This window comes from Lemur catta, chromosome 3 (genome assembly GCF_020740605.2).
Source record: "Lemur catta isolate mLemCat1 chromosome 3, mLemCat1.pri, whole genome shotgun sequence".
In the NCBI taxonomy this organism is placed as follows: Eukaryota; Metazoa; Chordata; class Mammalia; order Primates; family Lemuridae; genus Lemur; species Lemur catta.
The window spans coordinates 110,611,429-110,897,657 of NC_059130.1; the positions used below are offsets into that span (position 1 = coordinate 110,611,429).

At 50.7% G+C, this 286,229-nt stretch overlaps 4 protein-coding genes across 6 annotated transcripts; 2 read left to right on the forward strand and 2 right to left on the reverse strand.

Moving 5' to 3' along the window:
* Positions 1–281: 281 nt before the first annotated feature.
* KDM1A (lysine demethylase 1A) lies at positions 282–60,311 on the reverse strand. 2 transcript variants are annotated; one of them, XM_045546064.1, is made up of 20 exons: positions 59,812–60,311; positions 50,705–50,870; positions 37,419–37,478; positions 31,435–31,568; positions 28,689–28,767; positions 27,833–27,925; positions 26,889–26,995; positions 24,972–25,053; positions 23,476–23,570; positions 14,299–14,441; positions 13,832–13,922; positions 11,728–11,862; positions 11,089–11,162; positions 10,228–10,339; positions 6,880–7,012; positions 5,145–5,332; positions 4,627–4,741; positions 2,349–2,476; positions 1,529–1,675; positions 282–782 (listed from the first exon to the last, which is right to left on the reverse strand). In XM_045546064.1, the coding sequence occupies exons 1-20, from the start codon at positions 60,160–60,162 to the stop codon at positions 597–599; spliced, it is 2,619 nt and encodes an 872-aa protein (XP_045402020.1). In that variant the 5' UTR covers positions 60,163–60,311; the 3' UTR covers positions 282–596. The 2 variants fall into 2 exon arrangements, with proteins under 2 accessions (XP_045402020.1, XP_045402021.1); XM_045546065.1 differs by lacking the exon at positions 37,419–37,478.
* A 4,392-nt stretch (positions 60,312–64,703) lies between these two features.
* On the forward strand, positions 64,704–66,967 carry TEX46 (testis expressed 46). Its single transcript, XM_045546066.1, has 2 exons — positions 64,704–64,895; positions 66,642–66,967. The coding sequence occupies exons 1-2, from the start codon at positions 64,704–64,706 to the stop codon at positions 66,939–66,941; spliced, it is 492 nt and encodes a 163-aa protein (XP_045402022.1). The 3' UTR covers positions 66,942–66,967.
* Positions 66,968–79,726: 12,759 nt separating this feature from the next.
* On the forward strand, positions 79,727–100,023 carry LACTBL1 (lactamase beta like 1). The gene is made up of 7 exons (XM_045546067.1): positions 79,727–79,853; positions 88,079–88,214; positions 90,366–90,475; positions 92,118–92,275; positions 93,324–93,562; positions 97,659–97,764; positions 99,042–100,023. The coding sequence occupies exons 1-7, from the start codon at positions 79,842–79,844 to the stop codon at positions 100,021–100,023; spliced, it is 1,743 nt and encodes a 580-aa protein (XP_045402023.1). The 5' UTR covers positions 79,727–79,841.
* Positions 100,024–112,875: 12,852 nt separating this feature from the next.
* EPHB2 (EPH receptor B2) lies at positions 112,876–227,943 on the reverse strand. Of its 2 annotated transcripts, none has more exons than XM_045546068.1 (14): positions 227,265–227,943; positions 155,549–155,704; positions 154,126–154,461; positions 140,216–140,340; positions 131,508–131,670; positions 129,271–129,379; positions 128,384–128,448; positions 121,527–121,649; positions 120,693–120,940; positions 119,510–119,725; positions 118,322–118,471; positions 116,957–117,150; positions 115,206–115,361; positions 112,876–114,697 (listed from the first exon to the last, which is right to left on the reverse strand). In XM_045546068.1, exons 1-14 carry the CDS (start codon positions 227,917–227,919, stop codon positions 114,589–114,591), a joined length of 2,805 nt encoding a protein of 934 aa, XP_045402024.1. In that variant the 5' UTR covers positions 227,920–227,943; the 3' UTR covers positions 112,876–114,588. The 2 variants fall into 2 exon arrangements, with proteins under 2 accessions (XP_045402024.1, XP_045402025.1); XM_045546069.1 differs by having other exon boundaries at positions 114,391–114,697; positions 131,508–131,577; positions 227,265–227,932.
* Between the last annotated feature and the right edge of the window lie 58,286 nt (positions 227,944–286,229).

The window sequence follows — 286,229 nt, forward strand, 5'->3', positions numbered from 1 at the left end:
CCGCGTATCCTAATATCCATGCTGCTGGCTGGCACACCACCACCGCACAGTCCAGTGGGGAAGTCCAGCCTCACTGACCAGTACATTCACTGCTTCCAGGGGACCCCTCAACCTTATCTTCTGACCAAACCATTCTCCTCCTCTATAAACGTCCTCCTTAATTCAATGGGGAGAAAATACATGTATTATTATTGCTATAGAGTAAAACTGGCATTTCCAAAGGAGTAACACTCCTGTCTTATATGGGACTCCAACCCACAAAAGGGAAACAAAGAGAAGACTAATTTTATATGAAGTTTTATTCTCAAAATATAAAAAAACCACCACATACCAAGAGACTAAGATGTTACTTCATAGACTTGCTTGCTTGCCTCAGTCTTTATGAAGAACACAATTCCAAACCAATGGACAAGTTCCTCCTTATGTTCTAAGTCACTCGAAGCAACCTCCCTTGTCACATCAGGAGCTCCGTCAGCTCAGCATGAGCCCAGACTCCAAGACGGGATTTTCTCCGTGGAATCTAGTATTGCTAGAAGAACTTTGCTTAGATAGCAAAAAACACACACGTGGGCCTCTTCCCTTAGGATGCATCTATTTCACATGCTTGGGGACTGCTGTGCAGGGACACCTGGTGTGGCCTGTCGAGGCAGGGTATACATGGCCCCCAAGAACTGGTCCGCAATCCTTCCGGCTTCTCGCAGTCCACTCAGTAGAGCACCATGGACCGTGGCTGGGTAGTTACGGATTGTATGTTCTCCAGCAAAGAAGAGTCGTGGAATTGGCTATTTCAGGGGAAAAAGAAAATCAGCAGGTTACAACTACGCCTTTATTTTTGTTGTATTTGAACTTGCAAATTCTCATTGACCTTTGAAGGCTGATCCCCTCCATCCCAACTACTGTTCATCATTCTTCCAAAGTCTCCCTCATCAGCAAGCATTTTCCTAGAACTGACAGAAGCAGAAAGGGAACAAAACTCAGGCCAGCTCTAGTTCTAGAGTGATGTTTATTAAGGCATCTGTTCTTATCAATTTACTGATCTCAATTCTAGCAGTAATTACTGGGGGAGCTTAACTCCTCTGCAGCGCAGAGCATGTACATGAGGAACCCTTACTGCTCTCTGGAGCAGCGTCTGGCATAAAGGTCTAGAGGAGGACCCAAGGTCATTCCTCAGGGGCATGCCCTGGAAGCCCCTAGTGATTGAGACCCTGCAACAATCCCATGAGCCACTACAAAATGAGTTGCAATTAAAAATGGTTTTGCTTTTTAGAGGAAATACTAAATAAGGAAAAAAGTTACTGACTTATATTCAGGACTCTTCCATTTTGAATATAGACTGCCTAGATTTACAAAGCCAAAATATGAGAAATCTGACACAAATAATACTGCTCATCTCTTTTCCTCTGCTCTTGGTTATATGAAAGGGTCCAAAGACAGAACAATTAAAATCTAAAAAAGAAGGTGACATCATTTTTACCCTGAGATCTTGGCCTTTTCCCAAATAAGCCCAGATAATTTGCCAGTTTCTCACCTGTGGGGCACCTGGAATCGAGGGGCCAGGAGTGATTGGCTGAGCCATTAAGTCGTAGTCATTGCCAGATGATCCTGCGGCTACATAGGAGTAGGAGCCCCGGGCCCACGGATCAGCACGCCAGCGAGACACCACAGTTTCCTTGGGCTAAAGGAGAAACCATGAGCAAAAGTCATTACTAGTCACCAAGGAAAACCAGTCATCTAAAAGGCAGAAAAGCAGTGGTGGGTGGGGTTGTGCAAGTGAGAGAGAGGGAGGGAGAGAGAGACGAGACATGAGAGCCAAGTGATGAATATTCTGCTTTGAAATACACCTAGGCAAAATGACTTCAGACAGCAAGGAAACCTCCATGTTGCCTTCTTGTCTATGAATCCAGAGATCTAAATGGCACTTGATCTTTATTCTGTTCTGTAAATTCACATGAAGTATTAAATAGGCCTTCCTTCAAAGGAATAAGGGGTTCAAGTAGGTCAATGGGCCTAAAGAACAGAAAACAGTACGAGGAGATTCTCTGAAGACTTCCTTGAGATGGGTTCTCACTGTAACCTGGCCACTTTGTCTAAAGGGCAGGGGTGGTGACTCTTCAGGCAGAGGAGAAATGTAGCTAACAGCCTCCATGTTCCCCAGCCAATGTACTGGGGGACTTTTCTGAACCCCACACTTAAGGGCGTGAACTCCAAACATTAATGATTCATATAAACCCAGCACACACTTCTCAATTCTGGCTGAAACTGACTTGACCGAGAACCTATGCTACAACTGCATCAAACCCTGGTTTAGTCTGAACCCCAGATCCCACGGGCCGCACCCACCTACTTACCTGGGGCACTGCGCTGCTACCAAAAATCCCTTTCAGAATGGCCAGGCATCGGCCAACAATCACATCATCGCTTATGTTTTCCATAATACCAGCAGCTTCTCCTGCCACTAGTGCCAACAATATTGGAGCTGGGGAAACAAAAAGGACAATTCCAGGGGTTTCCTACAGACTTTTCTTAAGAACTTCCTTGTCAGGCCCCACTTTATTCCTGGTGCTATGAAATGTGATGACAGGAGAGGTGGAGCATCCCTCAGATGCTAGAGACAAGTTCCGTTTCTGAAACAGTAAACTGAACCTATCCTCAAAAATCAGCTAGAAGGGAGCTGGCAGACTACAGCGAGGCACGTGTGACTCGCGGGCACTTCGCTGCTTCTACTTCGCAGAATACAGCAGTCCTGAAGGTATCATCTCAAACCTTGCTACCGAAAGAAAACTAACAAGTATCCCTATATCTGGCACAGAATTCTTAGGCCTGATGCCTTAGGTAGCTCCACGACGATGGTGACATCCCTTATAGCTATCCCAGGCCCCTCCAAGCCCATCAATGCCTTCAGTCACCCAGCTGGTGAATATTTATTTACGCAACAGACTTATGTGGTAGGCACGGTACTGGAAGATGGGGATATGAACTAGACTATACAGCCCATTAAAGCAACAGACACACAATTACACAGAGAATTATGGACTGTGATAAAAGCTATGCTGGGCCGGGCGCGGTGGCTCACGCCTGTAATCCTAGCTCTGGGAGGCCGAGGCGGGTGGATCGTTCGAGGTCAGGAGTTCGAGACCAGCCTGAGCAAGAGTGAGACCCCGTCTCTACTAAAAATAGAAAGAAATTATCTGGCCAACTAAAAATATATATACAAAAAAATTAGCCGGGCATGGTGGCTCATGCCTGTAGTCCCAGCTACTCGGGAGGCTGAGGCAGTAGGATCGCTTAAGCCCAGGAGTCTGAGGTTGCTGTGAGCTAGGCTGATGCCACGGCACTCACTCTAGCCCGGGCAACAAAGTGAGACTCTGTCTCAAAAAAAAAAAAAATAAAAAAAATAAAAGCTATGCTGAAACACACAGGATACAGGGAAAAGAATACAAGTCAACACATACAAGGGTATGTGTGTCCTGCAAAGCCTCTCTGAAATACATTCAGGTCAAGACCTGAAACCTGAAGCCTAAGTAGTGCACCAGGTTGGGAAGGAAGAGAAGGAAAAAAAAGCAGCCAGGCTCAGACCACAGCACACGCAGAGGCTGAGGTGGGAAAGAGCACGGTGCATTCCAGGCGCGGAGGGCGGGTGAGCGTGTGCGCTTGGACTCTGGCGAGTGGAACGCGGTGGAGGGGCTGGGGATGGACGAAGACGCAGAGAGGGGCTAGACTATGAGGGGCCTCAGGGCAACGGTAAGGAGTGGGAACATGTTCTTCCAGCGATGGAAAGCCACCAAGAGAAGCAGGAGTATCTGTAGTAGCTACTGGTACCCACCCAGGTAAGAGGAGAGAGTGGCTTGGACTGGGAGGTGGGCAGCAGCAGAGAAGTCAACAGGTTTGAGAGATTTTGAGTGGGCACCAACAGGACTTGGTGGCCCGGACGGGCAAGCGAACGCACACTCAGCTGTGTCAGAAAACGCCGTGCTCCGCCGAGTCAGAGGCCCCAGAGTGTGAAGGACGGCTCACTGTGAGGCAGTGAGGAGTGACGGAAAGAAGTGAGGGCGGACGCCACGCTGGCCAACTGATGTGTCTGTGTCGTCAAGGCCATGCCTCTTGGTCCTGCTGCGTGGCAGGATGTCTTACTGTTTTACAGCCCTTCCTTGGAAAGGGTATAAATATGCTTTCTTTAGGTCTATATAGAGTTAAGGGTAGTCCAATTACAGAATAAAAATAAGTTAACAGGAGGTAGGAGTTTGACAGATACATTCTAAGGGAAGTGTTCAAAGATTCAGGAGCAAGTCAGTCTGAGAATGAGGAATACAAATTTTCTCTTCCAGGAAGCCTCCCTGAACCTGTCCCTCCTGGCTGAGTTAATTCTTTTTTTCCAGGAACCTGGGCTTTCAGCCTGTCACTCTACCTGGTGCTGTTTTGGGACTGCCTGCCTCCTCACTGTACCCCCCAACTAGGCTGTGAGCTCCCTGAAGGCTTTTTTTTTTCCTCCCCATATTTTCAGTACCTAGAAGGTATTTCAGGAATTGTTTGTTGAGTTAATGAAAAGAGAAATTAAGGCATATACATTTGAGAAAACCCAGAATTTTCCTAAAAGGATGTGAAAAAGATTAAAACTAGAAGACTTACCTTTATAAAGGTTCCAGAAGAGGAAGAGCTCACCCCTGCTGGCAGTCGTGCTGCCAACATGCCCAAACAAATTGACACTTGGATCCCAGAACACCCGGTCAAAACACAACACCACCTACCATGAGAAAGGAGCACGTGAGCACGTGAGCTGGTGATGGGGCTCAGATGATACGGCTTTAAGCACAGCTGTACATCAACAGGAAGTACTTCTTCCTCAAGACTTTACTAAAGTCTCTTCTAATCCACTTTCATTTGAGCCCAGAAATCCCTATTATAAATGTATTATTTAGGATAACATTTATGGCCCTCTTTTTGTAGGCCTGGGTTTGTAAAATGACCCCAAGATGGAAGTCTGTATGAACAGTTTATAATTAAGCACTGAAGGGAATGAACTGACAGGCCTCAGCCCTGACGTCACAGTTGAGGGCACAGGCAAATCTACAGACGTGCACGGCCCTCTCCTCACTGACGATATGTGTACGCTGGGTGTGCCGAGAAAGATGCCTACACCTAGTTACCTTGTTAAGGTTGCCAAATCCCATCCTCTGCACTGCAGACGTTTTCCACTCAGGAAGAGGTGGCACGAACTGCACAGCTGGTGGCTGCTGCTTCAACACTCCCAGGGGAAGGGTACAGAGAACTGCGTCGCATTTATAAATAAAGGTTTGACTTGTGGAGCGGGTATTCACAGCTATCACTTCACATCCTACAGAGGTTGGTAGGAAAAGAATTTATTGGTGATGACGACGGTATTGGTAAGGGGATTGAACTTTGAGTGCACAACAGGATCTAGATAGCTCTCAATTCTGACTATAAGTCTGTATTATCTATTTTTATTATCTTCATGTGTCACATAATAAAACAGATGTAGAGATGAAGCAACTCATCTAAGGGTTTAATGATTTAAACCCTCACTGTGAACTTCAGAGTTCTTAATTGTTAGCCCATACTACCCTCCTGATATACTGGGTGATCTTTCTGGACCAATGAAAGGACCTTAGCATTTACCAGAGTAAATTTAGACCACAAGTAAGAGTAAAATGTCAGTCCCAATAGAACCAATGGCTTTCCACTGTGGGTGGCTGCTAAGAACCAAGAGACTGCGGTGCAGATCTCAGGGACGCAGCCCACACCTGTGGAGCACGCTATTCGTGAGGACACACTGTGATGCTCACTCAGCTTGTCAGAATATGAATGAGCTCAAAGTTGACCTCAGAAAGGGCACTAAAGTTAACATCATTTTTCCTTTTTTAATGACTGCCTATTTATATAATTTTTAAAAATATATATATAAACAGCTCAAAGTAAGTATGAGAGCTCAGTATATGCCCATTTTCTGTGGCTGTAGAACTAGGGGAAATGACAACAGCTACTGTCACTGTTCTCCATCTGACTGCAAAAGACTAAAGGTTATGGATCTTCCCAACACTATCAGCTAGAAGCCGCCTCTGATGGAAAACTTTCAGTGGCTGCAGGTGATCTCAGCAACTCTAGGAAAGGGGCCACGAAGGGTAAGACTGGTAGCTACACCTCCACTTCTCATGCCCAGGCAGTCACACAAAGGTCTTCAGAGAGACAGGTGACGAGTTCCCCTAAGGAGTGCAGGATGCAGCCGTTTTCTGCACTTTGCATTCAATGTACTCTGAAACCAACAATGTTGAGTCCTCACAGGAATCACAGGGCAACTCCATCCTTGAAGTCAACTTACTAGCAGGACTGCTCCAGAACTAGCCTGAGCAAATTAGCCCACCGGAATAGGAAAAGCCAGAATGGATCCAAAGACCAAGATGCAGACAGTGAAATATAAGGGGTAGGGCCCACTGGAGCCCAGGAGCCAAAGTCCCGGTATCTACAAATACTCAGCAAAATTAGATGCAAACTCACTGGCTCACCAAAATCTAAAACTTTTTGAGCACTGACATGGCGCTCAAAGGAAATGCTCCCTGGAGGGGCATTTCAGATTACAGATTTTTGGATTAGGAATACTCAACTGGTAATACCAAACTAGTTCGTGCACAAATCGGAAACTCTAAAACCTGCCTCAATTTTCTGGTTCATAAAATGAGGGAGGTTAGAACCACCAAAGATTTTATGGGCTAAACTATCTGTAAATGCAAATTTTTATCCAAGAATCATAGTATATAAAACATTTTATTAGGAAATGTACCTAATATTCTTGCTGTAGGTCATCTGAACAAAAGATCAGTCCTGTTTTAGGAGAGGAATGCTACTACCTGCAGAGCAGTGACGTACCTGAAGCTGTGTAGCGAACCTGTCGCACTGCTGTGTTTAGTTTAATGTCTAGGCCTTCTGCTAAAGCCACAGGCACACATGAGTAGCCATTCCTCACTGTCAGGTGGCTGCCAGTAAACTCAAAGTCATCATCCTAAAGAGGAGAGAAAAGGACATGTTTCCAACATTTTCTTAATCTAATCTATACCATCTGTACCAAATTCTATAGGACAATGCTGAAAAACACAAGCTTACACAAACAGTCAATATTTTAAGGCAGAAATTAAAGAACACTCAGTCTTAGGCCATAGCTGCCAAAGGAAACTGAAAGAAAAAGAAAAAACACCAAAATGCCCTTAATCTTTGGGCAGTGAGATTGGGGAAGTTTCTTTTTTCCCTAGTTTGTATTACCATAGTCTTGTACCACCAAGTCCTGACCATCCACGGGGGAGGCACAGATAGGGGAAAGCAATGATCCAGGAATTCATGATTAGATGCTGTTAAAGTTTATTTATTTGGCTTTTGAATGCAATACAGATTTGTAGGATATCAGATTCACTGTCCTAATTACATTTTCTTTTACCCAAGTGCAAAACCAGTTTTTATTCCTTAAATTTACAGTTTTTAAAGTTGAGAAAGACTTCCAAAAGTAAAGTCAATCAAACTAGATAAAGGCAATCTAGGATTACAAAGAGTGGCCCAAGATAATCCATATAGTAAAGAAGTCAAGATTTGGCCTGGAAGTTAAGAATCCCCCAAAATGATCTTATTTCTTTGAATTTACTGAAAATTTTTCTATATAGAGAAACTTTTATATTATGTAATATTTCTAATTCCATGAAATTCTTGGGGAAAACATAATTCTTTAGGAATTAGATAAATATTGGACTGGCAGCAAAACTATTGCTACTTCATGACTGACACATCTGGCTCCCCATAAAGATTAGTTAAAATCACTCACATTCAAAATGTAATAACATCACAAACAGACACATACTGACACTTCAAGTGATAAATCAATGACTAAAAGGGCCTTCAGATTTACTTGAAAAACCATAACGGAACTGGTAATTCTGCACGATTTTTTCCACTAACAAGTCTGACCCTTACTGTAATTATACTAAAGACTACCTGGTTATAACCTAAAGATTAAGAAGTCAAAATGATTTTTCTAGGAAAATGTGTAATGAAAACTAAAATATGTAAGTAAAAATATAATGTTTACTTCCATACAGTCTTAACTGTGGCCAAAGTCTCGGATTTAGAGATTGGTCCATTTAATATCGAAGAAGCCCTGTGATTTCTCACCAAGTTAAAAGCAAATCACACTTAAATTTAACAAAAGACGGGTAAACCCTGTCCACTGAGATCTATAAAACATCGCTAAGTTAAATTAGAAAATCTAATGGAGAAAAAGTATACTATATTCAAGGATTAGAAGACTCAATACTGTTAAGATAGCAATTCACCCTAAGTTGATCTAGGGATTCAATGCACTTCTAATCCAAATCCCAGAAGGTTTTTTTTTAATAGAAACTGATAGGCTGATTCTAAAATTTTTACGGAAACACAGAAGACCTAAAATAGCCAAAACAATTTTAAAAAAGAACAAAGTTGGAGAACTTACACTACCTGATTTCAAGACTGACTATAAAGCAATAGTAATCAAGATAGTATGATGGACAGACAAATGAACAGAAAGCAGCGACCATAAACACACTTACGTGGCCAACTCATTTTCAACAAAGGTGCCAAGACAAATGAAGAAAAGGATAGTGCTAGAATAATTACATAACCATACTGAAAAATATGAACCCTTTCCTCACCTCTCACTGTACCCCAAAATTAACTCAAAATGGATTGTAGACCTAAACCTAAGAGTTAAACCCACAAAACTTCTGGAAGAAAATATAGGAGAAAATCTTTGTGATCTTAAGTGAGACAAATTATTTTTAATTATTTTTATTTTTTTTTTTTTGAGACAGAGTCTCACCTCCGTTGTCGGGGCTAGAGTGCCGTGGTGTCAGCCTCGCTCACAGCAACCTCAAACTCCTGGGTTCAAGCGTTCCTTCTGTCTCAGCCTCCCAAGTAGCTGGGACTACAGGCATGTGCCACCATGCCCAGCTAATCTTTTCTATATATTTTTAGTTGTCCAGCTAATTTCTATTTTTTGTTTAGTACAGACAGGGTCTCCATCTTGCTCAAGCTGGTCTCAAATTCCTGAGCTCAAACAATCCACGTGCTTCGGCCTCCCAGAGTGCTAAGATTACAGGCATGAGCCACCGCGCCCAGCCAAGACAAATTATTGAGGGTATAAAATGCACAAAGCCTGAAGTTTATAAACAGGACTTCGTAAAATTAAAAACTTTTGCTCTTTGAGACATATCATTTAGAAAATGAAAAGACAAGCTACAGACTAGAAGAAAATATCTGTAGAAACAAATCTGACAAAGGACTTCTGCATAGAACTTAAAGAATAAACTCTTACAACTCAACATGAAGACAGACAACCAGGCTTTTTAAATGGGCAAAAGACCTGAGCAGACATTTCACCAAAGACATATGAATGGCTTATAATAAGCACATGAAGAGATGCTCTACTGCCACTAGTCATCAGGGAATACAAATACTACCATATCCATTAGAATGGCTAACATTTTAAAAACTGGCATTTCCAAGTGTTGGTGAGGACTTAGAACAAATGGAACTTTCATACATTGCTGGTGGGAAGACAATTTGGAAATCTTTCTGTAATACTCAGCAATTCCACTCCTAGGTATTTACCGAAGAGAAAGACATGAACATTCATAAATAAGCAGCTTCACTCATTAATAATCAAAAAAGGGAAACAACCCAAATGTGCATCAACGCACCAGTGAATGGATGGATAAACAATGTGTGGTCTACCCATACAATGTAATTTATTACTAAATAATAAAAAGGAACTACTGACATATGAAACAATAAAGATGAATATCAAAAACGTTATGCTAAGTAAAATAAGACATATACACAAAAGGCTATGTACTGTATGATTCAATTTATATGAAATTGTAGAATAGGCAAATTTATAGTGACAGAAAGCAAATCAGTGGTTGCTTAGGGGCAGGAGCCAGAGGATGAGAGATTAACTGCAAAAGGGCAAGACAGAACTTTTCAGGATGATCAAAATGTTCTGGATCTTGATTGTGGTGGTGGCACATGACTTAGTCTGGCAAATCATCAAACTGTTCACTTAAAACGAGAGAATTTCACTGTATGTAAATGATACCTCTTACTAAAGCTATTTAAAAACATACACAAAATTAACAGTTTCTCTTAGGAGCCCTGTCAAAGACACATGCGACAAAAATGATAAAAGAAATTTACCTGATCCCAATGTTTAAGGGAGAGGGTAGAAAGAGGAGTGGCATTAGCAAATTCAAGATTTGCAAAATGCCAATCAAGTATTTGTCTGTCTCTTGATGAGAGATACACATCACTGCAGAAGAAGAACAAGGGGAGCACAGGTTTATTAAAAGGCATAACTACTATTCTCAATGAGCTAACATGGGTCATCTCAATAACTGTGTTGGAACCTAAGCTGGGAATGTGCCTTATGTGAAGAAATTATATGTAAAAAAAGCGGGATCTTATCTGTTCTAGTAACCCCTTTATCTCTGGTGCCTAAAGCAGTGCCAAGCCCACTACATAGAACAAATTATAGTTAAGCCTCATATGTCTGAAAAAAAGAGATTTTTTCATACTAAGTCACCTTGCATCATAAAAGCTTATTAGTTGTAAAAAAAAAAAAAGTTGTCTTATCATCTTAAATAAAGCACAGACTTTATCTGATCAGCGTTCACTGTCAAATGGAAATGAAGTATAAAAGTTCCTAGTCCCCAGAATTATGGAAATTTAAAGCAACAGTACCTTCTACCCCACTCAAATAAGACAATTTCCATTTACTACATCTTCATCCAAATACTGGATCTTATGGAGAAGGGCTATCTCTTCAAAAACAATCTGTTTAGGTACCTACAACACTCTCAGACATTGAAATACAAGAGTATGGGATTTAATCAGAAACCTTAGAAGTAGTCATATGTTCAGACATTTTCCATTCATTACATAATTCAAAATCCTCTGACTATAAATAAAAGCCCATTGTGCTTTATAACTTTCCTCCTTAATCTGACACAGAAAGAACAGTAAAAGCTATCACTCTGGACATTTATGTGTTTTCCTTACCTTGGGGGATTGGCTTCTAATTCTTGAAGTTTTTCTTCTAGCTTTCCTTGTGTTTCAGCTAATTCATCATATTCCTGATAAAATTAAGTGAATGATTTATCCTTAAGTATCAGATATCTACCTAGTTTTTTTATACCACAAGGTATAAGGTGTGGATCATATTTCTTGTTCAGATCATGTATAGGAAGTGTGGCTCAATTTAAGGCTGGGGTTAGGGCTCAGGGATTTTTGTTCTTGGAAACAAGCTACAACTGTGGACCTAGAGTAACATTGGGGGAGTAAGGAGAGGGGAAACATGCAGGAGAAAATAAAGGAAATAAACTAAGGTGCTACAAAGTTACAAAAAAAAATAATAGCAACTACCATTTCCTGCCCATTTACCATGTCCCTACAAATAAGATAGGCACTCAGAAAGCTAAACTGAGATTTAAGCAAGCTAAAGTGATGAAATTCTGCAAAACAGATCTCAAACCAAACTAACCCATTAAGTCCCTACGGCCCCTTATGTGTCAAAACCTCTTTCTTCATGCTATAGGCACTTGTGACTGACTAGTGGCTCTTTCTTTCCTCAATTCCCCAGATCTGTACTGTTTCTTAGGATTCCAGGTCAAACCAGTTAGGCATGTATATATACTACACCTTGCAAAGGGCGGTCAGATCCCTGTGTTTGCTTTTCACTAAGAACTCAGCAGTAATATCTCTGGGTGGCTTTACTTCAGATGCTTCTTTGTATTGTTGATGGAGTTCTTTAATTTTCTCTTTCAAATTTACCATCTAAGAGGGAAAAGTATAAATTTACCATTTCAGAAAGCAATATAATTCATCCTCAAATGACAAGTACCCTTGGGTTTGGCTCTTCTCTTAAACAGCTATCACACCAAAACGGGTGCACTGCCCATCCTTGGAATTCTTAAATACCTGTTCTAATCTATATCACGCCACTTGGGAAACAGGGAAAAAAATCCTATAGGGCTTAACACAGAGGTATCACAACACTATCAGATAACACAGACTAGCTCTGTCTTGTAAAACTAAGGAGAAGACAAGGAGTGTCCATTAAAAACAAACAAAAAAATCCTCCAGTATTTTTTTTTTTTTTCTTTTCAGACAGAGTCTCGCTTTGTTGCCCAGGCTAGAGTGAGTGCCGTGGCGTCAGCCTAGCTCATAGCAAACTCCTGGGCTCAAGCGATCCTACTGCCTCAGCCTCCCCAGCAGCTGGGACTACGGGCGTGCGCCACCATGCCCGGCTAATTTTTTCTATATATATTTTAGTTGGCCAGATAATTTCTTTCTATTTTTAGTAGAGACGGGGTCTCGCTCTTGCTCAGGCTGGTCTCGAACTCCTGACCTCGAGCGATCCACCTGCCTCGGCCTCCCAGAGTGCTAGGATTACAGGCGTGAGCCACCGCGCCCGGCCAAATCCTCCAGTATTAAAATAAATTTAATTTCTAAGAAAAACAAACTACCACCAATTTAACTTAAACTTATTTTGGGAACAAACTGTCATGATTTGTTTTTTTAAATCAAAAAGGCTAAATCACCACATAAAGAATCTTAAGGAATCATCCTAATGTTACTTTTTTCAGGTTTCTGATGCTACACAAACTAGGGTGATAGTTGAAGCCTGAGACTGGGCCCCACAGGTAAGCTGACAGCTGGCAGTCCTCAAGCCACTCTTCCCAGTCCATCCCTACTACAACCCATGAAGAAGGTGCGCTGGAGCTCTCTTCATCTGACAGGCTAAAGAAATGAAGCACAGGGAAAGTGAGGCAAGAGGCCAGTCACAAGGTGCACACACACCCAGAGTCTGCATTATAACCACCTGCCCACCCCCTTTGCCCTGCGCTGTCTGCTCCCTAAGCTAATGTTATGTTTGCAGCTGGCAGGATGAGGAGAAACAAATGGTGAGTTAATGCTCTAAAGCCTGGGGCTCTGGAAGGAAGAGAAGAGCCCTCAACAGACACACAGCTGGAGAAGGCAGGTAGAGGATATTGGCACCTCGGGAGAAATAATACAATGAACTCGCTGCTGATTTGTTGGTCTGTATCAATGGGAACCTGGCCCCAGTACGGCTGATCTCCTGCTAATCCTAAAATTCAGCCAAGGGCACTGGGACACGTTTGGGAAGGCTAAAGGGAAGGCTAAAGGGAACCGATACAGAGGAAGAATCTATTTCCCCTGGCAACAACTTATCAGTATTCCTAGACTGAAAGACTGACGGGTAAAACAATGCCTTTCACTAGTCATTTTTTTTTTGTTTTTTTGAGACAGAGTGTCACTTTGTTGCCCTGGCTAGAGTGAGTGCCGTGGCGTCAGCCTAGCTCACAACAACCTCAAACTCCTGGGCTTAAGCGATTCTACTGCCTCAGCCTCCCGAGTAGCTGGGACTACAGGCATGCGCCACCATGCCCAGCTAATTTTTTTTTTTTCTGTATATATTTTAGTTGGCCAGATAATTTCTTTCTATTTTTTTTAGTAGAGACGGGGTCTCACTCTTGCTGAGGCTGGACTCAAACTCCTGACCTCCAGCGATCCACCCGCCTTGGCCTCCCAGAGTGCTAGGATTACAGGCGTGAGCCACCGTGCCCGGCCTAGTCATTGTTTTCTTAAGAACGAGTTCTAACTATGCAGACCTTCTCTTCCATACAGAAAAAAACCCAGAAATGCTTTTTAAATTTCCAAATTAAAAGATTCCCACCCCCATCAAAGCTTCCTCAGCTATGAAAAAAATACAGAATTTTACCTTATTAAGAAGTTCTTTCAATTCTTCCTGAGTTTTCACTATCTTCTTCCAGTGTTCAATCTGCTCGTCTTTGACGTGCTTCTCTTGTAACCTAAGAGAGACAATATGTATAACCCGGCCACATAGTCAGCTCTGCAGCACGAGACAGGCATCCATCTAAAACACTCAAGGGCGTCAAGCCCACTGAAATCTCTAATCCTTAGGAACAAGAAAGTTGACTGGGGGCAAATTATTTTCTAGGCTACGTTAAATACATACAATACCATAAAAGGCAAAAATTTTAGAACTGAGAAAGGCCTTAAGGATCATGTAATTATTTTAAATGCTTCTTTTACTTGTGGATTTAATGTTTTCACATGAAAATAAGTGAAAACTAGCTCAAATAAGACTTGCTAAAAACTTAAAAACATAGATAGCAAATCTTTACATGGAATTCACTGTACAATAAGCAGTGTCAAAGTACTTACTGAATGACAACTTCCAATGCCTGGCCAAGAGACACAGGCTTATTATTGAGGACATTGAAGTCTAGTTGATGACTAAGGTAAGATGTAGCTTCTAGCAACCGGTTAAACTCTTGCTCTACCATTTCATCTTTCTCTTTAGGAACCTGAAAATTCGAAGTATAGCAGAGTTGGTCCTTATAAGACTAAAGATAACCATCCATGAAAACACAAATGCTCTATAGTTTACAAAGGTCAAAATATGTATCTCAAAGGGGAAACCTTTGAGGATAATGATTCAATTTTTCTTTTCTATGAAGTGGTCAAATCCATTTAAATGAGATATGAAATGTTTTGGCCCTGATATTTCCCTCTTCTCCCACATTTGCCCTCAGAGCTAGGACTCTACCTCTATTAACAGCCACAAGATTTATACACTGGTGCTAACTGAAGTCACATGGAGCACAAGGGGCACTGAGCTGACATGCACTGAGCTGAGCTGGGCTGACATGCAAACGACACGCTAGAAAAGTCCCAGAGAACAAAAACCATGTCAACACACCTGAGGACCCTTCAGAATAAGGACAGGATGGGAAAATAAGAAGCCCAAGGTGTCTGCTTCCCCTCAAAGATGACAGAATTTCAGGCGGGAGTAGGGAAGAGAAGCGAATTTCATGGCCAGTTGATAAGAACACACTAGCACCTTTACTCTTTTGCAGAGTAGGAATGTTTTATGGCACCAGTAAGCTCAGAGTTGAATATCCAAAGCTCCCAGAGAGACTGTGAGTAACTGAAGGACCAGAGCTCTGGCTCCCCACTATTGTGGATGAAGGGGGAACAGAGTGCAGAACAGGTCACGAAGCTGCAAGACCAGGCTCCTGGGCCGGGCTGTGTCCCTGCCTATCGACAGCATCACTTAGTCGACACGCATCTCCTCTGCTTGATTCAGCCCCAAAGTGAACTGTATCTGCAAACCCATTGCTGAATTCATGGCAGCAGTGAGAGAAGGAAAAAAGCACGTCTAAGGCAAGCCTCTGCCATAAGCTGGGAAACGGGATTCAAAATATGAGATTTCACTTTACAGGGAACCCAAAATTGGTAACAAAAACAAAACATGAAGGTAAGCTCTAGTAATCACTGAGATTGCGGAGGAATGACCTTTTACAATGAGAGGTAACTGTTGACAAAATCATCACACTAAGACTCCATCTCTTATTGAAACTCCTTAGTTTTTGCCCTTCCCAACTAAACAGAGATTTCCAAGCACTAGCCACTCCTTCACTGATCACACAATTAACTCTATGAGCCATCGTGTGGTAAAGAGAATCTGGCAAGAAGGGTAATCTGAAGCAAAAAAGAAGGGGAGAGGATTGCAACTCTCCTTTGGAACTGTAAACATGACTGATGCCATAACTGATTTAATCAAAACCATATTTGAAGCGTCAGATTCTAAAAGATTACACAAGGGAGAGATCAGGATATCTTTATGAATTAGATAATCACCCTTAGCCTAAAGAAAATCTAAATCTCTAAGATTATTCTGGTTTGTGTTGAGAAATAAGGCAGAGAATGAGGCTTTGGATACTTGGTGCCATTTATATATCAGGATGATACCTCAGACTTGGTGGATCAAAAATATCTGACCTATCCATTCAACTCTATAGCCAAAAAAAGAGCTCTCGGTGACATCCTACTTGTTTTTATTACACAGCTATGAGAACTAATGGAAGAGACTTTGTCAGGAATCTCATTTATTTCTCATCAGTTACCTTTCCTCACTGATGTGATATGTAATGGTAATGTAAAAGAGCATCTCAAACAATGCTAAAATTTTGCTCAGAAACGTGTTATTTCTAGTACGATTCCTGCAATGATGCTACAAAAGATGATTCTAGAAGTCTAAATTTGGTGCTCTTTTCAAAAAGGAAACAATTACATTTCAACAAGAATTCTAGGTAGTTATGAGATCTTAATTGATCACAGATGCAATGTGCATGACTTCTTTTCCTGGAGTACAGAAAGGTGACATTTCTACATGTGGCTTCTAAAACGCCTGGCAAGAGGATGCCATAGCAGCAAGAGGGATTCGATCACATATGCCTCTATGATAAGGCAGAATGTGCCAATACCCAAGTGTGCAAATGGAACAGATTAAAGCTCTTCCAGTGTCCACTGGATGGCTTGCTTCAGACAAGCTTTAATCTTTGCAGCTAGGGTGCCAGTCAGATAGGGAAGTTCATTCTGAAAAAGTATGCAGCACTCAGGCTCAGTAACTGGGGTCCAGGGTGTGTGGTAGAGAAATATTTAAAGGGACACTGTCAAGGTTAGAGGGACCAAATTTGACCTTTTGTTTCTTCCCTCTGTTTGCTGAGCAGCCCACTTGATTCACTACACTTTCCCCTTTAGTCCACCCACACCCCCCACAAAAAAACTGATGTTTTACATGCGCTTTCAACAACAAAAACTCAAATGGCACCAGCCCAACATATAGGTGCAACTCTACAACAACAAACCAGTGTGAATGTATGATGGAGAGGATCTTTGAAAGGAAAAGATTTAAGTTTCAAGCTTTTAATGGGTTATTGTAAACAGTGAGGAAAATGATTTGAAAAATTATGAAAAAAAAATACCTTGACAGTGTCCTTTTAACCAGTGCAGCAGAGAGAGAAATAAACTGTAAATAACAGCCCAACAGCCACGTCAAGTTTAGTTTTGTATGACAGCAGTAAAATCAAGGCTTTAAACACACAGCATGACAGAAGCATTCTGTTAGCTCAGAAGCTGCAACCACTAGAGAAATAAGGAACAGACTGTACAGAGACCGAAATGGGAAAGTCAAGGCACAGAAATGGCCAAAAGAAAGGCAGTTAAAAGGGGTGTAAAGGAGGGGGGAGGGGGAGAGGTGTCAGAAAGCAGTGAGGAAAAAGCAAAACTGAAAAGAGGAAAGGAAAAACACAGAACAGTAATGACAACAACATAAACAAACAAAAATGATTACTGCCACATTTGACTGACACCAGATGACAGGACTGCATCTCCCGTACACCATCCAACCCAAGGCTCAGTTTTATGAGATTATGCAAAACAGTCTGCAGTCAGGGCTCGTTCACTTTCTGCCTAGTTAAGCAATTACAGGAATGTTGCAAATGCAGCCAGGGATAGCTTTGAAACCTGGCTTTTCCCCACTAACTTTAAAATTTTGCTTTGCAATTATTAATAAAGGAATATTTGGAAAATAATAACTAAAATATGTGTCCATTAGGAAATCAATACTTACTGGAAGAAAACCAAAATGTGTTTTTAACACATTTAAATCTTGAATTCACTTCTAAAAATAAACTAGTTAGGCCGGGCGCGGTGGCTCACGCCTGTAATCCTAGCACTCTGGGAGGCCGAGGCGGGTGGATCGCTCAAGGTCAGGAGTTCAAGACCAGCCTGAGCAAGAGCGAGACCCCGTCTCTACTAAAAAAATAGAAAGAAATTATCTGGCCAACTAAAATATATATAGCAAAAATTAGCCGGGCATGGTGGCGCATGCCTGTAGTCCCAGCTACTTGGGAGGCTGAGGCAGTAGGATCGCTTAAGCCCAGGAGTTTGAGGTTGCTGTGAGCTAGGCTGATGCCACGGCACTCACTCTAGCCCAGGCAAAAAAGTGAGACACTGTCTCCAAAAAAAAAAAAAAAAAAAAACAAAAAAAAATAAAAATAAAAATAAACTAGTTAGAAATGTTCCATTTGACATACCCAGACAATGAAAAGAACTCTAGCAGATGACTACTCTAGCACTCCCAAACTACCAGTGTTTCAGCTCATTTCTTTCCCCTTAGGGAGAACCCTTGGATTCTATTAGTTCTACAAATAATTATGGAACAAGAGGAACATAACAAAATTGAAATACTGGCAATCTCTAAACACAAGTCACAGTAATTTTAATTTTACCTGGCCATTCTATTAACTTGCATCCTGAGAAAGGAATTCAACAAATGATTACACGGGGTTAAGCACTATGTTAGAAGGTAAGTGGATTTCTGCGTTACAACAGAGAACTTATAATAGCAAACTAAGAAGCATTTTTTGGGAAAGGACCAGTAATATAGAGCCTTCTATCTAAGAAACAAACAAAAAGGATATCATTTTTAACAGATTTTGATTACTTTTTCAAAGCCATTGATTTCTCTATGAAAGGCTCCAGGCAGATAGCTCTTTCGAGACTAAGAGAATCTGATAAGTCTCATTGGTCTAACTAGGTTTGATTCATTCCTGATCGTTTTGGTCCTGTAGATTATATACAGCATCTCTGAATAAGGCTGGGGGAGGGGCAGCCAGTGTATCTAGCCCATGCGGAATAAATTTAAGGAGAGCCAAACAACTTTCTGGACAAGGTCCCTGATCCTGCAAGACGTAATCTCAAAGGAAAAAGGATAGCTTTGTTTAATTCTACACCTGGTTGCATTCTATCATCTCAAGCTCTTTAGGTCTTCAAAAACATTGTACATCTACCTTACTTCCAGTCTTCATAAGCTCTCTAGCAGCAGAGCGGAGTGGATTGTACAGAAAGTTCTGAGATTTAGCAAGAAATCCTCAGGATGAATCACATTTTGAAAAAAGTTGTATTGGCTATATCTGGCCAGTGAAGGCCGCAGTCAATCTCAACCTCCCCATCCCATGCCATTGAGCACTTCTAGAATTATGGTAAAAGAGGATTAACATTAATTCCTTTGGTAAAACCTGGAAGAAGAAATTTACTCTGAGGAGTTTCTAATTCAGATTCTCCTGAACAGCCAAGGGAAATGGGATACGGCTATTACTGCTAAAGGGAGAATAAGGACAACAGGTATATCCTTAATCCAAATAAAATTCAATGTGAGTCTACACACAGACTGCTGTGTACTCCCCTCCCAAACTCATAAGGAATCTTTTAGGGTATATAATAACTGACTTCCTTATAGCAGTGATTAGGGTGTGTAGATAAAGTACACACGATATGTCTAAGCAGTTCTCTCTAGCGGTCTTTAGCACATAGTAGAGGTGCTCAGTAAATTCTTGTTAAATGAATAAATTAATATAGTTTGGAAAAGCAAAGTCGTATTATAACTATATTTAAGGAGGAAAAAACTTTTGCAATTTCAGGACCATTAAAGGAAAGCAGGAGGTTTTCACATTTATTTTTAATAAGCAGGGATTGCCAGTCATGGATTTTAAAGGGTAGAGAAAGACTGTTGTAAAGATACTGAAGATGTTTCTTCAAAAGAAGATGAAAACCCAAAAGGTCAAATAGGCCTGTGCCAAAAGTTAATAACCTGAGCATCACTGTATATGCATACAAAGGAAAACCGGCTAAGTTATGATAGGTATTGAGTATACCTATAGTTCTAAGGGTGTCTGTAAGAGACCTAGTACCTATTACCTTTCATGTGCTGTCTTTCTTCTTCCTAACAAGCCATTCCCATGAAGAAAATCAAGGTCTCAGTTTCCCTTTGACTCTCATTTGGTAACAACACTCCCTCCCGCAGCCCCCTCACTCTGCCCCAAAGGATACCAGAGACCTTGTAATGCAGAACACTACAGCACTGTAGGAATTTGATTAAGATACCCTTTTCATTACTCAAAAAGGGGGGGGGGATCTAAAGCCCCTGAGTTACTAGCTGGTGTACAGGAGATGCAAAAAACATTTAAAGCCATTTTCCCCATCTCCCCCAACAATCCGTGTTTTCAGTCCCCTCACTGGTGACTCCCAAAATGTTCCTGAAATACAAATTACCCTATTTGTTCGCCTTCTCCATGTCCAATTAAAGCTGATTACAGCATAGGTCAGAATATAACTCCATCACCAGACAGCTGCTGTATTAGCTCTGATTGTTTCATAGCCTTAAGGTATGGAAGATCCCTTCTATTTATAGGGAGATCCTAATATCCCCATATTATTTTAGATCTCTATATTATATTCCTTAATATCATTAATAGAGAAGCCCTTGTTCTAGTGATCCAGAGCCACAAAATAAACTTCCTCTGTCAAAAACAAACACAGAAGCTCAACATTCTAGCTGCAAATGTAGGATGAGAGACAACAGAGAGGTAAACTCTGTCAGGGATCCTTATGATTGTGATTAAAACAATAAAAACAATAAAAGTAACTTGCTACATGATTTTTTCCTATAGTAGCAAAATGGCTGGGTATGGAGATATGTCCTTAAGACAATATTACAAGTCATATTTATAACTTTAAGGAACTACTGAGCTTATACAGGATAGAATTGATTTCTATGAACAACAGAACCATCCAATCACTCCTTTTTTGACTGATGCTGTCCACAAATGGAGAAACACCACCTCATTTCCTTGGACGGTCTACTAAAGAAAAATCAATAGCTGAGTGAAGGCGAGCTCTAGGGAGGACTTGCTGGCACCTCGGGTAACTACTAAAAGGAAGCTGAGGAGACTCAGCTGATGCGGTCACACAGGCGGTTAGAAAGAGCTGCATATACTCGCCGCAGCCTCATCTCTCCTGAACTATCAGCCAGGTATAGCAGAACAAGTATGGGCATTTGAGCCCCAACAACAGGCAATAGATTCCAACTCTCCAACTTACTGACGATAGTGACCTTAGGCAAACGTGTGTGTGTTTTAGCTGCTTCTAATAGAGGCATGAAACTACTGACCTACTTATCTCCCTTTAGATTCTTAAAGCCATGAACATATTTGTAATTATAAGCATAAATTAATGGGGCTCTTTGTACTTGTCTTGTAAGCCCAAAGCTAATCCACAAGTCAATAATTGCCCATTCTTACCCTGAGCTTACTGATGGCAGCAAAATACAGAAACATTAACATGCCTTCTTACATTTGATAAACTAACTTAGGGCAAACATAATTCAGAGCTGCAAAGAATTCTTTCTCAGATGAAGATCTTAAAAAATCGTCCTTACTACTTGGCTACTGCATCCAATACAAACATACCAACTTAGAAAAATCCTACGTAGATCAGAGTTGAATGACAACTACCAATTTCACCTGGAGAAATATCCCTGCAAACAAAATGCTCAAAACCACACACCAGGTTAACAACTGTTTATTACAGTGCCACTCGAAGGGCTGGCCCTGGTAAGACACAGAGCCAGAACATAAATCAACGTACCACTTTCTTCACTGAGAAAGTGAAGTCACCATACATAGGAAAAATGGGAACTACTAGCTAAATGTACCTTTATTTACAAAATATTCATTACAGAATTTTTCCTTTGTATGGAGATTTTTGGGACACCCTGGTATTTAGAAAGAAATATTTACAAAAAAGTGTTAAAGCTCATTTAATACCAAGAAAGCGGCCAATTTGATATCACTACTAGAAAAAACTTCTCTCTTTACTGTTAGAAAGCCTAAATGAACCTGCTCTATATTCTGGAAAGCCTCAAGATGGCATATCAATGACAAGTGATCATGTTTAGCATGGACTCTATCACATCATGAGGATAGTCATCTCAGAACCTTGCTTCCTTACCTCAATTCTGTGCTTTATTGCCTATCTACCTCAAACACCTATCTGATCGTGTCACTTCCCTGCTCTGAAACCTCTGAAGTTTCAACCTACCAATCAGCCTAGCAAGCGACATCCTCCACAGCATGGCCCCAGCCTACACTTTAGCTTTACATTTCCTACCCTCACACTGGTAGAATCCTATCCTCCTTGGCAGACGTCTCTGCTTAGACTTACACCTTCCTCTACTACCTCCAATGCCCTTCCCTTCCACAACTGGAAGTCCTGACCTGCCATTCACAATTGCTCTCCCCATCTCCACCTCTCTCCCTGCCTTTGCCCCTCCTGCCTTCATACATTTTCTTGCCCCCTTGTTTGTTCCACAGCTATTTGTTCTTCTATTTAACCTTGGCAAATCTGATTTGACTTGTGTTATTGGTTTATTTATGGGTGACGTGTTTGTGATGTGCTTAAAAATACTCCAGACACCCCCCCACACCCACCAAAAAGTGCAGGAATGGGACAAATAAAATAAGATTGGGAAAATGGGGGTTCATTATAGTACTCCTTCTACATTTTGTGCATATTTTAAAATTTCCATAATAAAAAGTTGGGAAAAAAGAATTATTTGTGTATAAGTACCACCATACTATAGTAGAGACTGTCTTACTCTCTATCTTTTATAGATCTTGGTAGAATAACAGAAATTTACTAAATTGTTCAATTAATCTCTTCTTCATCCTTTTTCTCCCATTTTATTCTGTTTATTCTGCCAGAAGCCTCCTGTAAGGCCCCCTCCTCCAAGCTCCGGGAGGAAATCTGGACCAGGATGGTGGGAATGGGACCCAAAGCATTCCCTGAAAGTCTGTCCTTCTCTGATATGAACCCTGTAAAGCCTAAAGGTAGATAGGAATAAGGAAGGATGTCCCCTAAGACCTATCACACAAAATTAAGGAGTCAGGATCTTACCACTTTTAGTGATAACAGCTAAACCACCATATATGTAGGAAATCTTCCCTTCCCCCAAATATAAAAATAATAAAGATAATAATGTGCTTATATTCTGAGAAGTGTAGGCTCTCACCCGGATGGGGGAGAGTGGGTAAAATTTTTGCTGAGTACAAAACTTTTGAATTTCACTCATCCCTAAAAAATTAGGACTGACTTATGTAATCTAAGCCTATCTTACAGTGGTTAAACTACTCCCACTCCTCCATACCAATTATCACTTCCATGTCATACTAAGTATAGGAAGCTTCTATGCTTCTGGCCAACAAATACTTAAAACCTACCTAAGCATTTGGGTAAGTACATCATTTGGCTATTAGCCCATCCAAAAATTGAGCTTATATACACAAAACTGAAGTCATAAAGAGTACACAGAGCTAAAGCACACGATGGGAGGCACAATACAAAGAAATGAAGAATCAGGTTTCAATTCCACAGGTCTCTTGGAGTAAATGGCCACAGCCAAATAAAAAGATAAGCCCGTCTAGCCAGCCCTCATAAAATGTCTAAAGATAAATGCCTGAACAGACATGTGTATCTGGACATATACAATAATTCCTTCCTACATAGCTCAGAGTTAAGAAACAACCAGAATAATGTCCCATACTTTCTACCCTCAGTTTGTATTTGTAAGTGTTTATGTTTATCCATTCATTCTCCTCAAACTGTTTTCAACTGAACCAAAGACATTTTGAAAAGTTCTGTTTGTCCTCAACTTACAGCTTGTCCATTGGCTTCATAAAGTGGGCACTTTTGCTTGATCTTGGCCAGTTCCATATTTACTTGCTTGCTGACCACAGCCATGGGATTCCCTCCTAGAAAAAACTCAAACAATTAAATTCAACACACCTATGAAAAGAGAATGAAAACCTCAAAGTAAAAATATTTTTACCTCAAGAATGCTCAATATTTATGGTATATGATTTTATTTCTCAAAAAAAATCGCTCAAAGTAAAAATATGTAAGATAACCATGAAAAAGAATGCCAAACATTACCTATAATGTCATTAATTAATATTTTATTACAGATCTTTCTAGATTTTAAGTATATAAAATTACAGACATAAACACACAAAAGGATCATAACACATGTATTGTTTTATAATCTCTTTTTTTTTTTTTTTTTTTTCAGTTTCACTCTGTCACCTGGGCTAGAGTGCTATGGTGTCAGCCTAGCTCACAGCAACCTCAAACTCCTGGGCTCAAGCGATCCTCCTGTCTCAGCCTCCCAAGTGGCTGGAACTACAGGCATGCGCCACCATGCCCAGCTAATTTTTTCTATATATGTTTTTAGTTGGCCAGAAAATTTCTTTCTACATTTAGTAGAGATGGGGTCTCGCTCTTGCTCAGGCTGGTCTTGAACTCCTGACCTCGAGCCATCCTCCCGCCTCAGTCTCCCGGAGTGCTAGGATTACAGGCATGAGCCACTGAGCCCAGCCTAGAATCTTTTTTCAACTTAGCAATATATTGTGGACATCACTTTATGTTAACATGGAGCTACACAATTTTTAGTGGCTGAATAGTTCTCACTGTATAATAATTTAATCTTCTAATCTGTAGTTTCTAATGTTCCACTATTATAAACAATGCCACATTAAAAATGCTTCAGGCTGGGCGAGGTGGCTCACGTCTGTAATCCTAGCACTCTGGGAGGCCGAGGTGGGAGGATGGCTAATGGCTAGAGGTCAGGAATTCGAAACCAGTCTGAGCAAGAGCGAGACCCCGTCTCTACTAAACGTAGAAAGAAATTTTCTGGCCAACTAAAAACATACATAGAAAAAATTAGCTGGGCATGGTGGCCTGGCACATGCCTGTAGTCTCAGCTACTCAAGAGGCTGAGGCAGTAGGAATGCTTAAGCCGAGGAATCTGAGGTTGCTGTGAACTAGGCTGATGCCATGGCACTCACTCTAGCCTGGGCAACAAAGCAAGACTCTGTCTCAAAAAAGAAAACAAACAAACAAACAAAAAAATGCTTCCACTTGTCTATTTTCTTAGAATAATTTTCTAGAACTGGAAAAAGATGCCCTAGGTCAAAAGATATATAAATTTGGACTTACTGATTATATCTTTTCAGGAAGACTATTTGGCAATTTACCTGTCACTAACAAGAATACACTAAACCAATATATTTCAAAACTGCATCTATAATTTTAAACTTTAATAATTTTATGAGCCTCAGACTATGTATTACAGCATAAAACTAAGAACTACTTACCAAGACCGGTTACCACCATGGCTCCAAGATCAGCTACGTAGTTTCCCTTGCGAAATGTAGCAACCCGTCCACCAACACGGTCCTGTTTTTCAGAAATTAAATGGCCAAAATGATTAGTTTTGTTTTACCCACAGACCTGGCATAATACCATACCATGGCTCTTTTATAATTCAGAAAGAAAGGTGTAATTCAGAAAGTGCAATCAACAGTAGTGGGGGCACAAAGGGCAAATGAAGTTTAACTCAAAGACTATTTGAGGGAGAGACAGGTAACAAATGACATCTGAAGTATGGAATCAAATGATGTGACATAAAACAATTTGACAGCCAGAAGACATATTCAGTCCCAGGTACTATTATCTCTCTACCTGGCTGTCTATAATATCTTTTAATGTATAGGATGAACAAGGGTTGCCTACAAAGAAAGTATTTGTTCACAAATTCTAACACTATTTAAATATCAACTTTCTCTACCACTGAAGTAATCTGGCTCTTGCTCCTCAATCCTCAAAGTTAGCTGTGAATAATTTGACAGATGACTTCTCTGACAAATGGTTCTCCAGTGCAGCCCTATAAGGGGCAAAGAGCGTACTGAACAGAAACTGTTACAGTATCTTTCATCCCTGAATAGGCCCAGGTTTATCTCTGCTGATTAGGGATTTTGAAATATGAGAAAACCTTACTGAGCTGTAGTAATAATTCAATAATTATGAATAATATGAGCGTACTCTGTAAACTCCAAATAAGCAAACAAAATAGCAAAACAAAAACATATAAACTCCACATAGGAAGAGATCATAATGATCCCATAATTCCTTATTGTACTTTTAGTACATAGTACACAAATGTTTTCTGAGTTAATGAATAAAATATTATTTTTAGCAACAGACTATATCAGCAAAATATTTAATTCTGACTTCCTCATACTCTACTTAAAAAGAATATTTTTAAAAATGAGTAGTTTAGGCTGGGCATAGTGGCTCACCCCTGTAAACTCAGCACTTTGGAAGGCTGAAGCAGGAGGATTGCTTGAGGCCAGGAGTTCAAGACCAGCCTGGGTAACACAGCAAGACTCCATCTCTACAAAAAAATTAAAAAATTAGCTGGTCATGTTTGTACCTGTAGTGCCAGCTACTCCAGAGACTGAGATTGAGAAAGGAGGATTGCTTGAGCCCAGGAGTTTTGAGGTTGCAGCAAACTATGACTGCACCACTGCCTCCAGCCTGGCAACAGTGAGACTCTTTTCTCTTAAAAAAAAAAAAAAAAAAAAAAAAGTTTATAAAAAAGCTATTTGGATTGACCTGCATACAACATTTTGAAAACTTTTATAAAATTTTAGATTGTTTAGGTTACCTCAGAAGTGGTTTTTAAATGGTGGGAGTCCTGGGAGGCTTTTAAGCCACTGGAAGATAATTAGTTTTCAAAAATTATTCATGAAAATAACCTGAATAGTAGCATCCTTATATGATGTTCTTTTTTCCTAACTGTGTTGCCATTATCCCTTTCTCCTCCAAGTTTCCATTTCTCTCTCCAGGACTAATAATAAGAGAACCAATATCTTGGCTTCTAAAAGATGGCTCCTCTCTGAGAAGCAACTTCTTTTCCTTGAATATCAATAAGAAATTACTCTGTTCCACCACTGAAAATAACCACCTCCTACAAAGGATATGTCTGTGAAGGCCCCAAATTTGAGAGCTAAATGCAAGAAACAATGACCCGAAAATATCCATCAAAAGAATATACGCATCATTTACAAACCCTAAATACTTACTGAGCATTTTCCAAGGCTTTACCATCAAAAATGCTTTATCCAATATAAACAACACTATAATCAATTTTGCTTAGTTGTATGATTCCTTAATTTGCAAGAGATAATTTCCTTACCATATTTCCATTAGGTCAGGCTTAAAATTCTTACCCTCGCTTCCAGAAGCGTGACATCCATTCCAAAACTTTGTAACTGTCGAGCTGCTGCCAAGCCTGAGACACCAGAGCCTATAATAATTACCTTTCCTGTCTTTTTAGCTAAAAGCAAAAAATGAACAAAAATTAGAATATTTGGCTGTAAGTGTAAGAGTTTGTATTTATCATTTTTTTCATGCAAACCTCTAGGTTTTTAACATGTTATAATGTCTTATAAAGTAAACAATTCAGATAATTATTTTCAAAATACAAAAACTATCTAAAAACAAATCAACAAATATCTGAAATTTATAAGGTTTAATTCAACGTTGAGTATCTATAAATCAAACACACTGTAACAAGATTTACTTTCTGTGTGGTCCTTAGTTAAATTATTAATAATCTGCTTCATTTACCTTATAATTGTACTAGGATATATTCTGGGTGTAAGCTATTTCCTTTAACCTCTACTTCTATAGTCTTAAGTTAGTATCCCTTTGAAAAAGCATTAAAAATAAATGTATTAATTCTCAAAATACTCCTGTCTCCTGGATCCCTGGCAGATATTATCCACCCAAACACCATAAAAGGGGTGAATAGTGTTTATGAAAAAAAATTTTTTAAAATCAAAAATGCAATCATTAGCAGCCTAAAACACTGGTCAATTAAAGAAAAACTTCAAACCTTCCACTTGCAAAACTGACTTCTCTCATTTTTAACAAATTTTATTTATTTTTTCTTTAAATTGGAAATCCAGTATCTTTTACTACGTAGCTATCAAATGAAAAACTAAACAAAATGCACATTACTAAGAGATTTTATTTTCAATTTGACTTGGGAATATTTTGATTTTAAACATAGATTTACAAATCAAAATAAAATGCTAACAGCATCATGGATATAAAGAACAGTACTGGAATCATAATTTAAAACCAATTCATTGGCCAGGTAGGTCCTTACTTGGTAGGGGTTTTATCCTCTTGTAGATGCCGAAGTTGATAAGACCATGACGCTCTAAATAACTGTGAACTCGGTGGACAAGCACAGTATCACCTATAGAATAAGTGGTTTAAAAACACGTTTATATTTTCAGCAGTTTAAACAGAAAACTCTTCTACCTCTTCTATTTCTCTATCACGAAATCATTCAATACATTTTTTCCATAAGCTTCAGGTCATGTGACTCTTTTAGAAAAGTGATTCTTAGAACTATTAGTCTGTGGGGCCAAAATACATATCACATAACTTGTAATTTATATTTATTTATTTTTAGAAACAGGGGTCTTGCTTTGTTGCCCAGGCTGAACTTTAATGCCTGGGTTCAAGTGATCCTCCCACCTCACCCTTCAAAGTAGCTGCGACTACAGGTGTGCACCACCATTATCTGGTTAATTTAGAATTTCTAAGAATCACATTCCATTGCAGATGGAATGAGGACAAAAATCAAACCTTTGGAAAGTAGTTATAACACTCATTTACTTTGGCAAAAACTTCACAAGACTTTGTTGATGGCAAGTGGGAAATACGAAAAGCAGATAGCCAGCCGACCAAGTGCTAACACAGTATGTTTGATCCATGGACAACAGGTCTAGGAAAATTATTTAGCAATCTCTTGAACTCATTTGTCAACACAATTTAGAGACCAGGAAAACACATTAAAAGAAAATAGGTTTTCTGTAAGACTCATTTTTGTACAACACAAGGTAAAATAAAATGGAAATATGAATGAAAAAATTAATTATCAAGGAACCATGAGGCTCCTGGAAGGAAATAACACAATCCAGTCCAAAACCAGTCTTATTGAACACACTACTTACTGTTATAAGGCGCTTCTAATTGCTGGAGAGTAGCCTCAAATGTCAGCTGAATCTTTGGATTATCCAACCACAACTGCAACTGTATTTAAATGACATACATTGTATTACATACAAATAGGCATATGACATTTGACCATCTTTAAAATCATCCTTTTAATTTTAAGGCCTCAATTATGGGCTTTACTTTAATTAAAACAGTAAGGGTTATATTCCTCACAAAGAAACTCATGAAACATACAACTGCGTCAAAAGAGTAAATAATCGCTGAGGGATACTTAGCCTAGCAAGGAAAAATACCTAGTAACTTGCAAAGGCCATGCAGCTAGTCGGGAGCAACTATGATTTAAATGTGGGTTACCTGCCTCCAGAGATACTGAGCATTTAAAATCCACAAAATCTAATGATCAATCAGATACGCTGAGATGGGGGAGAAAGGTGCCAAGGACAATTTCTCTGTTTTTGGCTTGCACAACTATTAATAAATGAGTTGGTATGCCAGTCATTGAATAGGGACACTGAAGAAAGAAATGAGATAATGAGTTTCATCCCAAGACAAGAGGAGATATAAAATAGGCAGCTAGAAGCATAGTCTCAGAAGAGAGAGAAAATCTGGAGTCACCTTCTTATGGGTGATAACTGAGGCCAAATGCCTCCAACAGGGCTTCTGGGGAAAAAATAAAGAGAGGAGAGGACCTTAAGGAACTCCCACTCAATTCACATAATGGCCAGATGTTAAGGGTAAGCCTATAAAGCAATAAGAGAAGACAACCAGGGAGGCAGGAGAAAAACCAGAATATTGTGTTATCGAAGCCAAGGGAAGTATTGTGTTTAAGAAAGGAGCAGTCGATTATTTTAAATACTGCTGAAAAGGCAGCAAGATGGGGAATGGAAAATATTATAGTACAATCAATGGGTTCCAACATGAATTCTCTTCAAAGTGAATATATATCTGCAAAATGCAAGACAAACTAAATACCGCCATATTTAAGTCCTAGCTAACAATTAATAAAGACTGCTCCATAGGCAAGTTTCAATCAAGAAGGAATTAATTTGGTTATGTGTAAATAAACGAAGTTACTAGGGGACATGACCAAATCCATATGGATACTCTACTTTTCTCTGTGGTCACTGTCAAGACAAATGGATTCCTCAAGTATACACTGGGCTCAAGCTCCTCAACCCCAACACAAGTCCGCTTCCTCCTTCTATCCTATAAAATGAAGCTCAGGTCTTAGGTTCTAGTTCAATAATCCTAAAGCTGCAGTTTTAAAGTCTGGAGGCAAAAGATACAGTGTGAAATTAGAGAACTGATACAATTCTTGCAGAAGAGATTGATTTATGTTTTGTTTCACAGCCAGAGACCACAAATTCTAACCACCCTTCCGTCCCCAAATCTGGAATTTTGGTAAATCAGAGAAGATAGAGATCCCTGTAAATTCACCACTGAAATTCAACTAAAAAGTGAAAACTCCCTTTAGATGAAACCAAAAATACGACAATTTTATCTTAAAAATGCACTTAAGAGCAAATACTGATATGCTATACACAGAAGTTGATTCAATTATAAGACAAATCAGTCTTAGAAATAAATGCACACTAAGAATTTTCCATTCACTTTAAAAAAAAAAAAATCACTGTCTTTTCTTCAGTCTTTTCTGTATTACAAACCCAGTATAACCTACCAATCATGCTAGTTAAATGACATTTAACAATTTAACTTAATGACATTAACAAATTTAGCAGTGGTTTTGCAATCTAACAGCCAAAATAAAGAAGTTAATGGTGGCTAAAAAGCAGACATACTAATGACATCTCTGAGCTATATTCATATTCAAAATAGCTGAAAGTGTAATGTAAATTTCTTGTACTTTGTATCACCCTACAGTAAGATGTGAATGTTGTAAATAGCACCTTCACTCATCTATTCTAGGGCCAAATAAGAATTTCTGATGAATAAAGGATATGAAAGAAAAACTCACAGAAAAAAATACAAATGACTAATAAAAGTGAAAAAGCAGTCAATCTCAATAATCCAAGAAATGAAAAAGAAATAAGGTGAATCTGGCCTACTATAGCAGCACAGATTATCACTGATAAAAATGAGCAGGGCAATGGGGGTGTTGACTGGTTCAGCTTTTCTGGGAAGCGATCTGGCAATATGCATCAAAAGTGTTCATACCCTTTGACAAGGTAGTAGTTTTCCTTCTAGAAATCTATCATAAAATTATCTCTGGAAATAATAACCAGAGATAGAGTCAAGAATACAAAAGACTGTTCAGAGCTTAATTATAATAGGGCAAAAATGGAAACTTAAATGTCCAACAGTCAAATTAGAATCCAACTGTCCAACGAAATATTGTGCAGACACTAAAGTCTATCATCCAGCTGAAGGAGGTTGAACCAGATAAGCAGAACAGGATAAGGGTTTCTCTTATGAGAGGGAAGGACAAAGTGGTTATTTAAAAAAAAAGGTTTTACATGCTTAAATAAAGATTCTTAAGCACATTTTTGAGGTTATGAGGTCTGAAAGGGATCCAAAAGAACACATGCAAGTAGGACCTCAATTTTATAAAAATAAAAATTATATATACATGTAAGCACTCAAAGGAACAACTACTAATTTTTAACAGTGGTATCTCTGGGTAATAGGATTGTAGACAATTTTAAAAGTCTTTCCTCTCATTTTTCTATATTCTAAAATACATGTACCTTTTATAGGTGAAAAAAAACTGACATGAAAACTTACTGTGCGGTTTCTAATGAACAGAAAAACCTTCTGGGTTTGCTGTGGTCCACTGATAATATCTGGGAAACAGGCTGCTTCTTGAGAAGTCATCCGGTCATGAGGAAGTCTGCTCTGGAAAGCTGCACCCTCCACACCTAGCAAAGAAAGCAAAGAACTTCTAGGAAAGTGCAAGTGAACACAAAACTAGGGATGATGATGTCTCAAACTTCTTTTTTACTTGAAAAACTCTGGAAAGCTTTGTCTCATTCACAGACTAATACTGCTTCCTTCTTTTAAAAAAAAAACTCTCAATTTGTCTCAAAAGCTCAAACTTCCTTAGAAATTAGCCACTCTTGAGCTTAACATTCCAAAGTTTACACTTTACTAAAAAGTGAAACAATATACCTTGTAAGACAACAAGGCATTTCAAGTATTTTCTTCATCCATAAAATAACTGTATAATATTGGATGATATTCTAATTAAAATCAGCATCATTGACAATGTAGAATAAAATTTAAAACTAAAAATCAGAATAATGGAAAATATATTCACAAGAAAGCAAGAGACTATACATGAAAAATGTAATCACATGCCTTCTGTTAGGATTACAGCATGGAACAGAAAGATGACTTTAAGGTTTAATGATCAACAGTAGAAAATACATGGTCCTATCAATAGTAACATCTATTAGTTCTCATAATTCAATCCTGGCAAGCAGTGAGAGAAATTAAGCAGACGACAGTGGTAAGACAGAAGAATGCAAGGAATTTACCTTTTCTGGCACAAACATTAGAAATGCTTTACTATACACTATTAATATAAGCAAAATGTTATTACATACATCATGTAACACATACACATATAGTGTACACATATACTATTAATACAAGTAAAATATGTTATTTTGAAACTCTTTAAATTGATTTTTTTTTAATAGACAAGGTCTCGCTCTGTTGCCTAGGCTGGAGTGCAGTGGCATCATCATAGCTCACTGTAATCTCCAACTCCTGCCTCAGCCTCTCAAGTAGCTAGGACTATAGGTGCACACTACCACGCCCAGCTAATTTTTAAATTTTTTGTAGAGATGGGAGTCTCACCATGTTGCCTACACTGGTGGTCCAACTCCTGACCTCAAATGATCCTCCCACCTTGGCCTCCCAAAGTGCCTTACAGGCATGAGTCACCATGCCTGGCCTAAACGGATATTTTTATAAGCTGATGGTAAAGTACATCTTGATAACGTGATCTTAGCAATACACTTGCATATATTGTGCTTTTAAGATCGATCACCTTATCAAGATGTACTTAACCACCAGCTTATAAAAATATCAAGACAATTTAAAGAGTTTCAAAATTCAATACCATTGAAGTAATTTTATGTAACAAAACAGGCACCAGATATCCACTTATTATCATTTTAAAGCACATACGGAAGCACCGATAATGGAAGCAAACTAACAAAAAGGGATTAGTAAGATTAGGAGAACAAAAAAAGAACAAGGCAGGTAAAGATGTAACTTAGAAAATTATAGCTAAGCTATTGGGGCTCTATTTCCACAAACACATTCAAATGGCAAGCACTACCTAGAAAAAAATGGTTAACAACAGGTCATGCAAAAATGCCAATGCATGGGCCACACATTAAGAAACACTCTTCCTAGAGACAAAAAGAAAAGGATATCCACCCACCATAGATAGTGAGGGCATAAATACTGTGTTTCACATTACTAAATCAAATCAATAATCCTTACATTTAATTAAGCCATACTAAAATTAGAGACTGTCAGGACAATTTATTCCTTAGAGAAAAAAAAAATCACTAAGAGCCATATTGTTGTAGGTAGAGCATGAAATTAAGGCAAGAAAAAAAAATGCTGACTATTGGGGGGTATGGGTTATTTCAGTAATCTGAAATTTTCTAAATCTATACAGCTTTGATATCCTCAGTCCCCTACCCCCATATCAAAATAAATAAAAGCAACACAAATAAAAAACAAAAACCAAGATTAAAAATATCTCACATTATAAAGAGTATTACAGACACATTAATCCTGAGTATCTGAACCAAATATCTCTTAATAGGTTCCTTCTTGGTATATTTCCTAAGTGTATATACTATTAACACGAAAATAAACAATCTCTATTAAATTCTACTTCTCCCTGCCAAAACTGGGAGTAGTTTTCTTTCTTAGCTATATTACCTTCTATATGTATAATAAGTAGTCATTGAATATCAATCCTACTGCAAAATACTGTTTGTCAATGACAGAAAAGCCATGTAGGGAAAAACACTAAATTTTATATTACACTTGATTCCTCATTGCAAATGTCCTTATCAAAAATCATTCTAATATAGTTGGCTAACTTTGGGAATTTTGAGAATATATAACGATTAAGAAACGTTATTTATATGTCATGTAGCAGTTTCAAAGTATCTCTAATCAAATATCAAAAGTTTAAACAAATGCAATTAAAGAAGCTGAAAGTTGTGACATTAATGTATGCTTGGAATAATATTCTTCTCCTCTACTTTCTACACAGCATCTAAAACTAGCTATTCGTAATATTTGCTATCAATTTTTAAAAATGAAAAACTCTCAATAATTATTTCCTACCATTGGCATTTAGGGATGAAGACTTATTTTAAGGAATGAAGACTATTATCAAAATCAAGGTGAAAAGCCTGCAAGAAAAAAGTTAGCCCTTTTTCAAAGAAACAAAAAATGTTAATTTGGAAACTAAACCTTGAGAAACTAAATCAAAACATCCTTTTTATAGGACAGCTCCAAAATGAAGTAACAGAATACTTTGGATAATCTAACTCTTAAATATCTCTTTTAGAGGAAAAACATTTAAAAATGAAATTGACTTTAACGGCCAGGTGCACTGGCTTGTGCCTGTAATCCCAACACTTTGAGAATCGCTTGAGGCCAGGAGTTTAAGACCAGCCTGGGCAACACAGCAAGACCCCATCTCTACAAAAAATTTAAAAAATAAGCCAGGTGTGGTGGTATACACCCACAGTCCTAGTTACTTGGGAGGCTGAGGCTGGAAGATCCCTTGAGCTCAGGAGTTCAAGGTTGCAGTGAGCTATGATGACACCACTGTACTCCAGCCTGGGTGACAGACTGAGATTCTGTCTCAAAAAAAAAAATTGACTTTAATAACATCCTTATTAAAAAGTACCAATAGGCCGGGCGCGGTGGCTCACGCCTGTAATCCTAGCTCTGGGAGGCCGAGGCGGGTGGATCGCTCGAGGTCAGGAGTTCGAGACCAGCCTGAGCAAGAGTGAGACCCCGTCTCTACTAAAAATAGAAAGAAATTATCTGGCCAACTAAAAAATATATATACAAAAAAATTAGCCGGGCATGGTGGCTCATGCCTGTAGTCCCAGCTACTAGGGAGGCTGAGGCAGTAGGATCGCTTAAGTCCAGGAGTCTGAGGTTGCTGTGAGCTAGGCTGATGCCACGGCACTCACTCTAGCCCGGGCAACAAAGTGACACTCTGTCTCAAAAAAAAAAAATAAATAAAAATAAAAAAAATAAAAAGTACCAATAGTACGTATAATTCAGAAGTTTACACTTAGCTCTGGAATATATATTAAATAATAGTTTTGTACTTTGGTGTGTATATGTTCCACTAAACAATGGAATCTGGTATTCTGGAAATATAGAATGTTTCAAAGATGGTATCTAAATTTTTTAAAAGCTCCAAGGCTGCCTTCATACCATCTTGCCTTCTGTTCAATTCCTTCCTATTGAGCACTTCACATAGGAAATTTCAGCATCACCTTTCAGAATGCAGTCCTGCTAAAGCAGAACTGCCCCTCCTAATGGTCTGACTGGCTCACACTTTCTCTGAAAACATAGTAAAGGTAGCTAAATATTTAAGGGAATAATTTAGATCTTCTGGGATAGGTCAACCAGAGAGACAGAAGGGGGGGGCAGGTGAGATTAAAGGCTCTCTATTCCGTGAAATTATTTCCCCTGATTCTGATAAGATATAGGTAGCATCTTGACTAGAGTAAGGTAAGAGATATAAAAATTAACAAAGGAAGCCTCCACGAGAGTTATTTGCCTTTGATTTTTTAAATAAAGTAGATAACTCTAAACAGACTTCTAGCTAAAGAGTGAAAACAAAAGCCTATGGGATCTACATATAAAAGAATAAAATAGGGGGAGTAGAGAGAAAAGGGGAAAAAAGAGGAGAATCATATGATTTCTTATACTTTAGATTTTTGATCTTTAAGGCAAATGCCTATTTTAAATGATTCTAAGGGTATAAGGAATAGTCTATGCACTAAGCAAGATCCCTGGGTTCTTACTCCTTCTCCACAACTGCTGGTGTATCACTGGTCATTTAACAACTTTGGATTTCAGGTTCTAATCCATAAAATAGGGGTGATACAATACTATCTGTTTGAAGGCAGGAAAAAAGACAGGATGGCCTCGAGTTCCCTTCTAGCTTTAAGATTTAGGATGTGTACACCAATTTGAGGTGGATTTTAAGAAGTCAAGATATGATCCTGGCCCCAAGATATCCACAAGGGTCATTTGGCTGCGTTAAGAGAAGAATGTTGATGGCTTATACAAGCACATTTCTAACTCTGATTGATTGTCTCACAAATGTGTGCTTCTGAACATGACAAAGACCCGAAGAAAGATCTTGAAGGGTTCAGAACAGTCACCACCATTCCTGACAACACTCAAAACTCATGCTCTATTAACAGTAAGTCAGTAGCACCACAGTTTTGTATAAAGTCTGATTTTACTTCCAGCAATACACATTGTTTACGTGAGCAAAAAGAGAAAATATGCACATAAGAACAAATCAAAAACAAAAAGCAACTAGAAAACTCAATTTCTTTAAGATTAAAACTCTAAAGGCTATCCCTGATCTTCAACAACTCCATGGAAGATCTGATTGTATACCATTTGATGAAAAGTATTCTTGAAGGTTTATCTGCCACAGATAGACTCTGAAATGGGGTTTTAACTCCTCTAAGATAAGCATATACTGATTATCAACCTGCAATCCTTGGGACAGCATTTAAAGAAATCTACTTCTAACATTCTGGATCTCTTAACTACTACTTGCTGAATTAACACTGAACTATCTTTGTATTTGTAAAATACAAACACTCTCAGGACCTGTTATATGCAAACTGCAGCAGACAAATAAATTTTAAACTAGACTTAAGAAAGTTGGAAAGTGACAACCTCTAAAAGTTAAGGAATACCTATTCCAATTCTATCAAAATGTATATAACAAACCAGCTTTAAGCACTGGAACAAACAAAAACATCCTTCAAGAAGCAAAGGCTGAAATCCAGACGTGTTACTTAGGATTCCTGGAATAAACTTTAACTGTTCCAGACGGTGACCCCTATAAATCCTTGACTTTTTCCTGGAAGTAAAAACCTCACATTGTTTGGTATGAAAAGAAACATTTCAAATAAACTTTTTCAAAAGATAATTTTCATATGAGAAACAAAATGTTTAAACTGCAAAATGATTAACTATGTCATGTTAATTGAAAAAAGTATCCAACACCATATAACAACCATTTTAAAAAAGATGTTGCTTGCCTGCATAGCTGTTCTGACTAGTCCTAGTCATTAGTCCTTCTCTTTTAAAAAGATTTTGTGGCTTCTCTCTCTGTGTATACAGCTGTCTTTCCTTTTAAAGGTCCCATGATTCCTAAGTCCATGTTTTATATCATGTTTATTATTACTATAAAGGCTGCTGGGGAGAAAAGTACCCGCCATCTCCTCAAAAACACGGAGAAGAGTGGAGGGCAGAGATCGGCCTGAGGACTTCAAAAGATTTTGCTTGCCTTTGTTCTGGCTACACCCTCTCCTGCTACACAACTATGCCCTGTGGGTTAAATTTCACCTGCGCTTCTGGCTAAAATGTGGATACCACAGCCAAAAACACTTGCAAGCATCAACTCCTGACTTGGCGGCTCTTGCTACTAAGTGGCAAGCATCTAATGCCACCCTCACCTGATGCTTGGCCGTCTCCATACCCTCCAGAACTGTCGTCTTGAAGTCCTCCTGCTTGCCCTGTGGAAGGAAAGAGGAGAACTCAGGGACCTTACTCCATAAATTAAGATAATATCTGGACATAAAGGCCTAATAGTTGGCGACTCATGAATTCACCACCAACTAGTAAACCCATATTCAGAGAGCTCCTTCTTCTGGAATCAAGGCCCAGGGAATTACATCATAATCTTTCAAATTCTGGTCAGAAAATTTCAACTTTACATGCTGATTCTTGTTGAAAGGCAATGGAACAAAGTACATAGTATTTCTAATCACTAAATCCTTGCTGTCAATCTTATTTAATAGTCTGGATAGGGAAAATATAGATTCCAAATGTCTTACTAACAGTTGCTAGACTGAGTGTGGTGTGGCATGGACCCTTGGACCTGGAGTTGCAACAGTTCAGCATCAACTCAATATCCCTTTAACTTCCTATCTAAAATGAATAAATATAAGATAACAAGCAAAAGAATGATAATTTTAAAGAAAAATTCTCTCTTCCTCTTCAAAGCAGGGAGTATAACTAAAAGATTCAGCTCTAGAAGAAATTTCAATTACTATAAACTGGCAGTACTAGAGCTGAATATGCCAGTGCTTCCTTAATAAAAGTACAGAACACAGCATAAGATACCCTGTACGTGTACGCCAAGTACTACAGATAAACACGCACTTGCAGGGGCGGGAGGGGGATAGAGGGGAGGCAGGCAAGATCTTGGGGGAGCTTCTAGCTTAAGCTACACAATAAGCCTTGTTAAGAAATTTTCCTCATTAAAGTGTAGAAATAACTTCAAGAAAAGAATCAAAGCTTGAAAATTCAACCTAAAAAAGTCAGGACAGATTGTATTCCAGACTCTTCCAAAATCTATCTCCAAGACAGATGCTACAATTCCTCTTCAGCTTCTAACCACCTGGTACACCATGGGAAAACTAGCGTGATCTTTGGAAGATATGAAAGCAGCACGTACCAATGATCTAAATAGACCTGGACTGGCTTCATTAAATGGCTTATTTTAAAATAATACTCCCCAAGAAGAAAGCAGATTATTATCACCAGTTGAGTAAGAAGGGAGCAGTAAAGTCAAACTAATATAGCCCCCTTACTATAAAAATGCTCCAAGGTCTGTGAGACTTAAAATGACATCTTCAAGGATAAGAAGGTATTTAAATATAAGAAATGATTTCACAATAATATTAAAACGTGTTGCTAGGAGGTATATGCTCTGTTTCGAAGGTAGAATAGAATCTCATTCTAAAATCATTTCACCATGCTCTTGTCTGAAGGGTCCTTTAGTTCTAGGGGGTTATGCTTCTCAGACAAGACACAAGGTACATTTGTTGTTTGCAGCCCTTGGAAAAGGGCGTATAATCATGAAGAGATGATCCAATTACTAAATCCAATCTGTAGACTTATCTTGAAAATACAGGCCCTACATTTTAAATTGTACTTAAAGTTTAAATCAGAAATATCCATTCTTAGTAAGTTCTGGATTTATTCATAAAAAATATTTCATAGGGTTTAAAGAAAAACTGTTGCCATTGTTTTGTTTGGTTCCAAATAGAACCAAGCTAGATCAGAACACTAAATTATATTTGGAAAAAAACGCGGGGGGGGGGGGGGGGTGAGGATCAAAACAATGAAACAAATTATAGTTTCTAAGATTAAAATTTTAAGCATTAGGAATAACAGCTCCTCTCTCTCAAATGATGTTCCTGACTTGGCAAAAATGAAAGTAACAATCTCTTGTTCACAAAAGCATCTCACCACAACTAAAAAATTAGATAAATAAAAACAACAAAAAACCACTCTCAAGCTGGCCTAAATCTGAATTACTACTTTATCCTTCTTATTTCTATCATTTTCCTTCTTCTTCAACCACGTCATAGAATACGTTAATTTTAACCTACACATAACCTCTTGATTTTTTTCTGTGAGTCGATGTTGCTGAGCAGAAATACGGATCTCCTACCCCTTGACTTATGTGCTCAACAGGTTAACAAGAGCAAAAGAGCAACAAGGTAAGGAAGTCCTTTTTGTCTTCTGCTTTTGAAAAAAGGCATTAAAAAGCTCTTATCCTGTTCTTTGATAAAAATATTATATAGGAGAAATACAGAAAACATTCAACACCCTGGGAAGATTTTTAAAAGGGATCCCTCGTAACAGCAAAACAAAAAAGAAATGAAACTCCAAAGTATAATATTTAAGCAGAGAAGTAGAAGAAAACCAAGCAGAAGGTAATACATAAGTGATGGAAAACAAAACTAAAAAAGTGCTTAAAATTAAGGAACAAGATATTTATCTCTTGAATTGATGAAGGTTTAATTTGTTTGGAAATAAAGGATGAGGCTGTTATTGCCATTCTAACCATATTGCACTCATGAGTATTTTGAAAATGCCTACTTCTCCACAGACCGCTGAAAAGAATCATCTTTACTGGTAGTATTCTGAACCAACTCATCACCATTTTCTTAAAAACAGCACACATATTAACATTTGTAGATAACTTTCTGTCCAGGAAGTGTCTCTGATTAGGATACAGATATGAAATGCCTTATTTGTCTGCTCTTTGGGTCTTTCCAGTCTGGGAGTCTGCTTCTGATAGTGGCACAGAGACATACTGCAGCAGGCCAAGTATGGTTGTTAGTGCAAATTCAAAATAGAAAATGAAAATATTCAGAAGCAGCTTTGTAATATCACCTTGATTTTGGCACCATGGCACAGGAGACTTCTTTTTGTTTTCATCCTAACCACACCACACACATACAAATCCTCAAGCTTGAAGTAGACTCTTGATATAGGTTGTGTACATCTTCTCCAAACTGAAAATGAAATCTTTTTGGTTTATTTTACATAACAGCCTTTCACCTGTCCTCTAGACCTTCTTCAGATCTGACATTAAGTCCTTCTTGAACACTAAAGTGTTTTAGTTACAGTCACATTACTGGATGTTTTCTCCTCTTGATTCAAATACTCAAGAGACCACTCTTCCAACATCTTAAGGGGCAGTCTACACTGACTTTCAAATACTTTTATCTGGTAAGCATGGAGGCAAGTATCATTGGTTTGCTGTTTCCAGGAACACAGATTCACATTTTGACCAGTTTCTTGGAATCACATTCAAATTAATAACTTTTGCAAACAATTTGAGAAACTTCTAAATCTTCTTGGAAGCAATGATTTTTAAATAGAAGATCAATGTTTCAAAATGGCCAAATTTACAGAATAAAAGTGACTGCCAACCTACTGATTTCAATTGAACTTGATAAATTCACAGGGGAAAAAACATTTCAAAAGTTAAAACCATTTCTGAACATGTGAGTCTCCAATGTATTAACACATTAGTTAAATTTCTTATTTTTAATTTCACTAATTCAATGTTTACTATACCCATCGAAAAACTGCAAAACACAAACACTAAAGTAGAATAGATATAGACGTTGTTTTCAAAGAGTTTATAATCTAATTGGAGAAAGATGAAAAATATCCACACAAAGTAACTTTTTTTTTTTTTTTTAAGGAAACAAACTAACAAAGACTTGGAGAATCAGGGAAGCTTTCTGAACAAGTCCAGAGAGATTTGGATACATTGGGAGGCAGTGAAACCACCACTATGGTCCAGAACATTTACAAAGACAAAGAGAATAAAAGCACAGACATGGTACATGCACAGCACCTGCTTACTTAAGGAGATGGTCTCAAAGAGGAGTGAAAGATCAACCGGATACATAAAATGAGCCACCTTCAGTGCCCACGCCTAAACGGGATCTTAGCAGTGATGGAGGAAAACTGTGTGATCTTTGACAAAAAAGCAGTGAAACAAGTTATATTTTAAACTAATCTGACCACTTGGTACAAGATGGATAAGAGGAAAAAGGTGACCTAGATAAAGGTGATCCAATTGTGAGTGAAATCCACTAGAAAAAGGTGACAGTAATAATGGATGAGCCATAACAAATCAAAAGGGCTCTGTACAGGAAGACACATGACTTTACAACAGACTTAATAAAAGAAGTAAGGAACTTTAAAGATGACTCTAAGGTTTTAAGTTCAGGGGAGTGCTAATGGTACAAACAAAATGGGAAATTTGGGAGTTAGGCTAGTAAAATTAAATGGAAATGTTCCAAAGATGGTTGGAAATTAAGTAGAACTCGGAAGAATGGAGCTAACAGACTTTTATTTATTTATTTATTTTTAGAGACAGTGTCACTGCAACTTCAAACTCCTGGCCTCAAGTGATCCTTCTATCTGAGCCTCCTAAGTAGCTGAGACTACAGGCACACACCACCACACCCAACTTATTCTCTAATTTTTTGTAGAGATGGGGTCTCACTATGTTTGCCCAGGCTGGTCTCAAACTCCTGGCCTAAACCAATCCTTCTGTCTTGGCCTCCCAAAGCAGGGGCTAAAACACTTTAAAATAGCATGGCAGCAATCACAAGGCTCACAGAATTTGAAGCCGCTGTAAATGCATGATTAATTTCATGAGCGTAAGTCACAGTTTCAAAAAGGAATTGGTCAAGGAATTGGTCAATAGAGACAAATGACCCAAAAAAGTTTTAAAAAAATGAGAAAGGTAGTGAGTTATTAATGATTATCACCACTTCATGCTGCTTTCCTGTCCTCTCTGTAGTGAAAGGTAGCCCTAAAAACACCATTCAACTATACCACAATTGATGCATCTCTTGCCTGCTAACTTTTTGACTATGATTCTTGGCAGACAAATAAATGATATATAGCTGTTAGAAGAAATGCAAAGTAAATTGGGATCACAGAGGCAGACTAAACTGGTCTGAAGGAAAAGACTCAGCGCTTCCTTTGAAACACACTAGAGGTATATCTTACCACCTGCTAACACTGCTCAGTACTTGCCAGGAAAATTTTCTAAAATGAAATTATGGATTCCAATTGGAATAGCAATCCCCAGGTTATACTGTCATTTAAATTACTGAACTAAAAGAGCCTTCTGAAGACCCAGAAAAAAAGAATAATGGTTCTCTTTGAACTAGGGGCTTGCCTAGAACTTCCACTGTACCAGTGAAGGAGCAGTAACACTGCAGATAAGTACTTGAAGACTTCCACTGGGAAGAGGTGAGAAGCTCAGTTGCAGGGATCCTATCAAAACAAAGTAAAAGCCCTCCAAGCTAGAAACGAAAGATTTTAGAAGCCAATGGAAAGAACTGACTTTTTCACATGCTATTAGCCTCCACATTCCACAGCAGGGATTTTCTTGATCCTTACTTATTTTGCTGCAGTCTTGGTTTGTCATTTGCTTTTCAAAACGTTCCAAAGAAAGCTTACAATTCAGATGCTACGTTATGTTGTCCAACTACCAAGATTAAGGTATGTCTGAGTGGTTAAAAACAAAGCTTACTTTTCTAGTTAGTCCCTTGTTTTAAAAAAGGACAATATTAAACTTTATTCTGAACCTTCTATTAAAGCACCACTGTAATGTTTTACACCTGATAACAACGAGATGAATGAGTTTCCTAATAAGAGAATCCCCTTGATCTGCTCAGGCAACAGTTTCTCGGAACTCTGGCTATCTACATCTTCCCAGACATGATCAGAGGCTCCTTCCACTGTAAATACACTAAATATTTCTAGGAGGAAGATACAACTTATTAAGCATTAATCAATCATATGTGTTTGTTTTTCTATCATCAAATATGATTTAAAAAAAACAACAAAAACAAATATACAACCCTATCTTCAAATGTTTAAAACCTTTGTGATTAGCAACCACAGCAAAAATGTTAACATTTGTTATATCTCAATAGCTGATACATGGATTTCAATTACATTATTCTCTTGAGAAGAGGAAAGTCTATATTAGAAAGTACCAAGATCTGCCACTCTTCTTACAATTTAACATAAAAGATTAGATACCAAGATTTAATTTAAAAGTTTTAAGTACATACACACCTGCTAACAGTTTTTTAAAATGATCTATGTCATAAGTGACACATTGAAAATGCGCTACCACAAGTACTTTCCGGTTTCCAAAAGTAATGTAGTATATGTATATCTACCTAGACCATAAAGTGGCCTGATTTTTTTTCTGAATAAAATACCAATCCACCCCATTCCTCGTTTAACTCTGTTTAATAAATACAAGATATTTATATAACACATAAAGCTGGATTTCATATCTTCTCATTTGATCCTCCTAACAAGTCTCATTTTGTAGATGAGAAAATTCTCATAGACAAAGCATCCCATTCTTCTCTTATACCATGATCAGACCAAATAAATGATGGCAGCAAAGAGAATCCAGAGAAATTATAATAAAGTAGTTACTTAGCTAAACAAATCATTTAGCCTTAATAAAAAGTAAAACAAAACAATCAATGAAATGAAGTGATTAAGAAATCTCAGGTTCAGTTTCTCAAAGACCAAACATAAACTGGCAGCACCTGATTCAATGGTTTTTATCAGCTAAAAGCAGTAAACAGTTAAAAAATCAACAATCCAACAACACTTCATAAAAGCCCAACTCCATTCTTTCATGTTTAATATATTTCCAAAACCCACTTTTGGGGAGAAACATTATTTAAAACAACTTCTGAGAAATCTGTTGTACAACATGGTGACTATAGTTAACAACATACTGCATTGCTGAAAACATTAAGAAAGTGGATGTTAAGAGCTCTCATCTGCAAAATGATAACAATGTGAGGTGTATAATGCATGTTACTTAGCTAGATTTAGTCATTCCACAATGTATAAATACTTCAAAACATCATGTTATGCACAATACATATGACTTTATCTGTCAATTTAAAAAATAAAAACTTCTGAGTTCTCACAATACTTTGTATACATTTTTATTGTATTATTTCTTTCATTGTAGCTAATTATTATTATCTGTAACCCTAAATTGGACCATGAATTCTTTGCAGGAGGGTGTAGTCTTTATCTCTGAACCCTTAGAATCTAGCACTATGCCTGAAACAAAGTATTACAGTTGTACAATTAACGTGCATAGAGTGTACATTGACGTGAATGAGGAACTAGCACATTTGGAGGAATCTTATTTTGTTCAGAAAATGTCTCTATTTTACTTTTTTAAAAATTTCCCCTCCATGGCCAGGGGCAGTGTCACACGCCTGTAATCTTAGCACTCTGGGAGGCCGAGGCGGGCGGATTGTTTGAGGTCAGGAGTTCGAGACCAGCCTGAGCAAGAGCGAGACGCTGTCTCTACTAAAAATAGAAAGAAATTATATGGACAGCTAAAAATATATATAGAAAAAAATTAGCCGGGCATGGTGGTGCATGCCTGTAGTCCCAGCTACTTGGGAAGCTGAGGCAGCAGGATTGCTTGAGCCCAGGAGTTTGAGGTTGCTGTGAGCTAGGCTGACGCCATGGCACTCTAGCCCGGGCAACAAAGTGAGACTGTCTCCAAAAAAAAAAAAAAAAAAAAAAAAAAAGAAAAGAAAAGAAAAGAAAAGAAAATTTCCCCTCCATATTATTAATACCGATATTCTACCCTTCACCCTTTCTGCCTCTAAATCCCACTAGAATTTTTATACTGAATTGTAACACTTAAGAGTATTTTGCCTTCTCTCACACATTTATGTATACATTTGTCTATAAATTATCTGAGAGTGGGGACCATGTGTTGTACATTATATATATCTCGGTCCATTTATAGTATCTCTCAAAATATAAAAACTTTATTGAATTGATCTAGATTATCTTTTCAGCCTGCCACATTTTTTCTCAGTCCTCCAGTAAGTTATTTTAGAGCATAGTTCCAAAGGAGAACACTGAAATGATGCTATTCAAAAAAAGGAGGGGGGGCAAGAAAATTAATCCTAGATTTATTTTCTGAATGTATGCACCATACTTCATATAATGAGAACTCCAATGATTTTAGGCATTTTTTTTACACCAGCAGGTCAAAATGGCATCATAGACAACTCCGTTAGGAATAAATTTCCCAGCCACCTCTGGCAGATCATCAAGAGGGTCTCCTGCTAGGCATGGGGATGTAACAGAATCCTATAATCAATCTTATCTGTGGAGGTAATCTGAGTTAATTCGCAACAAACCTGAAAGCTAGTCCTGCTCTCTGATTCCACCTATAGGCACACAGGGAGAAATCAGAGAAAAGCCTGGGATAAGCCACTTGAGAATAGCTATAGCATGATCAAACGCAAAACTATTCACCTGAACTCTGACCGTAACTATCCATGCTGCCCAACACAGTGCTTGGCAGCCACCACCCAAGCCTGTACCGACTGCAATCCGCATGACTGTGTCACAGGGGAGATCAGGGCACCTTATAAAAGCAAAGAACAATACAAACATAAAGTGAAAATATTAAGACCACTGATTTTTTTCTTTTAAAGTAAGAAAATTAATCTTCAATTCTTCTCAGTTTAAATTCTATTATACCAAGTTCCAAAGGACAGTCAAAAAAATTTTGCCTGTTGAATTTTGCTCTGCTAAATAAACAATTCATCAAATTTTTGGTCAATCTTTTGTCCTATAGATATTTTCATTATAACAGCATTTGTGATCAAATTTCAATGAATCTTAAATTCTTCTACCCATACATTTTGTGTATTTTCTGTAATCTAGCACTTTTACTAATTAAAGTTACCATTCTTTATGTGATTTTTTAAAAAACACTTTCAACCTACAGTATGACTATTACATGAACAGGTCCCAAAATTTATTTAATCCACACAAATTTCTCGTCAAAAATCATATCAATGTTTGTTAATTTACTTAACAGCCTACATCTCTTTCAAACACACACACACAAGCTTCCAAAATTACCACCTATAATAGAGCAGAGAGCTTCCTCTGGTACAGAGAAGAGAATTTCCTCTGGTATAAATAAGAATATATACAAAGAGATAAAGTGATTTTTTTCCCATGGTCTTTACATAAGATAAATTATAATACAGAGCTGTTACTGATCAGATAACCATATCTAACAAAATCTATTTGAAGAGTTAACCAATGGCTTAATGGAAGCCTCTGAGCTTCATTAGATAGTATTAGCACATCACTGAGCCTATAAAAATAGTAGGCATACATACACACAGACACACACATACACACTTCTGATGTCTCTACTGAGAAATCCATTAACTTGAAGAAGCTTAAGAAAGGCACCTTAATAGCCCATCTGAAAATCCCTTTTACTTATTTTAGAACAAGTCTCAGGCTATGCACAACTAAGCTACTTCTAATTCAATATAGAATATATCTTCTTAAATCAGAATCCTCTAATGAAAACAGTTACCCAATACAAAATTTAAATCCAGGAACAAACTAGTAAGATTTTTCTGGCATATTTTAACTGCTAAAAGGCAGTGGAGAAAAAAAATTAAATGTTTTTACATGAAAATAAAAAAACTAAATGCTGGAAAATCAGTTACTATAGGAAAGCCTCACTAATGTGAAATTCACTGAGGAATAATCTAAGGTACACAGAGTAAAAAACAGAGCCAAGAAAGGGAAAAAGTTCTTCAATAAATAGAAGGCTACTTTAAACAGAGGGGCAATTCCTCTAACCCAGTAAATTCCAACTGAATAAGAGTTGGTTTATTTTATAGAAGCTCCACTATTATGTGACATTGCTAATAACCAAACACACTCAACCCCGAAGACAATCTGCTCAGGTTCAATTGCCATGACCTAAAAAAAACACTTTCGTCTTCACATAAAAGTTATTACAAAACCAAATAAAACCATCATTTGTTAAAGCAAATATATTCAAAAGTATAGCAAATATAAAAATGCATGGAAATGTTTAAGAAAACAAAACGGGGTAAGTTTTAAATATAAATAGCAATATTTAGTATGAAAAACGCATTATTTACCCATCTTGACTACCACAGGACTACAATACCACATTAAGTTAGGGTCAAAAATTAACGTATCTAAAAACAATGTTTAAGCCAAAATGGAGAATGTCCTCCCAATTAAATAAATCCAATCAGACAAACAAAAAACCCAGACCTCTTGTTTCCATAAAAATCCATATTGATAACATTTTCCATTGACCAAAATCCACTAAACTCAATTACCAAAACAGCCTAAATTATCTCTCCAATCTCAGTCTCTTTACTCCTTTAGCTCACCTTTACAGAGCATATTGGACTGATCTCCCCTAAACATATATTTCAGTACAACCCCCCTTGCTCAAAAAAACCTCACTGCTACCCCTGGCCAGACCCTCCTCGTGCTCAAATTCCTTAACCTGGTTTAGTCAACCAAGGGTATCCAGAACATGGCTCCAACCTTCCTCTCTAGTGCCCTCTCGTTACTCTTCTAGAGGAACCTTCTCCAGTCAAATCATTTGACCCACTGACTTCAGAATACCTTGTACCTTCATAATTAAAATATTTTCTTTTTCTTAGGATTAAAACTGTGGAAAGCAAAGCAAAATTTTCTAAATAAATCTAAAAGTTGGTAAGAATGAAATGTATGCAAACCTTATTTTAAGAGAATATGTTAATTTCTAGTGATTATCTAAAAGTGAGAAAAAGAAAAGGTTTGGTAAAGAAACAAACCCACATCTGTCTCTCAAGATTTAAATATATTCATATGGCAATGCTTCATTCAATTTTTGATTAAAAACTCTTGTGAAAGAACTGGTTCTGACAAGACAACAACAGACTTGGAAACCCTGGACAGTTCGCAAATACTTAACTCACCTAATAATAGTTTATGATTCACTATCAGGGCCCAGTCTATTTCTAAACTACTGGTAAGTAGTGTAGGCTTGGAGATTGCCAGTCCTTTTTAGGGAAAAGTACACCCCTAATTCACCCCAGAAATTTTAAAAAATCTTAAATTGTTTTAAAGGAAAAATAATTATTTTCATAACCATAAATATTAGCAAGTTTTGGCTACTTTCAATACATTTCTAAGCACTGATTATATCCTCAACTTAAACAAAAATTAACTCTCCAAAAAAAATACTAAGATAACTTATTTAAACCAATCCTCTGGATTAGAATTAACTAGAACACAATAGAATAAATACAGTTTTCCAAATCCTAAGTCTCTTTGTTAAGACATTTACTTTTCGTGGGAACAATGCCTGACACGAAATTTTTTAAAATCTCTTTCACAAAAAAGAAAATACCAACAGTAAGACTTGCTTTAAAATATTCAGAGGACAAACAAATGTTTATCAACTTGTAACTACAGTAAATCAGTTATTTACTGGAGACATTGACAATCATACACAAAAGAGTGAGGCTGCATCTGAGATATCAGATCATCACTGCATAATACTTAGAGCCCTTGAACTAAGACATCAGCAGCCTCCTGAGCTATGACAGATAACAAAAGGGTTATCCCAGCCAGGCGGGGTGGCTCACACCTGTAATCCTAGTACTCTGGGAGGCCAAGACGGGAGGATGGCTCCAGGTCAGGAGTTCGAGACCAGCCTGAGTAAGAGCGAGATCCACCCCCTGTCTCTACTAAAAAGTAGAAAGAAATTAACCAGCAAACTAAAAATATATAGAAAAAGCTAGCCTGGCACGGTGGTACATGCCTGTAGTCCCAGCTACTCGGGAGGCTGAGGCAGCAGGATTGCTTGAGCCCAGGAGTTTGAGGTTGCTGTGAGCTAGGCTGACACCACAGCACTCTATCTAGCCCGGGCAACAGAGTGAGACTCTGTCTCAAAAAAAAAAAAAAAAAAAAAAAAAGGGGTTATCCCCATGTATCTCATTAGCAGGGCTATAGCCAAGACAGAAAAGCAAGAATCAAAAAAAATACAGAAGAAAGAAAGGAACAGAGGGGTGAAGGGAAAGGCTGGAGAAATGGACAGAGGGGAAGACAGACAGCTAAATGTATAAAAACAGAAAGAGGAAGAAGAAAAACCAACAAAAATAGAGAGCATGTTGTTGAGGTACAAAGAAAGCTATAATTGCCTGAGGGACATTAGTCCCAAAGGCAATGCACCACTGAGACTACACACCCTCCCTCAAGGAGTTGCCCAAGAAACCATTATATAAGAAAGTTTTAGAACCACTGTTCTTAGAAAACCCCTGACTCTTGAGATGAACTGAACCCAGAATCTACTCTACTTTTTCTGAATATTCTCAAAATGTATTCCTTTATTACACTTTATTACAATCATGTAAATTATAAATTTTGATTTTTAAGAGTTTTAGCCAGACTTAGTTTGATAAGCTCTCAACCAAAGTTTAAATTAATATGACTTGCAATCCCCTCAAATGAGCCATCATTACTAATATTTTCTTTTTAAATAGCTTTTGATAGTTTATGGTAATACCACAGAAGAGAAAAATCTTTTTTAAAAAGAGGCTAAAACAAAAGATAAAACTTCTCAATGAAATATTTCTTAATCTGGGTACCTATGAAAGTCACGCAAGAAATAGCGGATGGGGTCTGAAACAAGCATTTTCTTTTTAAAAAGAATAAGGCTAACAGAACTGGTGAGTGGGCCTAGAGCTACTGCAAATACAAAAATTATTTCATGGAGAGGAACACAGTAAAAATTCAAAGTCAAGAAGAGTTAATGAAATATCACTAAGGGCAGAAGATACAAAAAAATTAATATTTTGCTTTTGCTTGGTCTCTCCAAAACAGAAGGATATCCCTGGATTGGCCCGAACATCCTCAGCATGCTAGAACTTAGGACTAAAGGGATATTACAATAGTTTGAAGCTCTGAAACCAATACTACAGACTCCAAGAATCTTTTCAGGCTATGAGGAAGCTTACACAAACTTAGATTCTTTGACCCCAGAATATATTTTGACATTTGTTCACCAGGAAAAGGCACTTCTCAAAACTGACACACACCATGAAGGTTTTTTCAGAAAGTATTTAACTATGTCATAAATAAATAATTTAGCCAGAACAGTTTCTGAATGATTCTATCTGAAAATTCAGAATGAGAGTTGTCACTGAGAGGTTTGGTTCTTTGGATTTGGCTTTCTCTATGTTTTAATTGTTTATTTTCTCTTACTTTCCATCACCTTATATTGCTACTGTCTTTCCACTCCCATCCTTTACTTTCGTCCTCTATATGTGCACAGACACATACAAAAAGAATATCAGTACCACTATGTATGTATGTGCACACATACACACACACATATATGTATATGTACACACACAAAGACATGGCAACAGACCCAATATCAGAGTATAAACCAAAGATGAAGACATAAATAATATTGCAGAATGGGAATAAATCCATTTATTCTTATTTCTATGATAAAACTGCGGTTGGTAACTATAATACAACTCACCAGATGGCTCCTCAGGCTCACTTTCATTTTCTTCCTCAGGTGGGGCTTGAGGGGGTGGTGGGGGCAGCTTCTTTTCCTTCTCTGCTTTAGCATTTCTTTCTTCTTCTGAGTAATATTCATCTTCTGAAAGGTTGGCCAAGCTTTCATCCATCTCTCTGTACTCTACCTAGATGGAGATTATACCAGGGAAAGCTAAATACAGTGAACATCTAAAATCAGGGATTTTATTTGGAACCATCAGTGAATGTGAATTGCTTTCTACCTTCAAATTTCAAGGGAAATAAGCATATAACAAGGAGCAAGCCAGCTTATAATAGGCAGTTATTAAAAATAAAAGCCTTCGTGGAACAATCTGGTGTCAGTTCAGGTTTAGCCTAATCTATAACTTTTATATCACAGCACTGACATTCAGGTTATTGGCCCTAAGGCTCTCTACAACTCCTAAAGAAAAATTTTAACTGTGTGTATCATACTCACATACTGGAAGTTTTAACAAAAGGTTAAAATAATCCTCAGTTAGACAGAAATATAGTTAACTAGAATACAAGTCTGTTTAATGCCAAGCCTGTGCTTCTAACTACTATTCCATGGGAAAACAGCAAAAGAATTCCAGGAAAGAAATTGGGGGGGAGAGGCGGGAAATAAAGGTTACAAACAACAGTCGAACTGAAACTATAAAAAGGTGCATTTGCTTAAAAAAATGCACCTATGAAAGCTGAATGATGAGCAAAGAATTATTTTTTTCTTTTCTTTTCTTTTTTTTTTTGACACAGAGTCTTGCTTTGTTGCCTGGGCTACAGTGAGTGCCACGGCATCAGCCTAGCTCACAGCAACCTCAAACTCCTGGGCTTAAGCGATCCTACTGCCTCAGCCTCCCGAGTAGCTGGGACGACAGGCATGCGTCACCACGCCCGGCTAATTTTTTCTATATATTTTAGTTGGCCAGATAATTTATTTCTATTTTTAGTAGAGACGGGGTCTCACTCTTGCTCAGGCTGGTCTCGAAGGCCTGACCTCAAGTGATCCACCCGCCTCGGCCTCCCAGAGTGCTAGGATTACAGGCGTGAGCCACCGCGCCCAGCCAAGAATTCTTATTACAACAAATTAAGGCGTAAGTGATGTGGAAATGAAGCCCACAAGTCTTACTACTAATTTACACTAGTTATAAAGGAGAAAGAAGCAGGTCATGAGTGAAAAAAGGAAGCAGTCTTAGTGAATGTGTCATTGAGGGTAAAGGAGCACAGGACAGGGAAGACTATATTATGGACTGGTTGGCCAAAATGTGTCATATGGTATTACAGATTGTCATCAACACTAGAACACTGTTGAATGGTCATTGTGACTTCCACCCTAATTAAGATTCCAGAAAGTCACAGAAACTATAGCTCTCTATTATGGATTCAATAAAAAGATTTTAATTATTATAAATACAAATAAAAAGATAAAATGACTAAAATAAAAGCATTGTATTAGGTGTGGAGATACAGCAAAGACAACATGGTTTCCACATATAACATACTTAACGTATTAGGTTTCCAAAATAAACTGTCCTGTGGATTATAGTGAATGTAATACATTTTAACATGCTAAATATCTTTGAAATAGCGCCAGATGGCTGGCTACTTTTATATTGCCTTTTTCTTCTCTTAAATGGTAAGACCACAAGATCTGGGGGATTAACTGGGGAGGTAGAAGAGTTTTACTGAAAACAGGGATTGAGTTAAAAAATGAAAACAAAAATTAAGAATAGGCCAGACATGGTGACTCAAGCCTATAATCCCAGCACTTTGAGAGGCTGAGGCGGGAGAATCACTTGAAACCAGGAGTTGGAAATCAGCCTGGGCAACACAGACATCCTTGCACCCCCACTCCCATCTCTACAAAAAATAAAAAAATTAGCCAGGCATGGTGGTCCACTCCTCCAGTCCCAGCTACTTGGGAGGCTGAGATAGAAGGATTCCTTGAGCCCAGCCCAGGCCCCAGGAGTTTGAGGCTGCAGTGAGCTAATGATCACGCCATTGCACTTCAGCCTAGGTGACAAAGCAAGACCCTCCCCCGCCCCCCCAAAAGAATAAATTGTCTAGTTCTGACCCATGCTCTAAGAATCTTATTTAACATATGAATATTCACCTACTGAAATAATGAACACTGAGTACATGGCACAATGAAGAACATGAATAAGTGGGTCCCTGCCCTTAATAAACTGAAAATCTAGTTGCAACTAAATGATCCTGACCAGGTGGCCATTTCATAGAGGCTCTTTACAATAAAACCTACAGAAATGTAGATGATACTAAACCTTACCCTAATTGACTAAGATAAACTGTAGGAATAGATCTTAAGACAATGGATGAAAAAGCAGCAAGGAGGAAAAAAGGTTTCAAAGGGGGAATGGGGTCAGAAAACGTAATAAATGTCTATAGTATGCAATTTTCTTTCTCCTTTTTACCCCTCAACAGTGCTTGACCCTTCCCTTCTCCACAGTTTCAGTGTTTTGATCCCCTGCCCATCAATCCTAGTCATTCAATAATCACTTAAATGCCTAATATGGAACTAGGCAATGTGTAAATTTTGAGACGAACACAAATACTACAAAATCCTTTCTACTGCAGTAGTTCAGGTTTTCCGAAAGGATGTTCCATTAAATACTATATGGCCTTTGAAGGAATAAGAGATCCAAGATCAAGTTTGGGAAACTGCATTCTTTACAGGTCCCCTCTAGGAGATCATAACACATTAAAGGTAATGACAAGTTTTACAGCAAAAAAATAATCTTTTCTCTGTCAGTGATGAGGCAGGTTTAAAAAAATCTCTACAACATTGTTTAATCCAATGTTTTGACAAAGAAATAATTATTAACATGAAATACATTTCGAAAAGGCTGGTCTAGAGAGAGCTCTTAGTCACCAGGAAAAAAATTAGGAAAACACCTACAAGTAGGAGCAAGAATATCTAACGGGGCCGGGCGCGGTGGTTCACGCCTGTAATCCTAGCACTCTAGGAGGCCGAGGCGGGTGGATCGCTCAAGGTCAGGAGTTCGAGACCCGCCTGAGCAAGAGTGAGACCCCATCTCTACCAAAAATAGAAAGAAATGATTTGGACAGCTAAAAATCTATATAGAAAAAATTAGCTGGGCATGGTGGCGCATGCCTGTAGTCCCAGCTACTCGGGAGGCTGCAGCAGTAGGATCGCTTAAGTCCAGGAGTTTGAGGTTGCTGTGAGCTAGGCTGATGCCACGGCACTCACTCTAGCCCGGGCAACAAAGTGAGACTCTGTCTCAAAAAAAAAAAAAAAAAGAATATCTAATGGTAGTATTAAATGTTTTTTCTTTATTTGTTTTTAGAGACAGGGTCTCATTATGTTGTCCAGGCTGGCATGCAGTGGGTATTCACAGGCACAATCTTATAGCACTGTGGCCTCAAACTCCAGGGCTCAATTAATCCTCCCACCTGAGCCTCCTGTAGCTGTAGCTGGACTACAGAAATGTGCCACAGTCCCCGGCTAATAATAGTTTTTAGAAACAAAACAAAAGTGTTCCACAGAACCCTAGGGTTCTTCAGGATTTCATTTATTATTTTAATTTTAAATGTATTATTAAAACAAATAAATATACACTTATATGTTATTAAACCAAACCCTAACCCTAAGACCAACATATTAACTTGTACTGCTTGGGCGACTCAATTTTGGGAAGACCTAAGAATGAAGTTTCATCTACCACCTCTGTTCAACTTAGAGTGTCCTCAGATGATGACAAGGCAAACTGAAAACAAACAAACAAAAAACCCCAACCTTTTGCACTTTTTATCAATCAGTACTGGACTGTCACAATACTTCATAAAAAACAACAAAAAAAAAAACCAGAAATAAAATTGGATTCTAAAGCTGAAACAAGACTGCAACTACCATGCTTAACCTCCAGTCTCAAATTGGCTTTACCAACAGCCTCATTTTCTCATAGACTGACAACCACAATAAATGTTACAAATTTAAACTTCTTAATACCTAATACTTTAGTAACTTTATTTTGGAATTTTGCACAAAATTTTATCTTGTTGAAAAGCGTTTCCTCATTTAATAAAGTTTTAAAACCATCTGAAAGGATCATACAAACTCTAAAAACTAAAAACTATTCCCCTGAGAAAAGGAATAGGTACTTGAGTCCAAAGAACTGGTAATCTTTCATCCTTAAGTGAAAACCTCAAAGACTTCAGAAGTTGTACAACTACTTACAACCAAGGACATAAAGATGTCCCAACAGGCAGACTATGCGTGAGTAGGCTAATTATTCCTACTTTTACATCGATGACTCTCAGACTTACATCTCTAGTCTCTTCCTTCTCATCCCCACCCTCACTACAATGATACATTCACTCCCCAATCATCTTAAAGCGTCAGTTTTTTTTTTTCATCCTTCTTTTAGTTCATCTAGGGCACAACTACCAGATTAACTTTCCAAATAATATATTTTCTGATAGCTTAAGAGATGAACACCAAATTTTTCAAACTAGCACATAAACTCTGGTTCTAACTATTCAAACTTACTTCTAATCACTTTCTAACGTACTCGTCAAAAAGCCCTCAATGTTGTTCTACCCTAAACTCCCTAAAAACTACTCCTCTCTTTTCTGTCGATCCAATGACTAAACTCTGAGGCTCACCTGCTCTGCAAATTATTTCCTAATTATTCTAAACTTAAAATATATCTTCCTCTTCTCTGAATGCTCATAGCACTTATGGTCTGTACTTCGTAGTCTAGTTTAGGGCTGATAGAATTTTTTGTGATAATGTAAAGGTTTGTACCAGTGCTTCAAATACTGTGGTCACTGGAAACATGTGGCTATTGAGCACTTACAATGTAGCTAGTAGAACTAGAGAAACAATTTTTAATTTTAACTTAAACTTAATAGCCACATGACTACTCGCTACCATACTGGACAGCACAAATCTAGTGCTCTCTACGACCTGGACACAACTCTACAACCCACACACTACAGATCCTATCAATCTATCTTGCTCCTAGACAATCTCTGTCTCTAATTAAATTAATTTGTCCATTGTTTCCAACATTCAGCTGTCCACTCTGGACTCCTTGTGGCTTCTCAAACCACTTTGTACTATATTTCAAGCAACTTCCACTTCCTTTTCTCCACTGGCAGTACTTAATTACTAGTCACCTTCTTACTATATGTCAAACACTACAGTAAGCATTTTGTTTATATTATATCTAAACTTAATAACCTTACAAGGTAGGGTTTATTTACCTGAGAAAATAAATCATGGAAGATGAACTACATAACCCCAAAAAGCCTGTCCTTTTCCTGAATACCTTTCTAAATTCTGCTTGGTTTCGAGGCCTAGCTCAAAAGACCACCATTCCTCAAGGTCCCAATCCAACTTACCAATTTCAACCCTTAAATATTTTGCCATAATTTTGGCATACACACAACCTGAAGTGAGTTTATTCTGAAACTGATAAAACTTAAGCTTCTGGACCGCTCAATTGCACGAACCCCAGCAAATACCCTACACCTGATTTTGATTACATAATCATATAATTTTTTAAAAAGAGGGTCCCCAAAACCGAATTAACTCCCAGGCCATGAAACATAGATATATACGTGGCATATACCTCAGAACTCTTATAGCAAGACCTGTCTACACTGGCCTCAGCTTACTCTTTACTCTTTAAATGGATGTACTCTATCCTCAGAGGTGTTTCCTTTGGATCCTAAGACTGGCTATGAATGGGTAGGTTTCCCTTGCTCCTTGTTTCCTAATTGCTCCCCAAAATAAACACATAACAGATTTTCCCTTTGAAAGTTGAAGAGCTAATCACAATGAAAATAAAAACAAGAGAAATTACAACCCAGAAGAATTACAAAAAAAAAATTCTTACAGCATGCCCCAAATTGATCTACAGATTCAACACAATCACAATCAGAATCACACTGCCTTTGTGTAGAAATTGATAAGCTGATCCTAAAATTCATATGGGAATGCCAAGGACACAGAACAGCCAAAACAATCTTGAAAAACAACAAAGTTGAAGAACTCACACTTCCTGATTTCAAAACTTATTATGATATGAAGCTAGAGGAATCAGGACAGTGTGGTACTGGCATAAGGACACAAATATAGATCAATGGGATAGAATCCAGAAATAAACCCTTATATTTATGGTCAATCAACAAAGGTGCCAATCTTTCAATGGGGGAAGTAACAGTCTTCAATAAATTGTGCTGGGACAACATATAAAAGAATGAAGCTGAACCCCTACTTCACACCACATACAAAAGTTAATTGCAAAAAGATCACAGACATACATGCAAGAGCTAAAACTATAAAACCCTTGCATGAAAACATAGGAGTAAATCCTCATGACATGGGATCAGGCAGTGGTTTATTATATATAACACCAGAATCAAATCAAAAGGAACAAAAGAAAAAAAGGTAACTTGGACCTCACCAAAACTTTAAAACTTCTGAACCACATTATATAAAAAACTCTTACTACAAAACAATAAAAGGACAGCCCGGTTTTTTAAAATGAGCCAAGAATTTGAATAGAAATCCAAAGAAGATATACAAATGGCCAATAAGCACATGAAAAGATGCTCAACATCATTAGTTATTAGGGTAATACATATCAAAACCATAATGAGATCCCACTTCACACCCACTAGGATGGCTACAGTAAAAGATAGACAATATCAAGTCCCAGGAACGATATGGAGAAACTGGAACCCTCATACACTACTGGTGGGAATATACAATGGTGTGGCTGCTATGGAAAACTGTTTGGTAGTTCCTCAAAAAGTTAAACACAGAGTTATCATATGACCCAGCAATTCTACTCTTAGACATATACCTAAGAGAACTGAAAACAAATGTTCACACAATAAACTGTACATTAATGTTCACAGCAGCATAATGCATAACAGCCAAGAAGTGGAAACAAACCCAAATGCCCATCAAATGATGAATGGATAAACAAAATGCCCTATATCCATATAATCCATATAATTCAGCCATAAAGAGTTACCAAGTACTGGATGGAAGTACTACAACATGGATGAACCTTGACAACATGCTAAAACCAAATACAAAAGGCCACATATTATATGATTAAATGTCCAGAATAGGTGAATCCATAGAGACAGAAAGTAAAGTAGTAGTTGCCAGGGGCTGGGGTTAGGTGAGAATTGGGATTGACTACTAATGATACAGTGTCTGGGGGATGATGAAAATGCTCTAAAACTGACTGTGGTGCTGGTTGCACAATCTTGTAAATATGGTAAAACCCACTGATTTGTATACGTTAAAATGGCGAATTTTATCTTATGTGAAGTATCTCAATAAACCTGTTTTTAAAAATATCTTACCACAATGGCTTCTGGCCACACTGTCTATTGAAATAGTAAAATAAAAATGCCATTGGACTTCTGCCCTCTATTTCATTTCCGAGGGTTGGGGGTCACTAATCTGTACTTTTCTAAACCATGCTTTGGTAAAAGCTCCAAAAAGCCTTTCCTCCAAAATGGCCTTTTACCCAGTACTGGGTATACTTTGTAGTGAACTTTCAAGTGGGTAGCTGAATCTGAGGGTTCTCATAATACTCATCTCAAGAAGCTCCTCATACACACTGACTTGGTATTTCCACTTAAAAATTATTACCAATAGGCCAGGCGAGGTGGCTCACGCCTGTAATCCTAACACTCTGGGAGGCTGAGGCGGGAGGATTGTTTGAGCTCAGGAGTTCGAAACCAGCTTGAGCAAGAGCGAGACCCTGTCTCTACTAAAAAATAAAAAGAAATTTGCTGGACAACTAGAAATATATAGAAAAAATTAGCCGGCCATGTGGCGCATGCCTGTAGTCCCAGCTACATGGGAGGCTGAGGCAGACGGATTGCTTGAGCCCAGGAGTTTGAGATTGCTGTGAACTAGGCTGACACCATGGCATTCTAGCCAGGGTGACAGAGCAGGACTCTGCCTCAAAAAAAAAAAAAAAAAAAAGATATTACAGATAATGTTACAAGCATAAATTATTTAAATTGCACAGATTTATTTAAACATTTACTTATTTATATCCACATATATTTCCAGTTTTTGTTTCAACTAGACCATGAAATCTCAAGAAAAGGCCCAAGTCTAAAGTCTGTGCCCTAATGGCCCCAGTGCCGTGCACACTGTTACAACGTAGTCCTTTGTTTCAAGGGCCTGATGATACCCTGTCACAACATAAATGTGGGGCTACATTCCAAGTTCCACCACTTACTTAGCTTTGTGACTTTAGGCAAGTTGCTTAAACGTGTGTGCCTCAGTTTACTCTTTCCTAAAATGAGACTAGCAGTACCTGCCCGTTGGTGTTTAGCAAACAATTTTTTAAATGATGCGTGATACGCTGAACAGAGTATCGGGCACACGAAAATGTAAGCAGTTATTGTCTGTTGGGAGTCAAATCTTTTTATTCCCACATATCTGCACCTGGTCTTGCTATTTAAGCCCTTGTAAATTGCAAACATCGTTGTCTTGATATCAACCCTCTTAATCAGCTCCCTCACCTGAGCCAAAAGTAAGATGAGAGGATAAAAGAAAAAAGACGAAAACTCCTAGCATCCGGCAAGGGCTCAAAAGAAAAGACTGTTCCTTTCTTTTCCGTCTCCGTGGCGAAGGCGGTGTCTTTAGCATCACCCTACAGCCCCCCTGTGCACCCAGCCGAAACGCCATCGATCTAGCTCAACAGCTTCCAGACGCACCCGCGGACAAACAAGTGATGTCTCCAACAACGCCAACCGTAACCCCACGTCAGGGAGCCATTTTTCCCAGTCAAGGAAATGAAAAGGTGTACAAGAAGTAATAAGTAAAATATCCCTGCCTTCCACCATCGGTCTCCAATTCCGCACGTCGCCCGAGTCCCAACACAAAGACCGTATTCAACCCGGCAGAGACCTGCCCTCCTCTCACCCCGCCTGACCAGCTGCGGGGAGGTGGGGCCGGCGGTCGCGGGGCTCAAGGCCCGGGGCCGGGGTGGCGGGTGAGGGCAGGACAGCCTCGGGGAAGCTGGGCACCGGGTTGTGTCGTTCGAGGGAGGGGTCGAGCCTCACCTTGGCCCGCTTGCGCCGGCTGGTCCGTCGCCCCTCCGGAGTCTCTGCTATTCCCGTTTCCATGGGGGTCGCGGACCCAGGCACGACGGTAGGCCCGGCTTGAGGCCCGGCAGACCCCGGCGGCTCGGCCAGACCCCCGGGCGGCGAGGCCCGCGGAGGCTCCTTCTTGCGGGGCGTGCGCTCGCCAGCCGCCCCCGGCCCGACCTCGGCAGGGCCCGACAGGCCCGCGGCTGGCGCGGCCACCTCGGAGCCATTCTCAGCGCCGCCCGCCGCCCCGGGACCAGAGTCCGTCCCGGCCGCCGCCGCCGCCGCCGCCGCCGCCGCGGCTGCCGCCTTCTTCCCAGACAACATCTCGGGCCGCCGGGCCGCCGACGGCCGTAGGGGCCGCTGAGTCTGCCGCTCCGTGAGTCCGGAGCCGCCTCGCCTCGCCTCACGCCGTCCGAACGCCGCCAACCGCTCTCGTGCACGCACGCGCCGAGCGCGCTCCCGCCGCGTCGGAACAAAAAGGCCCCAGGACGCCCATTGGCCCCGCCCCTCACTCGCAGCCATAGAGCGGCGTCCTCGCGGCCAGAGCGACGCCGTGCAAAGAGCACGATGCTCGCCTAGAGCGTCTCCTCGGCCTTTGGAGTCGGTCCCAGCGCAGACTGTGGTCTTACGGCTTCTGGGCCAGACTGCACCTCCGAGGGCGACCATTTATTTCCTCCGGGGACTCGCGGGCGTGTATGCACGGGTTCATTCATTCTCTCAGCCACTCATTCGTCAGTTCAACCAATATTTTATTAATGCTTACTACACGACACGGGTTAAACTACGAAGTTTTGCTTTCAAAGAACTTACAGTCTAATGGCGGGAACACACTGAAGTGCATTGGTGGATCATCTCATTTATTCATAATTGTCTTGTTTAGACTGGGGAAAACTTAGAAAGCATATGACTTTCCGTGGTAATAAAATGGAGAGAAGTTAGGTGATTCAGGTTTTTGAGTCCAGATGGGATTGCTCCTGCCCCCCAAGTTTTTGTTCAAGTTCTTTCTTCTGCCTGGCACCCCCTATAGAAAATAGTGAGAAGATGTCAAAGATGTAACAAACACGCTATTGAGAGAACAATATCCCTCACCCCCATGTCTCCCAACCCCACACAGATAACTCCTCTTTCTACTCCAGGTTACTTCTTTCTAATGATGGTGGTGGTGGTTTTTTTTTTAATTCTTCCAAGAATCCCCCACTGACACAACACTGGAGCAGGTCTTGTGTTCTTCTAGCATATTTCCACTTATTACACAGATCTATAATTGCCTTTTTAATAGTCTCTTCAAAGTATAGTTTTCAAAAAATTATTCTATTTACATGAAGTTCAAGAACTGGTCAAACTGAGCTCTAGTGATAGAATCCAATCAGCGGTTATCTGGGATGGGGTGTGGGTTGACTGCAAAAAAGCAGGAGAGAATTTGCTGGGGGTGATGGAAATATTTTATATCTTGATGGAGGTGATGGTTACAGAGGTGTATATATTCATCAAAACTCACTGAACCATACAAATAAAATAGGTATATTTGTTTTATGTAACTGTACTTCAATGAAGTTAATTTTTTAAAAAACTAGGCAAACAAAAAAAGAGGCAATCAAGTCTAGGAATACGAAAAAAATGTGCAACAAAGAAAATGTACCCAGGCATCATGGCACGTGCCTGTAGTTCCAGCTAATCCGGAGACTGAGGTGGGAGAATGGCTTGAGCGGAGGAGTTCGAATCCAGCCTGGATAATAAAGCCACGCCATTTCTTTTCTCTAAAAAAAAAAGAAAGAAAGAAAATGTACAACATATGGCTCAACTGTGAACTAAATTAACATGGACATAATAACATAAGCAATGCATATTGTTTTAACCAAAGTGATAGAATTATATTGAGAGACTGGAGAAAAGAGAAAGTTTGTAGGGAGAGGGATGAGAAGAGTTTAGGGAAAGGGGGATGAAGTGGAGATGGGGGAGGTGCTGCTTGGGAGCTACATCTTCATGTTCCATCATAAAAATACAATATATAATGTCAAAATTGAGAAATCAAGAAGTAACAGTAGGGCGGGCGCAGTGGCTCACACCTGTAATCCTAACACTCTGGGAGGCCAAGGCGGGTGGATCGCTTGAGATCAGAAGTTCGAGACCAGCCTGAGCAAGAGCGAGACCCCTGTCTCTACTAAAAATAGAAAGAAATTATCTGGCCAACTAAAAATATATATAGAAAAAATTAGCTGGGCATGGTGCCACATGCCTGTAGTCCCAGCTACTTAGGAGGCTAAGGCAGAAAGATTGCTTAAGCCCAGGAGTTTGAGGTTGCTGTGAGCTAGGCTGATGCCATGGCACTCACTCTAGCCCGGGCAACAGAGTGAGACTCTGTCTCAAAAAAAAAAAAAAAAGAAGTAACAGTAAAGCATGTTATTTATCAAGATAAACACAGAAGAAATATATAAAAGAGTTGGAATTGGTTGTTTCTGAGGCTTGAAATGTTAGGGTGGGAAGAGGTGAGGTTGGGGATTGAAGCTTGTTTGAATTTATTTATTATTTATTTATTTATTTACAGAGTCTCGCTCTGTTGCCTGGTAGAGTGCAGTGGCATCAGCATACCTCACAGCAACCTCAAATTTCTGGGCTCAAGCGATCCTCCTGCCTCAGTCTCCCAAGTAGCTGGGACTACAGGTGTGCACCACTATGCCTGACTAATTTTTTATATTTTTTAGTTACCCAGCCAAATTTCTTTCTATTTTTAGTAGAGACCGGCAGAGGGAGGGATCTCATTCTTTCTCAGGCTGGTCTCGAACTCCTGAGCTCAAGTAATCCTCCTGCCTCGGCCTCCCAGAGTGCTAGGATTACAGGCGTGAGCCACCATGCCTGGATGAAGCTTGTTTGTTTTAAATCCCATAATTCCATCTGACTTGTTTACACATTTAATAATTTGATAAAACTTGAAATTCAATTTTTAAAATATGCATATCCTTTGACCCAGTAATTCCACTCTTAGAAAAACATTCTAGGGAAATATTTCAGTATGGGTACAGATTTAACTTCAATGCTGTTTATCTCACATTATGTATTATATAATAAGAATAAAGGAGAACTAACCTAAAAGCCCAACAAATGATCAGTTGAATACAGTCATAGCCGTATAATGAAGTTTCCATCAATGACAGACTGCATATATGACCTGGTCCCATAAGATTATAATAATGTATTTTTACTGTACTTTTCCTATCTTTAGATATGTTTAGATACACAAATACCATTGTGTTACAATTGCCTACAGTATTTGGTACAGTAACATGCTATACAGGTTTGTGGCCTGGAAGCAATATGCTATACTGTATAGTCTAGGTGTGTGTAGTAGGCTATACCATCTAGGTTTGTGTAAGTACACTCTAGGGTGTTTGCACAATGATGAAATCACTTAACAATGCTTTTCTCAGAATATATCCCCATCTTTACACAACATATTACTATGTATTAGAATATCTGTTAATAAAACTGATATTTTTACATAAAGAATTCCTATAAAAAATAGATGTCAAAGATGTACCATGCTATTGAGAGAACAAGCAGGATGATAAAGCTGGTCAAAGAAGAATATGAGAAATATGGAATATATAGATATGGAATATATGGGAATATATGGTCAGTACTCAGTAGAAAACAAAATACTGGAATGTGATTGCAAAGTTAAATAGGAAAAAAATGGTTAATGTTCTACAAGAGCATTAAACTGTAAACTTTGGGAGTTATCTTTTCTATCAGACAATTTCCATCTATTTGCAAAAAAAAATCAATTACAATTTTTCCCTTTTTCCTAGAAATAAGTAATTCATTTCAATTCTTTTTATTGTGATACAATACACATGACGTACAATTTACCATCTTAACCATTTTAAGTACACTGTTTAGTAGTATTAAGTGCATTCACATTGTTGTGCAAACAATCTCCAGAACTCTTTTCATCTTGTAAAACTCTCCATCTGTTAAACAACAACTCTACCCCTCCCTCTAGCCCTTGGCAGCCACCATTCTACTTTCTGCCTCTATGAAATTGACTATTCTAGGTACCTCATATATGTGGAATCATATAGTATGTCTTATAATTGGCTTATTTCACTTAGCATAATGTCCTCAAGGTTCATCCATGTTGTAACATGCCAGAATGTCCTTCCTTTTTGAGACTGAATAATATTCCATTGTGTGTATATATTAATACATTTTATTTATCCATTCATCTGTTTATGGATACTTGGGTTGCTTCCACATTTGGCTGTGAATAATGCTGCTGTGAATGTGGGTGTACAAATATCTCTTCAAGACCCGCTTTCAATTCTTTCGGGCATATCTAAAAGTGGAACTGCTAGAGCAAATTATCCATTTTTAAAATGTTAACATCAAACATTACAGAGTTTGGACCATAATCAATATGAAATATTAAGTCAAACAAAGTTACCTTCCCGTAAAGCATCAGGTGACCAACAGGTGGGCCTATTAGACAATATTCTAGTATGACTGTAAAAGCACATGCAGTAATCTCTTACCTTATTTCCAGTTGTGGATAGTTTTTCTCTGCAGTCCACCCATGATGAGGCTAGGGACTCTGTATTGTTGGCCATTTTATTCCCAGTGGCTAGGCCCGGAAATATTGCTGAGTGAATGAGGAGGCCTAGTCACCAGGCTGTTGTGAGGACACCATGAGGTGACGCTTGCAAACTGCCTGTCAAAGCATTAGACCTAGGAGGAGTTAATATATTGTTATGCGGCAGCTGGGTGGGGGAAGGGAGCTGGTTATGACTCAAGGGAGTGGGGGTGGCTGTGACTCTTGTCATGGAGGGGACTGAGAGAGGGTCCTGGGGCCTGTGTCCCTCCAGGCCATAATGCTGGGGGAACTAATATTTCTTTTTAGAAGTCTCCATGGGATACTTGCCTCCTCAGGCACCATAGGAGCAGTGGCGGCTTGGCTGATAAACTATAAGCCAGCCTTGTTTGGGTTCTTACTCCTTCTGCTGTTGCTTACCAACTGGCTGGTCAAGTATGAACACAAGCTCACCCCCTCAGAGCCCCAGCAGGTGAGCAAGAGGCCGCTCGGCTTCAGCTGAGGGACATGGGATCTGTACAGCTAGATTGGGGCGTGGGGTGGACAGTGTAGGTGTCAGGGTAACGGGGCAAGACTGAGGAATCTAAGACTCTGGTCCCTGCTCTGCAGCTTCCCCTTGGGTGATGGTGGACAAATCACCTCCCTCCACAAGGCCTCAGTTGCCTCCCCTGTAAAACAGGGACCATCCCAGACTTTTCTACTTCAGTTTAATGTCAACTTGCTGTGGCGACAGAAACTACTTTAATGTGGAAAAAATTAAAATGGATGAACCAAAGATACATGTATCAACATAGATACCTCTCTAAGATATAATAATGAAGACAGCAGAAATGTGCATAGATTATGACCTCTTTTATATAATGTTAAAAAAACGGCCGGGTATGGTGGTTCATGCCTGTAATCCTAGCACTCTGGGAGGCCAAGGCGGGAGGATCATTTGAGCTCAGGAGTTCAAAACCAACCTGAGCAAGAGTGAGACCCTGTCTCTACTAAAAAAAATAGAAAGAAATTAGCTGGATAACTAAAAATACATAGAAAAAATTAGCCGTGTATGGTGGCACATGCCTGTAGTCCCAGCTACTTGGGAGGCTGAGGCAGAAGGATTGCTTGAACCTGGGAGTTTGAGGTTGCTGTGAGCTAGGCTGATGCCACGGCACTCTAGTCAGGGTGACAGAGCAGGACTCTGCCTAAAAAAACAAAAAAAAAAACTAAAAAAAAAAAAAAACCATGCAAAACAATACCCTATTTAGTTTATGGATGAGTACGTGTCGTGAAAGTATTTTAAGACAGGATGTCTCAACCTTAGCCCTATTGACACTTTGGGCCAGATAATTCTTTGTCGTGAGGGGCTGTCTTGTGCACAGTTGGAAGCCTGGCAGCCGGCGACCCTAGCCTCTACCCATGAGATGCAGGTAGCACCCCCTACCCTCTTTGTGACAACCAAAAATGTCTCCAGACATTGCCAGATGTCCCTTGAGGAGGGCAAAATAACCTCCCATTGGGAACTACTGGTGTAAAGAAATGTGTGGAAAAAATAAATACCAATTTCAAGATTACAGTTGAGAAGATGTTCAGGGCGGGAGGGGAATGGTATGGGAGAGTTCTTCAATTATATTTATGATATTTTATTTCCAAAGCTGGTATGAGTATTAAGTATTTGTTATAATATTTACTTTTTTTGCATGTCTTAAATATTTATTTTTTAAATGTTTCTAAAGACCAGTCATTTGTAGCTAAATCCAACAAGAAAAAATAAAGTGTTATCATTAACCAGGGGAGGGGTCAGATGAGGATTACAGATATAATAGCATGTCATGAGACCACTGAGACTTTGACATATGAGATTTTACTGGGCCTGACAAAATGCTCAGAGAGGCCCATTGGAGAAACAAAGGCCCTGAAGATGGATATATTTGGGTTAAGGGCTTTATGTCTTCTGTGACTGGCAGATTACTGGGCTACCGTATTTATTCCTATGAACCAAAGGCAACCGCCAGACTTGGGAGTCTGGGGCTGCATGATGCTGAGAAAGTGACCTTCCGTCGCTGGGCCCCAAGTTTCAACTATAGAATGTGACAAAGCAGTCCCCTTGCAGGCTGTTGTGAGACTCTGTTAAGATGATGTTTATAAAGCACCTGGCATGGAGCAGGTGTTCAAACAAGGAAGGGATTATCATTATTAACCAACTTTTCCCCTTTCCCGGTGGTGGGGAGCTTAGGAGGAGGCAGAGACACCAAAGGCTTCTGAAAACAAACCCAACACCAATGCCATAAGCAGGAAAGAAGTGGAGAGGATGCACGCTTGCTTCGCCCTCCAGGACAAAGTCTTAGAACGGCTTTTGTTCAACGAAATGAAACTGAAGGTCTTAGAAAATCAGATGTTCATCGTATGGAATAAAATGAATCGCCACCGGCGGTCAAGCAGACATCGGAATTTACCCACAAGGAGACACAGAATGAGGAGGCAAGAACGGACTTTCTCCACCCTCTCCGATTGTACTTCCAACTCCCCACCCTGATGAGGCTGAGGGGGGCTGGCCTGCGCTGTTACTCTGACTCAGTAAAACCTGGTCAGAGGCTTTCGAATGTTCTTCGTGAATCACTCACGTTGGAGAGGTGCCTAGGCTCTAGGAGGAGGACCAGAGGCTGCAAGGATGTCTCTGGGAAGGAATCACAGCCGGTCAGCCAGGTAGCACACAGTGACAGCCTCACAGGGCTCTAGAGCCCACCCCTTTCTAGCCTTTCTAGAGCCCTCTGTTAGTGGGCCCCTGGTCCCCCGCCCTACGCTGTTCACCTTGGATGTCCCCTCTTACCCTGCGCTCGGAGGCCACAGCGAGCCCCGCCAAGCCCGGCTCTGATAACACTCATTGCCTGTTCTTGAGCCAATGTCTGGCCGCAATGGTCTAGTAAAGCCCACATTCCTTCCCGTGGGTTCAGGCCCTCCATGACCTGACTCCCTTCCAGCCCTTTCCTGCTCCGTCACTCCCCTCACACACCTTAAACTCTGTGCCAGAGTCTCCTAAACGTCAGTCATTTGTGTGTCACCTTTGCGATTTTTGCCATCACCATGAACCACCTCAATGTTTAACTCAGTATTATCCCTTTAGGTTGACTCTTTATTCTTAAATAAACTTATCTGTAAAGGAAAATAAATAGCAATTTCTCTGTAAATTAAAAACTACAGTATCCTTGGTTTAAATAGAACACGACTGTAAAAATAAAGATTAGGAAAACAAAACCACTTGTTAATTCCAACCAGAGCTAGGTTGCTGACTGATGGATCTGGGTCTGTGAGTTTTGTGTTAAAAAGTGAGATTAGCCAGTGTTAGGGTTTGGAAGACAGGCTAGCACCTAGCTGAGACTTTTCTCCATGAGGAGAATTGGAAAGGAAATCACTACCTCACTGATTCAGTGGGACTTAATGCCATGTTGGTGTCCCACCAAAAGTCGCCTCTCTCAACACAGGTCTCAAACATCCTCACCAAACCAGAGGACTTGCCATCCCCCCAATGCATTCACATCTTTGCTCACATTTTCTTCCTCTGTGACCTCTTGTTTTCCCCTTTCTGCTGTTACAATTCTTCACTTAACCCAAAACCACCGCCTCCAGAAAGCTTCCCTCAACCCAGCTGTAGTGAATCTCTTTCCTTAGCACTCTCAGCATTTTATCTGCAGTTCTACAGTAGAATGTATCACAGTCTGCTGGAATTTGAGTTGTACACATATCCACACTCCCTCCCCATGCTAGATTATAAACCCTTTGAGGACAAGTATATTAATGTTTATATCCCCCTGTAGCACCTAACACAGTGGCCAGTATACAGTCAGTGCTCAATAAGTAACATTGATGATTGTTGATCACTGTCTTATGTGTCCAGATATGTTCTCTGCCCTCTCATTTTACGATGACTCTCCCATATCCTATTTTGTTTAAGAGCAGGAGCTCTGGGGCTAAATAGCCTCAGTCGTAATCCCAACAGTACCAATTCTCAACTGTGTGATCTTGGACAACCCTAAGTTGTTGATTCTTGCTGTACCTCAGTTTCCTTAACTGTAAAATGGGGAGATTAACACTATGAACATTATTATAGAGTTGATGTTAGGATTAGATGGTGTCTTAGTCTGTTTGTGCTGCTGTAACTGGGTAATGTATAGAACTGGGTAATGGTAAAGAACAGAAATTTCTTTCTCACAGTTCTGGAGACTGGGAAGTTCAAGATCAAGGCTCTGGCATCTGGTGAGGGCTGCTCTCTGCTTCCAAGATGGCCCCTTGAACGCTGCATCCTCCAGAGAGGAGGAATGCTTTGTCTTCACATGGCAGAAGGCAGAAGGGCAAAAGGGAACAAACCCCCTGTGTCAAGCCCTTTTGTAATGGCACTAGTGCATTTCTGAGGGTGGGGCCTTCTTGACCTAAACACCTCCCAAAAGGCCACACTTCCCAGTACTGTTGCATTGAGGATTAAGTTTCCAACACGTGAATTTTGAGGGACACATTCAGACCATAGCTTCCTCCCCTGGACTCCCAAATTCATATCCTTCTCACACATGAAATACTTTCATTCCATCTCAATGGCCCTAAAAGTCTTCACTAGTTCCAACATCAACTCAAAAGTGTAAAGTCCGGAGTCCCATCTAAATCAGTATGGGTGAGACTCCAGACATAATTCATCCTAAGGCAAATTACCCCCAGCTGTGAACCCGTGAAATCAAACAAATTATGTGCTTCCAAAATACAATGGTGGGACAGGCATAGGATAGACGTGTCCATTCCAAAACTGAGAAATAGAAAAGAAGAAAGGAGCAACAGGCTTCAGGTAAGTCCAAACCTAGCAACCTAATAGGGCAAATAACATTAAACCTTTTTTTTTTGCAACAAGGTCTTGCCCTGTTGTCCAGACTAGAGTGCAGTGGCATCATCATAGCTCGCTGCAGCCTCAAACTCCTGGGTTCAAGTGATCCTCCTGTCTCAGCCTCTGGAGTAGCTGGGACCACAGGCACACACCACCACACCTGGCTCATTTTTAAATTTTTTGTAGAGAAGGGATCTCACTATGTTGCCTAGGCTGGTCTCAAACTCCTGGGCTCAAGCAATCTTCCCGGTTTGGCCTCCCAAAGTGCTAGGATTATAGGTATGAGGCACTGTGTTGGCCAACATTAAATCTTAAGACTTGAGAATAATCTTCTTTGACCCCATGTTTCACCTTCCAGGCACACTGGGGCAGCGGTTGGGCCCCCAAGGCTCTGGGTGATCACTACCCCCACGACTTTGCTGGGTGTAGCTCTCACCCACTGGAGTCAGGTGCCTAGAGTTGCACAGTAGTGGCTCTACAGTTCTGGGGTCTCAGGGGCCACCTGCCTCCCATGGTTTCACTAAGCACTGCCCTAGTGGGGACTCTCTGTAGTTGCCAGAACCCCATCATTCTGCTGGACATTGTCCGAGGGGGGCTTTCTGCAGTGGCTCTGCCCTGTGGCAGGTCTCTCTTCAAGGGCATCTCTTGAAATCTAGGTGGAGGAAGCCATGCCTGTACAGCACTTGTGCTCTTCACACCTGCAGAAATCTCACCACATGGATGCCACCAAGGCTCACTGCTTGTGCCCTCTAGAACTGAGCTAGGCCTCTAGGCCTGAGCTGCACCTGGGCCTGCTTTGGCCACACCTGGGGCAGCTGAGCAGTGCTATACCAGAATTCAGGGAGGCGGCTCTGGGCAGTGAGCCTTGAGGTCCTACAGGTGCCCTGGGCGCCTATCCCAAAATGGTTCTGCCCTAAGGGTTCTAGCACTTGGGGCCTGTGATAGGCATGGCAGTCTCCTGCATCTTTGAAATGCCCTGGGGGTCTCTCTGTCATTGTCTTGATGAATAGCACCTGGCTTCCTTCTAGCCATCCTGATCTTATCAATTAGTAGAGTGGCCGTGGCCTCACCCTTAGTTTTGTCTCCTGGAAACACTTTTTTATTCTTTCCATGGCCAGGCCTGAGCATTTTCCAAATCTTTGCATTCTGCTTCCCTTTTAATCATAAATTCCATTTTTAAATCATTTATTTCTCCTTGTGTTTTGTTATAAGCAGTTAAGAGAAGCCATGCTCCATCCTGAACCCTTTGCTGCTTAAAGATTTCTTCTGCCAAATATCCTAGCTCATCACTCTTAAGTTCTGCCTTCCCTAAAGTCCTAGGACACAGATACAATTCATCCAAGTTCTCTGCCACTTTATAAGGATAGCCTTTCCTCCAGTTTTCCATACCTTCTTCCTTATGTCCATCTGAGGCTCATCAGAACGGCTTTCACTGTCTGTCTTTCTACCAGCATTCCGGTCACAATCACCTAGGTAACCTCTGGGAAGACTGAGCTTTCCCTACAGCTCTTCTCTCATTCTGAACCCTCACCAGCATTGCCCTTAATGCTCCACTCGTGGCAATAAAGGCTTTTCCAGCGTTCACTTCAAAACTGTTCCAGCCTCTCCTCATGACCCAGTTCCATAGCTGTGTCTACATCTTTAGGTGCTTGTTATAGCCACACCCTACTCCGCTGGTACCAATTTTTGCTTAGTCCATTTTGTGCTGCTGTAACAAAGTACCACAGGCTGGATAATTTTTTATTTTTAGAGGTGAGGTCTTTCTATGTTGTCTAGGCCGGCCTTGAACACCTGGGTTCAAATGATCCTTGACAGACTGGGGATGAACTCTTTCTGTCAAGGCCTTTTATAACAGCGTTAATCCATTCCTGAGGGTGCAGCCCTCATGGCCTAAACACCTCCCAAAAAGCCACATCCTTCTGTGTTGCATAACTTTTGCATTGGGGATTAAGTTTCCAACCCATGAATTTTGGGGGACACACTCAGGCCGTAGCAGAGGGATTATTATGCCCCTTCAGATCTTTGTTCAAATGACTCCTTAGTGAGGACTCCCTTGACCTTCCTATTTAAAATCACAACCCTCTCTGTGTGTCAGGGATCTTCTACCTGCCCTCCCAAGTCCACTCTCCATCTTCTTCTCCAGCCTTTTCTGCCAGGGGAGTCAACTTGCATGAACTGCATCACCAGGTCTCCCTGCCCTGTAGCTTCTAATTGTGTTTGGACAACAGGGATCTCTGGAAAAAGATTAGAGGGAAGGAGGAGGTCGAATTAGATATTCCCCTAGCTCCCTCCTGTGGGCTCACCGTGGGCTAGTTTTGGGCTGGTGGGGCCCCAGGGGGCTCTCTCTATGTGACTGTCTTCTTTCAGGTTCTCTTTGGGCCCAAGGGTGGTAGCACCCCATAGTTAACCAGCCTGGGGCACTGCACTATCCTCAGGGCATCTATTACTTACTCATATCTTTGTAAATATTTCCTTTTACACAGCTTCATGGGCCATTACTAATGGTCTTGCTATATAACCAGGCCACTGGGCCACCCAGAACTGGACCATTAGGTAAGCCCTGCTATGGAAACAAACACAATTCAACCACAAACTCCATCTGTAAGTGACATACAACCCACAATAAAGCACCGCAACTTGAAGAGAGCACCTGGAATGAAAAAGCTCACCGAGATGATGTGGGCATCATATCCCCTTTGGTGCACTAGATCCACACCTGGACCTACGGCAACGACAAAATCTCCATGGATCTCTGAGATGAGGGTTCATTTGACCTATGAAGAAGACACTGGTGCTCATGGAGTGTGTATTACTTGCCAGCAACACTGGCCTGCAGCTCAAGGTGAACTAGGCATAATAACCTATAGCCTGACCAATTCATAATTGGCAATTGGCTGCGCTGGGTGCTGACCACCATGGACGTGGTGTAGGCATATGGGTGGCTGTTTTCTTCCAAGAAGCAGACAGCACGCAGACTCTTAAGGGTCTGATGATCATCTTTGTCGTGTGCTAGAATTTCTTGATATGGCACAATCTGATGAGAGCATTCTGTTTACAGTGGTCAGCCCTGAATTCCATTCCAACATGGAATTCTCTTGCTCTTCCACACTTCCACCTGCAGGTGGCAGGTACAATCAAGGTACCGGGAAAGGCGGCCAGGCGAGGTGGCTCACGCCTGTAATCCTAGCACTCTGGGAGGCTGAGGCGGGAGGATCACTTGAGGTCAGGAGTTTGAGACTAGCCTGAACAAGAGTAAGACCTTGTCTCTACTAAAAATAGAAAAACTAGCTGGGCATCGTGGTGCACTTGGGAGGCTGAGGCAGGAGGATTGATTGAGCTCAGGAGTTTGAGGTTGCTTGTGAGCCAGGCTGATGCCACTGCACTCTAGCCTGGGCAACAGAGTGAGACTTTTGTCTCAAAAAAGAAAAAAAAAAAAAAAAAAAGACTTGGAATGGCTGGCTCAAAGAGCAACTGTGTCAGTCCCTTCTCTGTGGGCACCCAGGCAGGGGGAGAGCCCACTTGATGTGTCAGACCTCAGAGTCTCTGCACCTAGTCATCCTTCTTTTTTTGAGCCAACATGCACTCTGGCCATGGGCTGGTAAGTTCACATGGCCCCAGTTGAGGACTGGGTCTACATGCCTTTGGGTCTCTTTTTGCCTCTTTTGGAGGGCTCTTGATGGACATCCACCCCGGGCAGGAAACTCTGACATTGCCTCTACTTTGAGGAACGCCATGTTTCTACCACCCATATCTTCTGCAAATGGGGAATGTTACTGTGGTCACTACGCCTGTGCAACAGGTCTCTTCTGCTCTGCAGCCACCTTCTTCTGTCTCCAGAGGTTGCTTCTGAGGGCAGAATAGTGACTCCTGGGTTCTCATGGGGGTCGGCGCTTTGGAAAAAGTGCAGATCCTCTGGCTGATCCCAGGATATGACAGACCCCAGCTGATCCACCAAGGACATATGCAGGCAATTTCAGGAGACAGATCAGGGTGGAGGGGTAAATAACCTCTTACCTTCTCTTCCAGATTTAGACAGGTAATACCGAACAGCCCCCAGCAGCTGCCTAGGCCCGGCACAGACCGACGATAGTACTGAATATATCATCACCGCCCTCTGTGCCCAGCTGCGAGAACTTACTGGTGTCTCACTCTCTGACTGTGGCAAGGGCACGGCCACAGCCACAGTCTGCTGTGCCTTGGGGGACTTCAGGTGGGATAATTCAGGCCACAGCCACAAACAGCACAGCCATGCTCCCATCCCCCGCACGGACAGTGCTGAAGCCAGTGGCAGAATATTGAACAGTGCCCCTTGTATCCCCAGGACTTGACTCCTGCTCTGCATATAGGTCCTTCCTTGCTTTCTCTCTCTTTGTTTTAGAGACAGGGTCTTGTTCTGTTGCCCAGGCTGGAGTGTTTTTTTTTCTTTTTCTTTTCTTTTTGTTTTTTTTGAGACAGAGTATCACTCTGGTGCCCAGGCTAGAGGGCCGTGGCGTCAGCCCAGCTCACAGCAACCTCAAGCTCCTGGGCTCAAGCAATCCTCCTGCCTCAGCCTCCCGAGTAGCTGGGACTACAGGCATGAGCCACCATGCCCGGCTAATTTTTTCTATATATTTTTAGCTGTCCAGATCATTTCTTTCTATTTTTTAGTAGAGACGGGTCTCGCTCTTGCTCAGGCTGGTCTTGAACTCCTGACCTTGAGTGATCCTCCCGCCTCGGCCTCACAGAGTGTTAGGATTACAGGCGTGAGCCACCACGCCTGGCCCAGGCTGGAGTGTTGATAGAGATGATGTAGACAGAATGTCCCCTTTGGTGCCTGATCACAGTTCACTGTAACCTTGAATTCCTGGGCTCAAGTGATCCTCTTGCCTCAGCCTCCTGAGTATCTTAGGACTACAGGTACATGCCACCATGCCTGGCTAACTTTTTTAAATTTGTTGTAGAGATGGGGTCTCGCTATATTGCCCAAGCTGGTTTTGAACTCCTGGACTCAAGAGTTCCTCCCACCTTGGCCTCTCAAAGTGCTGGGATTACAGGTGTGAGCCACCCTGCTGCCCGGCCAGCCTTGCTTTCTCTTTTGATATAACTCCACCTGAATAAGAGCCTTTGTGATGACCTAAGACCTGTGGGCACAGGCAACACAGACCCAGCCTCCGGTGCTTTTTTTTTTTTTTTTTTTTGAGACAGTCTCGCTTTGTCACTCCAGTTAGAGTGCAGTAGTGTCATCATAGCTCAATCACTGCAACCCTCCTGGGCTCAACTGATCCTCCTGCCTCAGCCTCCTGAGTAGCTGGGACTACAGGCACGTGCCACCATGCCCAGCTGACTTTTTCTATTTTTAGCAGAGATGGGGGTCTTGCTTTTGCTCAGGCTGGTCTCGAACTCCCGAGCTCAAGCATCCTCCCACCTTTGCCTGCCAGAGTGCTAGGATTACAGGTGTGAGCCACCTCGCCTGGCTCCCGTGGTGCTTTTGACAAGACATTCCTGGGTGTTTAGTATGTGGATGTCACCATTTTATGCAGATTTTCCTCCCAGATAGGTAGAATCCACCACCCACGACCTCTCAGCTTTGCTGAAGGAAATTGCCATGAGGACAGCCAGGTTCTCACTGCTGAGGTTGTCATGGACCCTTAGCCGGATGCTGGATGACCACACGGCTTTGCACTCTTTTTTGATCACCCAAGAGAGTAGCCACACTGGCCAATGTCCCCTGCTGCTTCTGGACTAACACCTTCAGCCAAGTCAAGGAGCCTGTGTGGCTATGGCAGGGGCAAGCCCAGTGACCCCGGGCTGCTCCTCCATCTGGGCCTGGGGCCCTTTCCTCAGACTTGGCGTGGCCTCCACGGCCAGATGGCTCAGGCCTCCCTCCTACAACGTCTCCTCCAGCAGTGCCAGCGACCACTGGAAATCTCGTCACAAGCCCAGCCGATGTCCACTCCTGTTGGGCGGGGTTATGTTTGATGGGCCCCTAGCTCAGGGCATGGACCTCGGAAAACCAGCTTGCTTTGCACTAGAAGCCCCCAGGGACTCACCCCAGGTTCCCAGCAATGAGAGAGCAGGTGGGCTCCAGAGGGGGCTCCCTCCCCCAAAGCAGAAATGACTCTGCCGGCTCTCCACATCCTGCAGGGTCTCCAGGTGCCCTCAGCACCGTGAGCAACTCCCCTGGTGCCTGAGCTCGGGCTGGTTTTTCTTTACTTGTAAGACTGACCTCACACTTGCCCATAAAAAAGCAGAGTAGTGAGACAGGGTCCCTCTGCTGGAGCACACCCCATGGTGTTTCCAGCTCTGCCCCGTCCCCTGTACCTCTCACCAGGTGATGATGGAGGGTCGGATAACTCGTGTCTCATTCAGCTCTGACACTGCTTCAGTGTTTCCCCAGTGAAGGCCGTTTTTGAGCCTACACTGCATGACTTCGTGGGATGTGCCTTTTCCCAGAACCCACACCTCCTGGACCTCGGAGCTCAGTCCTCAGAGTCCTTCTTTTCTCCGTCTCACTACCTTGGAGAGGGGCTTTAAATGTCATCTCTTGTTACATGCCCATGATTTTCTAAATTATACCTCTGACACAGACCTCTCAGCTTCAGATGCGGATGTCCAAATGCCTAATTCTGTGCCTTCGCTCAGACATCTCAAAATGGGCACGACTGACCCTGACCCCTCCCCGCCACCTCCATGCCATGTAGGCTTCCTGATCTCGGGGTGAAAGTCACCTCCCTCCTTTCGGTTGCTCAGGCCAAAAGCTTCGGGGCCGTTCCTAACCCCTGTCTTCCTCTCATACCCAACTCCAGTTCTCAGCAAACGCCATTAGCTACACCCTCACAGCACAGACGGCCTCTGTATCTGTGGGCTCCGCAACTGTGAATTCAAACAACCCCAGATAAAAAATATTTTTTAAAAATTGCATCTGTACTGAACATGTTCAGACTTTATTTCTTCTCATTATTCCCTAAACAATACAGTGTAGCAGCTATTCTCATGGCATTTCCATTGTATTAGGTATTATAAGTGACCTAGATAGGATTTAACGTGTACAGGAGGATGTGCGTTGGTTATACGCAAACACTGTGCAATTTTATACCAGGCGCTTGAGCATCTGTGGGGGATCCTGGAAGCAATCCCCCACGGAGACTGAGGGACGACTGTATACCTAGAATCTGACACATTCCCACTGCCCCTCTGCTGCTGGTCCAAGCCCCGCCATCCCTCACCTGAGTCAGTTTGGCCAGTTGCCGCCTTCTAACTGGTCTCCCTGCCCCCAACCCTGCCGTCTAGACGGTTCTCAACACTGATGCCAGAGGGCTCTTTTAACGTGAGATTGTGCGACTGGTCTGCTCCAACTCTGCGGAGGCTCCCACCTCACTTAGAGGGAGAGCCAAAGTCCTTCCCTGAATGTTCTCCATGACCTCCCCGACCCCTTACTCCCTGACCTCACCCAGTACTCTGCCCTTTTTCTGGTCTGTCCCAGCCATGGTCTCCTTGCTTTTCCTTTAATGCGCCATATCCTGAGGCCTGTGCAGTGGCTGTTCCCTCTACCGTGAACACTCTTCCTCTGCTGTCCAGGCAGCTAACTCCCTTATTTTCTTTAGGTGATTTGCTAAACATTTCTTCCTCAATGAGGCCCATCCTGACCAGCCTATTTAATACCATAATCTTCTTACCTGGCTCTACTTGTTTTTCCACAGCATTTATCACTTTCTAACATACCATTTGACTTATTTATTTATTTATTGACACAGGGTCTCACTCTGTCACCCAGGCTAGAGTGCAGTGGCATCATCACAGCTCACTGCAACTTCAAACTCCTGGGCTCAAGTGATCCTCCTGCCTCAGCCTCCTGAGTAGCTGGGACTACAGGCATGCACCACCATGCCCGGCTAATTTTTCTATTTTTTTTTTTTTTTTTGTAGAGGTGGGGTCTCATTCTTGCTCAGGCTGGTCTCAAACTCCTGACCTCAAGAGATCCTCTCACCTTAGTGTCCCAGAGTGCTAGGGTTACATGGGTGAGCCACTGCACCTGGCCTTACTTATTTATTCTGCTGCCCCTGCTGCAAGATGAGCTCTCCCAGGTCAGGGACCTTGGTATTGTTCACTGATGTATCTGAAGCACCTAGAGCAACGCCCAGGGAGTGGGTGCTCAGTAAACATGTGTTGGCAATGAATATCTGTTACTATGTATCTACTTTGCCTAGACCCAAGTGTAAGACCTGGCAAATGGCAGATCGTCGGTAAAGTGGCTGGGTGAGTGCGGGAATGGTTGAATTAATGAATCAATCAAAGCCTGACTGGTGAAAATGCTAAGCATCTTCACATGTCCTTCAGGACGAACTCCCTGGGAGGAGAGGGCAAGGAGACTAATGCTAATAACAGTGACTAACTATTGAGCACTTGCTGCATGCCAGCTGTTTGCTCTAGGTGTCTCATCTCACGTAATCCTCATTCCTACCCAACGGGGTAGGTTCTACTTCATTACCCCATTTTACAGATGAGCACATTGCGGTACAAAAGAAGCCACAAAATCCAACCAATTCACATAAATAGTAAGTGATGGAGCTGGGATTTGAACTCCTGCAGTCTGACTCAAGGGTCTGTCTGCTGGAGAACTGTGCTAGTCAGGATTGTGAATTTTTTTCCAAAGAGCAGAGGCAGCCATGGAAGATTATTTAAGCAAAGGATGAATATACTCTGTCATATATAAAAAGGATGAATAATTACTCCATCACAGGGCTGTTGTGGCAGATTATCTCGGTTCATGGATGGGCAGCTCCTGGACAAGGTCCCGGAGGAAGAGAAACACTAGAGAAAATCATCCTTTAAAAGCAGCTCAGGAAGGACCAGAGATTTTGCACATGGGCATCTACTGCCACCCTGTGGCCACTCTCCTGTATGACATGCTGTGGGTTCTGGTCTAGCTAAATTCGGGAGGGCGGGGCTGGTGGTCTCCACGGTGAGAAATGGCTGCACGGGGGGCTGGGTGACAGAGCAGGGAGAGGTCCCAGAGAGGCGCTGGTGTCCTGGGGGTGAGGGCTGCAGAACCCCGGAGTGGATTAATTGATTCAGATGTTCAGGGCTAGGTCTGACAGCACCAACCTGAACGAGACACAGTCCTTGCTTGGAGGACCTCACAGACCCATGAGAAGACAAGAAGAGAGGTGCATTAGTGTCTGGGGAACAGCAAGACTTCTGAGTCCTAATCCAAGTCCTGCCACTTCCTGGGGACTTTGCTTTTCAGAGCATAAGTGATCTCATGTATAAAATGGGGACAGAATAGAAACTACCTCCTGGGATTGTGCAAAGGACAGGACACAGCAGTAAGCACCGTACCCGGCACTTTGTCAACACACAGTCTGTGTCCCAGGAGCAGCCTGCCCAGCGCCCTGCGCTGCAGAGAAGGCCAACCAAGCAGCCGGGTACAAAGGAAAAGACCTGGGTCCCTGCTCTACTGTTGTCGCCAAACCTGCTATGTGACTGTGGCAAGTCATTTCTCCTTTCTGAGCCTGTTTTTCCAGCCACACAATGTGCTGTTTGGGCAAAATCACTCAGATTTTTGGCCATGGGGCTGCAGAAGAAGATCTAGAAGGCTGCGTCCACCCTTTCACATGCCCGACTCTGAGCATCAGCACAAGGTGACAATTATTCCAGGCCCTGTTGAGGTAACGATGCGGAGGCTGGTATAATCCGTGAACTGCACACGGGCTTTGCTTCTCAAAGTGTGGTCCTTGGACCCGCATGGCACCACCTGGGAGCCTGTTAGAAATGTCCGTTCTCGGGTCCCATCCTGACTCACTGGCTCAGCACCTTCAGGTTAACACCATTCCCAGGATGCTCCTACACACCTTGGGCTTGGCAGGGACCCCTTTTGGAGAGAGCATTCTTTTGCCCACCAGTCTGGGGCATTCGGGTCACGTGATGCCACCCAATGCTCCCTGACAGATCTGCCCCCCTTCCCTGCTGCTCGGGGACCCCAGGAACTAATCCCCATGGCAGAGGCACTCTGAGGGATTAGTGCTGGGGAAATTAGGCAACACATCTGCCGGGCCCTGGAAAGCTTGGGCAAAGGCTGTGCCTCAGAGCCCAGGAAGCCATTCCTGTCCCCTGGACACAAGGGGCTCCCAGAGGGACTGACCAGCCGTTGGGGGGGCTGGAATTGCCCTGTCCTTCCTGAAGCTTCCGGAAGAGGGTAAGTGTGGCCAAGAGCCCAGGGGCCTGACAGGGTTGTTCTGAGCAGGCTAGAGGGGGAAGAGGAAGTGGAATTAGGTGCAGGGGCGGGTAGGGTGACCAACTGTCCTGTTTCCCTGGGGCTGAGGGGTTTCTGGGAACGGGGGACTGGGAGGTTTCTGAGCTGCAGCGTCCCTTGCCCTGGAGGTGGAGCCACATGGAGGGAGGGGCTGCTCTGCCCTCATCCTCAGCCACCCTCCTCATTTTCCTGCATTTCTGCATCCCCACCTTCTCTTTTCCAGCTCCCAGGACTTCTCTTTGTCTTCATTCTTCTGCTTCAGTTTCCCACTCACAGGGTCTCCTGGGGTGTAGACCTGAATTCTCAAAGAGCTGGAATTTTCCCGTGCCTTGCAGAGAATGAAGACCCAGGTGAGACACAGCCCCAAGCATCTTCAAATATTGGCCTAAATCCCCCTGTATCATCTTCAACACCCTCACTAACCTTTCTAGAGCGTGCACGTAGGCCAGGGCCAGTTCCAAGTGTTTTACCTGCATCGACTCAGTGAATTCTCAAAACAAACCAGAAACGACTCCTCTTCCTTGTCACCCCCCCAGGCTGATTCTCTCCTCCTCCCAGCCCCAGGCCGAGCTCATCTGTACATCTTGGGGGCCTGGAGCCCTCCGCACAGTATCTGTTTACACGCCTCTCTCAGAGCAGTTATGACAACTCTGGCTTCCAGGGGCTTTGCACGCACGATCTCAATTACTCTCACCTGAACCCTGTAAGGTGCAGGACCGATCGTTGTCCCCACTATGCAGATGAGCAAACTGAGACTCGAAGAGCTGAAGTCATTTGTCCAAAGCTGGTGAGGGCAGAGCCGGAGTCGAACCCTGCTTTGCCGGCCCGGCCCTTGTGTCTGACTGCTCCACTGTCCTGCCGGCTCTTTAGGGCAGGTGTGGCCCAGTACACAGCGGGCCCTTGGGGTTGTTTTCCGAATGAATGACTGGATGAAGAGGGGCTGTCTCAGAGTGGGCTGTGAGCACGGGGGAGGGGGTGAGGGTGACAAGCTGCAGCCCACCCTGGAAGGTGGGAGCTGAGGTATGGGTGGGCTTTGGGGGAGCCTGGCTTTTCTGGAGCCCTCCCCTAGCTGTGAAGGGAGATTTCTAGTGGCTATTGCAAGCCAAAATGTGAGCAGCTGGTGAGCCGATTAGTGGTTAAATACTGGGCCCACCTTTCGGTCTGTTAGACTAAATCCTGAGATTGGAGACAGACTTGTGATGAGGCTGGGCCCCAGAGGAGGGCTACAGATAGGGGGTGCAGAACCCCTAGCTGCATTTTGAAGGGGGTGGGGTGGTGCATAGCACAGAACTTGAATCCCAGCCTTGTCATTCGCTGCCCGTGACCTGGGCAGGTCATCTAATGTCTCTGAATTTCATTCTTCACCTGAAAATGAGCTGGTCATGCTGTAGGTGCTTGGTAGGGAGAGTGGGCTGCCTTCTCCCCAGACTGCCCTCACTGGCCCTGTCCCCCCGCGCTCAGAGTATCTTCCACACGCACCTGGGACAATGCTAGAGAGCACCCCATTCGCTCCTTTGTGGCCGAGGCACGGTCTTATGTCTGGTGTCACTCCCCCAACAGGTGCAGAATCCCAATGTTCTTGCGATCTTTAATGGCCTCATTTTATAAAAATTGAGGTGTTGTTTACATGCAATAAAATCTGCACAGTTCTATGAGTTTTGACAAATGCATACGTAACCACCACCACAGTCAAGATATAGCACAGTTCCACCACCTCCCCAAATTCCCTTCTGCTCTTTTGTAGTCTACCCCTATGCCCACCCCCAGGCAACCAGTGAGTTGTTTTCTGTCACTGCAGTTTTGCCTTTTCCAGAATGTCATATAAGTGGTGTTACATAGTCTGTGTCTATACAGAGTCCAGCTCATTTCACTTCGCACGATCCATCCACATTACTGCACAGATCAGCAGTTCACTCCTTTACACTGCTGAGTCGTGTTTCTTGTACAGATGTACCATGGTCAGTCTAGCACCAATGGAGGGATATTTGGGTTGTTTCTGGTCTTTGGAAATCATGAATAAAGATTGTTTTCAGTGTGAAACCTAAATTCTAGAGCTGGACGATACTTTCGAAATCATATGAGATTTCCAGGTGTAAAAGTAAACCCTTTACAAGTCGCCCAACCCTATTCTTCAACAATTGAAGAAACGGAGGCTGAGAGGGGAAAGGACTTGTCGATAGTCACAGCTGACTCAGAAGGCGGGCCTGGTTTTTCAGTCCGAGTCTTTCAACTTGCAGAACAACGTAAAGTTCAAACGCATTTCCTGAGAATCTGCCAGTGCCAGGTGGGGTGCCAGGTGTCATGGGCATAAAAGCCAAGAAGGAAGGATCCTGGTGCAGAGCACGCCCCCCCACCCCCACCCCCCGCATCTCATAGGGAGCCAGACAGAGAAGCCAGCAGTAACCAGTTAGTGAGCCGGTGGTAGTCGGTTACTACCACTCTGCTGTCGCGGGGCATGAAGGAGAGAGGAGAGTGTGCGCAGTTCTGCCCGGCGAGGAAGGAGAAGGCTTCACACATGCCTGTGGGCTTTAAGGGAAGAATACAGCTTGCCAGGTGGGCAAGGATAGAAAGGCCGTCACGTCCCGAGGGAATGGCAGGTGTGCAGGCCAGAGAGGGGCAGCAATGCAGGGTGTGGAGCACAAAGACGTGGGGTGTGGGGGAGAAGGGGCAGGGAACGGGCCAGTGGAGGGAGTTGGGGTCAGGTCACAGGAAGCCTCTCTTGCCAGATGGTTTCCTGTAGAGCAGTGCCTGGCACATAGTAAGTGCTCAACATGTGAGCGATCGTTGTTAAGGAGGAGAGTGCAGGGTTGGATAGAGAGGGACGGAACAGAGACTTAGCGGGACGCTACTGGAACAGAGCCCAGAACTCAGATGTCAGCATGTACAGACAGTTGCTGTATTTCAGAGATGACATACAAGTCAGCGGGGGACAGGTAGGTGTACTTAATAAATGGCGCTGGGACTACTGATTGTCCACGTGGAAAAAACAAAATTGGGTCCCTACCTTACACTATAACCAAAAGTATTTTTTGTGTAAAAATATAGAAACCCATGTTTATGACCTTTGTGAAGGGACTTGCTTAAGTGCACATGTACACACCCACACCCATACACACAATGCAAACCAAAAAACAGTATTGATAAATTTGGGAACAACCATGACCAAAACAAAAAGCCCTCCTATTCAAAAATACTGTAATAGTAGCCAGGTGTGGTGGCACACACCTGTAGTCCCAGCAGCTACTTGGGAGGCTGAGATGGGAGGATCACTTGAGCCCAGGAGTTTGAGGCTGTAGTGCGCTATGGTCATGCATGTGAATGGCCACTGCAATCCAGCCTGGGCAACATAGAAAGACCCAGTCTATAAAATACAAAACGAACCTGTAATAGCTAATAGGGCTTATGACGTAATAGACAATGTTCTTTACATGTAGTAATTCATCTGATCCGTACAAATTTATGAGTTAGGTGCTATTATCATTCCCATTTTACAGGCGAGGAAACAGAAGCACAGAGAAGTTAAGTGACCTTTTCAAGGTCATAGACCTGGTAAGTGGCTGAGCTGAGATTCAGAGTCAGGCAATCCTTCCAGAGATTGACCACCACATTGTGTCACCCCTCCACAAAAGTTACCAACACAACATGGAAAGGGAAACCACAAGTGAGTGTCCAGAACATATAAAGAATTCTACTGAGTAAAGAAAATAAAATAGAAAAAAACAGGCAAAGGAGAAGAACAGTCCAATCACGGAAAATCAAACCCAAATATCTACAGTGAACACATGAAAACGTATTCAGCACTATTAGTCATTAAGAAAATGTAGATTAAAAAGAGCCGTGAGAATCAAAGGCGCTAGGAATGTCAACTAGAACAACTTTGGGAGCAACTGGATAGTATTGTACTTGGTTAGGCTGTAGACGGCCACACCTTGCCACTCAGAAATTTCACTCCTAGCACAAGGCCCCCGACTCGAATGCAAAATAGTCACGCTGTTAAGGCAGCCTGGCTCTAGACTCCACGCTGTCACCACTGCACTGCACATGTATTCCTGCAGTGCCACACTCCACAAAAGTTAAAATGAGTAACTTACAACGACATGTATCTGATGGGATAAAAAGCAAGTTGCAGGAGGATAATACAGTATGAAATAATTTATGTAAGTTCAAAAATGTGCAAAGCAATACTACACCCTGTTTATGGAAACACGAATAGGTAGTAAAAGAATAAACACATGCAAGAGGAGGATAAATACCAAGATCAGAATGAGTGTTACTTACATGGAAAGAGGGAAGGGAATGTGATCTGCAAAGGGTACACAGACCCTTCAACTCTTACTTAGAATGTTTTATTTTCATCCATTCATTCATTTAACAAATATTTATTAGGGTCTGCTATATTCCAGGGGCTGTTTTAGGCACTGGGAGTACCTCAGTAAACAAAACAAATAAAAATACCTGTTTTCTAATGGGATGTGGGTGCTGAACAGACAAACTAAACGAGTAACTGACATAGTCTATTTAAAAAATGTAGAGATATAAGGAAAATATGGTAAATGTTAAGATTTAACCAAGTCAGATGGTGAGTGCCCGACGGTTCATTATCGTCATCTCTATGTATTCCTCAGCACGTTTGCAATATTCTGTGATTGTTACAGGCCAGCAGGGCTTGGTGGTGGGCTGGGAGTGGGGACTGAAGGACAAGGAGGGGGCCAGGGCAGACCCTGACATTTCTAGCTGGGTGGCTGAGTGGAAGCAGGTGCCAGGAACCGATGTTGAAAATGTCAGAGGAGGAGGAGGAGGTAAAATAAGTGAGTTCTGTCCTGGGTGTTGAGTTTCAGATGCTTGGGGACTTCCAGGTGGAAATGCTCAGGGGGCGGCCGAAATGGGAGCCTGAAGTTCAAGAACGAGCCAAGCACCAGCTAGGGAATCGGCAGTCATGAGCACGTGGCTGGTATCCTTGTACACGAGATTACCTGGGGACTGTATCTTTCAAGGAATTTGTCCTCGTCATTTAAACCATCAAATGGACTGGCATGAAGTTGTTCATGATATTTCCCTGTAGGATCTGTAGTGATGTCCCTCTTTCATTTCTGATTTGGTAATTTGTCACTGAGTGATTGTGTGGACTGAGGACAGAGGAAGAGGGAAGGGGGAGAAACACCATGTTTGCAGGACAGACATGGAACAGGAGCAGGGAGCAGCTAACGCAGTATTTGAGTAATACCCATTTCCTCCCCAAACTGTAATCCCCAAGAGGGCAGGGAGAAGGTTCCTTTCTGTTCATCAGTATACCCCAATACCTGGCTCAGTGTCTAGCACATAGTAGGTATTCAATAATAGCTAACACAGATACAGTGTTACCACATGCCAGGTACTGTTCTAAGTGATTTTGAAATATTAACTCATTTAATCCTTGTGACTGAATACAATGAGGTACTATTATTTTCAAAAAAATGTATTGAGATACAATCCACATGCCATAAAAATTCACCATTGTTAAGTGTTCAATTCAGTGGTTTTAGCATATTCACAAAATTGTGCAACCAGTGCCATGATCAATTTTAGAACATTTTCATCATCCCGAAAGAAATCTGTAGTGACTCCTACAAGTTTCTTACTAGCAATGACTCCTTATTCTTCCTTCACCCCCAGCCCCTGGCAACCAGTAATCTACTTTCTGCCTATCTGGACATCTTACATAAATAGAAGAATGAAATATATGGCCTCCGGGTTCTTGCTTTACCATGTTTTCAGGGTTTGGCCGTTTTATAGTAATTCATTCCTCTTAATGGCTGAACATTATTCCGTTGTATAGAATGTTATACTTTGTGTAGCCAGTGGTCATTCCTTGGGTTGCTTCCACTTTTTGGCCATCACGCATAAGCCTGCTATGCACATTCATGTACAGGATTTGTGTGTATATATGTTATCTCATTTGCTGGGGGCAGCAGAGACAGCCCAGGGGTTAAGGATGTCAGATTCTGGAGCCACCCTGGACAGGCTCAAACCCGGGCTCTGCCACTGAAGAGTGTGTGACTTCAGGCAAATGGCTTAGCACATACGAGCACCAGTTCCCTCACTTGTAACACAGGAGTAATAACAGGACATATCTCGCGGGGTGATTGTGAGGATTAAATGACTTAATATATTTTAAAGTGCTTAGGATAATGCCCCACACGGTAGTAGGTGCTGTCTGTTTGCTGTCTCAAAATAACCTTGCAAGGAAAACCATGACCTTTCCTACTTCACAAATGAAGAAATCGAGAGTTGCCCAAGGTTTTGTGGATCTTAAAGGTGGTGGATCCTGGATTTGAACTTGGGTTTCACTTTGCCAGGCTGTCCTGTGGCTGAGTTTGAGGCCCAGGTCTCCACCAGCTTGCTGTTTCTTGCTCGTTGCCAAGTTGTGCTACACCTGGCAAGTCACTCTACAAACCTTCACTCAGCCCCTGTCACAGGTCAGCCACAGAGCTCAGCACAGAGGTTGTGCAGAGGTGGGCCAGCCAGGAGAGGCGGGAGCTAGACATCAGCACGCCAGCTCCCTGAGGGCAGAGATTCCTGCTGAATCCCAGGGCTGGAACAGTGCCTGGCACCTAGTAGGTGCTCAGTAAAGAGTTGTTGAAAGGACAAATAAATGAAATAGTTCAATATGGCCCTCCATCCCTGGGATGAGGGTCCTGAAGGAATAATCTTGAATTCCCTCCCAGTTTTCATCTGCAGGCCCATGGGGACGGGCAGGAAAGGATTAGGGGAGATCAGGGAAGAGCCCTGTTCACAGGGGAGAGTTTAGGCCACAGGGACAATGAAGATGGTTCAGAAGAGGTCACACTGTCAGATGTAAGGACTGGGAGTCAGACAGAATGGATGCATGATCACCTTGCTCTGTGACCTTGAGCAAGTCACTTAACCTCTCTGAGCCCCATTTTATCATCTCTAAAATGGAGGTCCCCAAGCCAACTTCATGAGCAGGTTGTAGGTGTTTTTAAGATAATACGTGTTAAGTGGCTAGTGCGGGGGTAGGCATAAAGCTGACACTCAACATATCATGGCCACTATTTTTTTAAATTTTTAATTAATTTCTTTTTGAGACAGATTTGGTCTGTCACCCAAGCTACAGTGCAGTGGTGCCATCGTAGTTCACAGCAACCTCAAACTCCTGGGCTCAAGTGATCCTCCTGGCTCAGCCTCCCAAGTAGCTGGGACTATAGGTGCACGCACCATGCCCAGCTAATTTTTTTATTTTTTGGAGAGATGGGGTCTCGCTCTTGCTAAGGCTGGTCTCCAACTCCTTACCTCAAGAGATCCTCCCAGGAGCCACCACACCCGGCCTGACCCTGGCTATTATCTTCTAGATAAGTCCTTTCCTCCCCATAATCTTGGTTTGCCCACCTAGAAAGAGAAGTTTTAACAAATGATCTTTAAGGCTCTTCCAGAACTTTGGCTGAATAGGTCAGAGACCAGGCTTTGGGTTCAAATCCCAGCTCTGCTGTGTGACCTTGGGCAAATCACTTCACTTCTCTGAGCCTCCTCTGTAACATAAGGACATGAGTAGCACCTACCTCTCAGGGTGTTGTGACACTCCTTGTAAAAGGCTTAGCACAGTCTCTGGGATACTAACTGGAAGTGGCACTGCATTTCCAGGACTCTAAGTGGGCTGTGACTGCCATACACCCTCCATCTCCAACACCTCAGCCACCTGCCCACCTGCCCTCTTCTTCCTCCCTCTGGCAGGCGTTGGGACCTGTAGCATCATTGCTACACTCCCTGTTGCCTGCCCTCACCCACCCGCTGAAGCTGCACTTCCTCAGCCCCAAATCCTCCGTGGCAGAGGATCCCGATCTCTCTGCAGCTCTCTCCTTCCTTGAGGTCTCCAAACAGCCCCTTTTCACTGTAAAGGTTTTTCTACTCACTTTGGCAGAGCAACATAGGAGACGCAGCAATGCCACCAGCCTTCCAGAACCAGCCACCACTGTGCAGCACCAACCACGTGTTGGGAGCTTTACACAGGCCCGCTGGGGGCTCTTTCCCAGGTCAGGAACACAAAATTGGAGGAACGGAAGAGGCAGATGTGCTGGAAAGTGGGCGTGTGGGGAGGAAGGGAGGGCAGCTTCACCCTGCACCTCAGGACCCTACACCCGCTCCACAAACACAGACTGAGCAACCCGGGTAAACCAGAGGCCACGGAGGAAAGTGAAGGAACGGCCTGGTCCTTGGAGCGCTCACACTCTGTTAGGGAGCTCGGCTACTATGGCAGAACAACTGCTGTACCACAGAGAGCTGGACTCGCACCATCGTGAGGCTTGTTGCAAGTGCCTTGAGAGGGGATGTGGGTGAGGATGGTTGGGGAAGGCTTCGCAGAGGAGGTGGCATTTCAGCTGGTCTTAGGATATTTTGCCAAGTCCACAGGGGAGGGAGGCACGGGAGTGTGGGCCCTCACTCCTGGTAGAGCCATCGAAGGGGTCTCTCATCCAAAGCCGTGGCTCTCCTGACGTCTGAGGCTGAGGAGGGGCCAGGGGAGGGGTCCCTCTCTTCCCTCTGGCTGACCCCAGGGCTGTTCCCTGTGTCCCTGCTCTCCCAGGCTGGCCGGCAGCGCAGCCTGCTGAAAGTGAGGAAGAAGTGGCTCTTCGCAGCTGGCTGCTGCTTCTTCTGCCTGCTCTCCGTGGTCATGACGGGCTGCTTCCTGTGGCAGTACCACCTCCCCAAGCTGAAGACCGGTGAGTGCAGAGACACCTGGAGATTCTCCCCCACCCTGTGGGTCCTCCCGGGCTTTGTGCTGCCACCTCCAAGCCCAGGGTGCAGGGAGGACCATAAGATTCAGACTCAGAAGCTCTGGCCTCCATTCCAGCTCTCACTGACTGTGCATCTTGGGGCCAGGCCTGCGACCTCCCTGTGCCTAGATGCCCTTGTGTATAAAATGAGTATCCTACTGCCACTGGGGTTTCCTCAAGCCACCCAGGCTAGGGGTCAAATTCAGGGTCGCCAAGAAAAGTACAAACAGTATGTAGCTTGCTCTGCCTTCAGCCACCACGGCGGGACCTCCAGGCCTCAGCCTCCTTCGGAGACCCTGCCGCAGCTGTATCTAAGACCCCCAAGGGGAACAACTCACAGGTGTCCATGGACAGCAGCTGCCATTTCTTGGGGCCTCTCCTTCCTGGGCTGGTCAAGGTGCAGCACAGTAGCCACCACCGCTGGTGACGTCCACCAGACCCTGTTACTATAGCAACCACTGGACCTCCAACCTGCTGGGATCCTGGGTGGTCCAGGGCCTGAGGTCTGTGCTGCATGGGCGAGAACACCTCTCTCCATTCCTCTGTGTCATCCTGGGGTACAGATGCCTCAAAGCTCAATGAGGTACCCTGGGCTCCCAAGTCCTGCAGAGATTTTTGCAGAAATGCCTTCTTTTATGTCCTGCTCAGCTCCTTCCTCTCCTACCCCAACCCTTTCTTTCTAGGGTAAGTTCCTTTATGAGGGACCTCTTAGTCCCTTGAGCAAACAGACCCTGGCTAGGCAGGCTTCTCAAACTGTCAAACTACCAATCCATAGCGGACCAGTATTACTTATAGATACATAAGAATGAATTATTAGGGAAATTAAAAAAAAGACATACGAGGTAGAAGCCCAAGTTTTGAATTATTAGAGTCAACAGATACAAAATTACTTTGTCAAAATGCCATAAAAGTTTCTTAATGCTCTATCTCTCAAGTTTTGTCCTTAATTTGTTACAAATGGGAAACAGTGCATGGTCTGCAGACAGAAATCTGGGTCTGGAGCCCACATCCACTCCTTCAAATCTGCCTTCTCTCGGAGCCTGATGTTTCCTGTGTGCACTCAGGGAAGTTAGAGGAGCACGGCTGGCAAAGCCAGGCCCACCTGGGTCCCAGGCCGGGTAAAGCCTGGGTTCTAGCTGAGATCCCCCCACTCTAATTATTAAACCTACGTCACGGAGTTGTTGAGAAATCCTGCCTAAGGTTTGTAGTTTTCCTGTTTGGGACCATATCCGTTATCTATTGCTGAGTAACAAACTACCCCCAAACCTACTGGCCTCAAACAAGGTGAGTGATTATTTCTCACGATTCTGCGGCTGGCAGTTCTGCTGCTGGTCTAGCCTGGGCTCTCTCCAATGCAGCAGGTGGATCAGCTGCACTGGAGGGGGGGGCTCTCCCTGCGTGTGGACTCTCAAGGCCACTCTCCCAGACCTGTCCACGAGGCGGCAGTGCTCCCTGGAGCACGTCCCTTAACACCTAGCCTGAGCCCTGTCTGCCAACGCCCTCATGTCTCCACTGAGGTGCCAGGGATGCCACACACCTGGACAGAGGCAGAACAGACTCAAGCCCCCGAAGCCCCGATGCTCAGCTCTGGGGATAGAATGAGTTGTCCCTTGTGGTTTAGGCCCGAAGCCCAAGTGGGGCTCTAAGTTCCCCCCCCACTTCTCCACCCAAACATACACAATCAGGAAGAGGGGAAGAGAGAAGGACGGGCACATGTAGCCGAGCCCGCCCCACAGAGCCGGAACAGTCTAAGCCCACTGACCACGTGGAGGGAGGAGGCTGGTCCAGCAAGAGAGGAGGGAGCGCAGGGACCGCCAGCCAGGAACCGCGGCCCAGTGGAAGTCATGGAAGCTGAAGCAGCAGGTGGCGAGCGTGGGACTGTGCCTTCTCTGCACGCACACTCTGCCCCTTGCCCCTCGGTGCCTATGGCTGGTGTCCGCACCCTGGTATCTCCTGGTAAGGCTGTCGTCGGCTGGGGAGGGCTGTCACCAAGGCACGGCTCTGGCCTTTGCTGCCACCTTCCCCCTCTCTCCTAGGATGACCCCTGGACTCTGTCCTGATTTCTGTCTCCTATTTACCATGTGACGTTCCCTCCAGGTTCCTTGGGACCAGAGGTGACCTCTGTCCCCGTGAGGATGTGTCCCCGGCACCCTGAGCCCGTGCCCCTGGCCCACCCCCTCCCTGTGTTGAAGGAGGCCCTGGAAAAGGTCAGTGGTGACCCAGGAGGGAACTGGGTGTGTGGGCTGGGCCTGGGTGACGAAGGGGAGGGCGCCCCCTCTGTGCTGGCAGTGGCATTCATCCACTCATCCATTCCACGTGCATTTTGTGAGCACTTGCTCTGTGCTAGGCACTAGGGATGTGGCAGGAAGAAGGTACTGACCTGCTCTAGTCTAGGGATGAGGGGAACAGTCATAGGTGGGAGCTGACACAATGGCTCACACCTGTAGTTCCGGCTACTCAGGAGGTTGAGGTGGCAGAATCACTTGAGCCCGGGAGTTTGAGGCTGCAGTGAGCTATGATGACACCACTGCACTCCAGCCTGAGAAACACAGCGAGGAACCCCTCACCCATCTCTTAAAAGAGAAAGAGGCCATAGGTGGGAAGTATGGAAAGTGAAGTGAGAGAGGATGACAGAGCCTGGTCACTGCAACATGATTAAACTCCCCTCCCTTTCCCCCCAATTTTAACCCCTGCAGGATGGCAAAACACTGGAGGGAGGTGTCAGCCAGCCCTAGTCTGTGCCAGGCAGATCCCACCCACTTGGGCCACTCACCTTAGGAGACATGGTGACAAATGAAGCACCATCAGCAGTGTATGAGCCTTAGCGTGGTGGGGGACTTGAAACTGCCATCCAGGGAGCAGTTGAAGGGAAGGGGTGATGAGTCCAGAGGAGACGGCTTGGGCCAACGCAGACACACAGCCGCTGCCTGCAGATATCTGAAAGGCTTTTGTGAAGGAGAGAGCACGGAGGGTACATGGCTCCCAGGGGTCACAGTCATTTTTTAAAAAGCAACAATAATAACCATAGCTGCCTTGTACTGAGCACCTAGCATGTGCCGGGTTAGCCACGCTACCCTGTTATATGCATTTCTCATGAATCCCTACCTAGAGAGGAAAAGCTGAGGCTCAGAGAGGCAAATGTGGGGTGGGACGGAAACTGGAAGTAGACAGAGCTCAGCTCAGGACACGTAAAGTCACGCAACAAGGAGGGCTGGCAATTGACTAAGAACTGGGGCTGCAGTTGGCACAGGGTTCTGATCCTCATTCCCCCCAGCCGTTAGCCACTGAGCAAGTCATCTCCTATCTTACAGACTCACTTTCCTCTCACCTGTAAAATGGGGAGACATTAGTACTGACTTAGGAGGACTGAATGAGACAATGTATGAAAATCACTTTATGCCATGCCTGGCACATTCTAAATGTCCAAGAAATGTGAGTTGTTGTCACCATCATTGTCTTTCATCATGAAAATAATGAGGTATTTTCAATAAATGTTCACAGAGGGCCTAGGAGCCCTCTATAAACAGTGAGTTCCCCAACACTAGGGGGTCAGACTAGGTCTATTGGAGTTTTTCTAGGGCATCAGACAACAGTTTGCCTAAATCAGTAGTTTTAACCTTTCTCTCCTTTTTTATTTTGTGAAGGAAATGTTCCTTTAAGCAAAAATCTTATGAAGAAGCTCTACATTTTAAAACAGTGGGGGTCCCATGGTTTGGGAACCCGGGGTCTGGAGGCTCCCTGGGGGCTGTGTGCAGGGTGTGGCTTGGGGATGGACACGTGTGTAGGACGGGTGGTGGGGGAGGGCAGGGGGTGGGGGGCCCGTCACTGCACTTGCTCTTCTCCCCCAAGGTGGACAGGATCCTGCGCGAGGCAATGTCTGCTCCAGGCCTGGCTGCCATGTCTGCGGTTGTCATCCACAATGACACCGTGCTCTGGACTGGGAACTTTGGGAAGAAGAATGGCTCAGACCCAGCTTCTGGGACCCCCAATGAGTACACCATGTACCGGTCAGCTGGGTGACCTCCAGGATCCTGTGGAGGGGGCAGGGGAAGGGAGGGCAAGGGGGACCCTGTAGATAAGGACACTAAAAGAGTCATGGCTGGGGTCTAAGCTGCCAGGACCCATTATGAAGTCATGGCAATTTTATAGAAGAGGAGAGTGAGGACCAGAGTGGACCAACAAGTACCCAAAATGTCACAACACAGGGGTAATAGGTCAGGAAGAAATACCTTCTTGAGAGGCCTCAGTTCCAAACCTTCCAAACTAGAAAAGACTCCCTTGTGCCACCTCCCACCCATGTGCCACCTCCCACCCATGTGCCACAGGAACCACACCCAGTTCCTGGGCCCTTGCCCCAGGTCCCTATCAGTTGGCAGCAGTGGTCCAGTTGGAAGCGGCCTGCATACCTGTAGGTATTCAGTTGCATACCTGTAGTCTCCCCTTCTGGGTGCTGCCTGCAGGATTCTCAAAGCTTACAATGCAAAGTGAACACATTTGCTCCCAGGGGTACTGTGGGTGCTATAGGAGTGCAGAAGGAATGAGCACACGTGCTGTGCATGCTGTGTGCCGGGCGTGGGGCCAACCGTTATGTTTGCTATCAATTATTGAACACTTATTACCTGCCAGGTATGTTGCCAGGCATTTTTACATGCACAATCTTGTTCAATCCTTTTTACAACCTGTGAAGCGGACAATGAAACTCAGTCTTGGGAGGGTCTAGTAACTTGCCCAAGGCCACACAGCCAGTGAGAGGCAGAGGTGCCTTCCAAACCCAGGTCTGATCCAGAACGGGGAGTGCCTGGTAAAGGGGCTGGCACAGGGTGGGTGCTCAGGAGTGTCCGTCCCACCCCAGTCCCACTGCTTCTGGTATGTTCTCGAGTATCCCAAAGGTTGTTCTACGGGGCTGGTGAGTTTCCACCAGGGACGTTGACATAAGGGAGGATTCAGTGCTTTTCTAGAATACTAGAAAGTTGCCGGCTGGGGGCCCAGGGTGGGAAGTGGGTTGTGGGGCCAACAGGACGTCCTTTGCACCCTTGTGTCCCCAACATTGTCCAGGATCTCCAGCATCTCCAAGATCTTTCCAGTCCTCATGCTGTACCGCCTGTGGGAGGAGGGCATCGTGGCCTCCCTGGATGACCCTCTGGAGCGCTACGCCAGCACCTTCACCATTAGCAACCCGCTGGGTGTGGCATCGGCCCCCGAACAGCAGGGCCTGATGGATGGGCTGGCGGACGAGGGCCCCGCCCCGAGGCCTTCGCCTGTCACCCTCCGAAGGATGGCCAGCCAGCTCTCAGGTGAGCGTCTCAGCACCCACCTGATGGACCCCAACCATTCCAGGGGGGGAGCTGAGGAACAGGCTCTCCCCCTGCCTGGCTGGGTGCCCCCTCTGCTCTGCTTCCTCGCCTGGCCGCATCTCCCTCTCACAGGGCCCCATGGTTGGCCAGGGCTAGAAATCTCGTCAGCTAAAAGCAGAAGCAAAGCCTGGCCGTTTAGCTCAAGCAGACAGAGCAAGATCAGCTGGCAGGTCAAAATCAAGTTGGTAGGTCAAGGGCAAGTCAAGAAGTCAGTATTTGTAGGCTATTCTGTAACAAAGATCTAATTTCCATTAATATATAAAGATCACCTACAAATCAATATGAAGACCAACAGCCCAACAGAAAAATGGGAAAATGATAGCAACAGAATCAACAGTTCACAGGAAAGGCTCGTAAGGATATTAAAAAATATTAAAAGATGCTCAACTTCATTCATACCAAAATAATTGCAAATTAACACTACACTGAGACACATTTTCCCCAAATCAGATGCAACGATCCAAGTGGTGGATGCACTGAGTTGGTGAGGCCGGGGTGAAATGGCCCTTTTACACACCTGCCCTGGGAATTTAAACTGGCATGGCCTGTATGGAGGGCAATCGGCACTGTCACAGTTTAGAATGTATACACCCTTTGATTCAGCAATTTCACTTCTAGGAAATTTCCGGACAGATGTACTCACATATGCATGGTATGGGGGAGGCACACAGTTATTCACTACAGCAGTGTTTGTAATAGCAAAAGATTGAAACTACCTAAATGTCCATCAGTAGGGGAATGGCTAAATAAACCATGACACGGCTATACAATCGAACACTAAAAAAAGGATAATAATGTTCTTTGTGTACCGAGATGGCATTAGATATAAAACTAAGTAGGAAAAAAGCTCATGACAGCATATATCTTATGCTACCATATAAATAAAGAATAAAAATAATATATGCAAATTTAATATGTATATAAATATATAAGTATAATGTACATCTAATTTACATATTATATAACACACATATATATTAGTTTATATGTGCATCAAGTATCTTTGGAAGGGAACTAAAGAGATGGAAACATTAGGTTGCCTCCAGGGTGGTGGGAGAAGAGGACCCACTGGTGTCCTTTGAACTTTGAATCATGTAACTGAATTACTTAATAATAAAGGTATGAAAACAAGTCAAGGTAGAATCCACTGGGTAGTAGGCAGAGCAGACTGGTGCTGGGAGACGATGCCAGGCACAGGCATAGGGCGGGACGGGATCGGGAAGGGAGCAGGGCCAGGAGGGACACAGGCCGCATGAGGAAGGTGGCTCTGGAAGCTTCTGAAGGTCACTCTGTTGGCCTTTGTGCCCATCTGCCACCCATGAATGGGGAGGGCTGGTTTAGAGAGAAGGGGGGAGGGGCACCATGCTTCACAGCGACCAGCCCAGCCAGCGGGAGAAGGAAGGTACCACCTGCCCCACCCAACACCTTCCATTGCTTGGATCTGCAGTCACAAACCCATCATCCCCAAAGGCAGGATCCCTGGCAAGTGCCAACCATCTCATCATTCTACAACGTGTGCTCAGGCCTGACGTCTCAGTCAAGCACATGGCTGGCGTCACTCCCAGGCTCAGAGCTGAGGCTCAGTGACAGGATGGATCCTCCTGAGGTAGCACAGGCTGGACAGGATCAGAGTGGCCCTGGGGGAGGGTGGCCCAGTGGTTAAGGGCATAAGCACCGAAAATGAGAGTACCTGGCACACAGCAGCCACCTGTCAAGGTAGCTCTGGTTATTACAACCAGGGGTGGACCCAGGTTTAGTGGAGCCTGATGCGGATACAATTCTGAGGATCCTCTTTGAAAATACAATATTAGCAGCTCAAAATTAGATACTGGCCTTGGCAGGAGCCACGCAGGTGAGGGGCCCCGAGGCTCAAGTTTCCTGGTGGGCCTCCCGGTAAATCCACCCTGCCTCTGGCTCTAGGGCTCCCTCTCCTCATCTAACCCCATGAACTTGGCACAGGGCTCTGTAGTGGTAAGTTTCAAAAACTCTCCATGTCTCCTCTCGGTGCCAATTGGACCAGCCGAGCAAATGGCCACCTGAATAACTCTGTTCTAGGCTCTCAGTGTCGTCTGTGACTGACCCTCACCCTAACCCAGGGCTTCTGCCCATACCTGGAGCTTTTCTCCAGGTCTTGCAACACCTCGCAGGGGAACCACTGCAGGAGCGTCAGCCCACTTAATGCTGAACGAGTAGAGGCCCAGAGAGGTGAAGCACCAGAGTCTGGGGCTGTGCAGCGAGAACGCTGCAGTCAGAACTCCAAGCCAGGACTGGGGACTCCATCCCCAGCCGCTCAGGCCGAAACCGCGTAGTCATCCCTGGCATCTCTCACTCCCACGCCCTCCACAGCCCCTCCGGTAGCAAATTCCATTGGCTCCACTCTCAAAACAGGTCCAGAATCCAACCACTCCTCACCCACCTGGCTGCCAGCACGCTGGCCCAAGCCCCACCACTCAAACAAGGGTGTGAGCAAGTCTCCTCTGCAGGTGTCCCTGCTGCTACCATTGTCCCCAGCAGTCTGTTTTCACAGAGCGGCCACAGTGACCTTGATAAAATAGATGTTAGATTATGTCTGTAAGTGGTCCTCTGCTCAAAACCCCTGCAGTGCCCCGCCCCACTCAGATTGAAAGCTAAGTCCTCCTAGGAGCCTACAGCACCCTATAGGATCTGGCGCTTGTAGCCCCAATATCTCTCACCTACACAGTTGCCCCCTTCTCACTCCTCTCCAGCCACACTGGCTGTTCTGTGCTGTTCCTCGAATGTGCCAAGGCATTCCTGCCTCAGGGCCTTTGCGTGTGTTGTTGTCGCTGCCAAAGATGTAATCTTTCCTCACCGAGCTTCATGGCTCACTCCCTCACCTCCTCGAGGTCTCACCTGCTCTGTGAGGCCTTCTCTATCTTTTATAAGATAACAACCCCTCCCTTCTTACATGGAATTATTTTTCTCCAGTGCATGAATATTTATTTGCTCATTGTCTGTCCCCTCTACTAGAATGTAAACTCCACCTGGGCAAGGACTTTGTTTTGTTCACTGCTAAATCCCAGAACCTAGAATAGTCCTTGGCACAAAATAGATGCCCAACAACGATTGACGACGAGGGGATGGATGGAAGAAATCCCTATCTTGTGATTCTTCCAATGCTTGTCACCTCCAAAAAACAGAAAATTCCAAGCGGCCAGAGCAGCCAGTTCCATAAAGCTACTTTGGTCATAGACCTTAAGAAGTTTATGGAATTAAACTTTCTACAGTTGATAACCATTATTTTTTGAGCAGTTAGTATGTGCCATGCTAAGCATTTTATCTCACCTAATCCTCACAGCAGCCCTATCATATTGGGATTATTTCCATCATGTTACAGATGAAGGACTGGGGCTCAGAGAGGTTAAGTCTGTGGTCCCAACCCCTGGGCTGTGCACTGGTACCAGTTGGTGGCCTGTGAGGAACTGGGCCGCACAGCAGGAGGTGAGCAGCAGGTGAGGAAGCTTCATCTATATTTGCAGCCGCTCCCCATCACTCGTATCACTGCATAAGCTCCGCCTCCTGTCAAATTAGTGGTAGCATTAGATTCTCACAGGAGCATGAACCCTACTGTAAACTGCATGTGAGGGATCTAGGTTGTGGCTCCTTATGAGACCCTAATGCCTAATGATCTGAGGTGGAGCTGAGGCGGTGATGCTGGCCCTGGGGAGTGGCTGCAAATACAGATTATCATAAGCAGAGAGGTCTGACTGCACAATAAACGTAATGTGCTTGAATGATCCTGAAACTATCCCCTCCACCCTGGTCTGTGGAAAAACTGTCTTCCATGGAAACGGTCCCTGGTGCCAAAAAGGTTGAGGACGGCTGGGTTAAGTGACTTGCCCAGTGAAACACAGGCAGGAAGAGAAGGCAGGATTGGAGTCCACGCTAGTCTGTTTGTTTTTTTTTTAACTGATTTGTTGTCATCTCTCAACCCATGGAAGGTGGGGGAGGGAGTGCACCCAGGGGCCCACCATCCGCTCTTGGCCAGGCCACAGGTCTGACCACTGCTCCTCCCTAGGGCTGCCCAGAAGGCTGCGCTCCACTTCCCTGCTGTGGAGAGGCAGCACGCAGGAGGCCCTGCGCCTGCTCAAGGACGATGTGCTGGTGGCTGACCCGGGAACCAGGTGAGGAGTGTGCGCTGATACCAAGTCACATGTTAGCAACCTCCCGAGCAGACACGCCTGCCCAGGAAAGAGCCTGCATCACCTCATCCTAGATGGTCAGAGCCAGGGGAGACCTTGAGGGTCACCAAATAGAACCCCTATCCCACAGCTGGAAAGACCAAGGCCTAGAGAGGGAGCCTAGCAAGGCAGGGGACAGAGGGGCTCAGAATCCAGTTCTGTTTGAATCCAGTGTTCTTTCCATTCATCAACTCAACATTTATCGAGCACCTCCTCTGCCTAGAAGGTGCTAAACACTGAGCTACAGAAGCAAACAAATACAACCAGGCCCATTCTTGTGAGGGAGGCACAGAGAACAAATAAACAAGAGGAATACAGAGTTTGCCAGCATGGACGTGAATGGATGCTGGTGAGATCAGGATAGCTGAGTGATCAGTGAACAGAGGGCCAAGGCTGGGGCAGCAAGGGTGTGGGGCTGGACAGAGGACAGCTGGCACTCCCTTGCCTCCTCCAAGTACTGAATCCAGGCCCCACTTCCCTAAAGAAGAAATGGCCCAGCTGAGCAGAGAGGAGACCCCTGGACAGATGCAGGCTGGATGGAGTCCTCCTTCCAGCTCTGCCACTAACTTGCTGTGTGATCGTGGGTGAGGCACTTACCTGAGAATCTTATCTTCCTCATCTTCAAAAATAAGGCAGCTGGCCTAGAGTCCAGGATGCCTAGTAGGATTTGTCAATTTTCATCCGTCCTTGTGCCTTCCTGAGACACTATTTTAGAGATTCTGAAACTGCATCTGCGCTTCCTGGTTATTGGCGTCTGCCATGACCTGGAAGAAGGGAGGGGAGAGACCCTGCCTTATATGTTATTCTTGAGCTACGTGATCACTATCATTTTTTCCCCAGAACAGTCTAAAACTTTAATTTTCCAGTTGATAAAGTCCATCATACTAAAAGTGTAAAGGACCAAAAAGATTTGTTTGACAACCTTCCCAGGTGCGTCGCTGAGCCCAGCTCTCCTCCAGCCTGCTGTGTGACCCTGGGCAATTCCCTGTCCCTCTCTGGGCCTTCGTCTTCCCAGATGTGAGAGTTATAGTCAATGGTCTCTGAAGTTTCTTCTAGGTGGGACTGTCTGGGATGAAGTGAAGCAGGTTCCTTCCCATCCCCACCCAGCCCGATCAAACTCTGGTGGCATTTCCGACAGCCTGAGCAGGTGGGGAGGGGCTACTTAGGCCATGGCGATGTTCGTGAAGGCCACGTACCATTTTCCATCGCTCTCCTGCCAGGTGCCATTACAGCACGCTGGCCTTCTCGCTGCTGGCCCACGTCCTGGCAGCTCACACCGCCCAGGGGGACTACCAGCGCTGGGTCTCGGAGAACGTGCTGGAGCCGCTGGGGATGGCGGACACGGGCTTCGACCTCACGCCGCTCGTGCGCGCTCGCCTGGCGGCGGGCTTCTACGGCAGCGGGCGCCCGGCGCCGCTCTACGACCTGGGCTGGTACCGCCCGTCGGGCCAGATGTACTCCACCGCCGCCGACCTGGCCAAGCTGGCCATGGCGCTCCTGGGCAGCGGGCCCCGGCGGCTCCTGCGGCCCGACGCGGCCAAGACGCTGCTGGCGCCGCTGCTGGCCTGCCCCGGCGCCTACTTCGCCAGCGAGACGGGCACCCCGTGGGAGTTCCACGCGCAGCGCGGCTACCGCGTGGTGCGCAAGGACGGCGACCTGGACGGCTACGCCGCCACCTTCTCGCTGGTGCCCCCGCTGCGCCTGGGGCTCGCGCTGCTGCTGGCCGGGCCGCGGCCGCCCGGGCCCGACCTGGTGGCGCAGGCCTACGACGCGCTCCTGCCCGCCGTGGAGACGGCCTTTCGGGAGGCGGAGCCCAGCCCGGCCCCGCCGCCCAGCGCGCGCCCCTTCGCCGGCTACTTCACCTTCGCCAACCTCACCTTCTACGAGGTGCGCGCCGGGCCGGCGGGCGAGCTGCGCCTGCGCCAGTTCGGGCCCCGCGTGGAGGCGCTCGTGCCCCCAGCGTTCCGCACGCTGGCGCTGCGCCACCTGCGCGGCCGCGTCTTCCGGCTGCACGTGGCCCGCGAGTTCCCGTGCGCGCTGCCGCTCGGCGACGCCTGGCTCTCGCTCGAGGACCAGCACGGGCAGCTCGTCAACTTCTACCCCTTGGACAGCCATGGGCTGTCCCCCGGCTTCGACGTGCCGGGCCTCAACACGTACCGGGTGCTGCGGCTGCAGCGCAAGCCGGTCTTCAAGACCCAGTGACCGGGGCATCCCTGGCACCCCCGCTCTCCAGCCCGCGGTTAGGAGAGGCTGCAGGGCCTCCAGCTGCAGCGCTCTCCAGCCCGCCGGGGAGCACGAGTGGGTGGCGAAGGGGAGCAGGGCGGGGCTCATCACAGTGTGGCCCTCGGTGCACAGCCGCTTTGCGAATGGCTCCCTATCCGTGGGGGAGGAAGGGTTAAGTACAGAGATTTAGAGTAAGCTTTAGAAACTTTAATAAGCACTTAGACATTTAAGCATCGAAACAGGGTACTTTTGGGTGTCTTGAATCTAAGACAAAGTATGGCTTGTAATTTGTCTTTTAAAACTCAACCTTATTGAGTTATAATTCACATAACATGAAACACACATTACCGGAGTTACAGTTTATATAAAATGAAACACACATGATCAGGGTACACTTGGGTGATTTTGGCAAATATTTATACTCGCCACGACAAACAAGATACAGAAATTTCATCACCCCAGATTTTCTCCTACTCCTTTGTATTCATCCGCCGCCCCCCCCCCCTCAGCCGCGGGCAACCACTGATCTACTTTCTGTCACTATAGCTTAGTTTTGCTTGTTCTAGAATTTCAAATAAATGGAATCATACAGTGCCATCTTTTGTGTCTTCTCTTGCTCAGGATGCTGTTTTTGAGTACATCCATGACTTTGTGTGTATCAGTAGTTTGTTCCTTTTTATTCCATTGTATGAATATGCCACAGTTTATCCATCACCTGTTTATGGACATTTGGGTTGTCTGAGATTGGGGCTATTATGAAAAAGCATTCCTATACAGGTCTTTTTGTGACTGTCTTGGGAAAATATCTAGGTGTGACTACCATTTGTACTTTTCCAAAACACATGTACCATTTTACATGCCCAGCAGCAGTATGTGACAGTTTGGTTGCTCTACATTTTTGCTAACATTTGGCATTGTCAGTCTTTTTAATTTTAGCCATGCTAGTGGTTGTGAAGGCATCCCCTCATTGTAGTTTTAATTATATTGTATTTATTGATTTGTAAAAGTTCTTTGTATACTCTAGATACAAGTCCTTTGTCAGATATATGTGTTGCAAATACTTCCCCCCAGTCTTTGGCTTGACTTTTTATGTTCTTATGATATCTTCTGAAGAGCGGAGTTTTAAAATTTTGATGAATTTTATGCCTGTTCAATCTAGTATAAAATTTGGGTCTGTATTTTGTCTTTTTGAAAAATTAAACTTTTAATTTTGAGATAATTGTAGATTCATATGCAATTGTAAGAAATAATCAGTGTATCCTTTCCCTAGTTTCCTCCAGGGGAAACATCTTGTGGAAGTATACTACAATAGCACAAGCGAGATATTAATATTAACACAGTCAAGATCCAGAACATTTCCAGCAGAACGAGAATCTTTCCTTCCCCTTTCCTAGCCACACCCACTTGCTTACCAACCCCACCCCTCCTTAACCCCCAGCAACCACCAATCTGTTGTTCTCCATTTCTGTAATTTTGTCATTTCAAGAACATTATGTAAAGGGAGTCATATAGTATGTAAGCTTTTGGATTCTTTTTCCCACTTAGGGTAATTCTCTGTAGAGTCATTCAAGTTGTTACAAGTATCAATAGTTTGTTTCTTTTTGTTGCAGAATGGTGGTTCCATGGATAAATGTAGCACAATTTGTTGAAGGACATCTGGGTTGTTTCCAATTTGGGACTATTATGAATAAAGCTTCTACAAACATTTGTTTATAGGTGTTTGTGTGAACATTAGTTTTTACTTCTCTGGGATAAAAGCCCAGGAGTGCACCTGATGGGTTGAATGGTAGTTGTGTGTTTAGTTTTTTAAGAAACTGCCAAACTGTTCCAGAATGGCTGTACCATTTCACATTCCAGCCAGCAATGTATGAGGGATCTTGTTTCCCCACGTTTTTTGGCCAGAGTTTGTTATTGTTGCTGTTTTTTTTATTATAGTAATTGTAACTGGTGTGTAGTGATATATCACTGTGGTTTTAATTTGCATTTTTTGAATAGCTAATGATGCTGAACACTTTTTATATGCTTTTTTTTTTTGCCATCCGTTTCTCTTCTTTAGTGAAATAGCTAAAGCTATGTCTTTTGCCCATTTTTTTGCCCATTTCTAACTGGATAAAAAATTGTTGAGTTTTGAAGTTTCTTCACATATTCCAGATACTGGTTCTTTGTTGGATATATAGTTTGCAAATGTTTTCTAGTCTGTAGCTTATCTTTTCATCCTCTAGGGTCCTCTGCAGAAGAAAAATTTTAAATTTTGTGATAGGCTGAGTAATGGTTCCCCCCCCCCCCAAAAAGTTTACATCTTAATCCCTGGAACCTGTATTGGGAAAAAAAGGACTTTGAAGATGTGATTAAGTTAAAGATCTTGAAATGAGGAAATTATCCTGAATTATTGGGATGGGCCCTAAACGCAATTACAAGTATCCTTATAAGAGAGATGTAGAGGATGATTCGATGTGGATGCAAGGGGAAAAGGCAAAGTGCCTACGGAGGCAGAGATTGGAATGATGCAACCATAAGCCAAGGAATTCTGGCAGTTACTAGAAACTGGAAGAAGCAAGGAATGAATCCTCTCTTACAGCCAATAGAGGGAGAATGGCCCTACTGACAGCTTGATTTTGGCCCAGTAAAACTGATTTCAGACTTATGGCCCCCAGAACTGTGAGAGAATAAATTTCTGTTGTTTTAAGCCACTAATTTTGTAGTAATCATTATAGTACCCACAGGAAATGAATATACCAATATACCAACTTTTCCAGATCATGCTTTTAGTGTCAAGTCTAAGAACTCATTGCCTAGCTCTAGATCCCAAAGATTTTCTCCTATGACGTTTTCTGAAAGTTTTATCATTGCATGTTTTAGATGTAAGTTTGTGACCCACTTTTAGTTAACTTTTATATAAAGTGTGAAGTTTAGGTTGGGGTTCATGTTTTTGCCCATGGATGTTCAGTTACTCCAGCATCATTTGTTGAAACAGCTATCTTTCTTCCTATCTTAGTCTGTTTGTGATGTTATAACAAAATTCCTGAAACTGGGTAAGTTATAAAGAAGAGAAATTTATTCTCACAGTTCTGGAGGCTGGGAAGTCCAAGGTGAGCTGCTGGCAGGTGTCTGGTGAGGGCTGCTGTCCGCATCCAAGTGGAGCCTTGTTGCTGCATCCTCCGGAGAGGAGGAGCACTGTGTCCTCACTGGCAGAAGGTGGAAGGGCATGAAGCCCTATAAAGGCTTTAATCTCGTTCATGAGGGAGGAGCCCTCATAACCTAATTATCTCTTAAAGGCCCCACATATTACTTTAATCACATTGGCCATTAAACTTTAGTACACAAATTTTGGAAGGAACATATTCAAACTATAGCACTTCTGTTGAATTGTTTTTGCACCTTTGCCAAAATTCAACTGGGCATATTTGTGTTGGTCTATTTCTGGGTTCTCTATCCTGTTTCAATGATCTATGTGTCTATGCCTCCATCAGTACAATACAGTCTAGATTACTATAGTTATATGTCTATCTTTTTTTCTTTTTTAAGAGACAAGGTCTCGCTCTGTCACGCAGACTGGAGTGCAGTGCCATGATCATAACTCACTGTAGCCTGGAACTCCTAGGCTCAAGCAATCTCTCCACCCCCGATAAACTTGCCTTCTGAAGACAAAATAGCACACTGGCTGGGTGACCACAACTGCAAGACGAATCTCCCAACCTTCATCCCATGGACCGGCTGGCTGCCCCTGAGTTCTTCCTGTGCAGGAGCTCTGAGGCCAACAGCCTGCACCTGAGACACAGTATTGTTGATTAGTAAGTCAGGAGCGGGGGCTTTGAAAGGGGTCTCCGGGGGGACTGATGAGGGCTCCTCTTTGACTCAGCCTTCTCTGCTTCCTGCCTCATCACTGTGTGTCTTTTGCTCCGCACACGTGGACTGGGGCGGTAGGAGGCCAACTCATCCTCTGTGGGGCTCAGCTCCAGCCTGTTGTGGGCCCCAGCCCCCAGGAGTGGCTCCAGGGAAGGAAGGCCCAGCTCACTCTCAGTCCCAGCGGGCAGTACGGGGCTGCCAGGGGTCAGGTAACAAGGGAGTAGCACCTGGTGAGCCCCTGCGATGTGCCAGGCTCTCTGCTGGGCACCCTGGCACCTGTGAACTGTTTAGCCCTCAAGAAGGTCTTGCAAAGTGGAGTGTCCTGCTCTCACTGCTTGCATCTCAGGCCATCAGGGAGTCCTCCCGCCACCCTCCTTGTGCCTCCTCTGCAGATCTGTCCCCAGCCCAGGGTTCCCTGCCCCTCATGCATTGAGTATTTTGGCTCCTGCCCTGCTGTCATGCCCTCCCGCCTCTCCAGCATGACCACGTCTGAATTCTGGTTTTTTGGTTTTTTTTTTTTTTTTTTTTTTTTTTAGAGACAGGATCTCGCTCTTGCTCAGGCTGGACTTCTTGAACTCCTGACCTCAAGTGATCCTCCTGCCTTGGCCTCCCAGAGTGCTACAGGCATGGGCCACCATGCCCGGCCAACATCTGAATTCTTTTTTTTTTTTTGAGACAGAGTCTCACTCTGTTGCCTGGGCTAGAGTGCCGTGGCGTCAGCCTAGCTCACAGCAACCTCAAACTCCTGGGCTCAAGCGATCCTCCTGCCTCAGCCTCCTGAGTAGCTGGGACTACAGGCATGCACCACCATGCCTGGCTAATTTTTTTCTATATATATTTTTAGCTGTCTGTATAATTTCTTTCCATTTTTAGTAGAGACGGGGTCTCGCTTTTGCTCAGGCTGGTTTCGAACTCCTGAGCTCAAACAATCCACCTGCCTCAGCCTTCCAGAGTGCTAGGATTACAGGCATGAGCCACTGCGCCCGGCCAACATCTGACCCAGTCGGCCTCGCTGCAAGCTCTCCTGGACTCACCTCCCCGTGGGATCTGGCAGGCTTGCCAGGCTGCTTTACACACTGCTGTAAGGGGTCATGTATTATTTTTAATATGGTAGCCATGTGCACATCGGTATTACTCATGCAGTGTCTTTGTCCGTTCCTGCTGCTGTAACAAAATACCTGAGACTGGGTAACTTGTAATAAAGAACAGAAATTTATTTCTCATGGTTGTGGAGGTGGGAAGTCCAAGGTTGAGGCACCAGCAGGTTTGGGGACTGGCGAAGGCCTGTTCCTCCCAGATGGCAACATCTAGGTGACCTCATGTGGCAGAAGGGACAGAAGGGCAAAAGGGGACAAATACTGTGTCCTCGCATGGTGGAGGAGCTGAAGAGTGAGCCAGCTGACTGCTATGGGAAGCCCTTTCGCAAGGGCTCGATCCCACTCACCAGGGCTCTGCCCTCATGGCCCCTTCACCTCCTAAAGGCCCCACCTCTAAATATTATCATATTGTTGATCAAGTGTCAACACATGACTTTAGGGGGATGTTCAGACCATAGCACACAGTAATTCACAAAAGTATTATATCAGTGTTTGACTTCATACCTTTGTATCCACTGTTCCCTCTCCTTAGAATACTGTCTCCATCCTTAGCTTCCTGGAAAACTCCTAGTCATGCTTTGGAACCCCGCTCAGCACCCATTCCGGGTTCATTGCACCCTTGCTGGAAGCTATAGGCACTTTGAGTGTTGCACACGTTGCCCTGAGTTGTAACAACCCAATACCTCCCACTGACTGGGGACTTCCACGAAGCAGGCACATGTCTGATCCACTGCAGCATTCCTAGTACCAGCCTAGCGTCTGCCACACCATGGGTGTCCGATTCATGGGCAGTGAAGTGGCCCAAATGCCCTGATAACTTCTCAAGTGCAGGAGTCATTTCTGTTTCCCCCAGGGTACCTAATGTAGCAGGAGTTCAGTAAGGACTTTTTGAATGAATGGGTGAGTGAGCAAATCAGAGGACAGCCTCCTGGATCCCATCCTCCTCTGCCCTCTAGGCCATCATGCCTTCCAGGCCCAGCTTCAACCCCAGCCTCAGCTCTACCTCCAACCACCAGAGCATTACCCAAGCACATTCCCAGGGACACTGGTTCCATGAGCTGCTCCTCTGAAAGGGGAAGCTTGCAAATAAGAACACCGGTTTAGAGACTCACATTGCACCGTTAATGTATTTAAAGCTCTGCAAGTTCCTGAAATAAAGAAATCTGGTCCACTTGCCTTACTCCGGAATTTGCCAAGCGTATTTGAACATGGGACCCTTCCCAAATGTCCTCGACATCTATTTGACAAACACTTATTGAGTGTCTAGCATGAGTCAGGCGTTGTCTGGGTTGTGGAGAACACAGCGGAGTGTGTGACAGATAAGGGCCCTGCCATCGCGGGCTTCCTGCCCAGCAAAAGAACAGTGCTAATGTCGTGAGTGCTAAGGTCTGCACGACTTCATCGCATTCGCCGCTCGCCCACACTCCAGGAGTCAGATGTTATTGTCCCTGTTTCACAGATGTGAAGATGAGGCTTAGAACAGTTAGGTGACCTCTCCAATGGCAGAGCTGGGCTATGAACCCCAGGACCCCTGACAGCAGAGCTCAGACTCTTAAACATGACTGAGGGTTCTTACAACACTTAGGAGCTGTTGCTAGATTTCAACACCCCACCCTGGCCCCGGCCAAGTCCCCACCCCAGCTCCAACCTCAACCTTGGCCCTGGCCCTGGCTCCATTCTTAGCCCTGGAAAACTCCTGGCCATGCTTCAGAACTCTGCTCAGGCCTCTGGGAGCTCTCATGTGTTCCCTGGGGAACCTCAGAAAAAAAAGTACTGAGCCCAAGTGATAATTTTTACAATTCACATTTATTTTGGAAAAAAAAAAATTCTGCTAAAAATACTCCTACAAAGGCATTGGAGTAACAGGGTCAGGTTGATCTTGGACACAGCTGGTGAGATTTCCTTGGTCACAGCAGTGGGGGATCTGGAGGAGCTGGGTTTGACCCACGGCCATTGAACTGCAGTGTGTCACTCCCTGACCCCCCAACATTGTCAGGGGAACCCAAGTGTATGACCAGAGGAAACAGGGTTCTGTGAACCCCCCTGGCTGAGGGCTCTGTCCCGCACAGCTCGGGCTGGGGTGGACACCTCAAGAGGGGGGCCCAGTGCTCGCTCCTACCACCTGTGGCTCTGACAGCAGCTCCGGGGGCCACGCTCAGAGAGGGTGTCAGAGTGCCACCGGGGGGTCTGGGATTTGACTGGCAAAGGATCTGACAGTAGCGGGGGCTGAGTGGGGACCACTGGTAGCAGCATAGCATAGTGAGTAAGAGGGTGGGTGCTGTGTGACCTGGGACAGCCACCATGTCACATCTCTGAGTTTCCTAGTCTGTGGAATGGGAGTGACCACTGTACCTGTCCCACAGAGCAGTGTGAGGATTAAGCAAGACACTTCATATAAAAAGGTGAGCGTGGTGCCTGGCACATTGTTGGCACTCAAGAAATAGCAGCTATGATTATGACCTGGGGCTGGGTGTGACAAAATGTTCTTCTCTGGAGTGCAGAGAGGCTGGTTTTGAGTGAATGTCCCCGCTAGGCCCACCCTGGGTCAGCCTCAGAGGCTTGACTTGGCACCCCCGCTGTCAGAGTCCCTGTCCATGGGGGCAAAGCAGCCAGGCTGAATGCTGAGTGACCCATAGGCCTCCTCAGCCGGCCTCCCAGCCCCAGGGAGCAGTGGCTAAAGCTGGAAAGGGTGAGGGGGTCCTTGGAGTGGGGCAGGGGCAGTGCGGACACGGACCCTGCACTGCGTCCGAGGTCGAACAGAAGGCACCTGGCTCTGGGGTTTGCAGCAAGACCCTATGCTTGTCCGGTGTTAAGATGCTGGCTGGAAACAGGAAGGTGGTCTCATTGGGGAACAGTCCTCAGCCGGAGTCTCCCAAGGCAAACCCCTGGCCCTGCAGCTTCCTCTCTGGGGGGAGGCGAGATGAGTCCCTTCCCAAACTGAGCCGGGGGACGGGCCCTGCTTGGGTCCCCAGCAGAGCTGTCAGAGCCCACCAGCCAGTGGGCCCTGTGGCCTGCATGGGGCTTTTTGCTCAGCGGCAGCTTGGAGCAGCCAGCCCCCACTCCTCGCCCCCCCGGAAGGCCTGAGCATGCAATTCTTCTACTCTACGGGGAGAAAAATTCTGCATCGCACTCAAAAGGAAGGTCTTTGGCTCTTGCCAAGGTCCATCTGTAACTCAGATTGGAAGGATGGAGCTGTTCTTAGTATTTTTAGCTGCTCCCTCTCCATCTCTTTCTCTCTCTCTTTCTTGCTCTCTGTTTGTGCTTTTTTAATGCTAGAGTCCTCAGGTTTGGGGACCAGTGACAAAAAATGGGACTTGAAATTTCAAGAACTAGCAGCATAGAATCGTATAGGGATGACATCTTCAAAACATGGAATCCTCCCACTGGAATCTTAGAATTATGGGGCTTTGCAATCTTAGAATCTTGGAATGTTAGAATTCTTGACTCTTGCAGTCTCAGCGGGGCCCCCAGACTGGTCCTGGGTCTGATTTCCTCTAAGATGTTTCCTGACTTCCCTGCCTCCTCCTGCTCCCCTTCCAATGTTGAGAGCCCCCCTCCAACAGGGGCTGTTAGACCCTGAGCAGAGACAGGGGGCTTTGCTCTCTCTCCCTCCTTCAGGGAAAGCTATGTCCTAGTCTGGGTAGCTGGGGTTGGTGGTGGCGGGGCCATCTGTAGCTCCAGGTCCAGATAGAAGCCCCACCTTGCCTGCGCCTGGCCCACCTGGCCAGGTGCTGAGTGAGCACAGCTGGACCACAGTCTTGGGGTCTGTGGGGTCTCCAGATGGTGGCCCTGGGTGGGCTGCTGGGCCCCTCTGAAGTATTAAATTCCTTCTTCTTCTTATATCAGCTTTCCTGAGGCAGCCTTCATGCTGCGAAGCTAAACTTAGGCAGACTCTGGGTCTGGGGGTCTTTCTCATTTTCCTGAAAGCTTAGCTCAGTCTGAGCACATTCCTGAGGGTCAGCCCTGGCCCCCACTTCACAGGTCCTAATCCGTGTCTGAGTTTGGGCATCTTATCTGGCCGATGTCCTGCTTCCTCCTAATCCCTGTCTCCTCCAGACCCTGTCTCTGCAGACATCGGGGCTGTTTGTCATGGGGGAGCTGAGTGAGGAGTTTCCTGGAGGAGTTTGTCAAAAATGGGGACTCCTGGGCCCAACCTCAGGGATTCTGGTGTTGGGGCCCGGGGTGGAGCCTGGGAATCTGCAAGTTAAGCAACACATAGCCCAGGAGGCTCTGACACAGGTGGGCAATGGCACAGACTTTGAGAAATCCCGGGATTTGGGAAGGAAGGAGGGCACAGGCGATGGCTTGGTTGGAATCCTTCGGGAATCGCCTCTGGGAATCCATTTCCTCGCTTGTAAGGTGGGGAGGATGATACTTTGGCACCTGGCATATGGTAAGTGTTCAGCCGTTATTGCAATCCCTGTGACTCCAACCTCCTGAGACCAGCCTCCCGTGGGATGTGCCCTGAGCCCATTCTCTCCCTGTTAGGTGGCAAAGACCAAGTCCTTTCTTGCGACCAACACTCTGGCCTTGGTTTCCCTGCAGGGGAAACTGGCCGGCTTTGAGGCCATTCTCCACCTTAAGTTTATGGCAGGAGCCATTTTGCCGGAGGCTGAGTAAGGCCGGCTGGTGGCACACAGATGCATGTGTGGCATCACACAGCGCAGTGGGACTCCCTGAACTTCCCTCTGAGTTTCCCCAGGATAACACACTGTTGGAAAAGACAGGACCCCAAGCCCCTTCCAGCACGTCTGGGTGATCTCTGCAGGGCTGGGGTGACTGGGGCAGAGATGAGCTTCCCGAGCGGTTTTTCATGTCCACCCACACAGCCCCCAGCTCAGCTCCCTCAGTGCCGGGCAGCCCTCTCCCCACCTCACGGACCACCCCTGACAGCCTGGAGGAAATGGGGGTAGACGTCAGCTGAATTAAGAACCAGGTAGCACAAATCAGTCCCTGCTGTTCCAAGCAGCTGGAGTGGCTGGATCATGTGGGCCAGTGACAATGGGACAGGAAGCAGAAGGGCCTGGATTACCCTGGCATAAGTAAGGGCTGCCCCAGGGGCTCTTCCTCCCAGCGGACAAGGTAGCAGGGAGGCAGAACTGACTCCTTCCCCCAGAACCTGATACTCACTCAGCAACTCTTCTGCTCAAGAACCCGCTGTGGCTGGACTGTACATCATGTCCAAACTGCCTCAACTTCCCCTTATGTCAGCCCTCCCTTCCCCCATTCCTCTGGTCCGTCCAGACACAACTGCTCACGGTGTTGGACCATTCTGGCCGCTGCCTCTTGGAATGACCTTTCTCTCGACCTCTGTTATTTTCAAGACAGCCTCCTCCATGAAGCCCTCCTGACAGCCGCAGCCCATTTGCGCTTTCCCTTCTCTTGCCGGGAAGCCTCAGACACCACGTGCTTGCTGTCATCTAGCTGAGCGTGGCAGGGTGGGCATTAGAAGCAGATAAACCAAAGCTCATGGGCCTGCTCTGCTCCTTCCTGGTCGAGCAAACTACTTCACGCCCAGAGCCTCAGTTTCCCCCTACATACGAGGGGAATAGTCCCTCTGCACAGGACCGAGTGTATAAAGTGTTCTGCATAGCCCGGCTCACCCAGTCCAATGCCCTCATTTTACGGATGGGGACCTGAGGCTCAGTGAGGGGACATGTCTCCCCAGATCCACATCTCTAGTGACAGGAGAAGGCTGCCACCCCGGGGTTGGGATGCATTTCCCTAGCACCATGTGGCATCCTGTCCTTTGAATGCATATTTACATTATTTTCCCTGGTAAGAATCTTCCAGCCTTTGGTACCATATTGGAACTCCAGGGGCTGTGGAAAGAGCTGCCAGAGGCCCGGGGCCCAGCGCTGGGGCAGGTGGTCTGGGGCCAGGGGCCTTCCTGTGCCTCAGCCAGGCTTAAGAAGGGGTGGGGGCTCCCAGCTTCCCGAAGATGAGCCTGATTGGAGAGTGGCGCAAGACTACGGCCTGCCCACAAGGGGGTGGCAGAGAGGCCCCAGGATGGTGGCAGGGTGGGGACCAGCTAGAAATGATGGGGAAAATCTGGCTGATGCTATCTGAGCAAGAGGCACCTCCGGTTAGTAAACAGCCACTGCCCCGAGTCCTTTAGGTGCCCCCTACTGCCCCCACCACTCTAGCCCCTGCTCTGAGGCCTCTGGTGCAGCACCAAGGCCGTCACCTATTCTGACTGGTCTGCCCGTGTCTTCCCAGTTGATGGGAATTTCGAATGTCACCCCCAGGGAGAGGCCTGCTGGTCATCAGTAGTGACCCATTTTGGGGGCTTCTGGAGCAGCAGGGCCGTGGGTGGGTGGCCTGGTTCCCTCCCACCCAGCCTGGCACTGCCCAGCTCTGCCAGTCACACCCCCCCAGAGCAGCTGGTCCCCATTTCCACGGCACCCTGGCCTGGCTCACGAGGCGGCTTTCTCTCCCCCAGCACCAACTGTGGGCAGAGCAGCCGGAAACGCCTCTGATGCTGCGGGGCAGGTGGGGGCTGGCACTTGGGGAGGTCGAGCCAGGAAAGGATTAGTAACCAGGCAGCGGTGGCTCAGAGCTGTGTGCCCGGGCGAGCGGGTGGCATAAGTGGAAGGGGCTTGGCAGCATGGCCTGCCACTCCCCACTGAGCAGCAGGCGAGAGGTTGGGTTGGGGGGTACTGTCCCCGTAGCGGGCATGGGGGTGGGGAGGGGGAAATGTGAGCAGCACCTGTGCCCCTGGGACAGTCACAGTGACGTCTGTCTGTTGCCCTGAAGTGGAGGCACAGAGGTCTGGGTAGCACCCGTACTCTGGGAAGCAGGCAGGTGCGGGCACAGGGCCACTGAGGACCCCGGGCCCTGGAGGGTGCACGGGCAGACGTGCTGGCTGGCGGACACCAGCCTAGCGGCTTAGAACAGGAAGCCATCTGACAGGAAGCACTGCCTGCCAGCCCCGTGGGGGGCCCGGAGCATGGGGGCGGGCTGGGGAGACAGAGCTAATCTAAAGAGCATCAGGGCAGCTCCTGCCAGAAGGTGACCTTGTGTGCCGGGACAGCTGCCACCCGCGCTGGGCACCTTTGGGGCACACAGTGACGGCCGGTGGGCCACTGCCGGCCAGTTAGTGGGAAACCTGCCAATGCTTTCCCTGTGGCTCCCCCTGCTGTCCCCCCCGGGGGCCCCACACTCCTCTCTAATCCCTTCCTTCCCTCTGCCTCTCAGGCTCTCAGAGCAGGTGAGTGACAGACGACAGGCTGGTCCCTGCAGGACGCTTGCTCGGACCTCAGTGCCTCTAGCTGGCTGCCCGCAGCCTGAACCTTTCCCACTGGTCAGTCTCCTCAAAGAGGCTCCGTGCACACAGGGAAAGGTCCTGCGGGGTGGCACCCCTGGTTCCCCGTCCTCAGCCAGACTCGATATCCACAGCACCTGCCTGCTCCTGCCGCACAGAGAGTCCTGATTTTCACGTGTGAGTAGAAGCCCGTCTGCACGGAGAAAATCAGAGCTGGCCTGGAAAAGGCGATCGTACCTGTGCTCCGACTGGAGGCCCCTGGGCGCCCCGGGATCCTCACACCCCACCATCACTGCTCACCTGGTGTGGGGACCCCCCTTCTTCTGGCCCAGCTGTGCTGAGTGCACCCCTGGGACTCCCTGCTCCTGAGGTACCGGCAGTGGCTCACCCTGAGTCTCAGGGCATCCGCCGCCGAGTTCTGAGCCACTTCCGATTTGCTTCTTTCCTTGCCTGTGCTTTTGACAAGCCAGAGCCGGAAACGCCACATGGAGCTGTCGTCCTCCATGTGCCCTGCGCCTTCTAGGATCCTGAGGGAGGAAAGGTCACGTGGAAGAGCATTACAGGACACTCGGCACATCCCAAGGGTGCCAGGGTCTCTCTTGGAACTTACAGAGAACAGGGTTGTTTTATAACTAAAGCGTTTATTTCCATTCAATTCACTAACCGATTGTTCTGCTCAGGTGCCTGCGTTTGCTCACAGGAGGGAGTCTGAGGCCAGACCTCTTGGCGGATGGTTTCCCCATGGCCAAGACCTTCAGACCTGGCGAAGTTCTGGTGGAGGGAAGGAGGCGGGAGAGAAATCACACACTTTCTCCCCGGGGAAGGAAGGATCATGCCTGCCCCTGTCTCTGGGGGCACCCTCTGGAGGGCTGGGATATCACAGTGAATGATCAGGGTCCTGGCCTCCAGTGCAGCCTGGTTTAGGCTCCCAGAGGCAGAACTGGGGTTTGGCCATCTGAGGGCACGCAGGAACCCCAAAGGGGCCTATTTGCCTGGGAAGTACTAGATAGATCGGGGCAGGAGAGCGGGGAAGTGGGCGAGGACTTCCAGCCCTACAGCCTCAGGGCCCACTTCCTCCACAATCTGTCACTTTCATAAACAGTCCTGGAGTGGGATGCACCTCCCCCTGCCCACCCAAATCTCACTCAAGTCTCTGAAGGGCCCAGATGGCCCCGTGGCAGTTGGCTTTGGTGAGGCCTGGTGGCAGGTGGGAGGAGGAAAGGGGTGTCAATGAAAACCATATAAAAAATCCAGAAATGTGCATATAAAATCTCGCCCTTGGTGTATTGCCTAAGTCAATAAGCAGAAAGCACCTTCTTCCTGGAGAAGGATCAAGTCCTCAAAAGGTAGGAAATGTCAAAGTGTCACTTCATTGTCATAAAAAAAAACCCCAACAAACCCCCCAAACCAAAACCACCCCTGACCAAAATACCCCGAGTTCTCAAATCGCTGTAAACAAACCCAGATGCAGGATCAACCCTTCTCAGTGGCAGTCGTAGCTGACGGCAGTCACTGCAGCATCAGCCCTCGAGGTGGGGGCTGGCGGGAGCCGGTGCCAGGCGGGTTGGGGCCGCCGGGCTGTGCGCGTGATATGTACGTGAAGCTGCAGACCCAGGGGGCCATCCTCAGGAAGGCTGGCCTTTCTGGTGTCCCTGTGTTCTCCCTGACCAGGAGGACAAAAGCCCCTTTTCATCCCCATGAGCCGACGGGAGAAACAGTCTCTTTCACTGGAGTTTCTAAAATATTCTCCAAAGACAGAAAAATGCTTCTGTTTGCCCAGTGGCAGCAGGAATGGATTTTCCCAGAGGGGTTCCGGGGGTGCCTGTCCGCCTGCCCCATCCGCCTGGCGCTTGGCTGTGGATCGAGGCCTAGAGGAGCAACCAGGGACAGGAGAGAAGGGCGGCCCCGTCTCTCCCCTTCACATTTGTTTTCCTGAAAGTGTTTCTTGGCTCTAGCCAGGTCACCTTCCCAGAGGGAGTTGGAGAGAAACTGCTTTTGGTCTCTGATTGGACGAATCGCACGAATCTCCCAAGCCCTTTCTTTTCCCCCCAAGAACGGTCATCGCTTTCCTTATGAGAATCCTCTTGAAAAATTATTCCTTGTAGTCCCACCCCCTCCCAGGATTGAGTTTCTTTTTTCCCAATTCCCTTTTTTCCGTCGTTTGAGATGCATGTGTTCTTGGTGACGTCTCGTGGCTGGAGCGCTGCTTGGTTCTTCCTGTTGCCCGTGGCCTCCTGGCAGGTGGCTGACCCTGCGGTGGACAAGCACCAGGAGGGCCGGCGTGGGGGGCGGAGGGGGCGGGGCCTGGAGGAAGAGGTGAGCCGAGGCAGGTGAGTGTCAAACCTCCACAGACTGAATCTGGTTCATCTGTGCCCGCATCACCTGGATACTGTTCAGGATTTTTTTCTGGTGGCCGGCCAAAGTGACCCCAACCCGGAGAATGTCCCTTTGGGAGAGAAGCACGTGTGTTAGGGAAATGTGGGGGTCAGGGGGGCTCTGTGCCTGGTCGAGAGCTGCCTGGGCTTCCCCAGGGGGTTGTGCTGAAGGTAGCGAGGGAGGGCGCGGCGGGATGGGGAGTGGGTGGGCAGCCAAAGCTGGAGCGAGTGACGTGGTGAGGTGGAGAGCACTTGACTGGAGTCAGGGCACCAAGATGCCCATCTCTCCCCTGCTACGGGGAAGGGGAAGGCAACTTGCATTTACTGAGTACCTATTTCCTTTATATCTCCTTGGGCCTTCCTACTAACCCCTAGTTTACAGATGAGAAAACTGAGGTTGATTTGCCCAAGGTCACAAAGCCAGCAGGTGGCAGGCAGACCTGGGTGTCAGTCTGGATGGGACTCCAAAGTTGCCCATCTTGCCCCTTGGTCCCCCAGATCCCTGCTGGGCCACTGTCTATTTCTCACCCCCCAGAGCGCCTCCCTTGGCCAGTGGGGTGGGGGGGAGGGGACACTTACTCCATCATCATCTGAGACACAACGTCGAAGGAGGTGAAGCCGGCGTTGGCGAAGCTCTCCTTATACTGCCCCATCTTTATGGCCTCCAGCCACTCGTCCACCGTGTTAAAGCTGGTATAGTCGGGGATCGTGCGGTCCAGCAGCGGCAGGTTAATGCTGGTGGGGGCCGGGGTGACAGAGACGGTCAGGGCACATGCTTGCGGGAAGTATGCGGGTAAGTACGTGCATGGATACTCTGTGTGTGCACGTGCACTCTGCCTGAGCGCGGGCCTGAGTTTGAGCCTCTGTGGACGAGCATGCCCATATGTGTATGTGTCAGTGGGTGTGTGCAGGTCTCCCAGCTGGGGCCACCCGAGAAGTCTAGGGAAGGCCCTCCAGGGGTTGCTGAGAGGCAGGCCTACAGGTGCCAGGAGGGGAAGACACTTGTCATGTTTCTTATTTTCAGGAGGAGGGATTTCAGCTGGACTAACCAGCTCATTATTCATTGTTTCCTCCCCCAGTGCCATTCTCCGTCCTTCTCTGCCCTGGTTTGTGCTACAGGAGGCTGATCTTGGGGACAGCGTCTCCAAAGTCCAGCTCAGGCTGGTGGTGCTATGGGAATCACTTCCTGGCTTGCAAGTAGTGAAATGACTCTCACGAGGTTAAAAGCCCCCAGTGACTTTATCTGGAGACTCAGGAGTGGCTGACACAGGGTGACAGTGAGGAGTGACAGGCAGAGGCCAGCATGAAAATCTCTTGGCCACAAGAACTTGGTGGAGGAAGGACTTTGGCCTGAGGAGTCTCTGGCCGGAGCCAGCCCTAGATCCTGAGGACACCTGGCTGGACAGCCCTCGGAAACCCTGTTTGATTGTGGGTCCTGGAGAGTGAGTGTGTGCAATGCCAGCAGTGTGACCTGGGACAGCCCCCCAAGGAAGGCAGTGGTGAGCTGCAGCCCAGGGGAGCTGCCCTGGGGCCTTGGAGAGAAGGGAAGCACGGGGGTACCCGAGCTGATGCCCCTCAGGCTGAGCCCAGCTCTTGTGCATGGGGGCGCTGAGCCAATGGGGGGCACATATGGGTGTGTGATGGGTACTAGCTTCTGAATGGGGCTGTATGTGCAGGTGCCTGCGGATATGTGTACACGTGAGAGCCTGAGATTGTATGTGTATCCGTGTGTGAGATCATGTGTGTGTGAGCAAGCATGAACGTTTGTGCTGAACCGTGTTCATCTGTGTGTGTGTAGGACTGTATTTGTGCAAGCGTGTGTGTGTGTGTGAAGAGGATGGAAATGGAAGTTAGAGGGTTTAGGTTTGAGTGTGAGGGTAGCTAGGGAGTAAATCTGTTCACCAACTAAGAGTCTGGATCCTTTGGTAATATTTCTTAAATGCTGTCCTCTCTGACCATGCTTTGAAAGGTGCTTTCTCTACCACCCGCAGGGTGTGTGTCCTTCTACTTGGGACAATCTGTGTCCTACACCTCCCCGCACGGAAAAGGCAAGGCAGATGCCCAGCAAACACTGGTCCCGTCCCTCTCCATCCCAGGCTGCGGTGGAGAAGAGCATCTGCCTGAAGCCGGGGACAGCCCTGGCGGGAAAGGGGAAGGGCCGGCTGGGCGGAGCCCGGCAGCCAAGAGAGGGGCCGGGCCAGGGCGGGGCCGACACTGAGGGGAGGGGCGGGACCGTACCCAGAGGAGGGGGCGGGGCCAGGGCGGGCCAACACCGAGGAGAGGGGCGGGGCTTGGGAGGGGCCGACAGGTAGGAGAGGGCGGGGCCGTACCCAGAGGAGAGGGGCGCCATGGCTTTGAGGCTGTTGGGGTTGCGGATCATCTTGTCCAGCGTGTTGACTATCTGGCCGAACTTGGGCCGGTGGTTGCGGTCCTTCTGCCAGCAGTCCAGCATGAGCTGGTGCAGGGCGCTCGGGCAGTCCATGGGCGGCGGCAGCCGATAGTCCTGCTCAATGGCGTTGATTACCTGGGGACAAGGTAGGGGCGGAATGGGGTTGGGTGGATGGGCTTGCCCCCAGTGCATTGCAGGCCTGACCTATTTGGTTGCCGTGGCAACCACCTGTACTTCCTGGAGGCAGTCCGAGGGTGGCCCTGACCTGACTTCCCACCATCTATAGCCTCAGTCTGGCCTGGCGGCTGGGTTCCTGCCCCACCCTCTGCTAATCTGGGGAAATCGAGCACCCTGAGGTAGCCTCTCCCCGGGGTCCACCAGGCTGTTACTCCTGTACCCCGCTCCACCTGCCCTTCCTCTTTCCCATCTGTGAGCCCCTCCTGGCTTTGATGGCCCTGAGGAGTCCCCTCTCTGGCCCCTTGCTTGACCCCAGGTGGTCACATACTCCATGTCAGTGCCACTTACAGCTTCAGGTAAGAGGTACCTCCCCTGTCAGGCCCCACAGCCCCTTCCCACCACCCCCTCCTGTTCCTCATGGGAAAGGAGCTTGGACACACCTCTCCAGTCTGTCCTGCTGCCATGGCCAGATTCAGATCTATCCTCCATGCCTCGACTGAGGGTCACCCTCCCTGTTCAAGAGGCTTCTTCGAGTCCTTCCAGTCTGCATTTTTGCTAATGGAAATCCCTTGGGTTGACTTTGAAACGCTCTCCAACATGACCCCTCATTATCCCACCTCTGGGCACAGCCTGTTCTTTCCAACTGGAAGCCCTCACGGCTCCACGTCCTTCTGCCGTTTGAGCCCCACCTGTTCTGTGGATACTTCCTGGCTGCCCGGGCCTCGATGCCTACAGCTAGACCTCTGCCTTCTCCAACTTAGCACCTGATCATAAAAGGTCCTGATAACTATACCTGTTTCCTTGAACAGCTGTCCCCTCAATTAGGTGGCAAACACCTGAGCAGACGTGGTCTCATTCAGGGCTGGCCACGAGGTCCATGCATCCTGAAGATTTGCTGATTTGTGGGCAGGTGGCCTTTCCTACTCCCTTCCCCTGGTAGAGTCCGGGGTCCCATGCAGACATTTGAATCGGCCACCGTCGGGCTGGGAGCTGCCCTGGCTGCCAGGCTGTCGATCTCAGAGGCCTATCTCCCTCTCCCTGGGAGACTGGCACAAGGCCAGGAGTCACCCTCTTCCCCTCCCCCAGCTGGCTGGCGAGAGAGGCTCTGCATACCCCCTTGGAGACTTACGTCTTGGTTGGTCATGTCCCAGTAGGGCCGCTCCCCGTAGGACATCACCTCCCACATGACGATGCCGTAGCTCCACACATCGCTGGCTGAGGTGAACTTCCGGTACTGGATGGCTTCTGGGGCCGTCCAGCGGATGGGGATCTTCCCCCCCTGGGGGGAAGAGGGGTGAGTTTATGGGTAGGAGGCTGACCTGCCTGGCCTCTTCTCTCGATACTCCCCACTCTGTGCCCTGTGCTGCACCAATCTCATGACGCACCTCATTGTTCCCAAACTCACTGTGCTGCTTCAGACCACTGGGCATTTGCACGTGCTGTGCCCCCTGCATAAAGAGCCTTTTCCCACTCCGCCATCTGGAAACCTCCTTCTCATCCTTAAAGCCTTTCCCTAGCTCCCAAACGGTTGCTCACTCTCCTTACTCCCACATCTGTGCCTCATATCACCCCATGAATGAGGCCGGTTTCCTACAGCACAGCTCTGAAATTAATCACCTGTGAGGAACCTGCAGCCTTCTGCTTTCATGATTGTTCTTTTTTAAGCACCAAAGGGGGCAAGAAAACCTTCATCTTTCTCTGCCACACCCCTTTTAATAAAAGGATTTGCTCTGTAAAATTTGGATTCAGTCAAAAGGCCACACTCAAGGATCTAGAATCCCACAGGCTCCCCAAGGCCGCAGGCTCCCCACCCCTGAGCAGCGGCTCTGAGCTCTTTGAGGGCAGGGAGGGGCTGTGTCTTACTTCTTTCCATTTAAAACCCTCCAACAACCCTAGCTGTTTTCAGGAGTGAGTCTGGGCGTTCAAGGGCCTCAAAGATCCGGCCCTGTCCACCTCTCCAGCACTGGTGCTCACCGCCTTCCCCGTACAGCCTGAATTCCAGCCCAGGACCTGCCCCGAGAACACGGCATCTGAGACATTTTACTGGCCCTTCAGCTCTCGGCTCAGATATCACCTGCTCTGGCAAGCTGCCTTCTACCTCCAAGGCTGGCTGCCCTCGCTCATTGCCCTGTCACTGCTGTACTCCCGTGTTCCCCACCAGCCTGGGAGCTCCAAGAGGGCGGATGTCTCTGTCTCCAGCACCCAGCATGGTGCTTGGCATGAGCAGGGGTCAGTGACAGTGTATTGGAGGAAGAGATGGACATTTATGCCCTTTTCTCTAGTGCTATAACTCCGGTGGTCCTTGCCTCCCTCTTACCAGGGCACTGGTGTAGGTGGGGTCTGAGGTATCGTCCTCCAGAAAGCGTGAGAGCCCGAAGTCAGACACCTTGCAGACCAGGTTGCTGTTGACGAGGATGTTGCGGGCAGCCAGGTCACGGTGCACGTAGTTCATGTCTGCCAGGTACTTCATGCCAGCCGCGATGCCCCGTAGCATGCCCACCAGCTGGATGACTGTGAACTGCCCGTCGTTTTGCTTGGGGAGAAGTGGAGAAAACACAGAGTAAACGGAAGAGCAGGCACCAGAGCCCTGGATGATCCTCGCAATGGGGAACCAGAGCAGGACCCTGCCAACCTTGCTTTGGGCTCCCTTCGGGAAGGACTCAGATGCCCAGAGAACTTTGGAGAGGCCACCTTCAGGGTGGTGGAGAGAGCATGGGCTTTGAAGAAGACACACCTGGTTTGACTCTGGCTCTGCTTGTTTCTGGCTGTGCAAACTGGGACATGTGACCTACCTGTCTGAGTCTGTTTCCTCATCTGTGTGTTAAATGGGGATAAGTAATACGCACCTCCCATGGCTGTTCAGAGTTAAACAAGAAGGTACATGGCACATAGTAGGTACTTTTACTGAATGGCAGCTAGTCCAGTGGCCTGCTTCTGACAGTCCGCTGTTCTTTGTCTAGCTGGTTGACTGCGATCTCCTGGGGGTGGCCTTGAAACTTTCCTCTGTTGGCCTAGTCCTCTGAACTCCTCCCCCCACAGCCTATACAGCTTTGGGGAAGTCCAAAATCTGGCCAAAACTCTAAATGAGGGGTCAAGACACCTGGTTCCAGTCCAAGCTCTCACCTTGATCCTCTAGGTGACCCTGGGCAAACCCCACCTCTCTGTGAGCCTGTTTTCTCCTGCGCATAATGAGAAGGCTGGCTAAGGGCATGGATGGAAACAGATTTCAGGTTGTGTGTCAACTCTGAGTGACTGGTGTGGCTTCCTGGGGAAGCATATTGGGAAGGATTCCTAGATTGCTTCTGGGCTTGGTGGAAGAGAGTGCTAGGATTGATTAGCAATGTCTGCCATGGGTAGGGGAATGGCAAGTGACAGCCTGTAAACCATTCCTGACCCAGAGCTTTTCCAAGACTTGTTTAGGCTCTGACAGCATGAAAATATGTCCACAATTCCTTTTCCTGCCCCACTCATGGGCCCCTGGCACTCTTGGCTTCCCCTACCCGGAGGAAGGAGTCCAGAGAGCCGTTCTCCATGAACTCAGTGATGATCATCACAGGTGTGCTCTTGGTGACAACACCCTCCAGGTGGATGACGTTGGGGTGGTCAAACTGGCCCATAATCGAGGCCTCGCTCAGGAAGTCCCGGCGTTGCTTCTCGGTGTAGCCCGACTTGAGCGTCTTGATGGCCACGAAGGTCTCTCTCTTGCCTGGCAGCTTCAGGTGGCCACTGCAGACCTCACCAAACTCCCCTGGGACAGAAACACCGAGAGGCAGAATGTCACTTGCCAGGTGGAAGTGCCACCTCCCTGTTCCCTGTCACTTCCATTCCTGGGGCCTGCAGGTGCTCTTTCTCCTCAGTGGTCAATTCATACTTGCAGACACAGAACCCCTTTGAGAATGTGGGGGCCAGAAAAGTCCCAGCCACCTTTGGGAGAAGAGAGTATTAATGAATTCTTCAGGGCTGCCCCACGGTATCTGTCTGGGCACGGGGGTGAGGACGCAGGGGAACCTGAGGAGATGGGGACGGGCCCCTGAGATGAATGGCAAGAAGAAGGGAAAGCACTGGACTGAGTCCAGAGAACTGGGCTCCAGACCCAGCTCAATCTCTGACTTGCTGTACAAGCCCTTTCCCAGCCCTATGCCTCAGTTTCCCCTTCTGTTGGTGAAGTGACCTTTGGGGGCCCTTCTTCCTTGGGCATTCTGAGCCTTCAGGCCTTGAAGGGTCCTTTGAGGCCCCTGTCCCACATCCTACCCTCTGCCCCAGGAGAACACACTGGAGTGGTCTCTCCACCCATGGCTGAGCCCATGGAACCTATGAGGGTACCAGCCACCTACCTGCTCCGATCACCTGCTCAATTTTGACACAGGAGATGTCAATTTCCTTGGCAAACTCCCGCACTGCCTCATTGGGGTCCTCATAGGTGAAAGGGTCAATGTAGATCTTCATGCCTGGGGTCACTAAGGGGCAAGATCAGGCTTGGTCACAGACAGACTCAAGATGTGCACAAATGGTAAAGCAGGAGCCAGTCCCTCCACGGAGGGAAATCCACTGCTACGGGGCCCCCACAAGGAACTAGGCAAGCCCTGCAGGTGACTTGACCTCTCTGGGCCTCACTGAGCTGAGCAGAAGGGAGAGGGGGTCAGAGAGGCCAGCAGGGTGGCACATGGGTTCTGGCTCTTGCTCCAGCTCTAACTGTTGCTAATGGCTTTCTGGGCAGCAGAGAGACGGTCAGGACTGATAAGCAGCGTCTGGTATGGGCGTGGGCATAGAAGGGTGAAAGGGTTGATAGGTTTTCTGCCTTTATGGTAGAGAATCAAGGGGTGCAAAGTAAAGGAAGATAAAGGCAAAAAGGAAGAGAGAGAACCGGGAGTAAATAATCGAGAGAGGAAACAGCAGGCAATGGACCATGTTGTTCTTGGGGTCTGGCCAAGGAGATTAATTCACGCCTCCCCTCCCAGAGGAGCCCTTCCCGGTGGCCCGGCCCTCCCAGGCAGGCCCGAGTCTGGAGGGGCCGCCTCACTCACCAGGGACTGAGGACCCATGGCTCCTGGGCCCCCCACAAGTCTCCCACTTGCCAAGTCTTAACCCTTTCTGGTCCCTGATTCCCTGGTGATCAGCATGAGGTTAGACATGGGGCATATTAATGTGATTCCTGACCTGAGGTAGATTTTTATCTTTTGATGCAGAAAGAGAAGAAGGCAACCTGGATGTCAAAAACTCAATTCAGCAAAATCAGCAAAATGCTTTGAAGGAAGGGAACCCAAATATACTCCTCCTTCTGGGTGGATAACGGGTCTTCCACCACCCACACCTTCTGGCTTTCTCCCAGCCCAGGCCTTCCCCCGGCTTCTCCAGGCCCCGGCTCACATTCTCCCACTGCTCCAGGAGCTGTGACTTTGGAGGCAGCAGCTCTAGGAGTTGGGAACAGGAATCCCTGGGTCACCATAAAGCTTGGCTGGTTGGTGAGCGGGGCCATCAACCCTGCTCAGCTGTGTGACCTTGGACATGTGAGTTGACCACTCTCAGCCTCTATGTTAGACATTCTGGAGATCTAGGAGTTGGAGCCTCTAACACAGGGGCTGGCAAATTGGCCCACTGCCTGTTTTATAAATAAAGTTTTATTGGAACACGCCATGCTCATTCCTTTGCCTATGCTGTTTTCATGCTACAACAGCAGAGCTGAGTAGTTACAACAGAGACCCAGCAAGCCTAAAATATTTATGATCTGGAGCCCTATAGAAAAGTTTGCCAAGTGTTGCTCTAACACATCAGCTTTATTTGGGATTATTTGTGTGGGTGTTTGTCTAGCTCTTTAGGTTAGGGGTTCTTAATTTGGGTCTGTGAGCCAACTTGGCATTCCTGGGATGGGCTTTGGGAGGTCTGGTAACCTCCTGAAATGGAATGCGTTTGATATTATTGCCTTTCTGGACCGAAAAAGTAATTCATGCTCCTTCTAAATAAAAAAATTATGGAAATAAATATTGCAAAAATAAAAGTTCTTAAAAATCCATCCCTGTGTATAGACATCTGGATTTTTCTATGTTAAAATTTTATGCATATACACACATAGAAATGATTGTGTTTTTCTGGCCACAGGCTCTAAAACTTTCAGCAGAGTCTCCCAGGAGTCTGAGACCCCCGAAGACGTTAAGAAGCACCATGCAAGACTGTGAGTTCCTGGAGGAGGGGGTTGGTGTGTGATCTTTTCTCATTTCTCCCTCCCTGGCACACTGCATAAAGCTCTGCACACGACAGACACTCGGTATCTGTAGAGCTGAGCAGAATCCAGATGGCAGAGAGAATAATAACAGCATCAGCTGTCACTTCCTGAGCCCTTTGTCTGTGCCCGACACTGTGCCAGGCTCTTATACGTTTTATCTCATCTCCTCTGCCCCAAGACTCTTGGAGAAAAGGGTAATTATTCCCATTTTACATATAAGGAAACTGCGGCTCAGAGAGCCTGTCATTTGGCCAAGGCCACACAGCTAGCAAATGGCACAGCCAGGGTTTGAACCCAGGTCTGTCAGACTTGAGCCCAGGGCCAGTATTCTTAGTCGCTATGCTCACTGCCTCCTGGATGAAATACAATCAGGATCTGGTCTGTGGCTCCTCCTGGAGTGTTCAGCTTTGACTGCCTCCTTCCCCGAGTCAGTAGCCTCAGAGCTGGAGGATCCGCTCCCTGGGGATGCTCTCTTTCTTGCACAGACTCAGTGCACGGCGCCTGGCTTTCAGCCCCAACAGAACAGGGTGAGGCCCCTCTGGCCAGCCAGCCAGGTAGGGAGGGCACGAATGGGTCAATGCGAGGTAGGGGGAGGTGCAGCAGAGGCTCAAAGTCTCCTTGATCACATCTGCTGCCAACCAGTTAGTCGCCATCCCCAAGCCGTGGCCAGGAGCACTGGTCAAGTGGGCCCGTCACCACTTACAGGACAGAGACAAGTGCCTCTGCCTGGCATTCCCAGCTCCCCGGGACTGGCCCTATGTCTAGCTCCCTGCCCTCTTCACACCAGCTAAAAGGATTTATTTACCTAGGGGATCCAGACACACTTCACAATTTTTTGCCTCTGTGCTTTTGTTCATGTTGTTCTCTCCACCTGCAGCATCCTCTCCTCTTCCTCTTTGTGACCAGATCAAATGCCATCTCCTCTGTGAAGCCTGCCTGGATTCCTCCAGTGGAGACCTGTGCCCTCTCTTCAGGCTCCTGTTGCCCTGTCCCCACTCTTACAGCCCTGACGTCGGGGTGGCTTTTCCACCTTGTACTAGGTCTCCCAGATACGCCTGCCTGCAGGCCCTGCTGCTCCTTTCTGGAACACTCTGCGGCCCTGGAGGGCTTGCTTTACCCTCTCCCCTAGTAGGACAGAGGCCAGGTCTGTCTTGTTCATGCTGAATTCCAGGAACTGGCATAGAGTGGGTACTCAATAAATGCTTACTGAATGAATAATAGCACTACTCATTTATGTGCCTTCTTTTTCTCTTTCCACCTGTTTGGGGTCATGAATGCCTTCAAGAATTTGATGAAAGCTACATCTCTGCTCCTTGGGAAAGTATTCCCATGTGTGCACACACCTGTATTCCACATTAACTTTGGGGTGTTCACAGGCCCTTGGAAGCTCTAGGGGTCTGTAAGCCCCAAGTTATGAGTCCTTGCTCTAGAATGTTGTCTCTGGAGTACATAGGTGAAGGTGGTATATAGTAGATGCTTAATAAACAGTTACTGAATGTATGTTCAGTGTGGATTCACTAGGTATCAGGCCCTGATCTAGGTACTTTATAGTTTTGGATGCAATTACTCCTCCTAACAAGCCTACTAGGTAAGTGCTATTATTAGGCTGAACCTTATGAAATAGTCAATATTTGTTTCTAACCTACAAAAAATAGCAATTTCATTGGGTACAACCCAATATTACCTGTATTTTTCAGATGAGGAAACCGTGGCATAAAAAGTGTTAAGTGACCCACCCATGGGGACCTGAACCCAGCTCATAAATGGCAGAAGTGGGGTTTGAACCCAGGCCAGCTGCAGAGTCTCCACCCGTAACCACCAGGCTGTAGTTTCTTCTGGGCGCTGCCCTGTCTGACTCCTGGGACAGAAGCTGAGCCCCTCCTGGCCAGAGCTTCACACAGGGCCTGGCTCCCAGGATGCATTTGCTGAGCTGAGTTTGCATAGGGACCTCTGCAGGCAGAGTCTACAGAAATATCGGGCTGTTGTTTGGGTGATGTATGCCTGGCAGAGCCACTGACTGTCGTCCTGAACTCAAAGGGGAAATTCACGATGAGGGAAGAGAAACCAGGTGTGCAGAGTCCTGAGTTTGAATTCTGATTCTCCCACTGCTAATGCTCTCTAATAAGCTGCTCTGTGAGTTTGAATCCGTGATCAACCACTGTGTGATCCAGCTGTGTGCCCCTGGGCAAGTTACTTAACCTCTGTGCCTCACATTTTTCTCCTACCAAATGGGTATAAGAAACAGAACCTATCTCATAAGGGAATTGCAAGGGTTAAGTGAGCGTATCTTGTTCAAGGGTTTAGTACAGCAGTTGGCAAATAGAAAGCACTGAATAATTGTTACCTGTTGCAAAGAAGAGCTGTCTATTATTAAATATCATTATTATAAAGCACTTTAATATCCCTTAATTCATTTAATCCTCACAAGCCTGTGAAAGAAGCATCATTCTCGCTACTTCCCACATAAAGATGCCAAGACTCAGAGGTTTGATGACTTGCCTGAGGTCACCCAGCCGGCCAGTGGCAGAGCAGGGATGAGAAACCAGGTCAGTCCCTCTGGCTCCACATCCAGGCACCAAAGACCATGGTACTCACTCAGCACCTGCTGAGCAACGGAAAACACATGACCGTGTGGGTGACTACAAGCCAGTCACACACGTCTCTGGGCCTCAGCTTCCTCCTCTGTCCTGGCCACGCAGGGGTGCTGGGTGGTTCACAGGGCTGGCGGCGCTTTGAAAGGAACAAAGCCCTGCTCAGATCTAATGCTGCAGCTCAGGATGCAGGGAGTGGGAACTCAGGCTTTAAAATGTGTTGATCTATGATCAAATCCTGGGGGTTATTTTTAAAATAAATCTCACCTATTTTCTTATTACTGACCCACGCTCCAAATAACAACGCTCCCAGCCGGCTCCAGGTGACGGAGCACGTGAGCCTATCCTGTCCCAGCTCAGTAGAATGCAGACGACGCAGCGTGGCTGAGAGTGTGCACTCTGGAGCCAGACAGCCGGGTTCACACCCCAGCTCCTTCCTGAGCAGCTGTGCAACCTCTGTGCCTCAGTTTCCTCATACTTGAAGTGGGAAAGTATAAGGATTAAATGCATAAATATACATAAAGCACATAGAATGTACTCAGCCTATCTAGCCCTATCCACGATCATGATTTTATTACTTGGGGAGAAGGAGGAAGGGACATGACTTATGACTTTTATTTTTAACCTACAGGTGATATGTGTCCACCTTTTTCTCCTGAACTTTCCATTGCTTTTATGCTTAGAAAGTCCTTTTCCATTTCCATATCCATTAAATAAGGTACCTAAATTATCTTCTAGAAATTTTAATGGTTTAATTATTTTTGCATGTATGTCCGAAACTATTTTTAAACCCAGGAAATCTTGCTTCGGAACAAGTCTAACCCAGAGGCTTAATATCCAGAACTCCCTGACCCTGCTCTTTCTTGCATCCCCTAAATCCAATCCTGCAGCAAATCTAGTGGCTCTACCCTCAAAGTATGTCAGAATCCAACGCTTCCCACCACCTCCACTGCTGCCATGTGGTCTGGTCACCATCATATATTCCCTGGATTATTCCACAGCTACTTCACTGGGCTTCCTGCGTCAGCCCCTTCGGTCCATTCTCCACACAGCAGCCAGAGAAGTGCTGCCAAGACTGTAACTCAGAGCATGTCAGTCTCTGCTCAGAACCTGCTAGCAGCTCCCCATTTCACCCAAGGAAGAGCCAAAGCCCGGCCAAGGCTGGCAGGAATCTGCACGTCAGGCTCCCTCATATGTCCCCTACCCCCCTGTTCACTCTCTTCCAGTCACACTGGCCCCTTTGCTGTTCCTGAAACCCGCCAGGCATGCTCCAGCCTCAGGGCTTTTGCACCTGCTGTTCCGCCTGCCTGGAATGCTCTGCCTGGAATGCTCTTCCGTCAGATACCTCCGAGCAGCTCACTCCCCCAGCTCCTTTGTCTCTTTGTTCAGATAAAACTCTCCTCATGAGCCAGCCCCAACTGCCCTATTTAAAAATGCAACCCCGACCTCCACAACTCGCAGTCCATTGCCTGTTCCACTGCGTCCTTCCCCACGGCACTTTCATCTTCCAACATGCCACATGCTTTACGCATTTATGACATGTACTTTTATATTCCCTGTCCCTCCCACTAAATATAAGTTCTTCAAAGACCAGGACATTTGGTTTGTTTGCTCAGGCATCCCCACACCTAGAACAGGGCCTGGCACACACAGTAGGCCCACAGATGTGTGACAATTGCAGGAATATGACGATGGCCTTCCTTGCCTGGAGGCAGCCACCTGAGGAACCCCTGAGGTGTCCCACTGAGTATAGTTTGAGAACCTATATTGGACCATTCTGAATTCCTTTTCTGCTGAATTAGCCGGAGTAAGGACTAGGCTCTCCCAGCCCTGAACTCCCACTCCCCGATCGCTGGTTCAGCCAAGGTCAAGTGGAGAGAGGAACCTGCGATCTACTTCCCCCTCTGGCCCTTCAGGAGGGGCACCTGCTTTGGGGGTGTGTGTGGCACGTACACCCCCAGCCCTGGCCTGACGCAGGATGGGACAGCAGGGAAATGGGTGGGGGAAGCGGCAGCCAGCAGAGTCCCCAAGGAGGAACAGGGGAGGGGACTGGAGCCCCAGAGTGAGAGGAAGGGGCACCTCCTGGGCCAGAGCCTGGGGTCCTCACCGTCTCATTCATTTGTTCAATTCAATTCACTTATTTATTCTGCGAAGGTGTACCTAGAGCCTGCCACGTGCCAGGCACCAGGCAGGGGAAGGGAACGGAGAGCTGCTCCAGGCGGGGGCACAGCATGTGCCAGGGCCGAGAGGCGAGTGAGCCTGGCACATTTCAGCCTGGCTGCAGCACGGCAGGAGGAGGTGAGAGAAGGTTCTAGAGGTCCCTGGGGAACTGACAGGGAGGGGCCCAAGGGAGCCAGCCCCGGCTGGGGTGTGTACATACTGTGGCCACTGGTGTAGTGCTGCAGCTTGTCCGTGTACTCCGAGTCGGCACGCTCAAACCCCCGTCTTCTGGAACAAGAGCAAAGGGCTGGAGCCACCTGGAGGCGCCCAGGGAGCTGGGAGCCACAGTAGGTGATAGGGAGAGAGTGGGCAGACCCTGGAAGCCACGCCCCTTCCAGAGGGCTCCCTGCCTGCCCCTTCTGGCCCTCCCTGTCCCTTCCCACCTGTCCTGCCTCAAGTCCAAGCTCACTCTTGCCCCCTCCCCTCTCCAGCCATGCCCCTTTCAAAGAGCACAGTTATGTTCCAGCCATGGCTCTGGCCCCGGAAGCCCCGAGGGCTTCTGTCCCTCTGGCCTTCTGGTCTGGTCTGAGTGGGGAACTCGGTAAGGAAGAGAGTCTCTCTTTGCTCTGTGCCCAGCGGAAGTCAGGGAGCTGGTCCCACCCCCCTGCCTTTGCTTGTGCTGTGCTGGCCACCTGGGGGGGCTTTTCCCCACCTCCTCCTGTCTAGGTCCTCCCCACCTTTCCAGCAAGCTCAGCCAGGGGGCCTGAACTCGCACAGAAAGCAGGGTGCTCTGTACTCCCCTTCTGCCAGCCCCGAAGCTCCCAGCACTCTGCAGTCCTTGTCCACTGTTTTGAGACATTTCTTCATGCTGCAGTGTTAGCGTCTCAACGTGCCACCCCTCAGGACAGCGGGCTTGTCAAGGGCAAGGCCAAACCCAAAGGGGGGACTGTTTAGGCAGTGGAAGGCCACTAGACCCGAGTCTCTCCCTGCCCCTGACGACCGTGGGAATGCGTGTTCTGTCCCCCAGATGTTCAGGGATGGCCGAATGGATGGAGAGAGCCCATCTTGGACAGCCAGGCCTGGAGCAGGCCTGGGGCCCCCACCCACCTGTTACACACGATGGCGATGACAACCACGGCAATGAGGAAGACCAGGCCAGCGGCCGAGGAGCCGATGATGAGTGGCAGCTTCTCCTGGATGCTTGTCTGGTACTCAGCTGGGGAGAGAGCACAGCGGGGTGTTCTCAGCCCGGCTCTGGGAGTCCTAACACCCACCCCCACCTCCCCACATCCTGCTGGGTCTTCTGGGAGCCCCAGGCTCTACTCCTGTCTGTGACAGAGCACCTGTCACATGCCCATGCGGAGATCAGCCGTCACTCACTCACAAGTAACCTTGGAAGAGTCCACAAACTGCTCCAATCCTCAATTTCTCATCTATAAAATGGGTGTAATAATACCCACCTCTCGATGTTGGTGTGAAAACCAACAATGGCAATAGCTGAGACACACAGAGGCAGGTACAAGTGCAGACTCCGGAGCCAGACCCCCCGGCTGTGAGTCCTGATGGTGTCACTTACTGTCTTCATGAACTCTTAACTCTGTGGCTCAATTTCCTTGTCTGTAAAATGGGCAGAATACTAGTTCCCCTCTCCTAGGATTGCTGTGTAAAGCACTTAGAACAACACCTGGCACCTAGCAAGCACTCAGTAAATATGAACTATTACTGTTATTGTTTCATGTGTCAATCACTGTGCTAATTACGTTACGTATCTTGTTTGAGCCTCAGCACAGTCCCAGGATGTACTTGCTATGCACACCTCATTTCCAGATGAGGAAACTGAGCTTAGTGAGGTTGTGATTTGCCTCAGGTCACACACACTAAGAAAGTGGCCCCAAAGCCAGCACCTGAACCCAGGTCTGCTTGACCCAAAGCTGGGATTTAAATGAGGTTATGCATAAGATGCACTTGGCATTGGCCTGGCTCTTGGAAACCACTGGATCCATTTTCAATGCCATCGACACCATCGTCGTTTTAAATTTCATTACTTTTACTTCTCATCTGCTCCCTGACCATACCAGGGGCTCATCAAGGGGAGGGATGGGTCAAGTCTAGGTCCTTAGCACCTGCACATGGCGTGGCAAATGGCAGGGCCCCACACACATTTGTTGAATTAATAAAGAAGGGATCTTGGAAAAGTCCCCCAGTTCCCAGTCAGTGGCACTCATCCGAGGGCTTAGACAGGTGGAAACAGCTGGCCGTGAGGAAGAGGGAGGTTTTACGAAGGAGGTGAGTGCGGGAGGAGAGGGTGGAGCCCTAGGGAGGATTTATGTGATAAGACAAGAATTCAGAAGCCTCTGAAATGTTCAACCAGATAAAGGCCAAGGCCCATGCCCAGTGGCTGAATGCAGATGCTAACCTAAGGAGGGATGCTGGAATCCAGTCATAGGTAAAGCTGCCCTGGAGCTTGGCTGGCTGGTGAAAGGGCTCCCAGACTCACAGCAATGACAACTGTGACAAAACTACTATTTGGTGAGTGCTAACTACTTGTAGGACCTAGTGCTAACCCTGTGCTAGGTCCCTCATCTTATACTAGCTTGCTAATGATGGTGATAATGAGATTGTTGTTGTCTCCCCCATTTATGGATGAAAAAACTCAATGTCACAGAAGTAAGGTGACTTATTCAGGTCCACATAGTTAGGGCTGAATCAGCAATGGAACTCCCATCTGTCTGGCTTCAGAGCTTATACTCCTTAAATTATGCTGCTCCTCCAAGATTATTAAAGCAGGAATGATGCTTAGAGACCATGTAGTCTGAGAGAGGGAAACACACAGCACATGGGCCGCAACCTCCCATTCCCTTGCCTAGGGCAGACATTACTAATCCATCCCAGAAGCTCTTCCTGCTGAACTCAGATGTGGCTTCAGAATCCTTCTCAATCTAACCACAAGTCTTTGGAGTTGTGTACGGACAAAATACTTTACTCGCTCGGATTGAATATGACGCTTCCCTTTTACAGATGAGAAAAATTTGGAGCAGGGAATGAGAGTGACTTGCTCAGAGTGGCTCCGCAAGTTAGAGCTGAGCTCCCCAGAATCCTGGCTGACACGATGGTAACAGAGGAGTCCCCATCTTTTCTGGGCCACAGAAACAAGTCCCCTCTATATGGCTGTGCAGTTGGTATGGTGCACAAAGGTCTGAGGCCAGGAGAGGGGGAGGCCCCACATCTAGACCAGGGGGTGCCTTTTCTAATCTGCACAAAGGTGCGTCAGAGGAATGGTGGCCCTCGAGTTTGCTCTGTGTGTGGAGTCAGAGCCCTCCTCTTGCCCGCTGGACTCTGCTCACCTTCCGTCATGGTCTGGAAGTACATCTTGCCACTGTAGCGCCCATAGCCCGCCACGGTGCGTGCCCGCACCTGGAAGACATAGATGGCGCCGGCTTTGAGGCCCTGCACAGTGACCGTGTTGGTGGGGCTTTTTATGGCTGTGGCGTTGTACTCACTGAGCTCCTGCCGAGGAACAGAGAACAAGGTTAGTGAGGCTGTTGCCCACAGCGGGCCCGGAGCCCACTGCCCGCTCCTGCCACGTGGGGGCACGTCTGGTCATTGGATACACATCTGTGGTTCCTAATACTTCACTCCCTCCCTGTGACAGAATCGCATGCCCATGCCCTTTGCCATGCGACTTTGCAACACTTCCCGCCAAAGTAGGCAGAGTATATTTCTCTGCCTCATGGATGCTGGATTTGTCCATGTGACTTGTGTTGGCCACTGGAACATCCTAGTGGACACGACCAAGCAGAGGCTTTACATGTGCCTGCTGATCTGGCTTGGCCTCTCATGCTTCTGCCATCGGCCCTGGGTAACAGGGGGCTCTAGAATAAGAGACATGTGGAGACCCTGACTCAACTCCTAGGCTGAAACAGGGCTGCCCCAGTTGACCCACAGACAGAAACCCATGAGCAAGAAAAATAGCCACTTGTTGTTACAAGCCATTGGATTTGGGGGATTGTTTGTTTTGCAGTGTTATCTCAGCAACAGCTGACGAATACACACATACCGAGTGGTCACTGTGTGCAGATCCTGAGGACTAGACTGTGAGTTCCTGGAGACAGCAGGGAGAGGGCCCACCTCATTCACGTCTGCATGCCCCTCCCTGCCCTGAGCCTTGATGAGTTAAGTGCAAGGACCCCCACTCATCCTTAGCACACACGGGTGAGGCAAGAACTAAGGCCCAGAAATGGAAAATGATGCTCAATGTCACACATATCAGTTGGTGGCTGCTTTGGGATTCAAAACCAGGCTCTTGCATGGAGCCACTTCTAATGTCCACACCTTTGGGTACCCAGAACCTAATGTCCCCTCTTTTGCGAGATGAAGAACACTAATCCTGGCCTCCTGAGTACTGCCTAGGGTCACCGTGGGGTCTGGGCTGGGACAAAGACTCAGCTGCTGCAGCAGGAGTGACATGGTTGGGTCGGAGGCTGATGATGCCCGTTCAGGCACCTTTCAGCCACCTGGCAGACCTTTCTCAAAGACCTTTTTTGCACTAGGCCTGAGCTGGGCACTGGGGTCCCACAGGGAACAGGCCCTGGGCTTGGGGAGCTCAGTCCAGGAAAGCAAACAGTGTGGGGATTCCGATCCTTTGAAGACCATGACACTCGTCGAGAAGGTGATGAAAATCTGTGAACCCTTATCCAAAAACACACACACATAATCATCATGCTGAGCATGTACCTATCGTGGGGCACAGAGCCCCTGAAAGCCCTCCTGAAACAATGAAAGCTCAGTGTGAGTGACGTCGTTACAGGCATTATAGCGCAGAGGTTGAGATCACACACGGGAGCCAGATTTCCCGGGTTCAAATCCTGGCTCTGCTGCTTATTACCTCTGTGACCTTGGGCGAGTTCCATAACTTCTGTGTCTTCGTCCATAAAATGGGGTTAGGAATAGGAGCGCCGCAAATGGTTGTTTAGAGGATACGATAAGTCTATACGGACAAAACACTCACACTGGCAGGGTAAGCACAATCGGCCTGTGACCTCGTCTGGGTGGGGGCCTATCAGGTGAAGTCAGGGAAAGCTCCCTAGCAAGCGGGGGCAGTGGACTGGATCTTAAAGAACAAATAGGGCTGGGTGTGATGGCTCACACCTGTAATCCCAGCACTTTGGGAAGCCAAGGCAGGAGGACTGCTTGAGGCCAGGAGTTCTAGACCAGACTGGGCAACATAGGGAGACCCTCATCTCTACAAGAAAATTTAAAAAAAGTAGCCGGGCATGGTGATGCGCACCTGTAGTCCTAGCTACTCGGGAGGATCGCTTGAGCCAGATCATAGCTCACTTGAGGCTGCAGTGAGCTATGATCGTGCCACTGCATTCCGGCCTGGGTGACAGAGCAACACCCTGTCTCTCTAAAAAAAAAAAAAACTATAAGTAGGAGTCACCCAGGCAAAGAAGGGCGTTCCTGACAGAAGGAGCAGCAGGTTCAAAGCAAGGAGATGAGAAAAAGCTTGGGATGCAGGATAGAGAGGGGGCTGACCTGCAAGTGTGTCTCCCCACCCCCATACTGGGGGAGGCAGGGATGGTTCGTGTGGGGCAGCAGCAGATAGGAAATCTCTTTTGCTGAGCCAGATCATCTGCCCCCTCCTCCAGGAAGCCTCCTTGACTTCCAAGCCAGATGTGCCTTTCCCTTCTCTGAGCCCAGAGCACTTGCTGGGGGTGCTATAGGAGGAGGTTCCTGCCACGCCCCCTCACTTGGGGGGGCATCTCACTCTTGCGCCCTTGACTGTCAGCTCACGAGGGAGGGACACGTTTGTTCCCCTGTATGAAGCACAGGGCCCTGCACAGAGTCCCTCCCCAATGCCCACAGGTGAAGGCTGACCCTGTAGCCTGGCATCCCAGACTCTGCAGGGCATGCCCTTTGCCAGGCTCTCCTGCCACACCCGCAATGTCCTTTGGGCTCCAGCCACCCCCAGCTCCTTCCCCTCTCTTGGCAGGGCTGCCAGATTTAGAAATTAAAATTCAGGATGCTGCTCAGTTAAATTTAAATTTCAGACCAATGACAAATAATTTTTAGTATAAACATGTGCCATAAAACATGTGGGACACACTTACACTAAAAATAATTTTTTTTAAATTCAAATTTAATCTCACGTTCTGTATTTTATCTGGTAACTCTACCTTCCCTGGACACTCTGAGCTTTTGCAAGCACTGTTGCCACTGTCTGAAATACCCTTTCCTCACCTGTCTGGCGTTCCCTACTCGTCATTCAAGGCTCAGCACAAGTGCCACCTCTGCTGGGGAGGCTTCCCAGATGTCCCAGCCAGGGGTTGCAGGTCCACTGTCTCCTTTCCCACTGATTGTTCTGATGATGTGGGTTCCCTGAGGGCAGGGACCATGTCTTGTTCATCTCTGGACTCCCCAGGCTTGGCACACAGTAGGTGCTCACTAACTACTGACATACTGAATGAACATTAAACCAGTGTTCAAAAAAAAAAATCTACAAAACTGGGGCTGCAGTACTAGATGTGACCACGAGGTGCCGCTGTCCAACATGGTATCTGCTGGGGCTTGACAGGGGTTCGATTCTGTGCACTGGGCGGGTGCCCACTTAGAGATGCCGGAGGTTTTAAGTTCCTGATCATACAAGGGAGATGAGAAGCAATTGCTGGTGCCATAGGTGCCTCAGGAGACTGAGGAACCCCCTCAGGCAGATCCCTTCTCTAAAGTGGGGCGCAGCAGAGCAGAGGATCGAAGCTCCGTCCTGTGACCCACCCGGTTCTTCCACTCAATTGCATTGTGACCTTGGGAAAGACCCCTCACTTCCTGATCCCCTGTTTTCTATTCCAGAAAATGGAACAATACATGCCAAGCTCTAGGGCTGTCGTGAAGATAAAATTTGATCAGGTAGCGCCTGGCACGCTGGGGAAGCTCTAGAGACAGCAATTCCCTCCCGTCTCCTCTCTCTGGAGAGCTTCACCTCAGCAGTGATTAAACACCACGGGCGATGGGAGCAAGCTCAGTGTGAAATGCACCAGTCAGTCCTCAGTCTGAGCCCTTGCCTGGAAACTGAGGGCCAGTGAGGCGCTGGGTACGTGTCTTAGCCTTCTGAGCCTCGGTTTGCTCATCTCTAAAGTGGGATCGCACCAGTAGGTATCACATGGGGTGGTTGCGGGGACTCAGTAGCAAAATATGGGTAAAGCTTTCAGCACAGGCTCTAGCACACATAGGGACCTAATAAACGCTGGCCATCACCATCATCGTTATTATCAACACCTCATAAAGCAAGCCCTCGCCGATGTTCACTAAATGGACGAATGAATGCAGAAGTGGATGAATGAGTGAAGAAATCTCTCCAGGTAGGTCCTGCTGCAGAGATGCCGGGCTCCAACCTGAATACAGCCTGGACCGTCATAGTTCACCCCTCTCACCCAAGCATTGCTCCCTCTGCCTGGGATGTCCTATCCCTGTACTTCTGCCAAATAGACACTTCTGTTGAATAAACGCTGAAATCCATGTGGCCCACAAGAGCCCATCGACCACAGGTGGCCTTATGAGTGACTCTTCTCCTCGAGCTCTTGGGGGCCCAAGGGGAGCCAGAACCTGTGTGCTCTGGGGTAGCTGCCAAAGGAGGCCACCTCCCCCAGGATGCTGGAACTGATGGAAACAGCCAGCCCCGGGTCTGCAGCGAGGCCAATGCCATTCATCAACGGCACCCAGGAGCTTTCCGGCAAGGTGACAGCTCTGGGCAGGCTGGGAAATCCCGGTGGAGCTGGGAAGAGGCCAAACAGAGAGCCCTGGTCCAAAAGAGCCCTTTCTAAAGAAGGCAGGAGGAGCGGGAAAGAGGTGGGGACGGGGCCCACATGGGCCTGCAGGGCTCAGTATCCGATGCCCCTTCACAGAAGACTGGAGCCCAGGCAAGGAATGAATGGCAGCGCCGGGAAGATTCCTGCCTTAGGTGGGAGCCGGCTATGGACGTGTCAGAATAAATCTCCTACGTGCAGCCTGGCTGTTCCTCCCCGATGGAGGCAGTTAGAGGTGGTGGCTGGGATGTCACAGCCTTGTCTGAGAGGTCACGGACAGAAACCGATCCTAGTTCTCCTCCTAGCCCTCTGCCTGCGCCTCCTCTGACACTTTCATCAACTCTGCCTCCTTCCCCTCCGTAAACCTTGACGTTCTCCTGGAGTCTGTCCTTCTGTTCTGTCACTCTCTGCACACTCCCCTCGCTGCCCTTAGCTACCCGCCACCCCGGCAAGCACCACGCCTACACCTGACAAGTCACAAACCCACATCTGCCCCCGGAAAAGGCGCCCCATCCTCCGGGAGTCGCCCTTCACATCTCCCTGGTCCCCTGGTCTCTGCTGCCAACACCCCTGGTCCATGCCACCATCGCTTCTCACTTGGTGTTGATTAGAGCCCTGTACGAGGTCTCCCTGGGCCTCCAGGTTCCCGGCAGTCTATTCTCCACACAGCAAACTACAGGGATCTTTAAAGCAATCTGAGTCAGATTGCATCATTCTAGAACTTTCCCAACATACTTTAAATGGAATCCAGACTTCCAAGGCTGGAAGGCCCACCACAACCCGGCCCTGCCTCCCTCTCCACCCTTCTCCCCTGCTGCTCCCTCTAGCTCATGTTGCTCCTGCCGCACTTGCCTTCTCTGTGCCCTGAATGCAGCCTGCACATTCCTGCCCCAGGGCCTTTGAGCACGCTGTTCCTCCGCCTGGAATGACTCCACTCGCATCACATGTCTGTCTGGCAAACTCCTGGCATCTTTCAAGGATCAGCTCAAATGTCACCGAGTGAAGGCTTCCCCTCACCCATGCCAGCATTACAGCCCCCCGTTGGTACCCCTGTGGGACCTTTGGTGGCCCTTCTGTGGCAGTGTCACACCTCGTCTCATGGCTATGAGTGTCTGAGCCTGTCTTTTTCCCTGGACTGTGAAGTCCTCTGGGCCATCTGGTCACTTTCAGTATCCCTGGTACCCAGCTTACGGCTGGGCCCAAAGCTGGCGACAGTGAGAGTCGAGAACTGGTGTCCATCTCGCTTGGCAGGTGCCAAGCCGTCCGCTCTGCACCCCAGGCCCTGCGGGAGGGGCTGGCAGAAGTGAGGCCATGTCTCATCACCGCTCTTCCTCAGGCCGCTGTGCCCTCAGCCTTGGTCCTCTTGCCCTGTCAGAATCTTCAGGGTCCCAAATTGGTGCTTAAAATTCTCCATGGCCGGGGCTGGTCCTGTCTACCTCTTAACAGTCATTCCAGAAAAAACCGGGAAAACGCTGGGAGGCAGGAGAGCCAGGCCAAGAGCAAGAGCACGGGTTGAAGTCCTTGCTCTCTCGGAGAAGTCACATAACTTCTCTTTGCCTCAGTTTCCCCTCCACCCAGTGGGGTGAAGAGGATGGATGAGATGCTGGAGGTAACGTGCCTAGCACATAGTGAGCGCTCGTGAAATGTGTGGAGGTGGTGATCGTGGCTGCTGTGGAGCCTGCTGGTCCCACCAGCCGTGGGGGGGCCTGGGGATGCTGGGGCAGCGGCAGGAAGTAGGGCAGAGCTACCTCCCGGGTCACACCTCCGTCGGCATCCTCAGGCCCGCCCGGGGTGGTAGGAAATGGGTCGCAGGCGGGACCCGCGCTGGGATTCCTCATTTCCGTTCCCGTCTCTGGGGACAAACACTTTCAGTTTCATTTAATCACAAAGCTTCTTAATTAGTTTTTTTTTTTTTTTCTCCTTTTTGAGTTCTGAATTGCTAAGCTGTCCCTGCTGGAAGGAGCAGAAACGCCACCCAGGACACCTGGCTCCTTCAAGGCCCACCAGGGCCTGGCGAGGGGGGACACGGCTTCCTCACGCCAGCCACGGCTCAGGGGGTCACTCCTGGGTCAGCCAACAAACACCTCTGGAGCACCTATGTGTGCCAGGTGTTGGGGACGCAGCAGAGGTAACAGCAAGGTCTCCACCCTCAAGGAACTTACTCTCTAGCTCAAAGCAGAAGTAGCAAATGTCTAACTACTCGATAACACTTAAAAAATTATAACTGTGATAAACACTATGCAGAAAGGTGAGGTACAAGAAGATAAAATGCGGGTCCTGGATGGGGCAGTGAGGGGGCTTCCCCGAGGAAGTGACATTTAGGCTGAGTTGCAGCTGGCCAGGCGGAGCTGAGGGGCAGGGAGTGGTCTGGATGGAAGGGATCCACCCGTCCACCCACCCACCCATCCATCCGTCCACCCACCCATCCATCCATCCGTCCATCCGTCCACCCACCCACCCACCCATCCATCCAGTCATCCAGCCGCCCATTCGGGTCCCTCTTTCGTCCAAAGGCCCCGTCACTCACTTTTCTCATTCATTCATTCATTCAATTCACTCATTCAGTGTTCACAGTTTGCCGGGAGACACACGGGCCCCCACTGCCAGCTTGCAGCGCTTTAATAGAGGGGCAGAGTCTGGGGAGGAAGACGTTTGTTCTGGAGGAGGTGACATTTGGGTGGGACCCTGAGGATTCTGCCAGGCAGAGATGAGGGGAGGGTGGAGGGAACCGTGGGGGCAGCAAGGTGGGCAGGTGGGGGCTGGGGGATGAGGTCCCAGGGGTGTTCAGGGGCTCTCTGATGAGCGGGGCACAGGCCACAGGAAGGGACTCGTCCTCTGATTCATTCAACCAACACTGCCCAAGTGTCCCCTTGGTGGCTGGAGAGACGGAGGCGAATGGAGAAACGTGGCCCTGACCTCTCAGAACGCACTGCCGAGAGGAGGGGACGAGCACGCAATTACGAGGCGCTGGCTCAGGCTGGAGAAGTGTCTGAGGAGCTGCGGAGACTCCCCAGCGTCTGGCCGATCCAGCAGTTAATAGAGTGTCAGGCCCGGGCTGGGCCTTAGAGGGAGGGACGGGTGGGACTGTTTCTACCTCTCTTCCTCTCCACCTCTAGGGAGAGCCTGTCCATCCACTTCTGGTTCCCAGTGCACTTGCTCTCAACGAAAGGCCTTCCTATCAGTCATTTACACCTGAGTCTGAATGGAAGCCCAGTGACACCATTCCCAGGGGCCTTTGCAGCTTCTGTGGCTGTTTGGTGCCTCAGGGAACAGGTAGGAGAAGTCACTGTTCAGAGGAGAGGCTTTCTAGGGCCTCTGAGGTCCAGCCACGCGGTGGCCAGATTCTCTGTCTTTCTCCCAGGCCCCCGTATCGTGCAGGCCCATGTTCACCTGGCCTTCCGTCCTGCTGCCCTGCCCACCGTGCAGCAGGCAGGGCTGGGGAGGAAGGAGAGGGAGGCACACTCGCCCCTGCTGAGGGCCGGGTACCGTGCTGGGCACCACACCTGCCTCTCCTCCTCGACCTGCACAGCCCCCCACAAGGGACACGTCCCATCCGCACTCGACACAGGTGGACACCAGGGCTCAGAGGGAGAAAGACACCTGCCCAGAGTCACACAGCTGGTTAAGGATGGAGCTGGGATTTGAACCTGTGGCTTCACTCCTAGTCCAATGCTCCCACTATAGCAGGGGCTTCCAACCGTGGGTCCCTGGAGGGAGTGATGAGGGTCTGATTTAACATCACCCTTTCCCCACACGAAGGGCACGCAGGCGAGTGGCAACAAGAGCTTTAGCTGGGACCAGAGCAACACAGAAGGAGGCTGCAGCTCTCTTAGCCTGCACAGAAGCTCGAGCAGTTTCAAATCCCTGCTGAAGGACAGGCGAGTGACTAATTAGCACTTAATAAGTGCAACTTTTGGAAAACCAGTCTCCTACTGCATCGGGCCCACTGAAGTTAAGATGAAAGGGGTCTTGGTGGGGAAAGGATGTCACTGTCGCATTCTCCCGAGATCACTGGCTGGATCCCCCAGGCAAGAACAGCAAGACTCAGGGAGGTCAAGGCACCCGCCTGAGGTCTCACAGCCAGGGAGGGCTGGAGCCAGATCGGGGGCCAGGCGGCCTGACTCTGAGGCCAGAGCTCTTTCTGCTGCACCAGCGTGTGTCGTCTTGCAGGAGGGTGGAACCCCCAGGCCCCATCCTGGGACAGGGGCCCTCGGGAAGGCGGGCGGCGGGGAGAGCACCGGGCGCACAGGTACCTTCTCATAGTACTGCAGCTCATAGTCCAGGATCACGCCGTTGGGCTGGTCTGGCTGGGACCACGACAGGGTGATGCTGTCCACCGTGCGGCTCACCTGATGCATGATGGACACAGCCGACGGAGCTGGAAGAGAGGCCAGAGGTCAGGGGTTGGGGCAGGCATGAGAAGGTGCAGCTTCTGGCCTGGCCTTAGAGGTACCTGGATAGATGGAGAGCTGTGGGACCAGAGAGGGCAAGGCACCTGGCCAAGGCCACACAGCCAGTCTAGGGAGCCGACTGGGCAGAGGGGCTTATGCAAGGCTTTGGGGGCTGCTGCTGAGCTGTCATGGGGCACCTGCGGGTTACAGACACTGACAACTTCAGCCGGCCCTGGGGAAGCCTGGCCACATCAAGTGGAGAGAGACTGTACATGTTGAAATGGTTGACTGTATGTCATGTAAATTTCACCTCAATAAAACTGATCGATTGATCAATCAGTTGTTTGTCCCCTCCCAGGGACGCTCTTCGTGCTCTCACAGAGGGTCGTTAGATGAAGGAGACAAGAAGTTGAGGGGCTGTGCTGAGTGCTAGAAGGACGCTCAGCAATAAATCAGTCTAATTCTCCCATTTCACAGATGGAAACTGAGGACCAGAGAGGGGTGTGAGCTGCCCGAGACCGCCGCCCCCACCGCCCCCCCGAAGCAGGTTCATGGTGCGAAGCCCTTTCTTGAGTCCTGATTTCGTAACACATCCCAGCCTGCTGTTTTTGCCTCCTTCTCAAGTGGAACAAATGTGCAAAGCACCTACTATGTGTAGCCATGTTCCTGGGCCCTTTACATACGTGTTTTCGGAATTGATTGTTTCTGAGGAGGCAGGATTAGCCTTTCAGGGGTCAGCTTCCCACTGAAACAACACAGTAAGTCCGTTCTGGAGTTTCACAGACTCGGCCAATCTGGGGGACCCCAACTGGGGGCTCATCCCTCGTGCTGGCCTGGGAAGCACCCCCTGCTCCTGGCACCCCAACAGCTTCCCAGCCCCGCTCAGCCGACCCACAGGGCCCTGCCTGCCCAGGTCTGAGTGTGTGTGGCGGGGTGGGGTGGGGTGGGGGTGCTCTGAGTAGCCGAGGAGGTTGCTTTTAACTGGCTGCCAGAGATCCCGGGAGGGACGCCCCTGCCCCCGCCCCCAGGGGCCTGAGGACATTTCTGGCAGGAAGGGCTGGGCGAGGCCATCTCCAGGGCTGCCTGGAAGGCTGATCCCTGGCCCAGAGGGCCGACCAAGCAGGGTGGGGGACGTGCAAAGGGTGGGGCAGGGCACGCTGCCACCCTGCCTTATGCCGGTGGAGCCACAGGGAAGGGTGAGGAGTATTTTGATGAATCTGCTTCCACGTGCTCCCGAGTGCTCCACGCGTCCCTGGTGCTCCAGGCTCAGACCGCAGAGTGCTCCGGCCAGCACATCCCCCAGGCCCCAGAAGGGCCGTCCGGCCTCGCGGTGGGAGCCCTGCGGGTGGAGCCACAGACCTGCACGCAGCTCCCCACCGCTCCTCTCACGGATGCGCGGCCTCCAGCAGGTTCCCTGGACCTCTGCGAGCCTCAGTTTCCACACCCGCCAAGTGGGAAGCCTTGCCTGGCGAGGATGCCGTGGGTATGGAAGGGGAAACACGCGGAAAGGTCTGAGTGTGTGCCCGGCACCCTCCGGAGGGCGACGCTGTGAAGGACACTTCAGTGCGTGGAGTCACCATGGTGCCGGCATGAGGAGAGCCTCGCGGGGTCCCCCCTTCCAGGGGCTCACGGCTCAGAGGGAGAAGCACGCTCTTCTCACATCAGTGGCGCCTGCTCCAGGCTGGGCCGCGCCGGCCCCGGGGCAGCTCCTGGGTTCCAGCCCCGGTTCAGGACTCAGCCAGGGCGATTCGGCCCCGAGCTAGGGCAGGGGCTGCTCCGTTCACTCCTCTCCCTGCTATTCGCCTCCCGGCAATGAAGAAAGTGGTAGAATGTGTCCCTCTAGATGCCTGCGCTCCTCAAACTTGAGCAGGTGGGAGGAGACCAGGAGACTGAGTTAAAATTCACATTGCTGGGCTCTGTCCCCGAGGATTCCGATTCAACAGGTCTGGGGTGGGGGCTGCAGTGTGCATTTCCCAGCTCCCAGGTGATGCTGACATTGCTGGTCTGGGGACCACACTTTGGGGAGTAGTGGATTCAGGGCCAGAGGAGGGAAGTGACCTGTCCAGGGCCACAGCAGGCAGTGGAGGGGCCGGAACTAGAGCCCAGAGCAGCTGAGTCCTGGTCTAGCACGTTGTCTACCTACCACGTTGCTCCTCATGCCCTGGCTTCTGCCCTCACCTGCCCCCTGACCTGTCCCCTCACCTGCCCCCTGACCTGTCCCCTCACCTGCCCAGGCTGCACTTGTCACACGAGGCCCTGGAGCTCACAGGGTCTTGAAGCAGTGGCAGAAGTTCTGTGAGGGGGGCACAGACCAGGCTGCTCAGCCGGTGGGAGCCCAGGAGCCTGGCCTAGTCCTGAGGGCACTGGGTACTGCAGCAGGGGTGGCAACAAGCGTGCCATCTGGCTTGCCATTCTGACAGCCCCATGTGCCCCGGGATGTGCAGCCAAAGGGAAAGCGCACTTAGTTACCACTAACTAAATTCTTGACATCGGTTAGCTCACTTAAACTCCCTTCATTCCTGTGAGGCTAGCGTTACTGTTAGACCCATTTTACGGATGAGGAAGTAGAGGCACAGAGGTGTGAAGTAACTTGCCCTAGGTCACACAGCAAGCAATGGAGCCTGGATTTGAACCCAGGCCCACCCAGGTCCAACATCTCCTTTCCCGCCACTGGCTGGGGCTGGTGCCGGCTGACCAGGGAGGTCTGGAAACCAGCGGCCCTCGGAGGGCCTTTGAGGACACCCGGGTCCAGCTCCCATCCTGTTGCGCACGGCTCACTCCGCCCGGCTCCCGCTGACTCACCCACCACCCACCCGGCCCGCCCCAGCTCTGGGGGCTCAGCTGCTGGCAGAGGCAGGTCCCGCACGGCCATGGGGGTCTGGGCCTGGCGGGCTTAGCTGGCAGGCTTGGGTTACAGGCAGCGAACTCGGGCTCTGATCCCATAAGCCCCGTAACCCTGGGCGCGGCAAGGAGGCGGCATTTGCCAGGAAGATGATCAAGGCGGGCCGGCGGGGGCCGAGCAGGGCTGGCCTTTCTCCTGGAATCCGGGGGGATTAACGGTGGGGAAAGGGGAACAGCTGGATGTTCTCCCACCCCTCCTGCTGCCCGCTGCCCACCCTGGGGTGTCAGGTTTCCCTGTAAGCTGGTCAGCAGGGAGTTCTGGTATTTTCAATTACCAGCCGGGCACGCCGGCAGGGGGATAGGGTCAGCGGTGCCCTGTGACCCCTGCAAGGAGATGGAACCCCAGGGAGCAAGCACAAAGGAGGCTTGTGGACGAGGGGGCAGGGGAGGCCGGCCGGGCGGGGCCTGCGTGGCTGGAGCAGGTGGTCAGGGGCCCTGCTGCCCCCGGCAAGCCCTGGGGGGAGGTCAGGCCCTTCCTCGGCTGAGACTCGGGGAAGTGGCCTTCCCTCCGTGGGCCTCCGTTCCCTTCCCAGGGCGTGAAGGGGTTGAACAAGGTGGTCTCTAAGGTCCTTCTAGGACTGGGATCCCAGGACAGGACGGGGAGCCAGGAGGCCTGTGACCCTGGCTACTGCAAGCGGGGCTTGGGGGTTGTTCAGCTTCACCTCCAAGCCCTGAGCTCTGAGGAAGGAAGGGGACCCCTAACCTATGGCTAGGCAGAAGACCCCATGAGCTAGCGCCGTGCGGAGAGGTCGCTGGGCATTGGGCACCCCAAGCCCCAGACTTGCAGATCCCAACGCCTCTCTGACGTCTTCGCTCCCTGTTGACGCCCTCCGTGGCTTCCCACTGCGCCCGGATAAACACGGATGCTCTGGCACGGCCTGCAAGGCCCACCTGCCTGGCGTCCGCCACGTCACTGAACTCTGCCCCTCACTCCCAAGCACCATGTGCACTGGCCGCCTTTCTGTTCCCAAACGCACTGAGGTCGCTCCTGCCTCAGGGTGCCTTGGCCCTGTGGTGCTTCTGCCTGGAGAGCTCTCCCCCCACATCCTCCACGGCCAGATCCTCCCCGTTATTGAGGTCTCGGCTCAAACGTCACCGCCTCAGAGATGCCCTCCCTGACTACCCTTCCCCTCCAGTGGCTCCCATCTCACACCTGCTTTGTTTCTTTACAGCACCAACACTTGTCTCTCACTCAGTCCTTCAGCCCCAGTGCCTGGAACGGTGTGTGGCTCAGAGTAGGCGCTTGACCAATATTTACAGGAGGAAAAAAGGAAGGAATGAAGGAGGGAGGGACGGAGTGGGGGAGGGCAGGAAGGTCTCACCTTTTCTAGCCCCTTGAGGAACCTAACGGAGTCCACTGACCTTGTGGGCTCAGGCAGTAGTCCCTGAGCAGCCGGTGGAGGCAGCATGGCTCGTATGACAGCCACTAGCAATCGCTCTCCCCTAGACCCCCGGCCCCCCTGCAGTTGCAACCTGCTGCCGTGACATGGGCCTCTTGCTGAACGGCCAGCCTACGACACCACGACAACTGCCTGTCATCGTACTCGCCTTCTCCAGGGTCTGCAGCAAGGACACTTTACTCAGGATGGGACTCAGAATCCCCAGCTGATAATGCGACAGCTACTTTTTGAGTGTTCGTCTCTCAAACCCGTAGCAGCGCGGTTAACTCCCAATGTTCCGACTGCAATTCTGGGCGGCCTGGTGAGAATTCTCACAACAGAATTTTTGCAAATAAAACTCTTCCAGAAAATGGGCCTTTGTTTCTTTGTGATAGGACCAAGGCTCTTAGAGAGCGGCACGGCCAAGGGAAGAAGGAAAAGCTGGGAACTGGGGATAGGGTGGCACTGGGAATTTCCTGGCCGAGAAAATCTGAGAAATACAGAGTTCTAGACCCCTGCTTGTAGAGACTCAGGCTGCAGACTTGTTTATTCAAGGCTCTGAGAAGTCCTGCAGGGGAGAAACCCAGTTAACTTGGTTTAACCTGGGGGTCCCAGTCTCATTTGGTTTCAGAAACCTTTTTCCACATAATAGTTATTAATGTCTTTTGGAACCAGCAATCTGTGGAATATATTTAAACAACAAAACAAAAAACTGGGTCCAGGAGACATTATTATAATTGTTTTCCTTGAACTTGAGAAAAGCGCCTCTCTAGGGTGGCAGCTGGCTCTTCGTCTGCTCATTCATGCCTCCCTTGACTGGGCAGATATTTACCAGAGCCTGCCCGGTACCAGGCCGCTTCCTCCCAATCAGATGGAGTCGGGGTTAATAATCCCCATTTTAAAGACGAGGAAAGGAAGAGGCAGGTAGCAGCGATGGGATGGGGACCCAGGTCTGCCTGACTCGAAAGCCCAGGTTGGTTTTCTGTCCCCCTGAGTACCTGGATCTGTCCCCGAGTGGGATTTGAGCAGGCGGAGGCCGGGCCCCGGGCCTCGTGCTGGGGAAACATCCCATCGCCCACTTCCTGGTGCGCTGCTGAATGGCGTTGGTCTCGCCTACGGCTGCCTGGAGGGACCAGTCCTACCCCAACGCCTGGACTGGCAAGACGGTAAGAGCCTGGGCCTCGAAGCTGGTGGCCCAGGCAACTTAACCTCAACCCTCTGTGCCTCAGTTTCTCCTCTGTAGAATGGGGCAAAGGTTAAATGAAAACCTGTTTGTAAGGTGCTTTACACAGGACTTGGCCCAGATTAAAGGGTCAGGGGATGATGGCAGCCACGTGCAGCTGTCTGGGCCGCTCAGATTCTCAAACAGCAACCCGAGTAGCTGAGCGCCAAAGGCTCTCGGATGGTAGGAAGGGGAGAACAGGCAGCGTTCAGGGTTCGGACCCCGGATCTCCTGCCCCCAGGCCACTGTGTGACCTCAGGCAAGTTACTCTCTCCCTGAGCCTAGGTTCCTCCTGGTAAAATGGGATGTGGCAGACATTACTCACTGCCTATCAAATATCCATTCTCTCTTTCTCAAATTAACAAAATCCTGGTTATAAGCTAGGCACATCATGTCCAAATAAAAGACAACATTTTCCCAACCCCTCTGGCAGCTAGAAGTGCCATGTGACCATGTGCTTGCCAATGAGATGTAAGCTGAAGCACTGTGTCTCCTTCAAAGGGAGGAGCCCTACCCTCTCACTCTCCATCCATCCTGCTACCTGAGATGCGGACGTGATAGCCGGGGGTCTTGCAGCCATTTTGGTCCATAAGGACAAGAAGCTGTGTGCTGAGGAGTCCGGATCCCTGATAATTCCATGGAGTTGCCATAACTCCTATCTTCTGACATTCTCTTTACACACAAGAAAAAGAAACTTGCATTTTGTCTAAGCCACCATGTTAGGCTGGTTGTATAAACCCCCTCCCCTCCCGTATCTGCACTTTTTGCCCTGTAACTTGTGTAGTCCTCTCTCTCTCTGACTCTGGGCTTGGCCAACAGAATACAAGCAAACATGGTAGAGACAGAGGTGTGAAGAAGCACTTGAGTGTGTCTGCCTGCTGTCTTGCTTCCCCGTGGCTGCCATGGGAACATGCCCAGGCCAACCTGCCAGAGGCTGAGACACGGTGGAACAGAGCTGTGGCCCCCGTTGTCCCCCTGGGGCCGGTCCTGACCAGCTGACAGCAGTGAACCCCCAAACATGCATTAGAGCCCTGACAAAATCCAAAGAGCTGCCGGGTGACCCGGAGCAGACGGACGGCAAACATAAGAATGTGCCTCACCAAGACCAGAGTAACGTCCAGCCAACCCTGAGACTCCGGAGCTAGCTAAGTGCTTCTTGTTTCACACCATCGCCTCTGTGGTTGATTGTTAACCAGCATTATTGTGGCAGTGGCTATGTGTTATTTTTCTTACTGTAATACGCAGCCAAACCCAGCCTTAAATGAGGCCCTGGGCCAGCAACGCTTCCCCTGCAAAATGCTCGGGAGGATCAAAGATGCGTGCGGAGGGCTTGGCCCGGGGAGGGAAGCGCCCTCTCCCTCTCTCTTCCCCTCTCTCCCTCTCAACCCTCATTTCCCCGGGTGTGGGCTCACGGGGGGCTCTCTTGGCCCATTTCTCTCTGATCCTCTTGGCTCCCCAGGGCGAGAAGTAGGTGAGTACGTGTTCATGCCAGTTCTAGACACTGAGCCATTGTGTGCCCGGCCCACAGCAGGGAGGGAGGATCAGAGAATACATGTGGCGGGAAAGGCTTTGGAGAGTTGAAAGTCTTTGCACGAGGAAGCCATGTGGAGTGGTGTCACAGAGACCAGGCCAGGGTGCCGGGACCTGCTCTGCCCGGGACCTGCTGCGGGATCTCGGGCAGCCGCTTAGCAAGCTCTCTGGGCCTCAGTTTTCCTCTCTCTGAAAGGAGATGTTTGCATTAGATGAACTCTAAGGCCTCTGCCAATGCTGACGCATTTTAATTTAACTTTGGTTACTTTCTGTGACAGGCAGAGTAATGACCCTCCAAAGATGTCCATGTCCTAATCCCTGGGACCTGTGACTATGTTGCCTTGTGTGGCAAAAGGGACTTTGCAGGTGCGAGTAAAGTTACAACCCGGAGATGTTCTGGATGATGAAGGGAGACCCAAGTTAGTCACTCGAGTCCTAGAAAGAGAGTCCTTCCCAGCAGAGGGTCAGAGACCCAGCGAGCTGGAGAGTGAGAAGAACTCGGTGCCCCGTTGCTGCTTCCGAGATGCTGGGGACTCTGTACGAGGACCACGAAAGGCCCTGAGGAGCTCAGGGCAGCCCCCAGCTGAAGCTCAGCAAGGAAGCAGAGGCCCCGCTCCCGCAGCTGCGTGGAAACGGATTCTGCTAACAACTCCACTAAGCAAGGAAACAAATCTCCCCCTTGCACCATCAGAAAGGAGCACGGACGGCCCTGCCAACACTGACTGCAGCCTGACGGGATCGTGCCAGGCTTCTGAACCTACAGAGCTGTAAGGCAATACATGCGTGTTGTATTAAGTGGCTCAGTCTGTGGAATTTTGTTATGGCAGTGACAGGAAACTAAGCCCAGCTGACTGACCACCTACTGAGTGCCGGGTGCTTTGTCCACGTTCTTGTTAATCCCCACAATCTGGGGAAATGTGGCAAAGCTGGAATGGTAGGTAAACGCCCATTTTGTAGGTGGTGGAAGTGATGCTCGGGGAAGTGAGGTCTCCTATCCAGCCTGGAACGGGGGCTGGGTGTGTCAGGCCGGGCTCCGACGCCTTTTCTCCAACACGAGCTCCTGGGACGTGACGACGGGGAGCTCCCTGAGTGTCCACCCGCTGTTCCTCAGGGACGGCCCCAAAGGCTGTGGACATCCAGCCAGACCGTGGAGTGGACGGGGCATGTGCACAGCCTGTCCCGTCTCTGCAGAGGGCACAGGTCTGTCCAACACTGGGCCCCCAGTATGCAGTGATGTGACGATTCGGCTCTGTCACTTCCTGCCTGGGTGGCCATCGCTAACCTCTCAGTGCCTCATTTTCCTTTCATCTATAACACAGGGTGACAGCAGCACCTACCGCCTGGTGCTGCCGTGAGGATTCAGCGTTAAGGGCTGAGCACAGTGCCCGGCACGTATCAGCACTTGACACGTTTGAGCTGGTTTTGTGATTAGAATGAATGGATCTCCATGTTTTGAGGACCTACCTGTGCCAGGCAACCTGGGAGGCACAGGTGCGCGTGAGCTGAAACCCTCACAGCAGTCCTGCGAGGAGGGAGTGCAGAGGTCCAGAGGAAGACGTGATCAGACACAAGCCGAGTGACTTGTCCCAGGGCACGTGCTGGGGCCCAGCCAGGCTTCACTCAAAGCCAGCTTCGGCTGCCCACTTCCAAAACCTAGACCTTTCCCAGCCCTTCCCACCACCTCCGGAACCTGGCAGAGGCTGGGGGGTTCAGGGCTTGCTCAAGGGGAGATCCTTGAAGGGCTTAGGCTGTGTCTGGCACAGCCCTAGGGACGGCCAAGAGCACTGGACACACTGGACAGAGGACACACCCTGTGTTATTGGAGTGATGTGTCTCCCCTCAGCCCCCGAGGCCCGCTGGCTCCACTAATCATTCGGATCTCAGCCTAAATGCCATCTCCTTAGAGACGCTCTCCTCTGACCGCCCACCGTAGGGCCCACCTTCCCTCCCTAGAGCTGTCTTGTTTGTGTTCAGGGCAAGGAGGGTGGCGGGGCTCACTGTGCACAGCTGCCTGACTCCGGATCTGCCACTTCCCAGCAGAGTGGGCCTGGGCACGGCGCTTGGCCTCTGCCAGCCCTGCGTCCTCATCCTTCCAGCCCAGCCCACGAGCACGACCCACAGATATGAGGCGGAAAGGCATTCTGGAAGGGCAGAGTGTGGTTCGAAGGCAGCATGACGGCTTTATGAAGTCAGAAGACAGTTCTGGCCCTGCCGAACGCCAAGGGATTGTGAGCAAGGCCCAGTCACTTTTTCCTTTTAAGGCAATGAGCTAGATATTTATATATTGAATTTTAGGGTCTGTTTAAAACCGACCACTGCATGCATTTGTCTGGAAATCGAGTCCCCGGCCTTGTTTTCCAGCCTTATTGCACTTCTCCACACCCTACCTCACTCCATGCTTCCATGAACCCTTCTGCAAATGTTCCCTGAGCACTCACTGCGGTGTGTCCCCTCTAGGTGCCGGGAGAACCATGGTGAGGAAAAGCAGACCTATCGCATACCGCCGCATGGCGATGGCGGGGGAGACAGGCAGGAACTAAATGATCGATGACCTGAGGCTAAAGTTTCAACCACGGGAACTTGAAGGCCATGGAGCTGGGGCTGGGGAGGGAGGTGTCTGACCAAGTCAGGAAGGTCTATGAAATAAACCAAGGTCTGAAAGAAGAGCAGGGTAGGAAGCCTTCCAGTGGGAGGGAGCAGCATGTGCAAAGACCCTGTGGCAGAGGAAACCGGTACTTAGGAAGAACAGAAAGAAGAACCCTCCCTCCAGCTGCCTCCTGTACTTATCCCCCTGGGCCACCTTCCTCCCTGCATGATTCCATCTCTGCTTGCTAGAAGCCCCTCCACTCTGCAAAGCCAAGCTCAAATGCCTCCTCTTCCAGGAAGTCTTCCAGGACATATCCTTTCCTCATTCCCCAGGAGAAAGGGTCTCTTCCGCCTGCGATCTCCCCCCAGCACCTCCTTGGGCCCTCATTCACGCCAGTTTGCATGTGGACTCTGCATCCATGTCTCATCTCTCCAACCAGGACACGTAGCCTCAAGGGCAGGTACTGTGTCTTCTCCAGTGTAGACTGGAGTCACATGGTCCTGGGTTTAAATTCTAGTAGAGGCCACTGAGTAGTGGGACTTTGCATGAATGACCCCACCTCTCTGGGCCTCAATTTCCTGGTGAAGGGGGAGAGTGTGAGGGTGTGGCATGGCCACGCAGCCCCCAGCTGAGCTCTGAGCAGCCGGGAGAGAACGGGTCTGTCCAGGGGCTTGGAGCAAAGAGGAGGGGGAGGCTTGTTATTACGCAGAGACCCTCAGGGCTTCGAGGGCTTCAAGGGGCTTAGACTCACATAGACCTCAGTTTCCTAAGTTGATCCGATGGCAAGAAACACCTGAGCCACTTGTTAGAAATTCATATTCCCATGTCCCACTCCTGGGGTTCTGATTCTGCAGGTCTGGGGTGGAGACAAGAAACCTGTATTCTAAAAAAGCTCCCAAGTAGTTCTGATGTAAAATTTAGTGTGGACACCGAGGCCCAGAGGGAAGAAGTGATTTTCATGTGTATGTATCAGATTGGATTAATTACCCTAGTTCTTCCTCCCCTGTGACAGGACTGTGCACCCACATCCTTGGCCAAGTAACCCCGCAGGGCCCACTGACGCTGGGCTAGGCCCTGGAACTTACTCTGCTCATGAGCTAAGGGCAGCTGTTTGCGTGGCGTGGCTCCCCCTTGAGAGAGACAAGCCCGGGGTGGTTGCCGGTCCAAGGAGATGCGTGAAACAGGCTGAACCCAGCCCCCATTCTGGAGCCCTGCTGGCACAGAGAGCCCGGCCAAGTCAGCCAAACCCCAGCTGCCCCACAGACCAGTGGGTGAGAAAATAAGGGTTCACTGTTGTAAACTACTGAGTTTGGGGGTGGTTTTGTTAGGCAGCATTATTGCAGCAACAGCTGACTAATACACTAAGGTCAACAGCAAATGAATGACAGAGCTGGGATTCAAACCTGGGTCCCTGCTCCTAATCCAGTGCTGTTTCTCACTGCTTCTCTGCCTTTCAGTCCTGAGGGCTCCCCCGGCACCCCCGTTTCCTGGAAGCCCCTCACTTCTATACTCTGCCCCATCTCTGCTCTCTGGGGACATGCAGCTCCAGACGGGAGGGGCCCATCCCAGCAGCCCAGCCCCCACCCCTTGCTGCTAACAAGCTGAGGCTTCTGGAGCAGGCAGTTTCACCCTCAGGGCTCCCAGATGGATGTGAGGAGGCCCCTACAGCCAGGGAAGGGGCTCCAGGAGCTTCTCTTCTGGCTTCTCCCAGTTGCAAAGAGCTCCCTCCCGTCCACCCACATTGGGAGCCTGGGCCTGCCCAGCTCAGAGCTTTGTCGAGCCAGAGAGACTCACGGCTGAGGCTTTATAATCTGTGAGGTGTCTCTGACAGTACCCACTAGCTTTGGGGGACTCCCTCAGATCGCCTGCCTTGAGTTAGCTCCCTCCAGACCCTAATCTGAGTGGGTTAAATGCACCCGTGGCCCTGCAAGATTGCAGGGACACGCTCACAAACATGCCCTCTCAGCCACAGCAACGCCACAAACAATCACAAAAGAAACCATACTCCTTCTCAGGCACAAACACACAGTCAGGCAGAGCCACATTCTGATATGCAAACTCACGCTCAAATGCACAACACCCCCCATCCCCATCCCCCGGGTCCCTCAGGTTGAGAGACACACATGCTCAGGAATGCGTGTATAAGAAGCCACGTGGCCAGTCACATGCATTACAAACACACAGTCAACACACCCACAAACATGCAGACTCACACGCACAACCAGACCCACAGTCAGAGTCCAGGTTCCTTGGACACACCCTGGACTTTGCCAGAGCACTGGAGTCCGTTAGACCTAGTCAATTCCTGCCTCTTGCTCTTCCTGGCTTTGTGATTCAACTTATCTGAGTGTCATCTGTGACAGGGGGACATGGACACCTTCCCAGGGAGGCCAGGGGCATGTAGTGAGGTCCTGCGTAGAAAGTACCCCTCAACCAGATGAAGCTGGCTGTCCCTCCCCTTGCATGTCCTTGCGTGTGCTTTTCCCCCTCCTCAGAATCCCATTTCTTTCCTTTGTTCCCTTCATCATTCTACTGGTCCTTCAAACTGCAGGTTAAATCCCACCTCCTCCAGGAAGCCTTCCTGGGCCTGCCCTGCACCTCCACCTCTGGATCCCCTGTGTGCCCACTGTGTGGGCCCCACTTTGCATCAGAAAGATAAGCTGGGGAGCCCACCCACTTTCCCCCCTGCAGCCTGGCCTCCCTCAGCTCCTCCTTGAGCCCTGCTCAGACCAGGCCCACTGCAGGTGCACGGCAAAGGCTGTTGAGTGAATAACTGAGGGCACACTCACAGTGCCAACCGCCAGATCTACCCAAAGGTGCCATAATGTCCTTGATAATAACAATCTCCTGTGGCCTCAGGTGGGGGATGAGGCCGGGAAGCATCTCCGGGACTGGGGCTCACGTGGCCCTGGGGACGTGGTCTTGGTGGGGAGGTGAGGCAGACGCCTCAGTGGAGTGGACTGAAGAGAGAGTGGGTGGGGGTGAGACTGCAGCGTTTGGCAACTTTATTATTTTTTATTTTTTGCTGTGAAGGAAAGGAGGGCTGAGCATGGAAGGTGACATGGGGCCACAGGAAGGATTATTATTATTATTATTATTTTGAGTCAGAGTCTCGCTCTGTTGCCCAGGCTAGAGTGCCATGGTGTTAGCCTAGCTCACAGCAACCTCAAACTCCTGGGCTCGAGCAATCCTCCTGCCTCAGCCTCCCGAGTAGCTGGGACTACAGGCATGCGCCACTATGCCTGGCTAATTTTTCTATATATATATTTTTAGCTGTCCAGCTAATTTCTTTCTATTTTTAGTAGAGACGGGGTCTCACTCTTGCTGAGGCTGGACTCGAACTCCTGACCTCGAGCAATCCACCCGCCTTGGCCTCCCAGAGGGCTAGGATTACAGGCGTGAGCCACCGTGCCCGGCCAACACAGGAAGGATTATTAAAGGTGAGTTTAAGGAGAAGAGTTTTGCTGGAGTCAGGCTGGAGTGGGCTGGGGGTCACAGGAGGCACTTGCCGTGGAAACTGCTAGATGTCCACCCAATCTCTCCCCCCACCTTCCACTGTGACGGAGGTGGAGTTAGGCTGGGAGACACCACACGTCCCGCTCCCCGTGTCTCGGTGAGGCCACGTGACCAAGGCCTTGCGGATGGAATGTGCGCAGAAGTGACAGGAGGCACTTCCGCCCTCCTTGCTTAACACGCCGCCCGGGGCTTCTCTCTGCTCACAGCCTTGCCGCCACTCAGCGGGGGCCGCGGGGACGGGGAGCAGGGAGGGTGGTGGAGCGACACGGAAGGAACCTGGGTCCGCGGACCTCCGAGTGGATCAGAGCCGCCCGCTGACCTGGACTGCTCACTCCGACCCTCGCGGGGAGGAGAAATACATTTCTGTGTTCTCGAAGCCGCCAAACGTCGGGTCTTTTTGTTGTAGCAACTTAACTTTTACCTTCAATAATATGCGCTCAACAAACGGCAGCAATTGTTATAAATAGCACTACAATGCACCGGTGGCACTCACTCTCCCAGGGGGTTGGCTCACATGAAAAGCCTTTGAAGCGAAGAAATCACTCCGCAGATGTGAGGGAGCCTTTCTCGCCGCCCGCGGGACACCGCGCCGCACAGCGGGACGGGGCACTCCCCGGCCGGCCTTTGAAGCGCCTACCTGCCTGGTTGGTGGTGATGTTCACGGAGGCGAACTGCGGCGAGAAGGGGCTCTGGTCGGTGACGCCGTTCACGGCCTGGATCTCGAAGGTGTACTGGGTGTGGGCCAGCAGGTCGCTGATGTAGATGCGCGGCTCGGTCAGGCCCAGCTGGCGCGGCGCGTACTGCACGTTGTCGCCGCAGCGCGTGCAGGCGCCCCGGCCCGAGCCGCAGCTTTTGCAGATGATGTTGTAGACGAGATCCTCGCGGCCTCCGGAGTCGCGGGGCGGCGTCCACTCTAGCATGAGGGACGTCTCGTTGACGCTGGAAATCACAGCCTGGGGTGCGGAGGGGATGGCTGGGGAGGGGGAGAGGCGTCAGTCTGTGGGGGCAGTGGCGGTGCTGCCCCCCACGAGACCAGTCTGTGCCCACTGCCCTGGCTCCAGCCCAGGCCTCCCAAAGGACGTCCTCGAATCCTTTCTCCTCTCCACCCACAGGAGAGATGTTTCTAGAATATGACTTACCCTGTCGTGCATCTGCTTAAACCTTTCCCTCTGGGTTCCAGCCTCCTCGGTGCTTGTTACTAGGGACAGCCTTTTTGCGTTTGCGATTACACCTGCCCAATCTCTATTTCCTCCTTCTTTTTTATAACACTCAACTTTAGTCCTGGTAACAATACGTCCAGCTAAAACACAACATTTTCCACCCTCCTGTGATTAAGTGCTATCCACTGATACAGATCAGAAGTTGTTGAATAGAACTGTCTCTGTTTTCTAAGGAGGTAAACAGCTGTCTGTTGTCTAAAATGCGTGTGATGGCTGGAACTTCAGCAGCCATGTTGGACTATGAAGTGGCCTTAAGAATAGAAAACATTCTCTGGATGGCAGAAAGAGCCAGGTTCCAGAGACCATCGTGGATTTACCATACCATCCCAGGATGGCCTCCCTTGGGCTCCTTTTTGGTGAGAGAATAAATCTGTGTGGCTTGAGCTGCTGGGGTCCGCTCTCTGTGATTTGCAGCGGAACACCATTCCTGCCTGATACAGGCATTGTATTACTGCCCTCTCAGTCACCCCTTTCCTGGAGAACTTTGGCCTGTGATTCAGGCAGCTGCTGCCAGGTTAGAACACTGGGCAACCTCTTTTACTATAGACACCACCTGTGTGGGTTCTTCTCCTGCCAAGCCTCACATCCCTGTCCTGGTGTGAATCAAGACCTTCACTCACTCCTCCATGTGACTCAGCAGAAGGGGATACGGAGCCAGATGCCAGCTCCATGGTGACTGCCTGGTGGCAGCATGACCACCCCAGGATGGTCCTTTCTCAACCCAGTAATTGGCTGTCCCTCACTCAGGAAAGCCTGGCTAGAACTGGACAGCCACCCACCCCTCGCTCTGAGCTTCTCTGCAGGGACACTCGGGACTCTGTCAGGGGCCCCAGGACATACTTGTGCAGGGCATGTCCAGCGGGTCCAGGTCTGCTCTGTAGTAGCCGTTGCGGCAGACGCAGTTGGTGGCCCCTTCTGAAGTGGTCCGGCTGTTGATGGGACAGTGGGTGCAGGCCTCGTCCCCTTGGTTGGCCTTGAAGGTTCCAGATGGACAACCTGGAAGAGAAGACAAAGAGAGTCACCAGGGAAACCAGATGGGGACTCAGAGGCCACGAGGATGGAGGGGCCACGCAGCCTCATGGAGGGACCACACAGGGTCATTGCTGGGAAACCCCATCTGCTGAAGCTTTTGGAGTCTTCAGGCTCCAATGTGGCCCTTCTAGCTCTGCCTAGCTACCTGGTTTCTTGTCCGTGAAGCTGTCTGTGGGTTCAACTAGGGGCTCGTAGCAATCTTGCCTCACCTATTCCAGCTTGGCCGTGTCATGGCCTCTGGGATCGGTCCTGACCTCGTCAGGAGGCATTTGAAGAAGTCTGGAGCAGGGTCCGTGGGGCCCCGTCTTGCTCACTGGTGTCTGGCTGGGTCCTGATTCTTGTAGCTGGATTCCTGGGTGCCAGACAGTTGAGGCAATTGCTTTTCAGAATACAAGTCCTAGGCCAGTGTGGGGCACGGAGAGGGGTGATGTGGTAGAGCAGAACAGAACACCAGCTCTGCAATATGACAGACCTGGGTCTGAGTACCTGTTAGGCCTTTTACTAGCTGTGTGGCCTAGACAGGTGGCCTGACCACTCTGAGACTCAGTTTCCTTATTTGTAAAATTATGGTTCTAAGGCTCATTTCTGCAGGGCCATTGTGAGTATTTGCATAAGTATATAAGGCACATTGCCCAAGGCCTTGCACAGTGTAGGTGCCCAGTGAATAGCAGCTGTTATAGTTGGTGTTTGATCAATTTATTAGGGGGCCTGCACAACCAGGGCCAGCCTAAGGAGGGCAGTGGGTGCACTTGGCCTGCATTTGTCAATCTGGGTTCTCCCAGGGGCTGAGGCCTTCATCCCTGCCCTGGGGCCCAGACCCTACAGCTCCAAGCACGGAGTCAGGTTCTGCAAGAGCAACCATCCTGTGTGCACACGTATTTGAATCCACCCTCCCCATCCTGCTGGCCGTGGGCTGGGACTCAGGAGGCTGAGTGGGGATCTAGGGCTAGGCCATGTCCCTTCTCCAGCCTCAGCATACTGGGGTTCACAATCCCAGCTCTGCTGTGATGCCTTAGAGGGATGGTGCAATGGGTAAGTGAGTGGGTGGAAGGGAAAGAGCTTTGCAATGAACGAGATCCTCCTTGGGCTGAAATGCAGGTAAACCACCCACAGGCCAGGGACCCTTACCTGGAGTACATTTCATGCCTGGGTGCTGTGTGTTCTCTAGCAAGTGATTCAACCTCTCTGAGCATCAGTTTCCTTGTATGTAAACAACTAACATAAATTTCCCTAATTTATTTTTCCAGCCCTAGTCTTCAAGGCTTATCTTCCAAGTCCAAGTCTTAGCAAATCATTCTCCCCAACCCCTCAACCCACTCTGGCCTCAGAGACCCTACCTTTCTTGGCGCTTGGAACATCACTTGGGTTTGGAGTGCTTGACTCCGCTGCCATAATTATTCATCTAGGGGTCTCCTGGCCACGCTCTCAGCTCGCCCCGGATCGGAGCCATGTCTGATTCCCAGCTGCTTGCCCTGTGCCTAGCTCAGAACCTGGCACTCGGCAGGGGCTCTGTGAATACTTCCTGAAGCCGCCTGGTGAAGCGGGAAGAGCTGGGCTCTGGGGGTCACACAAGCAGGAGGGGAACATAGTGTCAGTGTGCAGATGGCCTGGCAGGTCCCAGCTCCACCTGTGTGGGCAGGGTGACCTCGGGCAAGTCACTTAAAACGTTTCCACCTGCCCCCTAGAGATATAGTGAGTTTTACCTTGGTTAATTTACGTAAAAATGCTTAGAACAATTCCTGGCAGTACTAAGCAGTTATCTGGTTCATCAGCAGTGTGCTGAGTGACCCTGGACCAGTTGTTTGACTTCTCTGAGCTACAGTTTCCTCCCCGGTGAGGGCGCAACTACCATATAAAGTGGCCGTGAGGATGACATGTGATGGACATGGTAGCTGGCACAGGGTCAGAGCAGGGATGTGGCTGTGATCCTAGTGCGCGTGAATGAAACAGGTGCTCAGGAGATAATCCAAGGGCAATTGCCCCAGGGACACTAGGAAATGGCACCTCCAGGTCCCACCTTTCCTGCCTCTTGGAGGGAGCTTCCGGAAGGTGGGCCGGCAAAGATGGCAACGACGCCAGGCAGTGGCCGCCCTGACCAGGCACTGAGGGGATCTCAGCCCAGCTGAGAAGCAAGGTGGAGACAGGACTTGGATACAACCAACAGGCCACGGTGACACCAACAGGGATGGCAACAAGTGCCTCTGGGGAGTTGTTATGGCCTCGGCCGTAAAGCTGGGGAAAGCAGGGCTCCCGGGGTGTAAATACGTAAGTGGCCAACATTTACTGGGCGCTTATTAAGTGCTGGCACGGTCCTGAGGACGTCACCCCCGTGAAGTCACGTCAGCCTCACCCAGGCCTGTGACAGAGGTAACGCCATCACTCCCGTTTTCAGGTGTGGGAATAAAAGCATAAAGGGGTGAGGTGACGTTCCGAGGCTGTGGGGTCACCGCGGCAGAGCTGGGATTCACCCCCAGGCGCTCTGGCTGCAGAGGCCACTTCTGTGACACTGCGCCACACTGCCTTTAAGGGACTGGCTTTGCATCAGCAGCCCATGAGTGTTGGGCAGCGACTGGCAGCTCCAATCTCTGGGCACCGTCTGCGCTGGCTCTGGGGCCCCTGAGTCCTCCTGTCCTCCCTCCCTGCTTCCCTCCCCGCTTCCGCTTAGGCACCAACCTTTCCCTGCGGGCTGCATGAAGGGGCAGCCTCGCCACCTTGGCACTGCCCAGGGCTCCTGGGGCAGTCAAGACATGCAGGCTGCAGCCCTGGCACTGTCAAACGGTCAAGCTCTCTGAGCCTCAGTTTCCTCCTCTGTAGAATGGGGGCACAGGGATCCTGTGAGGGTCCAGGACCATGCAAAGAGATGCCGAAGGGTCTTGGCTTCAACAACAGGACCCTCCTGGCCCCCTCTCTGGAGACAGCCCGTGCAGCTCAGCCTGCCTCCTCCATCTGCCGGGCATTCCCTGGACCCGGCTGGCGGGTGGCTGGTCTCTTCCCCCTCCGCGCCGTGCCAGCCTCTCCATCTGGACCGCCTTCCCGGCTGCCCTCTCCCCCTTGCTGTGTCCTGGCCCCTCTCACACTCCCCAGGCCACCGCTTCCATACGCCGTCCCTCGGCCTGGTCACCCCGACCCTCCCGCTGGGCATTGCATGGTTTCTGTGCTCTGTAAAACCTGCTCCTCTCTGTCCTGGGAGGTGGCATCGCTCTCCACCCCGATCCTCCCTACCCCCCGCAGCCAATCAATTACCAGGTCTTCCCTCCTCAGCATTGCCTCTTTTCTGCCGCCTCCCCCCGCTGTGGGCATCTAGAAAGCTCTTCCCAGCCGCTCCCCAGCCTCTCGTGCCATCTGGCCTCCTCCCACCCGCCCTCCAGAGCCAGCTTTCTAGAATGCAGACCTTTCCACGTCACTTAAAAACCCACAGTGGCACGCACTGGAATATTATTCGGCCATAAAAAGGGAGCACTGACACATGCTACAACACGGATGAACCCTGGACACATTGCGTGCAGTGAAAGAAGCCAGCCACGGACGTGTGATTCCATTTCTATGAATACGTCCAGAAGAGGCGCATCTGAGGAGACAGAAAGTCGATCGGTGGTTGCAGAGGGCTGGGGACGGGCGGATGGGGATTGACCGCTAATGGGTAACAGGGCTTCTTCTGGGGGCGATGAAATGGTCTGAAATTGATTGGGTGATGCTTGCACCATTCTGTGAATACACCAAACCCCACTGAATTGTACAATTTCAAGAGGTGAATTGTATGGTGTGTGAACTATATCTCAACGAAGCTGCTATTCAGAACCACGCACAACGGCTCCCATTGGGCATGGTGAGCTCAGTCCTCAGGGCCCCCGGGGCTCGTGGGGCTGGCACGTGCCCCACCCCACACTCAGCCGTGTACAGTGCCTGCCCCCAGCCCACCCACAGTCCTGGCCTTTGTCCCTCTGCCCTTCTGGTCTGGAATGCACTCCTTTCAGCACCAGGCCAACTCTACACCCCTGTCAGACACCACCTCTTCCAGGAGGTCTGCCCGGAGCCCCCGGCAGGGTCTGGGTGCCTATTTTAATTACTTACTTATGAATCTGTCTACCCGGCTGGACTGTAAACTCCCAGTCCAATGCCGGGTGCCCACTGGGTGATGGGCGGATGAACGAGGAGCTGGAAGAGTATCCAGCTCAACCCACTTGGTTGACATTTGAGGAAACTGAAGCCAGAGGGGAGAAGGCAGATGTGGCTCTTCAGTAGCAGAGGCAGAGTCTGACCCCAACTCTACTTTGTGACCGTGGGGTGTGCTGGGGCCTCAGCTCCTGGCACCTCTTCTCCCCACGAGAGAGGCCTGGGGTGGCCACCCATCCACAGTGCCCTGGGGCCACACTGCTCCCAGCCTCTGGCGCTGGGAAGGCACCTGTCCTGCCAGCGTCTGAGCGTCACATGCAGGAGTGCGAAGAAGACAGTGAGACTTGAAGACAGACATGGGCAGCTGTGTCTCTGACAGGTGCGTGGGCTTGGGTCGGTCTCCTCCCCTCTGAGACTCAGTCTCCCTATCTGGAAGAAGCTAATAACACCTTCACGGTACAGAGGACAGGGGGAGCCTCTGAATGGGTCTCTGCTCCATCTAGCCTCCCTGTCAGTCCTCCACATTTGTTGGAGTGACCTGTTTAAAATGAATCAGCCCCGCCGCACCCTGTCTAACCTCACCCGGGGCTCCTCACTGCACTTAGAATGCGTCCACGTGCCTAGCGTGGCCACACGGCTTGCAAGGTCGGCCCTGGTGGTCTCCCAGCCCACTTCTTGTCCCCCTCCCCTGATCACTGTGCTCCCACCTGTGGGTTGTCAGGGGGCCTCTCCCCTCCGGGCCTTTGGCAGTGCTGTACCCTCTGCCCGGAATGCGCCTGCTCTTCCCATGGCGGGCTCCCTTTGCCCCTTCAGACCCCTGCTCAGATGTCACCTCCTCTGAGCGGCCCACCCCCACCACCCCGGCTAAAGCGAGTCTCTCTTGCTGTGCTCTGTTTCCTTCACTGACCCTCATCACAATTTGCAATTTTATCAGGAAGCAGTTTGCAAACCTCCGTGTTGTCTTTTCACTGCACTGGAAGTACCCGGAACAGGAAGAGGAGCCGGGCTTGTCTGGTTCTCTTTGGTTCCCCAGCTCCTGGCAGGGTGGCGGGCCCATAGCGGCACTCAGTATATACCGGGGGAACGAATGAACATGCCCCTTACAGGGTGTTGTAAGAGTGAGATGAGAAAGTGGGTGAGCAAATATTTAGCCAAGTAAATACCCGTGTGGGTACCACCAGTGTCATCTTGATCTCTTCAGCCGCCACCGATGCTCAGATCCCTCTCTGCCTCTCGTTTCTTCTCCCCATGGTCTTCCCAGGGGCCTGTCTATTAAGTAGGGTGACCAAATCATTCCCGTTTTCAAACTGCAAGTCCAGTATCTCAGAGACTCCCTTAGCCCTTGGCAAGCCAGGAGGGCTGTCACCCTGCCGACACCTCTCCCATCTGTCACTCTCTCATCTGCTTGCACCTCCCTAGATCTGGCTGCACACCCTGGTCCCCGTGCCTGAAAGCCATTCTCCCCCATCTTCCTGGCCCCTCGGGTTGCTAAATCTGACGCATGTGTCCCCCTCTGGGGGCCTGCCCTTCACTCCCCGACAGCAGCCAACCCAGACCTCCACAGTAGCACCCAAGGCCTGCTCTGTATGCAGTGCTGGGCTGGGAAACTGGCTGATTCGGGTGGGGGGGGAAAGCCCTGATTGGTGTTTGCCGATTTCTGAGGTATAAATACTCCCAGCCAGAGCAAATTCCAAGCTACCGATTTGAGCTCACTGCACACTGAGCTGGGAAGACGTGTGCACAAGCCAAGCCCATGCAGAGCCGCTCCAGCCCACCCCGCACGTGCGTGACCCGTGACTTATCTTGGTTCTGCCCACTGGTAGGCGAACCTTGGTTGGGCAGGGTCTGGCATGTCGCTGGTGCTCAGCCAATCCAGGTCACTAAACGGAGGCGGGTCTGTCTCCCTGGTTGGACGATGACGAGTGGCTCGAGGGCAGGGCTGTGGGTCTGCGTGGATTGGCGTGCACAGAGCACTAGAACACGTGGCAAGTGCTGTGTCAGTGTCAGCGATTGTTCTCATGCAGAACGAATGACAATGGTCCTTCCCATTTGTTACGAGCCTGCCAGCCACCAGGCCTGGTGCTAAGTGCTTGACACGATTCTCTCCCTTATTCCACACGACCAGCCACTGAAGGAGGTACCATTATCACCCCATTTTATAGATAAGGAAACCGAGGCTCGGAGGGGGCGAAGTGACTGCTGTAGGGTCACATAGCTAGTAAATGGCAGAGCTGGGGTTGATGTCAGGTCTTTGTGATTTCAAAGAGCTTGTGCCCGATACCACTGGTCACAGAAATTACCGAGTGGGTGAATGTCGAGGCTGGAGACTATCTTGTCGGGCCGACCGCGGGGATGGGCCTTGTTGGGGCCCCTCAGCAAGGCAGGGGCAGAGCCTGGCCCTCGGACCCAGGCCTCGGGGCCCAAACGGCCAGCCAGCGCCTGCCTTCTGCAGTTGCCAAGAGCCCTTGGCCAGGCAACCCGAGGCAGGATGGCAGCCGGCCGGGGAAGGGGAGGGAGGATTACAGGGAAACAGATTTTCGCCCCGTCTGCCCCCTGGGCTCTGGGCATAGGTGATAATTGACCGAGGGAGCCCTGAGTCAGGCCGAGGCAGGGCTCCATCTGGGCCTGGCACGGTGGGGCTGCTAATTGGCACTGGGTGATCCTCAAAGCCTCAATGGCTGGCCCGCTGCCTCTGCTCCCCCTCTCCTCCCAGGGACTCTGGTTTAATCCCGAAGATGACTGATGCCACCTTGGAGTCAACTGCTCGGTCAGGCCCAGTGTGCCAGGCTGGGGGGGCTTGGAAGGAGCATCTCTGTCTTCCTTGGGGTCCTGCAGACCAGAGGCTCTGTCCGTGGCTCTGGGTAGAGGCGGCACCTGAAAAGGTTTGCTCCCTGGGGTCTAGCTCCCGCCCCCAGCACCTGAGCGGGAGGTCTGACGACACTGAACCTGTGCATGGACTGGGGACTCACTGCCAGGGCTGAATCCCATTCCTGCCTCTCATCAGCTGTGTGACCTGGGCAAGTCACCTAAGCTCTCTGTGCCTCAGTTTCCTGCCTGTACAACGGGGATAATAAGAATCCTGACTTTATATTCATTGGGAAGATTAAATGAGTTAATAAAAGTAAAGCGCTCAGAACAGTGTCTGCCTGGCCCATGTTAAGTGCTACGTGTAAGTGTTTGCTATTATTGTATTCATTCGTTCCTAGTATGTGCCAGGCAATGGGACATTGAGACAAAAGGCCCCAGCCCTGGGACGTGAGAGGCCATGACGAAGCAGGGGCTGGCACGCCTCCCTCTAAGCAGGCCTACCTGCTGGCTGCTGTGGGCGGAGAGGCCAGCACGTGGGTTCTGTGTCGGTGGTGCCAGGTCTGCTGTGCAGCCAGCTCCCTTTCCCGCCTTGGGAGCTCCAGGAAGTAAGTTCTGGGTTTGGGTTGGGGAGAGGCTTGTGACTGGTTAGAGAAAAGAGCCCTGGGCCGGGTCGGGGGCCGGAGCCCAGGCCACTTGCTGCCCCTTTGGGCCTCAGGTCTACCTGTCAAAGGAAGGTGCTGGCTGGGACTATCTCTGGCCTGGCCCAGCGGTCGGCCTCTGGCTGTGGACGGCTCAGGCACCCAGTGCTGGGCCCCTGTGTTCTCTCTGAACGGCGGAAAGACTGATTTGCTTATTTTCAGGGCCTTGTGCTGTAGGTCACGGCTGGGCTTGTGGTGTTCTTGCGGCTGGCGGGAGGGGTTTTGGGGTCTGCCTCATTCAAAGTGGCTTTTGCATGTTGCACGCTTCTTGCTTTTGCTGCCGAGATTAACCCCGCGGAGTCAGTCCCCCTGGGCTGGCTGGGCAGGGTGCCCAATCCTCTGTACCGTAGGCAAAGGCGCGCTGGAAGCAGGCGGCCGGCTCCCGGGATGGGGAGGAGCAGCTTCCAAGCACTGTGTGCCTAGGATGTGCCCGGCGCTGCGCCAGGGGCCCCCCAGCCAGGCCCTCGTTAGTCCTCAGGACCACCCTGTGCATAGGAGGTGTTATCCCCATTTTAGAGGTGAGGAAACTGAGGCTCACAGAAAGGAAGTGCCTTGTCCAAAGTCTGCCCCAGGGGTCTCAGTGTTCCTGCCCCCGATGCAGGGTTTCCCTCCCTGCCCACTCACTCCTTCCCTCGCCCTTTCTTCCCCTCTTAGGCGGGGGCCTGCCTAGACAAGATGGGCGAAGTCCAGCGAGTGCCGCAGGGCCATCCCCCTGCTGAGGTAGCTCCCACTGGGACCACCCAGGGGTGTCAGTCATCCTGTCCCCCACGCGCCTCTCCCACATGCCCAGGCCCCCCCGCCACCCGCCTGCTGGGACCCAGCTTTGTGGAGCCCTGCCAGCAGCTGGCAGGACCACAGAAGTCAGAAGGCAGCAGCGGGAACTGCGTGAACACGCCTCCCCTTTGCCTGAGGGGCACCCGGGCCTCGCCAGGCCAGCCCCCATCCCTGCCATCTGTCGAGTCACTCCTCTGCTCAAGACCCTTCGGTGGCTCCCTCGTGCCCGCAGAGAGTCCGGCCTGCTTAGGCCTCCCTCCCACCCGGCTGGCTTCACGCCCACACGCTCTCAGCTGGCCGCACCCCGGGCTCTGGCCACGGCAGCTGCCTCCAGTTCCCCGGGCAAGCCGTGCTCGGTCTCGCTCCGGGGGCTTGCTCAGACATCCCCTCCGCCTCACATGCTGTCCTGGCTCTTGTCTAACTCCTTTTCATCCTCCAAGTCTCAGCTCCAGCCAGAACCACCTTTTGGTCCTTCTCCGAGGATGCCGTGCCCTGCCAGGGCTGGGTTTGGGGCTTCTCTCCTATGCTCATGGGGTGGCTAGCACGTTAGCTCTGCCGCTGCATGATTGTACAGGATCGTGGCTGTTCCCTCTCCTGGCAGGCTGTGAGCACAGTGACAGGGTCGGCAGGCAGCCCTGAGGTCTGGCACCTCTCAGCCCCCATGTGATAGATAGGAGGCCTCAGCCAGTGTTTGTTGAATGACTGACTGACTGACTGACTGAGGCCCAGAAAGGTGGAATCTTGTGCTTAAGGTCACTTGGCTGTGTGTGGACTGGAGATTTTGTTCTAGGCCCCAGAGCTCCTCCCTCTGCCCTTGGTGATGGGCTTTCAAGGCCTCCTGCCTTTGTCCTTGGCATTTGGCTAACGTCTGTCTCTCCCTCTCCCACTGCCCCACTATGAGCGCCATGAGGGTGGCTGCTGCACCTGCCCTGTTGACTGCCTGGCACAGAGGTGGCACAGAGTGGGCACTCTGTAACAGCTCCCTGATGACAGGCTGGAAGGCCAGTGGTCCTCTCTGCCCAGGGCCGGAGCGACCAGAGCTTTCATGACAACTGTGTCTGTTCCCCAGTTGTGTGAGTGTGTGGAGGGGTGGAGCTCACAGTCTCCCAAGTGAGCCCAGACACTGAACCCCACAACCTGCAAAGTCGGGCGAGGCTGTTTCGTGGCCCGGCCCTCCCAGCTCCTGGATCCCATGTCCCTCCCAGCCCCAGCTCTGGCCTGCCCCCCCTTTCCTGACATCCCAGCTCCCCCACAGTAGGGGCTGAGAGCTCCCGCCCTCCCAGCAGGCAGCCCCATTCCTCCAATTTCCTCCCAATTAATCAAGCTCTGAACTTTTTAATTATCTGCCTGCAGGGTGACTCCCCACTCTGGTGAAGCAATTAAGGAAGGACATTTCCAAGTGTTGTGTGGCTGCCGGCAGGCAGTGTTGACCAAGCCCTGATGGAGGAACTGGTGACGGGAGGGGTGGACAGGAACCCCCTCCCCCAAAGTGGGCCACTGGGAGGTTGTCCTGGGGTCCAATCTGGGGCCATACTGTCCAGGGTAACCCCCTCATGCTCATTCAATGGCTCTTTCTCTGCAGCTAGCATCTGACTTCAAAGATCGCAGACAGCTACCTTGTGCCAGGCACTGGGTTGGGTGCCTTACAATGTCACCGATCTTCCTCTTGACCTGGGAGTAGGCAATGTAATTATCTTGATTTTACCGATGAGGAAGTGGAGGCTCAAAAGACATTAGGCAACTCCAGAGACGCAGCTGGAATCGGAGGCAAGCTCTGACTCTGCAGCCACCTCACTCTATTGTCCTTAAAAATCAGTGTACGGTCTGAGAAAGTGCCCAGGAGCACTAGAAAGGGGAGCGGGTTGACCGCCAGAGGAGACAGCCCCAACCCCGCAGCTCAAGACCTGCAGAAGCACATGGGTTCTCCGCGTGCAGGGCTGCCTGTGGGAGAGGGTGCTGCACGCCGCCCGTGCAAAGGCGCGGAGGCGTGAAACGGCGTGGTGTGTGCGGGGCTACAACTGCTCAGGGTTGCTGGAGTGTGGAGATCGAGGCCAGGGAAGGTGGGAGATGAGGCTGGAGAGGCAGGCGGGGTCTGGGGCGTTGGAAGTTAGCAGAACCTTCACGATCTTCTGGGCTAAGCTCCTCATTTTATGATAACAGAATGCAAGACCCAGACAGGTGCACTGGCTTGCCTAAGGTCACACAGAAAGCTACTGGCCAACAGAGCTGGTGCTCCTGCCCAGGTGTCCCGATGCCCAGATTTGGAGGGCAGAAAGAGGAACAGGGGAGCTGGGGCATCAGGTCACTGCAGAAGCCTCCTGCCTGGTTTCCTGGCTTTCACTCTCCCCCTCCCCCTCCCACTGCCCTCCTCTGCAGGGGATCCTACAGAACAGAAATCAGCTCCAGCCACTGCTCTGCCCAAAGGCCTCCAAATCTCACGTGGAGACTGGGCTCCCATCTCACTTGGCATAAAAACCAACAGCCTACAAAGCCGCCTTTACCTCTCTGAACTCACCTCCTTGTATGCTGCCTGTTGTCCACCCCACTCCAGCCACACTGACTCCTGGCTGCCCTGGAGCACAGCAGGCCTCTGCTAGCCCCAGGGCCTTTGCATGTGCTGTTTCCTCTGTCTGGGTCAAGTCCTAGCTCAGTCACTTCTTCACTAAGCCCCCTGCCCAGCCTCACCTCCTCATCTATAACTGGGGTAAATGCCACACCCCACCCTCCTGAGGAAATGGGGGACAATCAAGTGCCCCCCCCCTCCCCGGGCTGGAGACTGTCACTGCAACAGGACTTGTAAAAGGCTGGAGCCTCCCAGCCTGTACCCTCGGGACTCACAGACGCTGGAAGAACGAGTGTTAAACAATAATCACAATGTGCCCGAGGGGAAGCCGGATGTGTTGGGAAAGCTTGACACATCTGGGCCCAGGGCCCCCAAGACATCTGGTTGCTGTATTGACAGGTGGTGTCATGGGTCACTGCGGTAGGGCCTGGCAGGCCCAGTGCTGGTGCTGCGTGGGTGTGACAGACCCGATGGAGCGGAGGAACATCCCCAGACTGCCCATGGCCCCCCGCCCCCCCCCCGCCAGGGTCCCCTGCTCAGGCACCCACTGTGCCTTGCCGGCTATTCCCAGAGAACTCAGGACCTGGGACCTGGGCCGCCAGATTCCTGAATCCCCGTGTCCTCCTTCCTGGTGCTGGCCACCCCTGCTGGGTTTGGGGAGCCTGGGAAAGCCCCTTCCCCTCTCCAGATGGGGCGGGGGGTTCAGGGTCACCACATGTAACACTTCCCCTTCTATGGGGTCCAGAAATGTGGCCATTGGCTCCACCTGAGGGAGCACCCTGGGCTGAGACCGGCTTCCTCCCTCCTCCCACCTGCCCCAAGAAAGCCATGGTCATTAATAAAGGACACAATTAGCTGTCAGCAGAGAACATGTCTGGAATTTTTTACCTGCTTGGTGAGCTCGGTTAAGGCAACAAACCCGCAGACCCCCTGGGGAAGCAGCTGCCACACACCTTTCAGGGGCCCCTGCGCCCGGGCCCAGGGCAGGAGGGGCCTGTGAACTTTTCCAGCGTGGGTTCCGCAGGCCCGGACCTGCGCAGGGCAGTTTTTTCCAGGCCAGCGGAGAAAGTGACAGAGCCAGAGAGATTCCCGGCAGAAATTGGTTTTTTTCAACTCAACAGGCAATACGACGCAATACAAATTTCTCCCCCTTCCCGTGTTGACTTGGGAGCTCTAGGTGGACTTTAGAGAAAAAGTTAGCTCAATCTCTTCATCATCGCACTACACAGCTGGGGAAACTGAGGCCCAGGGAGGGAAAGTGACCTTGTTCGTGGCAGAGGGAAGTAAACGTGCTTCTCTCATTTGCTCTGCGTGGATCCCTGGCTCCCTTAGCACAATTAGAATTTGTTACCGAAGTCTGAGCGAATGTTCTGAAGTCCGTGACGGCCACCTGCACACGCTGCCGGGTCCTGGCTATGTGCGGGGGCCGGAGGACAGTGGCAAGTGAGGACGCTTGGTCCCTGACAGTCTAGTGGGTGAGAGACGGAGGGGAAGAAGCAAAGGACAAACGACAACATGCACAACTTGTGATGGGCCGTGAAGGAGACACACAAGGCCTGAGATGGGGCCTCAGGGGGTCACTTTAGGGATCAGGGTCAGAAAAGGCCTTCCCGAAAAGGTGACATTTAAAAGGCAACACCTGGAGAGAAGAGTAGGAACAATCTTTGCAAAGGTGGTAAAATCTCAGCCCCTTGGTCCCTCATCGGCGTAACTGGGATGACAGCAGGATATTAATGGGGACCTGACACCCATTTGCTCTCACCCCAACTGTTGGTGACCCCAGACAGAAAGAACTATCATGTCCTGGGAGGAACTTCCTGCCTGGGCACCTTTGTCCTAACAAAGCTGAGGTTGGAGATTTGTCACCCCCATTCTACAGATGAGAAACTGAGGCTCAGAGGAATGAAGTGCCACCCCCTGGTCATATGGACGCTAAGCTCGGGAGCCTCAGCTTCGGCCACCTGCCCCTCTCTCCTTCTGCCTTGGCTGGGTGCTTTCCAGAACCTCCACCTCCCCCAGTAACCTGAAAGGTTGGTCTGCTGGAGCCCCGGCGGCCTGTGACTTGAATGCTAATGAAAATCCCACTCCAGAGGTCCCAGCACTTGGCACCTCAGGGAGAAGGGATTAGGAAACACAAATACCAAGGCTCCTGATTGGGGGGCCTGGAATCACTCTCTCTCCTAGGGGTGCAGAAACCGTCACCTTCCTCCTGTTGGCTTCTGGGAAGCAGGAGAAGGCCTCAGCTAACCCAAGCCATAAATCAAATGCACAAGATGTGGCCTGGCAGCCATCCCAGTGAAAAAGATCTGGGGGTTTGAGTTGACCACAAGCCAAAAGCTGCTGAAAAAGCCAATGTGATCCTGGGCTGTAAGAGTAGAAGTAGAGTGACAGCCCAGCATCCTCCCTGCTGCTCAGCCAGGGCTAGTTTTGGGCTCCACATTTTAAAAAGGTCCATTGAGTGACAGTGGACAGGACATCTCAGGCCTCTAGCTTGTTTTTCTTCTGCACCCATCTCTGGGTGGTGCTGGAAGGGTTAGGGGTGAGGTCCCAGGTATAAACCATTCCAGCAGCACTTTATAGGCACACGGCAGAGTTGTGGAGTCCCCCTTGCCCTGGAGTATTTTCCCATCCGGATTCCTGAGAAGTATGAGCCCACGACCCCTGGACACTGGGGCTTAGAGATCACGTGTGTGGTTTCACCAGGGCCCACCCTTGATTTGAGGATAGACTTACTCAATAAAAAGACTCCACAAGCTTCTTCTAAACGAACGTTTGTGCCCAGTTCTGTGTGTGGCACCAGGCACAGAGATGAATAAGACACAGTCCTTGGCCTGGAAGCTCACTGTCCAGTCAGGGAGGGCATGACTAGCTAGGGGTGTCCAGGAAGACTCTCCAGAGGAGGCGCCGTTTGAACGGAGTGTCAAGGTCAGAAGAGACCAAAAACATTTCAGACAGAACAGTGCGTGCAAAGGGACGGAGGGGCTGGAGCATGCGGCGTGTGAGGAAGAGGTGACACAGGCAAGAGAGGTGACCGGGGATCGTGCCACGGAGGGCTTTGTGTGCTGGGTGATGGAGTTTGGGGTTTTCATTTCTAAGAGCAGGGAAGCCAGGGGCGATCCTATGCCAGCGCTCCATGGCCACATAGCCCGGGTGCCCTCAGCCCTCTCCTCCTGCAGCCTGCCCGGCCCAGCTGCGCCACTCCCTGGTCTCAACCCTTTCCCATCTCCTCCCCTGGTCTTCTCCAGATCTCTCCCTACTCCAGGTCTCCAGCCCTTCCTCTTCTGCTGTGACCAGCCCTAACTCTTTATCACTAAAAATGACCTGAGCACCTATTACTAACAGCAGCACCATTTATTGAGCACCTTGTGTGTGCCAGGCTGCATATAAATTATCGAGGGGCCATGGATCTCAGTGGCTAGGGGAACAGGCTGTGGAGTCAGGGTCCTTCTGCCCTTGAACTCTGGCTCTGCCCCTGACCTTGGGCAAGTTACTCAAGTTTTCTTTGTGCCTCAGTTTCCTCATCTGGAAAATGGATTTATGAATAGGACTTACCCTGTCACGAAGGTTCAGAGTTAATAACGGTAGAGTGTGTTAGCTTTCATCGTCAACTCTCACAGCAACCCCACGAGGCAGGTACCACTGATATTCCCACTTACAGGGGAGACAGTTGAGGTTTTGCAAGGTTACGTAACCCACTCACAACCAGTGTCGGAACTGGGAGGGGAATGGTGGGGCATCACAGCTGAGGCCAAAGACGGGGGTCTTAACTAGTGTATCTCACCCTCCTTGAGGGTGGGGCCTGGGCTGGGCCCATGGATCCAAAGCTCAGTGGGCTCTTCAGCCTGGCGGGGAGATGCCCATGTAAACAGGCAGTTTCCAGATGGTGCAAGCAATGCCCGGGGATGCACGTGGGGAGGAGGTGCTGGGCCTGGGAGCCTGGAGGAGAGGTCCTTAACACTGTTGTTTCCTGGAGATGGTAACACTTGAGCTGTCTTGAAAGGTAAAGAATGACAAGACAGAAGAAAGAAGGGCAGAGGGAGCAGCCCGGGCAAAGGTGCGGAGGTGGCAGGATGCATGGTGAGGCTGAGGACCTGCAGCTGGAACCCTGAATCCGTGAGTGCAGAGATGCAGGACACGGAGCTGAACAGGCAGGAGGGGTGGACAGCAATGAGCCACCCGCCCAGCAGCAGGTGACAGGTGGATGCCTCTGTGCCCACCGCCTGCAGAGCAGGCAGCTCTATCTACGGCAGGATGGCCTGTGAATCCACAGAGAATGGGGAAGAAGCCTGCCCAGTCCCTGCCTTGGACCATTCTTGGGTCATAAAGTCCTACATGGCACAGCAGGGACCTGGGCATCCTAGGCCCCTCTGCAGGGCTCCTTAGAGTCTAATGAATCCCAAACTTTCCTGGGGACAAATGGCTTCCTTTCTTCCTTCTTTCCTATTTATTTAGAGACAGGGTCTCGTTCTGTTGCCTGGGTTAGAGTGCAGTGGTGTCATCATAGCTCACTGCAACCTCAGACTCCCAGGAGATTCTCCTGCCTCAGCCTCCTGAGTAGCTGGGACTACAGCTGTGCACCACACCTGACTAATTTTTCTATTTTTTGTAGAGACATGGTCTCACTATGTTGCCCAGGCTGGTCTTGAACTCCTGGCCTCAAGCAATCCCCCCACCTTGGCCTCCCAAAGTGCTAGGATTACAGGTGTGAGGCACCACACCCAACCCAAATGGCTTCTTAAAAAGTTACTTTAAAATATCCCCGTTCCAAAAGCTTACAAAGATCTCACACTTACTTAGTTTTAAAGGGTCAAAAGTTGACAATTATGAGCCAACAGCAGGATTTGCAGCACAAGTGATCTTTGGCCAACAGTCAGGAGACTTTAGGACAAATTGCCCGGACGTGGCCATTTTAGAATGATCACCTTTAAATGGCGCTTCAACTTTCCTCTAAATGTCTCGTTTATTTGAACAGTGTGTTTATGGGGCCCGGGGCTGCTGTGCTACAGTTTTGTAAAAGAGGAGAAACCAGAGGGGGGAGGGGGAGAGAGAGAGAAGGAGAAAGGGGGCGGGAAGGAAGGAGGGAGAGAGAGATATGTCTCAGGGCAGAGGATGATGACAAACCTCTAATCTTATAGGCCATTCTCTTATCTCAGCCTTACAAAAATGGGGAGGCCTGGTTGTGTCTAAAAGTGCCTCTGAAAGCTCATAAACTTGACAAGCACTTAGCTCTAGCACCCACAGAGGAAGATTCTAATCCTTGACAACCTGGAGATGAGGAGCCGGGAGGCAACGTCTGGTGGAGGGCCGCCGCAGAGACAGCCCACGCTGTCACCAAGTGAGGGCTGGGGACCACAGTTTCCTTGCTTATTTTCTCTGACCTCATGGCAACCCTGTTTGGGAGGGCCTCTTTGGTTACAACACAGCCCAGAACTAATATTTTAATCTTCTGATAAATAACAGCTCGCACTTAGCATTTACTCTGAAGCAGGCACTGTTTTAAGTACCTTATGTGGATTAATTCATGTAATCTTAAATTATACTATAATTATCTCCATTGACAGGGGAAGCAGGCACAGAGAGGCACGTCACTTGCCCAGTGTCACCAATTCAGTGAGTGGCAGGGCAGGGATTTAAACTGAGCTGGACGCCACGTGCTTTCTCTCACCCACGGCTCACTCTCCACCCAGGGAGTAGGACTCCAGGCTGGGGGGCCCTGACTCAGCTCTGTCATCTCCTCCCCTCATCACAAGCTCCTGAGGAACTCCAGGCCCTGTTTCACAGCTGAGGAAACTGAGGCTCTGAGCATTCGAGTGGCCGGGCCGAGAGCACACAAGTCTTGCTGTGGGCAGAGAAAAGACCTGCCCCAGCTGCCTGGTTCCAGGGCCTGGGCACCTTGCAGGGCACTGAGCCAGCACTGGACCTAGTGCTCTCTAGATCTGACCAAAGGCCCCCAAAGGGCTGGGGTCAGTCAAGGTCCCAAGGAGCAGAATGTGGTGGCCCCGAGCTGTAGGCTTTGTTTATTCTGTTGGGCTTGGAGCCCTTTCCTGAACCTGGGGGCTCTGGCGCCCTGCCCAGCTTTGTCTCTGTGGAGAGGCAGTGCAGAGCTGTGGTTAGCAGTGTGAGCCCTGGAGCCAGGCTGCCCGCCTCGGCTTAATCCAGCTTCACCACTTCCCAGCTGAGTGACCTTGGGTAAGTCATATACCCTCTCTGTGCCTCGGTTTTGCCATCTGCAAAATGGGAGTAGTAACGCTCTTCCTCCTAAGGTTGCTGAGAAGATGGTTAATACTCAGGAAGCACTTGGACCCTGCTGTCCAACTAAACAGCCTCCTGCCCACCCCTAAAGCGCCTTTCATTACAGCCAGCTGCCTGGGCCTCCTGCCAGTCCCTGTCCCCACAGAGAAAGCAGCACTCTGGGTTCAAATCCCAGCCCCGGTCTTTCTGGCTGAGGCCGCTGGGCACAAGAACACACTGTCTGAGTCTCCGTCTGGTAAAACAATGGTACTAACACTGGTTTCAATAACACAACGGCAAGTGCAGGGACTTGGAATCAGACAGACCTGGGTCTCTGCTTCTTGCTCTCTGCATGGCCTGGGGAAAGTTGCTTGAACCTCCGGAGCCTCAGTTTCCTCAGCTATAAAACGGGGATACTGCCTTGTCGGCCTTCCTACGGTGAGGACAAATTGAGGTTACAGCTGGACGGTGCCAGGCACCTGCAGAAGCTCAGTAAGTGGCCATTGGTGTCACCTATGTCTCTTGTAGGGATCATTCGTTCAACAGACGTGCTGCCCTACCGAGTGCCAGGAACTGTCCCAGTTGCTGGGACGCAGCAGCAAACAAAACAAAGCTGGGTGCTTACTTGAGAGCTCATAATCGAGGGAGGAAGACAGATAATAAACAGAGATCGAATAAATACAGGGTGACGTGCTAGAGGGTGCTGGAGGGGCTGCTTTAGCTGGGATGGTCAAGGGGGCTTCTCTGAGGAGGTGACATGTGAGCTGAGACCTGGAGGACAAGGTTATGGGGAGAGTGCAAGGAAGAGCATTCCAGGCAGAGGGAACAGAATGTGCGAAGGCCCTTCCTCAGGAGGGAGTGAGCAGGCCTGGGGCATCTGAGGAGCTGCAGAGGCCTGAGTGGCTGGAGCAGGTGAGCAAGGGGAGCCTCGGAGGGGATGGGGCAAGGCAGGAGGAAGGAGCCAGAGCTGGGGACCCCCAAGGCCACAGAGAGGAGACTGAGTAGGCTCGAAGTGTGATGGGAAACCGTGGGAGGGTTTCAGGCAGGGCTGGGAAATGACTTGTGATTTGAACAGGTCCCTCTGTCTGCTGAGCGAGGAATGGGCCACGCAGGGGACAGGGAGGCTGGGGAGGAGGCTGTACCGCGGTCCAGGCAGAGATGACGGTCGATGGATGAGTAGTGACAGTGCAGGTGGAGGGGTGGTCGGATTTAACGAGGACCTGTGAGCGTGTTCGTCAGGCTTTGCTAGCACCCCATGTGCATTTGAGGGGTGGTGGGTGAGACACCCTGCTATCCTTCTGGGGAGGAACAAACGTATTTCCTTCAGAATATTTCACTCTCTCAGCACTGCCTCTCCCTGAGGACTCCCAATCAGTGCGCTGGCTGCCCATCGAGAGCCGGTAATTAGGCTACTGGGACCAGTGCCTGGGGGGCTGGCAGAGCCTCCTCTCTGGGCTGTGCGAGCCTGTAGCCACGCTGCTTCTTGGCAAAAAGTTGAAAGAGAAGAAAGCCGCTCCCGGCAGCTTCTTGCTCCATTTTTAGGATCCTCCTGGTGCCCCTCATCCAACCCCAGGCATGTGGCTCCTCCAGTCGCCTGGAGGCCCCCAAGGACCCCCGCTGGAAGTCTCAGATCTTGCCCCGCTCCTGGCGTCTGCCCTGTGCCCAGCCCGTCTCGTTCTCTCTGAACTCAGCTCCTGCCAGGGATTCTTTGCCAGGGAATCAAAACGTTACGCTGTCTGCACCCCACATGCATTAACGCGGGACCCCTCCTGGAGACAGCAGGCCCCCGTCCCCGGAGCGCATCAGATGACGGACGCTTCCGGCACTGACACGGGGAGAGCAGGAGTGACGGTGGGGCTGACGGGGATGGGGCTGCCACTCACATCTCGCCATGGTCGCCCCCCTGCTCCCACCTTCAAGAGGGACCCGCCGCTGAGACCGGCCTGCCAACTGCAACTCTCCGGAGCCAGCCCACCTCCCGCTTGTGTGTTTCCTAAGCGGGGCCATGTGTGTGCCTTCCACCCTCACAACTCGAGGGGGACGACGTCATCATTCCCCTCGTCCTGATGAGGAAAGCAAAGCTCAGGGAGGGAAGTGACTGCCCGAGGACACACGGGTGTTGGTGGCAGGAGTGGGCCAAGCTCCTCGCTGGATTTGAGTTGAGCATGGTCTCCTTGGCACCCTCTGCCACCCAGGGTCCCTCCTGTTCTACAAGGACTTTAATGACAGCAGGAAGCTTTAAAACTGACTGTGACAACTATTAGTACTTAGATAAGACACAGTCATGTTGGATGATTTAGGCACTAACCCATTCACCGCCCTTTGTCTGCGAATACCGTTATCAGCCTGCCGCACTGCCCTCAGTGTGGGTGGTGTGCAGACTCATTCATTCGTTTAGACGTTCATTCACTCCACAGACACTGATTAAGGACCTACTGTACAGCAGGCACCTTGCCGGTTTAGCAATGCACTCTCTGCCCCTGGTAATTGCTGCCGTAGTCGCTGCCCAACCATGGGCTCCTCCAGTAGCCAAGGGAGTGGTCTTGGGAGTCAGGCCACTTTCTGGCTATGTGACCTTAGGCACCTTTTTGTGCCTCAGTTTCCCCATCTTGTAAACAAGGATAACAACTGTACTTAAGACATGGGGTTGTTGTGGTGACTAAATGAGTTAACATGTGTAAAGCGCTAGAATAATGTGTCTGCACAGAATAAATGGTTAGCTCCATTTTTGCATGTTCTCAAAGGACTTGGGACGTTTTCCAACCAAGGTTTTACCATCCTGATGGGCACCACTGGGTTTCATTTCTAACCATTGTGCCCCAGGCTCCTGCCCCATTGTTTTTTCTTTTTTTTAGAGACAGGGTCTCACTCTGTAGCCCAGGCTGGAGTGCAGTGGCATCATCATAGCTCACTGCAGCCTCAAACTCCTGGGTTCAAGCAATCCTCCTGCCTCAGCCTCCTGAGTAGCTGGGACTACAGGTGTGCACGATGACATCTGGCTAATTTTTCTTATTTTTTTGTAGAGATGAGGTCTTGCTATGTTGCCCAGGATGGTCTTGAACTCCTGGCCTCAAGCAATTCTCTGACCTTGGCCTCCCAAAATGCTGGAATTATAGGCATGAGCCACTGTGCCTGGCTGCTCCTTCCTTCTCTAAGCCTCCTTGCAGATACGCGAAACTCATCCATCAGCAGCTATCTATCAAGAGTGTCTTTACACTTGTGTTTAAACAGTTATAATTATTCCTTCAATAAATATTTTTTTGAAGGCCACACACTATGCTAGGGTCTTTACCCACATCATCTTATTTAATCCTTACAACATCACTATGAGAGGCCATATGACATCTGTCCATCCACCCATCCACCCATCCACCCATCCATCTATCCATCCATCCATCCATCCAAGATTTACCGAGTGTCTACTATGAGCCAGCCAGGCACTGTGGCAGGGCTAGCTTCAAGTCCCAGCTAGTAACAACGGAGACCCAGCCCCTGCCTTTTCAGGCTCCCAGTCTAGCAGGGAAGACCTCATTAAATAATTAGCAGTAAAATGAGGGCTGCAAGTAAGCGAGTGCAGGGTGCAATGGGTGAGTTCAACAGGGGCCTGACAGTGCCAGTGTGTGTGGCCGGGCTTCAGTCCAACTACAAAAGCCAGCTCAGAAACTTCCCGTCCTACCCCCTAAGCCGCTCTTCCCAAGTCCCACCCTGTCCCTTCTCAACACTGCAAACTCCCATTCACCGGGGTTGTGGTCCCTGGCATGATGCCTTCTCCTCATCTCACACCCCATCCCTGAATAGCCAGCTTGCTCTCTTCTCCGAGTCCCCACAGGAATCTGTGAACATCCCCGACTACCTCCCCATATCATGATTATTTCCCCTTCAACTTTCTTCCCCACCAGAGTTTGAGCCTCTTGCTGATAGTAACCAGGTCTTATTCGTATTTGACTCTCACACCAAGCTGGGCACACGGTGGGCACTCACCAAGAGCTGGTTTCAGGAATAAACGGAGAGGCCGGTGGGTGAAAACACCTGGGTCTGAGTACTGATCATTGCCCAGGTGGCCCTGGGCAAGCCAGGGTTAGGATTTAAGGTTGGTGTGCAAGTTGCGTCTTGCCCTCCAACTCTGATCAATCGTTGGTGGCTGCCCAGAGTGCTGTGTTGAGAAGGATCCTGAAGTAGCCTCTGGCCTGGCAGGAAGAGTATGGCGATTGATTGCCAATGGCGGCCTCGGATTCAGGGGAGGAGTGGCAACAGCTGCTCCTTATTTCTCATGTCCTGGGAAAGTCATTTTGCTCCTTAAGGCTTTGTTTTTTCTATCTCCGTCATTTTGCTCCTTAAGGCTTTGTTTTTTCTATCTCCAAAATGAGCAGAATAGACTCCATTATTTCTGACACTAGGATTCTGAACCCCACTCCCCGCTCTAGGGTGACTTTTCTTTGGGGACAGAAGCCACGTGCCAGCCTAGCCCAGGGCCTGGTGCACTGGAGCAGGAGGTTGTCTGTAAGTGCTGGTAGGATGAATAATCATCATAAAACTCTGCAGAGAGAATAGGGCTTCTTACCCATTTTAACATAAGGCAAGCGGGGCTAGGAGAGAAATGGCATGCAGACACATGCTCGGAGCCACATGGAAAGCCCCCACTATTCCCTGGGCCTTTGACTCCTGGCCTGTGCTCCTCTGCCCAGTTAGCTGAATGCACCTCTCTGAACAGATATTTCCCCTTACGTCAATTAAACAGCGGTCCCAATCACCAGCTGTATTGCATTGTGACTCTGCAAGCATTTTCACATTGCTTATTGCACTTCGGCTTAACAAGAGGTCTGGGGAGAGAGGGGTGACCGTCACCCTTGGTCAGCAGACTGGAATACCAATGCCCAGAGAGGGCACACGATCTGCCAGGGTCACACAGAGCTGGGACTCAAACCCAGGTTTTTTGGTTCCAAACCCCAGGCTCTGTCCACCTGCCCCTTGAGAACCAGCTCTTCCTTCCTCATGGCCACCTCTGCTTTTTCGGGAAAGATGAAAACGCTTACACATAAAAGGATGTAACAGGAGCCAAGCTCCCCTCTGCCTGGAGGCCAAGACCCCCTGGGGTTACCACTTGGGAGGGGGGTCCCTAGAAGAGGAGAGAAGGGGTCATAAGACCTGGGGCACCAGCTGCACAACAGGCCTCCTCGGTCTTCCCTGAGACCCCAGCCTGGGCTCACACCAGCTGGGTAAACAGACTCTAGCCCCTCCAAGGGCAGGGGCGTGGGGGGAGTCCAGCCCCTCTCAGGCTGCCTGTCTATTGCTAAGGATTCCAGGACGGAGGCGGGGAAGGCCAAGGTGAGAAGCTGACTAGGAAGAACTGGTCTGGGACTGTCCTCAGGAAGATAGAGATGACATGGAAACAGGGGAGAAATGGCTGCACTTGGCCTGGCATTCACCTTCTCCTTCTCCCCAATCCATACACGCCTGGTTCAATCTTCTTCTAAGCAATGTGCAAATATGTTACTTGGTCTCCTGTGACTCAACTTTCCTACCTGTAAAATGGGCCCAGGGGTAAATTCTTCAGGACTGGAGAAACTTTTTTTCCTTCTACCCACACCCCCTTTTTAGCGATCCCATCCTTCTCATAAACTTGTGACTGTAAACATCACATTGGCCCCATCCCACACAGCGGCAAGCCGGACCAAGGAAAGCAGGTGTCTAAGCATGTGTAGGGGAATCACATCAGTGACTCTCGCCCCTGACTTTGGGCTTGGGGGTCCCAGAGTCCCCTGTGACAGTGTGAGGACTGCTTCCTTTCTTCAGGCCTTGGTTGCTTTCTTTGTAATACCTAGGACCTGAAGATATGAAGACGCCCAGTTGGGGCATCTTTTGAACGACTCTGCTTTCCCAGCTCTGACCCTGCCGACGCAGTGTGCTCGGCCGTTTGCAGACACCCCAGTCTCCGTGTGCTTAACTCCAGCTCAGAGGCCCCCTCCTCTGGAAGGCTTCTCCTGGTCTCGCTCCAGCCACCTGGAGCTACAAGGGCTCTCTTCCCACTCCTGCACCTCACAGGACTTTGCCTCTCTGAGGAAACAGCTTTCTACCTTCCTTGTCAGTGCCCTGGGCTGCCCACCTCCTGGGACTGTGGCTGTAAAGGTGGGCTGTGTCTCACCCTCCTCAGTCTCCCCGGTGCCCAGCGCAGGCCCTCGAGCACAGCAGGTGCCAGCACGGCTTTGTCCATTGGGTGGAAATGAGCAAGAGGGCGGGTCCTGCCCCCTCCCTGGCCCTGGTGCACGCTACAAAAAGCCAAGGGGGCCCTGCAGCTCCGAAATCCACTCATTTTCTTGAAACACGCAGAAAAGGTGAGACAAAAGGTGAGAGAAGGCTCAGGGTTTCAGCCATCTGTTGGGATCTGCGGCTGCAGGCCACACACAGGCCCCCAGAAGGTCAAGGTCAATTAACGGCTGGCTGTACGACCTTACCTTGTGGGTCCCTGACCTAGCAGTGGCCATTATGCACTCCCTCCTGCTTGCAGGATAAAAATGTCCAATGCACAGTATTCTATGGATCAATGTACCGAAATACACTGCCCATTGAAGCGACCGCTCACAAAACCACAATAGCTGTCTTCCTCCAGTGTTTTCAAACAATGGGAAAACGGGGACAAGCGAAGGGGCCCTGCTCCACTCCTTGTCTGGTTCATCTTTGTACTCCCGGGAGCCTGGAGCAGAGTGGGACTCGGTGCAGCCCGGGAATGTGTGGCCCACCCCCCATCCCAACAGCACGCCTCCCCTTGGACACACGGGCTCCGCGGAGTGCAGGCGATCAGAGGCTTCAGGGAAATCAAAAGCAGCTACGCAGGAAAGGCCGGGCCCGCTGGAGAGGCTGCTCTGCGGGGCCACTCGGGCCCCCAGGCCGGTGATTCATGTCTCGCTGGCTCGGGGTGGGAGCGCGGGCTGAGTACGAGCTGAATCCGTAAGACCTTCTCTGTTTCATCTCACAGATGTTTCTGGGATGGATGTGTCAAGGAAAAAAAAAAAGCTGAAGTTGAAAATTCCAACTCAGCACATGTCCTCCAGCCTTCAGAGACGTGACGAGGGAATAAAACGCCTTTTCTCCTCATTTGCCCAACATCTCGGGAGAAAGCTCAGTCGCGTCCCCGTCGGGGCTGCTCTGGGCACCTGCTGGCGACGCAGACGACCTCCTCATTAGTCTGACTTTCCTTTGAAAGCAGGCTCGGGAAAATGGCATCATGGGTGCCTGTGCGAATGTGTGTGGTGTCAGACACCCCGCACTGCGCTCAGGGACCTGTTCCCCTCTAGATAAAAGCTAACGTCGCAGCGCTTACTACGTGCCGGGCATCGCCCTGAGCACCCAGGGAGGTCGATGTTCTTGTTATCCCATTTTCTAGACTCTGCCTACACGTATGAACATATGCCCATGCGTGTGCATGTGTACTTGTGTGCACAAAATGTGCTCACACGTACCTCTGTCTTCATAGATCCATGTGCACACATATGTACACGTCTGTGTGTCCTTGCACAGGTAGGTGTATATGTGTCGTTCTGTTTTGTCCTCTTTCATCGAACTTGTGGGTAAGACGCCCTAATTCTCTGACTGTTCTTTGTGTCATCACTAATCCTCGCGAGGTCAATGGTATTATTCCCATCAGAGGTTGGCAAGCCATGGCCCACGGGCCGAATTCGCCTTGCCACCCGTTTTTGCAAATAAAGTTTTATTGGCACGTAGCCGTGCTCACTTGTTTATGTGTATCTACGGCTGCTTTTATGCTACAACGGCAGCGTTGAGCAGCTTCGACAGAGATTGTGAGGCCCACAAAGGCCGAAATACCGACTCTTGCCCTTTACAGTTTGCTGACACCAAATCAACATCTTTCACATGAGGAAACTGACACTCGGACAGGGTATTTTAATTGTCCAAGGTCAGGTGCTAGGAATTGTTTAGTGAGCTGAACACCTGGCCACTGCACCAGACCCCCCACATCTGGAACAACTGCCGCTGTTCCTACATACTTGTCACTCTGTCCCCATGTGCTTATTCACCTGGGGGAAGGTCCATGGGCCTGTATGAGCCTTTCTGTGTGGCATATCTGGGAAAAAAATGTGCATTTTTTAATTTATTGGTAGCAGGGCTCTTATTAATTAGGTCATTGAATCTAATAATTTGTGTCTACTTAGTCCGTCGATTTCTTTTTTTTTTTTTTGAGACAGAGTCTCGCTTTTGTTGCCTGGGCTAGAGTGAGTGCCGTGGCGTCAGCCTAGCTCACAGCAACATCAAACTCCTGGGCTTAAGCAGTCCTCCTGCCTCAGCCTCCCGAGTAGTTGGGACTACAGGCATGCGCCACCATGCCCAGCTAATTTTTTCTATATATTTTTAGTTGTCCAGCTAATTTCTTTCTATTTTTCAGTAGAGACAGGGTCTCGCTCTTGCTCAGGCTGGTCTCGAACTCCTGACCTCAAGCGATCCACCCGCCTCGGCCTCCCAGAGTGCTGGGATTACAGGCGTGAGCCACCGCGCCCGGCCTTAGTCTGTCAATTTCTGAGAAAGCTATGCTAAAATGTCCCACCAAGAATGTGGATTTGAGTTGACCATTTCTTCTTGTAAGTATCATTTTTTTTAAAGTGTTTTGAGACTAAATTCAGGAATATTATATCATGTCTTTGAGTAATGATCTTCTTTGTCCCTGATAATGCTTTTTGTCTTAAAGTCTTTTTTTACCTTCTGAAATTTATCTTGCTACCAATTTTATTCTAAATACAATTTGCTGATATATAATTTTCTATCCTGTTACTTTCACCCTTTGTCCATCATGTTTTAGGCTTGGGTTTCGTAAACAGATAGAGCTGGAATGTTTCTCCTCATCCAAACTAAGAATTTCTGTTTTTTTTTTTTTTTTAACAGTTTTTCATTTATTATAATACTAATATCTATTTGACCTTATTTATACTCTTATACCATATGTTTTATTCGTCATCCATCTAAAACTTTTTTCTCCTTTCTTGCCTTTTTTTGGGAATTGACTGAATTTTCTTTATGCTTTTTTATTTCCTCTCCTGGTCCAGAAGGCATATATTCTGTCATTTATGGCACCCTCACATTTTTAACATGCGCATTTGTCTCAACCAAGTCAAAAGCTAATTGCTATCTCTGTCTACTCCCCACACAATCTGAGTATGTTTTCATTCCAATCTTGTTCCTCCTCTCTTCCATTTTATGGCTGTATTTTTGTTCTACCTACTATAGAGAAAAATCCCCTACATGGAAAAAAAAAGTCACCCAAAGATTTTCCTTTCTCTTGTGTCAGTATCGTCTCTAGTATTTGTATGTGTTTGCATGGGAGTGGGAGGGTGGGGCATCCACGTCAGCTCCAGCCACTATGTTCCAGAAAGCTCTCTATTTGTGGACACGTGTACACATGAACCCACACCTGCATGACTGTGTATATGCAGGACTGTGTGGCTGCAAATGAGTCTGTGTGCACCGCTGTGTCCCTCCGTGTGGGTGCAGCTGCAGTCACTGGCACAGTATTTATTGTGTCCCCTCCCCTTCCACTACATAGGCGTAGGTGGGAGCATCTAACAATTGTGACAATCTCTGACAAATGCTCTGACAGGAGTCTCGAAGGCTGGGGGAGAACAGAGGAAGGGTATTTATTTAATCAGGCTCTTATGTGGTCAAGGAAGGCTTCCTGGAGGAAGAGGCACCTGACCTGAACCCTGACCAGCCAGACTGGAGGAGTGGTGTGGCCCGGCTGGGGCGGCCCACTCTGTCACAATCACTGGGGTTGCACCCCAGCCTGAGGGTTAGAAGCTCTGTGATTCTGAACAAGTCCCTTAACCTCTCTGGGAAGAATCCGGCACACTGTGCAGAAGTATTGTGAGAAAATGGATGTGAATGTATCTGGCAAGCTGAGAAGGGCTCTATGGGGTCTAGATCCTAAAACTGTAGCAGTGGTAACAGTTGTTTCTTGAGTACCTACTATGTGTCAGGCCCCGCATTACTAATCTGCCCAGTGACACAAAGAGGTGGCATTGGTTGGCTCTTACTACTGAGGAGGAACCTCGAGAGTGGAGAGGTGACCCGACTTATCCACGGCCACACAGGGGCTGGGCAGGCACAGGGGGACGCAGTGTTCTGATGACGTGTGCCCTGTTCCTGCTGCCGCACCCCAGCCTGGATTCTCCCGTCCCCACTGTCTGGCACTTCCTCCCTCTCCCCACCTCCTGCTCAAAGAGCCAGGGGCTCCAGGGTCCTCCTGGACTGCAAGACAGGAAAGCAGCACCATCGGCTGCTCTATTCGGGGCCTGGGGAAGCCCAGTTCTTCCCCTCCCCAGTACCCCTCCCTCCTGGGGCTCCCTCTGCAGGTTTATGTGGGGCAGAGAATCAGGTTAATGGAATCCTGGCTGCCTCTGGCGAGGGGGTGGATAGCCCCCCTCCAGATCCCACCGTGGTCAGCCCCCTGTTTCCAGCCCAGCCTAACACGGCCCCTCCTGAACCCTTGAAGAGCTGGGGAGGGGGGTGTGTGTCAACATTTCACACCTTCCTGGGGGAGCCCAGGTCAGCAGCTCCCACCAAGAGCCGCCACAGGGATTTGATTTCCACTCTTATCTTGGACCTCCCCGTTTAATCATCCCAGCCAGCCACTAGCGGTATCTGTGCCAGTGCAGTACGGTGCGGGGTTTTAAGGCTCTGGATGTGGAAAGCCCTGGATTCCTGCCCTGCTCTGTCTGACCTTAGGCAAACCACTCAGGCTCCTGGAGCCTCAGTTTCTTCACCTGTAAAATGGAAATAATAATGGACTCCCTTGTAAGAGTTGCTGGGTTTAGACAAGATGATTCATGCAAAGGGCCTAGCAGGTTGCCTGGTACATAGTAGGAACCTGCTATTTTTTTTAAAGAACTGTTATTTTGAAAAGAAATGTTATTACACGATGCTTATAGCTGAGTTTTTATGCAAAATGCTGCTATGTTTTATTGGGGAGAGGGTAGCAGCAGGCAGCCACTCCCTATCTCAGTTTTGGGTTTGTATCCAGTGCTCACCTGGATGTCTCCCAGGACCTGAACACCTACTATGTGCAAGACACTCTGTGAGGTGCTCTACAGGAATCGCCTCACTTAATGCCCATCACCCGCCTCTCAATGGGGCGGAGAGGCCCCCAGCGTGGACAGGCAGAGATGCAGTTGGCACCGGCCGGACTTATCTGGGGATCCCTTGGGTGCATGCCTGCCTTGTCATCCCAGGTTCAGACTTTCGGACTCTGGCCTTTATATTTTATAGCCAGCGTGGAGTTTCCCCCCTCTTCCTTCTTCTAGCTTCTACTTCTGAGCAAGCAAACACGTGGCCATTCTACTCTGAGATATCTGCTTTAGTTCTCGGGGCCTCTCCTCTGTTTTCCTACCTGTAAAACGGGGTGCTTGGACTAAATGCTTCTTGGTGATTCTGGGACTGTTGGTACAAAGGGAATGAATATGAATGGTGTGCCTATTTGGGGCTGGGGAGCTATTTCCTCCTGGTAGCTCCGCGAGGGACGTTCTGTTATTAGCTCCATGTTACAGATGGAGAAACTGAGGCCTGGGGAGTTGATGTCAGTTGCCCAACTCACTCAGCAATATGAGGCCAGTCAGGATCTGAACACAGGCCTGTTCGGCCCTTTTCCTGGTGCGCATGGCCCCCACTCAGACATCTGCAGAGACTGCAAGGAACTGGAAGGGATCGTGTGGTCCCGTGTGGGTCCCCTCCCCTCAGAGCACGGTGTCTGCTGCCAGCCTCGGTGGACAAAGGCTGTGCAGGCAGTACCCCTTAGCACAGCCCTGGAATTCCCGCTGAAACCCTTTCTCTGTATTTTTGGAGCCAAGCCCAGGCTTGGCCCACCAGTCCTGGGAAGGAATTTGCAGTTTCTTGTTTCTAAGGGAAGGAAAAGCAAATTGTAAGCTCTAGTCCGCCCTTCCCACCAGTCAAACGCGAGCATTATCATGAACTTGCACAGCCGTTTCCCATTCAGGAAGCCTGCCCTCCTTAGCCTGGCACTCACGGCCTCCGCACAGGGCCTCAACCTACCCCTCCTGCCCATCTCCATGACATGGCACCTTCATTGCTGCCCAAGGAAAAGCTCCTGATGGTTCCTGGACACACAGCACATGCGGCCGTCTCTGGGCCTTTGTGTCCTCTGCCTGGAATGCCCTCACTGCCATCCCTACAGATCCAAAGTCTGTCTCCTTCTGAGACCAGTCCCTCCTCCAGGAAGGCCTCCGTGATACCCTGCCCCTCCCCACCCTCCCCAACCCCCTAAGCACTTCATCTGTATCCCCAAATGGCCCCATCATTCTGTTCCTTAGGGCAGGGGCTGTCCTGATTCACGTCCATCTCCCCAGGGCCCAGAGCACAACCTGACCCTCAGAAGGTGATCTGAAAATGTCAGCTGACTGAATGGATGGACGACAGATGGGGGAAGGGTGCTCGGTGAAAATCACTGTGGCCATCTGTGCACCAGACAGGCAGGTGACGGTCAGGGCGGGTTGTGGGGAGGCCTTGGGGACCAGCACCCATGGCCCCTCACACCCTGGCTTGGAATCCGGGCGGGTCCTGCAGCGCTGACCCCGCCAGGCTGCAGGCAGGGCCCTAAGAGGCACATTAACAAAAGGAGAACCATTGACCGGAGCCTCTTCCCTCGGGGTGTGTGCTGGGGTGAGGAGGGGCTGACTGCAGGCCCAGGCAACTGCTCCCACCTTCCTTGCCAAGACTCCTGGGCCTGGGGGGCTTGTGGCTCCCGCCTCCCAGTGCCCCCCCCCATAGTGGAGTCCGCCTACTTCACCGGCTGCGGTGAGGAGTAATGAGTTTGCCGATGTCTGTGCTTTGCACAGGATCTGGCACAAAACACGTAAGATGTTCTTGCAGCTCTCACGATCTCTTATTCTTGATGCGACACTGTAACACCTGAAGATTGAAATATTCTATAATTCTTGACTCTGACATTTTACTACTATAGCATTCTGCAATTCCTGCCTCTAAGTCTACAAGTGAATATTCTGTGTGTGTGTGTGTGTGTGTGTGTGTGTGTGTGTGTTTACTATAATAGTTCATGGTCCTATGGCTGTAACGCTCTAAAATTCCTACTTGTAAGGCTACAATTTTAATATTCTACGGTTGTAAAAGTCTATAATTCTATGATTATGACCTTTTTACGGTTGCAACATTCTAAGACTCCTGCTTCTTAGTCTTCTGTGTGCTCCCATGATTACATGATTGTAACATTTTATAATTCTATGATTATAACCTTTCTAGGCCTGTAACATTCTAAAATTCTTGCTTGACTGTGACTTCAACACTGTACAGTTCTGTGGCCATAACAGGCAGTGACTGTAATGTCACTCAAGCCCGTGATCCTGGGTTGTCTGACCTTGTCACCTCCCCCAACTGCCAGCCCCTGGCTGCATGGTGGCTCTACCAGGGTTTGCAGTTCCCTCCGGAAGGTCTCCAGCTTTCTTCTAGTCTGGCCCCTCTGGCCTCTTCCTGCCAGAGCAAGGATTGGGTCAGCTCAATGCTCATCGGTGCAGATGCAGAAGAGGCCCCGGGAGCTCCCAGGTGGGGGATGGGGGTGGGGGTAGGCAGGGCTGGGGGGGGCAGGGAGCGACCTGGATACCCTCACTGCTTCCCCACCCCCGTTGTTGGGTGAGTTGGGGGCAGCCTAGGCCCCGCCTGCTACTTTCACCAGGGTACATGGGGAGGCCTGAGCACCTGTTCCTGAGCCCGAGATTAGAAATAGCAGAGCCACCATGGAGTCCCCCAAATCCCAGTAGATCTCAGCCCCAGGTGGCGTCTCTGCTCTAGGCACTGACCCAAGACCTGAAGCAGCCATGACCCCCCAGGCAGGTGACTCAACCCGGATGGAACTTGGGGTGTGGCTGCAACCCACCCAGTGGCCCAGGGCAGGGAAGCAGAACAGAGTCGCCCCCTCCTCCGTGCCGCTTGGCTTTGAAATGTTTGTCTTTGCCTGGGCGTCATCAAAAGTGGCCCCTTTCTCCTTATTCTGAGTGTGTGGGTGTGCACTTGCGCGCGCGCGCGCGCGCGCACACACACACACACACACACACACACACACACACACACACACACACACACAAGGCGGGTGGCCTTGTCCGCAGCTCTGGCCCTGTCTCTGCAGGTTTCTCTCTGCATGTCCCTGGCGCGCAGGGCTCTGCACGCGTGTGGATGACAAGGCCCTATGCAACAAGGCCGAGGGGCCGGTCGCCTTCGGTGGGTTATCTCTAAAGTCGCCTGGACCCTGGCTGAGCTATTTCCAGGTGGGAGTGAAGAGGGACAAAGGGGTTAGTAGGTCTCACACAGGGCTGGCTCCTAAACTCAGAATTAGGCTTCTTTTAACTCCACGCTGGGTCTGTGTACACCACCATGCCTCTAGGTGTGGGGGTGCCAGGGCTCTGGCTTGGGGGCGCTAGCACTTCATCACCATCATCACTGCAATCGTTTATTGAACACTTACTATGGCCCAGGCACTCTACTTGGGTTCCCTCAATTAAGTCCTCACAGTGACCCCACGAGGTAAGTGCTAGCATTACCTGTTTTCCAGACATGAAAATTGAAATTTCCTCCTCCTCACTACTGCACTTGACTAGTCTTAAAAAAAAAGAAAAAGAAACTTCCAGAGATGCAGCCCAAAGTCACTACCTGGTTAGGGGTCAGCTGGTTAGGGGTGGGGTTGCATCCAGGCTTGATGACAGCAAAGCCACCCCACTATGTATAAGGCTACCTTGCCATGAGCTGGCCTGGCAGCCACTCGCCCGTTGCCAAGAGCACCCTGGGAGTGCGGGGTAGGTCTCCCCAGCTCTTGCGGGCTCCTGCTGTGGGCTGGCTGGGAGTAGGAGACTTGGATTTAAGTAATCCAGTTCCTGCCACGGATATGGACAACATAGACAGGAGAGGACCTGAGCCCAGGGAGTGGCAGGTGCTCTAGGGGCTCCAAGGATGGACTGACACATTCATCCGGGGAAACCAGGGTGGGCTCCCTGGAGGCAGCCTGGTCTGACTGGGGTCCGGGAAACGTGCAGGGTTCCCATGGGCGAGGGCAGGAGAGCAGAGAAAGATGGCTGCCTCTCCTTTCATAGGAATCTTGTGCTCCAGTGGGGAGGGATGGGGCAGGAGCTCGGAATTCCACACTCATTTACTAAGAATTTCAGGAAAAACTGGTTTGGCTCCACTGGACTGAAAGCAAAGATCAACTGGAGGTCAAAGGCAGGGGGAGGGGGCGGTGGGACATTTGAAAGAATTGAGACATCCGAAAGAATTTGCCTCAATTCACAAAGCCTCCCTGGGTTCAGACCTGTGTCGGGCCTTGGGATGCGGAGATGAGCCAGAACTGGACCCGGTGTTGCTGGAAGAGCCGTCCTGGGCCCTCTGGAAAGGGGAACGCTCTTTTGGGGCCCTTGGAGACTACCGCTCCAGACCTCAGAGCCAGGCTGGGCAGCAGGGACGCCTTCCCGCTTAGAGATCACTGGGAAAGAAGTGTTGCTTTAGAACTGCTCAAAACCAAATCACCTGTTTGTGTGTTTGCATCAGCATCAAAATCTAAACGCAGAAATTTTAAATTCTCCTAGAATTCCTCGACCCCTGAGAATACATTCGAGACCCCCTCCCCATCCTGGGGTTTGCAGGCCCCAGTTTGAGAAAGCGTGAGACACAGCTCCGGAGCAGGTGTCACAAACGCCAACATACTCTGTAAGCCCAAGGCCATGGGAGAGGGTGGTGCGCCCCCCCCTTTTCTAAAGAGTATGCACTGTCCGTGCTTCTGGCTCATGGCTTCTAGAAGTCTCGCTGAGCCTTTGTCACAGGCCTTCCTGCCTCCTGCCTCCTGATCCAATTCACTCACCCCGCCCCCTGCCAGTAGCCAATCACCTGATCATGCCACTCACCTGCTCAAGACCCTGCTGTGGCTCCCCAGTGCCCTCAGGGTTACAGCTAAACCCCTTAGCTGTCATCCAGCCCTCAGAGGGGGCCTCCTCACTCCTTGGGCCTCAGCCTTCACCCCCACCCTGCATTCTTAGCTCCCAGCCATTCTGGGACAAGGGGTCTGACTCAGCTTCTGGGCTCTTCCCTCCCCTGTCACCAGCCAACTTCCCCTCAGATGATCCTCATTTATCTAACTCTCTTGGCAGATGCTTCTCTGGCTCCTGCCATGGGACAGGCCTGCTGCTTTGTTTCCCACCTGCAGAAGGGCCCTTGTAACCAAGGCAGCCACAGCCTCTGCAGGTGGTTCTTACTTTGCCTTGCAAAAGGTGGCGGCCTCACCTGGCCCCCGGTGTGGCCCTAGTGCCAGCTCCCACTTAGCCGTCCTGCTCCAGATGTGGGTTCTCCAACCCCGGTCAGAGCACGGGAGGGCCCAGAGAGCACCCCGCGCTCCCTCTCCTGCCCCTTCCCACTTACAGATGGAGCGAGGCACAAGCCCAGAGAGGCTGAGAGGCTGGAAGGTAGCAGCAGGGCCAGGAGTAGGGCCTGGGCCTCCTGAGTCCTGGCTCGATGCTGTCTCAGCCTGACACGGGCCCCCTCCGGGCCTCTCCACGCTCCACCCAAGGGTGGCTGCCACAGGGTGTGCTCTGCTGGACCGTGAGGGGAGTTGGGTGTGCATGCGGATCACCCTGGAAAACTGCATCGTTGGTGGGAGCTGGGTGCCGACACCTAGGTTATCAGCCCCGTTTCACAGGGGCTCAGAGAGGTCAAGTGGTTTTTCTAAGGTCACACAACTAGAAGGTGCCAGACCCAGAACAAGATTCCAGGATTTTCTGAACCAGAGCCTGTGTCCAGAAAGTGTGGTTAGTTTATAGGGCCTGCCTGAGACCAAGCCACAGTCACAGACTGTACTCCTGACTTATAACAGTTCTGGGGGCTCCTGGTGACCCGAGGACACTCCCTTGGGAAGGGGAGGAAAGTGTCCCATCCCCAAATTCTCTGCCCCCGGGGCCGGGGGGAGCCAGGTTCTCCGACACCAGCTCTGCCCAGCCCTGGGCTGCCTGGCAATGCCCCTGGGAACCTGGCTCTGCCCAGCCCACCCTGCCCCGGCCACAGGTGCCCTGGGACGGAATGCTCACAGGGCGGCCATCCCAGGCTGGAGCTGAAAATTAAATTAAAACCACGACAGGGACAGTTAATTAAAGCAGATTAGCGCGAGACTAATTAGGGACACTGACACTGGAACCATCGCACTCCAAGATGTTAATTAGCTGTTCATTAATGTCAGCTCCCCGTTCAAGAGAGAAATATGAACAGCCCTTCTCCGGGGCTTCATTCCGGAGCTGAGTAAACAGGGGCAGCTGCCCAATGGCAGCCCCAGCCTCCGTCCATCTTCCCTCCCTCCTTCCCTCCAGCCCTGGTATCTGCCTGCTCCCTTTGTCTCCTCCTCCACCAGCTTCTGAATCTTGGCACTGCCAGAGAGACCCTGGGCCCATAGGAAGGAAGAGCTCAGCTGGGGCCCAATACACAGAGGTTCTGGAAGAAGGGTGGCTCATCTGCCCCGCAAGCCAGCCTTGTACTCAGGGAACCCTCTCTCTCTGCCTCCCCACTTTCTGGCCTGGGTCAGGTGGAGGCCATTCTTCCTCCCATCCCTCCTTCCACCCCTTCATTAGTTATCCCACCCATCCATCCATCCCTCCATCCATCCGTCTCTCCATACAAATATTTTATATTTCTCATATGCACAAATGCACACACACATTTTGTATACAATTTCCATCCATCCACCTACCAGTTCATCTAATCTTCAGTATATTCATCTAACTGTCTATTGGTTGATCCATCCATCCATCCATCCATCCTTCAGCCCATCCATCCAACCATGCATCTACCCATCCATTCACAAATCCATCCACAATCCATGTATGCATCATTTTCACCCATCCACCAATCCTTTTTCCAAAAACCTACCTATTTATCCATCTCCTCCCAATATCTATCCTTCCTTTTGCTGATCCATTCATCTAGCCATTCACCTAGCGCTAATCCATCCATTCACTCTATCTACTATCCATCAACCTGTCTTCCTACCCGCTGATTCACCCGTCTGCGTAGTGAACCTACCATGCCTCTGCTGAGTCTTCTCTCCGCATACGGCAGCCGCTCACCCATTCATTCGCTCACTGCCACTCCTTCATCTGAACGCTGACTCTCCCACCTACCTGCCAATCACTCCTCTGTCCACTCCCCTCAAACACGTCTACCGAACACCTCCTGTGTGCCAGGCACTGTGCTAGGCACTGGGGTAGAGGAGGAACACAGAGATGAGGAAAATCTTAGACGGTGGAATGCGCACTCTCCTACTTTACAGGTGAGAAAACCAAGATGGAAAGAGGTAAAGTTACTTGTCTAAGGTCATCCAGCAAATTATTCATCCAACGTTTACTTGATTAATATTTACTATGTTGCCTGTTTATTATATATCACTTGAGGATAGAATGACAGACACAGTTCCTACTTGTATGAGCATCACAGTCTAGAGCACATCTTGATTCTCAAGATGACATAATGAAAGTTGTTAGTATTACTGCTGACCCCTCAAATGCACACACACATTTTGTAGACAATTCCAGTGAGTTCCTTAAAGGCCATCCATGCACCTAGATCAAGATCCGTGGTGCTGGTTGGAGAGACATGCAGGTAAAGAGAATGCCAAACCGGTGTTCTATCCATTATAATACAAAAGTGAGGAGGGCTCAGTGAAGGCTTCCTGGAGGAGGTGCTACCAAAGTTGGGTTGTGAAGGATGGGCGAGGTTACTCGAATGTGGTTAGCTAATCTCCATTTGCACATTCTGTTTTGTGTGCAAAGCTTAGAGGAGTTAGCCAGATGAAGGTGCTTTTCGGGAACCATGGTGTGCCAGTCTGGGGGTGAGAATGGAGCCTGCTGTGTGCAGGGGTGCAGCAGAGCCAACTTGGACCCAGCTACCCCGCCTGGCTCTTCCTAAGAAGCAACGAGGACCTGCCTGCCTCTGGCCCCACTTTTGCCCTCACTGTGGGAGTGGATGGGATACGTGCAGGTCTCGGTGGCTCATCTTGGGGCTGGGCCCCAATCGCTGCCAGATTGTCTCCCGGAGGGCCCCGGCCTGCCATCCTCTGCCAGGCAGGGGGAGCTACGTTCCAGGCGTGAACCTCTGCCACGTGGCTCTGTGGGACAGGTCCTCCGTCTGAGAGTGGGGCCTGGGAAGCAGGGAGTGGAGGCCTCTGCGGGCACTGTGCCCGGAGCTGTACCGACCCAGCCAGGCTGCAGGCCGCGGCAGCACAAGGAGACCTCTGGCAGTCGGTCCGGGCTCTGGCCTGGACACCGGTGCCTGCCTTGAGCCAGGACCGGTCCCCACAGCCAACACAGCCTTCCTTTTGCTCTTGCCCACTCCAGCCTGCTCTGTGATGGTGGGCACCTGCTCCAGGTCAGCGTCCCATCAGGTCAAGGTCATGATGCTGGTTGACGTCATTGGAGGCAACTAGATACTACCAGAGGAGGAGGAATTTATGAGACAGAAGGACATAGGTTCAAATCACACCTCTGCCATTTAGGGCTACGTGACCTCAGGTGGGTCACTTTATCATTCTGAGCCTCAATTGTGAAACGGGGTTGATATTAACATTATCATCCTGGCTTTCTTTTCTTGTCTTCATTTTTAATTTGTTTTTAGCATTGCTTGTCAGGCCTTTTCCATCCCTTTACTTCTGATCTTTCATCCTTTTGCTTTAGCTAAATGTCTTTATTCTATTTTTCCGAATTTATTCTATTTTTTACCCTATCTAAGAGTCATCATCTATCAGTAAGGGGATATAACTCACATTTATTGCAGCACTGTACCTGGAAGACGCCTAACAAAGGTGATTCTTTCCTCCCAGCATCACCCAAGGACCTTAGTTGTTTGTTCTCCCTTATCCATCACCCCTTCCACAAGTGCCACTCTGGAGCCCCATGTGCTGAGGGATGTATGGCTCTGTTGGCCTAGAGTTAAGCCTAGTAAGCACAGGCTACTCTTAGTTTCAGCGTATCTCAGTATTCCTGACTGTCAGAGCAGGAAAGACCTTTAAGATGCTCAGACCAGAAGACTAAGGGCCAAGTCAGACATCTTTAGTACGGGTGTTGGGAACAGAATCAGGTCCTCGGTTACTCTACCCAGGGGTTTAAAGAGCCCCCGAATGCAACTGCCCTAAGGCCCAGGGAAGGGAAAGGGGTAAACAGGGAGGTGATTAGAATAATCCAAGAACCAGAAGAAAGGCCGAGAATGTGGGAGGGATACAGAGTACTGAACCGAGAAGTTGGGTTTTGTGATTATTGAGACAGGATTTTGAACTTGATCTGTTCCTATTCTCCATTCAATCCTGAGCAAGTCCCTTCCCCTCTCTGGGATTCAGGGTCCTATCTGGGATACTAGGAAGCTGGGTTTGATGACTTATCAGACCGCACTGTAAAATTCCGTCTACACATCTAGCTGGGCAGTTTAGAGTGGTGCAAATGGGAGTCACTGATGACTGCCCCAATATCTGGCCTGCTCTTGTTCCTCAACAATAGCTCCTGGTTTTTAGCTGGGCACATGGCCTCCTGGAGTCAAGCCTGCACTTCCTGTCTGTCTTGCAGCCAGGTATGGTCACGTGATTTGGTTCTGGCCAATGAGATGTTAGCAGAAATGGTAGCTGCAATTTCTGGGAAATGTCCTTAAAAGAAACATGCATATTTATTTTTACCTTTTTCTCTTTCCTGCTGGCTGGAATGTGGATGTGATGGCTGGAGGGCTGGCAGTCAATTTAGATCCTGAAACCAAGACAGGAACCTGGGTCTTTCACGATCATGGAGCTGCCACAGCAGCCTAGGACTGCCTGCCTTTGGACTTTATTTACTTGAGAGAGGAATAAACTCCTATCTTGTTTAAGTCAGTTGTTACGATTTTCTGTTACTCACAACCCCAGTTGATATAAGTGGTTAAAAATGCATGCTGTGGATTCGAACATACCTAGTTTGAATCCTAGTTCTACCGCCAATAATCTGAGTGATTATACAAGTCACTGAACCTCTTAGTTTCGGTTTCCCTATCTGTGAAACGGTTATCGTAATGCAAACTTCTCCACGCAGTTCCAAGGAGGAAACGAAATAGGAACGTAAATCCATTGGCGTAGTCTCTGTTTCATTACTAAGGGCTTAGTAAATAACAGCTGCTGTTGTTGTTACTAATATTATTATCGCCAGCTAATCTCTTCCCCAGGAGCTCCACGAAAGCTGTAACTCCTGTAGCTCTCTGGCTGTTAGGAGCATCATCTTCACTCTCCATGTGACACTTCGGGAAGGCACAGGCAAGAATGGGAACCCCCAGACTCCAAGGCCAGAAAGGCCTGGGTTCAAATCTCAGCTTTACCATTTATTAGCTGGGTGATCTCAGCCAAGCCTCGCCACCTCTCTGAGCCTGCCTCTTCTCATCTCATCTTTTCCTGGGGCTGGTGGTACAAATCTCACTAGGGTGGTTTTGGGGTTTCAGCCAGTAACCCTGGGGCGGGTAACGTTACTGCCAGAGGAAGGGGGGCCGTGGCTACAGCCTCAGGAAGCGTCTGGCTTCAGATGGAAACACACAAGTGGTGTGGGTGTGACCAGTCTGATGTCAGCTCTTCCGGAGAGTAAAGTCACACCATCACTCACCTTTTAGCCTAACTGGCCCTGAGGGGGTGGTTAAGATGCAGGGAGAAAAACCAAAGCTCCGTTTTTAAAGGACCCAATCAATTTGCAGCAATCCAAATAAAAGCCATTAGATGTGCTTCCCCACTGGAGATACCCAGGGGCCTCTTCCTCACCAGGCTCCCAGGAAATTGATTGGCAATTACCGACACTAATGGGGGCTGGAGAGGCCTGGCGATTTCCCCATTACTCTCTGGGGACAGTGATGACATGTCAAGATCTGTCAGGCTGAGCTCGTCCTGGGGTGGTCGGGACCCCAGATCTGGTCAGAGATGGGCCAGCCAGCTGGGGTTGAGTCCCCCTTGGGACCCTCACCCCTTTACTTATTTATAGCTCGGTTGGACTCATGGTGAGTTAATGGTCCTACTGGGGCTGTGCAGATGGCGGGTCCTGTGACAGGAGGATGGGTGGGGGACAGGGGAGGTTTCCAGGCCTGCCCTTCGACCTGGATCTGGAATTGCATGAAGGAGGCCTCAGTCCTCACAGGAAGTCTGGGGGCAGAAAGGGAAAGGAAGGGTCGCCAGAGAGGCCAAAACCGAGGTTGTGAGAGGCAGAGGCTGGAGATGGAGTTTCAAGACAGAATGAAAAGGCACAAAGGCAGCTGGGAGACCAAGCTGTGGGCTGGAGAGCTGGCAGGGCCCTGAGGAGTCATCCAGTTCAAGACTGCTTTAAAATAGATCCTTGACAGCCAAGGCAGAGAGAGGGCAAGGCACTGGCCTGCAGCCTCACAGCACAGCTCTAGGCGAGCTGGGACCAGCATTGCACCAGCTGCCCCGTGAGCTGGGAAGTGTGATTTCCCCTGGACACGGGGCCCCCTGGGGTTGGGGGCAGCTCTGAGCCTGGATGCCCCATGCAGTGGGGAGGGGGGCATGTACACAGATGATGACAGGGGCGGCAGGGGAGTGTGGGAGCTCAGGGGGTGGCCAACTGTCCCAGTCTTGGGGGTGGGTGCGGTTGAGGGATGATTCCTGGAGGAGATGACGTCAAAACCGAGACCTGAAGGATGAACGGGTGGGAAGACAAATGGTGAGGGGGAGGAGAGGGAGAGGGAATTCCAGGCCAGGAGGACAGCATGTGCAAAGGCTTGGAGGCAGGACCAAACACACCCCGCTGCGCAGCTTGGCTGGCAGGCAGAGCGGCCGTGCCAGGGGAAGAGGCCAGGGAGGAGGCCGGGCCGGGAGGCGATGGGCTGTCCTGTGGGCTGGGAAGGAGTCTGAGCGGTGTCCTGTGTGTAATCAGGATGTGTTTTAGGGAGATATGGCCATGACTGGATTTCCATTTAGAGAGAAGGTTCTGGAGCTGCTGGAGGGGAATGGACTGATGGGGGAGGAGAGGCAGGGAGCGCAGTGAGGAGGCTGCCGTGTGCACCCAGGAGGACCATGACAAGGCCTGCCCCAGGCAGGGGAGTGGGCTGCAGGGAAGGTGGCTGCTCAGAGGTATTTGGGAGGGAAGACGGACAGATGTGGTGTCTGACCGCAGGGCAGGCCTGAGGTGGGGGGGCTGGAGGACGACGCGGGGGCGGGCCTGAAGGGAGAGGCAGTGGGGGGCTGGCCAGGTGAGCGCAGCCTGCGGGATGGACGGGACGACCACACGGACTGAATGTGGGTGGACCACCGGGCTCGGGCAGGGGTGAAAGGGAAGCAACAGAACGAGGCTCAGACCGGGTAGGTGTCTAATCCAAGGTCACAGTCATACAGCAGGCGGGGCCCTGCTGGGTTTAACCCCAATTCCTACCACTCGAGCTGCCCTGCAGGGAAGAGATCCATGGGCTGGCTCTTACCACTCACAGGTTCCACACGTGTGCCCTGACCCCCTGTCCCACCTCCCAGCCCAACGCCAGGGAGCTCAGGGCTGAGGATCTTCCTGTTCCACCTGCCAGACGGGCCCACCCTTGGCTATGGGTACGCAGGCCTTTGGCAGACGAGCAGTGGAGTTGAGACCACTCCAGTCCAAGGGGTGAGGTCCCTGAGGATTCATGCCAGCAACAGAGTGACTGTGGGGGCCAAGCCCACCTTTACTGCCCACTCTGAGCTCTGGCAGAACAAGGCTGAGCAAGGGCACCTGCTGGCAGGAGCCTCTCCCCACCTGTCAAGGAGCTCCTGGGCAAAGTACATTCCAAGGCCTGAAAACTCCAAGCAGCTCCAGAGCCAGCCCCAATGCCCAAAGCTCAGAGAGGGCTGGAGACGCAGCCCCTGGGTGGGCGTTCTGGGCAGGAAGGAGCCCATGGGGGTGTGTGGCCACAGAGTGGTCTGTATGACTACAAAGGCGGCAGGTTATCCCAGCAAAAGCATGGGCTTGGAGCCAGGCAGGTGTGGGTTCTAATCTAGCTGTGTGACCTTGGGTGAGTCACTAAACCTCTCTGTGCCACATTTCATCTGTAAAATGAGGATAAGATCAGTACCTGCTTCACAGGGTGGTTGTGAGGATTCAGTGAGTTAATCCATGTTAAAAACAAGCAACAAACTTAGAGCAGTTCATGGTCTAATAATATTGCTTGAAATGATGACGATGATGATGCCACCATTGTGGTCTGGCCTGGACTGACCCTGTGGAGGGAGCAAGCCTGGTTATATTTATTCTTGGCCCATCCTTACCCTTGGGGGCTGGCTGTGGCATCGAGCGAGGCCGCCCGTGCACCTGGGTATCGATCTTCCTGTCTACCAGGAAGGCACGATGCATTTAACGCATCAGTCGGCTGCCGGCGGATCGCCCCAGCTGGGAGCCCGCCCGGCCACTTGCAGCTCTGCAAGTGGGTCAGGGAGTTGGAGGGAGCAGAACTTCTCTGAGGGGCGCCCAGGATGGTCTGGGGCTCCAGTGGTCAACGCAGACTCGGACTGGGGTCCTGGCTTGGCCCCCAAACCCCCTGGGTGACCTTAGGCAAATCCCTCAGCCTCCACTAGCCTGATCACTTTAGAGTTTACACACCTGGTTCCTGTCCACCACCTCATCTGACCCTGACAGCCACCCTGGGAGTCGGGCAGAGCATGAGTCACCATTACCACTTTACAGAGGGGGAAACTGAGGCTCAGGAGGGCTCTGCCACCACCCTGCCTAAGGGCACACTGCAGGTAAGCAAGTGGCTTAGCCAGGCCGTGGGTCTGCCTGACGCTGCCACCTGGGCCTACCCTAAACAGTTGCCATGGGGTGTTTTAGCTCCGGAGGTGACAGAGACTGGAGAGGAGAGACAGCACGCTGGCCAGTAACACGAGAGAGGCAGTGGAGGCTGGAGGAGAAGGCGCCCAGGGATCCAGGTGGGGTGTGGGAGCAGGGGCGTGGGAGAGGTGGAACAGCATGAGTGGAGGCCCAGAGGAAGGCACTGCCAAACCTGGGACATAAGGCACAAGCGAGTGGGCACAGGGTAGTTGGGCCAATGATGAGGATCTAGGGAAGGTGCTAGGATGGCAGTGGGTATGGAGGGCAAGAAGCAGGACTGGCAGTGTGACCAGAGAGAAGCTTCCATGGGGCACGGGCAGGAACGGGCCTCCTGGTCAACTTCAGCAAGTGCACGGCTCCTCCCCAGTGACGGGAACAGCAGGGCTGGGGCCCAGGCAGGCCAAGGGCAGAAGGCCAGGCTTCCACCCTGGATGGAGACCCCAAACCCACACCCAGGAGCAGTGGGGAGGGTGTTAGCCAGCCCCGCAAGGGGTGTTCTCTGACTAATCCCTCAAATGCCTGAGGTGAGACAGGAGGGGGACAGTCAGGTCTGAAGAACAGGGGGTATAAGTCCCATTTTATGGATGGGGGAAAAGGAGACCCAGAGAGGTTAAGTTATTGGCCTCAGGTGGCACAGCACGTGAGTGGTAAAGCTGGATTCTAAATCCCACCCCGCTGCTGCCAACACCCACGCACCTTCTGCTCCTTAGAAGAGCAGAAGCCCGATGGACTCAGCGGCTGCTCAGACTGAGACCTTGGAGGGAAAGCTGGGAGCTCACGCTGCTATTGGCCCCAGTGCCACCCAGGCTCCCAGCCTTGCTTCAGCCCCGGACCTCACGGGACCTTTGCCCAGGGCCTGCGAACCACTCTGGAAACTATGAACAACAGCCCTTGAAAATGTAACAGATTCTGGAATCTTTAAACAGTCTTTGGAGCCTCAAAACAGCTTCCAGGACTGACAAATTGCTTCCAAAATGTTCAAATGCCTTTGGAATCTTTGAACAGCCCCTGAGACTTGGATCAGAATTGAGAGCCAAGGAGGGCCTGGGGCCAACGCGGGGCTCCGGCCGCCCTCCAAGTGTGGGCTGGCTGCCCCCCGGCCGCGCCCTGAAGCTCGGCCCAGCCACACCTCGGGCCTGATGGAGAAGCTTCCCGGTGGCCCAGAATGAGCACTGAACTCAGAGTCAGGGCCCAGCAAGGCTTCGTCTGGCTCCTGCTTTGATGGGTGACCTTGGGCAAATCATTTCTTTTCTCTGAGCCTCAGTTTCCCTATTTACAAAATGGGGTTCCTGGGTGAGGGTGTTAGGGTGTGTGGGGCTGTAGCCAAGCTTCGGGTTCGAACCCAGCCCCCTGCCCTCTGCCTGCCCCCCAGCTTTAGCCTGTCCTGATCCTGGGGCGGGGAGGGGGGCGGCTGGGGACAGCAGGCACACGGGGGCCAGAGAGGGGGCCCCGGCCCACGGCGCTGCTGTCAGTGAAGCGGACTCGACCTTGTCACTTTTCACGGGAACTGGATGTAAACCCTCGCCCCTTGCCCTGGACAAGTGCTTCTCAGGAAAGGCCTCCACGGGCGTCCCGCCCAGCGTGGCGCCGGCCCCAGCACCTGGCAGCCTTCACGCGTGGCCACAGAGGGCGGCCGGTTTCAGCCACCCAGAGCTGTCTCCATGGTGACAGGCACCGAGCCGAGCTGGGCTTTTGAAGAACACTCATAAAGGCGCAGACTTAGCCCAGATGAGCCGGCGTGCGTTTGTGAAGCAAAGCAGCTCGGGCCAGCCCTGCGCCTCGCTAACCACGCCTGCCATGGCCTCGGCTGGCCTGGTGAGGACACGGCCGCTGGGCCGCTGGGCTTGGGGCTCCTGCTCCCTCCCAGCCTCCCTGGGCCCCACATCAGGCCTACCCCCCACCTTGTAGCTTCAAAGGTCGATGCACCTCAGCCGCAGTTGGCTTCCTGGCTGTGTGCCCTTGCACAAGTCCATTCACCTCTCTGAGCATCAGTGTCCTCATCTGCAAAGTGGGCTTGCGCAGGCTGCCATGGCGCATTGCAAGGAGCACCGACAGAGAGGTGGGTAGAAAGGGCAGAGCACGGTACGGAGTAGGTGCACGGTGGGTGTCAGTTTCCTTCCATTTGCCCCCCTTTCCAGCATCCCCCCTGCATAGGTGCACAGGGCTACCTCCTCCAGGTGGTCTCAGGGTCTCTTCCACCTGCTCCTACCACACCCTGTACGTCGACCTGCATTAGAGCACTTGTCACGCTGGACTGCGATAGACCATTCACTCGTTTCCCGGATAAGCTTGAGCAACTGACACCAGTGCCCTACCATCCGCGTCGAACGCTGCTTGGGGTTGGCACTCAACAGGTCCCCGGGAAATAAATACATATGAGCAAATGAATACACGTGGTGACTGTCACTTCTGAGCCTCAGACCTACGGGTGCAGTCTTTGGAGCACCGGGGGCATATTTCAGGGGGAGGAGGGAGCTGGTGGGATGGAGAGGAATTGCGGTAACTGAAAGGAAGGCCGGCCAGGGTGCCCCAGGGCTCGGGGCAAGGGCCTCTCCATGTGAAGAGCTCAGTGTCTCTCATTGGAGGCCCATTTTGCAGAGGAGGAAACCAAGGTCAGAGAGGTGAAGTCACGTGCTGTGGTCACATGGCTGGTAGACAGTGATGCTTCCCCCACGAAACTTCCTCCAGGAAACCTGGGCGTGTCCATCCCCTTCTCGGGGCCTCGTGGTGCCTGCTGCTGACCCGGCTTCCCGGCTGGCCTCCACAGCTTCCATCCTTGGCCTCTGATCTCTGATGCCTGACTACACCCCATTGTGCTTGGTCCCACCCCTACGTCCTCCCACACCCCACTCTACACCTTCGTGCCAGAAGGTGTAAACACCAGAAACATTCCACCCCAGCCGGCAGTGCCCCACAAAGACAGAAGACCCACAGCTTGAATTCTGGTCCAGCCACTGACAAGCTGTGTGACCTCTGACAAGTTACTGAACCTCTCTGAGCCTGGGTTTCCTCACCTGGAAAACAGAAGAAGAAGAGAACCTGTCTGACAGGTTACTAAGAGGATGAGGCAAGTTGAAGGGTACAAACATGCTTTGTAAACAGAAAAATACGAGGTAGGTGCTGGAGTTTAAAGAATTATAATGGGTTATAATGTTGAACTATAATGTAAGTACACAATATAATATGGCTAATTATAATAAATTACAAATAATTGATTAAAAGGGTACTAGATGCCAACAGCTAGCTGGGGGCTTGTGGGTGACAGAAGAAAGATACAAAATACAGATTTAAGCTCCTGTGCCCAATGGGCACGGTCTCTAGTCATTCACTCGTCCCCCTGTCCATCCGCCTGTCAGTCCATCCACCAAGTTGTCCATCAGGCCATTCTGCCAACACTCGTTGGACTCCTGCCAGGCACAGGGTACTCGCAAAGCCTCAGATGGGGTGAAAGCAGCAACACTCGACTCCACCCACGGTCAAGATCAATACCAGGCACTGTTCACGGAGCCCCAACTACTCCAAGCTTGCTCAAGTCCTCCTTTAATTCTCTCAGCTGTTACTGCGTCCATTTCACAGATGAGGATGCCGAGGCTGAGAGAGGCTGGGGCCAGGGTCCAGCTGCACTTGGATGGCCCTGTGGCCTCAGTGCCACCTCCCTCCCCTCTGTGGCCGCCCCGACGCCCCCTCCCTCCTGCCTTCACAGGAGGTCATCTCACCATGTTTTATGAGCACCTCACTCTCCACAGCCCCTGCCCCCAACTTCCTTCATTCTAGAAGCCCCCCCAGCTCAATCGGGTGGGTCTGGCACCCCCAAGGACCACCCTCCTCCCCCTGTGGTTTCCAAGAGCTCATAATTTCCATCTCCATCCGTTCCTGATTAATTTTCTTACAAAAGTGTTCCATGATTTCACCGACATCATTGCTGCCCACTCCCAGTGGAAGCCTTGTGGAAAACCCCCAGGTGGGCCGGAGGTGCACCACCCCCCACTGGCTCCAGCCCCATGGGCAGGGCCAGGGCCACTGCCCCCTGCAAGGCTGTACCCTCTGCCCGGCCAGGCAGGACAAGTGAGGCATGACCGGCGGTGCCTGGATTCACTATGATTTCATGTTCCTCCCCACATCCAGAGAGGTGGGTGTGATGCCTGTGTTTCACAACAAATGCCCAGGGGTTCAGCGAAGTGGACTGATTGGCCCCAGGCCGCGCAGCTAAGCAGGGCTGGGATTTGAAGCCCGGCGGGGCTGACACCCCAGGCTCGTCCCTTCTGCCTCCACACCTCGTGCCCCTTCTCTCTCCACCAACAAGGGCAGACAGGCTTAGGGACAGCCACACTGAGCATGAGAGTGGAGGGGAAAGACGGCTGCCTCCCCGGATCTGGCCTGGACACCCTGACTCTGGGGCTGACGGAGCTGGCGCTGGCTGGCTCTGTGGCCCTGGTCCTCAGGGTGCCAGGTGTCAAGCGGAGAATGTGGGTCTGCTGCAGAGCTCACAAATGTGGGAAATGAACTTGGCCCTCTGGATCTCCTAGGCCAGTGGTGCCCAAAGCACAGGATGGCTGGGCCCCTCCTCAGACCAACAGTGTCGGGTGTGGGACTGGGGCCTCATTGATTCTCATGCACGCTTGGGGCAAAGAACCATTCATCTTCCCACCTCCCTCACTTTACAGATGAGAAAACAGAGGCTCAGAGAGGGCAAGGGGCTGACCTAGGTCACACAGTGAGTGGGCTGTCAAGCTGAGACCAGACGCTGTTTCTTCTGACTCCTCAGTTTAGGTCCTTGTCCCCTCACTCCAAGGACAGGGAACAGGGCATTTTAATAACAGGCCACATGGGGCTGCCAGCAGGCCTCTTGTCCAAATATATACCCTCTTTGGGGCATCAGGATGCCTGGACGTCCACCTTCTGAGCTGTGCTTCTTTCCCAGCCTTGGGGTTGGGTGACAGGGACAGGTAACTCCTCTGGGGAGATTAGTGACAAGGAATGAATAAGACAGGGCCCGGATGAGAGCAGGGTGGGGAGATAGAGAGACTGGAAGATAAACTTCCTGCCTTGACAGCTCTGCTGGGGTCAGTTTTGTCCCTGAATGTGCCCCTTGTCATGGGAAGTCCCTGCCCCCCCTGCCCCCATCCCCACCCACTGGGAAATTCCCAAGAGTGGAGATTTCTCATCCATTCTCTCAGAGAATTCTGGGACGCACAGGTGTGAGGGTCACTGGTGACTTCTGGTTTAGTTCCTTCACTGACTTTGGGGAACTGAGGCCCACAGAGGAGAAGTGACGTGCCTCAGGTCACAGAGTGACTTAGTAATGGCCCAATTTTGGGGGGGGGGTAGACAGGTGGATCTGAAGCTCCGGGAGGACAGCAGGAGGAGGTGGCTTGGTAACGGAGCAATCAGCTGCCCCCTCCACGCCCCTAGCCACCATGGAGCCCGGCAAACAGGAGAAAGGCTGGAGGACTGAGGACCCCTGGCCTGGCCAGTGCCCCTGCTGTGTGGTATTGAGCAGGCCCTTCCTGCCGCAGGATCGGTGGCGGTGGCAGGCTCCTGCTCCCATCTCCAACGCCTCTTCTCCCTGGCTGGTGCCCTGGTGTCCTGCACAAGAGCTGCTCAGTCCAACCCTCTTAGCCCCCTGGCTCCAGGGATCTCACCAAACACCCAGCCAGACTGAACTCCGGGTCACTCCCTAGCACACAAAGTAGTGTCCATACTGAATTCTCCGCCTGCAATGCCCTTTGACCCTTCTTCACCTGGCAGACTCCTATTCAGCCTTCAAAGTCCAGCACAAGGTTTGTTTCCTAAGCATTGCCCTACCCCACCTTCAGAACCTATGCGAGCTGGCTAGACCTTCTTGGGCTCACATATTGCACAGTGAACACGAAACTTCCCAGAGCAGGGGAGGGGTCTCATGTTCTTCTCTGTGCCTGGCGCAGAGCAGCACACACTGGGTCTTCTTTTGTCACTGGCTCAATCTTGGCGCTTAACACAGTGCTACATACACTCAAAGACCAGGAAGGAAGTCTGTTCTACAGCAAGAAGCAGAAGCTTGGAGTCAGACTGTCCTGGGTTCAAGTCCCAGCTCTCCTGTGTGACCTAGGAGATGTTGCCTAACCTTGCTGGGAGTCAGTTTCCTCATCTGTAAAATGGGCATAATTATGTCTCCCTTGCAGAAAGATGGTGAGGATTCATTAAGATAGGGAGCCTGGCATACAGTAAATGCTAAATAAACAAATGAATATATATGTTATGTATATTAACATATCATGTATTAATAAGAATGAATAAAGACTACAGTTCCCTGGAAACTTGTTCTCAGGCACTGATCCCTTGGAAAAACATCTTCGGAGGGCTTCCACTGATCTGTAGACATCTCTGCACCCCAGCCTAAGCTCCACTTAATTGTCTCGCTCTGAGGGTGCCGAGTAAATACTCCAGGCCAGCTGGTGCCTGGAAACTGCCAATTGCCGAGGAGCAGCTCGTTAATTTTCCCGTCTCTGCACACAGACCCTGTAGCTTCTGCAACTCATCTTGGGAAATTGAGTGGAGCGGGTCAGGCTGGGGCCAGGGGTCACAGGAAGTGGGGCTGGGGGTGCCAGGGGACTTGAAAGGGCCCACAGAGACACCGCCAGGAAGCTGTCCGGGCTGGAGGAAACGGACCCGGAGTTGCCGAAAGGCAGACGGATCCCAGGCCTGGCCCAGCCCCGCCACCTCTGACTCAGCTTTCTGGTCTCCACCGGAGTGGGAGAAGCCAGGGCCTCCTAGTGAGGCTGGACACACGCCAGACCTCAGGGTGGCCAGGGCTGGGGCCATGAGGTCCCATACCGATCGGGGAGAGGCAGTATGGCATGGCGGGTGAGAGTGTGACTCTGGAGTGAAGCTCCTTGGGTTTGTGTCCTGGCCCTGCAACGTGTGGGTATACGTCGTTGGGTAAGTTACCTGACGTCTTTGTGCCTCACTGTCCCTCTCTGTAAGTCAGAAGACAGAGATTAACACCCGTGTCATAGGGCGTTGCGGGAATTAAATATACATTAAGAGCTTAGAACTGTGCCTGGCATATAGAAATCACTCGGTAAATATTAAGCTACTATTATTATTCTCTCTTCCTCCCCTTTCGGCAGCATCCTATTTAGATATTTTTATCTATGAAATGCAAGCCTTGTACTCGACTCTGCGGCAACACGTCAGTTTCACCACACTCCCGGGAGTCTGCCCGGGGGTCCTCTGGACTGGGCAGAAAAGGGCCGTGGTTCGTTTGTGATGTCTGCATTGGGCCCAGAAAGGGGGAGAGGCAGCCACGGGCTCTCCCCTCCGTCCCTGGGGCATCTCATTTACTCAGCAGGTATTTACCGAGCCCCTGCTCTGCGCCAGGCACTGGGCTAGGTCCTGGGGCACACAGGTGAGCGCAAACGGTCCCACCTTTGCAGCTGAGAGGGGAGAGGTGCAGTACTGCATTCAGAGGGAGGCCAGGCTCCCCTTCTGGCACCAGTCTGCTGTGTGATGTCAGCCTTTCTGGTCCCCTGTCCCCTCATCCACAACAGCCACAGGGACATCTCTCCTGGAATTTGCTTTTCTTTTATGTCCCTGGCCTTTTGCTAGAATACTCTTGCCCCACTGTCCTCCTTTTTGAGAACAACTATTCATCCCTTGAGAACCAGTTCAAATGTTCCCACCTCTCCCTGCAAACACTCCTTCCCTCCTCTGTGCTGCCTGGGAATTCTGCAGAGCCTTCCCCTAGTGCAGGGCACCGCCACCGTGTAAGGGTCTGTCAACGGCATCTTCCCTTTACTGGGACCATCTGGAGGGTATGCTTGCAGCTGTGCCCTCTCCGATACCCAGGGGTTGCCTGGCACAAGGCACAGGCTCAGACCACGGGGGCGGAGGCCGGCAGGGAGCTGGACCAGCTGACACTTTGGCCTCTAGGAGTTGGGGCTTCTCATAGGCATAGACCCAACTAGTATGCTCAGCTCCAGAGGTCAGAAGGCCTGGCCTTAAATGCTGGTTCTGCCACTTCCGTCATGCTGGGCCAAGTGACTGGGCCATTCTGAGCCTTGACATCTCCGTCTATAAGATGGGGATGCTTCAGAATGATGTTCCAGAGTCTCTACGCCCTAGCATACAACAGGTGCTCAATAAAAGCCTTTTCTCCCTTTGCCTTCCTTCCTAAGGTAGTACTCAGGGCCAGTGTCTGTGCCCTACAGGGCCCAGGTCAGAGACAAGGTCCTGGGAGAAAACACACAACAGCCCACATTGCAGGAAGCTGGGATAGAGGGACGGAGGAGACAGAAGAGGAGTAAGGAAGGTGGCAGGTCCCTCGAAGGAGCCCCAGCGGGACTTGGCACCCACAGGCTGTTCCTCGAAGAGTAAGGCCCACAGCCCACATGTGCCAGGCCACCCCAGGGTCCCCCGCTCTTCCCCTCCCCCCCTCACTGGGACGCGTTCCCATCCTGTCTTGAAGCAGAGGCGTCTGCTCTTGGTGCTGCAGCCGGAGCGTTGATAATAAAGGCACCTCTGTGTGTCTCTGGGGAAGTGGGGCTGGGGGGCGGCGGCAAGGGGGGGGCCCACAAAGCTCCCGCAGCTGTGTGTTTGCAAACAGGGGAGCTGAGCTGTGCAGAGGGGCTGAAAGCACTAATTGTCTTTAATTAAAGGAGGTTGGAGGCAGTGCAGGCTTTGACAAAAGAGATTTCCAGCCTGTTAGCAGCTTCAGCCTGCACAGGGGCTGGGCCGCCCAGGCGCGCCCCCGGCTTTGTCCCTGTGGGGCCTGGCCCTGTGGAGGGCACAGCTAACACCTGCCTGGTGGGGATGGGGGTGGGGACCGCAGGGGCCAAATGCACAGGACCCTACTGTGCTGAGAAGCTGGGCTCCTGGGGCCTGGGAAGACATCCTTGTGGTGAAGCCCCTCGCTCCTTCATTCATTCATTCACTTATTCAACAAGCATCCTTGAGCACTTGCTATGTGCCTGGCCAGTGCTCAGACCTGGGGGTACAGAGATGTGACAGTTCCTCATGTTCAAGGGCTTTTAATATATTCTAGGAGGTACAGCGAGCACAGACTCTGGAACCAGCTGTGGGTTTGAATCCTGGCTCTGCAGTTTATAAGCTGTGTGATGTTGAGCAAGTTACGGCACCTCTCTGTGCCTCAGTTTTTCCACCCTTAAAAGGGAGCGGGTGATAAAAACGGCACATACGTTATAGGTTGTGTGAAGATTCCTGAGTTATCATTAAATGTTTGCACAGTGCACTTTACAAGCATCAATGGTCATTGCTCATTTTTTCATTTATCCAGTTTTATACCTGGCTGGAGTCCCCAAAGGCACTCAGTTGATGGGAAGAACCCTGGTCTAGGAGGCTGGCTGGGTTCCAGTCCCAGCTCTACCAGTCACTTGCTATGTGGCTTCCCAGCCTCAGTTTCCCCACCTGTGCAATTAGGGTTGGGCAGGATGGAGTATGAGGGAGGGCTCTGCAGGCATGCAGGGTCTCAGCTCTCTCCACGCCCTGGGAACCGAGGCTCCTCTGAAGAGCCGGCCTTGCTGGGCTCCTGCTCCCTGCTGCATACAAATGGGCTCGGCCTCCCACCCCCGGCGCCTGCTCGCTCACTCTGTTCTTTTGTCTTCTCTTCCACCAGCCTCACCCTCAGACACATCTGCAGGCCCCCTGGCAGGCACATATGCGCTAGTGTGTGCGTGCTCTCTCTCTCTCTCTCACACACACACACACACACACACACGCGTGTGCACCTGCCTATCCACATCCTCACCCCCACCTCTACCCCCACCCAAAAGAATCACAGCCCTTCCCTGCCACCCCCCTGAAGGCTTGCTGACCCCGGAGTCCAGGGTGGGCGGGAGAGAGGGGGCTGCTCACAGCCTCTGATCCCCTCCAGCCCAGCTGGCTGGGCTGGGTGGTCGCAGAGAGCTGGAGAGGGGGCAGAGGGCCAGACTCCTTAGGCAGTGGGAGGGGAGGTTGGCTCCTGAAAGGGAGGGCCCAAGTCGGGCCCTGGCGAGGGGCAGGTCTGAATGTCCATCTTGGGGAGCACTCCGGGAGGTCGGGGGACAGTTACCCCAGCCCACTCTGGGCCGGCAGTCCCTTGTTTAATCTACTCCAGGGCCCTGGTGAGGAAACTGAGGCTCGGAGAGGCTGAGTGTGGCTCAAAGACACACATGGGGTCATGCCAAACCAGGCACCACTCTGTCCCTTCAGAGCCCATTCTCTAAAGTCTCTCCAGAATCAACAGGCCAGGCCCCTGTGCCCAGCATGGGGCATAGAGATGACCCATGTGTGATGTGGAGTCCAGAGGCCTGGTTCCTCCCACACCTGCAGGACCCTAGCCCTGGGGGGCGGCGGGAAGGAGTGCCAAGAGTGACACACACACTCTCAGCTGGCCAGGCCTTGGGCTGGATCCCCACCAGTGGCTCCCACTGGGGCCTCAGCCTCAGTGTCACTCAGGACACAGATCCTCCAAAGCCTCTACGGGCTGACTTCCTGTAACCCCTGACCTTGGCCCCTCACTCTGCCCTCACCGACCTCAGGGCCAAATGGGCTCTGATCGTGGCTCTACCAGCATGTCCCCAGAGTCCAAGGGGGTGGATTGGCCTGCTCACCTGCCCTCCTCTTCCCTTTCATCTTCCACACCACCCTTGAGCACCTACTCTGTGTCAGGCCTGCTTTAGCTCATCTGAGCCTCACACTGAACCCTTCCAGGCAGAGTCTCCTGCCCCCATTTCACAGATGAGAAAACTGAGACTTAGAGAGGTGGAGGCACCTGCTCAGGGCATGGAGGGAACTGGAACCGGGGCTGTGTGAACACAAAGCCTGTGCCCAGGCCCAACCTGCTCAGTAAACGTGTGCACAGCAGACGTGCTGGAGAATGAGGACAAGGTGCTCAGCCTGGCCAGGGCAGGTCGGCAGTTTGCAGGGGAGGGGACTAAGGAGCCGCCCCGACTGTGTACACCCAGCCCCTCCCCGGGGGGGAGGCTGGAGCTGCCTTCTGACCCCAGCGCGACCCCAGTGTGCCTGGGTTGAGGACAGAGGCTTCACCCTCCAGCCCACAGCTCTCTCCCAGGGCCCTGGCATGTCCAGGCATTGGCAGGTGTCCCCTTAGGGCCTGGGGGAGCCAAAGGAGGAAGACAGGGAAGGGGCTAGAGGGGTGGGGAGGGAGACACACAGAGAGGACACGAAGGGGAAAAGGAAGAAGGAGGGAGAGTCCAGCTGAGGGAGGAGGAGTCAAGTTCAGGGAGAGTGGAGGGCAGGGAGGGTGTGCGGTGGGGAAGAGCTGGCAGCAGGGCCAGGTGGAGCCCAGAGGGGCCCCAGCTGGAGCAGGGTGGGCAGCCAGAGGGGCTGTCAGTGAGCTGCTGTCCTAGACCCGGGCACCACCCCGGAGGGCAGGTGAGGATGTGTGAGTGAGCGGGTCTGCATGTGTGCTTCAGAGTGTGAGTGTGAGTGTGTTTCTGTGTGTGGATGGGTGTGACTGTGAGCGGGTGTGAGCGTGTGTTTCTGGGTGTGAGCAGGCGTGAGCGGGTGTGAGCGGGTGTGTGCGCTTTCAGGCCCAGGCAGACCAGGGTGTGTGGGAGGCTGACTGGGGTGTCTTTTCCTGATCTCTGGGGTCCACTCACCCTCCCCATTTTGTATTTCAGAGCACTAAGCTGAAAGCCTAATTCATATTTAATACAGCCTTCACTGGCAAGATGAGGGATGGTGTAGATTTGTTATTTTTTTTTTAAAGGCACCAGGTGAGGAAGAATTGATTGATAGGTTGCTTGGTTTTCTCCATCCATCCACTCATCCACCACCCACCTGCTAAGCACCTACTATGTGCCAGGCTCCGTGCTGGGTGGGAGCACCAACCAAGCAACCAAACCAGCCCACTAAATGCGTACGCACACTGGCTGCAGCGGCCCGGGGTGGTGGGAAAGGTCTAATGGGGTCCTGACTTTAAATGCTGGGCCCATAAATTAACATGCTCCGTGAGCCTGAACAAGCCCTTTTGCCTCCTGGAACCTGTTTTCTCACTTGCTCCCCAGGGGCTGGTGAGGATTGAGCGAGGGTGTGTGTGGTGCCCAGCACGGCTAGAGAAATGCCGGATCTCCAGTGGCCTCCTGACCACTCTCTCTAACCACGGTTCTTCCAGAAGATCCTGAGCATCCAGAGGTTGCCAACTCCGCCAGGCCCGGGAGGCGGCCACAGCCCCACCGGGGCACCGGGGTGGGGTGGGTCAGCCCTGCTCAGCCCTGGCAGCTGTGGGATGAGCACGAGGAGCAGCAGGTGCCCTGCTGGACTACCCAGGGCCTCCTCAGCCTATTTCTGCTTGTACTCTAGGTCTCCGCTCAGATGCTCCCTCCTCCAGGAAGCCTTCTAGGCCTTCCAGGCTGAGTGTGGTCCCATCCTCACCTCCTGGTCTCCCTCCTGGGCCCTCACAGTCCTTACTCCCTGGTTCACACACTTTGTGCATTGAGGTCTCCCTGTCTCTTTGCGCTGTGAGCTCCTAGAGGCCAAGGCCCCGTGGGACTTCCCTTTGGGCTCTGGCCCAGCACAAGGTTTGGCACATGGTAGGCGCCAGCCATGTCCAGAGGGGCTGGGGCATCTGCTGCTCCAGGGGCTGAGAGTCAGGCCATATTCTGGTGCTGCCTTCCCTCACTCAGGAGGTCCAGGGAGTTGAGGGGCGCTGGGTGACATGGGGGACAGGGGTACCCAGGTGCATGGGGATGGGAAATCTCAGCTCCACCACGACTGCCCTTGTGTTCTTGAGCCAGACCTTTCTCCTCTTGGAGCCTCAGTTTCCTCAGCTGTAAACTAGGAACGTAAATTTCATGGTAGGGCGGGGAAGGGCACAGGCTTTGGCCTTAGACTGGTGGCCCTGCCAAGGGGCGGCTGGAGGCAGGAAGTGCTTTAGACACATCTCTCAATGGCTGTCTCCTCCCCATTCCTTGTTCCCCCATCATATGTAAAGCATTTTGCAAATGAGGCTTCAATACCCTACCCCTGCAATCAAATCCACCCCCCAGAGCCCCTCCCAAGTGGAAATTCTGGCACCCCCGCCCCACAGCAGGCAGATTTGAGCTTGGCTGTCAGCTCTACCCTCCAAGCCTCAAATGGGGACCCAAAGGACCCCTATGCACCCCCTACAGGCCAAGGCCAGCCCGCCCTCCACCCCTCCTCTCCTCTTGCCCATGCTGGATTCAGCGCTGGGTGGACCCCCTCCTTCGCTGTCCGCCGGGACGTGACATTCACCAGCATCACTTCTGGTCCCATCTGCGAGCGCCCCACCCCCGGCAGCTAATCCCCACAAAGCCCCGCGCAGGGCCCAGCATGACAAGCAGGCCCCGCGCCGCTGGCAGCTCGGCCGAGCGTGCTCGGAAGGGCCGAGGCGGGATTCGGCGCGGCTGTCACTCTCTCGGTCCGCTCCTCTAATTGGATTCCCAACACGCAGAGGTCAGCAGAAACGCTGGGGAGAGGAGAATCAAAGGGAAGGGGCGTCCTGGAGATAAAGAGAGGCATTCTTCCCGGGCCACAAAGACTTGCAGCAAGAGAGGCGGGAGGGGACCCCGCGCGGGGCTGCCCATCTGGAGGGGGAGGGGAAGGGAGAGCCCGAGCAGGCGGCAGGGCTGAGGCCGGTTCCTCCAGGCGGTGCTTAGCCTGTCTTGGGCCCGGATGCTGTCGTCCCCGCCCGTGGGGTCTGGGCATCCTTCAAGGCCCAGCCTCTTACTCCCGCCTGCTCTCGGAAGCATTCCTGGAATGCGGCGGGAAGGCTCTCCGGAGTCACCCGGCCCAGGGTCCCAATCCTGGATTGCCACCTGCTCCCTGTGAGGTTCAGCAAGTCCTGGCAGTTCTTGGGGCCTCAGTTTCCTCCTCTGCGGAATGGGGACAAAAGCAGCTGCCACACAGGGTGGTGGCCAGGATGAAATGGAGGGACGTCAGCAAGCGCGGGAGCAGAAGACCCCCGTAGTGGGGCAGCCCCTGTGGACCTTCCCCAAGCTCCTCTGCTGGCCTGCCCAGCAGACACTGCCTCTGTCCCCAGGAAGAAGGCGGAAGTGCTTCGTAAAGGTAACACTGGCACAGAAGAGAGGAGCATGACAAGCCCCAGCCTGGCCCAGGGCTTCACTACTCACACTGTCACCGCCACCCAGTGCCTCTCTGGCAGAGCAGGAACCTGAAGCTCCGGAAGTGAAGGGAAAAGGCAAAGGCCACACGGCTAGGAAACAGGAGAGTCCGGACGGGGAGCTGACCCCTGCCCCCCTGCAGGGCCCGTGTGTGTGTGTGTGTGTGTGTGTGTGTGTGTGTGTGTGTGTGTGTGTGTGTGTGTATGTGCGTGTACAACCAGTGGGAGCGGCGGGCAGGCCAGGCATGGAGCCTCCCTGCAAAACGGGCCCTGTTTGCTTTAAGAACGCTGGAACCACCGACTTCCCTTCATGAAAGAGACATGAAGAGGACCTCAAAGGGAATTTCTGAGAGACAGAAAATCAATGGCCCTGACATCCTGGCCTCCAGAAAGTGTGTATGTGTGTATGTGTGTGTGTGTCTATTGATCCAGCATGGGTGCACACACACAGGTGCTCACAAATACCCATTTTCAAGTGCATGTATAACTGGCTTGATAAAATATGCACACATACACCTGAATATGTATACTCTGGCCGATCTCCTTGTAGGTGGGTATGCACCCACGCACACACACATCTACATGACCCCATGAGTGTGCTCACATAGCGGTGGCATACACACACAGATGGGGACCTCTCTGCACTGTTGGATGCACACACTTGTTTGGTGCTGCACACACACTTTTATGCATGCACTTGTCCGAATGATCCAGCAAACACATGAGTGTGTTTCTCCCTGCACACAGATGTGCCGCGGCAGGTGAGGAACACACGGGAACACACAGAATACGGGGAGAGTAAAGACTCACAGTGGGCTCCAGGGTGACCTGTGCAGGCAGGTGTACGTGCATAGCCCGCCCCTGAAATGTACGTACATGCTCACAGGTCCAGAGATGTTCCAACTGCACATGCAGATGCTGATCAGTGGGTACACTTGTGCACATACAGGCACACAAACAACTCCCAGCAGGCCCAGCACACACGCATGCGTACCAGGGACGCTGCATGCTGACCCAGCACATGCGTGCACATCCCTCCCAGGTCTCCGGGGAGCTTCTACAAGCAGACGGCTCTGACAGTGGGGTGGGGGCAGGGCAGCTCAGGGCCAGGGTTGCCAGGGATACGGATATGGGGCTCCCAAAGCTACAAGGCCTGCCCCGACAGCACAAATGTGCCAGTGACCATGCTTAGGTCTTACAGTATTGCTTGTCAGATGGCGATGCCTTTAAGGCGGAAACTGGAAACTTGCATCTGGTTTTCTGGAAGGAGCCAGTGTGAGCCTGACAGGTACCAGGTCAGGTCTGCAAATCCTCCCGGGGCAGAACCTTTTCTCTCTAAGGCTGATAAGGCCCTAGGCCCAGAATTTGGTGGGGACACGGGGAGAAAAATAGCTCTGCATGGCCCCCAAGCCTCACCGAGGCCACATCTCCCGTCCAACAAACAACCTGTGTTCGGTGACAGCCACTTACTTGCCGTGTGGCCTGAAGCATGTCACTTGCTTTTGCTGAACCCTACTTTCCTCATCTACAAAAGGGGAGGTGACAGTAATTTTCAGGCTACAATCAGTAGAGCTAACATTTACTGACCACACTCCTTGTGCCAGATGCTATGCCGCCTTGTGCCAAACGCTTCTTTCTATTATCTCCTTGAGTCTTCATAACATTCCATATATTATTATACCCATTTTATAGACGAGGAGATCAAGGCTTTTGGAGAGGAGTCACCTTTCCAGGACCACATAGGTAGTAAATGTCAGAGCCAATATTTGAACCCAGGCAGCCGGCTCTCACCTACTTTGCTAAGTCTTCCTGCTCATTGGTGTCTGGGGTGTGGCAGGCAATGTGGGGTCATTGTCCTCTTGTCACAGGTGGTCACAGCTGCCCTGATGGCCTCTTGAGGGACACCATGAGGACAAGGCAGAACAGAATCAGAGGCTGTTAGTGCCTAAAAGTCATTCTACACATGGTGACACTGAGCTCTGGGGGTGGGAGGAAAGCAGAGGGAATGGTCTGCCGGGGTCCCAGAGCCAGAGGGGGCAGAGCCCAAATTTGGACCCAGGTGCCCTGACTCTGTGAACTGCTCCTGTTCTGCTCAATAAAAGCACCCTGGCTTGTTAAAACAATGCCATTCCACAAGCACATATTAGACACCTGCTGTGTGTCCAGGCTTGCTTGTAACTGAGGGGTTATCCATTACCATGCCACCCCGCCTTAGACATGTATACACTGCCCTGCTTTCTAGGAACTCTGCCAGGCACTGGGCTGTCCTCCCCCTCCCCCGAGAAACATTCCTTCCTGGAGCAGGGCAACCCATTTCCTCCGCATCCTCCTCCTGTCTTCTGAGCTCCGTTTACTCCTTTGAGCCCCTTCAAACCTTGGGAAGCTGGGACGATTGGTGCCATTTAACAACAGGGAAACTGAGGCTCAGGAAGAGGACCTGACCAAGTAAGCCCTGCAAGTGGCAGGGCGGGGATCTCTCTGCCACACAAAGCTCCTTCCACCCTCTCTTCCAGCTCTGTGTCTGCACAGACCCAGGCACGTGGTGGGAGCTGTGGCCCGAACAGCAGGCTCTGGTCTAATCGCAGGGATTCTGAACGGTCAGCCCAGGGCAGAGAATGGAGCAGGCGCTGCAATTACGTTTGTTAATGCAAAACAATGAGTAAGACTGATAGATGCTCTCTGAGGCCTCCAGCTCCAAGGAGGATTTGAGATTTCAGGGAAACCCTGAGTATCAAGAATAAGGACCCTCCATCTGTGCCTAGAAACGTCTGTCCCACCCAAGGAGCCCCCCAGAGGGGGCAGGAGGAACTCCAGCCTCTCCAAGGACCTTTCTGGGCGCCACTCACACCAGGGTTGGGAGGGTCCAATGTCCGTGACTAGGGTGGGTGAGACTGTGAGCTAAGCACCGTCCTAGAAACTGGAAGTGCAGTGGTGACCGAGACAGACAGAAATGCTGTCCTCGCGCAGCCTACACTCTGCCCGGGGAGACGGCGGCAGAGGTCACACTAGTAATACACAGTATGTCAGATGGCAGCAAGGATGGTGGAGAGATGTAATGCAAGGGAGGGGGACAGGCTGTGTGCCTGCATAAAAGCTGGGTGACGGGAATCTCAGTAGGAAGGTGACATTTAGGCAGAGACCTGAAGAAGGTGAGGAAGCAACCAGTGTGGCTATCTGAGGAGAGAACGTTCCAGGCAGAAGCACAGCCAAGGAGGCCGGCGAGCCCGGAGCGGGAGGGCGAGGAGGAAATGGAGGGGTAGGTCAGAGAGGCGGAGGGTGGCGGGGCAGATCATGGGGGCTTGGGGGCCATTTTTAGGACCTTGGCTTTGCTCTGTGTAAGATGGAGCCTCAAAGGATTCTGAGCAGGCTAAGGGTCCCAGGGACACCGCTGGCCGCGGGTGGCGACAGACTGGAGGAGCAGGGCGGGAGCAGACTGGGGTGTCCAGGAGGCAGCTGGGCAGGCGAGTAGGGACTTCAGAAGAGAGGTCCCGGCTGGAGATAAGCCCGGGAAAGGCATTTGGAGCTGTGGGGCCGGACGGAAGCAGCCAGGGAGAGAGAAGAAGAGTCCAGGCTTGGGAATCAAACTGACCCAGTGACCCTGTTCTAGTCCCAGCTCTGACCCTTTCTAGCAGTGAGCCTTGGGCAGGTCACTTCACCTTGCTAACTAAGCCTTAATTTCCTCATCTGAAGAATGGGGATAAGACCCCTTTTACTTCCTAGGGTTGTTAAGAATCAAACGAGAAAAGAAATGTGAAAAAAATTGACTAACAATGAAACACTATAAATGTTCCGGTGGGACGAGTACAGGTTTCGGATTTCATTTCTGGCTCCACCATCCATTAGCTGTGTGGCCTTGGGTGGGTTATTTAATCTCTCTGAGCTTCCACTTCCTTCTCTGTAATAGTCACACCCAACTTCTAGGGATTGTAAGGATTCAGCAAAGCATTACACCGAGCCGGGCCTGTGCACTCAATCAATATGTGTTTGCCTCCTCCCTGGACCCGTATTCCTGTTGTTTATAATTAGAGTCTAGTAAGAAGTGCAGACAGTTGGGAGGAGGACTCAGAGTTTGAGTGCTGGGTCCCTGGACATGTCATTTTATCTAACATCTTTGGGCCTCAGTTTTTTTGTTTTTTGTTTTTTTTTTTTTTTTGGTTTTTCTTCTGAGGCAGAGTCTTGCTCTGTTACCCAGGCCGGAGTGCGATGGCACAATCATAGCCCACTGCAACTCCTGGGCTCAAGTGATCCTCTCGCCTTAACCTCCCAAGTAGATGAACTACAGGTGCGCACCACCACGTCTGGCTAATTTTTCTTTTTTCTTTTTGTAGAGATGGGGTCTTGCTAGGTTGCCCAGGCTCATCTCGAACTCCTGCCCTCAAGCGATTCTTCTACCTTGGCCTCCCAAAGCAATGGGATTACAGGCATGAGCCACCATGCCCGTCTGGGCCCCAGGTTTTATAATTGTGAGGTTGGTGAGCAGTTGCCTCAGCCCCCTTCATTTGTGGGGTGTGGGGGACAGAGAGGACAAGAGACAAAGTGCGTGTATCACGTTCAGATGCAAGTGAAATGGGAGTGACGTGCCTCTGTGGCCCTCTCCCTGGCCTGCTGGCTGGTTGGGCAGACAGGTTACTGGGACCAGAAAACAAATATCTGTGATTTAAATAGCAACATCATCCAACCGCCACAGGGCTCCGTGGAGACAGACAGGGAAAGCCTGGGACACCAGCGAGAGTCCCCCAGCCACCGGCCAGTCGAGGGGCCTGTTCCCATCCCTTCCTCTTCACACATCTCCCTGAGGCAGGCCCCCCTCTTCCCACCCAGGAAGGAGATAAAGACTCCTGTTGAGTTTCAGGGGAGCCCCGGGGTCTCACTCCTGCAGAAGGAGAGGCGAAGTGGGGGGGCAGGGCTGTCTGCCTGGACATCCTAGAGATGACCAGGGGTCTGGAAAGAGCCCCGGCCTAGGAGGCTGCAGCACTGGCTTCCAGTCCAGGCTCGGCCCCCCACAGTGTTCTGTGACCCTGGGAAAGTCACGTCCCCTCTTGGCTTCAGCTTTCCTTGTCTCCAAAGTGGTGATAATAACCTTTGCTGGGCTGCTCTCATGTGGGTACCATTCAGATCAAAGTATCTCATGGGGTGAGACCAAATGTTACACAAAAGCGGCCTCCAATCTTTTTTGGAACAAAGCAGGGTGTAAGTAAATAAATACTGTACATATGTAAGACATTATAATTACAAATGGCATTTCCCCCCCAGGCGATGGAAAAAAACCCCACCAGTCTGGTGTGGTGCGAATTCTCATTAGGACTTCAGGAGGCCTGAGTTCGGATTTCAGCTCTGTACCTGACAAGGTGAGCAAACCTGGCCAAGCTGTCCCCATCCCCCTGCCTCAAAGGCCTGGTGGGGATCAAACAGATGCCGGTTTTAGAGGGGCTTTGTAAGTTCTGCCAGTGAGGAATTAACAAGGCAGGGAGCCCGGGACAGGGGAAGGGACTCAGGCAGCTCTCAGTCCAAGCCTCTTACCTGCTGTGCATCCTAGGGCAAATCCTTTGCCCTCTCTGGGCCTCAGTTGCTCTTGTGAGGTGTGACGTCAAAGTTCGTACCTGGAGGCTTGGGTGGGGGAGCAGGGAGAAGCAGTAGCGAAGGGGGCTGAGGACAAAGGGCCCCTGGGTGGGGGGGAAGGGTGCCCCAACAGGGTAGGGCGGAGGCCAGAGCAGGCCAGTGGGGCCTGAGCCAGCTGCCACAGAGCAATGAAAATCTCTTAACCACACAGGATTGTTAACGGCTCCCAAATCCTGTTGTACCACAGGCTTAGAAAGGCTTAAACTGTTAAATGCATAAACTTCCTCAATAAACGGGCCTCTCTTGCCAGATCCCGAAGCCCAGCCAGATGAAAAGGCAGTGGCCGGAGGGAGGGGAACTTCCCCAGCTGTTTATGGTCCTGCTGGAACGTTCTGGAGACACCCTGCAACCAAACCTGTCAACCTGACGTTTTCAGGGTGTGGACGAGCCAGTCTGGGGCTGAGAGAAGACAGCGCAGGGCTCAGGGTCAGATGGCCTGGGTTCAAATCCTGCCCCTTCCTCGCTTTGTCACCTTGGAGAGGCTGCTTAACCTCTCTAAGCCTCAGTTTCCCCTTCTGTAAAACAGGGATGACCTTACCTAAACCTACAGGGTGACTGAGGGTCAGGGTGACTAGGGGTGCAGAAGGAATCAGAAATGGGAGGCACAAAAGCGCAGACCTGCCTCTGTCACCTAAGAGGGGTGTCACGTTGGCCTGGGCCTCAGTTTCCTAATCTGATGGGAGGGTTCAAGGCAACGGGGCAGGAAGGGCTAGCACGAGGAAGCATTTGGTAGACGCTGTGTGGGACGGATGGGGGGCTTTTCTCTCTGGCCATAGGTTAGCCAGGGTGGGGAGGCTCCTTCCCTGAGGCCTTGTGCCCCCTTGGTATGAGGAGAAGAGGCCCTGGAGGTGGGGGTTCCCTGCACCAGGACTGTGCTCCGTCCTGCCTCTTGATGGGATGGCAACTCCTCCTTCAGGGCTCAGGCATGGCCTCCCTCCTCCCCTGAGAAACCCTTTGGTTCCCCCAGAAGTGCCACCACCCCACAACCCTTGAAGTCCCACAATCCTGGACGTGAGTCCCTCAGCCGGTTCTTTGTCAAACTCCTTTCACTTCCACCATCTCAGGGCTCCTCAGTGACCTAGAGGGGGGCAGGGCAGGGTTTCCTGTCCCCATTTCTCAGGTAAGGAAACTGAGACCCTTCCCATCACACCCTGCTGGTCCCCTCCACAGATTCTGTGGGATGGAGGCTCAGTGGCCAGGTGGGACAAGACACGGGCCTCAGGACTCTGCAATCTGGCGTTGGCCGACCCGGGGCAGTGGCAGTTCAGCGAGACGGAGAAGGCCAGGCTTCAATTCCGGCTCACTACTTAGTGGCTGTGTGGCCTTGGGCAACTCGATTGCCCTCTCTGGAAGGCAGTCTCATCATCTGTAAAATGGAGCTTGTGATATCACAGAAGACTCGATAGGATTATGGAAGCGTGGCATATAGCACAGTGTGGGCACACAGTCGCACCTCCCACCTCCCGTCTCGGGCCTCTCCAGGCCACTCGGGACCCCCTTCAGCGCCTGCCTCCCTCAGCCTTTGACAGCAGGGGCACTGAAGCCCTGGTCCCTCCCACCCTTCTCCTTGGCTGAGAACACCTCTCCTTGGCTCCTCCCCAGACAGCGGCACCCTGTCCAGGGGTAAGCCAGAGGGAAGGGTTAAAAACAAAAGAATATCATTTCCGACCATCTTTTTTCTGGACTAATTTTCCTTTCTGCCCTTGGTTCCCCCCATCCTCCAAAGCCCTGGGAAAATGGCTCCTTCTCCAGGAAGCCCCCCCACCCCACCCCAGCGCTCTCCCTCCTAAGTGCTGCAAGGTTGCAGTTATGGATGGAGCTGTCTCCTTCACCCCAGACTGGAATCTCCAAGGAGGGCAAGAAGGGCCTTCATCGTCTAGGCAGCTCCCACACCTAGTCCAGGAACCGGCGCAGAGCAGCACCCAGGGAGTGTTATTTGAGTGAAAAATGAATAAGCTGTTCTGGAGCCAAACTTATCCCCTATTTCCTGTCCAGACCACCAGGAATATGTACAGCAGAGAGAAAGAATTATCTCCCACCCTGATGTCCAGACCCTGCCACTCAGCTGACTCAGAGAGGAGACAGGGCTGGAGTGACCCCCTGGAGCACGCACCCTGGCACCTCCTCCTGCCCTGGCTAACTCCTGCCCCTCACTCAGCTCCTCTCCAGCGCCCCCTCTCCCCAGAGCCGCCTTCTGACCACTGCTCCCCTGGACGGGCTGTGTCCTCTGTCTGCTTCCTCCTGCTGCTCCGCTTTCTTCAGCATGACACCAGTCCCCCTGCACCTCCACTGTCCACAGATGTGTCTGCCCACATCTCTGGACTGGGTGGCCCTGGAGGGCAGGGACCGTGACTGATCTTTCCTAGGACCCCCTGATGCCGGCACATAAGAGACACTCACTATGCTTTTGCTTGCTGGTCCTCTACGAAGACATCACTGACCCTCCAAGGAGCAGAAAAAGCAAAAGCTGGTGTTCAGTGGGCGTTTGATGGATGGACATATCATGGATGGATGGATGGATGGATGGATGGATGGACAGATGGACCAATGGATGGATAGAAAACGGGAAGTGAGGGAGGGTGTAGAACTTCTCCTGTTTTTAAGAGCAAAGACCTGATAGCTTGAGTGCATTGGCCAGGGTCCCTATCTACTCCCCTTCCCAAAAGGCTGGTCTGTGTGGTCTCAGCCCTGGTCTGAGCCTGGAGGTCTTCAGGGGTTGTCTATTATCCCTCCCCCTCCCCCAACTGTGTGTCTCCACCCTGCCCTTGAAGAGAAGCAGCAGAACTTTCTGTGTGGGGGTCTGAGCCTTCCCTCCCACCCTGCATTCCAACCCTCACACCCTTCCCCAGTCAGCACAGGCTCTGCCAGCTGGCGGCCTCCCTCCTCCCCTCCCCCACGTTGACCGCACCCCACCCCTGCAGACTCCCCCAGACACATCTGGGCCACTGCTCTGTGAGAAGGCCTGGAGCTGAAAGCAGGGTGGGAGGGAGGCCACCCCAAGAGTGGCCCAGGATCCAACTCTGAGGGCCCAGAGAGGACCCCTGGCCCCCTCCCTACCTTGGCTGGGGAAGCACAGGATTCTGGGAGTCAAACAGAAAATAAAGCCACAGGCATAATATCCCATGCTGGTGAGCATGCAAGGAAACAGGCACTCTCAGATCCTGCTGCCAGGATCGGCCTAGCCTTTTTGGAGGGTAATTTGGCAACGTGTATCAAAAGCTCTAAAAAAAAAGCACATGCCCTTTGACCCCACAATTCCATGCCTGGAAATGTATCCTATGCAAATACCAGCAGCGGTGCAAAAAGACAGGAACAATGAAGTTCACCCCAGCACTTGTTTAAGACAGCAAAATTCTGCAAGCAACCTACCTGTGGATCAATAGAAGAGTACAAGATAAACTGTGGTCCATTTATACTATGGAATTCTAAGAGCCTCCCAAAATGATCTTGTAGCTCTAACATGACATGTAAAGATGTCCACGAAATATTATCAAGTCAAAAATCCTCAAGTATTTTAAGCAGTCCATTTTTTCTTTAAAAAAATCAATATGTGTAAATACACATAAATATTCCTGGGAAGATTTATACCAGTGGTTATCTCTGGGTGATGGGATTATGGGTGATTCTAATTTTTTTCCTTTTTGCTTATCAGTAATTTCTAAAGATTCTGTAAATAACCTGCATTGCTTTTGTGACAGGAAAAGTTATTTTTTCCTCAAAATAAAAAGTTCACCCAGGGGAAAAAAAAAACAAACCCAAACTGTTCATAGGCAAAGACAATGTTCATAAAAGTCCTTATTCTTATTTTTATAACACTCTTCTAGGTATTTGCTTATTTACTCTGCACAACAACCCTTCTGTTTACCCTGGTTTGCAGATGAGAAAACAAAGGCTGCGAGAGGGTCAATTGCTTGTCCCAGGTCACACGGCTAGTGGGCGGCAGAGCCGGGGTTTGAAACCAGGTCTCCAAAGCCAAGGTCAAGGAGAGGCCGTGGGTGGGGGAGAGAGCCGGCCGGGGGCTGCACAGCAGGGCAGGGTGGACAAGAGGGAGCGACCGGGAGGAGAAGCCCAGCAGCTGGGAACCGGGGAGTCTGAGCGGGAGCCAGCGAATCAACATGTGCGTGCAACCACCCCAAGCTGGCTAGCAGCCCCTCTCCCCATCCAAGCTAAATATTAAAAATCCCATTACGCCCCGATAGTATCGCAGCAATCATGCTCACTGCGGAACTGCCTCCAGATCCGTTGCAGATGCGGGTTGGCTATTGGGAGAGAGGAGGGCAGGGCCCCCAAAATCGGCTAGGCTGGGGGCCCCTGCTGGGCAGGAGGAAGAGGGGCTGATGTGGGGAAGGAGAGACCAAGGGAAGTAGGGATGCAGAGACAGACAGGCCTGGGGAAACTGAGGCAGGGGCACATTGACAATCAAACCTAAAATGAGCTGGAAAGAGAGAAACAGACTCGGGGCCTTGGGTGGGAGCAGTTGTTGCAGAGAAGGAATTCCAGGGACACCTCCTGCCACCCCTGGCACACTTGCTGGTGAGAAGCCCCAGTGGAGACTGGGACCCTGAGGAGGTTGGAGACTGAGGTAGGGGAAGGGGCCAGAGCTCAAGGATGTCCCAGGGGTCCTCACCTGGCAGCTGTACAGCCAGCACAGGCCCAGATTAGGCACCCAGTGAACAGGGAATAGGAAAGTCGCACCCTGGCCCCCACGCCCAGCAAAGCACCAGCCACCACCCAACATGTCCTGTACTGTCACACCTTGGGGCCTTTATCCTGCAGTTCCCTGACCGACAATTCCCTCCCTCCCTCCCTTCACCCGTGCGAATCCTACTCATTCTTCAAGGCCTAATTCAAGTGCCACCTCCTCCTTGAAGCCTTCGAGACCCCCCGTCAAAAGAGATGTCTTCTTCCTCATGCTCTCAAAGTGCTCTGCCTGGAGAGACCTCACTTTGGCAGGACCACGCTCTGCCTTGTTCCCGTGTGTCTGAGTCCCCTGCTCACCCAGGAGCCACTGGGGGACAAATCCCAAGTGTCAGGGTTTCCCAGGTACCCTCAGCCCTCCCAGGCCCATCAGCACAAATGACACCTCTTCTAAGAAGCCCTTCCTGAAGCAGATCCGCTTTGTGATTTCTTTACCCATCACGGTCTGCAACAAGTTTATTTATTTGTTCACTAACTTTTTCCTCCATCTCCCCTGTCTACCCACAAATTCTGGGAGGGCAACGAGTGTGTCCGTCTTGTTCATTTCTGAATTCTCCCCCACCGGTATGTGCCTGGCTTACAGTAGGTACTCGAGACACGCGTGGTGAATGATTGGCTTTCCCGGGCCCCTACCCTCTCCCACTGTGCCCTGCACACAGTAGGCACCGGAGGAACTTGGTCAGATGGAGTCAGTTTAGCCTGTAGTTGCGTAAACCGCTGACGGCATCAGGAACTTACAGAAAGCCTTTGTGCACCATCAATGTCCACCGCTGGGATGGTGGCCACTCCTCACCAGGACTCCCCAACTCCCCATCTGCCAAGGAGACTTTGTCCAGCCTCATTTTCTCTAATTTATATAAACAAAGTGACGGATTTTTTTCCTAACAAATTGTATCTCGATATTAAATGGATCTTTTCAAACCACACCCTCTTAGAGATTCTGCTAATGTCCCCCCCACTTAGTATGGACGCTCCCTGGGGTGGTGTTGGGGCTGGGCTGCGGTCATCCCTTTGGCCTTGGGTCCCAGCTCCGCCAGCCAAGGGTGAGTTATCACATCACGTATCTGAGCTAATGGTCCCGAATCATCAGGGCTGCTTGTTTAAAAATGCTGATTCTTGCCCACACCACCAGCCCTGCGGGAAAGGTTTGAGCCAGACCCAGGAGGCTACATTTTAACCAACGTGCCAAGTGATTCTGACCCACAGTCAAGGCTGAGGACCCCTAAGCTAGGCGATGAGAAAGCGGCTGGCCGACCGCTCAGATGTGAGCTGTAATCACTACTCCTGCATGTCCCAGGCCGGCAGGGCCCGTGCCCAGGGGGCTTGGCTGGAGCAACCCCACATCTGGGTGGCTGCAGCGCAGCTCACAGCAGCAGCTGGTGTCCTTCTGGGCTCCCTGAGCTCATCAATCACACCCCGACCGGCCCCCATTCACACCCACGCTGGCTGGGCAGGGCCTGGGGAAGATGGGAGCAGACGGGAGCCAGGGCTGGGCACGTCCTGCCCAGCATCACCTCGCACCCTCACCACTTGCAGCCAGAGGCTCTGACTCTGAGAACCTGCCTGTGACCGGCAACTCTGAGATGGCCCCAGTGACCTCCCCTCCTGGAACTCCCACCCTGTGTAATTCCCGCCCTGGGGTGTGTGCTGAATTTGGTGACTTGTTTTTAATGAAGTGAATATGGCAGAAGTGATGAGACGTCACTTCTGAAATCAGGTTATAAAAAGACTGTGGCTTCCGTCTTGGGAGCTTCCCCATGTTTTCTCTTGGCTCTCTCACTCTGGGGGAAGTCGCTGCACATGTGAGAAGCCCACGTGGTGAGGGACAGAGGCCTGCCGATAACCTGGAGTGAGCCTGGAAGCAGATCCCGCCCCTGTCAACCCCGCAGATGAGACCGCAGCTCCAGCCAACACCTTGACTGCAACCTCATGAGGGACTTAGAGCCCAGGGCACCCAGCTAAGCCACACCTGGATTCCTGACCCTCGGAAACTTTGAGATAATAGGTGTTCGTTGTTTAAAACTGCTAGGTCTTGGGGTAATTTGTTATGCAGCCATAGGTAACTAATACACCTCCTCACCTGAGCACCCCTCCAGTGACAGTTCTTCCTACATCCCTCCTTGTGCCCTTAGCCACGGCCATACCAAACCTGCCTCCCTAATGGGCCAAGCTGATTCATGTCCCCAGGCCTTTATTCATGCAGATCCATCCTCCAGAAGTCCTGGGCCACCTACCCAACATATCCCTCTCCAAGACTCAGCTCCAATGTCACCACTCTGTGAAGGCTTCTGTCATCTGTGCCCACCGCAGCCTGAGCAGTTCCTATTGAAACAAGTCTAATACATCACCACCTTTGTTCATTTACACGTCTGCCTCCTGCCCTAGACCATGAGCTCCAGAAGGCAGGGCCACAGGCCGATCTTTCTCTGTAGTACCTGATGCTTGGCACAGTCTGACATAGAGCAAGCTCTGTAAAAGTGTGACGCATGAATAAACAACCAACAACGAGTGACTGGTTTCCCATTTGCTTGTTCTGTCCCCTACACCCTGTCTCACCACTGCCATCTTCAAAGGCTGTGCACTTTCATACTCAAGGATATAAAATCAAAGTCATTATCTTCCCCAAGAAACCAGCCCTTTCTCCTAATTTCCCCATTTTTTTCCCCCAGAACCATCACCTCCCTATAAGCTGGAATTCCCTGTTATCCCTGACTCCTCCCCCTCCTCCCTTTCTGACCTGTTGTCACATCCCATCCCCCTCACTGGCAAAACATCCCTAGATCACAGCCCTGTTCTCCTCCAGTGCCGTGGACTCCCCAGTCCAGGCTGCCATCCTCTCTCGAGATCCTTGCAACAGCTTCCCTGCAGGCCCCTGCCTTCTGGCACCCCCATTCCTCCTCTCAGGGATCTTAAAAATGCTGCCTGGCTTGTCATAAAGGGCTGGAGCAAGGAGCCACAGAGATGGTGGATGTGACAAGCATTTTATCAGGTGCGGATCACTGCAACCATCCCCAGGCTAAACTCTCACTGGCTCTGCAGGGCCGTGGAATAGAGTCCAACCTCAGCCTGGTATTGAGGCACCCCAGCATCTGCCCCCAACCTCTGATTCCAATGGGGCATGCAAGAGGAAGCAGCACACGTAGGTTTCAAATCCCCTGTGCCACTACCACCATCACAGCTCACACTGAGGACCTGCTACAGGCTGGGCTTTGCATACACCACTTCATTTCGTTAACTTCTACAGCACTGCCTGAGCACTGGGAACCATTATAAGTACTGTACATGCCCATAGCTCTTGACTACTCACACAACCCTATGGAAAAGGGTTTTACACTTGGCTGAGGTTATACAGCCAGTAACTGGCAGGGCTGAGACTTGAACTCAGGTCTACCGTCACGGCCTTCATACCACCACGTAGCACCTCTCATAAACTTCTTACGTTTACACACCACCTCCGTGATTCTTTGCTATATTCAAACACCAGCTGTACTGCTGTTTACTTAATATATTTCCTTAAATTAACTATGGGGCATGGTGGTTCAGAGGGTGAGCTTTGGAACCACACTACCTGGGTGAGAATTCCAGATGCTTTGCTGACGCTTTGCAAGAGTTCTCTGAGCCTCAACTTCACAAATACAACAGTACTTTCCTTTGCAGGGTTCTTGTGGGGATTAGGTGAGTTAAGTCATAGCAGTGCTCAGCACACTGTCCAAGTGCCAGTCATGAGAGCTGGCTCCCAGTAAAACTGCACTTCCCCATTTCTTGGAGTTGGCAGTAACCATGTGACTTGCTTTGGCCCTTCCAGGTAGAAGCTTTAGAGCCAGTATACAGTCTCACTCTTTCCTTCTTTCTGCCTCCATAGCAACATTCCAAGTGGTGGTCCTCCCTCTGCTCAGCTCCCAGAGGGAAGAGTCCCAAGCTGACGCATGATGGACATGTAGCATTATGTTGAGAAACAAATATTTTATTGTCACTTCAGCAGAGCCTAGCCTATGCTGACTAATAGAGTAAAAGCTCAAAAAATGTTAACTTATTAACATATATTTTTTTTAGAGACAGTGTCTCACTCTGTCACCCAGGCTAGAATGCCAGGGCATGATCATAGCTCCCTGTAGCCTCAAACCCCTGAGCTCAAGTGATCCTCCTGCCTCAGCTTCCTGGGTAGCTGGGACTACAGGCATGTACTACTATGCCTGGCTAATTTTTAAATTTTTCTTTGTAGAGACGGGGTCTCACTATGTTGCCCAGGCTGGCCTCCAACTTCTGGCCTCAAGAGAACCTCCTGCCTTGGCCTACCAAAGTGCTGGGATTATGGGCATGAGCCACTGTGCCTGGCCTATCAATGTTATTTATTATGACATACATTTTCTTAAACAGGGAATATATCACTTTTGTAAGTGAAGAAAAATGCTACTGGACATTATTAATAATCATATAATAACTAAAATGAAAAACCTTTATCCTATACCAACCCCAATCGTCTGGCATACCACCTGCACCATGTGCATGGATCATCGTTCAGCAAGTGTCATCCAAGTGCCACCCTCTAAGACTGTGGTCCCCAACCCCCGGGCCATGGACTGGTGCTGGTCCATGGCCTGTTAGGAACTGGGCTGCAGAGCAGTAGGTGAGAGACGGTGAGCAAGCGAAGCTTCAAAGCCTCATCTGTATTTACAGCCACTCCCCATCACTTGCATCACCGCCTGAGCTCCGCCTCCTATCAGATCAGTGGCGGCATTAGACTCTGCATTATGGTGAGTTGTATAATTACCTCATTATATATTATAATGTAATAATAATATAAATAAAGTACACAGTAAATGTAACGTGCTTGAATCATCCCGAAACCATCCCCCTCCACACCAGTCCATGGAAAAATTGTCTTCCATGGAACCAGTACCTGGTGCCAAAAAGGTTGGATACTGCTGCTCTAAGAAGCTGAACAATAGTTGCAGGTTTGGAAACCCTGGCCCCAGAGTGCTTCAAGGTCAGCTCCAGGGCTTTGCCCTTGCCAGCCTGAGCTCAGGCTACCAGGCTCGACTCTGCAGCCAAGACCACCATGCATTTGCAGGGGCACCTGCCCCGCTGTGGCCCTTACCTCGGCAGACGGTGCCATTCTCCACGGCCTCAAAGCCTGCTTTGCACATGCAGCGCCCGATGGGCACCAGCCACTCGCCGTCCCCGTTACAGTAGAGCTTGATGGGCACATCCACCTCTTCAGCATTGGCAATGCAGCTTCCCCGGGCAGCCACCAGCGATGTGCTCTCAGCCCCTGACAGTGTCTCCTGGAAGATGGCGCCATTCTGGATGATGCGGGGGCACTTGCGGTAGAAGACACGCACAGCGATGAGGGACATGCAGCCGCCATAGTCTTGGAAGGCCAGGTAAAAGCCGCTGCGGGACACGGGTCCAAAGCTCCGCACCTCGGTGTTGATCTTCATGACCCGGCCCCCCAGGTCCACCTGGGAGAAGCTCTCATCGGCTGCAATGGTATCCACCTTCACCCACGGATTCTCCATCCAGTTGGGGAAGGTCTTGGTGGCGGAGTCAAAGTCAGCCTCATAGTAATACAGGTTGAAGGTCTCCTTGCAGGAGCCGGGCACGCTGGGGATGCTGCTGCAGTCCCGCACCGAGAATTTCATCTCCACGTGGATGCGGTGGGCGCCACGGCGCCGGATGAACTTGGTCCGTAGCCAGTTGTTCTGGCTTGACTCAAACACGTTGCACACCTGGTACGTGCGGATCGTGTTCATGTTCTCATCGTAGCCACTCACCTCTTCCCACTGTGGGTGAAATGCTAGTCAGGTGGGGGAGGTGAGGGCTCAGCCCCAGCACACGCCCTGTCTGAGGGGGAAGATACAGACTCTGCCTCCGGGAATCCTCTGATCTGAGGATGAAGACATCAGAGAATTCCCAATCTGATGGGGGAGACCTGGCCTTGGTCCTGAGGAGTTCCCCAGTCTATAAGGGTTACATCCTGATCTGATGGGAAAGGCATATACCCTGCTCTTGGTATCCCCCTAGTCAATAGAGAAGATGTGGCCTCATTGTTAAGGGTTCACTAATCTGATAAAGGAGATGTGGACCCTGATCCCAGGAAGCTCCCCCCTGGAAGGGAAAATGGGGAACACCTTGCCCTTAGGGAGCTCCTTCTGATGAAAGTAGACATAGCTTGTGCTGGGGCACTACCAGTCTGATGGGGGAGACAGAACTTCTGCCCTCTGGGAACTCCCTGTCTGACGGAGGAAGGCAGTCCTCACCCATCACTCCTAGGGTGATGGGGAAGACGGGGCCCTTCCCAGGAGAGCAGCTCTGCCCTGAGGCTTTCAGCTGCTGAGATCTCTCCAGGACCTGGAGGGAGACTGCCCACCCTCCCTGCCAGTGCGAGGTGCTTCAGCACCCTCAGGGGGTCCCAGCCTGAGCTCTCACACACCCAGCTGAGAGCTGCCAAGCCGCACTGCTGGATGGGGCTGGGCCAGACGGCGGAAAGTTCGGGTGGGAAGGACACAGAGCCCATGTTATCCCCTCACAGACTCTCAGGGCCAAGCTCATTCCCACTGCCGAGCCTTTGTTCACACTCTTGTGCCCTCCTCATGCACCCTCCCTTGTCTTCTCTGCAGCAGGCTCTCGCTCTGCCTCCTGCTCTTGGCACTCTCCGGCCTTCCCTTGAGCCTTTGGGGAAGGCCCTCGGTGTCCACTTGGCCCTCTGTGTCCCCTTTGGTGTTGGGTTGGCTTCAACTGGGGTAGACGCAAAGGAGCCCAATGGCAGAGTCCCCCTCCCACCGCGCCTGGCCTGGGGCTGGGTGCCCTAACAGAATCTCACTTCTTTGTCATGATTAGCACGTGAGATGGTACGTATGGTTATCCCCATTTTACAGACGAGGGAGTAGAGACCAGAGAGGTGAGGTCACTTGACCCAGCTCACACAGACCCACAGACCATTCACGTGCTTGCCTGTGCTGCTTCAAAACACAAGGATCCCAACCGTGCCCTGGGAATCCTGGGTTCTAGTCCCAGCTCTGCTAACTTGATGGGAGCCTCGGGTGAGCCACTTCTCCTCTCGGGGCCTCTATTTCTCCAATTGCCAGATGTGACTGTGAGGGGTGGCAGGTGATAGGATGGTGTCACCCTCAAGGGGGTATTCTTTGTCCTTTTGTTGCTCAGATTCTCTGGGCCGAGTTGTGCGGCAGAGTGGGGGCTGCCAGCCTGGGGAGGGTCGGATGCTATGGGGGGTTGTGCACGGGGAAGGCAGGGCTGGAGCTTGTGGGCTCAGCCTCTTCTTCAATGGCGACGCTGAAGCTCCCTACATTGCATTAAAAAATTTTTTTTTTGGTGGCACCATGTGACAAAGTCAGCCCCTTGTTACAACCGCTGCTCTTCTTCAGAACTTAATTAGAGCACTTAATTAGAGCACTCTGCCTTTCTCCCCTCTCTCTAATTAACATGCGGAGGCCCTGCAGCCTAAACACCCCAAATAATTGCGACCGGGGCCCTGCAGCCCAGCCTGGCCTCATTACTGGCAGGGTGGGGCTGTGGGCCCAGCCGCCTTCGCAGATGGAAAATTGGTGACAAGAAAGAGCCACAGAAAGAGGCCTGACCCTGGGGCCCTGCCTATTGAGAGCGCAGGCCTGGGGGGCTGGGGGGAGATGCAGCTCCCTGGAGCAGCAGCTGAATCCCAGTGGAGGAGCTGGCGGGGGGGAGGGAAGGGATGGATTATGGAGTCCAGAGCCCTCTCCAGAGACCAGGGGGATGAGGAGTGAATTATTCAAATGGATGATGATGATGGTGATGACGGTGATAATTGTCACAGCTACGCTTTATTGGAAGCCCAATCTGTGCCAGGCACTGTGTTAGACACTGCAGGCAAACTTCACAACAGTACTGTGAGGAAGATGCCATCATCACCATTTTATAGGTGAGGAAACTAAAGGCCAGAGAGATTAAGGAACTGGCTCCAAACCATGCATCTGGCGAGTAGCAGAGCTGAGACAGAATTCCAGGAGTGTCTGACCCCACAGCCTGTATGCAAGTGCTGGGCTGGTTGTTGGGAGAGGGAGGAATCTCAAATCGTGCCTGATTCCACTCTCAGGGAGCTCCCAGCACAGACCCGGGCTCAGACCACCCCACCCAAGGAAGTATGATGATATGATGATAAGAGCCCAGGGCGGGGGAGCCTGGAGTTATGGGGACCCAGAGAGGACTTGGTCATAGCCCTGGGTCCAAACCTGAGCCCTATCACTTACAGGGCCCCAGGCAGGTGGCTACACCTCTCTGAGCCTCAGTTTCCTCCTCTGTAAAATGGAGGTAATTCCTCTCTATAGGATTGGGGATGATGTGTGTAAAGGTGCTTAACACAGTATCTGACACAGAATGGGTACTCAGAAAATGACAGTTCACTTTCCTCATCTGTAAAATGGGAGTAGTGTGAGTACCCGCTTCCCAGCTCGCCCCGAGGATTGCATGGGATAAAGGCTGAGAGCCCCTGGCGTGCGTGCCGTCACCATGACTGGTGCTCCACGACGGTGCGGGATTGGGAGGGTGGGGCGGTGACAGGCCTGGCTCTGGGCCCTGAAGGGGGAAAAGGGGCTGGAATGCGAGGGGGCACCCAGGCCCTGCAGCAGAGCCCGAGGAGCCTGGGGACCACTGACTCACCCCTGACGGAGGATGCACCATCCAGCCCAGCTCGGCCGTCGCGGTAGTGGAGTCCATTAGCGTTTCTGTGGGGAGAGCAGAGAGTCACCGCCCCGCCCTGCCTACCGGGCGCTGTCAATCACTCTGTCCTGCCCCAAGACCCCGCCCCACGAGGGCCTTCCTCACAGAGCCCCGCCTACTTCCGTTGCCCCAGTCATCTGGTCCCAATTCTTCAGACCGCCCTCCCTTTAGACCTCACCTCCCCACTCCATAATCCCACCCACTCCCACAGTCTAGCCAATCAACCGCTCCCATTCCTCCAGGCCCCGCCCCTCCGGCGAACTCCGGCCTTTCCATCACGGTCACGCCCCTCCCCCAGCCAATCCTGCGCCCCAACCTAGGAGGGGGAGGGTCTCACATCCGGTAAACCTGGGGTCTGCTGGGTGGGTTTCAGAGGGTCCACTCTGATCCGTAGATATTTTACATCAAACTTCGGGTATCTGTTTCCTTTTCAGCTTGTGTCAAATTCTGAAGACCTGTCCTGGTTGAGCCCCCTCAGTTACCCCTCCTGTGCCCGCTTCTCCAGGAACCTGGAGTCCTCCATCGTGTCGCCACCCCTGGGGACCCGGCCTCAGGGCTCAGCCAACGCTGCCCCCTGAGTAGGACCCTGGGGTGGAGGGGTGTGGAGGGCAAGCGCCCTGCCCCGTGGGGGCCAGTTGGCACATGCCCTCTGGGGGTCCAGGAGACCCAGATCAGCCTCTGAACCAGCCAGGGCCCACTTCCCTCATCCCGGCAGCTGGAGGGAAGGAGCCACGTGGCCTCGGAGGAAGGAGACCCCCAGGGCCCTAGAGAGCCCCATTCCCCCCAGGTCAAGCTCAGGACCCCCACCCTCTACCCCTTCCCTGCCACTGTGGCTTCAAAACACTTTTCGAATCCAATTACAATGCACTGAATGGATTTAAATTAACCCTTTTCTAGAAGTCATTCAACAAATACATCCTGATGCCCATTATGTACCAGGCACTGTGCTGGGTATCCTGAGAAAGAAAATGGCGAGCAGCAAGACCCTGCTATGGAGCCGTGCAGTCTGGTAGTAGAGAGGAGGTGTGAATGCAAATAGCTATGAGAGAGTAGGTAGAGAGACCTATAAGGTCACGGTGGGACCTTCCATACCACCCCACTCAGTGAGAGTGGATGAGAGGCAAGCTTGCTGCTATGCTCCAGGTCTGTGCCCAGGGCAGGCATCACTAATTGATCCCCACACTCTGCAGCCACACAATGCTTCTCACCACAGCGTTCCAGGAAACGAATACCGACCATCTGAGATGCTGGCCTGGTCCAGCCCGACTGCCTCATTTTGGAGACAGGGTAACTGAAGCACAGGGAGGGGAAGGGACTTCCTAAAGATCACATAGGAGTTGGTGGCAGAGTGGGAAGGGCAGGCAGGTCCTGTCTCCTACCCTATAAACTTCTAGGCACTTCAAACAATTAGTCTGATGGTCTGGGCTGGATGAACTAGGGCCAGGAGATTGGGGGCAGCGTACCCAGCATCCAGGCCACTGGGAAGGTCCAAATAGTACGTAATGAGGGCTTGAACTATGCTGGGGGTGGTGGGGATGGAGGGTAGGGTCCGGGGGAAGCATTTGGACAGAGATGACCCCAGTGAGACCCATGAGCTAACAAGAGAGGGTGCAGAAGCACCTCCATGACCGCCTGTGGCTTGTGTTTGTGGTCACTGTGTCCTTCCACACTGGGGGCCGGTGCCGGGAGGGAATGTGGGGTGGGGGTGCCAGGGACGGTGGAGCCAGTGCCAAGGGCATCTTTTTGATGGCAAATTGGAGGGAAGTTCTATTATGCTGCTTTGGAGCTGAAAAAAGGGTTCCTTTTCACACTCCGAATGCTACAGATTTTTCTTCCTGGAGAGAACAAGGGCTGAACTTTTAACCTGTTTTCTCTCATCGGCCTCAGCCAGAGACGCGCCAAGCCGGGCTCTCTGCCTGGGCCAGAGGAACAGCTGCTGGGAGCTGTGTCGAACAAGGGAGAGGAGAGACTCTGCTTGGGACGAGAAAGGGCTCGGGCGGGGGAGGCCAGGCCGCCAAGCAGGTGGCCCCACCTCTTGGCTGGATTTCTGGGCTGACCTGCAGGCTAAGCACTAGAGGATTCCACAGCCCGGAGAAGGAGGGGCTGGGAACTTACATCCTCATTGTACGATGGAAACTCAGGCCCAGGGAGGGCAAGTGACTTGCCAAAAGTCACACACTAAAAGCTGAGGCTCAAACCCTGGGCTCCTAAGAAGCTCAGGCCAGGGGGTTCCACTGCCCACCTTGTGCCTTCCACCACTCCTGGCCCAAAACATGCTGGGGGAGGATCTCAGCAGGACTGGAAGTAAATGGGCCAGCTGTCTCACAGACAGGAATGGACTAAGAGGGAGTGGGACGTTCGCAGATTCCCTAGGGAGCAGGTGGGATGGCAGGTACCTCCTTTGTTCCCATCTCCTGTGCCAGTCCTGGCTTTGCCTGGAAGCCTGGCTCTGTGAAAGCTGTCACTGGGCTGGCAGGAGGCCGCACATGGGTGCTGCTCTCCCCTCAACTTCCCCTTGGCCTTTTGCTTTTCAATTTGTGTGTGTGTGTGTGTGTGTGTGTGTGTGTGTGTGTGTGTGTGTGTGTGTGGAGATAGGGTCTTGCTATGTTGCCCAGGCTGGTCTCCAACTCCTGGCCTCAAGCAATCCTCCTGCCTCAGCCTCCTGAAGTGCTGGGATTACAGGTGTGAGCCACGGTGCCCGGCCCTACTTTTCAATGTTGACGCCTCCCTCTACCTCTGCACGAAAGGCAGGTAAGCAGAGCAGAGAGACCTGAGGTCTGGAGGCCAGGGAGACCTGGATTCTGTTAATAATACTGGTTCTGTCACTTCCTTGCCTGGTAACTTTGGACGTTTCTAAGCCTCAGTTTCCTCCCCTAGAACGTGGCCAAAATACCTTCCAAGTGTGGACGTGAGGACAAAAAGAGAGGGGAAGTGCATTAGCTTGAGGCCCAGCACACAGCAGACGGCCACTAAGTGGCAGGTACTATTTTTAGACGGAGCGCGGTGCTTTTTGGCCAGCCCCGTGCCTGCGCACACACTGCCTCCTTTGGGCTCATTAGGTGGCCCCTGAAAGGGAAGGCGGGTCCAAGAGGCTGCAGCTCAGTCTGCCTGGCTTCCCTCACGCCCCAGACCGCGCCTGCCAACATCTGACAAACATCAGCCCCTCGCTTGATGGCCACAGCCTCCGAGGAGCCCTTCCCCGTCCCTCTGACGCTGCTTTCCTGGGTTGCCCCGAGTTTCCTCTTTGTTCCTCTCAAACCAAGCACGAAAGTCCAACTCCTGGGGAATCTGGTTAATAGTTCTTGCCCTGGACGTCGATGGGTTCAGGAAGCCAAACTCTATTTCCACCACAGCACTTCCTTCCTCCTCCCTATCATACCCCAGACATCTCCTCTCTAATCCTAAAATCCACAAAGGGGAGAACTCATGTCCACTGAGACCCTGTTCGGAACCAGAAACTCTCACCAACATTCTCAGAGGTACTTGGTACTGTCCCATTTCACAGATGGGAAAACTGAGGCTTCCAAAGGCTCAGGAACCTGCCTGGGGTCACATATCTACTCCATTCGCATGCTGCATTCCAGTTGCGCAGACTGTGCAGTGCTCTGTCTCACCCCTGCACTTCTCACGTCCTCCTGTTCCTTCTGACCTTCTCCCCTCTACACCTTCTTTGCCTGCCCTAATGCTCCTTATCTGTGAAGTCTCAACTCAGGTCACCTCCTCCAGGAAGTCCTCCTGAATCCACACTGCCCCAGATTTCTGCAGCCACTGGTGTCTCAAGATGTCTCCGTACTTGCAGATATCGTGGGTGGTGACTGCCCCTGTCTGCTGTCCTCTTTCAAAGGCCTGTGGTCCCCTCAATGGTGGGTACTGGGTTCTGGTTCTAGGGCCCCCCAAACCCCACACAGGGCTTGGCACAGAGTAGTCGCCCTCCACCATCTGTAGGGCTTGACACGCTAGTGTTCTGCTCCATCAGGGCTGCCCGGGCTCGGGCCTTTCATGCAGACAACATTTGTGACTTCAGCCATTTCCGCCCACAGCCTGCACCATTATTTTGTTACTATTTTTTTTCCAATAGACTCTTTTTTTCTTAAGTGCATTTTAAGGAGGAAAAAAGTAATCATTATTATAAATGGAAAACCAATATTGCTTGCCATAAAAAGAGGGAAAATAAACACAGACTGTGACAATTAAAAATGTTCATCTGCAAACTACCAAACATCATTTCACATCCCACACTTCGGGGCCGCTGGGCTCCATCGAGCTGCCTCTGAAGTGCTGGAAATGTCCCCATCCCTATCCCCATTGTGACAATGACAATCCCTCAAGCAGGGGAAGCTGTTGTCACTGTATACAGATAATTAATCACCACATGCTGTGACAAAGACCACAACGGGAATGTGCACGGTGTATTGTGGGTTTTAGGAACTGGGTATGGAAGGAGGGGGAGAAAATGGCGAATTTAGGGGTGGCTTCCTGGAGGAAGTGACCCTTGAATGGAGGCCTGAAGGGAGTCAGGTGACGTTGGGTGGGAGGGCGTGCTGGGCAGAGGGCATGGCAGAGGCCAAGGCAGGGAGGTGAGCTGAGCGGGAGCGTGGTTTGTGGGAGCCGAGTGGTGGCTGAGGGTGGGCTGGGAGAGGTGGGGGCTGCGAGCTGCACCTGGAGAGGGTCGCGGGGGCAGCCCGTTAAGTCAGCCGCCCTCCGTGCTCCTCTGCTGGGAGCCATCTGCCCACATCCCTGGCAGCCTTGCTGGTGCCACCTGCCCCGGACCCTGCCGACTGCTGTTTCACTTGCCCCTGGGCCCTCCCAGCCCAGCCCTAGTGAAATGTCTAATTCCCCGGCCCTGGTGGCTCTTAGTGCCCATTTAGAAAAAATTCCAATGGATAGATGGGGAAAGTGAGGCTACATAGCTTCTTAGCATCCAGGCAAAAGCTGGCAATGCGGCCACCAGCCCAGAGAGCCTTCCTTAGTGGGAAAACAGGGATCTGGGCCACGGGAGCGACTTTGGTCCTCGCCCTACTGTGCCCACACCCCCCTCCTTCCTGGAGACTGCACAGAAGAAAGCAATCAGGAGGCCCTGATTGTGCAAGCTGGGGAGGCCCGACGGCCCCTCCGGCTACGTGTGAATGAGCAGTGTGCATTTCAGAAATATTTGAGCCTAAAGGAGAGACACACTGAAGTCGTTAGCGTTAGGCTGATAGGAGGTGGCTGTGCGGGGGCCCCTTGCTCTCCGGCTGGGGCGGGTGGGTTGCCCCCTGCTCTTCAACCTACCCTTGGCCGACCCCCTCACAGGGCATAATTTTCTAGGGCCACAATTCTTTAGAGCCACAGACACAATTTGTCTGCACTAATGACAGCATATGAGAGTTCCAAAGCCATGAAGAAGATACTTTCATTCAGCACCTATTTGTGCCAAGCCCTGGCTAGGGCACTCTAAATGCCATTTCTGGCTCATGACAACCTATGGTGAACATACTATTATTAACCCCATTTTACAGATAAGGAAACTGAGGTCAGAGAGGGGAAGTAGCCCGCACAAGGGCACACAGGCAGGGCTAGGATTTGAACTCACATCTGTCATTTGCACATCTGTGTTATTTTTAAGATGCCATGGCCATACCCTTAAAAAACAGACAATACAACACAAAACAAAACAAACCATCAAGGCTTGTGTGTGTTTATTCTCTCCCTCTGTGTGGGCCTGTGTGAAGACGGGAGGGGAAGGAGGGGAGGGTGGCAGGGGAAGAAGGCAGAGATTGTCCAGGCCAGAACCTTGGCACTGGCACTCTCCAGTGTGTGACTGCAGACAAGCCCAGTCTCCTCTCGGGGCCTCAGTTTCTGCATCTGCAAAATGGGCCATTGTGAAAATTAAATGACATCATGTGAGTCCTGTTGATCTGACATGTCCCAGGATCTGTGCCTGCCTTGCTCACCGCTATACGCTCAGCACGGAGAACTGGCCCTGGCACATAGTAGATGCAGCCACGTCCAAACTCCACAGGGCAGCGGGGTGATGTTTCTAAAGCCTGTGTCTGATCGTGTCTTAACTGACCTTGATACCTCTCAGTTTCTGCTGCCTGAGGGTAAAGTCCTAGCTGCTCAACAAGGCACTCAAGGGCCCTGCCAACAGGGCCAGCTGATTACCTTCCAGCCACTTTCTTCCACATCCCTAGTGTCTGTCCAGCTGTCCTGAATTTCCTTCTGCTTGCAGAAGGCACTAGACTTCTTTGAGCCTTGATGACTTGACCCTTCCAGATTTTTCTGCCTGGAATGGCCGGCCTTTTGTTGCTGAGTTAGCCTGGCTAAATTCTCTTCCAAAACTGAGTTCAAAGACTCCTTCTTCCTTCTTCCTGGCAGCTGTCCTGACTTCTCCTGCTCTGGCTGGGTTAAGTAACAAAGTCGTGGTCATTCAGGGAGCATCTCCTCCACCCAATGTGTGCCAGGCCCTGTGCCAGGCGCTGGGGACACAGAGACAGATCGGCGGGTCCTTCCTTCAAGGAGCTCTCAGACAAATGCCCAACATGTGAACTTACTCCATGGAGAGGCAGAGTGAGACGGCTGGTCCAGGCCGGGAGCCAGGAAACCCGGAGGAAGGAGGGATTAGCTTTGACCAGGAAATGAGGAAAGGCATCTCAGAAGAGGTGGCATTTGAGCTGGGAGGAGCGGGAAAGGCACGCCACGTAGAGGGCACAGCAGAATCAAAGGCGTAGTGGTTTGAAACATGGGGGAAGTCTGTGCAATAGGAAAAGTGTGACTGGCTCTCAGTGGTGGCTCCGGGCCAAGCGCTGAGCATTCATTATCCCATTTCATCCTTAACTATTTGTGAAGCAAGGACTTTATGATCTCCCTTTACAGATGGAAAAACTAAAGTTTAGAGAGCTTGTTCAAGTTCAGAGAGGTTGTTTCCACTGCCAGGAAGTGATGGAGCTGTGTCTGCCTCACACCAAAGCCCATGTTCTTAACTACTGCAGCATGCAGGAGTGTCTGTCCCCTGTAATGGGAGCAAAATGCTTCACAGAAGGCTATTGTAGTACAGGGTGGGGCTGGACTGTGGGGCTGAGGAGTTCGGGTCTTGCCCCATAGGCCGTGGGGAGCTATGGAGGATTGCTGCAGCAGGTAGTGACATGCTGGTCACAGGCTGGTCCTGGCAGAGGAAATTAAGCTAGAGTTGGGAGCCAGCTGGGAGAAGGGTTGAAGCTGAGGATGAATGGACACCTGGTAGCCACACCAGGGGTCTTTGCCCCCAGACTAGCCAGCACCCCACAGCCCAGGCAGCAAATCAGCCGGACATGTGACCCAAGTAGCAGATGCCACCCTGGACCCTTCCTAGCGGCTCCTGCTGCACCCTGTCTGGGGCTAGCGGGGCTGAGGTGACTCGAACCTAGGCCTGGTTGGCATCTCATGACCTGCTGAGATGCCAGCCACAGCCTGGGGGCCTGACCCAGACCATCAAAGGCCAGGAGTCAGAGCACTCTTTCTGGGGTCCAGATTCCAGTGCAAAGAGGAGGCAACAGTCAGGAATTGGGAGATAAAGTTCAAGGCCACCAGCAAGCTTGGAAAAGTCCCTTCACCTCTCTGAGCCTCGGTTTCCTCCTCTGTAAAATGAGGATGACAAAATCCTTGTTTGTACCCAAGGAGGAGCTGAGTGCAAAGGGTTTGTATAACATGCAAGGCTGGGCCATGCCAAGGCCATAGGGAACATCGTGGACACTTGTGGAAGCTGCCTGCGGGCAGGTGCTTCAGCAGTACCGTTTCATTGACACAGCAGTGCAAACTTACCAGGAAACTAAGGGGGCCAAGGACTCCCGCAAGGCCACATATCCAGGAAGGGGCAGAGAAAGATCTGGCCCCTTTGGTCTGATCTCAAAAGCCACCTTTCCTGTGAAAGGGAGGGAAAATCACTGCTTTCATCTATCAGTGTGCTTGGTGCCAGGCCCTGAGCTCAACACTCTGCATAGCCTGTAAGGCTGGTATTCTTATCCCATTGTACAGATGTGGAAACTGAGCCCAGAGAGGCTCAGAGGTCCACCCAAAGTCACACAGCCAGTAAGAAACAGAGGGGATTTGAACCCAGGTCAGCCTGACTTGGCTTCCTGAGGCCTCTCCGCTGGAAACATGATGAGGATGGGAGCCAAGAGGGCATTGGGTTCACCGGCCCAAAGCAAGGTGAGTCAGGGGTGGTGATGCCAGACAAAGCCTGGGCAGCCTCGGGAAGGCTATGGATTCTTCTGAAGGGAAACCTGTAATAGGCAGCAAGTTGTTTTTCCAGCTCGGCCCCCTGCTCGGCCCTCAGGCTCAAGGAAAGGGGACCTGGCTAATGTAAAATCCTTCTGCCCGAGGACTCTCGGAGTCCCCTCCTTGTCCTCCTGCCGTCGGAGGCCCTCCTCTGCCTCGGTTGCCTGCCTGGAGCCTGCTCGTGTTTTCTCAGGCCCAGGCAGAGGAGTCCCCATGACGCCGGCTCCTCCACTGTGTCCCCCGCCTGCCCGCCGCTGGCCTGGGCATCTGCCAGCGCCGGCCGCCCCGGCTGAAACCCAATCCTCCGGGCCAGCCGGGCTGCTCGCTAACAGCGGGCTGCATTGTGCAGCCGGGGCTTCGGGAGAGTTTGGATTCGCTGCTTGGGGACCCACTTAACCTCCGCAAAGGACAGGATGATGGATGGGGGTCTGGGACGGGGTTGCTGGGGGGTGGGGTGGGCGGTAAATGAACACCAGGGCTTGCTGGGGAAGGAAAGAAGGGAGGAAGGGACAGGAACGGCCCTTGGACATGTTAAGAGCTCCTTCAGTTCTCACGACAGGCCTGAGGGACGCCCGTAGTGGTCCCGTGTTATACGTGAGGGAACTGAAGCGCTGAGAGGTTAGGTGACCTGACCAGGGTCACACAGTGAGTCAGAAACGGAACCCAGGCCTCTCGCCCTTGAGCCTTCCCGACACACCAGCTGCGTTTCACGCGGCATTTGCCCAGCGGTTGTTCGTTCTCGCAGCCCTTCTACTGAAATGAGTCCACGCGCCCTTCGCATCTGTTAAGTAGGAAAAGAGGGACAATCGTGGCAGCGGGCATCACGGGGCACCTACTGTGTGCCTGGCACCATGCTTTGCACTTTGCTCCCTCATCTCATGAGATCCTAACGTGACCCACTGAGGGAGGAACAATGCCGTGGCCATTTTACAGAAGAGAAGAACGGTCAGAGACGGAGTCCCCTTAGCAAGATGTGGCAGAGCCGGGGCCTCTCAGGCTGGCCAACGGAGGCAGGAGGCCTGGGCACCTCACTTGTTACAGTTGGCACCCCTTCTGAGCAGTTCTAAATATTGTGCATCTCCCCTCTGCCCACAGACAGAGCCCCCGCTCTGTAGCTGGCACGCTAAGCGCTGTTCCTTCTCCCTGCAACATTCCTGGCCTGGCCTGCCTGGGACGCTCAAACACATCCTTCAAAACCCATCTCAAATGTCACTGCCTCCAAGAAGCCTTCCCTGATGACCCAGGCACCAGGGTTCCCACAGTCCTGTGTGTGTTTCCCATCATCGTACTTGTCAGCCTGCCCTGCGACTTTCTTTTACTCGAGGGCCCCTCAACTGGACTGTGAGTGCCTGGCTGGCAGGGCTGAGTCTGGTTCACTGTGGTAGCCTCCAGCCTCTCTGTTAAAACCACCTTACCCTTGATCACCCGGGCCCGGCCAGACATCGGATGCTCTTTCCTAATTAGGCCACTGATCTGGGTGTCTGGATCCTTCCTCCAGGAGATAGGGCCACTGGTATCAAGATGGCTCCGCACATGATACAGTTCAAAGCACTTGCTCTGTGCCAACCACTGTGCTGAGCTGTCACATATATTATCTGTTTTGATGCTCACATGCCTTATGAGACAGAATTATTATTGTCCCCAGTTACCCACCCACCTGTCGCCCATCTACCCATTCATCTCACTCACCCCATCCATCTGTCCCATTCGGCTCACTGGGTAATCCACCACCCACTCATCCACCCACACATCTAGCATCCTGCGTATGTATCCATTCATCACCTGTACATCTTCTGGCTGAACCAATCTCCCTTCTTCCTTTCGTCTTGCAGAAGGTGGAAATACCCTTCAGAGAGGTTAAGCAACCTGCCCAACATCACACAGCTCAAAAGTGGCAGATCTAGGAGTTGAACCAGGTCCTCATTTAACCACTCTGCCATGTGGCCTCTTTGCTTTCTCACTTTATTTCTCACTGTCCTGTTGCATGCAGGTTTAATCTTATAAGTCACCTCAAATCCTTTTGGATGTGAGTGGAGTGTAAATTACAAATCAATAAGACACAGGCCACTGTAAGTCCAAGCCAGGATCTGTCAGGCTGGAGTCAATTAGCAGGCCTGCCGCAGGACCTGCTGGGACTCGATCTATTTGCCTAATTGGCACTGGTTTCCCCCAGTGAAGGACAATTAACTCAAATCCCAGAGCCTAGACCACCCTTCTGCTTCTGGGCAAGGTGTCAGGCATTTAGCTACATGAAATTTACTGTTCATTCATTCACCCATTGACCCATACACCCACTCATCCATCTATCTTTCCAACCATCCAATCCTTGCAATCATCCACAAACTATCCTGACATTCACCTACCTATTTACTCCCCCTCCCACATCTATTCACTCCGCCATCTATCTACCTGCCCACCCAACCCATTCACTTACCCAACAATCCATCCACCCACACAGCCACCCATTCATCCACCCACCCACCCATTCTCATTCATCCATTGAGCCGCCCAATCCAAGTGGCCATTTATGAAATCATCCTGCCATCTTGTCTTCCACCCATCCATCCATCCATCCAGCCAGCCACCCCCTCACCTCATCCATCATTCCACCACCCATTTACCTCCCCACCCATATATCTCACATCCCACTTAGGTATCCCTTCATCCATCCATCCATCTGTTCACCCATCCATCCATCCATCCTTCCATCCATCTTTCCACTGAACCAACCTCCCTCCCCCCCTTTTCCTTCTTTCAATTTATCTATCCATCTGCCCATTCGTTTACCTACCCATCTATGCACATCACTCACTTATACATCTACACATCTGCTATCCCTGCCTCCCAGCCAGCCAGCATCTGTCAAACACCTACTGTGTGCCAGGCCTGTGTGAAGTATTGGAGAATCAAAAATAGGCACTGTCACTGACCTCAAGATACTTGCTGATTTGGAGCAAACCCTAAACTCTTTTGGATCCCAACCCTAGTGCCTAAGGGCTTTCCAAGCTCCACATTCCACCCTTGGATTTGGCCCCTTGCTCAGTCTGGTATCCTGGGTTCTGTTCTGCCACCTCTGTGTCTGGCTTCCCCCTGCCTGCAGATAGCCCCTTTCCCGGGGCCCCACCTGGCCTGTGGACCTGTTTCCCAGTCACATTAGGCATGGACAGGGCCGAGGCCCATGCCACCCCACAGAGGGACTGGTGGGTGGGAACTTGAGCCCAGATTCAGCCCTACTCCCACCATAGTCCCCTGTTCCACAGGGTGCAGAGAAGACTCCAGCATGAACAGACATAATCCCCCAGCAGAGGAGGACCCTCTCCCTGCCTACGGGTCAGAGGAGACTTCCCAAATGAGTGACACCTGTCATGAACCCCAAATATTGAGTAGGAGATGGCCATGCAAGAGGAAGGAGGGAAAGGGAGAGAGCTGAGACAGGGAGAGAGGGTGCTCCAGGCAGAGGGAACAGCTTATACCAAGGCGGGGAGGGGAAGACCAGCAAAGCCCCCTCGGGGAGCTGTGCGAGGGTGCAGGAAGGCCTAGGAGAAAGAGAACTCCAGACACCACAGCTCGAAGGGCTAAGATTTAACCCCAGGGCCAAAGAGGGAGCCACTGAAGGGGAGCCTCACTCAGCTGTCGCTGCATTTCCTTGTGGAACTGATCCATTTTATAGAAAAGGAAATTGCAGCCCAAGGATCAGAGAGGCACAGAGGGCTGTCCCAGGCCACACAGCTGCTCAGGAGTGGAGTGGAGATTTCACCCCAGGTCTGATGGCTCCAAAGCTCTCGTTTTTTCTGAGAGCGGCTGCTGCCTAGGAGGAGATATTTCCAGAATGCCTGCATCCCTCCCACGTTAACGCTCCCCTCCAGGCCCGCCTCTGCGACTCTTGGCAGTGTGGGTGCAGTGACAGAATGCCCCAGAGTGCCATCTCTGCTTGGCGTGACTCCCTGGGCCCTCTTGCCAACCGCACCTGGCATCTCAGGGGGCTATGCAGGCATGGCTCTGCCGGGGCGTTTTCTCGCGTGTCGATGTTTCTCAGGGGAGTTGCTCAGCAATTTCCCATCATCATCTTCACCATCAGAGCCTTCATGTCTCCATCATCAGTTACCGTTCATTTCCCACCGACCCGATACCCCGAGAGGCAATGCCAGGCAAAGAGCCAGGCCCGAGGGCTCCCGGCATGAGCTGGTGGAGCCCGGCATGGCTGGGGATGGGAGGGTTAGTGGCAACAGGGCCTAAGAAGCAGCAGGGCTTGAAATGAAGGAGACCTTGGGGTAGAGAAGACACAGGGGAAGGAGGACACTGGCCTGGAGCAGAGGGAACGCCCCCACCTCCAGCAACTCCATCATCACGGGTACCATTTACTGAGCACCTACTACTTGCCAGGTGCTGTGCCATGCAGATATCTAGCATCGTCCAAAACCCTTCAAGGGATGGATCATTCGCTCTGTGTAGCAGATAAGCAAACTGAGGCTCAGGGAGAATGAGTGGGCCAAGATCCCAGCAAACTGGCTGCAAGTCAGTGAGGAAGGCAGACTTTGATTTCTGGGCTGCATGGCTCAAACTCCTTTCACGATACCAAGGAGACTCTTGGGAGTCCAGAGTCTCAGGTGAGGGCTGAAGCAGGTGGTGGGGAAGGGTGGGCCTCTCGGCCCGAGGGTGGCAGCTTGGACCCAGGGAGCAGGATGGTCTAGTCCAGGGGTGGGAGGCGTTGCCAGGCATGGGAGTGGGCACACACAGGCTGCCTGATCCCTGGCACGGTGTTCTGTCTGCACAACCCGTGGATGTCACTGCAGTCTGTGCGGAGTGTCGGGGGCGTGGGGGTTGGCTGCCCACTAGGGGATGCAGCCACGTCACCTGAAAGGGGCTTTTCTGGTGGAGGGGGTAGTAGCAGAGACTCCTTGCCTGTGCCCGAGACTCCTTCCATGAGGTCCCCAAAGGCTTCTGGGGAGGTGGGGCAATTCTGGGAGGCAGGCCCCCCTTCCTCCCCTGTGATGTCATAGCCCCCCCGGGCCCGAGCTGCCTGGGACACTGACAGGTGCTGAAGGGGCAGGTGGAGACGCCTTCCTCACATCCCTGAGGGGATGGCCAAGACCAGTGTGACATTCAAGGCCTCTGGTGGGCTGGCCCTGGTCTCTGACCCCAGTGGCACCTCCCTGAGCCCCACCTTCTTGTCTCCCAGTGCTGAACCCTCGCTCTTGGCCCTGGCCCTGGCTGGAAAGACGGGGCCTTGCAGGCAGGGCAGCGGGAGTGGAGGCCTAGAGAGGGAGGGACGAGGAGTTTCCTAGACACGCTAGGCTCTCTTTCTGCCTCCTTGCACCTGCCCAAGCTGCTTCCCCTGCCCAGAAGGTCCACCTTCTTCAGCTGGAAAACTCCTATTTACCCTTGAAGACCTAACTCAAGCATCTCTTCCTCCAGGAAGCCTTCCCTGACCACCTCCCCTTCCCCAGCTTGAGTTAGATGCTCCTTCTCTGGGATCCAACTCACCCTCTGGAGCGTGTCTGATGCCCTTTCCTAGCCTGGTGTTTGGACTGGGCCTGGGGTCCTGCCATGCCTACTGGACGTGAAGGCCATTGTCATCCAGTGTCACCTGGAGACAGCTTCCCCCAGGCACAAGAAGAGGCCATGTCGGATGGTGAGCAGGTGAAAGCCCACAGACATGACAGGCCTGGCCCTGCCTCCAAGCTAAGCCAAGCAGCAGCCGCCCAAGCTGCTGGAGGTGTCACTCTGCTGGTCCTCCTGGGAGCCGGAGGCCACAGGGCCACAGGCCACCGCCAGGCCCCACTCCCCGCCTGGTCAGCCCTCAACTCCCCAGTCCCACGCTGGGGTTCCTCCCCGCCAGGAATTCTATACTGGTGGTGACGGCAGCAGCCTAGGGCGGCCCCGTCAGACCAACCGACGCTGGAAGCGGGCTGAGGAATTCCTGCTGTAATTGGGAAATTGGATCTGGAACCTCAAGCATCTCGCCACGCTGGCAGGCGTCCTGCTGGGACGGGCCGCTTTTCTGGTGGAGTTAAGGTGTGTGGTGGGTGGTCCCCTCGGGCTGATGGGGGCTCCCAACCCCTGCTCTGCTGGCCCTCTCCTCTGCCCCCACCACAGGACTACAGCCTCAGTGACCTCATCTGGGAAATGGGAGCAGTAATGACACCTACTCACAGGTTTGGGTGCGAAGCTCTCAGCACAAGGCCTGGCACAGCCGGCTCAGCTCAGGAGAGGTCGGTACCACAAGCGCCATCCCCCTCATTCACCCTGAGGCCAACAGAGCTGAGAACGGCTCCCAGAGGAACCTCTGGGGTGGGGTGGGATGGGTGGACAGCTGCCTTTGAACAGGGACAATAATCACAATCCCAACTTCCAGCCATTGAGTCCCTGCTGGGCTACTTTTCACAGGGGAAACCATGTGCTCCCCATTTAACAGATCAAGAAACTGAGGCTCAGAGAGGGACCGTGGCTTGCCTAGGGTCACCGAGGAGTTGGTGGTAGTGCTGGGATTCCGAGTGCCATTCGGGGCTTCCTTCCCGCTGCCGCCCTTCAGAGCTCACAGTCCCCTGTGCTGGGCCTGGCGGGGAGCGTTCACTTGGCCTTATTTAAAGTTGCAATTATCTGTCCCATTTCCCACTGGCTGCGGCTGGGCTCTCTGGGGAGCTGGGAAGACCCTGATGGAGGACGCCACGAACAGGGAGTTCCTAAGGAATCTTCCCTGAGCCTCCTACTGAACGGGCACGGGGGACGCGTGCTCCTGCCGGGAGGTCCTCTTCGCGCACCTGGCCTCTCTGCCCCTGCCCCTGCCCCTGCCCCTGCCCCTGCCCCAGGGAGCAGACCAGGCCGGCGGGGGCTTCCCCCGGCGGGGAGGCTCCTCCTCAGTCCTGCGGAGGTTGGGAGGGGGTCCACCACAGGTGAGGCCTGAGGGACGGCAAGGGTGCAGCATGAAGGCAGCACCCAATGCAGAGATGGGAAGACTGAGGCAGCCCGGGGCTTGGTCCGCTATCCCACGGTGAGGTGGCAGTGTGTGGGGCCTAGAACTCAGAGCAGCACAGACCTAGGAAATGGGTCCTAGAAACTGCGTTGAGAGGTGGGAAGACGGAACTGGGGAGGGGCCCCAGGGCGGGGGGAAAGCAGGGTAGACGTGCTGACGGGGCGGAGTCCGCGTCCTCAGCATGCCCGTGCCTCCCGAAGGCTTTGCAAGGGGGCAGAGTGCAACGCGGGCTCCTTCTACAGACGAGATCCTCAGAAAAGAAGGTCTGGGCCAAGGCCAGGTGTCAAACACTCAGTGGTGTGGCCAGAGCTGGTTCCCAGAATGTCTGGCTCCGGGTCCCCCATTCCTCGCCCAGACACAGACTCAGACATTCACCCATCCCCTTCCCCCACACGCGGTCCTCAGCACCCCTGCCTGCCCTCCCCGCCTCTCCTCTCCTCCCATGTCAGCACCCTCCATCACTGAGCAGCTCCTGTGTCTGCCCCTGCCACAGCCCCCACCTGGGGGGACCCACGGACTGGCGAGGGTGACACCCAGGTGTCGGGGCCAACACCAGGGAAGCAGCGTACCCCACAGCTTATCCCGGGGGGCTGAGAGCTTGGGCTGAGCAGCCGTCCAGATTTGACCCTCACTTCTTGGCCCAGTGGCCCCAGGCGAGCCCCCACCTTCCCTTTCTGAGCTGTGGAATGGGGACAGATTAGTACCCGCCTTGCAGGTGGCTGTGACAAGACCGTGCATGTAAAGCGCTTAGCCCAGAGCCTGGCTGTAGTACGTGCTCAGTAAAACACGGACTGTTGTCATTACAACTCAAATTTCTACATGACTTGGCGCAAAGCAGTCATTCAATAAACAGAAGTCATGATGCTATTATTGTCAACACCAGCCAGGCCCCTCTGGCCAGGGCTGAGGCAGACAGAATAATGGCCCCCAAAGCGGCCCAAGTCCTAATCCCCAGAACCTGTGAATGTTACCTTATGCAGCAAAAGGGACTTTGCAGATGAGATTAAATTAGGAACCTCGAGGTGGGGAGATTATCCTGGATTATCCAGGCAGGCCCAGTGTAATCACGAAGGGCCTTTTAACAGGGAGGCGGGAGGGTGAGCGTTAGAGAGGAGGAAGGAGACACCAGCCCCGGGGTGCAGCTTCTAGAAGCTGGAAAAGGCAGGGAAACGGCTTCTCCCCTGGAGCCCCTGGAGGGAGTGTGGCCCCCCCAGCACCCATTTCAGCTCAGTGAAACCCATTTCAGACTTCGAACCTCCAGAACTGTAAAATAAGAAATTTGTACAGTTTTAAGCCACTAAGTTGGTAGTAATTTGTGATGGCAGCAACAGGAAACTCACCGACCATCCTCAGCAGAGGAGGCAGTTGTCGTCCGCACATGTGCAGCGGCTCAATCTGTGGGGCCCACACACTCACTCCCCACCGCTGAGAAAGAGCCGGACCCTCTGCTGACGGGGTGGGGTGTTGGAGGGGGTCAGGCCACTTTGGTTCACAGCTGTGGTTGAGGGGAACCCCGCCCCCCGTCCTGTGTGCCCATCCAGGAGAGGCTTGGGCTGTGGTGGAGCCAATGTTGGTCCCATGTACCTGGTTGCTGATGGCCCCAGTGACAGTCTCTATTCTGGAAAGATGGGAACGCAGGGTGGGGTGGGCTGTCCCAGGGCTACCGCATGCTAAGCCCTGCCCGGTACCTAACCTTCCCAAAGCTCTGAGAGGCAGAAAATATTATCAGCCCCATTTTACAGATGAAGAAACTGAGGCTCAGAGGTATGAAGCAATTTGCCCAAGGCCGTCCAGCAGGATGTGGCCTGGCTTCTGCTTGCATGGGCCTGGGCCTCTCTGGTCCTCCGTGGATGCCCCGTCCACACTCAGGCCACTTAGATTCTGGCAGGGGACCTCTGCTGTGGCCTGGCTGTGTGCACCCGGGGCTGCTCTCTGCCCCAGCACTCTCTGGGGCTCGAGGTAGGAACCAGCCTCCCTCGTCTGCCCAGGGACAGTCTGTGCAGTAGCTGGTCACAGGCACAGGCTGCTGCAGAGAGCTGGCCCCACGGGGGGAGGAAGAGACACTAGGACTCACTGGGAACCAGCACTGCTGGACGAATGCCACTGCTTTCTCCTAGGGAGCAGCTGTCGCCAGTGCAGAGCCCTCTCCCGTGTGCTTCCTGCAGCTCGGGCCATCACAGCCCCATTTCACAGAAAATCACGATAATGAGAAGGATTATAACCATGGCCACTGGTCGAGTCCCTGTCCATGCCAGGCACCAACCTACGTACTTGCCGATGTCTCATTTTGTGCCCTTACACATCCCCTAGGGGGAAATTCCTAAATCATCCTCATTTCCAACTAGGACATGCAGATTCAGAGAGGAGAAGGGGCTTCTCCAGGTCACACAGCCAGGAAGGGGCAAGCTTGGGGTCGGGGGCCCCGAAGCCCACTCATGCCACTCCCTTGGCCCCCAGTAACAACCTCGTGCAGAGGAGGAGACGGACACAGGGAGGCTCCCGGCTTGCTCAGGGCTCGGGGATTCGGCGCAGAGGTGGGCTGGGAACCCGGGCTCCAGGCCCCCAGAAGAGGCTGCCTTTGTCTCTGCCGCAGGGCATGGCTGTGACATCCTCAGGAGGCAGGGGCTCCAGCCGAGGGCTCTGGGGCCCTGGGAGGGCGAGGGGGTGTCCAGACCCTGCCCAGAGACATGCGGCTCTGGTTCCACCTTCTCCTGTCTCCGGTGGGACACCAGCAGCTGGGAGCTGGGAAGCCAGGATCGGGGGTCCCCAGTGGCCCTTGGTGCCACCAGGGATACCGCCTGTACCCTGGCCCCTTCCCATAAGCCACTAGGAGACGTTCGCCTCAGATGACTCCGGGTATGTTGGTGCCAGGCTGGGCGTCTGCCACAGCAGGCCTCAGAGCCCCGCTCGGAATCCCGATCGAGCTATTTTTAATGTGCTTCAATTTTCATTTTCTTTTATTGGAAAACACAGATGGTGACTTGCTGCCCCCTCACACACACTGAGCAAGGCGCCGACAGGGAGAGATGCGCAGCAGACACATGTACGCCCCCTCCCTCAGCTGGGGAACCAGAGCCAGCAACCGAGACCTGCGGCTGCCCGGGCCTCAGTCTCCCCATCTGTGACACGGGCTTTGCCGAGGCAGCCCCGAAAGCCCCGGCCAGGCCACAGTCCCTGAGCAGGGGCGGCGGCTCCAGCTGGGCATCGGCAGGAAAGGGCGTCCAGTGTAAGGGGCACAGCTGCCAGGGGAAGGGAGGAATGATCTTAACCCCCCCAGCCACGCTGTGAGGTCTCCCTGTCCCCATCCTGCAGATGAGGGCACGGAGGCTCAGGAGATCAGGGACGCCCTGCCCAAGAGCCGGCTGCTGCCCCGGGTCTGTGTGAGCCCAACTCCAGTGCTCCTTCTCACCCCTCTCCAAATCGTGCCTGTCCAGATGCTCTGTTATTTATTTTTTCCGTTATAAAAGCAATCCATGCTCATTAGAGACAATTTGGAAAATAAAGAAAAGTCAGATGGAAGTGTAAAGTACAAAATAATAATTATCTCCCCCACGGTCCCTCCCCCGCTCCACGACCACTGCCAACATTTTGGTGTGTTCTTTCCACTCTTTGCTTTTGCTCCCCATCATTTGTCACACTTTTAGCATCGTTTGTTGGTGGCACAGGGTAGCAGCCGGCTGTGCATCATAATGGACTCAGGCACTTTTAAAACATGCCAGCCCTGGCATTCCCTTATCCCCACGAGACCAAAAGAACTAGAATCGTGGGGGCAGGCTGGCAATTGGCCGCTGGGGACCTCTACTGTCACCAAGCCTCCCAGGTGATGCTGATGCAGCCAGCCTGGGGCCGCCCACGGACCTGTGCTTGGCAAGACCACTGGCCCTAGAGGCAGCTGGCATCACCTGGCTGGGCCACGGGCTGAGCTGTGTGGCCTTGGCTCAGTGCATTCACCTCTCTGGGCTGTAGTTTCCTTATCTGGAAAAATGGGACCTTCCTTCGCAGGCTCGTGGACCTTATACCCACCTGAGACACAGCCACCCTCCCAAGGCAGTCACTACAACTGCCCCAAGGCCACTATCACAAGTGTCCTAAGACCACTTTCCTGGGGTAGGACAATGGGGAGGTCCCTGGAGCAGAGGAGGGGAGAACGGGGGGGGGGGGGGTTGGGGAGGTGGGGGCAGTGACTCACAGGCCCTGGGTGTGCTCAGCTGGGCTGGCCTCCTGTGCCTCGTCTCCCCCTGTTTTATCACCCCCCCAGACACAGAAGCATGGCACGTACCCTCCCTCCCGTGGTCGGGATGACATGAAGCAGATGCCCAGGGGCTCGGGCTTTGGGAAGGAGGGAGGCTGCTCCCTGAGGACCAGGTGGAGCTGCCCGAAGCCAGGGAAGAGGGACACAGGTGGGGCAGGAGGAAGTTTTAGAAGTAAAACACAATAGATGTGATCAACTCTGCCTCTGCTGCCACAAGGCTGTCCCTGTCCCTCAAAACCAGGCCCCACTGCCATGCCAGGAATGGACCTTAGCCCAAAGGCCCCCAGCCTACCCTACCCGCCAAAATTCTGTGCAGCCTGCAGGCCTGGCTAAAAGCTCATCTCTTGGGCTCCCTCAGCCCCCCTGTCTGTGAGCCTCCACCCTGTCCCCCAACAGGGATATAATTATTTCTGTGTGCCCCACCCCCACCAAACTGGGGGCTCTAAGAGGGTCAGGCTTGGCTGGATTATGCTCTGAATAAGCTAAGCATGAACTTCTCTGTCTCAGTTTCTCAGCTGTAAAATGGGTGAGTTGTGTTATCTGTCCCACTTGCCTCAGAGATTCGGCATCTACTGCAAATGAGAGGATGTGGATGCATTTTGAAACTGTAAAGTGCACAAGGCTTAGGCTGACGGGTAGAGAGTGCTGCTTGTACGGGGCTCCGGGCAGGCCCTGTCCTGCTCCCTGCCCCAGACCTGCTGCTGGGGCTTGGGCTGCAGGAGCCATCAGGCAGCGAGTGTGGCGAGTGTGGCAAGGGGGTCCCTCCTGAGGGTGTTACTGTCATCAAGGAAGGTGAGCTGCTAATTGTCCCTTATGAGAATGACACCTCCTCTAAAGTATGCCACAGAACACAATGGGGTGGGGGGTGGAACAGCTTTGAATTCTCTGTTCAAAGGCTTAGGGCCACCTAGCCAGGGAGGCAGCGGGGGTAGAGCCATTGGTGTGGACGTAGCCATGGCTGAGCCTCCTTAAAGATGACAGCAACAGACTTGGGCACAGTACTTCACAGTTTGCAAGATACTTTCCCATCACTCTCTCATGCTTTTCTTACAACAGTCCTGCAACGTGGACATTCATTCATTCATCAGACCCTCCCTGAGGGCCTGCGATAGGCCTTGTGCTGAGCTCGGCAGACTCCAAGAGGAATGAGCTCCAGCCCCTGGGGAGAGGCAGATAATGGGGGTGGGGGGCAGGAAGGAGACAGGGCAGACAGACCACCGTTAAGTGCAATGAAGGGTAACAGGTCCCCAACAGAGGGGTGCACAGGGTGTACCTGAGCTGCACAGAGGAAACAGGCAAGGCCCCCCGCCCCCATTGCACAGATGAGATAACTGCAGTTTGTGGGTCAGTGAGGCCAAGCGTTTGCTCAAGGCCCTGGGTGATTAGTGGCCACGCCGGCCTTGGCCTCGGGGTCTGGTGCCCTTGCAGGCTGCTTCACGGCAGGCGAGGAAGGGAGCCGGGGAGACAGCCGGGGAAACTGCTCCAAGCAGAAGAAACAGCAAGTGCAAGGCGCTGGGGAGGGAATAGTCATTATCTCATTCAGTCATTTTCTGGTATGTTCACTAGTGAACTAGTTAACTCACCCATCCATCCACCCAGCGGACTCTGGGGGCGCCCTCCACGGGTGCTGCTCTGTGCGGGGGGCTGAGGATGTGCACTGGTTCAGACGGCCAGCTCCAGCCTCACCGACTATAAAAGCTTAAGGTGATTCCAGAGAGGGGTCCAGCTGGCCTCCCCATCCCACCATGTTGCGGAGGGGGAAACTGAGGCCCAGAGAGGGAACCTAATCATGCAAGGAAAGACCATGAGTGAGAGATGGAGCTGGGCCGTGAGTCCTGTCTCTCAGGCCCCAGGCGGCAGCCAGAACCCGTCACTGGCTTCAGGTTCACAGCTCAGGCCTGGTGCAAGGGCCTCATGGTGTCTTGCTCTGCAGACGTCCTGGGAGAGTGCCAGCTGCCGCGGGACACCCAGACCAGAGTGGACCTTGATCCAAGGACTGCCTGGCGCCCTCACGAGGCACTGCCATCTCATCCAGCTGCCCAGGAAGCCCCCTGGGAGGAGGCGCTGCCTCCCTCTGCACCCCCCACCCCTACCCCCACCCCATGATCCTTTCCAGGCTGGGGCCCTGGACACCCGGCAGGATGTTTTCAAGTTCTCAGGGACCCTCCCTCTATCTAAAAAAATATCCCAATACCTAAAAAAAAAAAATCGCTTACACATAAGGAGCACAGTCTGGCTTTTAATATAATTAGGATAACCACTGCATAGACAAGAAAACTGAGGTTCAGAGAGATGGCAACGTCTGCCTAGGGCCCCACAGCTGATAAGTCAGAGCTTGGATTCACGCCTATCCGACCCCAGAGTCTGCTCCCAGCTTCCCTTCTAGAATGCTCTTGGCCCTCTTCCCCATCTAGTCAAATCTTATCACCCGTCAACGGCCGCTGCCTTTGGGAAACCCTCCCTGACGGTCCCCGCCCGCCTCAACGCTCTCTGGAACCTGCTTGTACCTGCGTTATCCGAGAAGCTGCACCATGGGTGTCGTGCGGTCACCCCAGTGAGGCTGGGGGCACTCGGGGGGGGGTCCCAGCAAAGGACGACCCAAGCCCTGGGTCAGGCCCTCACAACAGCAACCCAGCACCACCCGTGAGCCCGGGGAAGGCGCCCCCTCTCTCTCCCCATCATCTCCTCCTACCGTTACTCTGGGTTTTAAGACACGTTTTTAGGTGAAAAAAAGTATATGCGTATTATGAGATATTGAAACAATATAGAAGGGTATAAAGTGAAAAGTCAAAGCTCTCTCCCCAGAACAGTCACAATTAGATATCATTTAGACATTTCACTGCACATAAAATGTATTTATAGAGGCATAAATGCATATTTATTCCTCTGAACGTTGCAAATGGAATCACACGCAGCACACTGTTCTTAACCTGCTTTCGTATCACAGACATCTTCTGACCCTGGTATAGAAGCTTCCAGCACATTCTTTCTACAGCCTCCTCATGTCTCAGGTTCTTGTATGTAGTCCCCCTCTACTCACCCCTCAGGGTGTCTGTGAGGAGAAACTGAGGCAGCAGGTGCTGCCCTGTTCTGGGCGTGGTGAGTGGAGTGGCCCGGGGTGGGTTCCCAGGTGGGGACGCGGCCAACACATGCCCGTGGGCTGGAGAACATCCTCCGGCTCTCCCCGCTCCCACCAGCCCCGTCTCACACACCCGCCGCCCCCGCCGCTTCCCCCACACCTCATAAATCTGCGGGGGACAGGCCTGCTCAAGCCAGCCGGGACGCCCTCCGGAGACTCCCAGATAAGGGGCACACTGGCCAAGGGAGGAGGGCTGGGCCTGGGGACCCGTTCAGGACCTCAGCCCTGGGCCCTGACCCAGGAGGCCTGGCCCCAGCGTCCCCGGGTCAGTGTGAATGACGGCTCCCTGCACATCCCTCAGGGGACCTTCCCAGGCCAGCCCCGGCAGAGCTTCCTGCCTCCCCTCCGGACCTGCCCGCCGCCCATCCATCCTGAAACCGCAGCCACACAGGCCTTCCCCGAACACCCCTTTTATCATGTCACTCCCTGCGCATGACCCACCAGTGGCTCCCCAGCGCCTGTGGGAGAAAGTGCAATCGTCTTCCCCCGGAATTCCTGAGCCAGCTCCAGCGCCCCCTCCAGCCCGACGGCCCCTACCCCACTCCCACCCCCAAAGCCCTCGGCCCCCCTGGTTTGGCCCCTTTAACCACATGATCCCACTTCCCCACTTTGCCTGCGTCCATGCAGTGAACATCGAGTGCCCAGAGTCAGAGTGTGGCCGCACCCCCCAGTGGTGTGACCCTGGTCACATCACTTACGCTCTCGGACAAAGAACTACCCGTCTAGCGCTGTTGAGAGGATTGCGTAAGATGAGCTATGCAAATTGCAGGCACAAGTACTTGGCCATTCATAAGGACTAAATGTTAATAAATGTTAGTTTCCTTCCTTTCTTCACTGTACCTAATAATAATAATATTAATAATACCAGGAAGCAAACACAGTGCTTGTGCCAGGCACAGTGGGAAGCATTTTTGTATATTAACTTATTTCATCTTCTAAACACTCTTTCGAGATGGGCCCTGTAGTATCCCCATTTTACAGATGAGGAAACTGAGGCACACAGCAGAGAAGTAATTGTCCACAGTCACATGGCCATTTCGGGGCAGTGTGAAGATTCAAACCCAGTGCATCTCGCTCTCTCCAGAAGTCCCTCCTAGTGACATGGGTCCCCTCTCTGTCCTGTGTCATTCCCCTAATTCCCCTCTGAATTCAAGAATTCAGAGACCACGCCGAGGGCACTGGCCCCAGAGTGTGGGGAGGAGGAGGGCGGAGCAGCCGGATGGATGGGCCTTTCCGCTGCATTGGCTTCTTTCTCCGGACCATGGCTTGGCTGCAGGCAGCCTCCTGCCCATTAGATTTTGGGGATTCCCTCCCCTGCATCCATTTAAAAATGTCTCCTGGCCTTTGTTCATAAAAAATGGTAAAAATGAGCACACACGAATTAAGTGAAGGTAGGTCAGTGAAGGGAGATGGGATTTTTCTAGCTTGCCACATGCCTTGGACGAGTCTCTTCCCGGCTTGGACCTCAGGTTTCTCCGGGGTCAGCCTGCGGGAGGATTTAGTGGAATCTGACACTGCATTCTAGGACGCTCTAAAGTGAGAACGTTTTTCCCTTTTCAATTCTCTTCCATCCCCTGATCCCTCAAAGAGCAAGTCTCCACTGGGGCTGCTGAGACTAACACCTCTGAAACATGCGGGTCTTTTTTAACAAAGAGCAGAAGAGCCGGCTGAGGGCTGAGGGCCTTGCCTGGAGCCGCCTCTGGTGCTCCTCACCTCACCTGCGGACCTCCCTCTTCTGCCCTGGGCCTGCAGGAGCCCCCGCCTCCTCACCTGCAGCAAATGGGCATGTGCAAGGACGGGCAGGCCGTGGTGCTAACATGCCATCTCCACGGCCCTGTACCAGGTCCCGGGGAGATGGCGGCCCCAGGTGCCCACAGCGGTGCTCAGCTCCACAGCACGCCCTGGCGCTATGCTGGCCTTCCGTGCCCCTCTCTGGTCCCCTCAACCCTTGTCTCAGGCTCTCCTCCTTTCTGCAGGGGCCCAGCCAAGAGAGGAGCATCACGCCTGAGCTGAGTGTAATCGCCCTGCCCCGTCTCTGTTGTATTTATAGTTGCAGGTACCTTCTGTTTGTGCCAAGAGATACTGGTGTTTTATTTATGGCAGGAATATGGACTTTCCATCTTAATGCATTTACTCCAGTAAATAGAAAAGTGAGTCATTTACACAACAACAGTGAGAACGTGGCTCGAGATGGTAGAAATTGAGTCTGACAACTGGGAACTGCAGGACAAAAAGGGTGCTGTGCTCCTTCGAGCCCTGGCATTCTGGTTTGGCTTGGGGACATTCCTGGTATCTTCGTGGACTGAAGGAACTCCTGCCTGTCTCTCTCCTGGGCTGGCCAAAGTGGGTCTTATGTCCCTGTGGTGCCCCTTAAGAAGCCCATGGATGCCCTGGCAGAGACTTGGAACCCCCAGGGTCTCAATGCCAGCTCTGATCTGAGTGTCACTGGCCTGTGGAAGGTGGAAACCGAGGCTGGGGAGCAGGCTCAAAGTCCCCCCCATCTCTTGGGACGTGCAGCCGGTGGGCGAAGACTCACCCCTCCATCCCAGCACCCTCGGGCTGGAGGCAGAGCTTTGGGGAAGGCCCCTTCCCCACATCTGGAGTTCATTACGCTGAGAAGCTGGAGAGGCAGAGGATATAAATGGGTCCAGCAAGGGTTTAGATAAATACTGGGATGATAGATCCGTACCAGGTTATTGAGGGGAAGTGAAAGGATGTTCAAGGAAGATCCTTAACCTTGTCAAGCTCCCCGACAAACTGTCCCCAGGGGGCCCGTCCACTCAGCAGCCTCGTCTCCCACCTCTCCCCCACACGCAGCCTGCGCAGCCAAAGGCGCAGACGGCTCCCTCTCCGGACTCCATGCTCTGGCCCGCCCTTGGACTTCCCCTTGGACTCGGCTCAGGGAAGCCTTCCCTGGCCACCCAGGCTGGGTTTGGGGCCTGACCTTCCTCCATCAGGGCATGGGACTGACTTACTCACATGTCTGCCAAAGCCACTGGACTGGGCCATGAGAGCCCGGTGGAGAACCCAGTGCGCAGTAATTAAATGACAAGAATGGCCACTGTTTATCGAGTGTTCACCATGGGCCAGGATTTGCGCGAAGCATGTTACATGCAGTGACTCATTTAACCCATATAACAACCCGGTGAGGCATCCCTGTTTTACAGATGAGGAGCCTGAAGCTCAGAGAGGTGAAGCAACTTGCCCAGGGTCACACAGCCACGAAGTGGGGGAGCCAGGATATAAATGCAGGGTTGCCCAACTCTGGGGCTCATGCTTTCTCCTATACCACGACGCCTCACCCCGTAGTGGGTGAAAAGAGATTGTTGACTGGAAGAATGAATGGGAAGCAAAACATCGGCCTGGATCCAATTCTAATCAGGCCCTTTCAGAGGCTCGTACTGAAAGGTGGGTTTTTTTTTTGGTTTTTTTTTGGTTTTTTTGAGACAGAGTCTCACTGTGTTGCCCTGGCTAGAGTGAGTGCCATGGCGTCAGCCTAGCTCACAGCAACCTCAAACTCCTGGGTTTAAGCGATCCTTCTGCCTCAGCCTCCCAAGTAGCTGGGACTACAGGCATGCACCACCATGCCCGGCTAATTTTTTCTTTACATATTTTTAGTTGTCCAGATAATTTTTATTTCTATTTTTAGTAGAGACGAGGTCTCGCTCAGGCTGGTCTCGAACTCCTGACCTCGAGCAATCCACCCGCCTCGGCCTCCCAGAGAGCTAGGATTACAGGTGGGAGCCACTGCGCCCGGCCATGAAAGGTGGGTTTTAGTTTCCTTCTGTGTCCGTCCTGTCTATGCAGTAATGTTAAAGAGTTTTGCACGGTGGTTTTTGTGTCTACACAAGGCATAAAGACAGGCATAAATAACACCCGCAGAGCACATCCAACATTTCAAGAACATTCATCATGTTTAAGTCTCACAATAACCCTGTGTGGTAGGTTTCATTCGACAGATGAAGAAACCGAGGCTGGGAGAGGAGAATGGATGCGCCCAAGGCCACATGGAACTAGTGAGTGGCCGGAGTCCAAAGCCGCTGTCCACAGGGTGGAATTCCAGACCAGTGACGATTTTGAGTGAAGCCGGCGTCCTACGTGGGGCCTTGGTTTACTCATCTCTATGATGGGGACAATGATCCTAATTCACGCTCCACTTCCCAGGACCCTCATGGAACAGAAGCCTGGTGGCCCTGCGGTGAGGTGACTCTGAAAGGAGCTGAGGAGTAGCATCACCCCTGCCTTCCTAGGTGTCAGGTGCGTCTCACCCCACGCATCCTCCCAGCCAGTTGTCCTTGATCTTGCATATCCCCACTTGACACCTGAGGACAGCACAGCTCAGGGGGCTAAGCGTCCTAAGGAAGGCCACACAGTGGGTGTGGAGCAGAAGTAGGATTTGAACCCAGCTCAGCTCACATCTCCCAAAGCAGAGGCCATGGAAGCTTCTGGAAAGGCATGAAGGTAAAAGAAGTGAGCAGTGACCAGCAGGCTTTGGACAGAGCTCCCCGGCTCAGGCTGTGATGAGACCTGTGAGAGAAGGCAGAGACATACGACAGAAGTCAGCTCAGCGGTGGCCAAAATGCTGACTTGGACTCGGGCCTCGGGGCTCAGACCTGCCTGTTCCGGGAACAGCGGAGATAACAGGGATCCTGTTACAGCATTGGGACAGCCTGGGCAGGTGAGCACACCTCTGCACTCCTGCCACCTGGCACCCCATCAGGAAGCAGACGGCGGGCGTGGGCGGCAGGTGAGAGCACCCATCTGCCCCGGCGGCTTACAGGCTCAGCCGCTGTGTGACCTTTGTCAGGTCCCATCCCCTCTCTGGGCTTCAGCTTCCCCCTCCGGGAAATGACGGGCTTGGACTGAGCAGCATTTTTCAAACTGCAGTTGCTCCCAGACTATTGCTAGGACTTTGGCCACGTCCCTGCAACCACTGGAACTGCCCTTTTCCTTTAAATGGGTCCACCTATTTTTACTGAAATAAATTTAGTAAAGGAAAAAGAAAAAAAGGAAAGTAAAATCAGGTTGCTACTGGAATTAGAAGAAAGCCAGGACCGATCCCTCTAACCAGAGGCAGTTTGGGAGGTGGTGGGGCGCATGGGCTCTGGAGCCAGCCCCTCGGGGCCATCGTCCTTGCTCCGACACTCACTGGGTGTCTTAACCTCTCTGTGCCTCCGCGTGTCGTCTGTGAGATGAAGAATACTGTCTGCCTCATAAAGTTGTAATGAGGATAAAATATTTGTAATATTTGTAAAGCACTTAGTGCTGTGTATGTGTTTGTTAAATAAAAACACATAAAAAGTATGCACAAGGAAAACAAGATAATATGGCATTCCGGCTCCCTAGCAGGGTCTGGGTCTGAGGTCTGCTTTTCCCAATTGAAAAGGGAGATTAGTGGCTGTCAGAGAGGTGTTAGCGACATGTTGGCAGGAAACAGACTTTCTCCGTGAGTAATCAGCAGGCGTGGAGGAAAGGGGAAGGGGAACTTTCTTACCGAGTGATTCAGCGTTATTTAATGCCATTTCCGTGTTCTCCCCGGGCCTGCTCTGCTCAACACCCAGGTAAACAGGAGACTGAAGCACGTCTGGAGTCTGGCGCTGGTGACCCAGGACTCCAGGAAGGGACGAGTGCAAACCTCTGATGCCACGGAAGGGTCTAGGCCACAGCACCCATCCCAGCCCACGTCCCGTCCTCCCCCTGCCCTCACCTGCCGAAAAGCTCTTCCTGCCACGGCCACCCCTTGGGCAGCGCAATATAAATGACCCCAACTCCATTTCTTCTCACGGAGAGGTGGCACATGATAGAAGGTAAGAGTGAGGACTCTGGACTTTAAATTCCATTTCTGACATTTGCGTGCTGTGTGACTTTGGGCAAGTCACATCCCTGCTCTGGTCCATCGTCTCCTCTGCCAAATAAGGATAAAACTACCTACCTTAGGGTCATGGGGGCAATCGGTGAGACAACAATGCAGGTTAAGGGCTTTGTGCGGCTCTAGGCGCGCAGTCAGCACTCAGTACATGATAGTTGTTATTGTTATAAATAAATCCCAAATTTGAGAAGAAAGTCCTGTCACATCATGTGTCTCGATTACGGAACAGCAGCACTTCATCCATCCTCTCCTCATACCCATCCTCTGTCTATGCCTTTCTGGGTGTTTCGTGAGGGCAGAGACCAGCTGACTCGGCCCAGTGCAGGGTCTAAAACCCAATGGAGGCCCAGCTGAATGAATGAGTGAATGAATGAAGCCAATGGCTCGGTGGGCCTAAGCCACACTGCAGACAGGGAGGAGATGGCATTCTTCCCCTCTGCGTCCTGGGCTTTCAGCTTCCTCTCCCCTTCCCTCAAAGAGTGGACAGGAGGGGCCACTGTCCTCGGTGGGAGCTGATGCCATGTGGCATCTGTCATCACCCACGGGACCGAACACCGTGGTCTGAAGCCCTTGATGCACTTGCAGGTTTCTGCTGGATGTTTGTGATGTGCTCAGACCGGGGCTAGGCAGTGGGGTGAGGGGGGGGTAGAGGTTTCTAGAAAAAATACACATCCCAGTCCCTGCCCTCTGTTCCTCTTCTTTCCAAGGCACCAAGATGCTGGTAGCCAGCAAAGCCACAAAGTACGAGGGAATGAGTGATGGGCCCTGATGACAAGGAGCCCACAGACAAAAGGCCCCACAACATGTGTAGCCTGCCCTGTTGGTTTTCATAAAATACTATATATTCTGCTATTTCTAGAAAGAATTGAGGGGAGCTTTATAATTTAAATAAATTTAAATAAATATATATACACACAAACATACGCACATATGTATCAGGACATGTGAATCAAATTTATGTTATAAGAGCACCCAGAAAACCCTTCAAGGTAAGGGAAAAAGAATTCTTCCGCAAACCTAATCAGGAAGCAATGTTTGTTCTGAGCTTCCCAGCAGCCAAGGTGAGAAAGGAAGCAAGTTGAGAAGGGAAGGTGAAGGGAAATAAGAACAACAAAAGTCAAAACTCATCGAATGCTTACTCTGTGGTGGGCATTAAGAGCTTTACATGTGGATACACTTTGAATGCTCACAGTAACCCGGTGACATAGTTAAGATTACTTGCCCCATCTTACCGACAGGGAAACCGAAGTGGGACAGGATTAAATAACTTGCTCAAGTGGCTACCAAGTAGTGGAGCCAGGATTTGAACCAAGAAACTTGGCTCTAGAGTAACACTGGTTCTCAGCCGCCATGCTATTCTGCAGGCCCTTCCATGTGGTTTCTCAATGGCTTCACACAACTCTACCAAGTGGGTGTGATCATCTTCAATGTGCTGAATGAAGATAACCACAGAGAGGTGAAGTGACTTGCCCAAAGTCACACAGCTCATCAGAGGCAGAGTGGGGACACCCAATCTCATTAATCTTTTCTTTTAGGGGACTTGCTCAGCTCCACAGCACAACAGGTTCTAGAGCTCAGGCTACTGACAAAAGGAAGCAAAGGAGTTCATGCCAGGTGATGAGACAGGTCACACCTGAGTCCCTTAATGGCAGAGGCATCCCGACAGCTTGCCTGCCTGCTCCCCTGCAGGCTGCCCCTGCTGGCAGAGCTCCCTGATGACTGGGGGTCTGGCAACGCCAGCTCGTAGGCCCCATGCCAGCCCACGGTGTTTGCATTGCTCCCCTGGGTGGGTGAGTCATCAGGGCCCCTCCCTCCCTTGCCGGTGGCAGTGCAAAGTCATTGGCAGCTGGGATTTGGAGGATCTCAAGCCCCTCTACATCTGTCCCACCAGGATGACAAGGAGTCCCTGGAATGGCCTACTTGGTCTAGAATCAACAGACCTTGATTCGAGTCTGACCTTGGGCAAGCCACTTCCCCATGTGGGGGCAATACCAAGGATTAAATATTATAGTTCAGTAAAAGCACTTAGCATAGTGTTTTGGCACACAGAAAGAGTGTTATAAACTCCAGACACTATTAACACAATGAACCCGGCCTGCGCTGTCTGTGGCCCAGAGCTCTGCTGACCACGACGGGCAGCCATGAGCCTGCCTCACTCGGGCACCAGCCCAGTGACTGGGCAGAAGGCAGCTCCCCATCCGCCTGGGTTTCTGCTATGAAGCCTCTGATGCAGAGACCTGAGTTTCAATCCCAGCCCTGCGTCTAACTGGCTGTGTGATCTGGGGCCAGCCAATCCCCCTCTCTGGGCCTCAGTTTCCCTCTCTATAAAATAGGAGGCTTGGACTGAGGGGCCCGCCTGCTCTGACCATCTGTCACTTCTTCCTTTATTTCATCTGACTTTGAAACCCCTCCTAGGAGGAAGGCACGGCTGGTCCTAACCCCTTTTAGGAAGGAGGAAAGCAGGGTTTGAGCTAAGAGATTGACACCCAGGGTTACTGTAGGTCAATGGGGCGCAGTGGGAAGTGTGGACGCGGCCTCAGACAGAGCGGGGTCTGAGTCCCAGCTCTTCCACTCCCTCCTGGGAAAGTCAAGAAGAAACCACTTCACACTTTCATGATCTGGCTTCTCCACCTTGAAAGGTGGATTTAGAAAGTGGTCAGGATTTAGAAGTGTGCCCTAAGGGCCTAGGAGGGCCGAGTATGGTCCATGGTCCACAGTAGGTGGTCGATCGTGGAGGTTTTGTTATTCTTTGCAAAAGGCCAATTTCACATCCCATCTCTCCCTTACGGGAAACACTGGAATGGCTTCCTGTTGCTCCAAGTATGAAGACATACAGGGTGGGGCTTGAGTAGCAGCCCACGGGCTTCTCTGGCCTCATCCTGCCTCCTCCTCCTCTACCTCTACCTCTCAGCTCCAGCCACCCCAGGTCCTGCTGCATCTTTGCTCAAGCTGTTCCCCTACTTGGTGCTCCCTCCCTTTGCTTTGAGCCAGGTCAACTCCCACGCATCTTTCAGGCTGTACTGGTGTGCCACTTCCTCCAGGAAGCCTTCCCTGGCCTCCCTACCAGACCAATCCTCCCTCACCACCTCTTTGGGAGCAGTTGTCAAAGATGCAGTTGTCCCACATCTGTGAGGTTCGTTCTTTGATGCCTGTCTGATCTGCCGCCACAGGCTCTAAGGTCCACACGGGCAGGTGTCTGGCGTGGTCTTTCCACCGCCGCACCCTGGCCCCTGGCACAGTGCCTGGTGCAAGCAGGTGCTCAGTCATTACTGGGATTTGATCAGAGCAGAGCCGATCCCTATGTGGCTGGAGGCCTTTCGCACCACGCTTTGGTGGCATATTGGGAAGTTAAACATCCTGATCCCCCCGTATCCCCACTTTGCAGGCTGATTGCGGGGGTGGGGGGTGGGGGGGTAGGCTTTGAAAGATAAGCTGGAGGGCTGGGCGCGGTGGCTCACGCCTGTAATCCTAGCACTCTGGGAGGCCAAGGCGGGAGGATCGCTCGAGGTCAGGAGTTCGAGACCAGCCTGAGCAAGAGCGAGACCCCCATCTCCACTAAAAATAGAAAGAAATTATCTGGCCAACTAAAATATATATATAGAAAAAATTAGCCGGGCATGGTGGCGCATGCCTGTAGTCCCAGCTACTCGGGAGGCTGAGGCAGGAGGATCGCTTAAGCCCAGGAGTTTGAGGTTGCTGTGAGCTAGGCTGACGCCACGGCATTCACTCTAGCCCGGGCAACAAAGCGAGACTCTGCCTCAAAAACAAAAAAAAAAAAGAAAGATAAGCTGGAGACTGTTACGGAAACAGGAGGAGCGTCAGCTAGGCACACCAGCCATGCCCGTGGGCGGGCGCCAGGCCCCTCCCGCGCTCACAGCTGTCAGCATCTCCGAGGCCAGCCCTGGGCCCTGCCCGACAGCGTCCACCAAGGCCCCCACTGCCGAGCACCCACCGTACGCCAGGCCCCTGCTCAGACTGTAATTATCTCATTACACCCTCTCAGCCCCCACGGTGTAGGGATTTCTCACCCCTTTCAGAGATGAAGGAAACTGAGGTTCAGGGAGGTGAAGTCACTTGTCCAAAGGAAAAACGCATAGAAAGTGGGGAGGGATGCTGTTCGGAATTTTTAGTTTTTAACTGAGTATAACTTATATAAAGTGCACAGATCTTGAGAGTACAGTTTGAGGACTTTCCCAAAGGTATAGACCCATGTCCCTGCCTCCTAGAAAGTTCCTCATGTCCCTGCCTCATCACTGTCCTTCCCTGACCATGGCAGTCACTGTGCTGACTAATCACCGTCCGTCCCTTTCGCCTGGTTTTGAGTCCCTATGAATGAAACCACTCCGTGTGTCCTTTGGTGTCTGGCTTCTTTTGCTCGGCAGCATGGACTTGAGATCTGGGCCCGATGCTGCCTGTGACAGCAGTGTGTCCCTTTTCCCTGCTGCGTGGCATCCCAGCATGCGCATAAACCACAACTGACCCATTGCTGATGGACACGGGTTGTTTCCAGTTTGGGGCTACTATGGGCAAAGCTGCTATGAACACTTGAGTCTGGGACCTGTGTGTTGGTGAACACGTGCACTGCCTTCATGTAGGTTTACACAGCTGACCCTTAGCAACGCGAGTTTGAACTGCCTGGGTCCACTTATACATGGGATTCCTTCTGCCTCTGCCACCCCCGAGACAGCGAGACCAAGCCCTCCTCCTCCTCCTCTTACTCAGCCTACTCTGCATGAAGATGATGAGGATGAAGGCCTCTGTGATGATCTACTTCCACTTAATGAATACTAAATATATTTTCTCTTCCTTAAATTTTTTTTAGTAACATTTTATTTTCTCTAGCTTACTTTACTGTAAGAATACAGTATATAATAATCTATGACATACAAAATACGTGTTAATCGACTATGTTATCGGTCAACAGTAGGCCATGACTAGTTAAGTTTTGGGGAGTCAAAAGTGAGGTGTGAATTTTCAACTGTGGGGGAGGGTGTTGGCACCCCGAACCCCCGTGCTATTCAAGGGGCAGCTGTACTAAATAGGGAGTGGAATTACTGGGCCAAGGGGGAGGCCTGTGTTTAACTTTATTAGAAACAGCGAAACTGTGATTTTATTCACGTCCTTAGCCTAATCTGTTTCTTAGAGAAGTCATGATTTGGGGTGATTTTATTATTTTGGATAAAGGTGATGATCGTGTTAATAATGAAATGTGATTTTAATCTTTTCAGTACTACTGGGTGATTTCCATTAGAAACAAATTCACAAATCAATGATAAACCCTTTGTCAGAACTCCTAGGTTGTAACTTGGGGGTTCAGATAAAGACAGCTTCAGTACCTGCTGCCTGGATACCAGGTCAGGTTTCCTTGGCTCAGAGCCTGGGGGCCCCAGTCCAGAAGCAGATGACATTACCGTTTGTGCAGGTGGTGAAGGAGGCCTACTATGTGCCAGGCACTGAACTCAGAGCTTTGGGGCATCATCTCCTTTAATCCTCCCAAATGTAGTATCAAGCAGTGATGACCGTCCCGTTTTTACAGAGGAGGAAACTGAGGCTCAGAGAGGTGAAGGGCCTCAGCCTGGGTCTAACAGAAGAAAGCCGACACCAGTAAGCTGGTACAGGTCAGTGGCCTTTTGGGATGTTAGGGGTGGCATCACTGAGCCTTGGGTTGATGTGACCACTGATGGCCCCGGGCTAATGTGACTGTTAACAGCCAATGCATTCCCAAGAGCATGATGCCTGGCACAGAGCTAACACTCAATAAATGGACGACTAAATGAGTGTAGCTAAAGTCAACACAGGAGTGGAACAAGGACCCCTGGGCAAACCTGGGGGTTGAACTTCTCTGCCAAGAAAGACAACATCAGAACACTCACAACAGAAAGTCCATAAACCCCGTTCTCTCTCTGATCTAGGAGAGGCCCAGGAGCTGGGAACATTGGATGGAGGTCCGGCTCTCAGCTTCACCCTTCCCAACCCTTTCCACTGACATTCCCCCCATATCCCAACTGGTCCTGGGCCCACCCTGAATGCAGACAGGGCTGTCTATCTCCCACCTGTCTCATTCTGGGCATCCTCCCATATCAGCTGGGACAGTCCTGATGTCAGCGACCCTGTGTCTTGACCACACCACGAGCCCAGAGCTTTGCAGGCCAACATGAGCCAGATGCGTGATGTGGACAGACCCCCGGAGCGGCGGTCTGGGTCTGGCCCTGGCTTGGACCCCACCCACCCACTTATCCAGGGGGCCTTGGATAAGCTCCTCTCTCTGAGTGAGCCTCAGTTTTCCCACCTGTGACAGGACAAGTTTGTGAGCAAAATAAAACAGTACAGAGGAGGTGTGGGGTGCTGAGGATGTGCCTGGGCCTTGGCCGCACAGAATTGGTTCAAGTCCTGACTCTACCATGTCCCTGGCGGGGGCAGATGCCTTAATCACACAGAGTTCAGCTTCCTCATCTTCGAAACAGGGAGGAAAACAGAGCCCCCCTCAGAGATGGGCACGTGAGGCAGTGAGTCCAGTGTGCGGCGCATTTCAAGTTCCTGAGCAGGTTAACTATCCTCGTTGCTCTTGTTTTAATCGTTGCACCGTACGTGGCCAACAGGAGAAACTGACCGAGTTTTTTTCCTGGGAAGAAAACCAGGCTGTCATGGCGAATACATCCTGCCTTCCCCGAGCCCGTAAGCCTTTACTCCAAGCCTCCAAACAGGAGGGACAGAGGGGCAGCACGGTGCTTTCCCCAGCAAGTATTTAAGTGCCTACTGTGTGCCAGGAGTTACTCTATGCATCAGGCAGTGAGCACCTAACATGTAACTACGGTAATTTGCCGAGAACCCCTTATCTCCCAGAGAGAGACAGGAGGGCTCAGGATTTAGATAAGAGGGAGCCTGGGGGGCGCAGGCTGGAGGGAGGGCAGCCAGGTTTCAGGAGGGGAGGGAAAACAGACACCTCTGGGAACTCAGATTTACAGAGTTTTACTTAGGAGGGGGATAAAGTGGAGGGGATGGACTCAGGCTAGGGAGACAGGTCCCGGCAGCCCCATGGAGATGTCTCCTGAGGCCGCCGCTGGAGGGAGGTCAGGTGCTCAGACAGAATCAGAGGACGGGGGCCTCCAAAGCCAGCGGCCCACAGGAGGATGGGACCTGCACCCTCCACCGCCACGGGGAGGCCAGGGTACGGGGCAGAGGCGGGCAGAGTGGGGCAGGGTGCAGGAGCCCGACTGCCAATCCTGCGGCTCGCACTCACCCAGTGCTTCCTCCACTGGGCACCAAGTTAAGAACTTGACACATACCGGCCTGCAGCCAGGGGAAGGAGGTTCTGTTCTGCTCCCCATTTTGCTGATGAGGAAAATGAGGCTCAGAAAGCTGAAGAAAGGAGTCCAAGGCCACCCACAGCAGAAAGCATAGAGGAGCGGGCGGAATGCCGAGGGCTGCTTGCTGGAGGAGGGCGGGGCTCTGGGAGAGAATGGGGGGTTGCAGGTGGCGGGAAGAGCAGGAGCAAAGGCAGGAGGCATGAAAGGGCAGGGTGAGCTCAAGGAAGGGCAGGACATTCAGGGTGCAGGACACAAGGCCGTGGTGAAATTAGTGGGTCTCAACTGGGCACAGTGCCCCCCGGGTGGCACTTGGAAATGTATAGAGGCAGTTTTGGTTGTTACAACAAGCAAGGCTTGCAAGAACGCTTGCTCTGTGCTAAAGCCACAGAGGCGCCATTTCCAACTCGACAGACATAGGACCCCAGGGCCACTGGTCTCACCTTTTAGGATTGTTTGGGTTTTGGTTTTTTGTTTTTTTTTTTGAGACAGAGTCTCACTCTGTTGCCCGGGCTAGAGTGCCTGGCATCAACCTAGCTCACAGCAACCTCAAACTCCTGGGCTCAAGTGATCCTTCTCCCTCAGCCTCCCAAGTAGCTGGGACTACAGGCACACGCCACCACGCCTGGATAATTTTTCTATTTTTTAATAAAGACGGGGTCTCGCTCTTGCTCATGCTGGCCTCAAATTCCTCAGCTCAAGCCATCCTCCTGCCTCGGCCTCCCAGAGTGCTAGAATTACAGGTGTGAGCCACTGCGCCCGGCCTCACCTTTTAGGATTGTGAGGGCACGATAACCACAGGGGCTGGAGCCCAGGGTGCTAAACATCCTACAATGGGCAGGAGGTCCCACAAAAGAAAGAATTGTCCTGCCCCAAATGTAAATAGTAACCTTTTATCTTAAAAAAATAGATTAGACTGATTATGACACACACTTGTCAAAAGAACAATATACCCCAATGGCCCCACTTGGAGAGAATTCCATTGAGGCCAAATGATGGAGACGTCACCCAGGTGGAGAGGGCCTGGCTGCACTGGTACCACCGAAAAAGATCTCAGGGTCACTGGGGACCTCAAGTGGAGTACAAGGAAGCAACAAAAGGCTCAGGCAAATCATTCGGGCCCGAAGCTTCAAAAACGAGGTTTATTTAGATAATCCCTCGCCAGGCCTCCCTGCCTCAGCGCCTGGTTTCTCTAAGGATTTACTTTGTGAAAATGTCTCTCTCAACAAGTAAGTTATCCTACCCTGAGCCCATGAGGGAATTCTTCTCTGTGTTCAAAACCACAAACCCTGGGCAGCCCTTCTGCGGCCCGGCACAACTTTTTGCAGCGTCAGGTTATGAATCACTCATCAGATCCAAGAACGATTCCAGGCCGGGCTGGGTGCGTGGGGGAGGAGAGCCTCGTTTCCCTCCTGGCTTCGGGGCTGCCACGCAGGGCAGGCTCAGACCGGTTTCTCCCAACTCTCGCTCCCCGGGGGTCACCTGCATGTGACACCAGAAATGCCAGACTGGGTTGGGTCTGCTCCACTGGGCCAGGCCCTTCACACCGACGAGCTCTTTGAATAACCAACAGGACTGGTTAGCCCATGTCAGAAATGCGCTCAGGGTGGGGGTGATGTGCTAAAACGGAAAAGGTGGCAGAGCTAAGACCAGAAGCTACAAACCCCGAGCACGCCTCGCTGTGCCAGCTGAGACTCGCGGGTGAGCACGCTTGCTCATTGCTGGCGCCACAGCCGTGCCAGCCCCAACCTGCGGGACTGCAGGACCCCAGGGCCGCGGGCCTGACCTTTCGAGGACTGTGGGGTCACCTTAGCCCTAGGGGTTCCCCCAGGATGGCTTGAGAACACCTCTTCTCCTCCTCTCTGCCAATGCCAACTTCAGGATCTCACCTCCCCTGGCAGATTCTGCAGCACATAGTAGGTCCTCAGTAAACAATTATTGAATGCAAGGAATGAGCAAATGACTAAAATGACTGATAACAGCATCTGTGCTCCACAAATGGCTACTGAATGAATGACTCAATAAATGAATGAATGGATTAATGGGTATAGTAGGGTCCTAGGACAAAGTGCAAGGAACTCACATGTAGGTCTGAATCCGGCTCTGCCACTTACGAGCTGGATGACCTCAGGGAAATTACTTTGCTTCTCCTCTGCAATGTGGGGATAATGGCAGTGCAACACCCAGCACAGACAGGGCACAAGCACAGTACGTGGCACCAAGGTATGCTCAGAGGCGGAAACCATCATTCTCATGAACATCGTCATTACAATGCTTGAAGGTCTGGGGACCAAGAAAGCTTGGCGTCTCCTGACTTTGGAAAGACCGTCAACACAGATATGGACAGAACTGGGCATACTTAGGAATAAGGAAAAAAAAAGGGAAAAAGAAGAAGAGAAACTAAGACCGGGCTCCCAAGTGAATAAAGCCATCGGTGCTTCTGTATAAATCATTGCCAGAAGAAGGCTGGCCCAGGTACCCCCAAGAATCCACCCAGCCCCACGTGGAGATTTCCCATCTCCAAGATGAGCTGGTGCTTTTCATGTTTACACGGTTTCATCAGCTCCTGCCTCAAGGCAGGCCATGAACTCAAAGACTCTCCAAGGCCAGGTTGGTATTAGAGCCACCTTGTTCTGGCCTCAGACCCAGATCTGCTCTCATTCTAGGTTCTACCCAGTGTTAGGTGCATCTGAACAGCCTGTGCATTATGATAATTTCTTTCCACTTCCAAGGTCTTGTGGGAGTGTCACGCTGAGTTGTAAAAGCCTCTAGGATAGAGAAGGAAGTTATTTTTATGGGCAGACAGTGTATTCATTCATTCCCTCATTCATAAAACATCGACTTGAGAGCCTGCCGGTAATAGACCCCGTACCAGGCACTGGGGGCTCAAGGATGAATAGGAAAGTCTCTACCTTCCAGTCTAGTAGGGGAGGGCGATGTAGACAAAATTAGCCATACCTTGGTGTTATAAGGCCATCTATATCAAACTTGGAGATAAAGGGCTGAGGGTGGGTACAGAGCAGGATATACTAAGGAGGGGACATTAGCATTGGACCTTGAAGGATGACTAGGAGCTTGCTAGACAGAGAAGCAAGAGAAGGGCAACCATTCTAGGCAGCAGCTGAGGTCTGAACAAAGGCTTGGGCAGGGCATGGGAGTTTATGGCATGTGTACATGTCATAAACTTGTGCATGGGAATAACAAGGATAGGCAGAGAAGTCATCAGGGGCTTGGTCACCAAGAGGCTGGGGTTTGACTCTGATTTTTTTAGAAAACAAAGAGCCCAAAGTCTGAGCGGGGAGTAACATGGTCCGAACTGTAGTTTAGGAGACTCAGTGGTGATGCTCTATGGGGTCCAGAGGTCACTGAGCTGGTCCAGGAGAGGAAGGGTGAGGCCTTGAAGTCAGGTGGTGGCTCTGGGGGCTAAGAGGCAAGGAGTAGTTGGAATGGCAGGTGACAGGGAAGCACAGCAAAAGGACCATGCTGGCTCTGGCCCAGGTAGTCTCTCCCGAGATCCACAAGGCAACCAGATAAGGAAACTGAGGCACGAAGAGTGGCCCAAGATTCGTCCTCAGGCCCATGGCTGGACTCACACATACCTGGATGCCTCTGGGGGGAGTCCCAAGTTCTCAGTTGTGTCTCCCCTTCTGAACCCACCCAGAGAGCCATTGCCAAGGTGGCAGCTGAGATTTCCAAGCCAATCAGTCGTCCCAGTCTCCCTCCTCCCCCAGCTCTGATGGGGGGCGGGGTGCAGGCTGAGCCCTGTGTCTGGTCTCCTTGGCCTGTAGCTCCATTATCCTCCCAGCCGGGTGACCCCCTGCCGCTGCCCCACAGTGCTCTGGGAAGAAAGGCCCCTCTCTGACAAGAAAGCCCCATTCCAGGCTGGGCCCGGGGTCTGGGCAGTGCCTTTATCCATGGTGACCCTGCCGGAGTGTCAGCGGCACAGCCGTGTCGGGCTGCGGAGCCAGCCCCCACCCCCCTAAGAGCCTACTCCTGGGGCCTGTGGGAACCAGACTTTGGCCTGCAGGTCCCAGGGAGGGTGCCAGGCTCCTTCCCACCCCCCAGGGAATCACGCTTGGCCAACACGGTGACCAAGGTGGGTCTGCAGGGTTGGGGGCAGCTAAACAGAGCCCCTGCTTATGCACCGGGAAGGGGCCCCGAGGAACTCTTTGTCTGGCTTCCAGAATTATTTGGAGGAAAGCTGCAGGGGAGAGGCTTTGTGCCTTTGGGCCCACCCTGGGCCCCATTCCCCCCAGCAACCACGCAAGAGGGGCCCCTTTCCCCAAACTTTCCCCAGACCAGCCGGATGGCTCCTGCCCAATCCCCCTCCAGGTACAGTCCTGCCAGCGAGGAAAGGAGGCCTCACTCTGCCCAGCCTCCTGCAGACACTCACGTGCGTGGCACAGTCCCTTCCACTGCCCTCCCCCTTACAACAATGATAACCAGCTATCGTTTTCTTTATCGAGCACTTCCTTTGCACGGGGCATGGCGCCACATGCCTCTTTGTACCATATTATCATCCTCATTTTACCAAAGGGGAGCGGAGGCCCAGAGAGGGAAGGCGGCTTATCTAAAGTCACAGAGCATGTAAGTGAGACAGAATTTGAACCCAGGTCCATCAGGCCCACGTCTCATCCCCCGCACACGCCACCAGGGCTGCTCTGCTAACGAGGGGTGAAAAGGCAGAAGCTCTGCCCGAAGTCTAGCGACCTGACCCACCCCCCAGCCCTCTCCCCTCAGTCCCACTCCCAGGGCGGGCTCATGTCCACAGAGCCCTGAGTGCCCTCCAAGTGTCATCAGGCTGTCCTGGGGTGGGAGGGACGGATTCAGGGAAGACCAGACCCATAATTTAAGCCAGATGAGTCCAGCTTGAATTGCAGAGCCGAGAGGAGGGCTCTCCCCGAGGACCCCTGGGAAGTGGGAGAGGAGGCTCCCTGCTGGGAGTTCGGAAGGAGCTAGAACACCCTGTCCTCAGTAGTTCTCCCTGCTCCCAGGCCTGGGGTGAACCAGCACCCCTTTTCCACAGGCAGAAGCTAACTGTGGACTCTGAACTTCCTCAGAGGCCGGCTCTTGACAACAGCCTGGACGCAGCTCCAACACTGTGGCCCCCCCAGGCCAGAGTGGTCGGGCAGAGCTGGTTCAGATCCCTGCTGTGCAGCCTTAGTCGGCGGTAGTACCCTCTCTGAGCCTCGGCGTCCCTGCCTGGCAGGGGTGTCAGGAGATAACGTGTGCAGAGCATCAGAAACCCTGCCCGACACAAAGCAGGTGCCCAGAAAACTGATGCTGTCATCGTTACCATCAGCCACCGAGCAACACAGCGGGAGCCTTCATCTGTGCGTCCCCGAGTTTGTACATGAAAGTGTGTGTGTGGGTGTACACGTGGGGGTCTCCAATTTTCTGGCAGGAGGGAGTGCATAGTTTTTGGCAGCTCCTCGAGGCTCTTCCTGACCCAAAAGGAGTTGAGACAGCAAAAGACCATGATGCTCCCGTGGCACTCTCTTGGGGGTACACACCTCTAGGCCTCAGTTTCTCCACCTAAAGACCGGGGAGCCCTGCCCCGCCTGACTCACGCGGATGTTGCGAGGCTCAGGACAGACCGTGGAGGGGAAAGGACGCTGTGGACTGGACGGGGCTGTGGGACGGGAGGGCGATCTGTCCTCCTAAGTAGGCAGCCAGGCCACAGTGGCGGCCACTCCAGAGCCCCCTCACCCAGAGGCCTGGGAGAGACGCGGGCCCCCTGCCCCATCCCAGGGGCCGGGGGTGGAGCTCTGTCTTCCCTGACTAAGGAGTTCCTGCTACGGGTGGCCTCTTGACCGTGGTTCTGTTTTTAGAGGCCAGGAGACCAAGAATCCAGAGTCCTGGGTTCAACTCCTGACTCTGTCCCCACCTGCTGTCCCCACAGCAACCTGATGGCGCAGCATGTTATGAACGTGGGCTTTAGACTCAGAAGATCGTGGGTTCAAATCCCAGTTCTGCCACTAACTGGTTGTGTGGCCTTGGGCAATTTACCGAAGCTCTCAGAGATTCAGTTTTCTTGTTTCTAAACCAGAAATAATAATAGTTATGCTTCACAGCGGTAGATGCAACAGGGTAATGTAGTTAGCACATCATGAGGCTGCCGTGTGTGCTGATTGCCATTTTGTGAACCTACTTTGTAAAATCAACACTTGGAAATGAATTATGTTTTAACATTAATATTAGAATTTTATATTATAGTATCTTTTGTCATTCATATCATGACTAATCACCATGTGACATTGCACAAGTCCTTGTCCTCTTTGGGTCTTGGTTTCCCCATCTGAAAGTAAAGGGGCTGATTAGGAAAACAGCTGAGGAGCAGGAACAAACAGAGAATTTGGAGAGTCCTGGGTTTGAAGCTCAGGAAAAATCCACTTGGGCAAAGCCTTTCATCTCTCTGAGCCTCAGTTTCCTCATCTGAGTTATGGGTCTCACTTATCCATATTCAACAGACATTTGTGTGTATAATGTACCAGGTCCTGGGCTAGATGCTGTTTGACAAGACACAGACAGATGCTCCTGCCACCAAGTGATGGGTCCCAGTGACACCCCTCCCAGGGACACAGGAGAAGCAACTGAGCTGGTGACACGAACATGCCTTGCAAACTGCAGAGAGCCACACAGTGTCAGCCGCTGTAAAGGCCTCCAAAGGGCCTCCAGTTGCAAATCAGAAAATAAAAGGTGGAGGGTATCCCTAATATTTGGCTGCTAGGGAAAAATAAGAACGCTCTAAGCAGAGGCATAAAAGGCAGCCTTAAAATCTAGTAAGTGTGTGTGTGTGTGTGTGTGTGTGTGTGTGTGTGTGTGTGCGCGCGCGCGCACACACGGGCGTGGAACAAAATGAGGTCATATGGAAATGGACTATTTTTATTTCAACAAGACATTTTAAAAATACCCTTAATTATATGAAGATGGGAAAAAGAATTTCTCAAAAATTAGAGAGGACTGTTAGAGCCACCCTCTGGCCCCCCACATGCTTCCCCAAACCCCGCTGCCTCCTGCCTCCAGGCTTCTGCCCAGCACCTTCCCTGGCCCCCTCACCTTTCCCAGGGCCCCGCGGCCCTTGGCTCCCACTCCTGGGAGGCAACTGGCCCACAGATCTGGGCAGAGGGAGCCAGAATTCACTGGGCCCCACCCTTTAGGCCCTTCCCCATCAGGTTGTTAGTTCATACTCACCCTGGGAGGCAGGCCCTCTCACTAGTGCCACTGCACAGAGGAGGGAAGCCCATCACCCCTGGAGCTCAGGGCGGTTGTGTCCCCAGCCTGAGGTCACATAGCCTGCAAATGGTCTGCACAGCCCGGAGCTGGGTCCTTTCCCCTAGACGGGGCCATCTTCCGGGGCAGCTGCTGCTAAGGCTCTAAAGGCCCTGAGACCCAAGGAGGGAAGCCCTAGGACCACGCAAATTCCCCTGGGTGTGGGCGGGACAGACGGGGGCACACACTGGCCAAAGGTGTCCCTGGCACTGACTTCCATGCCGCTGCCCTCTCCAAATGATGATGACCATTTACTGGGCACTCACTACGCCTCACAGCAGCCTGAGAAGGCAAAGACTTACCTTCCCCATTTTACTGATAGGGAAAGCAGGGCTCTGAGAGCGGAAGCAACGCGTCCACAGTCACACCTAGTAGAGCTGGCACCAGGACGCGAACCCAGCTGTGTGGCTGCAGAGCCCCCCCGGGGTCAGCTGTCCTCCAGGGCAGCCCCCAGCCCCAAAGGAAAGGAACTTGTGCACGGGCCCCCAGCGACTCCTGACAGGGGTGGACCCGGGCCCAGGCCGGGCTCCTCCCTGCCCCTCTCCCTTCCATCCCCCAGAAGGTCCAGCATGCTGGAGTCACCAAGCGGCTGCCAAGAGATCAAATTGTCAATACATTATTAATTTACATTTGAAACAAAGAGACAGATGCTTCCACATCACAAACACCAACAGAGCCCCCTGGGGTGGTGATGGGCCGGGGAGAGGAGGGATGCAAGGCCAGTCTTCCCCACCCGGCTACTCCTGCCCGCGCTGTGTGAGCGGGGCCGGGCACAAAACCAGGGCCACTTGCTGATAGATAAGTTCCCATCACCGCCCCTCAGTCCAGCCAGCACCGTCTCCCCCTGGGCTCTGCAGTGGCTCCTTCCATCCCCTGCTTTGCCCCTGTCCTCCAGTCTGTCCCTTCATGACAGCAGCACTTTCTGAACACCAGTCAGATCCTGTCACCTCCTCAAAACCCTCTACTGCCTCCGTCTCACTCAAGGTAGAAGCCACCTGACGCCACCCTCCCCCAGCCCTCCTGCTCCAGCCACATTGGCCCCCTTGCACATTCCCGCTGCAGGGCCTGTGCCCTGACTGTCCCCACTGCCAGAAGGACACTCCCCCAGGTACCACCACGCCTCCCTCCCGGCTTCATTCTGGGCTCTGCTCAAACAGAACCGCCTTTCCCGGCCCCTCCCCGCGGTTGCCCGAGGACCTGCTGCAGTTCCTCTGCTGTGGTCTTCTCAGCACCACCCACACCTAACCCCCTAACCAGGTATTTAGCATCGGTCTTGCTCACTCAAAGAAAACCTCTATGGGGCAGGACAGTCCATGCTGTCCCCTGTAACCTGTCCTCAGCCACACTACTGCACCTCCCATCCGCATCCAGTGAGCAGTGGGGGAAGGGCTTGATGTCCACCAGACCTAAGCGCATGTCTGTCCCCACTGACCGGCTATGTGGCCCCACCCAGTCACTTCCCCCCGCTGAGGATCAGGAAGCTCATCTGTCCACCCAGGAGAGAAAAATCCCAGTGGGCCCTTCCTCCCAGGGGGCTGTGCGCATGCAGCGTGTGAACTCCCGAAGGCCAGAGCCATGAGGCCGATTCACCTCGGATCCCACCCCCCAACCCTGGGGCCTGGCCCTGTGCCAAGCCCCTGCAGACTTCAATACCAGTCTGTTCAATTAAAGGGAGATGATGGATGTCACAGCACTCTGCCAACTGTCACCCAAAAGAACAAACAGAAGCATATCTTCCTTTCACTCATCTGAGAACCCTGCATTCATTCATTCTTCCAATCAATACACATTAATTGAGCACCTACTATGGGCCAGGCACTACGCCAGGCCTGGGGAATCTAGCAATGTAGCCAGTCAGTTGTGGCCCCTGCTCTGGTTTACTGGCTGGTGGCAAAGATGGAGGTGATCAAAGAGACACACTAATAATTTAAAAATCACGACCTTGACAAATGTCGCAAAAGGGCAGCCCATGGAGCTATCTGGGGCTCTGGAGAGACTTCTCTGAAAAAGTGGAGGATGGGTAAGAGTTATCCAGGTGATAAGGAAACTGCATTCCAGCTACGGGGGACCAGTCAGTGCAAAGGCCCTGTGGTGTGAAGAAGCCTAAGAATGGTAAGGGACTGGAAGGCCAGGGGGCTAGAACTGCAAGACCGAGGTGGGCGATGGAGCTGAGCCAGAGGGGGACAGCCAGACCGAGCAGGGCCTGTGGGCCACGGGAAGTGGGGGTGTTTATCTCAACAGCAACAGGAAGTCATGCAAATGTCTTAGAGAACCGACATGACTGGATTCGAACTCCCAGTCTGGGTCAGGTCCTCCTAACACAGGTCTGTGCGTCTGTATCCCATTGTGGCTGTGGCTGGGGGGTATCAGGCTCAAGTCTCTTAATTTAGAGATTTCAAGACAAAAGATCATCTCCTTCCAGCATCTCATGCTCACCACCCTCAGGACTGGGCGTTCCAGAGTTGTCTGGGTGCCGCCGACCGAGGTCCGCCTGCTGGCTAAGGTCTGCCCGACAGCACAGTTGTCACAGAGAATTAAAACCTGCCCAAGAAATTTAGGAACCTCAGCATGGCTCCCCCTGTGATCCTAACTGGGAGGCATTACCCCGAGTGAGCAGATTATCAGGATGTGTAATTTCTGGAATAAACACAGCTGTGTTTGTTTCTCCGTGCAGCGTTCCAGACAGCACGGCAGCCCGGCCCGCCGCGTGCAGCTGGAGCCTCGCACCTTGGGACGGATGCCGGATGCCGTCACGGAGCCGCCGAGAAAACACCCCTCCCGAAGGCCAACGGGCACTCTCGTCCGGGCGAATCTGCCTGGAGGCCAGTTCAGGGCCCTCGGGAAGCGAGCAGAGAGACCCAGAAGGGACGCCAGTGTCGAGAAAGCTCCAGAGGTCTTTCCCTTTGGGACGGGGGGTGGTCACAGCCAGGACAACTGGCCTTAGCATCTTCAGCCATGGGAAGGTACCCCCTAGTGAGACAGGTCCACGTGCAGAACCCTGAGAAGGTCAGAGTGCAGCCCTGGAACTTTCCAGATGGGAAAACTGAGGTCCAGGCAAGGGGAATGCAGGGAATAGGGTAAGGCAGTGGTCCCCAACCTTTCTGGCACCAGGGACCAGTTTCATGGAAGACAATTTTTTCACGGACTGGAGGTGGTGGGGGGAGGATGGGGAGCAATGGAGAGCGGCTGTAAATACAGATGAGCTTCGCTCGGTTGCCCGCCACTCACCTCCTGCCCTGTGGCCTGGTTCCTAACAGGCCACGGACAGGTACCAATATGTGGCCCAGGGGTCGGGGACCACAGGCTACAGCATCACACAGAGCAGGGCTTCCACGCCAGTCCCATTGCCTAGGGACTGTGTGACATGTACAACCCCTCAGAGGCTCAGTTCCGTCATCTGCAAAGCGGGGGTGGTCATGCTTACTCCACGGAACTGGTTTGAGGATTAACAGGATCTTGCACGTTGAGGGTTTGTGCAGCGCCAGGCAGTGCAAGAAGCCCATCAGTGATGGGTATTCCTCACTCACTCACTCATTCACTCAAGTAGTTGTTCACTGAGTACCTGCGACATCCCAGGTACCACGCTGGGCACCCATAAACCAAAGAGACACAACCCCCTGCCTCTGTGAAGCTTACCTTCTTACACAGAGAAAAATGATGACGAAATAATGTTGTATTTTTGTTGCTGTCATTATTATCTCCATTTTACAGCAGGGTAAACTGAGGTTTAGAGTGGTTAAGAAATTTCTTAAGTGCCCATTATTTATTTTTATTCCACCTCACTCTCAAAAGGGCTAGAGGAAGATGTCAAATAATGTCTAAGTCTTTACAGCTAGAAAAGGGAGCCATTGATTTTAAAGCTCTTATCTCCTTTGGAAAGAGTTTTAGTAGCTATGGACCTAGCTCCAAGTTCCAGCCCTGCCATTGGCTTTGTGCGACTTCAGGCAGGTAGCTGCCCCTTTCTGGGACTCAGTTTCCCCGCATGCCCAACTCTGGCATTTCACATTCTGGGATGATTCTCAGGGTGCTGCTTGGGTTGTCCAGGCTCTCTGGAACAGCTGGGCCCCACCAGGTGCCTGTCACCTTTCCCTGGCACCAAGGAGTGAAGTGGGCAGGGCAGGACGGGACCTGGAGGAGCTCCCTGGGAGCTGGGGGGCTTCAGCAAGGGGAGAAAGGAAGCGGGCAGCTTCCCTGCCCTGACTTGTCCACTCTGCCATGTTCCCTACCATCCTGGCTCCCCCACCAAGGATGTGGGCTACATCCTGGCCTCTCCCACTGCTGGAACAGGTGGCTAGGCAGGAGTAGCCTGCACCCAGAGTCTGGCATAATAGAGGCCAGGCCCACGCAGCCTCTCCTGGCCTCCAGCCTGCCTCTCCCTGCCCTGGATCCTCCTCCCACGCCAGCTTCTGCGGCATCTTCCTGAATCCTCCCCTACTTTTCATTTCTTCCAGGGGCTCCCTATTTCCTCTAGCATCAGCTGTAGCCTATCACGCAAGCCTCTCGACTGGCTCAAACCTCCGCTGTCAGCCTCCTCTCCCATTTCCCCTTCGCACACTTTCACTGGCTGTGGCTTCTACAAGCCTGCCCCTTTCTGGCCTCTGGGCTTTGCTTAGGCTGCTCCCTCTGCTAAGAGTGCCATTTCTTCCTTCACTGCATGTCGAAATCCTACCGGGCAAATACGCCCCCCAAAGCACAGGCTGGGAGACTTTCCCTCTGCACTCAACACGTCCTGTCTCATACACAAGCATGCATTAGAAAGTGTGACCTTGGGCACACCACAAACATCTCTGAACCTGCTTTCTTATCTGCAAAATGAGTGTTAACAACCATGGTGCAGGGCTGTTGAGAGGAATAGATGAGAGCAAGCCAGAAAAGCACCCAGGATGGTGCCTGCACTCAGTGGAGGCTGCAGTGAGATGATGGTGGAAGAGGAAAGGAAGAAGAAAGAGAAAGAAAAGAAGGGAAAGGAGAGGTGGAGGAGAGAGAAAAGGAAAAAGAGATGGAGGAGGAGGAAGAGGAAGAAGAGGAAGGAGGCCTTGCCTACCATCTCTACTGGGATATAATTCTTTGCCATCAGAATGTCAATGCTCTTTAATGCCTGTCCATGTCCCCTAGCATCCTAGAGGCTTTCAAAATTAATTGTTGATGGATGGACGAATGAAGGAGAGGGTGGGATTGTGGGAAGGAGGGAGGGATGTATGGACAGATGAACAGAAACAGACGAGTCTGGAGGAGACCGAGTGTGCTACCCCGGAAGCCCAGCAGCAGAGCATCCCACTGGCAGGGGAGGCTTCTGGGACCAGATGCCAAATCTGTTCCCCTGCTGTTGCATCTCCCCCGGCTCTAAGCTCCTGAGCTCCTGGCCAGCATCGGTCTGCTCTCAAGGTGGAGTGAGTGGAAGCTCGGGACAGCTGATGCCCAAGGGAGTTCCAGCTCTTCCCCCACCTGTCACCAGGCTCTGAGAGCACCAACCCCTGACAGCAGGAACAAATCTCCAAAAGTGTGAGCCAAGTCAATGGGAAAATAGGATTTACTTTGCAGAAATCCACTGTGGGGGCCAACTTCTCCGGAACTTCCCAGTGCAGAAACTTTGGCAAATCCACAGTCAATGGCTCAGAAGTTTTCTCCAAACCTGGGCACTGTGCTGTTTGCTGGCTCTTTCCAGGGCCAGAAACTGGAGAATAAGGAAACATCACAGTCCAGATCCCACAGGGAAACTGAGGGGGAGGACTGCATTCTGGTGTTTGTTCATTCATCCATCAGTTTATCCACCCGACTATCCAAAACATGCAACCATCCTGCCATTATCCTTCCATCCACCCATCCATCCATCCATGCATGCAGTCTCCATGATATTATCCTTCTATCCAGCCATCCACTTATCTATCCAGCCAGCCAACCATCCAACCACCCAACTATTCAATCCATGCAATCTCCATGAAACTATCTTTCTATCTATCTATCATCCATCCAAGCATCAACCTGCCCATCATTCTTCTAACCACCCAATCTGTGCACTCATCCAGCTACTCACCCATCCAACCATCAATCACTCAACCACCCATCTAACTGCCCATCCAACTGTCCAAGTGTACACTATCCAAGCAGTATGGCTGAGAATCTCCCAGTATGGCTGGGAGGATATCAGGCACATTGACCCAGTACACAGTATGGTCTACCCTGGGCAATGTAAAAGAGGCACATGCAAGGTACCACCAAGGACACAGAGGCCACCAAGGACAGAAGCGGGAGGACTCAGTGAGAGGCGTCAGGGCAGCTTCACAGGAGATGCTCAAGTTCGATCTTAATAAGCAGTGAGAATTGACCAGAGAAAGTGAAAAGGGTACACAGGCCAGGGGAAAGGGCAGGGGCACTGAAACAGCACGGTGGATTCTGTGAGTCCAAAGCCTTGGGTCTTCCTAACTACTTGGTTAGCTGTGGGTCCCCAGTTTATCCAGGTCCACCAGATTCTATAATTTCTCTTGATTCCTGAAAAGAATGGGCAACATCCTACTGCAGCTGGGTGAGAAGTTGCCGTCTGTTGCCCCGGGCTGTGCTCTGGTGGCTACAACAGGGATAACCTGGCAGACAGAAAGTGGGTGCCCCACAATTGAGTGGAATGGGCTTTGCTGCCAAGCAGACCCAGGTATGAATCCCAACTTCACATTTTTTTGCACGTTATTTAACCTCTGAGCCTTCCCTCTTCTGAAAATAAAGAAGGCGCTAGTAGCTGTGTGTTAGGCCGCCATGAGGACTGAACCAGACAGTACCGGTGGAGTGCTTGGCATGCCACAGGTAACACCAGTCATTCTTCCCAGGCACTGCCGACACTCAAGTCATACTGTGTGCCAGGCAAAGTGGTCTAAAATAGTGGTTCAGAAAGTAGGCCCTAGACACATATGAGTCAATTCTCAGTTCTTTGTCCATGTCTGCAACTTATGTACAAACGGTTTAGGAAAAAATACACACACACACACACACACACAAGGGGGAGAAGGAGAGAGCACACACACAAGTGAGCAAATGTGGTAAAAATTTTCACAATTGTTGAATCTAGGTGAAGGCTACATGGGTGTTTATTTTACTATACGTTCAACTTTTCCGTATGTTTAAAATATTAAAAAGAAGAAAAGAAATTAGTTCTTAGGTGGGCACAGTGGCACATGCCTGCAGTCTCAGCTACTGGGGAGGCTGAGGTGGGAGGATCACTTGAGGCCAGAAGTTCGAGGCTACAGTGTGCTATGGTTGTGCCTGTGAATAGCTACTGTGCTCCAGCCTGGGCAATATAGCAAGACCCCATCAAGAAAGAAAAGAAAGAAAGAAGGAAAGATGGAAAGAAGGAAAAAAAGAAAAAGGAAGGAAGGATGGAAGGAAGAAAGAAGCTCTTTTTCAATGTATCTTGGGGCCAGGCAGCCCAAGATTGGTTCTAGCTCCACTATTACAGGCCGAATGACCATGGGTAAATTATTTTCCTTCTCTAAGCTTTAATTTTTTAATCTCTAGGATGTGGGTAACAATGATACCTAGACCCAGTGTGTGGTCTTTAGCAAGTCCTCAAAAAATGCCGGTCGCTGCTGTTATTATTACTAATATTACTCTTCTCACTGAGTAGCTGAGACACTGGGGCTAGGGAGAGGCTTGGTAAAACACCTGCTTTTTTCATACATGAGCTCTTTTAATTCCCCAAACACCACCACGGGGTAGGTGATGTTATCCTCGTCTTACAGATGAGAAGCTAAGGCTAAAGCGGGAGAGCTGACTTACCCCAGCTGACACAGCCGGCGAGCGGAAAAGCCAGGATTTGATCACAGTTCTGGCTGTCCCCAAATCCGGGATCTTTCCCCCAGCATCTCCTGGACGCAGGCCAAGGGGCCCAGCCTCATCACCCTTTCAACTCCAGAAGGGGCCGGGCAGAAGGGGGTGCCGCGTGTTGCTGGCATGGCTGTGCTTCCGGGCCAGCTAGGGGCACCCAGTGTCGGGGGCCCCTTGGCAGCTCGGGAGCTCTTTTCCACTGTTCTCCCCGAGAGCCACGGGAGCTGCCATCTGAGGCCGTGGGGAGTGACAGCTGACGCTGACGGGGACAGGCAAGAGGACGTGCTGGCCAGGGCTGTGACTCGAGCAGACTCCCTGGGCCACGGCCTTTCGTGGGTTCCAAAAACACCCTGCGGGCTCTGGCTGAGGCTGTTCCCAGGCTCTGCCTCCCCGTGAGAGGCGGAGAAGCCCCATTCAGGCGGGACGCATCCCACTGTGCGCTAAGCCGCTTTCTCCCCACTTACACGTTTCAGATGCTTTTTGTCCTTCCGGCTTCCCATGGACTCAGGCCAAGTGACAAGTTGGTGCTGTGGACATATGTCGTCACCATAATGGGAATGTTGACCCCACGCTCTCTCCCTGCTGGGGCCAGGCAGCTTGCACCCCGCCCCAGTGCTTGGCATGCCCCATTCTCAGCCCCCCAGATGCATCACACACACTCGCAGCCCCCACCCCGGTCTTTGCAGATGTTGCTCCCACTGCCTGGAATCCGGCCGCGGGCCCTTCACCTGGCTGCCCCTTGAGAATCATCTTAGAAGTCACCTCTCCCAGAAAGCCTCTTCTTACCGCGTTTTACAGTTCAAGAAATTGAGGCTCAAAGAGGTACGTTAAAAGGGCCAAGGTCATGCTGTTTGGAAGTGTCAGAGCCAGAGGTCCAGCCTGGCACGGTTCTGTTCTTAGACCACGTGCTTTTCATTCATTCCACCAACTCCGCCCTGACAAAGAGACCAGGGGAAGACGCGCTCTCCGCCTCCAACCACGGCAGATGCCTGCAAGATGGTCTTCTGTTCCCGGACTCTTCTGGAGGGTGGGAAACAGGGACCATGCAGGGAAGTTACAGGAAAAGAGACTCCTCAATTCAAGGTGAGGAGGCACGTTCTGCCACCCCCACTGCTACCAGCTGTGCGACCTCCGGTAAGTCCCCGGAGTCCTCTGAACCCCAACTCCCCCATCGGTACAATGGCGGTAACAACACCCTTGCTATTCTTTACCCAAAACACCCACGTTAGAGCTTGTAAACCACCAGCCAGTGAGCCACGTCCAGCTGGCGAACATGGTTTGGTTTGGCCAGGACTGGATTTTAGAATAAAATGAGTGAACATTCAAAAATCAGTTTTCCTGTAAGCATCGGAACTTTGCAGATCAGATCTGGCAAAACGACACGGATTCCTGCATGACAGCGTGGTCAGGAGGGTAGCACCTGCCTTCTTTAGGCCGGATGTGTGTGTGCTCTTTCTGGGCGCTACTGTACGTCCCACCTCCAGCTCCCCCCAACCCCCATCCACAGCCGGGCCAGCTTGCCAGGCTGGGGCCTGCGACCAGGACTCTCACTGGGCTTGATCTCCTGCTCGATCAGCAAACAGAAGCCCCATTTCTCGCTCAATGGTTTAACACAGGAAATTGGACTGTGCATTGCTCAGGGACCCTTCCGTAGGTGTTTGGAGTTGACGCTCTGAGCTCAGAGGCCCCACCTGCCCACTTCACTGTCGGTGCAAATCTCCACGTGCTCTGGGGCCAACCTGTGATCCAAAATGAGATTGACGGCAACTGGCCAACACCCTTAGAACTTTTTCTTTTTGTCCACTGCTTCCCTACTCCTGCAGTGGCCAAGGCAGGAGGAACAACCATAGTCATCCCTTTACAGGTTCTTTCATGGTTGAGTAAAGAACACAGGTGCTCCCTGGTGCAGCCTTCGGAAGTGACTGAAATTATCATCCCCAATTTACTGATGGGAGCATTGAGGCCAAGAGGGCTGAACTGACCTGCCCCAGACCACAAGGGCACCTTGGACACATGCTTTGAGTTCAATCCCACCAGGCCAAGGCCTCCTTCTCTGACCCCAAGCCTCATGCTGGGCCTTGAATATCTGTAACTATGGGCTGCCATTTCTCATTAATGTGTAGGTTCCTCTACTGCACAAGCATCTATTTAGTGCCTGCCATGAGCCAGGCCTTACCCTGTGCATGATGAGCGGAGAGTCCCTGGCCTCTCGGGCAGGCAGACGACACTGGAAGACAACGCAGGGAGAGAGGGGCTGGGGCTGGGTGGGAGGAACCGAAGTGAGGAATGAGGTTTCTGGCTGCTGCCCCCACCTGCACGCTGGACTGTAAACTCCATGGGAGGCTGTCTCCAACATGGCTGCCAGCAATTCCTCCCCTTGCTAAAACGAAGCCCCTCCTCCCACAAAGGGGGGTCTAGATCTAAGTCTGGACCACAGGTTGACCCAGAGCACACAGAGGAGTGGGAGTGGCGGCAGAGGGGGGTCCACTGAGTCTGAATGTCACCTGATGCAGTGGATCGGGACGTGATGGGGGGAACTTGGACAACCCACAGTCAAATTTTCTGTATTAAACGGAAAAAGAGGCCGGGTATGGTGGCTCATGCTGTAATCCCAGCACTCTAGGAGGAAAGGCAGGAGGATCACCTGAGCCCAGGAGTTTGAGGTTGCTGTGAGCTAGGCTGATCCCGCGGCACTCTAGCCTTGGTGACAGAGTGAGACTTTGTCTCAAAAATAAATAAATAAATAAAAAAGAAATGGGCTTCTCTGGAACAATGGAGCAGAAAACCAAGCCCAGTATGGTTTCCCTTTCCTTGAAGCTGATGAGGAAGGCTGGGATGAGTCTGAGCTGGCTCTGTGACTGGCTCTGACCAACAGAAAGCTGCAGGGATGACATTTGGTGACATTAGAGCCTAGCCCTCAAGAAGTCTTGTGGTTTCTGCTTCACCCTCTTGGGAGCCAGCGCCATGAAAGCAGCTCAGTCTAGACTAATACAGGATGAGAGACCATGAGGAGGGAGCAGGGACCCAGCCTTCCCGCCATCCCTACCAGGGCCTCAAAGCAGCATGTGAGGCCATGACGGAACTTTCAACCCAACCTAGCTGAGCGCAGCCTCATGAGTGACGCTGACCCCAGATGGAACAGAATAGACACCCGGCTGAGCCCAGCCCATCCACTGAATTGGGAGAACTAAAAAGTCATTGTTGTTTTAAGCAGGTAAGTTGTGGGGTGGCTTATTACACAGCAACAGGTAAGAAAGACGCTTTCTAGGTGCAGAGCCCTGTACTTTGTGTCACTCTCCTGTCCCCTGCCTGGGGCCTAGCACTGGGCACTGTGTCCTGGAGCTGGAAGGGGTCTCCAAAACCACTGAGCCCCATCCCCTCATTGTATAGAAGAGGAAGCTAAGGCCCAGGGAGGAGGAGCAATTGACTCCGGGTCACACAGAGAGTCGGGGGAAGGTCTAGGAGGCAAACTCAAACCCTACAGGGGCCAGATGAGGAACACAAATGTGTTGGCCGCAAGTTGGTGGTAAGTTGTCCCTTGTGCCTGCTATTTGGCTCCAGCCAACTGTGGCCATGTGGGAGTGTGGGCCCAGTGAAACCAGATTGTCTGACTTTTCAGAGAAGCCAGAAACAGGCTTTTTTTCTTTAAAATCTCTTGATTTTCAAATGTTGGCTAAGAATTCAAATTGGATTCATGATCTCTGGGCTGTGGAGACTGGCTTTGGGCTTCGAGCTTGGTCTGGTCACAGGCTTTGGGCAAGTCACGTTACCCCCCAGGCCTCAGTTTCCTCATCTCTAAAGTGGGCACCATGGCTCTTGCCCACTTACAGGATTGCTGTGAAAACCCAATGAGTTAATGTATTTGGAATAACAAGCTGCAGACGGCCCTGTGACTGCTCCATAGTGTCAGTTCTCTGCGGAGGCGCCCCTTACAATGTAATGAGTTAACACCCGATTTGTCTACGTTAGAACAACATTATTCTGACCATTATGACAGAGATTGCATTTTTATGGCAGGTTTGTGAGTTCCAGAACCCTCCTGCTTGCATTATCTCAGGATGCTGATGGAGTTAGAGGCTGGACGGCTGCCTCGGAGACCCTCGCCAGAGCCAAGCCTTTCCTCTGAGCAGGGAGGCATGTTCCAGAAGTGGCAGAGAGCATGAGCTCTGGAGTCACCCAGGCCTGGGTTCGAATCCCTGCCCTACCACTCCCTAGGTATCCTTGGGCCAGTCACTCTCAGAGATTCAGTTTCCGCATCTGCAAAATGGGTATAATAATGCAACCACCTCTGGGGCTGTTGGGGCAACTGCATGGGGAAACATGGACAATGCCCTTAGCACAGTGCCTGCCGCAGGAACTGAGGGCTGTCGCCACGATCGTGGCAAGGAGGTTGGTGCCTGCAGGCATGGTGTCAAGAGGGAGGGCATGGCCATGAAGGATCCCCCCCTTTCCTGGATTAGGGAGGCCAAACTGGGGTGGGGATTGGGCCTCTGAG

Coding starts and splice junctions, on each gene's coding strand:
- KDM1A (XM_045546064.1), bottom strand. CDS start 60,162: ATGTTGTCTGGGAAGAAGGCGGCAGCCGCGGCGGCGGCGGCGGCGGCG. Junction 11,863..13,831: donor TGAAAGAACTTCTTAATAAG/GTAAAATTCTGT, acceptor TTTCCCTCTTAG/ATGGTAAATTTGAAAGAGAA. Junction 4,742..5,144: donor GATTTGGCAACCTTAACAAG/GTAACTAGGTGT, acceptor TTCTCATGGTAG/GTGGTGTTGTGTTTTGACCG.
- TEX46 (XM_045546066.1), top strand. CDS start 64,704: ATGCTGGGGGAACTAATATTTCTTTTTAGAAGTCTCCATGGGATACTT. Junction 64,896..66,641: donor CCCCCTCAGAGCCCCAGCAG/GTGAGCAAGAGG, acceptor TGGGGAGCTTAG/GAGGAGGCAGAGACACCAAA.
- LACTBL1 (XM_045546067.1), top strand. Junction 88,215..90,365: donor CCTCCCCAAGCTGAAGACCG/GTGAGTGCAGAG, acceptor CGTTCCCTCCAG/GTTCCTTGGGACCAGAGGTG. Junction 93,563..97,658: donor GATGGCCAGCCAGCTCTCAG/GTGAGCGTCTCA, acceptor GCTCCTCCCTAG/GGCTGCCCAGAAGGCTGCGC.
- EPHB2 (XM_045546068.1), bottom strand. CDS start 227,919: ATGAACACGATCCGCACGTACCAGGTGTGCAACGTGTTTGAGTCAAGC. Junction 128,449..129,270: donor ATCGCCATCGTGTGTAACAG/GTGGGTGGGGGC, acceptor TTGTTCCAGAAG/ACGGGGGTTTGAGCGTGCCG. Junction 119,726..120,692: donor CTCTGGACTCCTTCCTCCGG/GTAGGGGAAGCC, acceptor CTTCTCCCCAAG/CAAAACGACGGGCAGTTCAC.